The sequence below is a fragment of the Taudactylus pleione genome, unplaced genomic scaffold (assembly GCF_031769625.1).
Source record: "Taudactylus pleione unplaced genomic scaffold, aTauple2 ptg001628l, whole genome shotgun sequence".
NCBI lineage: Eukaryota > Metazoa > Chordata > Amphibia > Anura > Myobatrachidae > Taudactylus > Taudactylus pleione.
The window spans coordinates 2664078-2925000 of record NW_028286025.1 but is presented as its reverse complement, the minus strand read 5'-3'; the positions used below and the strand labels follow the sequence as shown (position 1 = coordinate 2925000).

Genomic DNA, 260923 nt, shown 5'->3' with positions numbered 1-260923 from the left:
TATTTCAGCCTGCAGTGATCGCAGTGCTTGCGTAGGGGTAGGGTCTACCTCAAGCGCTGCGTGCAGCTCCGATGGCTCTCGATGTTACCGATTAATCATACACTTCCTGGAGATGACGTGTGCTAAGAAAAGTGGGTGTCATTACACCGGCATGTGCTCACTCTGCCGTCGCTCTCTAAGACATAGAGGGCGTCCTTAAGCCAGACAGTGCGATCGCGGAATTTGCATACCCGGCCCCTGGCGGCTGCGAGAGAGTGCAGCTTAGCGTCCGGGCCTGAATCGCCCCCAGAGTTCCAAATAATCTTGGTTTTAATCAGATATAAAGAATCATAAAAAAAACAATAAAAGTACACAATGTAGCATAAATATATGCTAATAGGTAAGATACTAGTATTATCTATATTATATGCATCTAAAAATCAATCCAGATTAGCATTTAGGCATTCATTATATAATATAGAATGTTGTCCCTCAGGAACATATCATACTAAATTGTGGGTGTAAGTTCATCAATAGTTTGTCTAGGCTCCACTTGCAAAAAAAGGGTGGTTTGCACGGGTATTAGAAGTCCCATATATTATGTCCGTCTCAAAAAAATAGGAGACCTTTTGTATGGTAATAAAGTGGCTGCTGCAGTATCACAGTTAATGCCCTCATTAGGTATTCCTGGTTAGCGGAGTTTCCAGATGGCAGCCTGAATCGGGCAGCCCTGCACCAGCAGTCCTATTCAACTCCCGTGTTCTACAGAAAGTCCATCTGCACAAAATCACCTGGGTCAGCTGTCTGTACGTGTAGCAGTGTACAGCGTTGGCACTTGCCGCGCCTCCTCCGTTTGCAAGTTGTTGGACCAGGGTAACACTCCAGTGTCTCAGTCACAAATCCGGGTGCTGTCTATATAGAAGTGTTCTGACACGTTTCGCCCTTACATATGAGGGCTTTGTCAATGAGTGTAAAGACTGATTTTCCTAGATTGGTATGTGGAAGTACCCTCACACATATAAGTAAGGGAGTGTCTACACACATTAAGCATATCTAATGCAATAACATCACACCGTCTGGATAGCTTCCCACAACTCCTGGATATTTGTAGATGTAGGATCTTGTGTGCGAAGGGACCTCTCTTCTCCACACCATTCATTAGAACTCTCCAGAATGCTCCTCGAATCAATTCTGGCCAACTAGGGACTGATTACATGGTGCATTGGAATATTCCATCATAGTGGGGGTACATGAAGTCCATGTAGGGTTGTCATCAAGCAATGTAACGTAGCCGATACCGGTCAATGATGTGTTCAGGGGGACCCAACCCATGATATGTGAACACACCCCACACTATTATGGAACCACCAGCAGCTTGCACGGTGCCTTGTTGACAATTAGGGTCCATGGCCTCATGGGGTCTGTACTAAATATGAACCCTACCATCAGCCCGAAACAACTGGAACTGTGACTCATTGGACCAGGCCACGTTTTCAGTCCTCCAGGGTCCAATTAGCAATGTCACGAGCCCAGGTGAGGAACTGTGCCAGGTGTCATAGTGTTAACAGGGGCACTCTGGTGGGTCTTCGGCTCCCATATCCCATGGAAGCTAAAGAATGCTGCACTGACCTGCTGGATATACGTCTGGTACCTCCTGCATTGAATGTGGATGTGATTTGAGCCAGTGTCTCTTATCTGTTACCACAGACAATTCTGGCCAGATGCAGCTGGTCACCATCAGTAAGCACCCGTGGTCGGCCACTGCCGCTGTCCACTGTGGGTGGTAATGCTTTCTAAGGGGTATTCCCGGTTTACATGTGACACCATAGATCAGGAAATGTTGAATGTCCGCACAACTTTGGAAAATGGAATGTTTCATCTGTCGGGACACCTACTATCATGCCCCGTTTGTACTCCGATAAGTCACGAGGCCTTGCCATGAGCAGCTTAGCCAGTGTTCAAACTGACTCACGAGATGTCAGAGTACAACTGATGCAAGTCTGGGCATTTCCAGGATGTCACAGTATGGTGACACTACAGACCATAACCTTTACATACTGCTATCCCATGACTTTTGGCACTTCAGTGCATATAAAACATTGATTGCAATAATTCTTTACTTATCCAAATTTATGATAATAACAATCGAATAAACTATCAGTGGACATTTTGTTATCAATCCCTGACAATATTTATATTGTAATATTCTCTTTTTTAGCATGATCTTCTTTTAGGTACACCCTTTTTATCATATTAATTTTTCTAAAAATATATCTTACCTGGAAGGACTGTCATTGCTTTTTATTATATGTACTGTGGGCATTTACATATACTTAGCCAGTATAGGTTGTGTACATTTAAGTATATAATTGTCAGAACCCAAGCAGATTTGAGATTGGCAGCAATACTGAATCTAGTCGGGTAGCCTCTGGCAGAACTTGACTAAGTAATCCCCCCCCCCTCTCAACTGGCTCCCTTTGCCATCATGGCCAACCGGTAGTTACGGCCCTGATTGGTGGCTTATAGGGTCCTTTCTAATGCATTGCTGCTTGTTATACAGTATACCAATAGGTATTTATGATTCTTGTTACATGCGGTGATATCTTCATTTTCAGAGTTTATGTAGATTTGTACAATGATACTGCTGATTCTTATACAAATGTTATCAGTCTGATGTTTGATAGTCTGTACTATTATTATTGTCACAATAATGAGCTCATAATCTGTTGACTATTTAAATTCAAGACACTTTGGACTGTGGGCCTGATTCATTACGGATCGCTATTGCGATTACGCACACAGACGGCCGGTTGTTGCATACTGCACATGCGTACGCATCGCAGTGCACGAAGGCTCCACTGCGACGGCACTGCGATTGCAGAGTCCACGCAGACCCATCGCAGAGTGATTGACAGGAAGTGAGCGTTTGGGGGTGGTGACGGCAGAGTGGTAGGAGGAACACAGGTATGCCTGACCGCTTGAACGCCATTACAGGGGCGTGCATAAATTAGCCCCCGCGATGGCATAGGCAGATTGAGTACTCACTGTGTGTGACGGGGTTATCAGTTCCTGAGTAAGGTCAGACCTTGTGTAATTGTGCGTGAGGCTCCGATGTTACTTGTTGGTACTGATGTTTTTGCAGACTTGGAAAGTATTACGATATGTGAGTAAGGGGAAGTGGGCGTCTTTATATAGGGTTTGCCATTGCAAACATTAGCATATTGTCACAATGGGTCTGCGTGCGTAATCGTTGCTGCGGGCGCAATAGCGATCCGTCATGAATCAGGCTCTATAAACGGGTTGGTCCTTAATCTGTAATGAGACTCGGTGCAGGCAATGTATCAGAGAAGAGGTCAGCTCTCTCCATACCCACAGTGATCTAACCACAGTATGTGCCAGTGTCAGGGATTACCTCAGAGATAACAGTTATCTGCAAGCGCTAACCGGAGCGATCCAATGTAACTGTATACAGAACAGATGTAAATGTACAGGTGAAGAAGGCCACAGGACCACTGATGGTGGTGGCAGACTGCTAACCAGTGAGAGAACCACGTGTATGTGTACAGATGTGTTCTCATGCACCTTTTCGCCTCGCAGCCCGATTCAAAGGCGCACGCAGTTGCGGTCGCGATTTTTGGTGCAGCCATGTCTTTATGCTAATACCACGACTGATGGTCTTCCTACTGATCTGCCCTCGGGCTGCAGTGCTTATCTGTCCTCAGACACACCATCACTGCACCCTCAGTGGCGCCATTGAAGCTTGCACCAACCCCATGACAGGTGCAATTTCTAATTTTAAACATGGTTTCCTGTGCCTGTGCTACTAGATTTTCAGATGCAGACTTTGTAAGTGACATGCCCGCATCATGCCCCTGCCTGCCAAACCACCCCCTCTTACCTCCAAGGAACCCCCACTGAAATCTTTAAAATGTACTATACATCTCCTGGAGGTAACCATTGGGACAGATACTCAATGCTATTCAGACACATGGACATACATAAAACATTGGCTGCTTGCGTGTGACATTGACACTGTGAGCACCTCTGTATGAGGCCATCTGTTTAAGTTCCTGGCTCTGGGCAATTGGTGATTAGAGGTCCTGTGTTAGTTTCTGGCTCTGGGCAGTTGGTGATTAGAAGTCCTGTGTTAGTTATTGGCTCTGGGCAGTTGGTGATTAGAGGTCCTGTGTTAGTTCCTGGCTCTGGGCAGTTGGTGATTAGAGGTCCTGTGTTAGTTTCTGGCTCTGGGCAGTTGGTGATTAGAGGTCCTGTGCTAGTTCCTGGCTCTGGGCAGTTGGTGATTAGAGGTCCTGTGCTAGTTCCTGGCTCTGGGCAGTTGGTGATTAGAGGTCCTGTGCTAGTTATTGGCTCTGGGCAGTTGGTGATTAGAGGTCCTGTGTTAGTTTCTGGCTCTGGGCAGTTGGTGATTAGAGGTCCTGTGCTAGTTCCTGGCTCTGGGCAGTTGGTGATTAGAGGTCCTGTGTTAGTTATTGGCTCTGGGCAGTTGGTGATTAGAGGTCCTGTGTTAGTTCCTGGCTCTGGGCAGTTGGTGATGTCCTGTGTTAGTTCCTGGCTCTGGGCAGTTGGTGATTAGAGGTCCTGTGTTAGTTATTGGCTCTGGGCAGTTGGTGATTAGAGGTCCTGTGCTAGTTCCTGGCTCTGGGCAGTTGGTGATTAGAGGTCCTGTGGTAGTTCCTGGCTCTGGGCAGTTGGTGATTAGAAGTCCTATGTTAGTTATTGGCTCTGGGCAGTTGGTGATTAGAGGTCCTGTGTTAGTTTCTGGCTCTGGGCAGTTGGTGATTAGAGGTCCTGTGGTAGTTCCTGGCTCAGGGCAGTTGGTGATTAGAGGTCATGTGCTAGTTCCTGGCTCTGGGCAGTTGGTGATTAGAGGTCCTGTGTTAGTTCCTGGCTCTGGGCAGTTGGTGATTAGAGGTCCTGTGTTAGTTCCTGGCTCTGGGCAGTTGGTGATTAGAGGTCCTGTGCTAGTTCCTGGCTCTGGGCAGTTGGTGATTAGAGGTCCTGTGCTAGTTCCTGGCTCTGGGCAGTTGGTGATTAGAGGTCCTGTGTTAGTTCCTGGCTCTGGGCAGTTGGTGATTAGAGGTCCTGTGCTAGTTCCTGGCTCTGGGCAGTTGGTGATTAGAGGTCCTGTGCTAGTTCCTGGCCCTGGGCAGTTGGTGATTAGAGGTCCTGTGTTAGTTCCTGGCTCTGGGCAGTTGGTGATTAGAGGTCCTGTGCTAGTTCCTGGCTCTGGGCAGTTGGTGATTAGAGGTCCTGTGCTAGTTCCTGGCTCTGGGCAGTTGGTGATTAGAGGTCCTGTGTTAGTTCCTGGCTCTGGGAAGTTGGTGATTCGAGGTCCTGAGTTAGTTCCTGGCTCTGGGCAGTAGGTGATTAGAGGTCCTGTGTTAGTTCATGGCTCTGGTCAGTTGGTGAGTAGAGGTCCTGTGTTAGTTCCTGGCTCTTGGCAGTTGGTGATTAGAGCACCTGTGCTAATGTTGAAATTCATTGCGTCAAAACTGATGAAATGTTGACATGATTAGAATGTCAACAAAACTGTGGCCCTCATTCAGAGGCGATCGCGACCATCGGGGCTTACGACGAGACCCTAAGGTTGGGTCCCAGCAGTCGTAAGCCCCAGGGAGCTTCCTGCTCTGTTTGAGCAGGAAGCTCCCCACTGACATCATTGATGATGTCAGTGCGGCCGCCCACAACAGGCATTCGCATGGGAACGCCTCCGTTTTGGAAACCACCCCCCGCCCCGCCTACAAAACGGGGGCAGCTGTCGATCAACATCGACAGCCGCCCCTTTTCTAGAGAGCTCCGGAGCGAGAGATTTTCTCTCTCGCTCCGGGGCTTGCGCACGCGCAGTGCCGCACTGCGAGTGCGCAGACCTCAACATCGAGTCGGTTGCGAGCACATCGGCGCTCGCGACCGACTCTGAATGAGCGGCTTCACTTACCTGGTAGCAGCTGTGGCAGCTGTGGTGATGCAACAGTGTCTTCTGGGTCCGGCTGTCATCTGACCCTGCTGGGGTGAGTACGTTATGCCATCCCTAACCCTATTCCTAACCCTAACCCTCCCTCGCAGCCTAACGCTAATGCCGCCATTTTGCAGAATGTCGTCACTGTGAACATGTCAACATTATGCAGATGTCGACATGTTTGCTACCAGGTAAGTGAGGCCGCAGTCACTTGCTCTTTCTTACTCGATTACCAAATCTGAATCTCTCTCTAGGGGCTCTATTTACTACAATCCGCATATTGAATGCGGATTGTAGTGTGATATTACTGAGTGAATTTGCATTGCGAATTCAGGCAATATCACAGGGATTTACTATAAATCCCTTGCAGGGACAGAGCTTGCGATAAAGCTCTGTCCCTGCGGATCCCTTCCGCACTCTAGTGGAGGTATTTTTGGAAAAAATACCGCAACTAAGAGCCCGCGCATGCGCCAACCCACCATCGCTGCTACCCCCCACCGATGCTAAGCCCTGCCCCCCGCGATCGCGGACCCCCCCTCCCTTCATTACACTTACCTGCATCCTGCTGGCCTAGGGTGATCTTCTCCGGGCTTCCCGATCAGGTGATCTCCCATACTGCACTGGGACCCGATCACCTGACGACCGGGCAGCAGTGCACTGTGGGAGACCAGCTGACCGGAGAGGAGCCATCACCGGAGGCCCGATCACCGGTCCCTGGATTCAGGTAAGTAAAAAAAAATGTTTAAATTTTTTATCTTCTGTTTTTTACAGCAATCAGCTTGCGGTCTGTTTAGACCACATAGCTGATTACTGGTAGCGGCTCCCGCCTCTGCTCTCCCCGTTAGAGCAGAGTTGGAGCCCGGTAACCGGGGGAGACCCTGGATAACGCCACCTCCAGGTGGCGTTATTATCACAGGGCTTCCCCCGGTATTTTTTTACAATTCATTTTTAGTAACTCTGGTCGGATCACATTTCCCATTACAGTTTTGGGAAATGCGATTTGATTACTAAAAATAAGTGATACCTAGGGGTTGGAGTAGAATTTTACTAATTCTACTCCAATTGCCCTGTAATAACTACAGGTGAAACTAAAATAATGTGAAAAGGGTGTGAAAACACCCTTTTTCACTTTATTTTAGTAAAAATAATGTTAATAAATAGAGCCCAAAGAGTTTGTTGATTGTCTAGAGACATTCCAAAATCTTGCACACTTCCTGCTCATATTACATATAGACATGCATCTTCAGGTACATTTCTGTCCTGTGATTAAAGCGCCATTCCAGGCATACCTCATCAGCTAAATAACTGTCATCCTTGGTTTTTTTTTTAGCTTTCTCTTTTATTGTGACATATAAGAATCACAAATGTTATTGACCGAATGCGTTCTCATCTTCTGTCTCTTATCTATTGTCAGACTGTACTATGGTAGTAGGTGGCATCGGTGTGCGATGGAGGTCAGTCCATATGGCAGATAAACCAGGGAATAGTTTATAGAAACAGATTGCAGGATAACACAGGGACAAACAGTATGCAGCAGGTACAGGGTGACAAGCCAATCCAGCGGTAGCCAGGGGCGTACAGGGTAATGCTGGGCAATGTAATGTGCCTAGTGCACATGCACTGTGAGTGTATATGCAGAGATGGCAGGCAGCGGGATGTATAGTATAATGTTAGTGACATAGTGGTGTTTTGGGGTCTCTGTAGGGTCTCTGTTAGAGGGACACTCAGGGGCACGTCCTATACACTGCAGGATGCTGAGGAGAAAGAAGCGCGGGGAACCACTCACACACAGCAGCAAGTTTGGCAGGTCGAAAGTTGCACCTTCACCATCTCTGGGTCCTAGAGCCCAGAGGTTCGGAAAGGAGAGACTGCACACAGAGGGGAAGATGTACTAAGCTCTGGAAAGTGCTACAGTGAAGACTGATAAACGACCAACCAATCAGCACCTAACTGTCATGTTACAGGCTGTGTTTGAAAAAATTAGTTAGGAGCTGACTGGTTGGTCGTTTATCACTCTCCACTTTATCACTTTCCAGATCTTAATACATCTGCTCCAGAGCGCTCTCTCCCAACACCCCCCCCCCCCCCTCGGCTGTCTATAGATAAGATGTGTAGGTAATTGTTAGTTGGCGCTGTATGTTATTCCCCTTGAAGTAGACAGCTACTGTAGATCTCTATTTTCATATTCTCCATCATTATCAGACCTTAGCAGTTTTATCTTCAGGCCCGTCTGAGTTTTTACTAGACTCTGGTCCTCTGCGTTTGTACTTGGTTTTCGTGAAGAAAACATGCGTCATTCTTGTAGCGTCATCTATGAGTGTCATAAAAAGGGTGTGGTATATACCTGCATAAGGTCGACATGAAAATGTCAACATGCTTAAGAAGCCCGGGATCATCTGTAATGTAGGATGGTTACTAAATATCGGGATGTAGACCTCTTTCTTCCAGTGCTGTACCAGTGCCCCCACCCATGCTAATCCTCCATGAATACAGTAGATCAGTGGTTCCCAAACTTTTTAAAATTACTGCGCATTGCTTTCACGGCACCCCTAAGCCAAAACTTTGTTGTTGAGAAATTCAGAGAAAAGTAAATGGCGCTTACCTGTCATCCTTAGGGACAGTTATGTGGTGGATAAGTTTGCGTTGTGTTTGTCCACATATTTACACTACATTGACCATAAATAATTTGATTTGGTGCTGTACCACCAACCTGAGGCACCCTTACAAGTGTCCCAAGGCACCCCCTTGGTGCCACGGCGCACAGTTTGGCAACCACTGCTGCAGATAACTAGGGACTGCTTAGGTAAACACTAATTGACACCCTCATTTTCTTAGTGCTGTGAAGATCATACACAGAGGGGTATTCAATATGAAACGTTAACTTCACTGTCGAAGTTAACGTTTAATATCTGAGTTTTTAAATGCGTTAAATTATGGTGCGCGCTCCCGCTTATCCCCGTATTCAATATAAAATTAACGAAAACGGGAAACTCCGAAGTTGGATTTGCGTAAAGTTATGCATTTTTCCTTAAAATAATTGTAAGACCCCCCTAAAGTAGTAAAAACATGGGGGAACACCATGGGTACCCCCGTTTTAGCCTTTAATTGAAAGTCGGGGATTTAAATAGCTGCAGCAGGTGTTTTTTTCCCGACATTGAAGAAGTGACGCAGAAGAGCACTTAGGTTATTTTTTTTGTTTTTTTAAGTGGTCCCATCAAATTTGGGGTACATGAAAATGGGTACTAGCATATTTTGATGTCCCCAAAGTAAGTTTTTAAACATTCTGCATTTGTGCACCTGCCGCTATAATTCTATTCTAGAAAACATCTGCCGCATACTTGCAGAATAGCCCTGAACCTATTTCCCTATTGTTAAACAATTTTTTCCTATTTTTTTTTTTTTCACCTCAATTTTTAAATTAATTTTTTGGGGTGTCCCTATTTTTTTTTTAAAACTTTTTTTGACACAGTTCTTTTTTAAATGTCAGTCCCAGGGGTGCAGGCTATTGTTTTTAAGCCTGCACCCCTAAACCCCAATTCTGCACTTTTTTTCGACAGCTATTCAATGGTGAAAAGTTATCCCCGTTTTTTATCAAAGACTTTTCAAAACTGCGATAAGTCTTTGATATTGAATACAGTGTAAAACTAAAACCTGTGATAATGACGTCATAGCTCCGATATTAACGCAAAAACGATGTTATCGCACCCATACTGAATACCCCTGACAATGTTAACACAATAAATACAATGTTAATACAGAATATCAGTTCTAAAATAATCAACACAAATTTTAAACAAAATGTTGTTTTGTTTTGTTTGGCCAGGAACTCTTCTTCTCAGGAGCACCATAAAGGATTCATTCACAGGTACGTGTTATTACTAGTTGGTATCTATTTGATATAAAATTCCAATACAAAGTAATTAAGATGGAGTGCATTTCATATGCAAGGAGTTTATATTAAACACCCGAGCCAGTATGTCTGACTACGGGCTATGGAGGGTTAAGGTTTTTAGTTACTAGCCAGTGTTATGGGATGGGGTTAGTTGGGTCAGCCTATAGGAGGGATGCTAGGGGGTGGGGCTTCATGGACTTTTCAAGGAGATTGCTGTAGCAGCTATTTTAGGTCTTCTTCATTTCGATTTGTTCCCCGTGCACCCTCCCTGTTTTTTCGGTTTATTATTGGTGTCAGCTTTGGCGTTTGGCGGGAAAGAACGGTTGCATTCGCCATCTGTCTGTGGAGCTTCAGGTGCTCTCCCTCCTCAATACATGGCTTAGGCTGATTCTTCCCTACTGGGGTCGGCGGGAACGACCTAACCAGGTGAGCTCATGTTGTGTCACTGGGGCGTGAGGTGGATACCTTGGGCACGGTAATGGGCTGGCTGGCCGCCTCCCATTTTGGTATGGGTGGAGTATGGAGTGACAGTTGGTGGATCTTGCATTGTGGGGCCATTCTTTCGGTGCCACCATTCTTTATCTATCTTTTCCTCTTCTTAGTTATTTAGTATTGTTTAGTATTTTTATTATCTGCTAGTTTAAATAGTCATTTATAGTTTAAATAGGAAAATAAATAAAGGCTGACCTTCCTTTCCCATTAAGTAAGTCTCAGTGTTGTTATTTCTATATTATTATAGTTACTGGTTACTGGTTTTGCACTACACTGGGAAAGGGAAGACATACAGTACATCTGGTGATGGGGAGTTTACTTCCTCATCCCACCGAGCCAGTTATAATCCTCCAATTGTAATGGTTATCCATGTTCCTAGTTGGAGCAGTTTATATGGTCTCTTCATCCTATTCCAGTGTCTACAAATCTGCACTTTAGGTAACCAGTTTATGCAGTCAGGGTTATATACTTAGTCCCATATTCAATTGCCGATGAAAAGCCGTTTTCAAAGAGAAAGTTTCGCCGATGACGTCATTTCGCCAGGAGGAAACTTTCAGCCCGATTCAATTGCAAAGCCTTTTCACCGGTGCGAAAAGTCTGCACCTTGTAACCAGTGAAAAAGATTTGCCTATGAATACCCGGCAGAAAAAAGTGCAGAATTGCGGTTTTGAGGTGCAAACTTGCGAGAACCACCCTGCACCCTTTGGACAGTCCCCCAGAGGAAAACTGTATCAAAAAACGCCAAAAATAAATAAATAAACACCCTAAAAGTACAAAGTGGGGCTACAAACGCAGAAATGCTGCGAAAAGAAGTCCATAGGCTTCTATTAGGCAACTCCATCTGAAGATGATGTTGCCTATCTAGTACAAACCCTGGAAAGTTTCCCTTTGTGGAGCTTTGTTCATAAGGGAAATAGTATTTGGCCATGTCTCCCCCATCACCCAGGCCTGTCATTGTTCTCCTCAGCCCTGGGGAGGATTCCCAATAGCAACCGAGAAAGTTCCAGGACTTTCTCGCCGACTAAACGACTAATGGGCTTTGCTATTGCATCTTTTTGGGCTCCTTGTGATTTTTGATGGATTGCCACAGAGGCCCTATTCAATTAGCCGCGAAAAGTCGGAATCCGCGAAAAAGTATCGCCGACTGCAGCTTTTCGCCAGGTGGAAACTTATCTCCGTATTCAATTGCAAACACTTTTTGCGTACACGAAAACGCAATGCAATGCAATGTAATAGGCAAAAAAGATTCACCTATGAATAGGTAGAGACAAAAAGTGCAGTATCGCTATTTTGGGGTGCAAATGTGGGGAAGCCACTCAGCACCCTTGTGACAACCCCCCCAATGGATAACTGCGTAAAAAAAAAATCTTAAAAAAAGTGAGGAACACCTCAAAAAAGCACTTTGAAAATGGGGTTGAAAAAGTGCAAAGTAGGGGTACAAACTTAAAACTAGCGAAGTAGACTTTTGCTGTTTTTCTCTTTTGAGGGGTCTGCTAGTATGGGTGAGGTGTTTTTTTGATTGCAGGTGCTTGTTTCAGGTGCGTTTTTTAAGTTTTTTTAAACTTTACTTTATGCTTGCATCCATTTTCAAGTATCCCAAATTTGACAGGACTACTTATTTTGACCCCAAAAAACTGCTTAATGCTATTCTTCATCACTTGTGCAAAGATGCTAATTAGAAGAAAATGACACACCTTAAGTACCCCAAATAACTTTATTAGGGCTATTCGGGGCCATGTACATTGAACCCCAATGTTAGTGTCTCTTTTAGGGGGTGTCAGGCTGATTTCCCCAATTCTGACAGCACTTTGGTTTGCAATCACCGGGTTGCGTTTTTGCATCTTTTGGAATTGAATAGGGCGAATAGCAGGGACGCGAGCGATAAGTTTCACGGCTAAAATACGCGATGTAGGTGAATAGTCCGGTGGGCGAAAAAGTATTGCGGGTGCAAAACTAATTGAATACGGGCCAGAGTTGCTGTCATACAAATCTTAGCACAGGGGGGAAAATGTGAAGCAGTTTAGCCAATAGACTTAGCGCTACTGGGAAATGTTTCCAACACACAACTGTATACTGACACAGTGGCTCAATACTGAGAACATACTTACTTCTAGCCTGGATAGTGTTGCAAATGTAAAGTTCTTGTTTTATGCCTAGAAAATATATGAAACTTCCCTATTCCTACACGGAATCACTTATAACTTTCAGGTACAGTAATGAGAACTTCCCCAACGCTCTTTGAGAACCGAAAGTGTGTCACTCACAAATGTGTCCTGCCATATCTTTGCTGCGCACACAGCAAATCGCGTCGCACTCGGCGCAAGGCATGTGCCCGTGGGCGGATCCACGCACTGCATTCGCATACGTGCAGGGGCATATTTACAATGGGTGCAGGGTGTGTGCGGGGCACACGGGCCCCTGGGTCCAGGGGTGGCCCACACGGCACACCCTGCACCCATATTATATTTACCTCTCCAGGAGTCCCACGTCATTGGCGCGGTGTCTGCGCTGTAAAAAATGGCAGGAAAATGGCTGCCGCGGACATTTTTCCATCGTTTGCTCATGCGCAGTACAGGGAAAATGGTCGCCGTGGCCATTTTCCTGGTGACCTGCGCCTGCGCTACAGACTCTGGGCGCACTCTAGTGCCCAGAGTCTATAAGTGCGGCTCTAGCCGCGCACAGCTCAGTGCGCTGCCAGCCGCCGGACGGAGAGGAGGGGGCCCATGATGGAGACTGCACACAGGCCCCCTCCTCTCTAGAAATGCCCCTGTATCCGCGTCGGTATAGGAATGCATGGTGCGATTGCAGTGGCCGCCATAGCATAGCGTAGCATATGCTGCTGCAGGTAATCGCATGGCACGATGCGTGCGCACGTTTGTAGCACAATCAGCAAAGATGCATAAAATCAGTGGGCGGCACGGGTTTCTTCTTGCACATACATGAACCCCGCTTTTGTTGAATAAGAATTTGCATTAACATAAAGTAGTAATTTAGGATTCTGTGGCTGCCCGCAACTACAGCCATTTTGTGTGAGCCAGAATCAGCCCCGTTATGTTGGCATTTGCAGAAATAGCCTAATACTTGGGTAGAGTAGAGAGTAGTCTGAAGGTGCCTACACACTTATCGACGTGCTCACGATCCGACATTGTGTCCGATTTCCCCATGAACCCTCCCCAGCAGCTCCCCGGCATTCGTGGGCACGATTTGGTGTTAAAAACTGTCCAATGTGACAAACGATCTATCGTGCCTCCTAACTACTCCAGTGCATCGTGACTGAGATTGTCAGATCTGCCCTTCAGCACGGCAGATCTAAAGATGCGATGTATGACCTGCGGGGGACGCGCATCGGCATCGTGATCGTGAGTGGACACTCACGATTTGGGCATATTTTACACGATTTGTCATCACGATGCATCGGAATTGGGCAAATCGTGTAAAATATCGCTAAGTGTGTAGAAACCTTAACTGGTTTTAGGTTTTCATTAAACAATAGTAATGTAGTTTTACTATTTGTCATTGATACTATGATCTACTTTATAGCCTAAGTTTATCACTTGATCAATGATGTAGTTAGGATTATTGCAGCATTACAGTTCATACCCAATGAAAATTATTACATTGTAATAGTAATAACAATGTAATAATTTTCATTGGGTATGAACTGTAACGCTTTTTACCCTGGTAATAATTATATAAAAAAGCTTAAATCTATAAACTATATGGCAGCACAGACGGTGTAATGGTTAGTGTTACTGCCTTACAGCACTGAGGTCGTGGGTTCAATTCCCACCATGGCCCTAACTGTGTGGAGCTTGTATATTCTCCCTGTGTTTGCGTGGGTTTCCTCCGGGTACTGCGGTTTCCTCCCACACTCCAAAAATATACTGGTAGGTTAATTGGCTCCCCGAAAAAAATTATCCCTAGTGTGTATGTGTGTGCGCATGTGTTAGGGAATATAGAGTGTAAGCTCCACTGGGGCAGGGACTGATGTGAGTGGCCAAATATTCTCTGTAAAGTGCTGCGGATTATGTGTGCACTATATAAATAACTGGTAATAATAAACAGTTGTTTGTTTGTGTCACCATATCCACTTGCAGTTTTATTAGCATTCCGTTTATTCTACAGTTTTGGGAAGGCATGTTAGTCAATTTATTTGCGCTTACTGCGAGTATAATGAAACTGGGAAGCATTCCGTGATCTCCATGTATTAATAACAAATGCACGTCGTGATATATTTTTTTTTACTAACATTAGGAGACACAAATTCAAGGCCAGTGGGTATGTTGGGGTCTAAGGCACTGCGGGTGATTATGCCGTAAATGGACAACTGTGCATCCCACATGTTCATAAGCCTCTATCCAATGCCTCCATTACATTACTTTTAGTAAAAAAAAAGGCGAATGGTGACAAACCAGAAGAATCGAGAGCACTTGCTGGTTGTTTCTGGCTCCAACTGGGTTTGTTGAAATGGGAGACTCAATCTGGCTTCCAAGTATAGTGTACAGAGCCGTAACTAGACATTTTGGTGCCCTGTGCTAGAGAGAGCATTGGCGCCCCCCCTCACCTGGACCCATACATGCCTACTCTCCCGGGAATCGCGGGAGGCTCCCGATTTTTCGGGTAACCCCCCCGCGATCCCAGAAGAGTAGGTATATCTCCCGCATCCCGCCCACTTCCTAGTGAAGTGGGCAGGATGGGGAGATTTTACCTGAAATTATCGGGTCCGTCAGGAAGGGGCGGGGCTAAATTAGGCAAATCACGTCATTTAGCCCCGCCCCCTCCTCACGGACCCGCAAATCACGGGGGTTTTCTGTAAAGGGGGCAGGGCCTAATGCCATCCATTGTTTGGCCCCGCCCCCCGAAGAGGAGAGCAGCAGGTCCCCTCCTGCTGCTCCCGGAAAGCTGCCCAGCAGTGTAGGTAAATATGCCTGGACCCCAGCTGACAACCTAGAAAAAAAAATCTCTAGCAACAACAGCCTCTGCTCTTTTTCTTCTGGGATGCCTTCTCATGAGAATTAGCCTCTGCTACCCTCTCACCCCCTACACCTCACAGTGCTCACACTACTCCTCTCCCCCAGTACCTCTCAGTCCATGTTTGTTGTCGCACTGACAGGCTGCTTCTCCTCTTCCATGTCCCCTTGGCTGGCAGTGGGCTCTCTGTGGGCAGCTGAACACAAAGCAGGGGCACATCTTTCACCGGCGCTGGCTGAGACCAGCTGCTTCTCCTCAACCCCTGGCAGTGGGTACTCCGCAATGGTTTGGCACCAAACAGGGACACATCTTTGATCTCCCAGCGCCTCAGGGCATGAGTGCAGATACGGTTGCAGTATAAACTTTGCACCGGTTGTGGCGTGAACCAATCACAGTGCGGATCGGCAGCCAATCAGAAGCAGCCACGCAGCTGCTTCTGATTGGCTGCTGGTCCACAAGCCGTGATTGGCTAGCAGCCGGTACCAAATTTAAAAGGCTACCACCGACGCTTGATTTTGATTGGCCGCTGGTCCTCGATTATTTTGCGGCCTGCGCCAAGTATAAACTGTCGCTGCATCTGCTCTGGCTGGTGCTGGACCTGAAGCTCAGTCAGTCAGGCCAGTGCTGATCAGAGCTGGGCGCCGCAAATAGAGCTGGGCGCCGCACATCACAATGTTATTAATAGTAGCAGGCACCCGGCGGAGAGATTGTGGTGCGAGGCCGGTTCCGCCCTCAGGGCGTAACTCCCAGAGACAATTGAGGCACCTGCTTCCGGGCGCCAAGCCCTGAAGGGGCTCCTCCATCTATATCATGTACAGCAGCAATAGCGTGATTCATAGAGGAAAACGAGTGTGACCCCTGATCTTCCACTGCAGCAGCATTAATTAGCTCTGTCCCGGGAGCCCCGCTAACACCTGCAAAAGGGGACAGGAAGGCTCCCGTCTGATACCCCTCAGCCTGCGCTGCAGCAAGCGATGGTGCACCCACCACTGCTACTGGACAGTGAGCTGGGACCTGAGACGCCTATCCCAGGGACCACCTGTACAGAGAGCCACACACTGGTAACCACCGATCACACATCAAGACAGACGGCTGCTCACCAGCATATGCTACTGCAGAGTTGAATCTGTCTGACACTGACCCACCACCTGGAGCCGTGAAACAAAAGTGACATATTAGGCATAATTGTATATGAGCGTACAGTATGTGCCTGATTCGGCACTGTCAAGGCTAAAAGCCACAGCAAAACGCATGTCGGTGTCCTGCAGTGTATCCAATGCCTCATGTACACATTGTGAATACTACATCATTATGTTTGTAGTACCTATGCAGTAACCTTAGGAGAACTATACCTGGGTACTGACACTGCAGGACCCCTGGCTTGGTAGAGCAAATCAGGCACAGACTCTCATATACATTTATACCTGATATGTAAAGTGTCTTCATCTCTAGACACCACAGAATCATCTTCATACATTCTTTCTAGGTGTGATTGTCTGGGTATATTTATTTTGTGGGAGGGGGGGGGACTCTAACTTGACTCCGGGCGTCTGGGATGAACTCTCTGTACGGTGGCACCGGCCGCAACACCCTAGTTACGGCCCTGATAAGGTGCGTATACACTGGGCGATTAAAGTGGACGACTGAACGATAACGATATCGTTATCGTTCAGTCGTCCACTTTATCGTCCATTTTTAACACAAAAACGATGAACAATAACGACGACGCGCGTTCCCGCGATGTCATCAGGTTGCTGCATGTCAGGGAATGGGGGAGAGAGCCCGGCGCTGAACGATATCGTTAATGATATCGTTCAGTGGGTGTGCTCAATGTCATGATCGACACTGAGCACAGCCTGCCGGGGACACACTAGACGATATCGCTCAGGGAGCATATCGTCTAGTGTGTACGCTCCTATAGTGTAATAGGTCACAGCACAAGAATGGACTCTGACCAATTCAGCACACGAAGGAACCCTCTGTCATACCTTTGGACTGAGAACTGTAGTAATAGAAGCAGTAGTGAATATTACACATCTGTACATATCTCCGGGACTGGTGACTCTGGATCAGGCCCTAATTCTTTCCTTGTAGCAAATTTTAGATTCTCTAACGCTGTGCAGGGTCAATGAGTGAATATTTTGCACCACTAGATTAATAGTAGGTTACCAAAACAATGTTGACCCTAAAGTGATATAATTTGAATAAATGGCTACAAAAACACAATATACAGGAAGCGTGAATGCAAGCACGGCTTCCTGTTGCGTGACAGTTTACACAGGCATGGAGCGATTGGAGAGTTAACTTACGAAGCCATTCTCGCCTTAGCGGCAACCAGGACTACAGCAATATCCTGTGTTGTGATAACTGTCAAAAAGTGACTCAGCAATAACCAGTGCACAGGAAAGAGGATTCCAAAAAATTCTGCTGTAACTGGACTAGCACGGTCATTTCCTAAGACACAGCTTTATTATCTAGTACAATAAAAGAATCACAAGAATAACAGCACTACTGAAGAATACAATACCTAAGACTTACAACTAAATTGCTGCAATTTGCGGTAGTTTGTTTGGCAAAGGTTTAATTAACAAATATGTTGAATATAGAATAAATACATATTGCTGTACCGTGTAGTAACAAATTAGCCATTTGTTTTTGTAATCATAATATAGTTTAATAGTGATCTCTTGAAAGAGGCAATTTAAAGTAATCTACTGAAGTTAGACGAATGGCAGTAGAGTATCCTGAGGAGGAAATACTGTTTTAAATCAACATCTTTTAAACAATAAACCTGAGCATTGCTGATTTTCTTAATATTGTGCTTACTCAGTCGGGAAATATCGGTGTTGTGGCGTTAACTCCTGCTCGACCTGCAGTAGCAATCTCTGTCATATGTTTCTATGTACAGGTCTTTCTATACCTACACTCGCTCGCCTTGCAGGAGCAATTTCCGTGCATGTGATCCCATGTACAGGGCTGCCCATACATACACCTGCTTGTCTCTCTGTACACGTGTTCCTATGTCATTTGCTTTCCTATACACACATCACAAGATGATATTGTCGAAGTGTCTTCCACCACAAAACACTTGCCCATCCAAACTTGATCCAATTTGCAAAAATGTCCAACGTTCTAGAGGAATGTATCTGGGGAAGCTCATACATCTGGAGAAAATACAGTAAGTGGATTTTAATGGGTACTGATTGCTGATAACCTAACGGAGACAGAGGGCAAAACAGGCAACTTGCGAAGGGCACTTAATCTCGGCAAACAGTTTTTCCACTGGTCCATCCTGCGGCTGGTGATTGTTCTGCAGCTTCTGGAAATGTTCTAGAAGTGTATTGCTTTTTCTCATACCATGGAGATGTAAAATGCACAAAATGTGCTCCTCACTGTAAGGGAAATGTGAACGGAAGATTTGACTGAATTATTTTCATATGCATTTATATAGAGTAGGCTATCCTTCTGCAGTCCTTATTTTAGACCTCTGTTTACATTCAATATTCTCTACTTTAAGTGTAATTATAGAATCTTTTTTTTCTTTTTTTACTCCGTTCGGAAATAAACACATATAATTGCCCAATGGCAGAGTTGACCTTCAAGAATAAAAAATATTTTGTGACTAAAACTCCCATTGGTACAACTGTAGGGGTCAAATGCAAATGACATCTGTGGTTCTGGAGCTACTAGCCTGGAGTTAGCTGGCAATGGTTTGTTCTATAGCCATAAAAGTTTGGAGAACTATGTAATGTAATGTAGTACAACTGTAGCACTGAATTTTGTCCATGTAGTTGATTGGTGGTTTTGCCACCACAGTGGGTTAATCAGCTTGGCCGACATACAGATGTGTCCTTATACACTTTGGTTTCAGTTGCGCCAAACAACCTATATATCGGTTCACCAGGTTCCGGGCGACTCGGAAGCATTGAGCGTCTTTTTCGGTCAAAACGTGCATCTTATTCACATATATAAAACTGGGAGAACTACCCTGCGAGCTTGCACTGATCATTATGATATACAACATTTGATTATCTGTGTGCGACTGAGTCGGATTCTCTATACGAAGTGCCACAAAGCCACAGATTTCTCGAGTGCCAAGTTCTGTTGAGCTTCATCTGTGACTGTGCTTCTATACTTGTTTAAAACTAAATCCTGTGCGACTGAGGTCGCAGCCCAGCGTCTCTAGTACACTGTTACTGGTGTTTCGTTGCTGCTGCGTTGCGAATAAGAGCAAACGTGTAAATAAAAAGATGGTACGCCACTCCTCTCGGAGCAGCTCTGTTGCGCCAGGTGTCTCACACCGTAGGGCGTATAGACGCTAAGTGCATGAGGACACATCTGTAAGATCAGTGCAGCTTTTATACTTTGACTGAAGCAACCATTATCACTACAGACCAGTATGAGAAGCTCCAAAACCACAGTGGTCCCTGTTCATCAGACTCCTCTAGTTCATCTATGAATTTTAGGGGATGTAGTTATGAGATCGGCAGCTATCATCAATCCCCACACAGGAATCCCAGCAAGGAATTTAACATAGGCGTCGAAATACAGACACCTATGTTAATCCCGATGCCGGAACGGCAACAGGAAGCCGGACCGATCATCCTCAGCCGTGGGTAAGTATACACTTAGCCGGGATAGGGGAATTAGGTTTAGGGATCCCGGGGGTACTTAGGGATAGGCACCCCCCTGGGGAAGGTTAGGGTTAGGCTAGGTGAAGGGGGGGTTAGGTTTAGGCACTAGGGGGAGGTTAGGGTTAGGCATCCCCCCGGGAGGGTTAGGTATAGGGTGCGGAGGTTAGGGTTAGGCACCAGGGGGGAGGTTAGGGTTAGGCACTAGGGGGGGAGGTTAGGGTCAGGCACCCCTAAGGGAGGATTACGGTTGGGGGGGAGGGTTAGGGATAGTATTCTTACCTCCGCTGTCAGGATTTTGAACCTTCGGGCTGCCAGTGTCGAGATTTCATACTGATACCGAATTTTAGGGGTATATTTACTAATGTTCGATTTTGAGTTTTGTGTGATTTCACATTCGTTTTGCATTCAGTTTTCTTTCGATTTTGTCTTTCGAGATTTACTAAAGGCAAAAACCGAATGTCAAATCAAACATAAAACCGAAACCCACTCAAAATCGAACAGTATTTATTTTTGCGCTATGAAGCCCACCCATTTTCTGTATATGATTACCTGCTAAAGGTCTATGCATACTCTCAGAAGTCAACATAAAGTGTCAGATACTAAATCAGACATATCTGTCATAATGGACGCAAATGGTGAGTTTTTGCATACAGGGCATGCGCAGAAGTGCATTTACGCATTTTCGCACATGTCCTTCCTACTCTGATCAGGACGCAATTTGTCCGGATCTGTCTTTCCGTGAAATAAAGTGTTTCAGGGTGTGAGCTGTGCAGTGATAATTCGATCACACCTAACCACCCTGTCTCGTGGGAGTGCCATGGGGGAGGTTAGGGTTAGGCACTATGGGGGGGAGGTTAGGGTTAGGCACTATGGGGGGGAGGTTAGGGTTAGGCACTATGGGGGGGAGGTTAGGGTTAGCCACCCGTAAAAGGAGGGTTAGGGGAGGGGAAAGGGTTAGGGTTAGGTGGTTTACTTATCTCTGTCAGGATCTTCTGCTGCCGGCCTTCCGGCATCGGAATTTCATCCACCGGGCTTAGGTCCGGCGGTACGACATACTGATTCCATCTGAAGCTCTGTTTGGAGTAAAGCGTACAGGGACGGGAAGCCTGATTTTGACGTGTCTCCTACCACTAGCATCAGGTTAGTGTAAGTACAGATACTAATGATAACTGTTGCGGCCGGTGTAAAATCAGTGGACGGCGCGGGATTCCCCTTACACACGCACAATCCCCATCTGATTTCATTATGTTGGGCGCTAAGGGGACGTGGCCGGTACAGGGCTCATTTAAGCCTTGTTACAGCCCTAGGTCTGATACCCCTGAACAAGTTGATTTAGACATTTTTGTTTCTAGATGTTTTAAAGAGATACACTATGATATATGCTTTTATTTTATATCTATATGAAAACAAAGCCACCAGTTCAAGGGAAGTGATCTATTTCTTACTTTGATTTCCAATTTATTTCCCCCCACTTATTGCTGTCATTTATATTATCCACGGAGTGCTAACACCCATATCTCATCCTCACTTTTTCGTTGTGAATGTATAAATCCCAGTTATTGGGAAGAAAAAATCACACAGGAAGTTTTATCAAGCCAACAATTAGTGAAGTCCTCATTGTATAAAAACTTTTTCATTTAAGAACTTTGGGCCCTGATTCATTACGGATCCCTATTGCGATCGCAGCTACAATTACGCACACAGACCCACTGCGAAAATATACTAATGTTTGCAATCGCAATGCCGTCGCAGCCCAACATAAAGACACCCACTGCCCCTTTCTCACATCCGTAATACTTTGCAAGTCTGAAAAAATATCGGTAACATCGACTCACGCACAATTACAAAAGGTCAGACCTTACTCAGAAATTGCTAACCTTCCGGTACGCAGTGAGAGCTCAGACTGCGTATGCCGACGCTGTGGCTAATTTATGCACGCCCCTGTAACGGCGTTCAAATGCACTGACACGCCTGCGTTTCGCCGACCACTCCCCCGTCAACACCCCCAAACGCTCACTTCCTGCCAATCTCCCTGCGAAGGGTCTGCGCAGTGCGATGGCAGTGGTTTCTTCGCGCACTGCAATGCATGCGCAGTACGCAACAATCGTCCGTCTGCGTACGCAATAGTGATCCGTAATGAATCAGGCCCTCTAATCACACATAAGAAGTATGTCTTAGAAATGTATCTAATGACTGAGAAGTGAAAAATGAGGATGTGTTTTCTAGTATATCTGTAACATCAACTCCAACTTATTCCAACATGATTTACCTGACATCTGGATAAAGTTGAAACATCTGGTCCAGTTTGGGTTTAATTTCATCCTTTTTCTTAGAGCCGATGATATCAGAGATACAATGTATGGCGTGACATAAGCTTTCCTTATCAGATCCCTTAAATAAAAATAATATACATAGGATTTGAAAACTGGGACTAGGGGGTCTATTTACTAAGATGTGTTAGGAAGATAAAGTGAACGGTGATAAGGTACCAGCCAATCAGCTCCTAACTGCCATGTACATCTGTGTCTGTATAGGCGCTCATCACAGCAGTCTGTATATCTAACAGCTGCCACTATTCCCTCCCGGTGTTACCAGTGCTCCCTCCCAGTCTTCCCAGTACGCACCAGCTCTTCTGCCGCCCTGTTCAGCAAATCACCCTCTGCTCTCATTTGCTGGGCTGCTTTCTTTCGTCTCAAATGACTTAGGCTCATTTTCCTCTTCATAATCTGCGAGATGTATTCTTTCACTAAGTACTTGTGGATGTCCCCTGCAAAATCCTGTTGATTAAATCATTAACACATAAAAAAAGGCATATGAGTAAATGGGGACTGCAAAATATCTTGAATACAGGTATTTGCAATTCAGCTGAGATTCATGAGCCAATGATGTAACTGAAAGTTAACAATCAGAAATTGGAAAAACTACTAGGGGTAAAGTTACTAAGATGGGAGTTCTACTTAAGAAGTGATGTTGCCCATAGCAACCAATCAGATTCTACTTCTCATTTATCTAGCACCTTCTAGAAGATAATACCTAGAATCTGATTGGTTGCTATGGGCAACATCACTTCTTAATAGAACTCCCATCTTAGTAAACATACCCCCTAATCTTTTAGCACATTTATTATTGCAAAATGACACATTTTTACACAAACACGCACACACGCACACAGGGCCTGATTCAGCAAGGACGCCATGTGCTAAGACGCACGCAGTCATACGATTTTAGCGTTCTGCGCATGCATATGCATAACAGTGCGCGTCTGCGATCGGGAATGAGATCGCAGTGTGTACGCAGACCCATTGTAGAGTGATTGAAAGGAAGTGCCATTTGTAGTTAGTGATGGTAGGGTGGTCGGGCGAACACAGGCAAGCCAGTGCATTGGGACGGCGTTGCAGGGGTGTGCATAAATTAGCCACTGCAATCCAATACGCAGGCTGAGGCCTCATAGCGTGCGCTGAAGTTAGCAATTCCTGAGTGAGCTCTGACCTGCCTTAACTGTGCGTATGTGTCCGATGTTACTCGATGTTACAGATTGCTTCGCTATGTTGCCAAATGTACACGGATGTGAGTAAGGGGAAGTGGGCATCCTTATGTTAGGTTGAGATCGCATTGCGACTGCAAACATTTAAATATTACCACTGATATTAGCAACTGCGCTGCGTGCGTATAAGCAGAATTGCGATCCATACAGAATCAGGCACACAGCCAGGACTTGCAATGAACTTCTTCACTCAGCAAACACTTGTCTTTGTCACTGAGAGTTGCTGGTCGCTGGCAGTAGGATGTGGCACCAGCACCTGCCCAGTCAGAAGTCTGTAGGCAGGTACAGTATATTGTGTATGTTGGTGAAGCCGTTTATTGCAGTTGTTTTAGATGTAGAACACTGGAATTTATTTAATGCATTATATTTTCTATATTGCGCACAATCTATACAGCACTGTACATATAATTATTCAGGTATAACTCTCCATCTGAGCTGCTAAGTAATATATATTTGTCCCTGGGACACATGGTGACAACGTAAGTTGTACAATGAAAGGGACAGACCCAGCGATTTAAAGCAAGGTCTCAAGCTTATAGCAGTATCTTTGTAAGCCATCTCTTCACGGGAAAGTTCAAGCTGAAAACTTAAAGCGGCACTAACATGTAGTGTAAACACCACACCGGGCTATACATTGAATGTTAGCGCCACTTTACATTTTCACCGATAGAGGCTTTTTGGTCATGATTATACTGTAGCTTAATCAGGATAATTATTAAAATAATATGTTACTGTTATCAGACCATAATAATATTTGAATTGATTTAGTCAACTGTCAACATGTCAATGTCCTGTTTTCTGTCACCTTGCCCTGATCATTTACTCAGAGATGCCCTCTTGTCACAGCAATCAACTCATTTTATTGTGCATTTGAGAGCTCCACAGATCCTAAAATATTGCCTAAAACTCCTTTGGCCAGAAATAATTAGATTAGGGTCTCTTCAAGTGTCATGATCATTCACTTTATCTTGTCCCAAACTATGATATTTCAAAACTTTTGTGTGTAATACCTATATTCTATTGATCTACAGTATGTGTGACCTATTGTATGTGATGTACAGTAATGTATCTGAGTAAATGACAGCTCTGAGCAGTTGGTAGGTCTGCAAGCCCAGCACCCTTTATGACGGGCGACGGTGATTAAAATCACTTGTACTGACACAGGTTCTACCTCAAACTACATCCTGACCCTTAGATCCCAATATTGTGTGTTTGGGATTTTGACCACTGCAGCTAGAGTGTCCCAAAGCCCAGATCTCCTGTCCTGAGTGTTACTGCAATAGCCCTTTTTGGCAAGCAATCTGTCACCTAACCCTGGTGGTATTGAAAAGGCAGTTACCCTTCTTAGGGAACTAGTTATGTGAAACTAGTACCAAGGAGTACACACAGTAGTGATAAAAACCCCGCACTCCCCATTGCCTGAGAAATCTGACCTCTGCTGAAAGAATTTGTGCGAGTGACAGAGTAAACTAATTTACATCTTCACTAAAATCAGCCAGAGAAAGGGGGACTTTTGATTCCACACAGAACCTGTCATATAAAGTCACTTCTGAATCTGTGTATTCATTTGTAGAACCAACAAAGGTCAATCTTACCATTGGGTGATAACATACATTGGTGGTGCTTTCTACAGTCAAGAGGGCAATCGTTGACAGAACACAAGGAGAAAAGAAGACTCTTGTGCTGTGGCACTCTTAATATAATTAACAGTAGACATGTGCGGTTCGGTTCTCCAGAAATCCGAATCCACCCGAATTTCGTGAATCCGGGTAAATCCGAGTCGCAGTTCTAATCTCCTGAGGAGATCCGGGTAAATCTGGGTCGTGGTTCTGATCATTTTGCCGTTCGGAATTCAGATTTTAAATCCGAAGTTCGGTTTATGGATTGCATAAATGACATGATTTTAGATGTTTTTGAAACTTTTTATCTATTTTTTATTTAAAAGATCCAAAACCAAAATGCTTGAGGGTGGTTTGCAAAACCAAATCCAGATCCAAAACCTAGAAGGAGATACAGATCCAAAACCAAAACACGGGGGTCGGCGCACATCCCTAATTAACAATAATAAAATATAATCTTTATTGATATATGTTAAAATCAAATATCATCCATCCTATTGGCCAGTCAAAATGGCACATAAAACATGTAAAGAAGGTATTCAAAATGTAACAGCCAGTGTTTCCGTGGTTACAACAATTTATATAAGGAACTATCCTGTAAATCACTGTAGATAAGGGCTGTATTAAGCAATGCCAGTGGTTTTACAGTTAAAAATAAACATCTAAAAATGTATGCAATACATTCCGGAGCTTGGACCTGGTGGGCATTGCCCACTGGAAGCCTATGGGCTTCTTTTCGCGTCTTGCACTGAGAGGGATCCAATCAGATCACTCCCAGTGTCCTCGGCAGCACCCACCATTATGCGCGTGCACTGAATGACTTCTGGATCATAAACTTCCCCGAAATCTCTCTATCGCATAGGACAGCTCTTATCGGTAGACCTGTAATTTCCAATTTTAATTGCATTTCTAGTTACAAACTGATGTACAGTAATCAATGCTGGTATTTACCCGATAAGTGGCGTGCGATGCTTAGTACATCCCGCCCAATGAGAGTCCAAGGAAGGTATAAAGTATAGAAAAGATAAATCCCAATGGGGATCTAAAGTAAATAACAAAACAATAGTGTAACAACAAGAGAGGTTGGTGATTAGTGTGTAGGTACAATCGCAAATGGATGGGTGTCACACAATTTGGTAGATGCTGAGAGTCAAATACAATTGCTGGACACAATGAGTACACAGTAGGGTACACTTTACCATGTAAGGTGGAATTCACACGTTGCAATAGGTGCAAAGAAGGAAATACATCTGTTAAGAACACTAGGTACACGGGGAATGGGTATGAAATCCCGGCAGTTGGGATGCCTGCTGTCAACATACCGACATCGGCATCCCGATGCTCAGGATCCCGACAAGGGTCCGGTAAGCATAGTAACCCTCCCCCCTTCTCCCCCTAACCCTCTGTTTCTACACCCTAACCCTCCCCGTTAGTGCCTAAACCTAACCCTCCGTCGCGGTAACCGCTGTCCGCGCGAGTTATATCCCCGGCATTTAGGAGAAGTCTTTCACAGAAATGAAAGACTTACCTGGGGGGAAGCTGACACTACGCATGCGCACAGCGTCAGCTTCCGGGACTGGCCAGGGGGCTGCGGGAAAGAGATAGAAAGATCTCTCTCCTGCACCGGGAGCCCCCATAGGCAAACAGTAATTGACACCATGTAAAGATGGTGTAAACTGCCGAGGCTAAACTCCGAAAATCATCGCTTTTTGGAGTTTAGCGCATAGGCGTCAGATCGTAGTCCCCATTGATAATAATGGAGACTGCGATGTGAAGTGCTAATTAGCACTTTGCCAGAGACTTCTGTAAATCTCCAGCATTGTGCCATTAGTACTGCAGTTTCTGCATAATTTTATGGAAAAAACTACTTAGGCCTCCAAATTCTAGAACTTTTCCATTTATACCTTATTTTTCTACAACAATTTACTAAAAGGTACTGAGACAGCAATTTTTACAGAGAACATTGGCCCTCATTCAGAGCCACTCGCTATCGGCAGTACGCTCGTTCCGAGCGATGCTCGCACATCTGCGCATGCGTACGGTTTTTAGTACGCATGCGCGAACCAGTCAGTGCGGCCGAAAATCATTTGTACGCTATATAGTGAGTGCCTGCTATTTTGAGTGACAGAATGAGGCGTATGTGGGTGGTAACAGGGGAAGGTTCTTGAAAACGGGGAGTGGAGATCCGAACGTAGGCGTGCTTAAAGGTCAAAACGGGCGTTTTATGGGTGTGCATAATTAAAACAGCAGCGTCATTGACCACGTCACTGGGTTATTTTATAGCCAGAACTGCTCGCAATATTGTGGTTGAAAAAACCAACCACAAGAATAGCGAGCAGTTCATACGCTGTTCGATGTACTCGATTAATCTAATAAATAGCGGACATGACGTATGATGCGAGCGGCCAGGGGGCGTTTTTATCAAATAAACGAGCGTATGTTTTGCTCGCTCGTTCAGACATGGAGGCGGCAACAGACCGCAAAGAGCGAACGGTTCATTTGAATAGCCACCCCCTTTTTATGAACGAGCGAGCGCTAATTGCGAGCGGCTCTGAATGAGGGCCATTGGCCCTCATTCAGAGCCACTCGCTAGCGGCAGTACGCTCGTTCCGAGCGAAGTTCGCACATCTGAGTTTGCGTACGGATCGTTATACGCATGCGCGAACCAGTCAGTGCGGCCGAAATTCGTGTGCTCGCAATATAGCGAATGCCTGCTATTTTGAGTGACAGAATGAGGCGTATGTGGGTGGTAACAGGGGAAGGTGTTTGAAAATGGGGAGTGGAGATCCGAACGCAGGCGTGCTTAAAGGTCAAAACGGGCGTTTTATGGGTGTGCATAATTAATACAGCAGCGTCATTGACCACGTCACTGGGTTATTTTATAGCCAGAACAGCTCGCAAGATTGTGGTTGAAAAAACCAACCACAAGAATAGCGAGCAGTTCATACGCTGTTCGATGTACTCGATTAATCTAATAAATAGCGGACATGACGTATGATGCGAGCGGCCAGGGGGCGTTTTTATCAAATAAACGAGCGTATGTTTTGCTCGCTCGTTCAGACATGGAGGCGGCAACAGACCGCAAAGAGCGAACGGTTCATTTGAATAGCCACCCCCTTTTTATGAACGAGCGAGCGCTAATTGCGAGCGGCTCTGAATGAGGGCCATTATTTTCATATAATGTCATAGTTGCCGACTTTCTGACTGCCCCCTCTGCGCAGGTATTGGGTGGGGGTGGCAGCAAGACTGCTTTTATCGTGGCCACTCCCCCACTATACAATGCATAGATTACTGGCAATGTACAGCAGGGGCGTGGCTACAGTGACGCAATTCAGAGTGATCCATCTGCTCTGCCGCCCTGACCGCCTACTTCACCTGATGAGTAGGCGGCTTGGGGCAGTTGATGGCCAGCTCTGGGATACTCGCCCACTTTTCCGGGCGGTCTGTATCGCCACATTATTTTTGGGAATCCCATTTAGGGCGAGATGCATCCTGCCGCTCTTTGCGTGCATGCCAACATTGGTAACGCCAGTATGCATGTAGGAATTCGAAAAAGGACTGCTCTGGTGGTAAGAGCGTCCCTTTGCGATGGAGGGTCAGGTCTATGACCCGGAAGACCCTCTGGCATCCTTCTGCGTGTGTGCAAAAGGACACACACGCCGCAGAGGGTGCTGGGAGGGATCCGATTCGATCCCTCTCAACACTTTCCCCTTTAGAAGCCCATAGGCTTCTATAGTGTTACGCCATCGGGAAGATGGCGTTACCCACCACAACCAAGCCCTGGAGTGAGACATGTGGCCAAACCCGTATTTTCAGGCTTTGACCACATTTCTACCTTTGCTGCATCCCTCCCTTTATGTTATTACTGTGTAAACTGTGGAGCGAGAAGCTGGGAGCTAAATCACTCTAGATCAGAGAGAGGGAGACGGGGGGGGGGGGGAGAGGGGGCATATAGAAGATAGACAGATGTGGGAGAGGAGCAGAGATGAAAGAGAGAGTGAAAGAGAGATGGGAGAGAGGGGGGAAATGGGGACAGAGGGAGGATGGAGAAAAGAGACAAGACCTAGAGGACGGGGGGGGGGTAACAAAGATCATGGAGAGGGAGACAGAGGGTAACAGAGTGAAAGGGGGGCAAGATGGGGTGACAGATTTGACTCGAGAGAAAGAGACAGATGGGGACAGAGATGAGAGCGTCAGATTGGGAGGGGTAGAGATGAAAGGGAGAGAGACAAATGTGGGGTGGGTGAAAAGAAGGAACAGAGAGGAGAGAGACAGTGAGAGGGAGAAGGAGGACTGAAAAGGGAAAATGGAAAAAAAAAGTTTGGCCAAATAACTAGTGACCTGGCAAATAAAGGGTCAGAAATACCAGTAAATAAATAACTATACTCATACTACAGGGTACATGGATTTTGTATACCTCTGCAACTCTGCTAATAACAGCTTATCTATAGGAAGGGGGACATACAAACAAAGCTCAGGTGGTACAATACAAAAGAATGAAATAAATGCAAAATACGTAGCGAAAAGTAAGACATGTTTCAGTGACTGCAGCCCTTGTGATACCTGCACGGACGCTATGCAGGAAGCAGGTGTATAACAGTAACCACAGCCTTTGTGATACCTGCACGGAAGCTATACAGGAAGCAGGTATATAACAGTAACCACAGCCTTTGTGATACCTGCACGGAAGCTATACAGGAAGCAGGTGTATAACAGTAACCTCAGAGAAACCTCAGCATGTCAGACAGTCTGAGCAAACAGGAAAACCTTACTGGCTGGCTGGTACTGTAACCTCTGGTTCTGTTCCCAACAATGGACGATATACCCCTAGCCCCTGTGATACAAAACCTTATACAGGACACGTAAGAGGCCTCGTATGGACATATGGGGGCTGATTCGGAGGTGGAAGCAGATGAGAACAGGGCTGTGTCTATATTAGTGGTAGAGATGTGCGGGTTCGGTTTTATTCGGCTATTTTCACCAAAATGCCACAAATACGGATTAATTTGCATCTTATTGGCTGCCAAAACACGCGAGAGCCGGATAGCCAATATGATTCAGTTTTTGAGATCTGAACATAACCGAGTAAAACCGAATGAAACCGAACCTGCACATCTGTAATTGGCGGTTGCACCTCTGTGACTTTATGCAAATGCCGCTATATATATTCCCTGGTGTACATCTGTGCATCCGAATGTGCCAGGACTGAGACTACCACTGTCAGTGTCCATAGGCGGTGCTGAAACACTGATTGGTGCGTCTTTAAACGCACCACCGGTCGTATCATCAAAACTTGTACCAGCCCTATGGCAGGCGCAGTTTCTCCCTTCGTGTATGGTCTCCTATGTGAGCAGTAGAGCATCTCTATATGCAACCACTATCACCTATGAGCCCGCGAGACTCCCATAACACGTCCCTTAAGACAGACCATCTCTGGCGTGCGCTAAGCCACCTCCCGTTCACCACCCAGGAACGTCCATCATGTATCCAAGATATTTCTGTTACTGTGAGTCTCAAATGCAACAGCGCCTCTGTGTGTACACTCTGAGTAATGCATGCGCCGCAGGAGTTCTTAGGGTTTTCTGCCCATGCGCAGTAGCAGAAAATCGTTCAACTAGGTGGTTGTTGGCATCGCATGTGGCTCTGAAATAGGCCCATTACCTGATATGGGCACAGAACGCCCGGTCTTATCAGATATTAATTGGGGGAACTTTTGCTCTGGTTCACATTAAGCCAAGCACCCCCTACTGGGAATATTTTTTATTTGTAATTATTATTATTATTATTATTATTATTATTACTACTACCATTATTGTTAGTACTATTAATACTACCTTTAAGTTATAAAGTATGTCACCCCTTCCACAACATAAACTTTAACTTCATGTTGCCAATGATATCATTTCTGCTGTGTGTTATGCTGGAGGGGCAATGCTGATGCTGATGGACATGGGTCAGTGACCTGTGATATTGTAGACTAGAACGGAGTCATCAGCACAGGAAGCTAATAACATAGGGATGAAGCTTATTCAGCATCGAGCACCAGCTGCCTCTGAAAGAGCCACTTACTTGCCAATAGCATTCGTATGAATCTGATGTAAATAACATTCACAGATGTCCGCTTACTGTTCCTCTACAGTCATTCTCCCTACGCCTGTTTCCTTTCAGATCCCCACCATTTTGTATTGGATGCACAGGTGTGTATGGATGAACTTCTCTTTTTAAACTTTTTCTGCTGCTCACTTTAAATATACTTTTATTCAGTATGTACACTATGTAGACAAAAGAGATTGGACACTGACAGCAAAAAGATCAACAAGATGTTATTGTCGTCAGTACTTTGTAGGTGCACCAGTGATTACTGCAGACGCCCTTCTTAGCAAACTGTCCACAAATCCCTGGACAGCAGCAGGCGGTATGTTCTGCCATTCTGCCCTAAGTACAGGGACCAACTGTGACACTGAAGATGGTGGAGTCGGCCTAGAACGTACTCATCGCTCCAACGTCCCAGAGGTTCTCAATGGGGTTAAGATCTGGACTCTGAGCTGGTCAGTCCATCCGGATCACCGAATTTTCTGTATACCAGTCCAGCGTCGCCCTGGAAACATGACAGATGGCATTGTCGTCCTGATAAAAACATTTGTTGTTTCCATAGAACTGTCAAAATGTAGGCAGCACAGAGTTATCGAGACCTTTTCTATATTTCTTAGACTTAATGTGGCCGTTAGCTCAATTAAGGGTCACCGTCTAACATCTATGGGCCTGTCCAGCATAGATAGTTTTTCGTGTCTATTTATTATACAGCAATAGTGCTGATTTTCTTTCACCAAAATCACCTATTATGAGGAGAGAGTGCACTTTGGGTCTCATTCAGATCCGCTCGCAAGTGGGTCGATGTTGAGGCCCTGCACACGCGCAGCGGCCGCACTGCGCGTGCACAAGCTCCGGAGGGAGAGAGAAATTCTCTCGCTCCGGGGCTCACTACAAAAGGGGCGGGTGTCGATGGTGATCGACAGCTCGCACCGTTTTGTAGGCGGGGTGGGGGGGGGTGGCTGGCCAAACGGAGGCGTTCCCGAAGGAATGCCTGCCGTCAAGGGCGGCCCCACTGACATCACTCGTGACATCAGTGATGTCAGTGGTGAGCTTCCGGCTCTATTAGAGCCGAAAGCTCACTGGGGCTTGTGGCAGACGAGACCCTACCACAAGGGTCTCGTCGCAAGCCCTGATGGTCGCGATGGTCTTGACCATCGCGACCATCAACCTGGCCGCTCGCTAAAGCTGTGGGTGGTCACCCACAGCTTAGCGAGCGGCCAGAAGGCTGGGTCATTACACAGAAGCGGCCGCTCTCATTCAGAGCGAGAGCTCGCATTTTGCGAGCGGCTCTGAATGAGGTCCTTTATGTGCAAGAACGATTGTAAACCCCTGTTTAGATATGTCAGCCTATGGGTGGTTAGGGTGTCACAGTGGGGGGAGGAGTTTGATCCTTCTTAGTTGAATATTAGGCAGAGCTCTGCCTCTTTTTTTCTGGACTTTCCCTCCCTCCCTATCTTGTCACATTTGGGTGGTGGCAATGAACGGCAGGACAATGGGCATTTCGCTGCAACAAATTATGGGTGCAATCTTCCTTAATACACGGCTGATGTTACCCTACTGGTGTCAGCTGCACTGGCTTACTGGCTGGGCCCTTTTGGTGTGTATTGGCAGAGGATTTGGAGAGGTAGTGGATTTGCTTTAATTGATCTGGCCATTGATCACCCCTCTTTTGATGCCACTGCACTTATTGACTTAACTTCCATCGGACCACACACACCTGTATGTACTAATTCAAGTGTCGCTTCAGCTCTGCTTGCTGACTTTGGAAATGGTGACAAGATGGCACCACACATGTGCAGTAATAGGGTCAACAGCCATCTTGCTTAGGGATTTAAAGCCTCCCATTAGAACCCAAGTATGGATTATGCACAGTAGCACTCTCCATCTGCAACATAAATAATGTAAAAGCAACTATCACAATATTCTGGATCAATGCGATCACAATTTCTGAAAGGTTGAAATCAATGGACTTGTGTATTTTTTTAAGTGTATTACCAAGGGCGAAATGTTTTTTTTAAAAAAAACATAAAATTGTTCCAGAGATTTGACCAATTCTAGTGCCCAGACAAGGGGGTTGTGATGTTGCTGAATAATAGAAAGTCACAAGCTGCTTCCTATTGGTCAGCAGGGACACACCCTTCTGTGGCAAATTTATTCATTGGGTTAACACTGTTAACTAGCCAATTATGCTGGGTACTGTATGGCAGGTAGCTTCATCACAGCATAATGCTAAATCCCCAGAATTCAGGGCGTAGTACAGACATTGAGTGCGCCATCTGTACAAGACCTTAAATTGTTTAATATAAACAGAAAACATGCTACAAGTTGAGTCTCCCATATCCAAATATTTCGAAATACGGAATATTCCGAAATGCGGAATATTTTTAGCATGACTGAGATGGTGAAACTTTTGAGTTTTGATGGTTCAACGTACACAAACTTTATTAAGGAACACAATAAAAAAAAAATAAAGTATAAAATGACCTATAGGCTGTGTGCATAAGGTGTATATGAAACATAAATGAATTTCATGTATGTACACAAAATTTGTTTGAGCCACAAAATTTTTGAAAATATTGTATAAAATGACCTTCAGGCTGTGTGTATAAGGTGTATATAACACATAAATGCATTCTGTGTTTAGATTTGGGCTCTATTCCTAAGACATTTCATTATGGTATGCAATTATTCCAAAATACGGAATATTCCGATATCCAAAATACCCTTGGTCCCAAGCATTTTGGATATGGGAGACTCAACCTGTATAAGCATTTCACAAGGAATTTTTTTTTTTATATTTTAGTCTACAAAAGTGAATATTTTTACCCTGAAATGTAGTCAGGTAGTTCAGGTAGCTCCAGCCTACAAGATTTTGCCCTTGTTGCTCCCTACCACTGGAACTCTCTCTTAAACTCTCTATAAAACTTCAAACAGGCTCTTAAGACCCACTTATTTATCAAAGCCTTCATGTTCTCAGCCTTACCTACTGTTTCATTCTCCTCGCTCGCTGTCTCTCCCATGTGTCACTCCTGTCTGGCTGCCCCTCCCTTTTAGACAGTTAGCGCTAACAAGCAGGGCCCTCTTCCCCCATGTGCTTTTCTTCCTTGACTTATACCATCATCTCCTACCCATTGCATGCCTACAGTGGCATCAAATCTTTGGACTCTGTCGCCTTGCTGCTAATTTGAGTATGATGACTGCCTATTCAGCAATGTTTATAAACCTTGTCAATGTCCTGCAATGTTTTGTACTGTTAGTCACTTATTCTAGTTTTGGTCATACTGTTTCTGTACTTTATTTATGGCGCTGCAGTGCGGACCCCTTGTGGAGTCATATAAATAAAGTCTAATAATTATAAAGTTCTTGTGAGTATAGGAATACCATACTAATAATACTATATTCAAAGACAAATGTATCCTTTGTAGTTTTATATGTTCTACTCTCACACTATGCAGCTACTGTACTTACTACAATGTAACCTTAGGGTGTGGGCAGGGCCAAGGTTAGGAGGACATTTGTCAAGGGAGGGTACTTTTCGTCAAGTTCTCAATCCGGGGTGATCCTTATTCTGTGTGACGCTCATGCATTTTAAAATAACTTGGTGCCACTTATGTGTAATGCCCGGTTAGGGAAGGAGGAGACTTGTTTTATTGTTGTTTTTGATTTTTTTCTTTAACACAATTATTATTATTATTTTTATTATTATTATTTAATTTAATTATTTATTGCTTTAATTATTTTTATAAAAAAGGGCCTGAGGAAATTCCCCTGCACATTAAAACAGATAAAATATTTAGGTCTCAGGTGCAAATTACAAGTCAAGAAATTGTGTTAGTTGCACAGAAGAACTACTCTGTCCTTCCCCACACTTCTAATCTAATCTGTCCTTCCCCACACTTCTAATCTAATCTGTCCTTCCCCACACTTCTAAAGGACTGTGTTCTCATGGTGATGTCATAGTGACATCACAGATTATTAAGCATGGACTGAATGCAGAAGCCATTGGGAGAGCCGAAACCCAATCAATTGGTACCCGTCCACTCACTGGACCCTTCAGTCGTCACCGCAAAACGAGACAGCCACTCTTACTGTATTGCCCAACATTTATTCATGTCAACAAGAGTCACATGCAGCCTGCGGCAATGCAGATTCATTGTGGGTAGTAATATGTTATATAAAGTATTTCCTTAATTCCCTATACAGTTGACAAACTTCTGCATATAAATAGAACTGTTATTTCTCTAGATGGGTTTCAGAAGTTCTAAGAGATGATTCATTGATGGTTATTTAATAACATTGCATTTAGGTGCAAATTTACACTAGCCTGTAACAGCCAGTTAGCAGTGAGCGTTTATCTGTCTAGTGCAAACTAGACAGTGAGAGCATGTCTCATCGCTTGCTATGTTTTAATGAATCTCAAAGCAAAAGTAATAAATATCCCTATTAGTTCTGACTAGACAAAAGACGACTGTGATAGCTATACAATGCCAGTGTGAACATACGGGAAGGCGAGTTTACAAGACTCGACCAAAGAGGAACTGAGGCTTTGTTTTTCTTTTTTCAGAAAATGGAACTAGAAAATGAAGCAAGAACATTCCGCTGTCTATTTAAGTCAGAGTTCCCTTTTTAAGGTAATTATGCTTTAGATATTTTCAGGAATGTGCAAATACAAGGTGTAGAGAGTACTGTATGTTACCCTGAGAAGATGTTCGGCGATGACATTGACTAACATAGAAACTAGGGATGTGCGCCGACACCCGTGTTTTGGTTTTGGAAATGTATCTCCTTCAAGGTTTTGGATCTGGATTTGGTTTTGCAAACCACCCTCAAGTGCTTTGGTTTTGGTTGTGGATTTTTAAAAAAAATATAGATAAAAAGTTTTAAAAACAGCTAAACTCATGTAATTTATTCAATCCAAAACCCCGAAATTCGGATTTAAAATCCGATATCCGAACCGCAAAAAGATCAGAAACGCGACCCGGATTTACCCGGATATCCTCAGGAGATTAGAACTGCGACTCGGATTTACCCTGATTCATGAAATTCAGGTGGATTCGGATTTCTGGAGAACCGAACCACACATCTCTAATAGAAACATACAGTTTGACAGCAGAAAATAATCTATGATCTATCCAATTTGCCTTTTTCGTGTCTGTTTATATTTTTTGGAGGAATACAGGATTGTTGTTTATCCTCTACCTAAGGAGAATATTTGTTATAAAGCCCCATCTGCCCCTCTCCCCTCCCCTCGTTAGTTTTGTATCCAACTTGCTGCAAGTTATGGCAGCAGATACCAAACTATTACAGTTCGGTGTTGCTCCAATTTGGACACATCTGAAATTCTTTATGTTACTATTCCTCCTTCTAATTTCAAAGTCTGCCCTTTGTTCTGTATATCCTCTTACTTTTAAAAATGTTGCATTCCTGAACTTTATGAATAGATTTAATATATTTGTATGTTTCCATCATATCACACCTCTATTCTATTCAAGTTTAGCTCTTCAGGTGTTTCATGGTAAGTTTTGCAGTAAGTGCAACATTCTATTGTAGCCTTTGAGTGTTCTTTATTTTATCCATCAGTCAGTATTCTTGGAGACAGGTCATCCAGAACTGTACACGGTACCCAAGTCATAGCTCTGAACATTGGAAATGTATAAATTGTGACATAGTGAGAAGGGGCAGGTGTGGGAGTGGCTTGTCCACATCACAGTGGGTGTCGCCATGTCCCCAGGAGCACACCTACCGCTTACAAATAAATAGCTCACCTACCCCTAAAAAACATCCTGTAGTTACCACTGGCAACCGACACATACCGCTTTACTTCCTGCGAATTGGACCAAACATGCCGACCGTGAAAAAGCGAGCCTGTCTAGTTAAATCGTCAGTGTCCCATCATAATCAGGACAGTTGGGAGGTACTGTATGCTCAAGCTGATGTCTTACTAGTGACCTCTACATTTTTCTATTACCATCCTCTTTTTGCTGCTAATACCTCTTTATATAGAACCAAGTATGCTCATGGATTTTCACGCAACTTACTTAACGTCATATTTTGTCTGAAGTTTTAACTCTAAGGCCCCTTTCCACTATTGTTGTTGATGACATTACAAAACTGTTTTCTGCACCACATGCACTATTTTACTTTAGAATATATAAAGGGGCTTATGTAATAGCTTGCAACTTGCAGCCGCTGCGGAAACTACTGAGAGTCTTCCCGTGTTTTTAAAGCGGCAATCATTTTAAAGGCAAACCTAGTTTGGTTTTGCCTTTAAAATGATTGCTGCTTTAAAAGTACAGGAAGACTCAAAGGGGTTCCCGCAGCGACTGGAAGTCGCCACCTATTACATAAGCCTCCAAGTCTGTAATGATCTTGCAATAAAAAACACTTACGAATGCCGTGGGACTTGATCCCAGGTTTTTTTCAAGCCTGGGACCATCGATACTGCCGGTTAAGCCCCAGCAGCTGCTGTTATCCTAGGCTTCAGCCGAGAAATACGGAACTATCTTTGATGTGTCTGCTCTCCACCCACTTCCTGGCTACAGCCAATCCCCTGCAACCTGGGGATATATAAGGCTGGAACACTACATCCCAGTGCCTGATTGTTGTGTTTGCACACTGGCTCGGCTGTTCTTGGCATTGCGGTTTAACCTTCTAGACTTTGACCACTAACTTCATCTCCAGCGCTGATTTGCCTGGTTTTGTCCCTGAATTTTCTCTTTGCTACCAGTGACAGACTCCTGGCTGCTTACCCTGTACCATACTTTGACTTTACCCTGATACTGGTTCAGTTTAATCCCTTAGCTACAAGCAAATGTGATCCAACCACTGAAGTCACATAAATTGCAGCCTCTGAGCTGTAGGTCATGAAATCTAAGACTGCTCATTTTAGTCCATTCCTCTATTTTCTATACAAAAGTTATATCCACAAGGCCAGGACTCATCCCTGAGATCTTCTGCTGGTTAGAAGCCCTCATCTGTCCTTACACCACAGATAACAATACTCTCCAAAGGATTTTCTGTTTCTGATTTTATTTATTGTTGCACAGTGTGCTTAACGGTTTGTAAAAATTGTAGTAAATCCACCAATCCACCCCGATCAATTACTTTAGCTAAAGCTATTTTTATATTGAGTTTATGAATTTCCCTACTACTGATGTCAGAACACTCTGTGGATAAAGAGACACCTACCTTGTCATGCGGACTGCTTAGATATTTCAGGTACTGACACAGCACATCAGTCGATTTCATGATTGCACTGAGACCAGAGTTCTTGCTCAGCCATTTTTTGGTTATCAGGTCCTGGAAATGTGGCTGCAATAGATAGAGACTCGTTTTTTAATTAGATACTTTCCAATCAGATTGTCATTTCTAAACAGATACTAAGGGGTATATTTAGTAACATGCAAGTTTTTAGAAGTGGAGAGGTTGTCCATAGCAACCAATCAGATTCTAGCTATTATAATTCTAGAAGGTGCTAGATAAATGATAAGTAAAAGCTGATTGGTTGCTATGGACAACATCTCCACTTCTAAAAACCTGCACGTTAGTAAATATGGGGTTAAAAAGAGAGAGAGGAATTTTTTTCCTGTTAAGTTTTAAGTTGCAAAATGCGTCACAATTACAAATCAGTTCTCTCTATATTGCAATGTCACTTTTCATCACAAAGAAAAACAAACATTTAATTTAGTTATTTAGCATTTTACCATATAAAGAAAATCTAATCACTATAAGTAGGTTCTTACTAGAGGGGGTACATTTACTAAAGTGAGAGTTTTTTTAAGTGAGTTTTAAAAGTCATGTTGCCCATAGCAACCAGTCAGATTCTAGCTATTATCTTCTAGAAGGTGCTAGTTAAATGTTAGTAGAATTTGATTGGTTGCTATGGGCAACACTTTTAAAACTCACTTCTAAAAAAAAAAAGTCTCACTTTAGTATATTTACCCCCTGGTATGGAACCTAACATGTTAGAGAGAGGGTATGAGTTTTTAATTTTAATCCTATTGAATTTATATTGTCACGTAGTAATTTTATTTTTAATTACCACTTACAGATCCTTGAGACAACCATGGGTACCAGGTTTGCACACAGTTTAGCCAACTTTTACATGAACTATTTCTTTATGAGAAATATTAGTATTTTGGGACTTTGCATCTCAATGAAAAAAAAATAGTATCTTTCCATTTCATGCTACTGTATGACTCAATTTAACACATTGAGAAGTAACTTCAGCAACGAGACAGCAAATAATAATCTACATAAGAATGATTAGGTGTAATGGAATCTATTCCAGAAATTATTGGATAGTTACGGGCAGTAACATAATGCTTTGTGGATCCTAGGGGGGGGGGGGGGGTGATTATAGTGTGGGGTAATAGGCTGAGGAACAAAGAAAAAAATAAACTTTTGTCTGTACTGTGTGTTAAGATCCAATTGAGATTTAGATGTAGGTTCATGAGACAATTTTAAATAGAGATCTGAACTATTCAATAGATGATTGTTGCACATTTCACACATATTTCTAACTGACATTTTGACTGTTTCAGGCTCTGACACAGGCAACTATGGGGTAGATTTACTAAGCCTTGGAGTGAGATAAAGTAGAGAGAGATAAGGTACCAACCAATCAGCCTGTAAAATTGCATTTGGGAGCTGATTGGTTGGTACTTTGGGGTCTATTTACTAAGCAATGTTAGGAGACAGAGTGAAAAGTGATAAGAAAGTGATAAGGTGCCAGCCAATCATTTCCCAACTGCCATCTCACAGGCTGTGTTTGAAAAATGACAGTTGGGAGCTGATTGGCTGGCACCTTATCACTTTCTTATCACTTTTCACTCTTTCTCCTAACACTGCTTAGTAACTAGACCCCATTATTTCTCTCTACTTTATCTCCCTCCATGGTTTAGTACATCTCCCCCTATGTTCTGGTTGAAAGAGCAGTAGTCTTTTATAATAGTTGCTGCTGGATGGCCAAAACACGTACAGGGGTAATGAGTAACTGACCCTATTATCTCAGCTACACACCCCAGGGCACCCTTACCCAGATTTGGAAAATGCATTAAGCAGAGCAGACAAACTTACAGTACAGAAGATAAACAACACCAAGTACGGTAAGTCATCCCAATTTAGACTCCAACATATTGAAACATCAGCCCAGATTTTTATGGACATTTTGTGAATTATGCTCCTCACCTTTGTATCCATCATAAAAAGGAAATGTAAATTTTTTTTCAACTTTTCAATTGCGTCATTGAGACTGGTCTCCGCTTGTCTGCATTGCTCTGCGTCTGTCTGCGTTGTGTTGTGTCTACAAAACAAAGATCATTCATTCAGTTGTCATATCTTAAACTAAACTGATTCTTTGGACATGCAGTTGAACACTTTGGTACTGAGTCACACTAAGGTCTCAATGTACTAAGCTCTGAAAAGTGATAATGTGGAGAGTGATAAACCACCAGCCAATCAGCTCCCAAATGTCATTTTTCAAACACAGCCTGTAACATGACAGTTGGGAGCTGACAGGCTGGTCGTTTATCACTCTCCAGTTTATCACTTTTCAGAGCTTAGTACATCTCCCCCTCAATGCCTTCAGCAATCAGAAATCCTATGCGAATATCCCCCTGTATTCTGAGACGGGTGCCATCGACGAGACCGCACTGCCCCAATCCTCCGGCCATGAAAGCATCCGTCATCACTGGTATCTGCACTTCGTACGCCCACCTCAAGCTTGGAGTAGAAGGTCTTATGCAAAATACAGTGAATTATACATACACTCAGCTCAAAATAGGTCACACCTCTGTCTACACGAACAGGACACACACACGGGACACCTCTCCTATGTGTGTTCATGTTGTTGCCCAGTTTTTACCCATTCAGCCCTCGGTAGATGCTCTAAGTTGCACGATGTGCAGTTGCTTGCAATTCAGAATCAGACCCCATATTAGCAGATGGAACATGGTGTATTTCAGTGTACACTGTATTATGTCATATAAAACAATAATCACAGGTATTCGACATGCTGGTACTGATCCTTAATGTAATATTTAGCTATGGTACACTGGGCTTGATTCAGAGGCGCTGGCAAAAAGCGAGCGCTCGCTCTGAATCAGGGCGGGCGCTTTTTTTGTTGTTGCGGCCTCCTGCGAAAATAACGGCATTGTGAAGAGGGGGCAGGGCCATGATGACGCGATCACGTGGCTCCACCCGCAATGTGCCATCAATGACCGGCTCCGTCCCCCGCAGTTAGCTGACAATCAGCTCCCTCCCGGAAGGCTGGAGCTGATTGTCGGCAAGTATGGGATAGACATCCACAAGAATGGCTAAATTCACATCCGTGCATGCGCTGTAAGGAAGAAATCGCCATTTTCGTCTGTGAACAGAGATCCGTGCAACTCAGAATCAGCCCTGGAAAACACCTCTACACCAAGCTTCGGCCATGGGTTATTGCCGGGGTGCTGCTCTGAGTCTATGCTGCATGCAATAGAATAGCCTTGGCTACTGAGCCCGGCCCCCATTCTGGAACAGCTGCCGCTGGACACCTGTTCTCGGCAGGGTCACATCGACCCTGAGTGGGGGCCCCTCTATGTGTGGGGGCCCCGGGACGACCTCCCCTGTTGCCCCCACCCTTATTCCGGCCCTGCCTGCACACACCCCACCTGCTAAGGTAAGAGGCAGAGAGGGGGGAGATGGCTAGGGCACACAGCTGAATCCACAGTGGGATTGCGTATTAAACCACACATTTCTGCCATTATGGGACCTGTGACGGGATCCGTTTTGGTGGAGTTTTTTACTAGATCTCAACAGATTAGATCATCCCCTGGCAGGAAATCACATCAGTGATTCTGGCAGCTGTTTGCAATGTTGATGTCACAGTCACCTTTGTCTGCCATGCAAGCTAAAAATGGCTACAGGAACAATTAACAAAGATAAATGCAGGTGCTGGTATATAGGCTGTGACGGGAAAAGGAAGTCTGAGCAATCACTATTACACTCAGTCAAACATTTTTATTATCATACTTAGGTAAAGTAACAGACACCCATTGTGTGATGATAGAATGGAAAGACCACGGTAATTTCATTGCTGCCATTGAACATACATAATACCCAAATAGGCCTCCACTGGAGAGAAAACACCTCCCCCTGGGGCTGCCTGTCCTGTGCGTGACTGGCAGGTAGCGCTTCCATTGGGAAGCCACTGCCCGTCACAGTGTAGCCAGTGCAGTCACAGTGTAGCCACTGCAGTCACAGTGTAGCCAGTGCAGGCACAGTGTAGTCAGTGCAGTCACAGTGTAGCCAGTGCAGTCACAGTGTAGCCAGTGCAGTCACAGACTCCATTGGGAAGCCACTGCCCGTCACAGTGTAGCCAGTGCAGTCACAGTGTAGCCACTGCAGTCACAGTGTAGCCAGTGCAGTCACAGTGTAGTCAGTGCAGTCACAGTGTAGCCAGTGCATTCTCAGTGTAGTCAGTGCAGTCACAGTGTAGCCAGTGCAGTCACAGACTCCATTCGGAAGCCACTGCCAGTCACAGTGTAGTCAGTGCAGTCACAGTGTAGTCAGTGCAATCACAGTGTAGCCAGTGCAGTCACAGTGTAGCCAGTGCAGTCACAGTGTAGCCAGTGCAGTCACAGTGTAGTCACTGCAGTCACAGTGTAGCCAGTGCAGTCACAGTGTAGCCACTGCAGTCACAGTGTAGTCAGTGCAGTCACAGTGTAGTCAGTGCAGTCACAGTGTAGTCACAGTGTAGTCAGTGCAGTCACAGTGTCAGTGCAGTCACAGTGTAGTCAGTGCAGTCACAGTGTAGTCAGTGCAGTCACAGTGTAGTCACAGTGTAGTCAGTGCAGTCACAGTGTCAGTGCAGTCACAAACTGCAAATGGCTCACTAAAGTGGCAGATATTACTGGGGAGGCTGCAGCCCCTTAGTAAAATCTGCCATTGCTCTGAACTGTTTTGGAAATATATTGGGTGTCCCAAGATGGTGAGTGAGAGGTGTCCCAAGATGGTGAGTGAGAGGTGGCTATTTATATGTACGGAGAAGCACTATCTGATGGGCGTGTTATGGGAGTTTTGCAGGCATGTCGCATAACTGGTTGTAAGCTCGGATGCTTGGATGCTCGCATTAGAAGCCATACTCTGACAGAGATTCTGGCCCACTCGGGATGCAAGCTACACCAAATGCAGATGGGCACTAAGGTTGGGAATCGGTATGAATTACCACCGGACCTAAGCCCAGCGGATGAAATGCCGATGCCCGAAGGCCGGCACATGAAGATCCCAACTGAGGATCCCCTCTCCCCCCCTAACCCTAACCCTCCTTTATGGGTGCCTAACCCTAACCTCACCACCTAATTCCTAACCCTAACCTCCCCCAGGAGCGCCTAAACCTAACCCCTCTCCCCGGAACCCCAAACCCTAACCCTCCCAAGGGGGGGGCCTAAACCTAACCTCCACCTGGAGGTGCCTGATGTTAACCCCCCCTTCCCCTAGCCTAACCCTAAATCCTAAATTTAGGGTGCCTAACCCTAAATCCCCCCGGGAATCCCTAAACCTAACCCCCCCACCTGCAGCTATCAGCTCCCGACGCCCGGCTTACCTATGTTCGGTATGCCGGGCGTCAGGATTTCGGCGTGGGGCTAATGATAGGCATCGGTATTTAGACGAGAAAAAGTATATAACCAGTGCTAAAATAACAATTATCAATGATGGACAGTTAATAATATATATAAAAGAGTGTTTATTAAACAATCTAAAAAATCCGTTATCTGCAATTTCATATATGGAAATTTCTCATGTTAAAGGTGCATATTGATGTAAACACCAAAAAAATAGATAGATAAAACCAAAGTAGACACCACTAAAATCCGCTCGTGGAATCGTTACTATTATTAGAATGTTCTCTCCTTATGTCCCATTGATAATTGTTATTTTAATGCTGGTTATATACTTTTTCTCCTCTTCTACCTTTGTTGGGTCTGACAAACCCTTTATCCAGCTGCTTTCCTTATAGCACATTATAATACTATATAGTTTTATCGGTATTTAGATGCCTATCATTAGTCCCATGCCGGGATTTCACTGTCGGGAAATCACTTGCTCCGGGGCTCGCTACAAGACCGGGCGGCTGTTGATGTTGATCGACAGTTCGCCCCGTTTTGTAGGCGGGCCGGGGGGGGGTGACTGCACAAACTGCACAAACGGAGGCGTTCCCGAAGGAACGCCTGCCGTTTGTGGGCGGCCCTACTGACATCACATGTGATGTGAGTAGTGAACTTCCTGCTCTATTAGAGCAGGAAGTTCACTGGGGCTTGCGGTGGATGAGACCCTACCACAAGGGTCTCGTCGCAAGCCCAATGGTCGCGACAATCGCGACCATCGCCAGGCCGCCTGCTAAAGCTGTGGGTGGTCACCCACAGCTTAGCGAGCGGCCTGGAGGCCGGGGTAAAAAAAAAAGATGGCCCGCCCTGATTCAGAGCGAGCACTTGCAAATAGCGAGCGCCTTTGAATCAGGGCCTACATTCAATCCTAAAATGTGTAACCTTGGACGACTTCATGGAGCCACAACACTAGGAGCAGGAAAATGGAGGTAAGCTGGACAAGAAAGTAAAGTGAGAAACTATACACCTGTATCTAGCTGCAATGACGAAATGCATGTGAATGTACCCGATGTATATAAATCACAGGTGTACCGCATGTAAACTACATATCAAATGGCTGCACAAATGGACATCAGAGGATGGGTGTCTAGAGACAGGGTCCCCATTTTTTCTCACAGGACATGTCTACATTCAGAATTGGCCTCTGTGTCAGCACTGGATACCCCAGGGCCTAAAGTTGGACATACTTGTGCAATTCTCTGCACAATGGATTATTTCCTGGACAGATTATGCCAGCATTTATTTTTTGTATACTATAGATCACGTTGGTCCAGTCAAGACCCCAACAAACAGGTACACGGCCTGGATCTCATCCACCTCTGGCAGTTCCAGCCATGTGAAGCTGATTAACAGAAATGGAATTTAGCATAAGCACCGTCAATACATTACAAGTTTTCCTCCTACACAGTAAACCTTGAATGTGGCAGAAATAAGAGGTTAAGAGACGTCTATTTACTAAGCAGTGTTAGGAGACAGACACAGGCTGTGTTTGAAAAATGGCAGTTGGGAGCTGATTGGCTGGTACCTTATCACTTTTCACTCTGTCTCCTAACACTGCTTAGTAAATAGACTCCTAATTGTACAGTATGATCCTTCCTCCCCGGTGAGCTGTGATATAAGATTTGGGCAAGAAAATGGACTTGTAGACTTGATTCTGATTTGTACGGTATTCCACAGCCGCAAGGAGGTGCAGGGAAGCGGGTGTGCAATACCGTACAACTTATAGGCTGACGCAGCAGGAGGCGTCTGGTGTAAATAGACCCCTCCTGACCGCATCGCAGATCCAAGTTCTGCATCCTAACAAGCACCTTCGAATCTTCTGCGAGACCATCGGCAATCTGAGACCAACTCTGAGGTTACTCAGATTGCCCCTCTCAGCTGCGTAGCCGAGGCCAGGAAGTCTGCGCCGCCCCCGTTTTCTGGAACGGAGGCAGCCCCCACCCTCAAATGGCCCGTCTGTTAGGCTGCGGCTTGAGGGTTCTGCAAGTGATTATTGAGGGGACACCCGCAAAAAGGCTGTATCTCCATGATTTAAGAAGGGGACCGAATCTGTTGCAGTTTCTCCATTTTCATTTGCAAAGTCAGCCCCCATAGATTTCTATGGACATAGGTGAATTGTCAAATTTACGAAGCTCCCGAAAGCGTAGCCTTTGGGAACTTGACCCAACCTTGGGTTGCCCCCTCCATGACCGGGGGGGCATGGCACAGAATAAGTGGGTGGTGCTGGGTGCAAGGTGATGCAATTGAACTAGGGATGTGCACCGACCCCGTGTTTTGGTTTTGGTTTTGGATCTGCGTCTCCTTCAAGGTTTTTTCAATCTGGATTTGGTTTTGCAAACCACCCTCAAGTGTTTTGGTTTTGGTTTTGGATCTGGATTTTTTAAAATAAAAAAATAGATAAAAAGTTTTAAAAACAGCTAAAATCATGTAAATTATGCAATCCAAAACCCGAAATTTGGATTTCATAAGCGCGTCCCGGATCTACCCGGATCTCCTCAGGAGATTAGAACCGCGACTCGGATTTACCCGGATTCACGAAATTCCGGTGGATTTGGATTTCTGGAGAACCGAACCGCACATCTCTAAATTGAACCATCGTGGCAACGTCTTACGCTAGATATAGGTGCAATTATTGGCATTATGATGCGGGTGGTGGTGCCATGATGACGTTATTCAATGTGAATGGAGACAACGGCTACCTCTATTTCCCAGATCACACAGGGGCTGGGGTTAACTCCGGGAGACTTTTCCCACTCTTTTGAAAGGCCGGGAACGCCGTACGTTTTTCGGGAGCCTCCCGGCTGTCCGGGACAGTAGGGAATTATGCTAACAGCTAACACCTATGAGCTACATTACACAAATGTTTTCGGGGCAGATCCCTCCCTGGTAATCTCCACTCGCACATGCGCGGTTTGTGGTTTAGAGGTGGGATTACAGACTACATTTGTGAAACTGGAAATATTCTTAAAGATCATTTTATGATTTTTTTATATGTTTAATATACTTTTCATATCTGAAAGCATTAAGCATTATATTATAATATGGGTAAGTTTTCTTTATTCACTTAACGTGCGGTCGCAGCCAGCTGTGCTTTTGCTGACATGGTCGCATCCCATGCGACCGTGTCACCCCACTGCGTTCCCTGGCTTTTATGGAGGAAATCCATTGCGCACATGTGCAGAATGGATTTAATCTTGCTCGTCCATCCCCCCTGCAGTGATGCGTGGTCCGTGACCGCTGACGTCACTGCCGGAATTGCGCCCCAGAATGATGTGCGACCGGCATTCTGAAGCACATGCGCCGGGGACAAAAATGCGAGGAGGGGGATCATCAGTACCCCATGGGACATGTTCCACTGTGCTCTACATGTGGGGGAAGGGGAAGAGTAATGTCCCATGGAGGTGGAAGTTAATACACCCAGGGGGGGTCTACTTGCACTGGAGGTAATGATCCAATAAAGGGGGGGGGGGAAAGTGCACTGGTCACCGGGGAGGAGGGATGTGTAAAAAACGGGACCGTATTACACTTGGGGAGGGGTGAGGGTTAGACGACAGGGTCTCTTATCCCTAAGGAGGTAGGGGGTTAATGTTAATTAGATCTGTTGCCACTGGGGTGGTCTATTGTCAATGTGGGTGGTAGGTAATTTTACACTGGAGGGGCTTACACCCCTTAAATAAAATATTTTAATTAATTTGTTAAAAAAAATATTTGAAACTTAATTAAATAATAAAAAAAATTGACAAATTATGCGTAAATTTAATTTTAAAAAAATTTGCCGGTAAGTGGTTAAGCGCCAAATCCAGGTAACATCTATGTGAAGCAGGCTATTATTGTTTGTAACTGGAAACCACAGGGTCTGTAAACCAATAACTTGAATATACTGCATCCAGCCAGTATAATTCTCTGCACAATGAACAATTTCCTGGATGGATTATGCAAGATTTAAATGTTTTTCTTTTTAATTTACAGTAGCTTTCACGGATCCAGTAAGGACTCTCTCAGAGAGACAGCGTAACTGCCTGGATCTGTCACAACCTGTGAGGCTGATTTACAGACAGGGAATTCCAGATCAGCATGGGCACCGTCAATGTATGAGAAGTTATGCTCCTACACGTTTATCTTGCAATGTGCTGAAAAAAGGAGTTTAATGTACAATCCTTCCTCCCTGGTGAGCGGTGACGTAAGACGTATCCCATTGTGTCTCTCAGAGAAATGTACGCAGTTAGTAGCTGCCCATTGCACACTACCAGTAAGTCAATGAATTCAAGGAAGGGGATGGAGGTAAATGTAAATATCACTTGGGAAAATGACCAGTGAGCCGTAAAAGTAATACTAACATAATGTACAGGCGACTTTGGTGTTTTATCTCCTAACCTTTTGCTGTAGCCCCTAAGGTTTATCAAGTGGGTAAACATGCCTCCAGGAACAGTGCGGTATTCCCGGGACAGCAATACTGTGCGCATGCACAAATCTCCTGGGAAATGGCTGCGGTGGCCATTTTCCCGGTGATTTCTGCAATGCTGCATCCACCTCTGGGCCGAAGGAGAGGTAAGTATATGAAATTGGGTGCAGGGTGTGCAGTGCGTGGGCCCCCCTCGACCCAGGGGCCCGTGTGCACACCTTGCACCTATTATAAATACACCCCTGGTGTATGGGGGGGGAGATGTTCAAAATCCCGACAGTCGGGATGCCGGTGCTTAGAATGCCGACAGCACAACCAAGTGAAAGGGTCCTGCAAAGCTTGCCTGTGATTGGTTTCTACAGCTCTAAGCAGCCTGGAATGGCAGTGTATTCTGGAGTGATATGCATTATACCACCAGCATAACCTTTGTGCTTTCTTCTGGCGGTACCAGCTACATGGGAGGATGTAGGCAGAGAATGGTTTGCTGGACAGGATACCGGGCATGCCATACCAGCTATTATGTACTTTACAGTGTCACACGTTCCTAGAGGAAGACTCCGTAATAAGGATGAGCATCAACTATTGATTTTTCGAAAATACCGACACTTGCATGAAAGTGTAGTGATATTGACTTGATTAAATAATTCTGGTATATTTGTGTCATGAGTTTGGTAAATTTTATAGACCACAGGTTCTCAAACTCGGTCCTCAGGACCCCAAACAGTGCATGTTTTCAGGTCTCCTCACAGAATCATAATGTGAAATAATTTGCTCCACCTGAGGATCTTTTAAAATGTGTCAGGGAGTAATGAATACACCTGTGCATCTGCTGGGTGACCTGGAAAACGTGACCTGTGTGGGGTCCTGAGGACAGAGTTTCAGAACCACTGTTATAGACGGCTAGAATATGGACATTTGTCGACAGGAGAATGTGAACATGGTCATAAATGTTGGCATGTCAACATTGAGCATCTGAACACTGATGATTTGTCGACAAGCGTCTGTCCCAGCCATAAACTCTGCACCGTTAACAGGTGGACAATCAAAATGTTTGATTGTCATTGCTCTGGTTTCCAGGAGCCAGGGGTGCCTGGAATGTATGTTTCTATAATCATCCACTAAACACAATGAGGATTAACTCAGGAGGAAAGACAGCTGCTCTCTGAAGCATTCCAATTATTCCGGGCCCAAGGAGCCTTGATACAAACCATTAAGATAACAAAAGTAGAGATGAGCGGTTTAGTTTTGCTGAAAACCGAACTCACTCAAACTTTGGGGTTCCGAGTCCCTACTCGAGTCTTCCCACAGGTCGGATCTCAGATCTCAAAACCAGATATTGCGTTTTTTATTGCATCTAAGTCTCTCTGTAGTGATTTCAGGTGCCAAAATTGGTCAAAACTTATGTTAACAACATGACGGCTTGTTGATCTTCACCATCTGTTGCAAATCGCCTTCCACCCAGGTGCTCCTTCAATGGTCCAAAGAGTTGGAAATCACTCGGTGCCAGCTCAGGGCCGTATGGAGGATGGTCCAGTACATCCCAATGGTAGCGCCGAAACAACTCACGTGTGCGGTTGGCTGAGTGTGGCCTGGTGTTACCGTTCAGCAATACGATGCCTGCTCGCAGAAACCCAGGTCGTTTTTGACAAATTGCCTCCCACAACCGGCTCAGTGTGTCACATGGCAGACAGCACTTACAGTATCTCCCTTGGTGAGGAAATCACCAAGCAGCATGCCATTGTGGTCCCAAAACACGGTTGACATGACCTTCTTTGCTGATTAAGTTGATTTGAATTTCTTTGAAAGTGGAGACCTTGCATGTTTCTGTGTCATGGATGCATGCTTAGTCTCTGGTGTCACATGGTGCACCCATGTTTCAACGCCTGTAACAATACACTGCAGGAACTGCTCTCCCTCCTCATGGTCCCATGTCAAGTGCACAAGAGACAATATCATCCTATTGGTTTTGTGAACTTCTGTGAGTTTCTTTGGTTCCTGTATCCCAGTTGCTCATGAACGATGGTGAGCACAGTACCCACTGAGATGTTCATTTCGTCAGCAATATCACTAAATCTGTTCTCCTGAATCAGACCTTCAATGCGGCATAAAATTATCATCTGTGGTGGACGTGCCTGGCCGGCCGGGTTGCTGCTCATCTTGAACGACTGTCCTGTTGTTATGAAATTCAGTGCACCAAACCCAAACCTGTTTCCATGACTTTACATTATCACTGTACACCTCAACAAGTTGGAGATGAATTTCAGCTGCTGATGTGCCCTTTAGACGCAGAAATCTAATCACAGTATGCACCTCAATGCATGACCATGTTTCTGCCAGCCCCGCCATCTTGCAATTGATGTTATGACATTATGACTGATATGAGGCAAAGGGCCTGATTCAGAGCCGCTCGTAAGTGGCCTCTCGTTCGCTCCGAGCGATGTTTGCCCAACTGCGCATGCGTACGGATCGTTATACGCATGCGCGAACCAGTCAGTGCGGTCGAAATTCATGTGCTCGCAATATAGCGAATGCCTGATAATTTGAGTGACAGGAGGAGGCGTATGTCTGTGGTAACAGGGGAAGGTGCTTGAAAACGGGGAGTGGAGATCAGAACGCAGGCGTGCTTAAAGGTCAAAACGGGCGTTTTATGGGTGTGCATAATTAAAACAGCAGCGTCATTGACCACGTCACTGGGTTATTTTATAGCCAGAACTGCTCGCAAGATTGTGGTAGGAAAAACCAACCACAAGAATAGCGAGCAGTTCACACACTGGTCGATGTACTCGATTAATCTAATAAATAGCGGACATGACGTACGATGCGAGCGGCCAGGGGGCGTAGTTTCCAAAAAACGACCGCAAGTTTTGTTCGCTCGTTCAGACCTAGAGGCGTGAACAGACCGCAAAGAGCGAACGGTTCATTTGAATAGCCACCCCTATTTTCTGAACGAGCGAGCGCTAATTGTGTCCGGCTCTGATTCAGGCCCAAAGTCTAAAGGCCGTGAGGGGAAGCAGTGGCCTATCTTGCTCTGGCCTGGCTGGAAATTAGAATGAAATAAAGAACATTGAACTCATGAGAAGTTTTTGTACCAGCATGCAGGGGAGGCTTGCTGAGACCTGTAGTTCCACTGTAAAGACAATGATGATACATCTAATTTTTACACTTCACCTAACACAATCAACCGGCCACCCACCACCCAGGGGTGGCGGGGATAGCCCCAGGCTATCAGCCTAGGCCAGGGGTGCCCTGGAGAGGGTGACCCCTTTATTGGGAGGGTCACCAACTCCCCAGGGATCCCTGGCCTGGGCTGGGCTGATGCTGTGGCTGGGGGGCCCGGTGAAAGGGCACCCCTGGCTGTGGCATCAGCCCCCCGTTAGAAAGGGCTGGTTTTAAATATACGGTGTAACCCACGTCATTTTTTTTCGCCGTTTATTTAAAAGCAGCTCTGTCCCTGCAGCCTTGTGCTGGTTCTTACATTATTGGGAATCCCTACACGTTTTTTTCCCTGTAATGTTAAGAACCTGGACAGGCTAGCAAGCCCGGGGCTGGTTAGTGTTTTGGGGGGGGGACCTGACGTAATTTTTTTATTAAACATTTTTCAAATTTTTACAAGGGTTAAAACACAAGCAGCAATCACATATCTCACTGATATGTTCTGGCTGCTAGCTCGGGAGAGATTTGCAGAGTGAAAACACTGCAATCTCGGGTGAGTAATCTCCTGCAAAACGAGTTACTCGGGAGAGATATCTCCTTCTGCTTCACCATCGGCAAACTCGTTTAGCCTCAAATCGCCTTTTGGTAAATTTGGTAAAAGAAAAGGGATTAAATCACCCGAATTTGGGCGAATTCCAGCGAGATAAATCACTTTGAAAATCGGGACCATCTTGAATCTTAGTAAATTTACCCCTTAGACTCTCCACAGGGATTTGTGAAGTTTTTGAACAAACAGTTTGATTTGGTGAACTGAGTTACCCGTTTTAAAGGTGACACGTGTAGAGTAAGTTGCTGGTGTTGCATGTGAGGTATAAGAAGATGCCTGTGTTTGGCCCTGGCTTCCGCAATAGGCATGTTAGTGTATGAAATAGCAGTGGCAGGGCCACCACTCAAAAAGGAAGGCCATGGCCTGAGTCCTTCCTTACCACTACATGTGCTGTATGGAATGTTGGCAATTTTTATGTTTTTCAGCAGTAAATTTTGTCTTTATTATTAGAGGTGATGTTTTCTTTAACATTGTGAAATATTGTTTATGTTTCCTAAACTTTCTTTCCACTGGACCACCTTTAGTAGATGTTGAAGTGCTATCATCACACTCCGGTCTCCTGTGTGCAATTGATTTTAAAATGTAATCCAAAATACACGAGATCTGACGATGGAAGCTGACGATTTGCCTCGTTTTGGGATCCAAGCTTAGTTGAAAGACCCGAGCCAGGGCTCGATTCGACATAGAACCCCTAAGTTCGGGTGTCTTCGGTTTCCATGGAAACTGAACTTCACATCTCTAGTGGAAGTGCTCCTTTTTGTGGTCACGCTCTCCCAGCACCCAGGCGCACTGGATGTCTTGCCAACCCTGACTATATTTACTAGAGATGTTCACAAACCTCCGTGTTTTGGTTTGGGGTCTAATTCATCATCGCGTTTTTTGGTTTTGACTTTGACAAAACCACCCTCAAGTATTTTGGTACAGATTCGGTTTTGGTTTCCTTAAAAATCAATAAAAAAAAACAATAAAAAACGATAAAATAATTAAAGTCATGGAATTTGGACCTGTTTTTAATTCCGAGTTCCGAACTGACACAGAACCGAAACGGGACACGGTAGACTCGGAACCCCAAAGTGATTCAGATCTGGGACTCGATTTGACTCGGGACCCCTACGTTCGGGTAAGTTCATATTTCAGGAAAACCGAATCGCACTTCTCTAATATTTACATTACAGATGTGCACAATAACTATCCTACTGTCATTATGCCAGTCACATGAATGAAATGTAAAAGCTGACTTGTTATGAAAGTCCTTTCATAAGACTTTGTGGTAAATAAATAAAGGGAAATGAATGTTCACTTTTCTCAGTACTTGATTAAGAGAAAGTCCCATAATTCAATTTAAGGGAAACCAACACCATTGGTAACAGGGACCAGATGTATTTTATTGGGTCTGGGGGCCTGATTCAGAGACGGCGGGTAAAGCAGCTGCGCTCTTAAGCTCCTCTCCCAATAGTGGTTGTGGGAATATGCAAATGCTAACCTCATCCTTCCCTTTGTACAGGACGGTGCGATGGAGCCTACGCTAATCTCATCCTTCCCTTTGTACAGGACGGTGCGATGGAGCCTACGCTAATCTCATCCTTCCCTTTGTACAGGACGGTGCGATGGAGCCTACTCTAATCTCATCTTTCCCTTTGTACAGGATGGTGCGATGGAGCCTACGCTAATCTCATCCTTCCCTTTGTACAGGACGGTGTGATGGAGCCTACGCTAATCTCATCCTTCCCTTTGTACAGGACGGTGCGATGGAGCCTACGCTAATCTCATCCTTCCCTTTGTACAGGACGGTGCGATGGAGTCTATGCTAATCTCATCCTTCCCTTTGTACAGGACGGTGCGATGGAGTCTACGCTAATCTCATCCTTCCCTTTGTACAGGACGGTTCGATGGAGTCTACGCTAATCTCATCCTTCCCTTTGTACAGGACGGTGCGATGGAGTCTACGCTAATCTCATCCTTCCCTTTGTACAGGACGGTGCGATGGAGTCTACGCTAATCTCATCCTTCCCTTTGTACAGGACGGTGCGATGGAGTCTACGCTAATCTCATCCTTCCCTTTGTACAGGACGGTGCGATGGAGCCTACGGGCAGTGAGACGCCCACTTTCAGGCTGCATGGTCTGTGCATTTGCGATGGAGATTGTAAACACTCCAACATCGACACAACATCGGTCTCATCATCGATATTTGCGGTAGTCTAGGGTGTACTCTAGGTACTCTTCTCAAATCCAACTGAACATGGCCTCTGAAGTAGTGGATTTGCAACTGGGAAGACAGCAGCGCTTCCAGACACGCCAGTGACACTCCCTTAACACATTCTTGCCTACCCTCCCGATTTGGTCGGGAGCCTCCCGAAAAGCGCGTGCCACTCCCAGCCTCCCGGGAAGGCAGGCAATTGTCCTAACTGGCGCCCACGCCTCCTCCCCCCCCCCCAGAGTTACCTATGAAACCCCTGCAGCTGGGAGAGTGGTGGGGGGGTTTGCGGTGACGCGCTTCATGCTGAATTGCGTAATTTTGGCCCCGTCCCCTGCTTCACAATGCCCGTAATATCGGCATTGTGTAGCGGGGATGGGGCCAAAATGACGCTATCGTGTGGCACCACCCCTGCTCCACCCACAAAGATTCGTAGTCTGGCCGGGCCCGCCTCATTGTGCTGGCCACGCCCCCCTGTCATGCCGATCTGGCTGCTCCCTCCCGGAAGAGGCAGCCAGAAAGTCGGCAAGCCTGCCCTAACACGCCCATGAAACGGCCCCTTTTTGTCATCACTAGAGGTGTAGCTAGGATCTTTGGAGCCCAGGGCAAATTCAAAAAAGGCGCCCCCCCCAATAAATAAAATCTATAAAGAACTATATACATTTTATATAAAGTAGATACATAAATTATTAACCCCTAGGTTGGTCAAGGTTTTCCTCAGCTCTTCCCAGAAGAAGAGAACTTGGAGTAAGGGTAGCCCATAAGGACCATACCCTTTCCCCCACTTTGAGAACATTAACATGACACTGGGGGTAGTTTAATTCACACACCTGTAGGAACAGGGAGACTATTTTTATTTTTTATTTCTAATTATATAGTTTTTTATAACACTTATTATATTGCAAACCACTGATTATTAATTTCGCCACTGGCAATCACTTTAGGTCTCCACCCTGATACGCCCGGGGATTGTGTCAGGATGCCTGCGCCAAGTGTTAGCGATGCCGTACGCAATTGTAAATGGCAAAGAACACTTCAATCACATGTGCGCAGTAAGGGATCCAAGGACTTTTCGCGCATGTGCAGAAGCGAAACATCGCTCATCTCTGAATCACCCCTGCTTTCTGTCGCCGTACCCAAACACCAGCAGCATTTAATTCTGTCCTTACACATCTAAGGAAGCCAGAATGTATGTCCTGAGCAGGGCCGGCTCTAGGGGTGTTCGACCTGAGCGGTCGAACAGGGGCGCCACTCATAGAGGGCGCACCCTTCCCCAGCATCCCGATTTCAGTGGGACAGTACGGTCCTGCTGTACCAACCATGGCCGAAGTGGCCCGCGGCTTGTCAAATCGGGGTGTTGGGGACCCCGATGTCTGAATGGATGCTGCATGCATGCGCACGGCATCCATTCAGTGCAGACAGTGAGGCTCCCCCCAGCCTGATGTTATTTGGAGGCGTGCCATGCAGAGATGCTCCTCAGATAACGTCATGCAAGGAGGCGTGGCCTATGGTAATTAGGCCATGCCCCCAATTTTGGCCGCGCAGAAGCGCAGAGCACTTGGCCGACACAGGGCGCTATTAGCCCTGGAGCCGGCCCTGGTCCTGAGTACCACACCCGTACATCTTTACCTTAGCTTAAAACCTAATGGAGCCTTTATCAAAAATGGATTAGACATAAGTCACACAGCTGTTATAGCAAGACCAGGAAGCTCAGCCTGTGACGCAGCTTCATCTTAGACTATCTCTGTACAACACAATAGTTTTAAGGGCTCTTGGTAAATAATTTATAATGAAGCTGTGATGGGATGTGGTCAATATCCAGACTGCGAGGATTCCGGTGGTCAGAATGCCGATGCCAGAATCCCGACACTAGTCAGAACACCAGCGCTGGCATCCCGATCACCAGGATCCCGAAGGTATGACCTGAGGTTAGGGGGAAGGTTAGGGGTTAGGGTTAGGCACTAAGGGGGGAGGGGGAGGTTAGATTTAGGCACTTGGGGGGGAGGTTAGGTTTAGGGTGCCGGGAGGGGGAGGATAGATTTAGGCACTAGGGGGGAGGTTAGGTTCAGGCAGCGGGGAGGGGGGTTAGAGTAGGGAAAGGGGGAGGGTTAGGATACCTACTGACAGGTGTCGGTATCCTAACCCTGTCGGGATACCGGAGTCAGGATCCTGACCGTCAGCATCCCACACCCATCCCGCTGTGATAAAGTAAAACTTCTACAATTTTCTATGATCAATGACTGAGGAGATGTCATCTGTCTAGTATAGATAACACCTGGCACGGTGATAAAAACTGGGGGTTGCAGAAGAGCATCGTTGGGACCATATCGGGCTCCATTACCCTAACTGCTATAACAGCGCAGCTATGATGCTACATACACTGTAATGACAGTCTGTCCTGGGACTTTGTGGTTGACAGTGGAAAACAATCTTAGCAAATATTCTCTGTATTGTTTGTAAATACTTCTGTAAGAGAAGTCCCTCTTCACACCACATTAAGGGAAGTGCAACTGTCATCAGCACACAGTAGGGGGAGCTGTTGTATGAGACAAGAATGCAGTCTTATTGGGAACCAGTGAGTGAAATAGGGGTGTGCACCGGCCACTTTTCGTGTTTTGTGTTTTGGTTTTGGATCTGGATCTTTCTTCGTGTTTTGGATCTGGATTGGTTTTGCCAAAACCACCCTTCCGTGTTTTGGGTTCTGGGTTTTGTGTTTTGGATCTGTATTTTTTTTTAAAAAAGCATAAAAACAGCTAAAATCACAGAATTTGTAGGTTTTTCTGCTCCTAAGCTATTATTAACCTCAATAACCTTAATTTCCACTCATTTCCAGTCTATTCTGAACACCTCACACCTCACAATAGTGTTTTTATGTTCAAAAGGTTGCACCGAGGTAGCTGGATGACTATGCTAAGCGACACGAGTGGGCGGCACAAACACGTGACCCATCTAGGAGTGACACTGCAGTGGCAGACAGGATGGCAGTTTGAAAAGCTAGGCCCCAAACTGTACATAATGCAAAGAAAAAAAAGAGGTGCAAGATGGAATTGTCCTTGGGACCTCCCACCCACCCTTATGTTGTATAAACAGGACATGCACACTTTAACAAACCAATCATTTCAGCGCCAGGGTCTGCCACACAACTGTGGCTGAAATGATTGGTTCGTTTGGGCCCCCACAAAACAAGCTGTCAATTAATCTGTCCCTGCACAAACTGGCTCTACGGAGGCAAGATGTCATCCTCATCCTCCTCATCCACCGATTCCTCACCCTCTTCAGTGTGTACATCCTCATCCTCACAGAGTATTAATTCGTCCCCGCTGGAATCCACAACCACAGGTCCCTCTGTACGTTCTGGAGGCTGGTCTCCCTGGAAGAGTTGATAATTCATTTTATAAACATCATCTTCTCCACATTTTGTGGAAGCAACCTCCTACGCCTTTCGCTGACAAGGTTCCCGGCTGCACTAAACACTCTTTCGGAGTACACACTGGAGGGGGGGCAACTCAGGTAAAATAGAGCCAGTTTGTACAGGGACCTCCAAATTGCTTCTTTTTCCTGCCAGTACAGGTACGGACAGTCTGACATGCCTACTTGGATGCTGTCACCGATGTAATCCTTTAACAGACAGACGCACGCTTGTCGCTGCTGCTTTGAGGATGCAAGTGCGGCTACAGCCCACACAATTCACAAAGACAGAAAAAAGAAGAAGAATATTTTTATTGTTTGTGTAGCACACTTTGAGGGTGTCACCACCCTTTAACAGACAGACGCACGCTTGTCGCTGCTGCTTTGAGGATGCAAGTGCGGCTACAGCCCACACAATTCACAAAGACAGAAAAAAAAAGAATATTTTTATTGTTTGTGTAGCACACTTTGAGGGTGTCACCACCCTTTAACAGACAGACGCACACTTGTCGCTGCTGCTTTGAGGATGCAAGTGCGGCTACAGCCCACACAATTCACAAAGACAGAAAAAAAAAGAACAATATTTTTATTGTTTGTGTAGCACACTTTGAGGGTGTCACCACCCTTTAACAGACAGATGCACGCTTGTCGCTGCTGCTTTAAGGAGGCAGGTGCGGCTACAGCCCACACATTTCACAAAGACTGAAAAAAAAAGAACAATATTTTTATTGTTTGTGTAGCACACTTTGAGGGTGTCACCACCCTTTAACAGACAGACGCACGCTTGTCGCTGCTGCTTTAAGGATGCAGGTGCGGCTACAGCCCACACATTTCACAAAGACAAAAAAAAAAAGAACAATATTTTTATTGTTTGTGTAGCACACTTTGAGGGTGTCACCACCCTTTAACAGACAGACGCAAGCTTGTCGCTGCTGCTTTGAGGATGCAGGTGGAATCTAGACGGGATTTGGAACCAGGGACACACTACCTCCATCAATTGTCTAAATCCCACTGCACTATTGGCGGATACCGGACGCACGTCTAACACCAACATAGCAGTCAAGGCCTCAGTTATACGTTTTGCTTCAGGATGACTGCTGTCGTACTTCATCCTCATCGCTAGGGACTGTTGGAGGGTCAATTGTTTAGTAAAAGTAGTGATGTTCCTACTTCCTCTCTGGGATGATGAACAACTCCCAGCAGCAGCAACAGCACTAGGAGGAAGTGGTTCTTGATCTTTCCCTATTTTATTTTTATCGGAGAAAGTTTGGTCCTCCATTTACGTTATATTGATATATACGTGCGGCTAAAGCGCACACAAACACAGAAAATATTTTTTTATTTTTGCTGGAGAGTAGTGCACTTTGTGGGTTACACCACCCTTTAAGAAATGAGCCAGCCGGCTCTTTACTTATGGGACACAGGCGTACGCTTGGCGCTGCTCCTTTGTTGATGCACGTGCAGCCACAGTGTACACAAGTCACAAACACAGAAAATATATATTTTTTGGGGGTTTGGACTGGAGTGTACTTTGGGGGTTACAGCACCCTTTAACGGTCAAGCCGGCCCTTTACTTATGACACAGGCGCACGCTTGGCACTACTTTGTTGATGCACGTGCGGCTACTGCGCACACAATTCACAAACACAGAAAATAATTTTTTTTTTGGTTTGGACTGGAGTGTACTTTGGGGGTTACAGCACCCTTTAACGGTCAAGCCAGCCGGCCCTTTACTTATGACACAGGCGCACGCTTGGCACTACTTTGTTGATGCACGTGCGGCTACTGCGCACACAATTCACAAACACAGAAAATAATTTTTTTTTTGGTTTGGACTGGAGTGTACTTGGGGGGTTACAGCACCCTTTAACGATCAAGCCAGCCGGCCCTTTACTTATGACACAGGCGCACGCTTGGCACTACTTTGTTGATGCACGTGCGGCTACTGCGCACACAATTCACAAACACAGAAAATATTTTTTTTTTTGGTTTGGACTGGAGTGTACTTTGGGGGTTACAGCACCCTTTAACGGTCAAGCCAGCCGGCCCTTTACTTATGACACAGGCGCACGCTTGGCACTACTTTGTTGATGCACGTGCGGCTACTGCGCACACAATTCACAAACACAGAAAATATATTATTTTTTTAGCACTTGGGGGGAGCACCCCTGATGGACAGAGCACCCCCTGGACAACACTACAACACCCCTTTAGGACTGGGACACTGTACAGGACTTTGGAGTGGACACAGCCCCTATGGAGAACTGACTGCACATCACAGTCCAGCCAGCCCCTATGGACTTTGAAGTAGTGGACACAGCCCCTATTAACAACAGCAGCACAGCACAACACAGCCAGCCCCTATGGACTTTGAAGTAGTGGACAACAGCAGCACTACACTACACTATACTACACTACACAGCCCAGCCAGCCCTAACTCCCACCCTCCCTCTTCACTGTCCACAGCCGAGTGAGAAAATGGCGCCGACGCGGGTACCTTATATAGGATCCAAAACCCGCAAGAATCGGAAGGCGGGATGATGACGTTTTGCCTCGATTTCAGATCCGAGTCAGGCGGGAAAAGTCGAGCCTGACTCGGATCGGACTCGGATCGGGGGGGCTCGGGGGGGTTCGGATTTCAGAAATCCGAACCCGCTCACCCCTACTATATATGTGTATCTTTCATCTTACTTACTCCTGGTGAATTTAGTCATTCATATACTAATTGAGGGCCTGATTCAGCAAGGATCGCAATTGCAAAGCTGCACGCAGGCAGGGCTGGATTAAGGTCTGTGGGGGCCCCTGGGCAACAAACTTGTGGGGGCCCCTATATACCACAGTTTCTTGTCACCCTAGGAACATTTATTTTCCATTTTATTCACCTTTGTCCCTAGTAGTAAGGCCCCTCTTGCAATGCCCACTGTAGTAGTGCCCCTTATGCAATGTCCACAGTAGCAGTGCCCCCAGTAATGGTCCCCCCTATGCAGTGCCCACTGTAGTAGTCGCCCCTATGCAGTGCCCCCTGTAGTAATGCCCCTTATGCAGTGCCCCCAGTTGTGGTCCCCCTATGCAGTGCCCCTTATATAATGCCCCCAGTAGTTGTCCTATACTGTGCCCCAGGTAGTGCCCCCAGGCCCAGTAGTGGTCCCCCTTATGCAGTGCTCCTTATATAGTGGCCCTAGTAGTAGTCCCCCCCAAGCATTGCCCCCAGTAGTAGTCCCCACCTATACAGTGACCCCTGTAGCGTCTCCCCCCTATGCAGTGCCCTTACACACACACACAAACAAAAAAAACTTACCTGAAGCCCCGCTGACGCGACCACCGCTGTCCACTCCGTGTCCCGGGCCGGCTCTTCTCCTGGACTATGGGAGAGACACCAGCATCATGACGTCTCTCCCATCATCACACACTACGGAGGGAGCCGGTAGGTGGAGCTCATTAGTGAGCTCCAGCCGGCTCCCGCCGTTGACGCAGCAGCCAATGAGAGTCTGTCTGACTCTCATTGGCTGCTATAACAAGCACACATCTGCCGCCGCTGGTAGCAGGGGGTGTATGCCACGGTGGTCGATGGTCGCGATGGTGGACGGCTACACTGCAGCCCGCCACAGCTATCTCACATCCGTAATACCTTGCAGTCCTGCATATACATCGGGAACATCGAGTAACATCGGACCCTCACGCACAATTACAGCATGTCTGACCTTGCTCAGAAATTGCTCACCTGAGTTTCTCCTACCACTCCCCCGTCGCCACCCCCAAACGCTGACGTCCCGTGACCCACCCCTCAGTCTGCGATGACTTTCTTTCTGTGTGAGTGATCGCATCAACTGATCTGCGTATGCTGTTGCAGTCGAGATCCATGATGAATCAGTTCCATTATCAGAATCAGTATTAGGTCATTTATTTTCATTTTAGTCTGTTCATTTATTGTTTGGTGGAAAGTGTGCAAGAGACACACGACTCAGGCATATTGTAAGGTAAAAGTTTATAAAAATGGTTTTATACTCCGAAACAATCCAATTATCAGATAATAAATGAGTATTTTGTAGTCTCACTGTTTGGACGTGCTTATCAGTTCAATCATTGTTTGATTGCGCCACCTGGTGGTAGTTCTGTACATTTCACTATACTGTAGGAACTACACGGTTAGCTTTTTTATTTCTTCAGTTGCCACTTCCGTGTGTAGTGCGACCCCCTGACACCTAAATGATAAATAGCACCAGGTGTGGGGACAATGGATTTTAAATGGCTCACTTAGAGCTGGAGACAGACTGTCCGCAAACAGCTTAAACTAATTTAATAATAGAGTCACCATGTTTTTTTCCCCCATTTTAAGTAATTTGTTATGATAAAATCAGCGTTGTTTTATGGTGACACATTGCCTTCCTATACGTCTCCTGTAACAGAGGCTCTAAGATTTTTTTGCCACTTGTTTTAAAGTGCCCTCACCACCATCACATCATGTTCAGGCAGCTCTGACAAGCAGACAATGTAGCGCCCTGTTATACATTAGACAACTCTCCAACAGTCAATGGGTTAAAACAGTCAAAGCTACAGTTATTTTCAAAGGGCAATCTGATTTGAGCAACACAGAACTTTGATTTTGCCAGCTGGAACCAACGGCAATCTAAATTGCCGATACGCTCCAATATATATACCCTGTCACCGTAACATTAGAATGAATGGGGAATCGCTCTGGTGCGACATTCCCATTAATGTTAGTCTAACTGAGCATAGCCTCACGTTACAACACCGTGGCTTCCAGCTGGGAGAATCTTCAGCAATCTAAAAAGCCTCTGTAGCCATGCTATGGGAAAGTGTTTAGCTTTTAGATAAAGTTACAATGTTTACATATAAGAAAAAACAACAACACACTTCTAAACATAAAAAAATATACCAAGGGATAAAAAAAAAGACAAAAATGCGTATTGCATAATCGTGACCACTCACTGAGGAGGCAGGGTTTGTACTGACGCATTTCGCACAACCATAGTACATCCCTGCCTACCTTGTGGAAGATAAGCACTTTCTGGGTGAGTTGTTTGTTCACTCAGGTCCAGGAGGCCTTTGATTGAGTAGGCAACTGTGAATATGATGACATATGCGTATATCTCAACTGTCCCGATTTGATGGGTCTGTCCCACCTTCCGAACCATAGGCATCTTTGTCCCATTGGTCTGAATGTCTGGCAGTATGACCCACTATGTACAGTACAGTCTGAATTAAAAAAAATACATTCACATACACAGTAGATTTTTCATGTGACCACACTCCATGGGGTGAAGGGTAAATACACCTCACTTATTTTTCATCATTCCCCATGGAGCTGTGAGCAAAAGAAAACAAGATTGAATGTGCCCATCTATAGAGGTTCTGGTAATAGTGCATGGATCTTAAGGCAAATATGGAAACACCTCTGAAGTTGAACATTCTTGAACTGTCCAATGGGAGGAGGTGGAAGGATCATCTGTGCAGTGCAGGATTCCTGAGAAAGAACACCCTGCATATTACAATAAGCTGGTGGGTTGGAGGAACGTTTAGTGAGGCGTTCCCTGGATTACATGTGGACACAGCCTTTTATTCCAAAATAACGTCAGTTCTCTGTGTCCTCTGTGGTGTCCTATGCCTTCAATGGGAGCTATTGTGCTCCTTCTAGTTGCATTTATGACCAATATAATTATTATTATTATTAATATTTTTATCCTCTATTTTTATCCACAAGGGTTCCGCAGTGCCTTACAAATGAGCATAACAATAAAATAATGACTTAGGGTGCATACACACCAGGACGATATCGGCACGATTTGGCCAAATCGGAATGACAAATTGGGCATATCGTACAGTGTGTATGCCCGATTTGTGCGCTCCGGCGGTCACATGTGACATCATGTGATTGGCCGTGCTGCACAGACAATCATACGATATCGCATATGAGGCTATATATATTAATTAAGGACGGAACAGTGATTGTTCCGTCATTCATTAAATCTTGTAAGTGTGTACCGGCAATCATGCGGTGTCCAGGGTGAAGGCAAATCACCCTGAACATCGGCACGATTGCCGGCCGTTTAGGTGTGTACCCAGCCTTAAACTAGCCAAACATCTAAAGATTTTCTGTCCAACCATCCAACTAGTTGATTGGTTGGAATGAATATCTGGTAAGGTATGAAAGCAAATGGCTATCAGCCATTTGCTCCCAAACGCCAGAAAATAGACCAAAACTGTTGTTTGAACAAATAGTTTAGATCAAACATTTAACAAACTTGTCTGATGTAATTTTCATCTGTTTTCTGGCATTTAGGAGCAAATTGCTGATCATCAGTTACTCCCATTCCTTGCCAGATTCTCATTCCAACCAATCAACAAGTTGGCTGGTTGGATGTAAGTTGGTCTAGTGTGTGGCCAGCTTTACAGTACAATACAATGCAGGACATGTTTTGCTGCATCCATGGTCATTACATTCACATAAGCAGCAGGGCGCAGGAGCCAAGGGTTAGGTGCCGTTATAGGGAGTATGAGATAGCGAAAGCAGTGCTACAGTATTTTTCAGCAGGAACTCAAGGCCTGATTCAGACCCGTTCGCTAGGCTGCGTTCGCACACAGCTGTTCGCATCCAAAGTATGCAAATCCCGCGTTCGCTAGCAAGACATTACCACGCCCATTATTTCTTGCTATGCGATCTATGTTTTTAGACACCCACCAACCTAACACAAGACGCCCACTTTCCCTTAGTACATACGTCATCTCCAGGAAGTGTATTAAACAACCGGTACCATCGTCTGACATCGAGCCCATACGCAGCACTTGTGGCTGACCATACCCTACCGCAAACACTGCTATTGCTGCTGTGTGTAATTCAGCCATGTGACGTGTACGCTGACGCTGCGTCTTAATTATGCACACCCCTGAAATGGCGTTCAGACGCACAGACACGCCTGCATACGCACCACCACACCCCCATTGCCATCGACCAGCCCCTGTCACCACCCACAAACGGCTCGTCCTGTCACTCATGCTTACGGTGCATCTGTGTACAGGGTGCGAGCGCTTCCCGATCACATGGACTAGTTCGTGCACATGCACTGCGTCTTGTACACATGCACAGATTACAAACATCGGCAGTCTGCGTACGACCGGGTCTGAATCAGGCCCTCAGTTCCTGAACCTCTTATTACCTATGATGTAATGTCCTGGGCTAAAATTTATTTTCCATAATATAAGTTTAATTTTAAAGTCCCTTTTGAGTTCCTTCTTTTCTAAATACTATATATACTGTGGGCCTGCTTCTGACGTGGTCGCGAGCGCACAGCGTTCGCAAGCGGGTCGATGGACCCCGACTGCGCATTCGCCGCCTCCGGCGTGCGCATGCGCGAGACCCGTACTGCGACGGCAGCTCCGTCTCAACAGGTATAGTTACAAGACGGGGCGGCTGTCGATGTTGATTGACAGCTCGCCCCGATTTGTAGGCGGGGAGGGGGGTTGGCTGCACAAACGCAGGCATTCCCTATTAGAGCAGGAAGTCCACTCGAGCTTGCAAGAGCTGAGACCCTACCACAGGGTCTCCTCGCAAGCCCGATGGTCGCGATAATCGCCCACAGCTTAGATAATCACCCACAGCTTAGCGAGCAGCCTGGAGGCCGCAAAAAAAAAAAAACCCGCCCTGATTCAGAGCTAGTGCCTCTGAATCAGGCCCCGTATGTATATATAATAAGCTAAAATATATATAGTTTTTCCAGAAACAATAGCCCTGAGTGTAAGTAAGGGAAAGGAGAAACACATGAGGGAAGAGGGCCCTGCTCGTGAGAGCTTACATTATAAATATGATGAAAACATTTAAACACACAAAAGTTTTACAAATAGACTCTCAATTTAGCTTAATTTCTATATTAATCATGGCAGTGGGAGTACATCAGTCATATTCAGTCTTAGGGCCTGATTCAGACCCACTAGCGAGCGGCTGTCCGCTCGCAAGTGGGTCGATGTTATGGACTGAGCATGCGCACGACGGAGGGAGCTCCGTCGTGCGCATGCGCCAGACGCGACGAGCGAAGGAAAGTCCTTCGCTCGTTGTGTCCGATCAAAGGGGGCGTGCTGTCGATGTTGATTGACAGCACGCCCCCTTTGGTGGGCGTGCCGGGGGCATGCTTCCCTGACGGGGGCGTTCCCACGGGAACGCCTCCCGTCAAAAGCCGGCCCACTGACATCACTAGTGATGTTAGTGGGAGTGATTTTGGCTCTGATAGAGCCAAAATCACTCCGGAGCTTGCGGTTGAAAACCTCAACCGCAGGCTCCGGCTCGCAAATTCGATGGTCGCGATGGTCTCGACCATCACAATGCACGCTCGTATAGCCTGTGGGTGGTGACCCACAGCTATACGAGCGTCCAGGAGGACGCTCCATGAAAATGGAGCCCGGCCCTCATTCAGAGTGTGCGCTCTGCTCAGAGCGTACGGCTCTGAATGAGGGCCTTAATTCTGTTTCTCTTTTGTGTGTTTTAAGCCTTCACTTTAATCCAAGTGCATCTAGAAATGAGCTTTTCCACAGAAGTGCAGCTGTAAAATAGGGGACGTCCATTAAGTCCTCTCTCTGAGGTACTAGGTTGGAGGGGTGTGGCCAAGTGTGAGAGGTGTGGCCATGCCCCTAAGAATACAGGAGCACTCGTCCTTACCTGCTGCATGGTGGGGGCGTATTATAATGCTGAAGGGGCTGTTTGTGGCTGCGACTCTCAGGTGGTCCCAGGCCACAGTACTTTGTACCAGTCCCCCCTGTCTTAGCGTCCCTATCTAAATGCAACTTCTCCACCCCTTTATGTCATTTCAATTATTATCCTCTGCAAAACTTAAATTATTTTGAGATCATACTCCCATTATATGCGCCCCCATCAGCACAGTCATCTTGACCCTCGGGTCAATGTACTTCCAATAGAAATGGGTGTAACTGAGCAAAACTAGACCGATGACATCACAATTGTTCACTTTCACGATTGGTAAATGACATTTACAATAATGTTACTTTCCTTTATAACTAACTTTGCAACATAATCTCTATTTTCCAACCACTCACCTGAGTTTCATTAAACTGATGATGTAGACAACCGAATACTGAACGAAGAAAGCTGTGAATTTAGTACCGGACCATTCATGGAAAGCTGCCTGCAGTCTAAGGAAAAGATAACTGAAGGTTATGAACTTATATACATGATATGATGTATGATTGGGGTCCTTTACCTAAACTAGGGATGGGAATCATTTAACAATATATCGTTACAATGGCTGTTTCTGTTCCTATATTAAACCATTTTCAATGCTTAGTCACAATCGATGATTTGTTCCGATGTCTTTTTTACACACAGATGTGGGGGACATAGAGGTGGTATATATTTAGAGAAAAAGAAGAAAATATCTGGCGCCCGCACTCAACACAAGATGTATATTTAAGAGAATAGTAGGGTTTGCAGCAAACTCAACAAACTCTGTGCATGTTTGTATAAATAAACCAAGAAAAAACAACCCAATGGTTTGCGCTACCTCTACATACAAAAAAATATATATAGTAAAACATTAATAAGATATTGCCTTGCTGTGCGACCTTTGAAAAAGTCACAGATCACGTGACGAAACGCGTTAGATGGGACAGGTGGGACGCCATCTGATACACTTCTGCCACACTGATACTTGGTTAAACTGGACACTTGTCACATGCACACTCGCAGTGTCTATCCGCTAAAGCGGCAATTGAACAACCGGGCAGGACGCTGCATTCACTCTGGCTGATTATTAGAGACTCCGGTCTCTGGAAAACTGGTGAGGGGGCCCCCGAATTGGATTTTCAAGTCTTGTGAGTACTCACTTATCAGGATCACAGTCCGGCTTACTACATATGACCGTCATTTCTCTGCTGAGTTAAGTGGAACTGTTACTTGACTGTACGCATTCAGATACTGGACCTCATGCAGAGCCGGACGCTATTTGCGCTCACTCGTTCAGAAAAAGGGGCTGGCTATTTAAATTGAGCGCTCGCTCCTTGCGGTCTGTTGAAACATCTATGTCTGAGCGAGCGAATGAAACATGTGCTCGCTAGTTTGTAAAGACGCCCCCTGGCCGTTCGCATCCTACGTCATCTCCGCTATTTATTAGATTAATCGAGTACATCGAAAGGCGTCTGAACTGCTCGCAGTGCTTGTGGTAGGTTTTACTTCCCGCTATCACTGCGAGCAGTTCAGGCTAAAAGACAACCAAGTGACGCGGTCGATGACGCACCTTTACTTATTATGCACTCCCATTAAACGCCCGTTTTGACCTTTTGGCTCGCCTGCGTTCGGATCTCCACTCCCCGTTTTCAAGCACCTTCCCCTGTTACCACCCACAAACGCCTCATTCTGTCACTCAAATTAGCAGGCCCTCGCTGTTTTGCGAGCGCACGATTTCCGAACGCAATGGCTGGTTGGTGCATGCGCATTATGACCCATACGCAGATGTGCGAACATCGCTCGGAGCGAACAAGCAGCCACTTACGAGCGGCTCTGAATCAGGCCCACTGTGCATACAATTTATATAACGGATTAAACATACAACCTTGAAGGATCAGCCTGCCTAACGGCATTTGATATCAGTTTGAGGCTATTTCAGCACAAATTTTAAATAGCCATATTATGTGATATGACGGTGTGAACATCATTTTTTTGCTATTTTGACGATTTAAAATCATGTGCCAGTACCCAGATTTATATGTGGCTTTTCTCTGACCTGTGGAGAACTATTTTTGATTGTTATTTTTTTAAGATATGCTCACAAACCATAATACGGTTTTTTACACATAGAGCAATCGATGAGAAATTGAATATATTGTTGTGTGAACAGCTACACACTCATATAGAAATCTTTATACCTGTACTGTTTAGCAAATATAGCAACTGCTATTTGTCAGGTTGAAGTGTATCAGTGAGATATATTGTATTGCTATTATTATCGATTTTTATCCCATCCCTGTTTTATTATTTCAATACCTTTATTTGTGTTTATTATTTTTTTACTAATTTATACAATAAATTTCTTATTAATTTTTTGCTATATATATAATTTTGTATGTAGAGGTAGCGCAAACCATTGGGTTGTTTTTTGTTGACATAGAGGTGGTGACTAACTGGTAACTGAATGGCAATTGGTCAGCCAGGTCAGGTGACATGGTAGCGCTGTAGGACAAATACAAATAAATGTATGTTTCCCATACCAGTATCCAATGGCGGGAATATCAGCACAATTAATTACTCAAATTCGATTCCCTTCCCTACTAGTGATGGACATCAATGGCTTTAACATCAATGGTTGATGGTTTTTACCATCGGCAGAAAACCATGCGCAGACCTCAGGCATTGGACCGGCACCGCCGATGTTATTCAAGATTGGGGTACCACCAGTGGCAGCTCCAGAGGTGAGGCTGCAGCGTGGTCCAAAATTCAAATGGCTGAGCCACACCAACTGCCAGTGAGTCCTGGCCGGCAATGATAGGCAGTGTTTGGGGTGGCAGTTGGTGTGGCTCACTTATTTTAATTTTTGGACTGCGGTGCAGCCCCATCCCTGTAGCCTCCACTGTGTACCACCATCGATGATGAAACATTGGTGCTGCATCATCAATAGAAAAATTTTTACCATCGGCCATATAGACTATCGATTGTTTTGTTCAAAAAGGAGAAAACCGCACCAGTGTATGAACCTCTCCTTAAGATTATATCCAACTCGATGACAATTTCCCCCCCAAGGAGGGTTCTAACAACTATAGAGTACAAGTATTTAGCAACAACAAAATATAAAGGGTTCCATTTACTAACGAGTTTGAGCATTTCAATAGTTGCAGGTATTTAGTAACTGAAAGTTACCTGTTTTTTAGAATAGCGATATTTATTAGCACTTCTGCCATGAGAAGACATGCTAACCTTTATTTATTATGAACGGAAAGGTAAACTTACCGCTCGTTTAAGATATCAATTTCTCCAGCCTCTGGCCATGAGTTACGCAGCGCTCGCAAGCACTGAGGTTCCAGACAGCCAGCTCCGGGGCGTCATCCGGGGACTTACCCATGATTTTCTGCTTAATCATGTGATCAGCCCGAGGTTTCCCCGACATTATCAGTGTATTGTTGTAATAATCCTGCCATGCATTTTAAGAATATTTTCTCACCCTACTTGCTTTTACATTATATAATATATGTAGGGTTAGATTGGTGTTATGATTTTATAAATTATATTCACTTTTAAACAAGATAATACAAGTTTTATTTTAATTTGTTGCGACCTAGTGCACCATCAGACTATGGGCCTGATTCAGACCCGATCGCTAGCAAGCGTCCGCTCGCTGCTGCCGATGTTCGCTAATCTGCGCATGCGTATGCATTCGCAATGCCTGTGCGCGAACTACTCCTAGAGATCGGGACCCGCTTGCTCGCCCTGCAAAGACAGCCCAGTGTAATGAGTGACAGGAGAGGCCGTTTGTGGGTGGTAACAGGGGCAGTCCAGTGAAAACGGGGGAGTGGAGGTGCGAACGCAGGCGTGCCTGAGTGTCTCAACGCCGTTTCAGAGGCATGCATAATTAACAAGCAGCGTCATAGTACACGTCACCAGCCTTTTTTTACACTGAAATCCTCGCAGTGTTTGCGGTAGGGTAGAAGCAACCACAAGCGCTGCTATCGCTTCCGATGATCCTCGATGTACCAATGTTTTAATACACTTCCTGGAGATGACGTGCGCCAGTGGGCGTCTCACCATACGCCAATGGGCGTCTGCATACACAAATTGATCGCTCGCCAAGACATAGTGGGTGTGCTTATGCCTTGCTGTGCGATCGCCTGCCTTGACGTCACTTAGCTGAATTTGCATACGCAGGGAGCGAGCGGCCGCATCTAGCGAACAGGTCTGAATCAGGCCCAATATCTTTTATTATTGCTATAGACTATCGACAGTTGTAGAACCATCGCTGATCAATGTCACAAAACTGACAATTACCCATTTTCCACCAAAAACCTGGTTCTGACCTCGGTTTTTGGACATGGATCCAACTCAGGTCAGACCCAGGTCATACCCCGTTTACACTGCACCTTCGATCAGGGTTATTCCTGGGTCAGCCCCATTCACACTGAACCTGGGTCTGCCCTGATGAACTTATGAGGTCATAAAAAGTGGGAGGTGACTGCTCCACAGCAGCCACCAATCAGCTCATTTTAGGCATGACCCAGGTCGGATAACGTGGGTCATGCCATTTACACTGCACCATTACCCAGGTCCATCCTGGGTCCACCCCTGGTAGCTACCTGGGTTGGATTCTCAGGTCACTTGACCCGGGTTATTTTTCAGAGACCTTTTTCCACTGAGTCGCTACCTGGAAAAACCCAGCAATAACCTGGGTTATTGCAGCAGTGGAAAAGGGGTAAAGGAGGAATCATGTAAGTGGCCTCTAAAGCAGCAAGCACTTTTATCTTTTATTTTGTTTATTACATATTTGTTATGTTTACTATGTATAACCTGACCATGTTTGTCTGGCAAACTGTGAAGAAAGATCCTCCCAACCTTGTAAATCTCACAACTGGCCCTGTATTAAAAAATCTATACACGAACCTTGCAGCAAACGCACCCAGTTCTTCCACACAAGCGTGAAATGACGAGGTCTCCAATTCTTCAGAAAGTTTTGCTGATTCTCTGACATGTTTTCCTATCATCTATAAGAGACATGGTATCGTTAGTGTCACACAAGCTGGAAAACAGTTGCCCAAACTCTACGTACAAAAAGTGTTCCAATACGGCACAGAGCTATCAGTAATGGTGCATACACACGATCAGATTTTTCCTTCAGATATGAACGATAACGATTTAAAAATCGTTCAGTCGTTCATATCTGAAGGAAAATCGTTCATATCTGACATGCCTGAACGATGGACAATCAACGATGCACGTTCCCGTTTGTCAGATAACGATATCTGACATCTGATGGGTTTGCAGTCAGACTTGGACGATTCCATTCACTTTAATGCAGTCAAAAATCGTTCAAATCGTTCAATCGTTCAGTCGTTCATCTGACAAATCTGACAAGTCTGACAAATCTGACCGTGTGTATGCTCCATAAAGGTGCGTACACACACAACGATTTTGTGAACGATTTAACTATAATGACGTCATTATCGTTCCATCGTTCAAAAAATCGTTCAGTGTAAAACGATAAACGATTATTGTTCATGCGCGTTCACGTTTGTTGATTGTAGTTTGTAGTTAGTGGTTCAGTCAGACTGGCCAACTGAACGATTTTCAATAGAAGTTGCAACATTTTTTCTTCAACACACAGAAAATCGTTTATTATGTAATGTAAAACCAACTACTTTGTAAAACGATTTTCGTTCACCTTTTCAAGGGAAAAACTGAACGAAAATCGTTCATTACTAACATCGTTGTGTGTGTACGCACCTTAAGTGATTAAATCCCATTTTTCGGGGGCACTCGTGCTTCATTTGGAGGTTTTGGAGAAGAACCTGTGTAACAGTGGTGGTGTGCCTGCAGATTATTGCCCAATGATGAATGCAGGCTGTTGATCTTTAGCATAGTCAGGTACCTGTTCTACTAGAGAGTGTATCTAACCAACAATTCATACTAGGCAGATTGTTGTATCCAAATCAATGCATTGGTTATAAGGCACAATGATCCCTATGGCTACATGCATTGGATATAAGGCACAATAATCCCTATGGCTACATGCATTGGATATAAGGTACAAGGGCCCCTCATTCAGAGCCGTTCGCTATTTGCGGTCGTTCGTTCAAAAACAAGGGGTGGCTATTCAAATGATCCGTTCGCACATTGCAGTCTGTTCACACCTCTAAGTCTGAATGAGCGAGCAAAACATACGCTCGTTTATTTGATAAAAACGCCCCCTGGCCGCTCGCACCATACGTCATGTCCGCTATTTATTAGATTAATCGAGTACATCGAACAGGATATGAACTGCTCGCTATTCTTGTGGTTGGTTTTTTCAACCGCTATTTTGCGAGCAGTTCCGAGTTAAAAAAAACCAAGTGACGTGGTCATTGACGCTGCTATATTAATTATGCACACCCATAAAACGCCCGTTTTGACCTTTAAGCACGCCTGCGTTCTGATCTCCACTCCCCGTTTTCAAGCACCTTCCCCTGTTACCACCCACAAACGCCTCATTCTGTCACTCAAAATAGCAGACACTCGCTATATTGCGTACAAACGATTTTCGGCCGCACTGACTGGTTTGCGCATGCGTACTAAAAACCGTACGCATGCGCTGATGTGCGAACATCGCTCGGAACGAGCGTACTGCCGCTAGCGAGTGGCTCTGAATGAGGGCCAATGATCCCTATGGCTACATGCATTGGGTATAAGGCACAATGATCCCTATGGCTACATGCATTGGGTATAAGGCACAATGATCCCTATGGCTACATGCATTGGATATAAGGTACAATGATCCCTATGGCTACATGCATTGGGTATAAGGCACAATGATCCCTATGGCTACATGCATTGGGTATAAGGCACAATGATCCCTATGGCTACATGCATTTTCTGTAAAGTATCAGTTTGTCTTCATCAACAAATAGGTCTTACTAACTGCTTTGGGGCTCATTTACATTTGGATGTAAGTCAGTATTATGGCACGCCTCTCAGATGTACAGTACACGCCCACTTTACCGCCGCGCTCATATCTGTTGCTTTCACAATCTCCCTGAAATGCTTTTTCAACAGTAGGCAAGTACGGTACAGTATGAAATGTGGGAACAATTACAGATATATTTTGTCCATCTCTGCACCAGTCCCAGAATGTGTTTCTTTCTTTGCAGCTATTTCTAAATTCTGGTCAGCACCATATAGTGCTCTACAGGCAATACGACTGGTATAGGCAGGAAAATGCTACAGTTTTATTTCAACTTAGAGATGAGTGTACAGTGACTGTGGCTATTGTCTCGCAAATTGAGTTCTGCAAATAGTTCCTGCAATACAATCTCAGGTTCCGCTTATGTGTCCCTATTTCGCATGTAGAGTGCCGTGTAATGAGAATAAATAAATACTGTTTAAAAACAGAAGTAGTGTTAATTCTAGCACCCTGCACCTGTTAAAACCTGTGCAGGTCCTCTTTCCTGCCTGGGGTGTCGTTCCCTGCTTTGGTGTTTCTAGCACACTCTGGTCTGTATCTCAGCAGTTTGTTGCATCAGCTGAGTGTGCTAGAAGCACCAGAGCAGAGAGCAACACCCCAGGCAGGATAGAGGAACTGCACGGGTTATGACAGTTGCAGGGTGCTAAAATGAAGACTAGTGAAGTGTGCATCTCCCCAGCCCAAACCTCAACCCAGCTGGTTTCCACTACAATGAAGACCATGAGAGTGGGCATCTCCTGTATATTGAAAACCAGCCCATGACTGGTTAGCGCTGTATTGGTGTCTCTAAGAGCAGTGCGCCCACCACCCAGACACTACAAATAGACAAACATAGGGGGGGTTCCGGTTGCCTGGAAACCCCCCTCCCCAGTCCACACCATGACCACAATAGAAATTGTAATATAATAGAATGTTACTAGTGCTGCATGTTCTTCTCAGGATCACAAATTAAATAATTAGCACCACCTGTGGATCTTTTAACATGTGTCAGCCAGTAATAAATACACCTGTGCACCAGCTAGGAGAACTGGAAAACATGCACTGTTGTAGTCCATCAATAGGTTTAATTATTAATACTGTATAATATTACACTATCCAGTGCATAAGGAGACCAATATGTACATATATGTCCAGAGCAGTGCTGGGTTCTTCTGCTGCTCCCCCAGACTCCTGGACTTGCTCCAATGCCCTGGAATGGTGCCCACATCTAAAATAAAAACATTCAGCTCAGGCAGGATGGCTCTACTGCCGCATACAATGACTTACTGTGATCGCTGGTCCTGTATATTTTGGAACTATGATATACAATACACTTTGTATGACACATATTACAGCTGGATAAGTGCTAATTATGCCCTCTACATGGACTGGCCACACTCACTCTAAAATCAAGCATTTTGAAACCCCCTCTAGAAATCCTGCTTTTGCCACTGCTACCAGCTGCATACTGAAAAAGCAATGGTACTGGTTTTTTCATATAATGTGTAATTAAAGAAAAGATTCCTGTTAACCCTCACCAGGGAACTCCCAGCTTTGATATTTTAGTTTTCTTTGTTCATACTTTTCCTTTTTATAGTTTTTTTATTGGGAATTTTGTTGGTTTCTATTTTTGTAGCAACGGTAATCTTGAGTGTATAAAAAAAGTAAATAAACAAACAGGAGTTTTTGACGCAGTACAATTAAAGCCAAAAGTGTGCATCGAAGTGCTGGATTAGGATAATATTCTGCAGAATAGCTGTGAAAATTAAATGTATCTGTATTTTACTTCTGTATTCACAAAAAGATTGCGTACTGCAAATTGTATGCAGCAGCTCTTTCTTCTAAAAGCAACTTGCACATAAGATTTAGCAGTTTCTTAAATCTTTTGCCGATCTGAAAGAGTTAATTACATCGGCGGTCATATATTTAAATTCCTAGACTTTTTTTTTTGTTAGCCTCCAACAATTAAAAGCACTTTGCGTTCTTGTATATCTGCTATGGTGATTCCAATGTACCATCCATTGAAATGCAAATTGATCTGAAATTGCAGTTTCAAAATCCCATCTATCGAGTTCTGCCAGGGAAAGGCTTTGAGACAGCAATCATATACACAATAACAATTGGTTGCTCTATCTTATTAGGGAGAGGACAAAATATTTGTATTGCACCAAACCTGGGGAGACACAAAATTAGCTTCAGTTACTAAAAATTCAAAGACCGTTTCCGTTCACTTCAAACGTGTCTCAATTTATTTTTTAAAGTGCCAATATCTATATGTCATTTCCAGGAGACACAGGGCCTGATTCAGACCCGCTCGCAAGCGGGTCGATGGCCGGGCAGTTCATGCGCAAGCCCCGGAGCGAGTGAGAACTTCACTCACTTGGGGCTCGCAGCAAAACGGGGCAGCTGTCGATGTTGATCGACAGCTCGCCCCTTTTTGTAGACGGGTCGGGGGGGTGGCTGGCCAAACGAAGGCGTTCCCGAAGGAACGCCTTCCATTTGGGGGCGGCCCTACTGACATCACACGTGATGTCAGTAGTGAACTTCCTGCTCTATTACAACAGGAAGTTCACTGGGGCTTGCGGTGGACGAGACCCTACCACAAGGGTTGCGTCGCAAGCCCGATGGTGTCGACCATCGCCAGGCCGCCCGCTAAAGCTGTGGGTGGTCACCCACAGCTTAGCGAACGGCCTGGAGGCCGGTAAAAGAAAAAAAATGGCCCGTCCTGATTCAGAGCGAGCGCTCACAAAGAGCATCTGGTTCTGAATCAGGGCCTTAATCCAGTTTAAGTAGACATAGGGCCATATTCAGCAAGGACCACAATTGCATATGTAGCTGCGAATCCATATGGAAATGCAGTTGCGAATGTATGCCAATGCCTGCTACATCGCAGCTGGCATAGAGACGCCCACTGCTGCTTTCTCACATCTGCACAACATCGCACTCCTGCATATACATTGGTACCATCAACGCACATCGGCCGCAGAAACTGCAAGTCTCAAGGGACGTATGCAATCGCAGTGGCCAATGTATGCACACCCATGAAACGGCGTTGAAATGGACAGACATGCCTGCGTTTTTATGACCACTTCCCTGGCACCCCCAAATGCTCACAGCCTGTCACTCACTCTGCGATGGCTTCCACTGTGCGGCCATATTTGCAGTGCGAACGCAGCGCATGTGCACTTAGACTTTTATGCATGCGCGCTAGTGAACAATTCTGCTGATCTGCGGGCGCAGTTGCATCTGCGAGTGCTGCTGAATCAGGCCCATAGAACACTGCACCACCGACATAAATTATGTCTTGAAAATGTGTGACTCAAATTCTTTTTCTTCCTATAGGGCCTGATTCAGAGCCGCTCGTTCGCTCCGAGCGATGTTTGCCCAACTGCGCATGCGTACAGATCGTAATACGCATGCGCGAACCAGTCAGTGTGGTCGAAATTCATGTGCTCGCAAAATAGCGAATGACTGATAATTTGAGTGACAGAAAGAGACATTTGTGGGTGGTAACAGGGGAAGGTGTTTGAAAACGGGGAGTGGAGATCCGATCGCAGGCGTGCTTAAAGGTCAAAACGGGCGTTTTATGGGTGTGCATAATTAAAACAGCAGCGTCATTGAGCACGTCACTGGGTTATTTTATAGCCAGAACTGCTCACAAAATTGTGGTATCAAACACCAACCACAAGAATAGCGAGCAGTTCATACGCTGGTCGATGTACTCGATTAATCTAATAAATAGCGGACATGACGTAGGATGCGAGCGGCCAGGGGGCGTAGTTATCCAAAAAACGACCGCAAGTTTTGTTCGCTCGTTCAGACATAGAGGCATGAACAGACCGCAAAGAGCGAACGGTTCATTTGAATAGCCACCCCTTTTTTTGGAACGAACGACCGCAAATAGCGACCGGCTCTGAATCAGGCCCATAGTTATTATATAGGTAAGTGCAAAATTGCACAATATGCAGACCCTTGAAGCTCTTTTATACATCCTCAGAGGTGCTGGGACAGTGGGCCTCATTTACTAACGAGTTTTATCACCAACACGAGTGATAAATGTCACTGTGTATGATAAATGGTGCTCCAGCCAATCAGCTCCCAACTGTCAACTGTTAGAAAAATGACAGTTGGGAGCTGATTGGCTGGAGCACCTTTTATCATGCACAGTGACATTTATCACTAGTTTTGGTGATAAAACTCGTTAGTAAATGGGGGCCAATATGTTTTATCCAGCCATTGGTTTCATCTCACCATTATCTTTTTCAGAAAATTCTCCATCTTACATTGGCCGGGCATATATATATATATATATATATATATATATATATACCCGGCCACATTAGTGTTAAACTCAGCATACCCTGAGTTTAACACTAATGTGATGGCTATGTCCATGTTATAATTCTGAGCAATAGAGTAGGGACTTGCAGTAAAGTGGGGTCCCGTGACGGGGGCTGCAAGCTTAAATGCATTGATCAATTCATGAACCAAAACCCCACTGTTTATTATGTTTATTATTATTATTATTATTAGTTATTATGGTGAGTGCAGAGCCCCTGTGATTTCTATATATATATATATATATATATATATATATATATAAATGTGGCCTAATTTATGTATTAAAATGTATTTATATACAATAACACCAGCAAATTCTGTTTTACGAATGAAAACGGTAACAGACAGACAGAGAGGTAAAAGGGCCCTGTTCACAAACTTACAATCTATAGGGACATAGGGATTTGATCTATGAGGATAAGTGCTACATGCTGAAATTGGTCCAGCCAAATAGCAGAGGTTCTTGGTGGACTGTATTATCTAGTCACACATCAATGCTGGCCTGAGTTCAGCGGGTTGTGTGAGGGTAGAAAGACGACATACTGGATATCGGACGCCTGCGCAGTGTAGTTTAGCAAAAGCGACACCTGGTGGACAAAAAGTTGTATTACACGCTATGACTTTTTCGAGCGCCATGGTACATTCCGTTGCGATTAATCCTGAAAGCCGCGACTCAAGGCGTACCGTGTGGCGCAAGATGCAGGGTGCGCTAGCACTAGCTGGGCCCATCTATATGTACAGTTACTGTATATATGGATTATGTAGAGGGCAGACACATGGGAATACTGGAAAGATTCAGCTATTTGGTGCTCAGGTGGAATCGGATGTTATTTGGGATTGGTTGAATATTGTTAGTGTCCTGGGACTTTGTACTCAACTAAGTCAGAAGAGATAAAGCTCACTTACCTCTTCCACGTCTATGTAAATTCCCAAATGACTACTGTCCTTAAACATCTCTTCCTCTGGTTCTTCTGCTTTTTCCCATAATCCTTTCTCTATAGCAAGTAAGTTCTTGAAATATGTTTTTATTGTTTCCTTAATAAAGAGATTAAACATAATAAAGAGTCATGACTTATCACACAATGTCCTATTGTATTATTTAACAAACAATGTCAAATAAGAGATCGTCCATGGCTTCGATCTTCCTATCACACAGCTCTGAGTCTATTTCTGCTTCACTTTAACCAAACTATTACATTACATTCCCTATGCTTGATGCTAAATTAACAAGAAAGACAGTAATAACGTTATATAAACTTTATATACTACATACACTACAGTTAGCTGCTCCTGCTGTCTCCCCCTCACCTCCTCTCAGCAGTGTCACCTAGTTATACGGGGTACACTATAACAACGGACTGGTTAGCAGATCGATCTGAGCGGCTAATTTGCAAGCTATACACACTTACCAATCGGCCACGCTTTGTCTGGCCTGACATCACAACTGGGTGGGCACTTAAGTTTGCCAGTCCAGTTGTGATGTCAGCGTTGGCCGCAGGGTCAGTGTACGGACAATCGTTGGGTCACCTGATATGCACCGTCACAGACATTCCAGCTGTGCACAGATCCGCCAATGCACTTCCAATATATCGTACATCAATCGAATGAACGATATTTTGAACATGTGTGTGTCCAGCTTTGCTTTAGCAACTATTGACTAAGAGTTGATCTAATCATGTGTAAGAACGGATAGCGACGTTTACTGGAAATTCACCAGAAGGAATTGCAGCTGCCGCATTGGCCACTGGTGTAAGTGAGGACTGGTGTAAGTGTGGACTGGTGTAAGTGAGGGCTGGTGTAAGTGTGGACTGGTGTAAGTGAGGGCTGGTGTAAGTGAGGACTGGTGTAAGTGAGGGCTGGTGTAAGTGAGGGCTGGTGTAAGTGAGGGCTGGTGTAAGTGAGGACTGGTGTAAGTGAGGGCTGGTGTAAGTGAGGGCTGGTGTAAGTGTGGACTGGTGTAAGTGAGGGCTGGTGTAAGTGAGGACTGGTGTAAGTGAGGACTGGTGTAAGTGAGGGCTGGTGTAAGTGAGGGCTGGTGTAAGTGAGGACTGGTGTAAGTGAGGGCTGGTGTAAGTGAGGGCTGGTGTAAGTGAGGGCTGGTGTAAGTGTGGACTGGTGTAAGTGAGGGCTGGTGTAAGTGAGGACTGGTGTAAGTGTTGATGGTGCGCACAATGGTGGCGACTAAAGAATCGCCGGAAGTATTACAGCACGCAGAGATGCTAAAAGTGGGCGTCTCAGTCCTTGCACAGTCAGACACAGACTAATACACCAGGTGAGGGCTGATACTAGCTTTTGTGTGTTTTTGCCGCTGTGAATCCGGCACTAGACGCAGCAGTGTCCATTTCTGAACCAGGCTCTAAATGTTAACAGCTCTTTATATGAGCCCATTCCTTGGCCAAGCCAGTCTGAATTTCCATTGATATAACTGATAAGACTGAGGGTCTCATTCAGACCCGCTCGCGAGCGCGGGACGCTCGCAAGCAGGTCGATGGTACCCAAATGCGCATGCGCATGACGGAGGGAGCTCCGTTGTGCGCATGCACGAGACCCGGCGGGCGACGGGGTAGCCGTCGCTCGGGGTCTTGCACCAAAGGGGGCGTGCTGTCGTTGGTGAGTGACAGCACGCCCCCTTTGGTGGGCGTGCCGGGGGCGTGGCTGCCAGATGGAGGCGTTCCCATGGGAACGCCTACCATCTGGGTCCGGCCCCACTGACTTCACTAATGATGTCAGTGGGAGTGATTTTGGCTCTGATAGAGCCAAAATCACTCCAGGGCTTGCAGCAACGAGACCTTACCGCAGGGTCTCATCGCAAGCCCGATGGTCGCGATGGTCTTGACCATCGCGACCATAATCATGGACGCTCGCATAAGCTGTGGGTGGTAACCCACAGCTATGCAAGCGTCCAAGAGGCCGCTCTAATGTTAGGTAGGAGGGCCCTGATTCAGAGCGAGCGCACTGGTCAGAGCGTCCGGCTCTGAATCAGGCCCTGAGTATAAAGGACTGCTCCTGTGGTGTGGCAGAAGTTTTTGGAGGGTAGAAAAAGTCTAAAATTAGTTAGGCAGATTTTGAATTCTGATTTTGCAGAGTTATGCCCCCTAGTGGTGAGGCACCTTACATACATATAAAGTGCTCCTTCAGCTTAAAATACAAGGCAAAAATACAAGGGGGCAATTCATACAGTAACAGAGCAATGTGCCACAGGAATGATCAAAGTTGCTTCGCAACCAACCTTTGCTCATTTGTCCTCGCACCCCCCATAGAGGTGTGCAGGAAGGTGAGCAAAGAATCCCCACCGTATTGTGAGGCGATGTGAGCAGCCAAACATTGCAACGGACATCACAGTGAACTGAGTTACCCCAAAGACCAGTGTTATAAAGTGACTTATAATACAATTAATACAGGTTGGGTACGGGATCCCAGAGGTCAGAATATTGACAGCAGCATCCCGACAGAATTAGGTAAGTATCCTAACCCCTAACCCTTCCTCTGACCCTAACCCACCTTTCCCGCAGCCTAACCCTTACACTGCCCTCCGGCAGCCTAACCCTAACCCTCTCACTAGTGCATAAACCTAACCCTCCCCCTGACCCTAACCAACCTTTCCCGCAGCCTAACCCTTATCCTCCCCTCCCGCAGCCTAACCCTAACCCCCCCACCCCTTTGCATCCCCCCACAGCCTAACCCTAACCCCCTCCCCCTAGTGCATAACCCTATCCCCCTCCCCATAGTGCATAACCCTAAACCTGGAGCTGACTACATCCCAAATAATACATGTTAATGCACTCTTAAGCTGTGAAAATAACTTGGCAGTATTTGTTATAAAAGAAAGTTGTATAAAGGGGTAGAGCCATATTATCAACCTAGATATCTGATAAAGCCAATGTTCTAATGGTTCATGCTCAGAACACTTTGACAAGCATTATAAAAGCGATGGCGTTACGGCAGGTGGATCACTTGTATACCATTTGAATGATACTCAGTGGTTCGGAATTGTTCTGTACAGTCAATAGCTCAAACAGTATGTTGTATAGCTATACACAGAGTAGGTGTGCCTTTGTGGATCATCGGAGGACACCAAGCAATGCTAGCTACTGGCTTTTGTTGAGAATCTAAGGCCACTTCAAAGGGTCTCTTGCTTTAAAAGAGAACAACATCATCCTCTCAAAATCGTCTTTCCCAATTGATGATAGGACAATCTGCAACGTATTGTCTATTAACTTTGCTGCTGTCTTCTGGTGGAAAAATAAGCCTACATTAATAATGTGCCTAGCCAATGTAATTGTGAGCTGGAGATATCAGCTGGCATGTATGGATTAAGGGGCTTATTCAGCTACGGACGGAATTGCAAAGCTGTTCGCAAGCACCTTAGCTATTCCGTCTGTGCAGATATGGTAATGCAGCAGGAGGCATCACGCCTCCTGCAGCATTACGTATCCGAGCTGCGTTGGCCAACGCAGCATCAGACACTCTGCGGAACATCGGCCGGCTAAGGTGACCCATGGGGTCACACTGCCGGCCGCCGCAGATGAGAGGAAGAAGCCAGGAAATATCTGTCAGCTGACGGAAATACTGACTCCTTCCCTCCCTCCCCCCCTAACGGCGGCAGCACGCCTCAGTTTCGGAAAACGGAGGCCATCGCCGCCCCCTCCCCACACAGTCTGCTGCCAGTCTATGTGTGGGTTCGCATACCCATTCTGCACATGCACAGAACGGGTTCAGTATGATTTAACGCCAGCCGCATGCAGCTCAACATGGGCAGCTGACATGGGTGAAAATCCCGACTGCACTAAGGTAAGTATAAACTAACCTAACCTCGCACCCTAACCCTAACCTTCCCTTAAGGGTGCCTAAACCTAACCTCCACCCCCAGTGCCTAACCCTTATGCCCCGTCTAAGTGCCTAAGCCTATCCCCCCCCTTCCCCGCTGCGTAAACATGTCTCCCCCGGGGGTGCCTAACCCTAAACCCCCTTCTCCTACACTAACCCTAACCTCCCAGGGGGGTGCCTAACCCTAAGTCACCCCCATGAGCCCCCTAACCTGGCCCTCCCCCCCACAGCTGTCCGCGCCCGGCACCCGGCTTACCTTCGATCGGTAAGCCGGGTGTTGGGCTTCCGGTGTAGGTAAAATGACAGCCGTCGGGATTTCGACGCCTGTCATTTAGCCCTTGCCTGGATTAGACAGGTGGGAAGCCGGCGGTCGGGATTCCGTCCGTCGGCTTCCCGACTGCTTCCCCACGGAACGGGTCATGCGTCTGCGCAGATTCCTGGTCATCGGGAATTAGCAGTGCTGAATAAGGCCAAAAAAGTTTGAAGTGATGAAATCTCTAATTTCCCTATTCAGTACTATGAAACTTGCCACACAGCCGCCAGCAATGTTTGCTTTCGATATTGTTGCAACAATGTTGCTGTTCTCAGCAAAATAGTTCACCCTTGATGATACCGAGAAGCTAACAATTGCAGCAGACAAATGCAATAACTGCACCTGCTCGTCTGGTAAACACATGTAACTTGCTCATCTACTTTCTTGCCCTTGGAATGGCCTTTCAATAATCAATCAGAACCTACTGTATTTTGCGCCTCCACCTGAAAATTTGGCTGAGTGAAATGTTACCTCAAAGTCCTTTCTCTTACCTGTAAACGTGAGGGTCTAGTTCAGAGATGTACACCAAACCCTATGGTTTACATACATCTCTGATGGTATGAGATCGGTGCTTGTGTAGATGCAGCACAGCCCGTGTGCGGATCTTGTTCTGCGAGATCGCTCGCAGTGCCTTGGATGCTGCAGCGTTTATAAAGGTGTGATAATATTAGCATATTATCACACAGCCGCTGCGTACAAAGCCTGTGTGAATAGCGTGCATCTCAGAACCTAGCCCTAAGTGTGTTTGCTTGATAGTAGGCATTTGCTCTGCCTTGACACTGCTTGTAAACTTTCATTAGTTAAAAAAAATGCTGAGTGGATATCTTTCAAATAAAAGTTTTTGCTAATCTGACATACAGTTTAGCCGAATGCCTCATATCGTGTAGGACCCCCTAGACCAGGCGAAGATCAGCAACTGAAGGTGGCATCGATTCCACAAGTGGACGGAAGAACTCTGGAGAGATGTTGACCAATGCCGTCTGGATAGTTTCCCACAGATCCCTGATATTTGTAGGTGAAGGTTCTTGGGTGCGAATGGACCTCTCCACCACATCCCATAAATGCTCGATTGGGTTCATGTCGGGCAAACGTGGTGACCAAACCATTCATCAGTACTCTCCAGATTGCTCCTCTGGACAAATCTGGACAACTTGGGACTGATGGCAGGGTGAATTATCCTGCTGCAATATTCCATCGTTGTGGGGGTACATGAAAGTCCATGAGGGGCTGCAAATGGTCATCAAGCTATGTAAAGTAGTGGTTACCGGTCAATGATGTGTTCAGGCAGACCAGTGTACCCAACCCATGCCACATGAACACAACCCACACCATTATGGAACCACCAGCAGCCTGCATGGTACCTTGTTGGTTACTGGGGTCTATGGCCTCATGGGGACTGGACCACACCCGAACCCTACCATCAGCCCAAAACAACTGGAACCATGACTCATCAGACCCTGCCACATGCTGCCATTCCAATTAGTGATGTTATGAGCCCAGAAGAGGCGCTGTGTCTGGTGTCGTAGTGCTAACAGGGGAGCTCTGGTGGGTCTATCCCATGGAAGCCAAAGAACGCTGCACTGGCCTGCTGGATATGCGTCTGGTACCTCCTGCATTGCATGTGGATGTGATTTGAGCCAGTGTCGCTTGTCTGTTACCACAGAATATTCTGGCCAGTCGCCGCTGGTCACGATCATTAAACAGCCATGGTCTGCTACTGCGCTGTCCATGATGGGTGGTAATGCCTTCAATGAGGTATTCCAGGTACACACACCCTAGAAAGAGGAATGTTGAATGTCCGAACAACTATGTAAATGGAATGTCCCATCCATCAGGCACCCACTGTGATGCCCCATTCGAACTTTGGTAATTCACATCGCCTTGCCATGACCAGCCTAGCCAGTGTTCAAACTGACTCATGAGATGTCAGGTTACAAGTAATGCGGGTCTGGGCATTTCCAAGATGTCACAGAACTGTGACACCACCTACCATTACATTTACATACTGTTATCCCATAACTTTTGGCACTGCAGTGTTTATTCGGAGCTAGAAAAGAATTACTTTAGTTTGATACACAGCAGTTTAACTTACTGTATGTTTAAAAAGTCCACAATGCTGACACCGGAATGTTGACATTGTAAAATGGCACATTGTCGACATGGCAAATATTGCCATTTACATTCAGTTTCAATGTAAATCTAATTCTAAAGCTAACTGCAGCCTCACACTAATCGTAGTCGCAGATCTACCCTATCTCTCACCCGGATCTTACCTTAACATCAACTGTCGACATTCACAATGCCGACATTATGCCATTGTCGACATTTGTGACTGTTGACATGTTTAATGTCAATATTCAGACCATACTCATATTCTGAATGTCGACATTCTAATTGTCAACTTTTTGTCTGCATACCTAATCAAGTAGAGTATGACACTAGAGACCATATTATGGTAGTATCCGTATAGCCACTACCACTGTTACCAGTGTTTACTAGCTTTGTGGTAGTGTTCCATTTGTGTTGCAGTTTGGAACACATGCTGTTACATCACATACACACCATGTGGAAGCCTACACTGAGAAACAAGTAAGTTAAAAAATAAAAAAATTGGCAACAATTTGCATTTTCACTAGTTGCAAACAAGCCAACAAAATGAGAAAGTGGGAAAAACCATTTAAAGCTGCACCCAGTTGGTGTTTCCTCAGGTTCCACCACTCTCTAATACAAAGCCGGACGGCTCTAACACCTTTTACTAGGTGATTGTGTAGCCTTAAGAAAATTTTACTGGAATTTGCAGATAGGGCCGTGTTATTGTGTTTGTAGCATCTTTCAGTTTGCAGCTCTTTCAGGAAAGATGACTGACACTTTATGCAGAGTTTTCATATCAGAAACAATAAAGGAAATCATGATAAAAATATTTCCTATCACTAATACAAACTTTTTCCATTTTTCAACAAGCCAAAAACATGTTGTCTTGTTGGAAAATAGTAAATTGTAGCAGATAAAAGAAAAAATAGGAACAAAAACTGATTCAGGGGCAACGGGAGATGTCTGCAGTCAACCAAATGTACCTAATATATTATAAATAATTAATGTATGATACAATATTTTACTAACATAAATTGGAGAGCTGCTACTGCTATGACAAGGAATAATACAAAAATACAAAAATGAGCGCTCATCCAAATCAGGGAGCAAATTGGATAAATAGCATATATTTTACTAAATAATAATAACAAGGATACATGTCATTTACAATTCATCAGAAATAATTGAAATTAGAGATGTGCAGACTCGGATCAGTTCTGATTTTCTCGCCAAAAAGTCCATGAAAGGTGATGTTTGTCCATGAAAGATGAATTTTTGCCTCTTTCTGAGATCCTAAATTTGGCGGGAAAAATCCGAAAATGGCGGGAAAATCCGAACCGATCCTAGCCTGCACATCTCTAATTGAAATAATAGAAATAATAGATAGATAAATAGATAGATAGATAGATAGATATGTTTTCTTAGACCAGTGTTTAACAAATTCAGTCCCCAGGAATCCCTAATCACAGGTGTAGCTACGGTATGTGCAGGGGGTGCAGCTGCTACCGTGCCCATGTGGCGCCCTAGGCCCACCTCCCCCTGCGCCCAATTCTTACCTCACACCACAGAACAGTGATCCCTGCCTGCTGGGAGGGACGGTCATAACACACCTTTCAGCATTTCCTGTGTGTATCCATCTCTCCCATCCCCTCCTCTGACCACAGCCCGCTTACTGTCCTGCCTAAGTCCACCTACCACCCGCCCCTGGCACATCAAGTCCTGGCCACTGGTGCCTATGTAAGCCCTCCTTCTCACGCCTCCTGCTGTGAATCAGACTCAGACAGCATGTAGACAGAGTGCTGCTGAGTTAAGCCTGATGGACAACGTGGCCTGAGGATAACTCCGGGCAGTCAGCATGGTGACAGTATTGCTCAGGGATGGCATATAAAGGGGCATAAGTGGGTTCTGGAAAAGCATATGAAGGGTCATGAGGGGGATCTGGGCTGCCACATAAAGGGACATGAGTGTCTCTGAGCAACATAAAGGGACATAAGTCGGCTGGCACACAAAGAGGCATTAAAGGGATCCGGGTTGGCACAAAAGGAGCCTAAGTGGACTCTGGAATGGCACATAAAGGAAGATGAAGGGGATCTGGGCTGGCACAGAAAGGGGTATGAGGGGGCTTTCGGGTAGCATATAAAGGGGCATGAGGGGGCTCTGTGCTGGCACATTGTTAGAACTCGATTCCTTCATAATTTCCCACCACCAGGGCTCCTGTTATTTGAGCTGCAGTTCTGGGTCTCACCAGAGGGGCTGCTGTTCTGACTCTGCTCTGCGACCATTACACCTGACACCTGGCTATTTAAGTCTGCCTGGTCCCAGCATTCATTGCTGGGTCATTAATGTTTATGGGCTTGTGTTCCTGTGAGCTTCTGCGTATTGTGTCTTTTAGGTTAAGGAACTTCTGCCATTGATCAGGCTACTTTCCGTCTGTGTACCTCGTTCAGTTATACAGGATTTTTTTTTTGTTTCTGCCTCGTTCCCATTCTCATCTCTGGAGTTGATCTGTCTGCACTTCCAAGTTTGTCTGCTTTTCAAGATTATCTGCATTCCTTTGTAGCTGAATCCTCCCTCAGTAGACATCCTTTTGAATATATTCCTATATTCTGTGACTTGTTGCTTACCCGTACCCAGAAGCTTCATAACACATATAAAGGGACATGAGGAGATGTGAGGGGGTTCTAAGGCACATAAATTGTGGTTTTGGCTACACCCCAGGCCATGCTCCCTGCCTGGGAATATGAAAGCAAAAGGTGGCAACCCTACCGGTTACCAAGAGCTACAGAGCAGAGTTCCCTGCCTACACTGGGAGTCACCCCCGCATCCCCTACACACCAGTGAGACACTGTAGATGGAGGATCTGGACTAGAGATTCAGCAAACAAGTATAGAGAACAGACCGACATGCATGAGTGAAGGTGAGCTATGCTAGTGATACTGAAGGACCAGTGCATGCATGAAAATCATAATTTAGAGAGAAATAAATAAAATGATTGGTGGCAGTAACGCTAGGCAGAGCCCAATCTGGCAGAATGCTGCTGACAGAGTTGTCCCTAGAAGCTATGTGGTGGCCTTTTCAAAATTTTGCTAGGGTTCTAAGTTCTAGCTACTCCCCTGCGCTAACAGCGCATGTTTTACAGATCTCCTCAGTATCACAGTTGAAAGAATTTGCACCACTTGTGGATCTTTAAAATGTGTCGGCCAGGAATGACTTCACCTGTGCACCTGCTAGGAAATCTGTAAAAGCTGCACTATTATGCTGCAGACACACGGCCAGATTTTGTTTCAGATATGAACAATTGTAAAAATCGCTCAGCGTTCATCAAATCTGACCGTGTGTATGCGCCATAAGGGGTCCTTGAGGACTGGAGTTGGGAAACACTGTGTTAGAGTCAATAGGTAGGTATAGAGAAGGATTTGCCAATATCAGTGCTCAATTCACACTAATACCCTTTTACACCAGAGCTAAAACCCGGGTTATTGCAAGGTTAACCCGGGTAGCTCCTTGGTGTAAAAGGGGACAGGGTTGGATTCCCGGGTGGAGTGACCCAGCAACACAACCCAGGTAAGTTGCAGGGCTTAACATGGGAATGACCCGTGAAACTCTGCAGTGTAAACAGCGCGATCAGGGTCAGGGTGACCTGGATCGCGCCGCTTGCCTGGCTACAGTGGAGCTTGGAGATGACATCAAGCGACCACTTCAATGCTGGAAAAGCAGGGACTCTGCAGGCCTGGCTCCGGTGTGAACAGCGCCGGCTCGGGAATATCCTGGGTCGGTGCCGGGGAAATTCCGGGTCTGATCCGGACTGGAACTCCGGGTCAGACCCAGAATTTCGGTATAAAAGGGGTATAACTGATAGGGGTCTATTTACTTATGGATGGAGATAAAGTGAATGGAGATAAAGTCCCAACCAATTAGCTCCTAACTGTCATTTTTCAAGCACAGTGTGTGACATGGTAGTTAGGAGCTGATTGGTTGGGACTTTATCTCCGTTCACTTTATCTCCATCCAAGGCTTAGGGGCATATTCAATTTGGTGCGAAAAGGCAGTTTCTCAAAAAAAGTATCGCCGGCGACGTCATTTCGCCAGGCAATAACTTACCCCGTATTCAATTCCAAATGCTTTTCGCCGGTGCGGAAAGTCAATGCATTAGAATAGGCGAAAAAAATCTGCCTATGACAGGAGGCGAAAAAAAGTGCAGAAATGGGGTTTTGGGGTGCAAGGCCCCCCAAAGGTAAATTGTGTAAAAAAACAGTTTAAAAAAAACCTTTAGACGACCCCAAAAAATGACTTTGAAAAAGGGGGGCAAAAAAGTACAAAGTTGGGGGACACACTTAAAAACTAACGAAATAGACTCCAGGGGGATCCCCATATATGCCCCAGGTGTTTTTAAAATTGCAGGTGTTTGCGGCAGGTGGATTTTTTACGTTTTTTAAAACTTCACTTTAGCAACTTTAAAATATGCTGGCCCCCATTTTCGTGTACCCCAAATTTACTGGGAGTACTTATTGCCTGCAAAATAACTGCTAAATGCTATTCTTCACCACTTTTGCAAAGACTCTAATTATCAGTTATCGAGATCATGTAAGTACCCCAAATACCTTCAGGAGGTCTATTCGGGGGCATCTATAATGATCCCCAATGTCAGTGCATCTTTTGGGGGGTGTCTGGCTGATTTCCCCAAATCTGACAGGACTTTTCGCATTTTCCGAATTCGCTGGGTCCCATTTTCACCGATTTCTAATTGAATACGGGGATAAGCGGGATGAGCACAGTACTATTGCGCATGGAAAACCAGCGATGACGGCGAAAAGTCCGGCATGCAAAAAGTACAGGACTTTTCGCACCTAATTGAATATACCCCTTAGTAACATGCTTGTGCACAATTATTATAATTAAACTGACTAATTAAGACACTTAAACATTGATATCCTTAAAATCTTGACCATTAGGGTGTCTTGAAGCTCAAGTCTGGGAGCCTCTGGTATAGAGGATATTTTAAACCATACACAGTGATACACAATAACTCCTGATCTTCAGCTGTTCCAATTATGCTTTTACTAGACTTAAAAAAGTGATACAATAGTAATTCATGTCCACTATTAATCTGACACAGGTGGGTAAGGAGAGGCTGCACACCCTCTGAATCCAGTATCCACAACTCTGGGTCAGGATGAGAGTATAATATAATGAACAACACTGTTATACAGGAAATGAAATTCATTAAGGCCACATAGATTTTACCTGCAGAGAAATGGTATACTGTTTTTTTAAATGATCTAGACATTCTCCTGCTAACAGAGGAGGGAGGCTTGAAGAGTTAATTTCTGGTTGAAGTTCAGGATTGTCCATAAATTCGTCACTGTAAAAGAAAACAGGTAAAATTTGTGATTACAATTTTGTTTTTGATATTACTCTTTTGTTATATGCTTTAGGCTGCATTATCAATGTTACAACTATGACATTTTATTGCCGTTTATTGTTTTAGAATCGGTGTGTGCGCAGGTGTCCTGTGTTTCTACAAGAGTCTCACTTTACGATATTTTGGGGTAAATTTACTAAACATAGTTTTTTTTAAGGGTTTGCAAACCAATGGACATCGCCGGGGATTGACGCCGGGATCTGAATCCAAAATACATAATTTACTATAGCTCTTTTGACCTTTTAATAAGAAACTGCCATTATTCCTCATTGGTTTGTAAATACTTATCACACCGTTATAACGCCACAATACTGCAGCAGTACAATTTAAATGGACTTTACAAATCCCTAAGAACTGTGCAGACAGCTTTTTTTTAAAAAAAGAAAAATCAGAAAATTCACAAACTGAACAAAATAAAGTCTTCTATTGGGCAACGCCTTCTACAGATAGCTTTGCCCACCTCATCCAGTCCCCGGAATATATTGCAATCCTGGGGCTTGGTGCATGTGCGGTAAGCAGCCAAACCTTCAAATATGTGATTTTCGGAGGTTTGACCTCAAAAACCACAATGGTGCATCCCGCCCCTAGAGATGTGGGTGAGGATTTGTTTCCAACAAAGGGGGTATCAATGCAGATTTGGGCGATACGTAGATGAATTGGGTTAGGGATGATCAGAGGCGAGACATATATATTGTCCTGATTTTAAGGTCTATGTGGCAAATGTATTAAATTATATGGTTTTAGACACAATTATTATAGTTACTTATCGCGGCAATAAAAAATTATATATTGCCGGGATGTACCAAATCTCACACCGTCGAAAATGGAGGTACCACTGCAGAAATCAGATATATGGGCAGATGGTGTAATGGTTAGCATTACTGCCTCAAAGCACTGAGGTCGTGAGTTCAATTCCCACTATGGCCCTAACGGTGTGGAGTTTGTATATTCTCCCTGTGTTTGCGTGGGTTTCCCCCGGCTACTTCCGGTTTCCTCCCACACTCCAAAAATATACTGGTAGGTTAATTGGCTCCCAACAAAATTAACCCTAGTGCGCATGTGATAGGGAATATAGAGTGTACGCTCCACTGGGGCAGGGACTGATGTGAATGGACAAATATTCTCAGTAAAGCACTGCGGAATACGTGTGCACTATATAAATAACTGGTAATAAATAAATAAATATATCTGCAGCTGTTCCCCTATGTTAAATCCTGGGGATCCTTAATATTTGTGGGAACTCCCTAAAAATGGCTGTTTTTTGGGATTACTCCAAATAATCTTTGACAAATATGCCTCAAAATGTTGGAAGGTATGGTGACACCATTTTTATATATCTACATATACACAGAATAAACATATTTGCCAACTCTACAAAATGATTTCTAAGCACAGGGTTATTCAGCCGCTGCATTAAAGCATCGCCCGTGTGATACCATCTTGGTGGCATCCAGGAGTACTACAACCCCTATCATATATCATGTAACACATACACTAAATGTCATATCCCAGATACTGTAAATTAGAGGTAGTTGACATACTGTAACATGGTATAACTTGCAGAAAATAATATAAATACCAAATAAATGTACAGATTGTACAGTGTATGAATCCTGCCCTTGTATAGATCGTACTACGCATGCAGGGATGGACTCACCAATATTGGAAACATTTCCCGAGCAACATATCAGTATAGATTCCTGGAAAAACGTATTTGTAAATGGAATGTCTATAGTATTAAACAAATTGATTTTCACATCAGATGTATTATCCTCTTGAGTTGTCAGACCAGCAAAGATGTGGTTAGATCTGTTGCCATGGAGATAGTTCAGGGTTACACTTCGACACGCGTGTTCTCACAGAGGGACACTTAACCAATAAGGGAACTATGCTTCCAAGGTTATTTCATATACAGTAACCTAGATACAGTATCACGTTGCTAAATGTACTTTTCTCCCTGTGGTAGGTATGTGTTACATGGCCTAGTGCTTTAATGACAGTTATAGAGACAGAACTTAATGCAGTTCGCAAGCCCTTCTGTCTTATTCCAAGCTACTTACCCGATATGACACATCCAAATGTAATAAGCATTCTCAGAGGTGACCACCAGCTCATGTAACTCTGGCCTGCAGCCTTTCCCACTATTAACAATAGGGCTCAATCCTATTAGGTGTGAGTTGTGTCCTGCTACACTCAGCGAGCTCGCACTGCGAATTACATTTGCAATCCAATTCCAAACTTGCATCAATCTTTCAGTGGAAATTCACCTGTTTTGTGCGCACCCCAATTAGCAGAAAAAAGGGCAGGGAAAGGCTTTATTTTAAGGTCAAAATGTAAGGACACAGGACCTGATTCAGAGGCACTGGCTATTTGCGAGCGCTCGCTCTGAATCAAGGCGGGTGGGGTTTTTTCTTAATTCCGGCCTCCAGGCCACTCGCTAAGCTGTGGGTGACCACCCACAGCTGTAGCCGGCGGCCTGGCGTTGGTCGCGATTAAAGCGACCATCGGGCTTGTGAGGAGACCCTGTGGAAGGGTCTCAGGTCTCGCAAGCCCGAGTGGACGTCCTGCTCTAATAGAGCCGGAACTCCACTACTGACATCACGAGTGACGTCAGTAGGGCCGCCCACAAACGCCAGGCGTTTGTGCAGCCACCCCCCCTGCCCGCCTACAAAACGGGGCGAGCTGGCGATCAACATCGACAGCCGCCCCATTTTGCTGCGAGCCCCGAAGCGAGTGAAGTTCTCACTCGCTTCGGGGCTCGTGCGTGCGCAATGGCCAACCATGGACTTGCTTGCGAGTGCAATGCACTCGCGAACGGGTCTGAATCAGGCCCACAGTGCAGAACAGACTTGCCTACCCTTCCGATTCGACCGGGAGCCCCCCGAAAATCAGGTGCCACTCCCGGCCCCCCAGAAAGGCAGGCAAGCCCCCCCCCCCCGCGGCTATGAGAAACCCCCACAGCGGAGGAAGCCGACGACGTGATTCGCTCTGAATCATGTCATTTTGGCCCCGTCCCCTGCTTCACAATGTCAGTAATCTCTGCTTTTGTGACAATTAAGTGATGATGAATAGGCCCCTTAGACACCAGAATGTTGACAGTCTGAATGTTGACATGTACGTTATGTCGACAGTCAAAATGTAAACATTAACAATTGTCATATCGACACTGTGATACAGGCTTAGGGGCAGATAAACTAAGCTCTGGAGAATGATAAACTACCAACCAATCAGCTCCTAACTGTAATTTTTCAAACACACAGCCAGTAAGCAGGGCTGCCATCAGAAAGATTGAAAGATTGAAAATAGACAGGGCCCCCCTCCGCTTATCAAATACAGTCTTGCACCCTGCTGTCCAGCCTTTTTTTTTTACCCACCTCACTCCCCCCCTCTCCCTGGTTATTAGTTCCAGTTTCTGCGCAGCCTTTTTTTTTTCATCACCCACTCACCCCCCTTATTAAATCCAGTCTGTGCGCCCTGCTGACCAGCCATTTTTACCACTTGCCTTAATTACTTTGAGAAGGATCCTGCTTCCTCCACGGTCCACCAACTCTGCAGACGCAGCTGCTCCTGTTCATCCGCGGCTCCTCCGACGTCGACCTCGCCCTCCTGCGGCGCGCCATGATGTCATGCACGCTGACTCCAAAACAAGCTTTATTGTTTTGGAGTCTGTTACTGTAAGCTGGTGGAGGAGCGGCCCGAGCGGGCCCTGACTGCCTCCTCCAGCTCTCTCCTATGATGATGATCCATCAATTACTAATGGGGACCGTGTCGGCGGGTGGTAGCAGCGGCGGCCGGGCCGCCTTTCTTCACTTCAAGGGGGTAGTTCAGGCAGCAGGCTCTGCAGTGGCAGTAGTAGCGGGCGGGCCCCCCCCATTCAGCCAGAGGCTGGGCCCAGGACTTCAGTCTCGCCAGTCCCCCCCTGATGGCAGCCCTGCCAGTAAGATGACAGTTAGGAGCTGTGTGGCTCCAATTTATCACTTTCCATGGCTTAGTATATCTCCCTCTGTGTGTCTACAGTCTGGGTTAGGGTAGGGTTAGGACCATACTTACCTACTCCCCCAGAAGATGCGGGAGGCTCTTGAATTTTTGGGTAGCTCCCCTGGAAGAGTGTCCCAATTGCCCACATACCACCTACCTCCTAGTGAAGTGGACAGGATGGGGAGATAATTGCTGGGAATCGTATAGAGGGATGGAGCTAAATGACGCAAAATCGTATAATTTATACCCGCCCTCTCCTAGAGGTCCCGCGATCCGCAATAGTTTGCCATGATGGGCATGGAGCCTAATGACATAGGAGCCTGCCACGCCCCCCTCCCCGAAGTCACCAGCTATGTCTCCTCTCCAGGCTTCTCCCAGAGAGGACAAAGAAAAAGTCGGCAAATATGGGCCTAACCTCCCCCCGTAGCCAAACCCTAACCCTATCACCCACAACCTAACCCTAACCTCCCCCCGTTGCCAAACCCTAACCCTCTCACCCACAACCTAACCCTAACCTCCCCCCGTAGCCAAACCCTAACCCTCTCACCCACAACCTAACCCTAACCTCCCCTCGCAGCCAAACCCTAACCCTCTCACCCACAACCTAACCCTAACCTTCCCACCTGCAACCTAACCTACTGTATTGTCGACATTCTGTCGATATTTATTCCTCTGGTACATGCTCAGCTCCTCCCAGTTGCTGCTGGTGTGGTAGGTACAGCTCAGCCTGAAAGTATGACCTTGCCAAGTGATTGACCTTCTGTCCTGTCTTTGCAGCCTCTCAGCAGGTCTGTCTGGTTTTCTGATTTCGGTAAAAATAAATTGTGTGCAAATGGTGCTTGCTGGGTAAGTAGTAAATATATGGAAAATAAAGGCTCACATTGGCCAGAGGCTAACCTTGGGAGAAATAACAGCTGTCTGAGAAGAAAGATGGGTCCAGGGTCAGCCCTGGGCATAGGCCCTAAAGGTGAATGCCTTTAGGGCAGAAGTGGGGACCCACAGAGTGCCGCCAGCAGATGTGACCTCTCGGCAATGGCGCTTAAGTCAGTGCTTGAAAAAACACTCACTGTGGAGCCGCTGCTGGTAGAGATGACGTCTACTGACGGCAGGGCAGTAGAGAGCAATGACGGGTCCAGGTGATGGGGGAGGCGTGGCCAAATCATGGGGGCATGTCCACGACGGTCCCAAAATAATGAAAACTAATATGCAGCCTCAGTATGGAGGATGGCATTCTTCCCTTTGCACAGCTGGTCCAGGCCCGTGCCAGCCCCTTAAACAAGTCCGGACCCAGATAATTAGTACCTGCCCCCCCCCCCCCTTGGCTTGGTGCCTCAGGCTGGCGGCTCCTCCTTGCGCCTCTCCACCTCACCAGTGCCAGTGAGGAGATGGACAGAGAGGAGCCTCCAGTAGACTACATGACCTCTCCCAGCAGCATGACCACGTCAGCACCAGCCGCTAGTGAGGAGACGGAGGCATCAATTTGCGGCATATTCATGTGAACTAGAGACACCAGATATCATTTTTGCATAAGACAGTCGGCTCTGGATGAGTCGTTGTCCTAAATCCTGCCCATTACCACAGGCCATTATTACTACAGTTTCATTATAAATAATGTATTTACAAAAAAAGCAAACAAACAAAACATTTACTTCCTTTCACATTGTTTTTCACAGTTAGGTTTTATATATATATATATATATATATATATATATATATATATATATATTAGGGGTGAGCGGGTTCGGATTTCTGAAATCCGAACCCCCCCGAGCCCCCCCGATCCGAGTCCGATCCGAGTCAGGCTCGACTTTTCCCGCCTGACTCGGATCTGACATCGAGGCAAAACGTCATCATCCCGCCTTCCGAGTCTCGCGGGTTTTGGATCCTATATAAGGTACCCGCCTCGGCGCCATTTTCTCACTCGGCTGTGGACAGTGAAGAGGGAGGGTGGGAGTTAGTGCTGTGTAGTGTAGTGTAGTGTAGTGCTGCTGTTGTCCACTACTTCAAAGTCCATAGGGGCTGGCTGTGTTGTGCTGTGCTGCTGTTGTTAATAGGGGCTGTGTCCACTACTTCAAAGTCCATAGGGGCTGGCTGGACTGTGTTGTGCAGTCAGTTCTCCATAGGGGCTGTGTCCACTCCAAAGTCCTGTGCAGTGTCCCAGTCCTAAAGGGGTGCTGTAGTGTTGTCCAGGGGGTGCTCTGTCCATCAGGGGTGCTCCCCCCAAGTGCTAAAAAAATAATATATTTTCTGTGTTTGTGAATTGTGTGCGCAGTAGCCGCACGTGCATCAACAAAGTAGTGCCAAGCGTGCGCCTGTGTCATAAGTAAAGGGCCGGCTGGCTTGACCGTTAAGGGTACTGTAACCCCCGAAAGTACACTCCAGTCCAAACCAAAAAAAAATTATTTTCTGTGTTTGTGAATTGTGTGCGCAGTAGCCGCACGTGCATCAACAAAGTAGTGCCAAGCGTGCGCCTGTGTCATAAGTAAAGGGCCGGCTGGCTTGATCGTTAAGGGTGCTGTAACCCCCGAAAGTACACTCCAGTCCAAACCAAAAAAAAAATTATTTTCTGTGTTTGTGAATTGTGTGCGCAGTAGCCGCACGTGCATCAACAAAGTAGTGCCAAACGTGCGCCTGTGTCATAAGTAAAGGGCCGGCTGGCTTGACCGTTAAGGGTGCTGTAACCCCCGAAAGTACACTCCAGTCCAAACCAAAAAAAAAATTATTTTCTGTGTTTGTGAATTGTGTGCGCAGTAGCCGCACGTGCATCAACAAAGTAGTGCCAAACGTGCGCCTGTGTCATAAGTAAAGGGCCGGCTGGCTTGACCGTTAAGGGTGCTGTAACCCCCGAAAGTACACTCCAGTCCAAACCCAAAAAAAAATTATTTTCTGTGTTTGTGAATTGTGTGCGCAGTAGCCGCACGTGCATCAACAAAGTAGTGCCAAGCGTGCGCCTGTGTCATAAGTAAAGGGCCGGCTGGCTTGACCGTTAAGGGTGCTGTAACCCCCGAAAGTACACTCCAGTCCAAACCAAAAAAAAAATTATTTTCTGTGTTTGTGAATTGTGTGCGCAGTAGCCGCACGTGCATCAACAAAGTAGTGCCAAGCGTGCGCCTGTGTCATAAGTAAAGGGCCGGCTGGCTTGACCGTTAAGGGTGCTGTAACCCCCGAAAGTACACTCCAGTCCAAACCTAAAAAAAAATTATTTTCTGTGTTTGTGAATTGTGTGCGCAGTAGCCGCATGTGCATCAACAAAGTAGTGCCAAGCGTGCGCCTGTGTCATAAGTAAAGGGCCAGCTGGCTTGACCGTTAAAGGGTGCTGTAACCCCCGAAAGTACACTCCAGTCCAAACCAAAAAAAAAATTATTTTCTGTGTTTGTGAATTGTGTGCGCAGTAGCCGCACGTGCATCAACAAAGTAGTGCCAAGCGTGCGCCTGTGTCATAAGTAAAGGGCCGGCTGGCTTGACCGTTAAAGGGTGCTGTAACCCCCGAAAGTACACTCCAGTCCAAACCAAAAAAAAATTATTTTCTGTGTTTGTGAATTGTGTGCGCAGTAGCCGCACGTGCATCAACAAAGTAGTGCCAAGCGTGCGCCTGTGTCATAAGTAAAGGGCCGGCTGGCTTGACCGTTAAAGGGTGCTGTAACCCCCGAAAGTACACTCCAGTCCAAACCAAAAAAAAATTATTTTCTGTGTTTGTGAATTGTGTGCGCAGTAGCCGCACGTGCATCAACAAAGTAGTGCCAAGCGTGCGCCTGTGTCATAAGTAAAGGGCCGGCTGGCTTGACCGTTAAAGGGTGCTGTAACCCCCAAAGTACACTCCAGTCCAAACCAAAAAAAAATTATTTTCTGTGTTTGTGAATTGTGTGCGCAGTAGCCGCACGTGCATCAACAAAGTAGTGCCAAGAGTGCGCCTGTGTCATAAGTAAAGGGCCGGCTGGCTTGACCGTTAAAGGGTGCTGTAACCCACAAAGTACACTCCAGTCCAAACCAAAAAAAAAATTATTTTCTGTGTTTAGCCGCACGTATATATCAAATCGATATAACATAAATGGAGGACCAAACTTTCTCCGATAAAAATAAAATAGAGAAAGATCAAGAACCACTTCCTCCTAGTGCTGAAGCTGCTGCCACTAGTCATGACATAGACGATAACATGCCATCAACGTCGTCTGCCAAGGCCGATGCCCAATGTCATAGTAGAGGGCACATACAATCCCAAATGGCAAAGTTCAGGAAAATGACCTTGAAAAAGACATTTAAATCAGCTGAAGAGAAACGTAAACTTGCCAATATGCCATTTACGACACGGAGTGGCAAGGAACGGCTAAGGTCGATCCCTAGTATGTTCATGACTAGTGGTTCAGCTTCACATGACGATGGAAGCACTCCTCCCACTAAAAAAATCAAAAGAGTTAAGCTGGCAAAAGCACAGCGAAGAACTGTGCTTTCTAAGAAGATATCACAAATCCCCAAGGAGAGTCCAAGTGTGGTGGTGGTTGCGATGCCTGACCTTCCCAGCACTGGACGGGAAGAGGTGGCTCTTTCCACCATTTGCACGCCCCCTGCAAGTGCTGAAAGGAGCACCCACAGTCCACTTGCTGATATGCAAATTGAAGATGTCACTGTTGAAGTACAACAGGATGAGGATACTGGTGTAGCTGGCGCTGAGGAGGAAGTTGGCGAGGAGGATTCTGATGGTGATGTGGTTTGTTTAAATCAGGCTCCGGGGGAGACAGTTGTTGTCCGTGGGATGAAAAAGCCCATCACGGTCATGCCTGGGCAGAAGACCAAACATTCCACCTCTTTGGTCTGGCAATATTTCTATCCAAATCCGGACAACAACTGTCTTGCCATATGTACCATATGTAAAGGTGAAATAAGTAGGGGTAGGGACGTCAACCACCTAGGAACATCCTCCCTTATACGGCACCTGCAGCGCATTCATAAAAAGTTACTGTCAAGTTCAGAAACTTTGGCTCAGACCGTAAGCAGTCCAGGGACACCTAAATCCCGTTGTCCTGTTGTATCCAAGCGCCTGCAAACCACACCGTCAACTCCCTCCTCGTCAATTTCCTCCTTAGTCAGGATCGGAAGTAGTCCTGCAGGCCATATCACTGGCATGACTGACTCTCCTATCCGGGATTCCTCCGGAGGATCCTGCATTGCTACGCCTACTGCTGCCGCTGCTGCTGTTGCTGCTGCTGCTGGGAGTCGTTCATCATCCCAGAGAGGAAGTAGGAACACCACTACTTTTACTAAACAATTGACCCTCCAACAGTCCTTAGCGAGGAGGATGAAGTACGACAGCAGTCATCCTGAAGCAAAACGTATAACTGAGGCCTTGACTGCTATGTTGGTGTTAGACGTGCGTCCGGTATCCGCCATTAGTGCAGTGGGATTTAGACAATTGATGGAGGTAGTGTGTCCCCGTTTCCAAATCCCGTCTAGATTCCACTTCACTAGGCAGGCGATACCGAGACTGTACAGAAACGTCAGAAAAAGTGTCCTCAGTGTCCTGAAAAATGCCGTTGTACACAATGTCCACTTAACCACGGACATGTGGACAAGTGGAACAGGGCAGACTAAGGACTATATGACTGTGACAGCCCACTGGGTAGATGTATCACCTTACGCAGCAACAGCAGCAGCGTCACCAGTAGCAGCATCTCAGAAACGCCAGCTCGTTACAAGGCAGGCTACGCTGTGTATCACCGGTTTCAGTAAGAGGCACACCGCCGACAACCTCTTAGAGAAACTGAGGGAAATCATCGCCCAGTGGCTTACCCCACTTAGACTCTCCTGGGGATTTGTGATATCTGACAACGCCACCAATATTGTGCGGGCATTACATCTGGGCAAATTCCAGCACGTCCCATGTTTTGCTCACACAATAAACTTGGTGGTGCAGAATTTTCTGAAAAGCGACAGGGGCGTGCAGGAGACGCTTTGGGTGGCCCGAAAAATTTCTGGCCACTTTCGCCATTCAGCGACTGCGTGCCGAAGACTGGAGCGCCAGCAAACACTCTTGAACCTGCCCCGCCATCACCTGAAGCAAGAGGTTGTGACGCGGTGGAACTCAACCCTCTATATGCTTCAGAGGATGGAGGAGCAGCAAAAGGCCATACAAGCCTATACATCCACCTATGACATAGGCAAAGGAGGGGGTATGCACCTGACTCAAGCGCAGTGGAGAATGATTTCCGTGTTGTGCAAGGTTCTTCAGCCCTTCGAACTTGCCACACGTGAAGTCAGTTCAGACACTGCCAGCTTGAGTCAGGTCATTCCCCTCATCAGCCTTTTGCAGAAGCAGCTGGAGAAAGTGAAGGAGGAGCTAAGACGGAGCGATTCCGCTCGGCATGTGGGACTTGTGGATGAAGCCCTTCATTCGCTTTGCCAGGATTCCAGGGTGGTCAATCTGTTGAAATCAGACCACTACATTTTGGCCACCGTGCTCGATCCTAGGTTTAAAGCCTATGTGGTGTCTCTCTTTCCGGCCGACACAAGCCTGCAGAGGTGCAAAGACCTGCTGGTGAACACACTGTCAGCTGAAGCGGAACGTGACACGTCAACGGCTCCTTCTTCATTTTCTCCCGCAACTGGGGCTGCCAGGAAAAAACTTAGGTATCCTAAGCAACCCGCTGGCGGTGATGCAGGGCAGGCAGGACCAAGTTTGGACATCTGGTCCGGACTGAAGGACCTGGCAACAATTTCTGACATGTCTACTGTCACTGCATATGATACTGTCACCATTGACAGAATGGTGGAGGATTACATCGGTGACAGCATCCAAGTAGGCATGTCAGACAGTCCATACCTGTACTGGCAGGAAAAAGAGGCAATTTGGAGGCCCCTGTACAAACTGGCTCTATTTTACCTGAGTTGCCCCCCCTCCAGTGTGTACTCCGAAAGAGTGTTTAGTGCAGCCGGGAACCTTGTCAGCGAAAGGCGTAGGAGGTTGCTTCCACAGAATGTGGAGAAGATGATGTTCATCAAAATGAATTATCAGCTCTTCCAGGGAGACCAGCCTCCAGAACGTACAGAGGGACCTGTGGTGGTGGATTCAAGTGGGGACGAGTTAATACTTTGTGAGGATGAGGATGTACACACTGAAGAGGGTGAGGAATCGGTGGATGAGGAGGATGAGGATGACATCTTGCCTCCGTAGAGCCAGTTTGTGCAGGGACACATTAATTGCCAGCTTGTTTTGTGGGGGCCCAAACGAACCAATCATTTCAGCCACAGTTGTGTGGCAGACCCTGGCGCTGAAATGATTGATTTGTTAAAGTGTGCATGTCCTGTTTATACAACATAAGGGTGGGTGGGAGGGCCCAAGGACAATTCCATCTTGCACCTCTTTTTTTCTTTGCATTATGTACAGTTTGGGGCCTAGTTTTTCTAACTGCCATCCTGTCTGCCACTGCAGTGTCACTCCTAGATGGGTCACGTGTTTGTGCCGCCCACTCGTGTCGCTTAGCATAGTCATCCAGCTACCTCGGTGCAACCTTTTGGACATAAAAACACTATTGTGAGGTGTGAGGTGTTCAGAATAGACTGGAAATGAGTGGAAATTAAGGTTATTGAGGTTAATAATAGCATAGGAGCAGAAAAACCTACAAATTCTGTGATTTTAGCTGTTTTTATGCTTTTTTTCAAAAAAATACAGATCCAAAACACAAAACCCAGAACCCAAAACACGGAAGGGTGGTTTTGGCAAAACCAATCCAGATCCAAAACACGAAGAAAGATCCAGATCCAAAACCAAAACACAAAACACGAAAAGTGGCCGGTGCACACCCCTAATATATATATATTTATACACAGCGTACAGAAATAGCTCTCATAATTAAATGATGCATTTGGCTTGGAGGGAATCTTGCAAATGACAGATAATGTTATAAAGTTATCATTTATTGCTTGTTCCTTTCTCACGATTTTGTTATTTATTTATATTTATGTTAAATGCCTGGCAAGATTTAACACACAGTTCTATTGTCTGACTTGTTGTGACTAAAGGAATACAAGTCCTATACATCCAGTGTATACACACACACAGGTACACACACACAGGTACACACACACACACACAGGTACACACACACACACACACAGGTACACACACACACACACACAGGTACACACACACACAGGTACACACACACACACAGGTACACACACACACACACACACAGGTACACACACACACACAGGTACACACACACACACAGGTACACACGTTATATGAGGCAGTAGGACCAGCCATACATAGTTCAGTGTATGTAATAAATCAGACATATAAAGGACCAGCAATCACAGTAACCTGTTATATGCGGCAGTAGGACCAGCCATACATAGTGCAGTGTATGTAATACATCAGACATATACAGGACCAGTGATCACAGTAACATGTTATATGAGGCAGTAGGACCAGTCATACATAGTGCAGTGTATGTAATACATCAGATATATACAGGACCAGTGATCACAGTAACATGTTATATGCAGCAGTAGGACCAGCCATACATAGTGCAATGTATGTAATACATCAGACATATACAGGACCAGTGATCACAGTAACCTGTTATATGTGGCAGTAGGACCAGCCATACATAGTGCAGTGTATGTAATATATCAGACATATACAGGACCAGCGATCACAGTAACCTGTTATATGCGGCAGTAGGGCCAGCCATACATAGTGCAGTGTATGTAATACATCAGACATATACAGGACCAGCGATCACAGTAACCCGTTATATGAGGCAGTAGGACCAGCCATACATAGTGCAGTGTATGTAATACATCAGACATATACAGGACCAGTGATCACAGTAACCCGTTATATGCGGCAGTAGGACCAGCCATACATAGTGCAATGTATGTAATACATCAGACATATACAGGACCAGTGATCACAGTAACCTGTTATATGCAGCAGTAGGACCAGGCATACATAGTGCAGTGTATGTAATACATCAGACATATACAGGACCAGTGATCACAGTAACATGTTATATGGGGCAGTAGGACCAGCCATACATAGTGCAGTGTATGTAATACATCAGACATATATAGGACCAGTGATCACAGTAACCTGTTATATGCTGCAGTAGGACCAGCCATACATAGTGCAGTGTATGTAATACATCAGACATAAACAGGACCAGTGATCACTGTAACCTGTTATATGGGGCAGTAGGACCAGCCATACATAGTGCAGTGTATGTAATACATCAGACATATACAGGACCAGTGATCACAGTAACCTGTTATATGCGGCAGTAGGACCAGCCATACATAGTGCAATGTATGTAATACATCAGACATATACAGGACCAGTGATCACAGTAACCTGTTATATGCGGCAGTAGGACCAGCCATACATAGTGCAATGTATGTAATACATCAGACATATACAGGACCAGTGATCACAGTAACACGTTATATGCGGCAGTAGAGCCAGCCATACATAGTGCAGTGTATGTAATACATCAGACATATACAGGACCAGTGATCACAGTAACCCGTTATATGCGGCAGTAGGGTCAGCCATACATAGTGCAGTGTATGTAATACATCATACATATACAGGACCAGTGATCACAGTAACCCGTTATATGCGGCAGTAGGACCAGCCATACATAGTGCAGTGTATGTAATACATCAGACATATACAGGACCAGTGATCACAGTAACCCGTTATATGCGGCAGTAGGACCAGCCATACATAGTGCAGTGTATGTAATACATCAGACATATACAGGACCAGTGATCACAGTAACCTGTTATATGCGGCAGTACGACCAGCCATACATAGTGCAGTGTATGTAATACATCAGACATATACAGGACCAGTGATCACAGTAACCCGTTATATGTGGCAGTAGGACCAGCCATACATAGTGCAATGTATGTAATACATCTGATATATACAGGGCCAGTGATCACAGTAACCTGTTATATGAGGCAGTAGGACCAGCCATACATAGTTCAGTGTATGTAATACATCAGACATATACAGGACCACTGATCACAGTAACCCGTTATATGCGGCAGTAGGACCAGCCATACATAGTGCAGTGTATGTAATACATCAGACATATACAGGGCCAGTGATCACAGTAACATGTTATATGAGGCAGTAGGACCAGCCATACATAGTGCAGTGTATGTAATACATCAGACATATACAGGGCCAGTGATCACAGTAACCTGTTATATGCGGCAGTAGGTCCTGCCATACATAGTGCAGTGTATGTAATACATCAGACATATACAGGGTCAGTGATCACAGTAACCTGTAATATGGGGCAGTAGGACCAGCCATACATAGTGCAGTGTATGTAATACATCAGACATATACAGGACCAGTGATCACAGTAACCTGTTATATGCGGCAGTAGGACCAGCCATACATAGTGCAGTGTATGTAATACATCAGACTTATACAGGGCCAGTGATCACAGTAACCTGTTATATGCGGCAGTAGGACCAGCCATACATAGTGCAGTGTATGTAATACCTCAGACTTATACAGGGCCAGTGATCACAGTAACCTGTTATATGCGGCAGTAGAACCAGCCATACATAGTGCAGTGTATGTAATACATCAGACATATACAGGACCAGTGATCACAGTAACCCATTTTATGCGGCAGTAGGACCAGCCCTACATAGTGCAGTGTATGTAATACATCAGACATATACAGGGCCAGTGATCACAGTAACCTGTTATATGTGGCAGTAGGACCAGCCATACATAGTGCAGTGTATGTAATACATCAGACATATACAGGGCCAGTGATCACAGTAACATGTTATATGAGGCAGTAGGACCAGCCATACATAGTGCAGTGTATGTAATACATCAGACATATACAGGACCAGTGATCACAGTAACCTGTTATATGCGGCAGTAGGACCAGCCATACATAGTGCAGTGTATGTAATAAATGAGATATATACAGGACCAGTGATCACAGTAAGCCACTAGATGCGCAGTAGACTCGGCCAACTGTGCTGAATATTTTTTTTTTCCCGGATGAGGGCCCCACTTTGCAATCATGACGTGTGGAGCGTTGTAGCAAGTCCAGGAGTCTGGGGGAGTGGCAGAAAACCCTAATAATATCACTGGACATATATGTACACATTTGTCTCATTATACACTGGATAGTGTAGTGTATGTAATATGGGGGTCTATTCATGTACATTTGCAATAACTATATGTTAATTAACACCAGACATTGCATTTTCCATATGCGATATCATGGTGTAATAAGTTGCAATTCATTGACACTTACCTTCTCCGCGATGCGATCCGGTATCCTGGGTCCCAGCAATCCTGTCTTCTTCTGTCTTCGGGGGGACGCGATGCCGAGTCACTTTGAAATAGCAGCGGCAAGGGAAGGAATAGGAGGAGGGGCGCGGGGGCAGTGGGGCATCCTGGATGGAGATGACACGGCATGTGCCAGGTCACTTCAAAATAGCAGGGGTAGGCAGTGTCACGGGAGCCACTGGGTCAGCAGAGGCAGCCGCCAGCCAGCAGTCAGCACTGCAGGAGGTGACCCGGGATATGCATATACCCTGAGCACCTCTGATTGGCGGCTGGCAGAAAAGGGGGCGGAGACAACAGGGAGATGGCAGGTAGGCAGCTGTCTTGCTGCTCTTCTCCCCTAACAGCACTGCTAACACCATCCTGAGATGGCGAATGCGGTGCTAGCAGGGGAACGGAAACTGAACTTTCCATTCCTTTCTGAATCGCACTTACCATACAATAGTATAATATAATATAGTTACATGCAGGAGCAGGGGTTCCGCTGGAGAAGTAATAATGGTAGACTGCTCTATGAAAAGCACGAAGCAGGGAAGAGCCCTGTTTTCAGCTAAACAGGACACTTCACTACTTAATGAATAGACCCCATGGTATTTATAATTAACATTATAAATGGTCTATAGGGGAAAGAATCGAAAAACCAAACTTTCTGTTTCAAACATATTTATCTCATACAAATAAGATGTGTTCATGAAAAGGTTAAACATCCCATAATAAAGATATGTATCTCTCTCTATATATAAAATAAAGTCCCTGGTTTAGGGCTCTGCCTGTTTGTTCGGGCTAATCTCTGGAACCACTAGACAGATTTTGAGGTAGTTTTCACTATTCTATACAGCATTGGTCGTGGAAGGTTTAGGTGTATGAACCATTCATCTGGGACTAAAGACAGCCGAGCAGTCACAATTTTAATAAATAAAAAAATCTTGCACCAAGCTGCTGTATAGGAGCTGGCCAGGGTGCTGAAACAGAAAGCGAGCATTCGAAACTGAGCCAATCAGAGATACAGATGTGTCCACATTCATCTTACCTCTGTGTGCTACAAGTCATGTTAAACATGAGGTGTGAGCGGCATCAACTAGGTAGCGCAGAGCGTCTTTCGTGCAACTTTTACCTTCAAATGTATCTGCAAAGTGATGCGAATAGGACACACAAGCAGCTTATGCTGATTAGAATGATATGTAGAATGCCTATATTATATGTGCAACTGCGGGTGTAGAGTAGCTGCATGCAAAATGCTACGTTACGGTGTCAGCGGCTGTGACATTGTAAGATACAGTAGCATTTCGCATGCAGACGCACCAGCAGTTGCACAAAGAATATAAGCATGCCACATATCATTTTAATCAGCAGAAAGCTACTTGTGCATCCTATTCACATCACTATGTCAATAAGATGCATTTGAAGGTAAAAAAAAATTGCACAAAAAGACACTCAACACTACCGAGTAACTCCATGGCATGGCGAGACTGGAGGGGTTTTTTAACAGGCAAGGAAGTAAGATGAATGTGTCTGCAGCAAAGTGCCCTGTTGCTTAGCAGCAGCCTAGAGAGGGGAGGGAGTCGTGGACTGAGCAGGGTCATGTCTGAGGCAAACAGAGAGTGAGAGACAGTCTCCAACAAACCCATGAAGATGCCCTGATGCAGACACACTAACCAGGCAAGAACCACGGGAGGCTTATATATTAGGAATTTAATAAAAACAAAAATCCATCGGAACACCATGAAATGATTTCCGTGTGATGTTGGCAAACGTCAGTCCGCCACCATCCAATGGTAGAAACACTACCATCGGAACAAAAACATTGATGGTTAGTAACCATCGGATTCTGATGTCCAACCCTACGCTGAACCTGCAGACGAACTCCGGCCACCACTCCACCACTATAAAGTGCTCCCTCTCCAGTATGATGTTCCTGCTCAGCCACAAACCCTCGGTGAACAGGAGGCACCTCCCATGAAAGTCAGCACTGTTCTCAGACAGAGGTATCATAGTGAGGAAGCACAACCGGAAGCCCAGGAAATACAGGGTATATTGTGCAAAGAGTACATTGCTCATCACCATAGCCGGCAGCTGAGGAGGGGTGCGCATGGATGCTGTGGAAATAAGCACAGTTGCTCCAACCTCAGGGACATGCTGATAATGCTTATGGTAGCTGCAATACAAATCTCTCCTCCATGATCCTTCTGCCCTTCCCAACACATTCCAGTGGCTGGGCCCCAGCCAGATGCAGGGCAGTAGCAGTGGGGGTTGTGGTGACACTGGTGAGATGCAGGGGGCAGGAGTGAGAAGCAGGGGTTTGTGGTGAGATGCAGGGGACTGTGGTGACATGGTGTAGGTTGTTATGAAATGCATGGGGCTGTGGCAAGATGAAATTGCTCCTGTGCAAAGTCAGGGCGGGTCGCTAGTGTAATATAACCAGTCAGAGACAGAACTGAGCTTACTAAGCACACATTCTCCCACCTTATTCTAAGTCGCCTGTCTGTTCATGCCAGCAGCTACTCTCTGGTCCAATGTTCTCAGATCCACACAAACAGCGCACTTGAGAGTCATTATGCAAAAGAACGTGCACTATTACGCAATCGCTCAGTCATTGGGCGTTAGTCCAGTCTCTCTGCGTCTGATGAGGAGGGAGGTAGGACGGTGAGGAGGGATGGGTGGGGCAAAAGAGGAATAAATTACCATGTGGCCATAACACATGCGGGAGGGGGGATAGCATGACGTGAGAACAGGGGCTGGAGAGACAAAATGAAGGGAAGAGAGAGAGCGAGAGAAGGGGGCTTTTTCTGCTTCCCCTGTTTTCCATAATGCCTCCCACATAGATATGTAACACATTTGTAGATAAAGTAGGTTATGTATTATTACTAACTATTTATGTTGACCTACCTTTTGTACTGATTCATAACCCAGTTGAGCAGGCAGTAGAGTTGACTGAATTTCATGTCGAGATGAAGAACATTTTTTTGTAGGTGAAACGAGAGGGCATCATGAAAGCTCCTTACATAGGTATCACACACATTATAGTCCAGAGGGTAGAGAGACTTTAAGGATTTCTTCACTTTCATCAAGTCCTGCACAGTGTTTGTCTTCTGGCACTCCAAGTGATCAGCGAGCCAGTTCTCCGTTGACGGACTCAAGGGCACTGACTCTATTCTGTTGGCAACGCTATTTTTTACAGCTTCTTTCCATAACTCTTTCCACTTTCTGGGCTGACCAAGGTGGGGAATCTCTGTAAAAGTCATGTTTGTGTCTTTCTGGGCCAGTGCTTCCTTATTAATGACCCAGACCACAGAAGCCACCAAAGGCTCATCTGCGATGTCCTGGTTGAGTGACTCTTTTACAATGGATCTTATCACGTTGAACAGAGACCTATACAACAAGTCCACGTCCTTTCCCCGTATGGTGAAATCTGTTGCGTTCTCGTGAAAGTTAGAACTGCTACATTCCTCTATGAGTTTGTCTTCCATTAGTTTGATACTTTCGTATGACTTTTGAAGTTGTTTGCTATGGATAAGTTCATTTATTTGCATTACTGAAAGACATAACATGGTTGGATAATTAGTGTAGGCCAATAAAACATAATATGCTTATTATGCAAAACATATTATAAGGTGTCAATAAAAATATAGCGGTCGCTCACATCAACCAGCTTAATGATACTGCACAGGTGCTTGTAAAGGGCGAGGTTTACTCTGAACCACAGAAGAAAAGGGTATTCCCTCCAGCACACTGCAACAATATCAGCAAAAAATACTTGAACCCTACATGATAATAGAAATTCCGATGTATTGGTTGCATACGCTTGCAAATATATGATTAAGCGCTGGGCCAGCGTCAAGGCTCCTCTTTACCGGCGTCCCTAACATTCAGGGGTTCACGTCTAAGGCAAAGGGCACCCTAAAAGAGTCCAGCCAAGGACCATCCCCAGGGCATCACAAGAAAAAGGGAAAGAAGGTGATAGTGAAGTGTAAAGTATAGATGTGTAAAGATAATCAATAAAGTGTTAATATAATAAGAAAGAATTAAAATTACATAAATAATAAACAAACAAATAGAAAGGTGATGAAAAAGTATCTATGTGAATTAAGTGGTGATGCCCTGAAAAAGGCCCAGCCAGAGCAACTCTGGGGGCCCCACTCCCAAATGCTCACCTCAAAATAATAAATGCACCCACTCTGGGTCATATAATTACATATTAATGTACTGCGTTCCATTCAAATTCACAGCTACGATTGCAATTGCGATCCATTTTGAATCAGGCCCTAAGGCAAAACATTTAAGGAAAAATACGGTGCTCCACCCCCTTGATGCATCTCAGTCGCTCCATAAACTCCAGTTCACAGTAGGGGTGAATGAGCCAGTGAATTAACATTTTCAGGTTTAATACAGTCAGCTTAAATTTTAGTGCATATCACCTTAAATTAGATCTGTTGACTATATTTAATTGTTGTAAGTCATATTATTAATTTACTGGGCTGTTAATTTGCTAGCTTTGTGCATTCATTCACTGATCATTTCTACCCCTCCCATTTTTTGGATGTAATATTCTAACTATTCCTTCAATCTTTAAACCAAAAACGTATTTTAAAAGTATACATAGTAATAATGACAGCATATTTTATGTTGTATCGTCTACATACACCATCTCCTTACATATGAGAATACTCTTAACCATCCATTCACTGGACAATTCACCCTATATTATCATTATTTATTTATCATTGGGAGATCGCCATGTGGCAGAAAGACGCTTGTTGTACAAGGACACATCTGTACATCCTTTTACAAACTACATCTCCCAGCAGCCCTTGCCCCTCCCACCAGACCCTGGAGCCTCCCAGGAGCCCCCGTGACTCCCAGCATCCCCCTCTCCAGTAAGAAGAGAGTGAGGAAGCCAACGGGAGCCGCGGAGACCACTGGAGACCCCCGGCCAGGTAGGTGAAGATTTTGAAAACGCTGAAAACCCTGCAACCACTATTTTTTTAATTAAATACCACGAGTATCAGGAGCGTGCATACCCACGGTATTCCAAAATTGGGCGCATGGGACGCAAGGTTTTTTCGTCGCTAAACCTCATGCCCAATAGAATATGCCCCTAAGTGCGGGATGTACTTAAGGGGAATATGCGGTAAATCCCCTGAAAATACAATTTTCAGAGGATTTACCACATTCCCCATATGTACACAGCATCGTCCCGATGGGTAACGCCATCTTCAGGTGGCTTTACCCAATAGAAACCTATGGGCTTCTAATCGGGATGCTGCCACTTGGGATGGACTGGCATCCTTCTGCGCATGCAGCGGAGGCCATGGGCCGCAGGGGTAATGGCATCCCTCCCATCACCCCTGCGGCCCGCGGCCTCCGGTGCATGCGCAGAAGGACGCCAGTGGGACTTCTGGGTGTTAAATCCGGAAGTCCCTCTATCCGGAGCCATTGCAAAGGACAGCTCTTATTGGGAGCTGGCAGGATGTACCTCATTGCGAAGGCGATGCTTAGTACATCCCGCCCTAAAAATTATCATTATAAAGTCATGATTGCTGGTCCAGCAGCTACAGAATGACCAACGTCTGATAACAACATACGGCCCGCATCTCCCGTCTAAAGTGACAGGAGATCGCGGGCTGCTATTCAATTGTGCCAGAATTTCACGCTGATCGCGCCTATAGAGGTCAGGTTTAGCCGCATAAAGCAGCTAAACCCGACCAAAGTGCTGGGCGCGATCGCGAAAAGTGATGTTTGGGCGCCCAAACATGTCACTTTTCGCACATTTCAGCTCTCATCCCCCAGGGGCTGCAAGCTGAAGTGTAGCGCTTGGCAGCTGATCGCGCCCGACAGGAGCAAGAATAGAATAGCTCCGTCGGGCGCGATAGGGGTTGGAGAGAATTGAATTCCGCCCATACAATGCTTATAATAATGAGAAAACAAAACATCATTTTTATTTACCTATTTTGCATTACTTCTGTTTTTATGTAATGGCTTAGGGACAACAGAAAGTCACAGAGTTTCAAATTAACACCATGTAGCTATATTAAAGACTAGCTGGGAGACCCGGCATTGCCCAGGTTGAAGAATGGACCTTGAAGTACATCTGCAGCCTACATTTTGTACATTGTCCTTGCCTATAACCCCATACCATAGATCCTGAAAAGGACCCCACTGTTTGCTAACATGATTTTAGCCCCTGAAAAGAACCCATCTATGCATTTATATAGACACTAGTACCTCAACACTGAGGTGTAAACAATGTTGTTTGTTTTTCCATTAGGAGCCAGAATGAATAGGCTGTTGGAAACCCCTGACTGTTTGGAATGGGGTATATCAGGAGCAGGGTGACTTACAGGGCAGAAATCAGTATAGCTTCCCAAATCACTGCGGTTTCAGGAAATCAGTGCAGAGCAGAAATCATTGTGAGCAGTAATTTTTGCAGACTAACATTGAAGACCATGGCATATGAAAATGTGCTTGGAGGAAATGAGTAACTGTCAGTGCAGGTGCAGTGTGACAGTTGATCCCCTGAATCACTGCTCTTCTGTTGAAGGTCTGTTGGCGTGTGTTTCAGCCTGCGCACGCACAATTCCCAACATTAGTTGATTGGATACTGGCATTAGACTAAGAACAACTACAGCCACAGGAGCTCATTCAGACCCGTTCGCAAGCGGCCGCTCGCTCATACGCGGCCAATGTTAAGTGACCGCACATGCACACGCTTCGTTCTGCGCAAACTACCCAGAGCGATCAGAATCCGCTTGCTCGCCCTGCAAGGACAGTCCAGTGTAATGAGTGACAGGAGAGTCCGTTTGTGGGTGGTAACAGGGGCAGGATTCCAATAATGGGGGAGTGGAGGTGCGAACGCAGGCTTGTCTATGTGTTGCAATGCCGTTTCTAAAGCGTGCATAATTAACAGACAGCAACATAGTACACATCACCAGCCTTTTTTTTACACTGAAATCCTCGCAGTGCTTGCAGTAAGGTAAGGCAACCACAAGCGCTGCAAGCACTTCCGATGGTCCTCGATGTACCAATGTTTTAATACACTTCCTGGAGATGACGTGCTCTAGTGGGCATCTCTACATACGCTAATGGGCGTCTGCATACACAAAGTGATTGCTCGCCAATACAAAGTGGGCGTGCTTATGCCTTTCCGAGCGAGCGCATGCCATGCCGTCACTTAGCCAAATTTGCATACGCTGGCGGTGAGCGATCACATCTAGAGAGTGGGTCTGAATCAGGTCCACTTTGCGTGCTTGTCAGAATCAGCCCCCCTAGCCTGCTTTTGCTTCGCTTCTCTTCCTACACCACCTCTAATCTTTATTCCCCATCCTCCGCACCTCACCTATATACATGAAAGTGATGTTTTCTGATACTAATGTAAACTCTATATGAATCTCATACGCTGCTCAGCATGTGTATGCCAATATTGCTATTCCCGCAGCACCATCAGTGGGAGCACAGATACATAGAAAATAAGCTTGCAAAGTATTATCAGAAACACAAAGAACAGCCGTCCAACCATCCACTCCCGCTCTAGGAGAGCTCCACGTAGCTCTTGCACAAACCCAAGCCCACTGGCGCACCATCGCATCAGCTCATTGGGAAGGAGAAAAGTAGGCTATGGGAGTCTCCCTGTAGTTTCCTAGCTGTGTAGGGAATAGATACATTGGGTGGTATAAGCAGGAAAGCAAATGTGGGTGGAGAGAGTGGAATAGCAAAAACTATGGCTCAATGGTCCTGGGAGACAGTTGCCACCCCTGCCTAACCAGTTGGGCACAGGAAAGCGACTGGTACCTAATGCTCAGTCACTACAGAGGCTTGGGCCTTGTGCCCACCTAACTGGGTTCTTTATTTTAATTACCTGGGCCTAGTGCCCAGGTTAATACCGGGGACACGGACCTGGAGCCCACCTAACTTACACTTACGGTGACCTGGGCCTAAAGCCTAGAGTCACTACCAGGAGCTTGGGCCTTGGCCTGCCTATTAACAGTGATTTGGGCCTTCCAGCAGCTCAGGCTTTGGACTTGTCCATTTTTAAACAGTAACCTGGGCCTAATGCCCAGATGCACTTATACTTGTGGCTCAGGCCTAAGGCCTGCCTAATCCATGCACAGACCTGAGGCCTGACTGATACCACCAACCTAATGCCTGAAAACCCTGGTGGTCTAGGGAGGGGTTATTAATACTGGTGGCACAAGGCCATCTACATCATTGGGAGAGGCAGCAGAGGGGAGATTTGTTTATAGCTCTTTTGCAATCCACCACTAGCAGCACTCTCCAGTCCTCAGCCTATTCTTTTATTCTGGTGCTAACCTGGCATCACCTCTTCTCCTCCACCTTCAGCCAGCGCCGGGCATCTTCTTTCTTGACTGCACCATATTCCGGCCTCTTCCGCAGCCTCCAGAGCGCTTCATGCGACTTCCGTCTCCTCTGCCCGCTGTCACCGAACTGACTGCTACATGGCGTCTGTCATCAGACGCCACAAGCGGTCAGTGCTATGATGGGCGAGCTACGGCCACTCATGATTGGCTGCCAGTCCGCCACTTTCTAATGGCCACCAGTTTGCCAAATTTTAACTGATGCCGCTTCAAGGTTGCCGGGCATCGAGCTACAGTCAGCTCGCACGCAAAACCTAGATTATACTGTCGCTCCACCAACGCTGGAAGCAGACACACTGTCCCAGCACCGGCCAATGATGTGTCCCGCTGGAGACGCATCTCTCGCACCCATCGCTGCACTTCTGGCGCTGGGAATCAGCACCTGGTCCCAGCGCCAGGTGCCCTCCACTGCAGCTGTACCTCTGGTGCTGGAATCAGGCGCTTGGTCCCGTCGGCTGCCACCACTAAGCACACCTGCACATACACATACATACACACTCACGCACTGTACAAGTCTTTAGGGATTTTCGTGCATGTGCAGTAGAAGCAAAATCGTTAAACTCTATAAACATTGGAGCTGCGTGCGGCTCAGGGTCACTGGAGTACGGACATTATTGTGTTTGTTGATGTCAAGTTATTTGATATACAGTAGGTAATGGGTACGAGGTGTCAGAGCGAGATCTGCTGTTGCAAAGGTTGAGCAAAAGTTACTTCAAAGGTAAATTTTATAGTTTTTTTTTTTTTTTCCCTGGTGACATGGATCATAGTTCAACAGAACAAGGCAGTATGTACCATAGCGGAACTGATATGCATGGAATGTGTAATGTCAGCAAACACATTGATTTATCTTCTTAAAGACGAAGTACCAGTATTCTGTAATCACCAATACCCCTTTTACACCAAAATACCAGGTCTGACCCATGATTTAAAACCCAGTTCCAACAGACCCCTTTCAGACCGCAGCTCCAACTCGCGTTATTCCAGATCGGGGCCGTTTACACAGCACATGGGTACAATGGTTCTCTCCTGCCGGCTAACCTGGGGTTATTTTACACAGATTTGTTCCTCCAACTTTCCTCCATTATTTAATAAGATCAAAACAGACCGTCAATCCTGGTGCTCCCCGTCCACGAGAGGATCTCGTGGACGGGGAGGATTGGAGTAATTAAGATGAAAGTGCTACCCAGGGTCCTCTATCTCCTGCAAACTCTTCCCATATCAATACCATACTCTTGGGTTAAGGAAGATGCAATCAGTGCTGTGCATGCGCTGTTACATCCATAAAACCAGCAAATGCGCAGCACTAACTACAGCTGCGGTAATTCTGTGTGCCCCCCCTCCCACCTCCGCTCAACCCCCATCCCCGACTTACCTGCCCGCTGCAGCCGCCTCCGGCTCCGTCTGCTGTGCTGACACTGTGGACCTGATTCAGACCTGCTCGCTAAGTTGCGCTCGCTCTCTGTGAGCGATTTTCGCCCATCTGCGCATGCGTAAAAGTCGCAGTGCACGTGCGCAAGCCAGTATTTGCGATCTGAATTTGGTTGCTCGTAAGCTACTATCAGGTCGCTGCTTTGAGTGACAGATAGCGCCGTTTGTAGGTGGTAACAGGGGAAGGTGCTTGTGAACGGGGGAGTGGTGCTGCGAACACAGGCGTGTCAGGATGCCGAAACGCCGTTTAAAGGGTGTACATCATTAGCAAAGTAGCATCATTTTACACGTTACCTGCATGTATTTCAGCCCACACTGGTCGCAGTGCTTGCGGCGGGGAAAGGCAACCTCAACGACCGCGAGCAGCTCCGATGGCTCTCGATGTTACCGATTAAGCCTACAATTCCCGGAGATAACGTGTGTTGCGAGTGGCTAGGGGGCGTCTTTATACACTAGCGAGCGCTCATCGCCGTAGCTCGCTACGACATAGATGTCGTCCATACGCGGGTCTGAATGAGCTCCTGTGTTCTCCAAGCAGAACACAGTAAAGTTTAGAAAAAAGTGCCGGAACAGCTACCGGAGCCAGGGGAGAGACCAGGGAGTTCCGGAGGGAGCCAGCGGAGGACCTGCCCACACTGACACAAGTAAGTGTCACCTGCTACACGTTACCTCACAGTGGCAGAAAGTAACTCCATCAAATTCCGAAAATACATAATTTTCGGAATTTGATGAATAGCATAATTTCCATATCCCCGTACTAATGTTCTAATGTATGGAGAGTGTGGAAATTAACGCAGACAGACTTAACCAGGAGATATCAGTGATATCTCCTGTGTTAAGTGTGTTCATGAATACTAAAATAACGGTAATTAAGGAAAATGTCCTTAAAAACGTTATTTTAGTGTTGATGAATAGGCCCCTATGTGTGGGCAGGTCGTTTTAAACATGAGGCATTGTATAGACGAAAGCATCTGGGGGTTTACAACTGCCTCATGTCATACTTGCCTACCCTCCCGATTTGGTCAGGAGCCATCCGAAAATCGGGTGCCGCTCCCGAACTCCCGGGAAAGCAGGCAAGCCTCCCGCAATCAGCAACACATCCACCCCCCCTGCACTTACTATAAAAATCCCGGCAGCAGAGGGGCCAGTGACGCAATTTGCGCTGAATCGCATCATCACGTCCCCACCCCCTGCCTCACAATGCTTTTGAAAATGGCATTGTAAAGAGGGGGCGGAGCCGCGATCGCGATGACATGCCCCCATGCTCCGCCCCAAAATGCACGTTCCCGCCGGGCCACGCCCCCTTTTCGACGCGACCCGCCCCCCACCGAGAAAGCCCGACAGCTCCCTCCCGGAAGGTGGGAGTGAAACGTCGGCATGTATGCCTCATGTCCTCTCATTACCATGCTGTCTTGCTTACTAGGGTTATGGAATGGTGCAGAGTTGCTGATAGGAAACAATAGGTGGATATAGAAGCTCCTTCTCGTTCTATTCTTGCCCCTGCATTGCCCTGGCTACATACCCTACCATAATTACGCCACCCTTTACTATTTCCTGCTGGTGACGTTTCCGATCTCAACCACTTCAATGCTTTGACAGGTTACTCCCTTATTCTTGTTTTCATTGTATTGCTTTATATATTTTTTTCCTGGCAGTGAGGTTCTTTCCTTTTCTTTTTTCTTTCCTTTTTCTTTCTTCTCCTTTTCTCCCGTTACTTTGGTTGTGTTTCTTATTTGTTTTTGTGTTACTGAGAAGTGTTATTTACTTATAAAATGTGACCCGACATTTACTATTATTTTTCTGACATCATGCTAAATGTATAACGATACGATTTGCTGTTTCTGTACCAGTTATGGCATGTTTGTTTTATTTGATGTGGTTCTCAATAAAAAAAAAAATGCATACACAAAAAAGGGGTATAACAGTACAGTGAATTACTAAATAGCACCTAATGCAGGGAGGATCAAAGTGATTTGTGAGGGGGGGATGTGTGTGTGTGTGTGTGTGTGTGTGTGTGTGTGTGTGTGTGAGGAGGGGGATCTGTGTGTGTGTGTAGGAGGAGGGGGATGTGTGTGTGTGTGTGTGTGTGTGTGTGTGTAGGAGGAGGGGGATGTGTGTGTGTGTAGGAGGAGGGGGATCTGTGTGTGTGTGTGTAGGAGGATGAGGGAGATCTGTGTGTGTGTGTAGGAGGAGGGGGATCTGTGTGTGTGTGTGTGTGTGTAGGAGGAGGGGGATCTGTGTGTGTGTGTGTAGGAGGATGAGGGAGATCTGTGTGTGTGTGTAGGAGGAGGGGGATCTGTGTGTGTGTGCAGGAGGAGGGGGATCTGTGTGTGTAGGAGGAGGGGGATCTGTGTGTGTGTGCAGGAGGAGGGGGATCTGTGTGTGTGTGCAGGAGGAGGGGGATCTGTGTGTGTGTAGGAGGAGGGGGATCTGTGTGTGTGTGTAGGAGGAGGGGGATCTGTGTGTGTGTAGGAGGAGGGGGATCTGTGTGTGTGTAGGAGGAGAGGGATCTGTGTGTGTGTAGGAGGAGGGGGATCTGTGTGTGTGTGTGTGTGTGTGTATAGGAGGAGGAGGGGGATCTGTGTGTGTGTGTGTGTAGGAGGAGGGGGATCTGTGTGTGTGTGTAGGAGGAGGGGGATCTGTGTGTGTGTGTGTAGGAGGAGGGGGATCTGTGTGTGTGTGTAGGAGGAGGGGGATCTGTGTGTGTGTAGGAGGAGGGGGATCTGTGTGTGTGTGTGTGTGTGTGTGTGTGTGTGTGTGTGTGTGTGTGTGTGTGTGTGTGTGTGTGTGTGTGTAGGAGGAGAGGGATCTGTGTGTGTGTGAAGGAGGAGGGGGATCTGTGTGGAGGGATCTCAGTGAGTGGGGAAAGCTGTGTGTGTGAGGGGGTGGCCGCCTGAGCGGAGGAGAGCTGAGGGAGGGAGAGAGCTGTAGGGAAGTTCCGAGTGAGGGGGAGATGATCTGAGTGAAGGGGAGCACTGTGTGTGTGTGAGGGGGGGCTGTGTAAGAGGAGGTGTGCTGAGGAGAGAGCTGTAGGGAAGTTCCGAGTGAGGGATAGATGATCTGAGTGAGGGGGAGCACTGTGTGTGTGTGAGGGGGGGCTGTGTAAGGGGATGTGAGCTGAGTGAGGGGGAGAGCTGTGGGGGGATGTCTGAGTGAGGGAGAGATGATCTGAGTGAGGGGGAGCACTGTGTGTGTGTGAGGGGAGGCTGAGTGAGGGGGGCTGTGTAAGGGGATGTGAGCTGAGTGAGGGGGAGAGCTGTGGGGGGGATGTCTGAGTGAGGGAGAGATGATCTGAGTGAGGGGGGAGCATTGCGTGTGTTTGAGGGGAGGAGAGCTGAGTAAGTGAGAAGAGCTGTGTGTGTGGGGGGATGTGTGAGGAGGGGAGAGCTTTGTGAGGGGGTACATGCTGCGCATGCTCCCTACCTGGCACACTTGGGGAGGGCACTGTAGAGCACACATGCTACGGGCACCGTGGCCACACGCTACACCCCTGCCTATAAGTATCACCCAGACTTGTAATGGTTAATGAATTTAAAGGCTCTTCCAGCTGCTCCTTAAGTTTTTATTCTTGAGACCACATAGCGTCCAGGGCCTCTGGGCATGGGGGTCACTGTTATTGCTCTGCCACTGACCCATCCACATTTGCTTTCCTGGTGAAGTCTAAATGAACCTACCGCATGATGGATATAAGAAAATCATGGAAAAGTAGCATTTCTGATATCACAATATTATCAAATAACCCGCGAGTAAGTGTGGCTGTATTCAGCCCATAGGGCTTCAAGCAAAAATGTGCAGGTCCATGCCACATGGAGGGGCGTGTTCCGATGCCATTGTTGGCGTTTGCACACCATTTGGCCACTTACCCACCTTGAGTGCTGGTGCGAGATAATCGCACCCAATTGAATTCCCCACCCATAGAGTAGATTTGTGACGGGTAAATATTCTGATCTGTCCTAGTTCAGCATTATCATATTAGTGACGTGCGGGATCAGCACTAACCTACGTTCTTACTCTACAGTGTATTTATACCGAGGATCTTCCTTCTGCATCCGACACAGTAGTTACCTTTGTTGTCCCAGAATGTCAACACCAGAATGTGAACTTGGTCTGAATGCTGTTATTCAGAATGTCGACATGAATGTTTTGCCGACACGTCAAGTGTCGACATGCATAATGTCAAAATTGACGTAATGTGGATATTACCAGAATGTCCACATAGCATTTTCAGGGGATTTGATCTCTAAATCTAACCGCAGCCTAACTCTAAAACAAAAATGAACAACCGACATTGTGCTTGGCTACATTCGCGATGTCAATATTGTGACTGTCGAAATTTTGTTTATGTTGGCATTCAGACCATATCGAAATTCCGGTGTCGACACTATGACGGCATACCGTCTCACCCTACACTCACCAATTATAAACCCTCACACATAACTCATTGACCCTTGTACATAAATAAATATACTGTACATTATGTGATCCTCCTTCATTATAGGTAAATAAAAAAATACAACCATGCACTGTGGGAATTCCTCCCAGACTGATCCAGAGGGAGGCGATGAAAATGTGGATGGTGAATGGAACTGCAGCTGACACCTCCTGTCTGCCCCTGGGATCTGCCTTCCCCATTAGCATAGTGAACGGAATGCTCCCTATACAAGACAGCACAACAGCGCTAGTGGATCTATTTCATGAATGCTTGGAATGGGGGGTTTAATGCTAAGGGATAACAGTAACGTGGAACACCATCCCTACAATATGCTAATTACCATGACAAATTACTCCATCCCCTAGCATTCACCATTTGTTTAAAATGTTGACCAGTGCTCCTCAAAGTGACTGTATTAGGAGGCACTTGGTACATATATGATATTGCAAATGAATAGCAGAAATTTCCTTTTTTCTTTTCAGGCTCACCGAGCAGGTCCCTCCATACTCCCGTTCTCACCCTGCACTATCCCCCCACTCAGTCTGCGACTCTGGTCCTCTCTATCTGCCCTCCCCAGGGCAATGTGTGCTGCTGTGAACTACGCTCGCTCAGTTATCTCAGCGTCTCACTGTTTGAGTCTTTCCTTTTGCTGTCCAAACAATGGCCCTCATTCAGAGCAATACGCTCTGAATGAGGGCCGTCCTCCATAACTATGGAGCGTCCTCCTGGATGCTCGTATAGCTGTGGGTCACCACCCACAGCCTATACGAGCGTGCAGTTTGATGGCCGCGATGGTCTTGACCATCACGACCATCGAAACTGCGTGCCGGAGCCTGCGGTTGAGGTTTTCAACCGCAAGGCCCGGAGTGATTTTGGCTCTATCAGAGCCAAAATCACTCCCACTGACATCACTAGTGATGTCAGTGGGCCGGCATCTGATGGTAGACGTTCCCTTAGGAACGCCCCCGTCTGGGAGGCACGCCCCCGGCACGCCCACCAAAGGGGGCGTGCTGTCAATCAACATCGACAGCACGCCCCCTTTGATCAGACACAACGAGCGAAGGAAAGTCCTTCGCTCGTCGCATCTGGCGCATGCGCACGACGGAGCTCCCTCCGTCGTGCGCATGCTCAGTGCAGAACATCGACCCACTTGCGAGCGGACAGCCGCTCGCGAGTGGGTCTGAATCAGGCCCTATGTTTTTTATATGGTTTGTGTCCATCATTGTCATTTTTCCTGTGTGATGCTGCAGACACTTGGTGGTGCCTATAAAATAAAAGATAATAACATAATGGATAACTGGATAACCGGTCACTAGATAAGAGATCCCACTGGGAGGGTAGGCAAGTATGAGTATGTATTTTGGGTTCTTTAAAGTGCAAATCCAGCTGAAGGGGTAAATATACTAAGCGGGCATCTCGGAGTGTGTAATCCAGAAATTTAAACTCCAATGGTATTAAAAGCAAAACACACGTTTAGTGAATTTACCCCTGAAGTGTGCAAATGTACATCTGGACAAAGCATGCTGCGATATAAAGGGCACGACAACTTCATGCTGGAAACCTACAGTAATGGCTGCATTTATGTATAGCACAACTAAGCTCTATAACTAGAGACATACAGGGACTTAAGCTGGCCACACACTACTAGACCAACTTACATCCAACCAGCCAACTTGTTAATTGGTTGGAATGAAAATCTGGTAAGGAATAGGAGTAAATGATGATCAGCAATTTGCTCCTAAATGCCAGAAAACAGATTAAAATGGTCGGTCAGACAAGTTTGTTAAATGTTTGATCTAAACAATTTGTACAAACAACAGTTTTGGTCCATTTTCCAGCGTTTGGGAGCAAATTGCTGATTGTCATTTGCTTTAATACCTTACCAGATTTTCATTCCAACCAATCAACAAGTTGGCTGGTTGGACAGATAATCTTTAGATGTGTGGCCAGCTTATTTCTCAGTTTGGCCCAAAGCAAAAAAGCAAGTAACTCTGCACATTTCTGTGTCTTTGCATGTAGGGTTAATTAAAACGAGGGGTGTGCACCGGCCACTTTTCGTGTTTGTGTTTTGGTTCTGGATCTGGATCTTTCTTCGTGTTTTGGATCTGGATTGGTTTTGCCAAAACCACCCTTCCGTGTTTTGGGTTCTGGGTTTTGTGTTTTGGATTTGTATTTTTTTTAAAAAAAGCATAAAAACAGCTAAAATCACAGAATTTGTGGGTTTTTCTGCTCCTATGCTATTATTAACCTCTATAACCTTAATTTCCACTCATTTCCAGTCTATTCTGAACACCTCACAATAGTGTTTTTATGTCCAAAATCTTGCACCGAGGTAGCTGGATGACTATGCTAAGCGATACGAGTGGGCGGCACAAACACGTGGCCCATCTAGGAGTGACACTGCAGTGGCAGACAGGATGGCAGTTTAAAAAACTAGGCCCCAAACAGTACATAATGCAAAGAAAAAAAAGAGGTGCAAGATGGAATTGTCCTTGGGCCCTCCCACCCACCCTTATGTTGTATAAACAGGACATGCACACTTTAACAAACCAATCATTTCAGCGCCAGGGTCTGCCAAACGACTGTGACTGAAATGATTGGTTCGTTTGGGCCCCCACAAAACAAGCTGGCAATTAATCTGTCCCTGCACAAACTGGCTCTACGGAGGCAAGATGTCGTCCTCATCCTCCTCACCCACCGATTCCTCACCCTCTTCAGTGTTGTGTACATCCTCATCCTCACAGAGTATTAATTTGTCCCCGCTGGAATCCACCACCACATGTCCCTCTGTACATTCTGGAGGCTGGTCTCCCTGGAAGAGTTGATAATTCATTTTTATGAACATCATCTTCTCCACATTTTGTGGAAGCAACCTCCTACGCCTTTCGCTGACAAAGTTCCCGACTGCACTAAACACTTTCGGAGTACACACTGAAGGGGGGGCAACTCAGGTAAAATAGAGCCAGTTTGTACAGGGGCCTCCAAATTGCCTCTTTTTCCTGCCAGTACAGGTACGGACTGTCTGACATGCCTACTTGAATGCTGTCACCGATGTAATCCTCCACCATTCTGTCAATGGTGACAGTATCATATGCAGTGACAGTAGACATGTCAGAAATTGTTGCCAGGTCCTTCAGTCCGGACCAGATGTCCAAACTTGGTCCTACCTGCCCTGCATCACCGCCAGCGGGTTGCTTAGGATACCTACGTTTTTTTCCTGGCAGCCCCAGTTTCGGGAGAAAATGAAGAAGGAGCTGTTGACGTGTCACGTTCAGCTTCAGCTGACAGTGTTTTCACCAGCAGGTCTTTGCATTTCTGCAGGCTTGTGTAGGCCAGAAAGAGAGACACCACATAGACTTTAAACCTAGGATCGAGCACGGTGGCCAAAATGTAGTGGTCTGATTTCAACAGATTGACCACCCTGGAATCCTGGCAAAGCGAATGAAGGGCTTCATCCACAAGTCCCACATGCCGAGTGGAATCGCTCTGTCTTAGCTCCTCCTTCACTTTCTCTAGCTGCTTCTGCAAAAGCCCGATGAGGGGAATGACCTCACTCAAGCTGGCAGTGTCTGAACTGACTTCACGTGTGGCAAGTTCGAAGGGCTGGAGAACCTTGCACAACACGGAAATCATTCTCCACTGTGCTTGAGTCAGGTGCATACCCCCTCCTTTGCCTATGTCATAAGTGGATGTATAGGCTTGAATGGCCTTTTGCTGCTCCTCCATCCTCTGAAGCATATAGAGGGTTGAGTTCCACCGCGTCACAACCTCTTGCTTCAGGTGATGGCGGGGCAGGTTCAAGAGTGTTTGCTGGTGCTCCAGTCTTCGGCACGCAGTCGCTGAATGGCGAAAGTGGACAGAAATTTTTCGGGCCACCCAAAGCGTCTCCTACACGCCCCTGGCGCTTTTCAGAAAATTCTGCACCACCAAATTTATTGTGTGAGCAAAACATGGGATGTGCTGGAATTTGCCCAGATGTAATGCCCGCACAATATTGGTGGCATTGTCAGATATCGCAAATCCCCAGGAGAGTCTAAGTGGGGTAAGCCACTGGGCGATGATTTCCCTCAGTTTCTCTAAGAAGTTGTCGGCGGTGTGCCTCTTACTGAAACCGGTGATACAAAGCGTAGCCTACCTTGGAACGAGCTGGCGTTTCTGAGATGCTGCTACTGGTGACACTGCTGTTGTTGCTGCATAAGGTGATACATCTACCCAGTTGCCTGTAACAGTCATATAGTCCTTAGTCTGCCCTGTTCCACTTGTCCACATGTCCGTGGTTAAGTGGACTTTGGGTACAACCACATTTTTCAGGACACTGAGGACACTTTTTCTGACGTTTCTGTACAGTCTCGGTATCGCCTGCCTAGTGAAGTGGAATATAGACGGGATTTGGAACCGGGGACACACTACCTCCATCAATTGACTAAATCCCACTGCACTAATGGCGGATACCGGACGCACGTCTAACACCAACATAGCAGTCAAGGCCTCAGTTATACGTTTTGCTTCAGGATGACTGCTGTCGTACTTCATCCTCCTCGCTAAGGACTGTTGGAGGGTCAATTGTTTAGTAAATGTAGTGGTGTTCCTACTTCCTCTCTAGGATGATGAACGACTCCCAGCAGCAGCAACAGCAGCAGCGGCAGCAGGAGGCATAGCAATGCAGGATCCTCCGGAGGAATCCCGATCCTGACTAAGGAGGAAATTGACGAGGAGGGAGTTGACGGTGTGGTTTGCAGGCACTTGGATAGAACAGGACGAAGGGATTTAGGTGTCCCTGGACTGCTTTCGGTCTTAGCCAAAGTTTCTGAACTTGACAGTACCTTTTTATGAACGCGCTGCAGGTGACGTATAAGGGAGGATGTTCCTAGGTGGTTAACGTCCCTACCCCTACTTATTTCACCTTTACATATGGTACATATGGCAAGACAGTTGTTGTCCGGATTTGGATAGAAATATTGCCAGACCAAAGAGGTGGAATGGTTGGTCTTCTGCCCAGGCATGACCGTGATGGGCTTTTTCATCCCACGGACAACAACTGTCTCCCCCGGAGCCTGATTTAAACAAACAACATCACCATCAGAATCCTCCTCGCCAACTTCCTCCTCAGCGCCAGCTACACCAGTATCCTCATCCTGTTGTACTTCAACAGTGACATCTTCAATTTGCATATCAGCAAGTGGACTGTGGGTGCTCCTTTCAGTACTTGCAGAGGGCGTGCAAATGGTGGAAAGAGCCACCTCTTCCCGTCCAGTGCTGGGAAGGTCAGGCATCGCAACCGCCACCACACTTGGACTCTCCTTGGGGATTTGTGATATCATCTTAGAACGCACAGTTCTTCGCTGAGCTTTTGCCAGCTTAACTCGTTTGATTTTTTTCAGTGGGATGAGGGCTTCCATCGTCATGTGAAGCTGAACCACTAGTCATGAACATACTAGGGATCGACCTTAGCCGTTCCTTGCCACTCCGTGTCGTAAATTGCATATTGGCAAGTTTACGTTTCTCCTCAGATGATTTAAATGTTTTTTTTAAGGTCATTTTCCTGAACTTTGTCATTGGGATTGTATATGCCCTCTACTATGACATTGGGCATCGGCCTTGGTAGACGACGTTGATGGCATGTTATCGTCTATGTCATGACTAGTGGCAGCAGCTTCAGCACTAGGAGGAAGTGGTTCTTGATCTTTCCCTATTTTATTTTTATCGGAGAAAGTTTGGTCCTCCATTTATGTTATATTGATATATATGTGCGGCTAAGGCACACAAAAACACAGAAAATATTTTTTTATTATTGTTGGAGACTAGTGCACTTTGTGGGTTACACCACCCTTTAAGAAATGAGCCAGCCGGCTCTTTACTTATGGGACACAGGCGCACGCTTGGCGCTGCTCCTTTGTTGATGCACATGCAGCTACAGTGCACACAATTCACAAAGACAGGAAAAAAAAAGAAGAATTTTTTTATTTTTTGTGGAGCGCACTTTGGGGGTTACACCACCCTTTAACAGACAGACGCACGCTTGTCGCTGCTGCTTTGAGGATGCAGGTGCGGCTACAGCCCACATAATTCACAAAGACAGAAAAAAAAAGAAGAATTTTTTATTTTTTGTGGGTTACACCACCTTTTAACAGACAGACAGGCGCACGCTTGGCACTACGCTTTGAAGATGCACGTACAGTGCACACAATTCACAAACACAGAAGAAAATTTTTTTTTTTGTTGGAGTGCACTTTGGGGGCTTACACCACCCTTTAAGAGATGAGCCAGCCGGCCCTTTACTTATGGGACCCAGGTGGACGCTTGGCGCTGCTCCTTTGTTGATGCACATGCAGCTACAGTGCACACAATTCACAAACACAAAAATTATTTGTTATTTTGTTTGTAGTGCACTTTGGGGGTTATACCACCCTTTAACGGTCAAGCCAGCCGGCCCTCTACTTATGACACAGGCACAGGCTTTTCGCTGCTCCTTTGTTGATGCACGTGCAGCCACAGTGCATACAATTCACAAACACAGAAAATAATTTTTTATTTTGTTTGGAGTGCACTTTGGGGGTTACAGCACCCTTTAACGGTCAAGCCAGCCGGCCCTTTACTTATGACACAGGCGCACGCTTGGCGCTACTTTGTTGATGCATGTGCGGCTACTGCGCACACAATTCACAAACACAGAAAAAAAAAAAAATTCTGGAGTGCACTTTGGGGGAGCACCCCTGATGCACAGATCACCCCTGGACAACACTACAGCAACCCTCTAGGACTACAGCCTTTATGAGACACTGCACAACACAGCCCAGCCAGCCCCTATGACAGCAGCACAACACAGCCCAGTCAGCCCCTATGGACAACAGCAGCACAACACAGCCCAGTCAGCCCCTATGGACTGAGTGAACACAGCCCCTATGGACAACAGCAGCACTACACAGCCCAGTCAGCCCTAACTCCCACCCTCCCTCTTCACTGTCCACAGCCGGAGTGAGAAATGGCGCTGACGTTGGGACCTTTTATAGAATCCAAAACCCGCGACATCCGGAAGGCGGGATGATAAAGTTTTGCCTCGATTTCAGTATCGAGTCAGGCGGGAAAAGTCGAGCCTGACTCGGATACGACTCAGATCAGGGGGGCTCGGGGGGGTTCGGATTTCAGAAATCCGAACCCGCTCACCCCTAATTAAAACCATCCGCTTTTGCATGTAGCCCACAAATGCTGGGCAGCTTTATTATTACACAGCAGTTTAGATTTGATTTTGGACACACCCCTCCCAAATCGAAAATCCCTTTGCACATTTTACATCTGCCCCACCTGCAGCGCAGCATAGCTTTACCCAGGCGTAGAGTTACTCACACTAGATGTACTAAGCTCTGGAAAGTGATAAATGGGAGAGTGATAAAGTACCAACCAATCAGCTCCTAACTGTCATTTTTCACACACAATTTGTAAGATGACAGTTAGGAGCTGAGTGGCTGGTAGTTTATCACTTTCCAGTTTATCAGACCCACAATGAATCGAACCATCTTACCTGATAATAACTCATTTTCTACCTTTGGTTGTTCTGATTTAGAGGTGTTGTCAGACTCATTAAAGTCTATTCTCTTCTTCACTTTCATACTACTTTTCAGTTTGTTGACCAGAGACCCAGGCCCTGCAGGGGACTCCTTCTTGTCCGGAGTGCTGGTCTCTTTTTCTTGGTCTTGTGCTTTATTCGCAGTTTTTTTAGTTAGTTTAAAACTTAGACGTGACGGTGCGAAAGACTCGTTCCTTTCCGGAGAGCCTGACTGTTCTATTTTGTTCTCTTGTTTCTGGAATTTTTTACCGGATCTAAAACTCAGAACTGGTCCCGAACGTGACTCCTTGCTCTCTGCGGAACTTTTGACTTCTTCTGTTTCATCAAATTTCTTAGAATTTCTTTTGCTCCTTCTAAAATTTCCCAATATTTTCAGAGAATTTTGAGTTTGCTTCCCTATAAAGGCTTTATCTCCTGGCTGGTGCTCCCTATAAGTGCCGTCCTGTGTCTTGTCCTCCTTAGATGTTGGGTGAGATACACGTGGCGGGATATCCATGTCTTGTCAACAGCGTTTGATGTGCTACAGCTGAAATACACAAACACACGTTCATTTGAAGCAAACATTGTAATTGATTCAGCTGTGCTTCCAGGGAATTTCCGTAGGGCTTGGCTCTGTATGCAATTTTTGATGACTGGTTTCAGAAACACTGATCTTGATGAACGACATATGTAGTCAGGGGCGTATCTATCCATTGGCCAGGATGGCACTCGCCAGGGGCGCCGACCAAAGGGGGGGCGCCGCCCGGCAGTGCCACCAGCAGACTTGGGGTGGACAATTCCCCCGGCCCCACAAGTGTAGGGCAGACCTCAGTGAGAGCGCCAGCGGTGGCTGTGTGTTTAATAGCAGCCAGCCAATGAGAGTCATACAGACTTTCATTTGCTGCTGCGTCGTCCACGGAGGGAGCCGGCTGGAGATCACTCATGAGCTCCGTGTTCCGGCTCTCCCCGTAGCATGTGATGGGAGAGACGTCATACGTCATGACGTCTCCACCATGCAGGAGAAGAGCGGGCCGGGACTTAGGGCCTGATTCAGAGCCGCTCGTAAGCGGCCGCTCGTTCGCTTCGAGCGATGTTTGCCCAACTGCGCATGCGTACGGATTGTAATACGCATGCGCGAACAAGTCAGTGCGGCCGAAAATCGTTTGTTCGCTAAATAGCGAATGCCTGCTATTTTGAGTGACAGGAGGAGGCGTATGTGGGTGGTAACAGGGGAAGGTGCTTGAAAATGGGGAGTGGAGATCCGAACGCAGGCGTGCTTAAAGGTCAATACGGGCGTTTTAAGGGTGTGCATAATTAATACAGCAGCGTCATTGACCACGTCACTGGGTTATTTTATAGTCAGAACTGCTCGCAAGATTGTGGTAGCAAAAACCAACCACAAGAATAGCGAGCAGTTCATATGCTGGTCGATGTACTCGATTAATCTAATAAATAGCAGACATGACGTAGGATGCGAGCGGCCAGGGGGCGTATTTTTATTAAAAAAACGACCGCAAGTTTTGTTTGCTCGTTCAGACATAGAGGCGTGAACAGACCGCAAAGAGCGAACGGTTCATTTGAATAGCCACCCCTATTTTCTGGATGAATGACCGCAAATAGCGTCCGGCTCTGAATCAGGCCCTTAGAGCGGACAGTGGCAGTCGCGTCAGGAGAGGGGATCAGGTAAGTTGAATTTTTTTTTTATTTGTGTGTGTGTAAGCCTCGCACTACAGGGAGGGGCACTGAAATAGGGGGTGGCCGCTACTGGGGGCACTTTATGGGGGGGTGCCCGCTACTGGGGGCACTGTATAGGTGTGGCCACTATTGGGGGCAAATTTAGGGGGGGGGTGGCCACTACTGGGGGCACTGTATAGGGGGGACTACTACTGGGGGCACTGTATAGGGGGGGACTACTACTGGGGGCACTGTATAGGGGGGACTACTACTGGGGGCACTGTATAAGGGGGACTACTACTGGGGGCACTGTATAGCGGAACTACTACTGGGGGTCTGTATAGGGGGGACTATTACTGGGGGCACTGTATAGGGGGGCTACTACTGGGGGCACTGTATAGGGGGACTACTACTGGGGGCAGTGCAGCATAGGGGGGATTACTACTGGGGGATTACTACTGGGGGCACTGCATAGGGGGGGGTATGGGGGCACCAGTCCATTACATTGCCAGGGGCGCTTGGATCCCTAGATACACCCCTGTATGTAGTTTCCTAGTGTGCAGGATAAAGGGCCATATTTTCTACAAAGTACAGTTAAAATGTGGTTGTAGTGTAATATTTTCAGCTTGGGTATTGAAGAAATATCACGTGAATGTTTCAAAAATCCCTTGCAGGGACAGAGCTGGTGATAAAGCTTTGTACCTGTGAAGCTTCTTAACACGATTCTCACTGTATTCTTTATAAAAAAAAATACCATGAGAACTTGTCTGTGCATGCGCCACATCCCCCCCCCTCTCCCTCCTCTCCTGTCCACACTGCCACCCCCCCCCCCCCCTCTTCCTGCTCTAGCCCTCCTAACCCTGGCATAGAAAAAAAAAAACACCAGTTTTGCCAACTTTATGGCTGCACATTCCAGGAGGGGGCAGCCAGATCGGCAAATCAAGGGGGCGTGGCCGGTATTTGTAGGTGGAGTAACCACACGATCACTTCATTTTGGCCCCGCCCCCGCTACACAATGCTGAGAGGGGGGGCGGGCAGAGGGGTCGGCGGCTGCCGGGAGGCTTGCCTGTCTTTCTAGGGGGCCGGAACCGGCACCTAATTTTTGGGAGGCTCCCGGACGAATCGGGAGGGTAGGCAAGTATGAATAACACTTAACTGCGCTAGACGGCTGATTGGTGATCTCCTCTCTGTGACCCGATCAGCTTATCTGTGCAGTCTTCTGAGCTGCAGTGAAAGCGCCGTTAGGGACTTTACTGCATCTCAGCTGACTGCACACAACAGCTGATTTGCTATTCCCACACATCCGTCATCAGCCTGTGGTCTATTTAGACACACAGGCTGATGACAGACACTGGCTCTGGGCCCTGCTCTGCCTGTCAGATGTCAGACAGAGCAGAGAAGGCGGAGAACTGGAGGGAACCTTGCATAAAGCCATCTGAAGATAGCGTCATTATTGCAGGGCTTCCTCAGGTATTTTTTTACAGCTGAACATTAATAAATTTGAAGCAGATTGCATTTCCAATTACAAGTATGAGAAATGCCCTTTCATACATTTAGGTGATTCTAAAATAATGTGAAAGGGGTGTGAAAAAAACAAGTTTACACATTATTTTAGTAAAAATACTACTGATAAATATGCCCGAAAGTCACATTAACTGGTATGTTTCAGAGAGTGCAGAAGTTCATCATAAGACATGGACTTACTGTAAATGTTTCAGCAGAAACGCAGATCAGACTTGTAATGTACAATTACCGCGGACCCCTTCCACCTAGCCAGGGTTGCAAGTAGATTTTGTTTCTTAGATATATGGATGGAATTTATCAAAGTGTAACAATGTGTAATTCAAAACCTCATAGTTCCTATTTTGCAGAACTCCTCCTGTATTTTCCATATTAATAGTTTGCAGAGTCAGGGGGAGATGTATCAAGCCATGGAGAGAGAGAAAATGGAGAAGTTGCCCCAAGCAACCGAACAGCTTCTGTCATTTATGTAGCACAGTTTTTAAAATTTACAGTTAGGAGCTGAGTGGTTGCTTTGGCCCATACTTGCCTACACTCTCTGAATGGCCGGGAGGCTCCCGAAAATCGGGTGGCGCCCTCGGTCACCCAGAAAAGTAGGCAAGTCTTCTGCACCCTCCTCCACAGCCCTCATCCCCCCAGCAAACCTCCCTCCACCCGCTCGACTCTCCCCTTTGCAGCCCATCCACAGAGCACAAGTGGACTGTCCGGGGGGGCGGGGTGACGTGATTCACTGTAAATTGCGTCATCACAGCCCCGCCCCCTGCTATACAACTGTAAAAGCAGGGCACACCGGAGATAATTCTATAGTAAGTAGCCATTTCACCAATAATGCAAGTTCCCACTGCTTAAATAATTTCTGACTGGAACTATTTAGCACTGTACATTTTTTTAGTTGTTTTTTTTTCTATTACTTTTATTCAATATATGCACAGGGTAGATTTACAATCAAGGATTACAATTAATATTAAATAAAAAGGCCACTATAGTAGGGATGTAGCATAAAAATGCAACACTCAGAATGTCGACACCAAAATACCGACATGCTCTGAATATCGACAGTCTGCATGTTGAAAAATGTTCATAATATTGACATTTAACACGTCGACACTCGATATCGACATACGACTATTTCGACACTTTACATGTCAACCGAACGTTCATATCGCCATTCTGAGTAGATACCCTTTAGTAAATAGGAGTGATGCTTGAGCGGGTTCGGTTCTCAGAGAACCGGACCCACCCGAACTTCCAGATCCGATTCCAAGGCGAGAGCCGAGTTCGGCTCGGGTTTTCCTGCCAGACTCTGATCTCAAAACGAGGAAAAACATAATCCTCCCACTGTCGGATTTTTGCGGGTTTTGGATTCTATAAAGGTCCCGGTGATTGGCGCCTATTTCACTCCAGGTGTGGAAGGTGAACTGAACAGACGTGTTGCTGTCACTGTCTGTATCAGTGTGTTGCTGACTTGCCTACCTTTAGGCTGTCCCTTCCGGGAGGGGACAGCCTGGACCACGCTCTTTACACATCAGGTGGGCTGAGCGGGGGGCGTGGCAGCTCAAAATGTCATCGTGGCCCCGCCCCCCGCTGTGCAGAGCCCGTAATACAGACACTGTACTGCGGGGGGCGGGGCTTCGATGACGCGTTTTAACGTGAATCGCGTCATCTGATCCCCCGGGCTGCATACTATGTGGCCGCCAACGGGGGGGGTGCCGGATGGCTGCGGCTGGTTCCGGGAGACTTGCCTGCCTTCCCGGGAGGTCGGGAGCGGCATCCGATTTTCGGGAGGCTCCCGACCAAATCGGGAGGGTAGGCAAGTATGGTGTGTTGTCCAAACTTGTCCTGTCGGGGTCTGGGGCTGAAGGTTGCTGCTGTGTTGTCCACAAAGGGGCTGGGGCTGCAGTATATAAAGGGGGGCTTCAGTGGGTGCTGCAGCTGCTGTGTCACTTGTCCTGTCAATCAAGGGGCTGCTGCTGTGTTATACATAATGGCTGCTGCTGTCCATCAAGGGGCTAGGGTTGCAGTCCATAAGGGGTGCTGTGTTTTCCAGGGGGGGTGCTCTGTCAATCAGGGGTGCTCTTCCCCGGTGTAAAAAAAATAAAAGTGAAATAAAATCAATATTATCAATCCACAAAAAATAAAAAATAAATGTTTTTGTTTTGTGTGTGTGTTAGCAATTTACCTGCACTATTATTGTTTGGTGACACTGCCGGCAAGACCGCAGTTTATCATCCACGTATTTGTGACTCTGCAGGTGGTCTGTCCGCACCCGGCAGGTGTGCTTAGTTGTCCATAAAAAAGGGGTGCTGTCTGTGTTGTTCATCAAGAGTATACTTGCCTACTTTTCAAAAAGCATTTTGGGGAGATTGTGAAAGCAGCACCTATGAGCGCGGCGGTAAAGTGGGCGTGTACTGCTACATCTGAGAGGAGCGCCATAAAACTGACTTACATCCAAATTCAAGCGAGCCCGAAAGCAATTAGTAAAATCTATTTGTTGATGGCAGCACACTAATACTCTTCAGAAAATGTATGTAGCCACAAGGATCATTGGGCCTGATTCAGAGCCACTCGTAAGCGGCAGCTCGTTCGCTCCGAGCGATGTTTGCCCAACTGCGCATGCGTACGGATCGTTATACGCATGTGCGAACCAGTCAGTGCGGTCGAAATTCATGTGCTCGCAAAATAGCGAATGCCTGCTAATTTGAGTGACAGAATGAGGCGTTTGTGGGTGGTAACAGGGGAAGGTGCTTGAAAACGGGGAGTGGAAATCCGATCGCAGGCGTGCTTAATGGTCAAAACGGGTGTTTTAAGGGAGTGCATAATTAATCCAGCAGCGTTATTGACCACGTCACTTGTTTTTTTTTAACTCAGAACTGCTCGCAAAATAGTGGTTGAAAAAACCAACCACAAGAATAGCGAGCAGTTCATACGCTGGTCGATGTACTCGATTAATCTAATAAATAGCGGACATGACGTATGGTGCGAGCGGCCAGGGGGCGTATTTTCCAAATTTACGTTCGCATGTTTTGCTCGCTCGTTCAGACTTAGAGGCGTGAACAGACCGCAAAGTGCGAACGGTTCATTTGAATAGCCACCCCTTTTTCTAAAACGAACGACCGCAAATAGCGAGCGGCTCTGAATGAGGTCCATTGTGCCTTATAACCAATGCAGGGAAATTATACTAATGATCCCATTTGAATGTATATATCTCTTTTTTTTTAATATAACCGCTTCATTATGGGGGTAAGGTGCAATCAGGGAGATAAGAAAAGTGACAAGAAAGTGATAAGGTGCCAGCCAATCGGCTCCCAAGTGTCATCTCACAGGCTGTGTTTGAAAAATGACAGTTAGGAGCTGATTGGCTGGTACCTTATCACTTTTCACTCTGTCTCCTAACACTGCTTAGTAAATAGATCCCTTAAGAGTTAAATATTTGCTTATGTTAATAATTCCTAGGGAAGTTCCAAGCTTGGCCCTGGAATAATTTTGGTTTTGACAAATAATGACCATGCTTTGTAAGAAGCTACTACACAGTTCCTGCCTCTTGTATTGCAGGCATTTCTCAACACTGTCTTTATTTACTGTAAACATACAAGGGAAGTAATTAAAGGGACTCTAACATCCAAAATTCTCTATATCCCAGCTTTGTGCAGGAGAATGTGAATGATACACTTATTTTTATCCCCTCTCTCCATACGAGCTAAAAGCCATCTCTGCCCCGTATCATATTTTTAGTCTGTATTTTTGATGTATCCCCCATTGATCTCACACATTACTCCCCCACACTGTGCCATGCCCAATACTATTGTGATACTACAGTCGTATCAGTATACAATGTGGGCCCTATATATTAAAGCATTTGGTGGAAAGGAAAACCCTCAGAAAGCTGCTTTTTTTTAGGTGTCCCACTGATGTTTCAATAGGGTGCAAGATATCACTCGCTCTTTTTTGGATTGGCACAGCAGTCCCTATAGAAGCCTGTGATGACTGCAATATTAATCAAGCTACCAAAAGCTTATCTATAGCTGGGTGCACACTATAGCGATATATCTGCAGATGATGGTCAGTCATACACACTGAACGGTCATCATCTACTTCTGCCCGCGGGTCCCGGCGGCCGAGGACGTGTAGGGGGCGTGTCCCGCTCCCCTCCCTGCGGCTGCCGCTGTGTGTGTACGGGCGGTCTGCAGACCGCCCATACACATTTGCCAATGGTGAAATATGTCTAAAACTGCCGATTTGCTGTCATTCGTGTTGATCGATGGTGTATTCATTCGTAACCATTCGTAATTTTCATTCGCGTTTTGCGGTCAATTTTGATAATCTTGGACGAACATGGCAGGATTTTGCATCCCGTTCATATTGTGCCAATGCGTACGCAATCACTCTAACTGGGCCGATTTTGCAAGTTCCGAAAGAGACCGTGCGTGATTGGCTTAAAATGTCATACGTGTGGGTGTCACACATTCATGTATTGTGTTAGTTTGCTATTGTGTAATGTAATGTCTTGTTGTTAAATTAAAAACTCTGGGTACTTACAGATGTGTCCACATACATCTATCCTCCACGCGCTACAAGTCGCGCTATACATAAGGCGGGAACTCCGTGTGTCTCAGTTGCACCGAGCGTCTTTTCGTGTGCCTTTTTTTCCCTTCAAATACGTCTTATTCGCACTGTGATGTGAATAGGTTGCACAAGCAGCTACTGCTGATTAAAATGATTTGCAGCATGCCTATGTTCTGTGTCACTCACATAATATAGGCATGCTCATACTTGTCTACCCTCCCGATTCACAGAAAAAAAGAAAAAAAAGAAAGAAAAAAAATATTCCCTCCAGCTCACTGCAGCAATATCAACAAAAAATACTTAAATCCTACATGATAATAGAGATTCAGAGGTATTAGTTACATACATTTGCAAATATATGAATAAGCACCAGGCCATCGTCAAGGCTCCTCTATACTGACGTCCCTAACATTAAGGGGTTCACGTCCGAGAAGCAAGGTTCCCCAAAAAATCCCAGCCAAGGACCATCCCCAGGGCATCACATGAAAAGGAGAAAAAAGGTGACAGTGAAGTGTAAAGAATAGATGTGTAAAGATAAATTTAGGCTAGGGGAAGGGGGGATAGGGTTAGGCACCCCTCGGGGGACTTAGGTTTAGGCGGCGGGGAACGGGGGGTTAGGTTTAGGCACTTAGAGGGGGGATTAGGGTTAGGCACAGGGGTGGAAGTTAGGGTTAGGCACCCTAAAGGAGGGTTAGGGGGTAGATTAGGTTAGGAAATACTTACCTTTCGGACGATCGTGATTTTCTTCCACGTCGGGCTGGCGATGCAGGGGTTTGAACCATGAGGCCGGCGGTGTAACATACCGATTCCGCTGGAGGGAATCTTTTTTTTTTCTGTGGTTCAGTGTAAACCCCGCCCTTTACAAGCACCTGTGCAAAGTCATTAAGCTGATGTGAGCGACCACAATATTTTTTGTTTGCAGTCTTGAGAGGCATGAAGGGAGACAGCATTGGGAGGATGTGCTGGTCCTTACAGTGCCATGTGGAGGTTCCTGGGGTACCTCCAAGGTAAGTTAGCTCTCAGCTCATACATGTGCTGTTATCATGCAGTACACTAATTTGTAATTATATGACCCAGAGTGGGTGCTACTATTATGTAGCAATAATTATTTTGGGGTGAGCGTTTGGGAGTGGGGCCCCCGGGGGGGTTCTGACTGGACCTTTTTCAGGGCATCACCACTTAATTCACATAGAAATTTTTTTATCACTTTTCTAATTGTTTGTTTATTATTTATGTCATTTTAATTCTTTCTCATTTCATTAACACTTATTGATTTATCTTTACACATCTATTCTTTACACTTTACTATCACATTTTTTCCCCTTTTTGTGTGATGCCCTGGGTATGGTCCTTGGCTGGAATTTTTTGGGGTACCTTGCTTCTTGGACGTGAACCCCTTAATGTTAGGGACGCCAGTATAGAGGAGCCTTGATGATTGCCTGGTGCTTATTCATATATTTGCAAATGTATGTAACTAATACCTCTGAATCTCTATTAGGATTTTAGTATTTTTTGTTGATATTGCTGCAGTGAGCTGGAGGGAATATTTTTTTTTCTTTCTTTTTTTTTCTTTTTTTCTGTGAATCGGGAGGGTAGACAAGTATGAGCATGCCTATATTATGTGAGTGACACAGAACATAGGCATGCTGCAAATCATTTTAATCAGCAGAAGCTGCTTGTGCTACCTATTTACATCACAGTGCGAATAAGACGCATTTGAAGGGGAAAAATGCACATGAAAAGACGCTCGGTGCAACCGAGACACACGGAGTTCCCGCCTTATGTATAGCGTGACTTGTAGCGCGTGGAGGATAGATGTATGTGGACACACCTGTAAGTACCCAGAGTTTTTAATTTAACAACAAGACATTACATTACACAATAGCAAACTAACACCATACATCAATGTGTGACACCCACACGTATGACATTTTAAACCAATCACGCACGGTCTCTTTCGGAACTTGCAAAATCGTCCCAGTTAGAATGATAGCGTACGCATTGACTCAATATGAACGGGATGCAAAATCCTGCCATGTTCATCCAAGATTTAGCCGCATTCGAATTCATTCGAGCTTCGGAAATTTACCCCTAAAAGTGCAATGTGGTCTCTGATCTCTGTGGCTGAAAATGGAACTGGCAAAGTGACTGTTAAATGTGGATGTCATTTCAGTTTCAGTTTTGTCTATGTATGGACACATGCACTTACATTATATTGGGATTATATCACAGTTGTCAGGGCCTTGGGTCATACTTCCCTACTTGATGATTTTCCTCTCCGGTAGAAGTCCAGAGAGAAGACGCAGGGGGGTGGCTAGGGGGGAGGGGCAAATTATGAGATTCTCATAGAATTGCGTCATTAGGCTCCGCCCCTTACCCGCGGATCGCTGATCCAAAGGAAAATCTGCCCATTTCAGTGGGAAGTGGGCAGAATGTGGGAGAGGTGCCTACTCTCCTGGGGGTGCGGCAGGGTTACTCAAAAAGTTAGGAGCCTCCCGCAGGTTTCCGGGAAGAGTAGGCGAGTATCCCTTGGGTGACATACCCTTGTATCAATGGGAGTAGCCTCTTTTTTACATTTAAGTGGCATGCGGTCACTGGGTCAGGCTTGCTCCGGGAGGGGGCAGTCAGGTAGGTACTGCAGGGGGCGTGGCAGCAGTAATGGTGGGCCGTGCAGGGGCATGGCAGTACAACTGCGTCACCGCGCCCCCGCCCCTGATATACAATGCTGAAATTTCAAGCATTGTAAACCGGGGGGCGGGGCTACGATGATACTATTAAGCATGAATCGCATCATCAGACCCCTCTGGACCTCCCACTTTTACCAGGTAAGTGGGAGGGTGCAGGGGGTGGCGTCAGTCCGGGAGACTTGCCCTCTCTTGCGGGCATCTTGGAGAATTCTGAGTAGAATACACACAGTGGGGGTCATTCAGACCCGGTCGTTAGCGCCGATGCACTCGGACCGGGTTGATGGCCCCCCACAGAGCATGCGCATGACGGCGCCGGCGTGCGCATGCGTGAGACCCGCTACGACCGACAGCGCCGGTCGTAGCGGGTCTCGATCCAAAGGGGGCGAGCTGTCGATGTTGATTGACAGCTCGCCCCGTTTGGATGGCGGGCCGGGGGGTGGCAGCCCAAACGGGGGCGTTCCCATGGGAACGCCTACCGTTTGAGGCGGCCCCACTGACATCACTAGTGATGTCAGTGGAGAGCTTCCGGCTCAGAGGGAGCCGAAAGCTCTCCAGGCTTATGACAAGGGAGACCCTACCCTAGGGTGTCGTCGTAAGCCCCGATGGTCGCGATGGTCTTGACCATCACGACCATCACCTTAGGCGGTCGTAAGGCTATGGGTGTTAACTCACAGCCTTACCACCGCAAAGGAGGACGTCTTGAAAATTCAAGAGGTCCTCCCCTCATTCAGACCGACCGCACGCTGTGTGCGACCGGCTCTGAATGAGGTCCTGTGTTCCGATGAGTTGTCAAACAGATGCTTATTGGAGAGAGCAGCAATAAGGGTCCACCAAGCAAACTGCACAAATAGTGCCAAGGTCATGACCTGTGGAGGACCCAGCTGCCCCTAACAACACGATAGGGGGGTTGCGACCTTGGTGTGCCAACCGCTTTTCTGAAAGTCGTTAAGTTAAAACGGTGACCTCTATGGATATGACAATGCCACAGTAATCTGGATGTAATAAAACAACTTACCAATCCATAGGGAAAGCCATATATTCTGTAGCAGCCATGTAATGATAATGGACAGACAATACAATTATTACCTGTATGATGGACCACGGTGCTGCAGTTGAGATTTATGCAGACCTCTGCAGCTGGGTACATGTGATTTACATGACATCTCAGCTGACACACTTCAAACACAAACCTACGCTCGCTCGGGTACAAGTATCACAACAAGGGTTAAACTTTTCACTGCCAGAGTCAGACAAAAGGGTTTGGCTGAAACTCAGTAGTGGAGAGCAGTAAACAAGTCAATCTCTTCTTTTGTAAATCCGGTCGGTTTTAATGTACTTACCACAAGTGTGAGAAGAGGTGTCACAGTCTGACAACTTGTTAGATTCAGGCAGAAGAGAAGACAGTGTGTTATGGAGCCCGGGAAGCAGCTATTCTGCATTCCCCGCAGGAGAATGGAGGTTATATCGCAGCAGTCACTTCCCACCTGTTGTTCTGTACTTGCACTTTCACTTTTAGTTGAGCAAATCATGTTGCAGGTAGGGAAAGATTTTCAATCATTAACAGAAGTTTGCGGTGGGTGGACAGTTTAGTGTCAATAGAAGTGCAATTCATAACACAATGGACCCTATGCTAGTATCTACATGTCAATCTTAGCAAGTCTTTGCGGCAATAGCCAGCCGCACTTTACGGCAGCCCGAACTCGCACAATAGTGCTCGCAGTCCCTTAGGGCTCTGAGCAAAATTGTGCAAATTCGGGCTATGAGGCGGCCGTGAGAGGCGCGAGATGAGGTGCCGTTGCTGGTGTTTTAAATTTTAATACCGTGGCAACAGCAACCTGCACCCTTCCTGGCTAATTGGATTGACCCCTTACAGTGCCTGGAAATATGTATGTGCTAGATTTATTTATGATTGCACAATTATTAAAGGGATGCTTGTGGTTTCTATTTCAGGAAGTAAGATGATATTTAATTTATCACTGCAGCGGCTACTAAACTTTCATGAATCACAGCACCCTAGAGCACCAACATTTTTTTTTTTCATGACAGTCCTAGGCCAAAAGATTCACGATGATAAATTCAGCAAAAAAATTATTAAATTAAGTGTATTTGGGCCTGATTCAGGGGTCTAGTTACTAAGCAGTGTTAGAAGACAGAGTGAAACGTGATAAGTCTGTGATAAGGTGCCAGCCAATCAGATCCCAACTGTCATTTTGCAAACAGCCTGTGAGATGACAGTTGGGAGCTGATTGGCTGGCACCTTATCACAGACTTATCACTTTTCACTCTGTCTCCTAACACTGCTTAGTATATAGACCCCTCGGTAAGGATCACAACGGCGATTGCAATAGCGATTACGCACAGTCTCACGGCGAAGATATGCTAATCCTCTGTGATCGCTAGGCCAACATACGGACGCCCACCTTACCTTACACACATCCGTAATCCTTAGCAAGACTGCAAAACCATCGGTAACAGTGAGTACCATCGCAGCCTCACGCACACTTGCACAAGGTCAGACCTTACTCAGGAACTGCTAGCCTTGTCGCACACAGTGAGTACACAAGTTACGTGTGGCATCGCAGTGGATAATTTATGCACGCCCCTGCAACGGCATTCAAACACACTGGGATGCCTGCATTTCGTTGACCACCTCCCGTCACCACCCCCAAACGTTACTTCCTGTCAATCACTCTGCGATGGGTCTGCGTAGTCACTGCGATCGCAGTCCCGATCGCAGTGGTGGGTTCGTGCACGCTCACTGTGATGCATACGCATGCGTGGAACACACCAACCGGCCGATTGCGTGCTTAATCGCAGTTACGATCCTTGCTGAATCAGGACCATTGTGCTTACCTGTCTTCCATTGGTTCAGTTATATGTTGGTGGACAGGTGTCCTATTCTGTTTGTCCATATACAGTATTTTATGATGGCAGCCCCCAGCACTGTTTTTTCATGTCACATTGACAATAAATCATTTTATTTGCTCCTGGACCACCAACCTGTGGCACCCCAGCACGTACCCGCAGCACCCCAATGTACCACGGCACCCAGTTTGGGAATCACTGATTTAACTTTTTGCTGAGCAGTACAGTCAATCAGAGCCTCTTGTTCCCTATGCAGCTGCTTGTTGCCCCCCAGGGCACAGTACACCTAATAAAGTTAAGAATGAGGATTTGGATTCTTTACTTAAATGTGTGTGCTTTATTAAATAGTTTAATATGTGGTGCTACAGGCTCCAGGATGCCAGGTCATGTGGGCATTTGTAGTTCTGTAGGTGCCAGCATGCTCTGGTAGCCATGGTGATTTGCAACAGCCTCGGATTGCCAGTTAAATGGTAACATTACGTTTTTTTATGTTGTGCCTTATAGCATTCTTGCTTACTCTCCTGGATTATACAGGAGGCTCCTGAAAATTGGGTGGTGCAAGTTTCCCAGAATCTCCCTCCACCTGGCCGGGGCCACCCGCTGAATCACTTCATTGTGACCAGTGGCATCATTACAGGTGATGACACTGTAATGATGTTAATCCTCCCGCACCAAAGGGGGCGTGGCCTTGTGCACAGGATGTCACGCCTCCTGATGTATTACATTTTGAAGGCGTGACCAAGTGTTAAGCCCACATTCTTGTCATGCTGGGGGCTTACACAGTGGGGTGCAGCCCACATGACCCTAGTGATGCCACTAATTGTCACCCCGCCAGCCCACTTCACAATACCAGTAATCGCTGTGCTGTATAGGAGAGGGCAGGGTGAGGGTCACAATGTCACAATCGCACCCTTGGACAACCTGCTATAGTCAGCCTTCCCGTGCGCTCTCCTCTGCTGCAGTCACTCCTCTCCTGAGTAACTCGGCTTCACTAATCTGGTGACAGAAAAGCTGGCTGGGATTATCCCACTGCTATGTCACCAATATCAGTGACCGGGTGACCTCACTCCACCTGACGATCACAGATATTTGTCCACTGAGGGTGGTTACTTACCCCTGAGTGGGCTTTCTGGGCCGTATTCAATTAGCGGCGAAAACGGCCATTTTCGCAAAAAAACGGCGATATTTTCAACAAAAACTCGAGATAAGTTTTCTCCATCCCAGACCAGGTGAAAAAAAATGCAAAATCCCTATTTTTGGCTAAAAATGTGTGGATTTCTTTCAGAACCCTTTGGACACCCCCCCTGATAATAAATTATCCCAAAAAATTAAGTAAGTTAATTAAGTAAGTTTAGCACTTTGGAGTAAAACGACCGCGCAATTTTGGAGGGAAAAAATAAAAAACATTGAAAATGATACAAAGCAATTTTTTTTCCAGGAAATTACCGTTCCACGGAAATTGAGGGTACATTAAAATGGGTGCAGGTATATTTTCGTGTCGTAAAAACGCATTTTTAAAAACCGTAACAAACCGCCTGCTGCGACTGCGTGTTTAAAACACTAAACACATCCATTCCACCCAGCTAAAAATCAGACCCAATACATTAAAACCATTTTCACCTATTTTTTTTTTAACCAAGAATTGCACAGTCGTTTTTCGCCAAAGTGCGCAACTTACGAATTTTTTAGGGATAATTTATTATTAGGGGGGGTGTCCAAAGGGTTCTGAAAGGAATCCCCACATATTTAGCCAAAAATAGGGATTCTGCTTTTTGTTTCTCCTGGCCTGGGATACAGTTTTTGGCGAAAAATGGCCGTTTTCGCCAACGGCGCTAATTGAATACGGCCCCGTGCCTAGGGTTTTCCACTCACTGTCAGTAACTGCCTGTTACTGACTTCTCCCACACGTAATGGGTGGGTACGTAGCTGCAACCACTAGGCTCCTACACTGGCACCTGGAACTACTTCCCCTGGGCTCCTATCACCGGCATCGATTGTGACTTTTGACAAATCAGGGATTCGTCATTATGATCCGGAATCCAAACAACAATCCAGTGTATGGAAACATTTCTGCTCGTTCCAACTTCAACACAAAATTCAATCACACATCTCTGACGTAATCTCACAGACATGTCTCCCTCATCCGCCATGACGAAACGTACGAAGATCTTCCACTTTCCTGCGACCAAAGAAGACTACGGCTGTCCAACCGCAGGTTCAGACACATTGATGTATGAGCTTCACAATAACCAGCATAGCGTTGCCACGTCTACCTATGGGACAGAAAAACAGAGGCAGTCTCAATAACTTTTCAATCGTTTTCAACCAGTCCTCATGTGTATGTGTGTTTATATATATATATATATATATATATATATATATATCATACTTGCCTACATCCTGGCTGCTTCCTCCGGGAGGAAGCAGCCAGGTCGGTGTAGCAGGGGGGCGGGGCCTGTATAGAGGGGCGTAGCCGGACACTTTACCAGCGTTTAGGGGCGGGACTGGGGGCGGAGCCACGCAATAGCGTCATTTAGGCTCCGCCCCCCGCAACAAAATGCCAATATTTCCGGCATTGCTGTGTGGGGGGTGGGGTTATGATGACGCGATTCAGCACGAATCGCGTCATCAGCCCCTCCGCAGCGGGGGTTTAGCATTACATTGCGGGGGGACTGGAAAAGTTGGGAGGCCTGCCTACTTTTCCGGGGGCCGCTCCCCGATTTTCGGGAGGCTCCCAGCCAAATCGGGAGAGTAGGCATGTATGATATATATATATATATATATATATGTGTGTGTATATATATATATATATATATATATATATATATATACATACACACAAGGTGTGGTACACGGCGCTAGGTCTATTCAGTCAATATAGTATAGTTAATGTTCATCAACGCACCCCCAACTGTAAAGGGTGGCAGCTCCTTTTCCTGTATACTGTTGTTCAAACAGCGTAAAGATTCTGCAAAACAAAGGTGGAAAGAGAGCGCCTCCTAGTGCAGTAAATAACACATCAGTGACCTTCACCAAATGTAATCATCCTCTATGTGGATGGGGGTGTACCTTTTTAAAGTGGAATACACCACTTTTAAATCAGCATGAACAGCCAGAGGATTTCTCCACTTTTCAATCTTTGGAGACCACTCAATCTCTCATTACATTAAAATATAAGAGAAAAAAAAGAAAAAACCATAGTGTAATACTACACAAACAGATTTATTAACACTCAAAGCAAAATCAAATGCCCGTACATAAAAAAAGGTATCAAAAGCTTATCTGTAGATAAATGTCGCTGGTAGAGCATTCCGCAGTAATAACTTCAACCACCTCAACGTGTTTCGTCCGTTTAATATATTATGGACTTCATCAGGAGGATAACTGTAACTACTAATCATGGTCTATATATACCCAGACATATTAACCTTATTGGTGGGTGTGTGTACCACCAAAACCGCTCCATTGTTTGCATTCCACCGTCCTGGAAGTAAACTGGAAGTGCGTTTCAATTCCCGGGAGTACGCAGTCTGGGCCTGATTGAGAGCCGCTCGTAAGCGGCTGCTCGTTCGTTCCTACCGATGTTCGCACAACTGCGCATGCATACGGATTTTAATACGCATGCGTGAACCAGTCAGTGCGGCCGAAAATCGTGTGCTCGCTAAATAGCGAATGCCTGCTATTTTGAGTGATAGAATGAGGCGTTTGTGGGTGGTAACAGGGGAAGGTGCTTGAAAACGGGGAGTGGAGATCAGAACGCAGGCGTGCCTAAAGGTCAAAACGGGCGTTTTAAGGGTGTGCATAATTAACAAAGCAGCGTCATCAACCACGTCACTTGGTTGTTTTATAGTCAGAACTGCTCGCATGATTGTGGTAGGAAAAACCAACCACAAGAATAGCGAGCAGTTCAGACGCCTTTCGATGTACTCGATTAATCTAATAAATAGCGGACATGACGTATGATGCGAGCGGCCAGGGGGCGTTTTTTTCAAAATTACGTTCGCTTGTTTTGTTCGCTTGTTCAGACATAGAGGCGTGAACAGACCGCTAAGAGCGAACGGTTCATTTAAATAGCCACCACTTTTTCCGAACGAGCGAGCGCAAATAGCGTCCGGCTCTGAATCAGGCCCTCTGTTGTCATCTCAGAGCTCCTGATAGTTTCAGGAGCTCTAACCCGCGTGTCTCCCCAGAGCCGGAGCACTGGGTGAACTGAATCGGTCACAGTTCCGTCAGCTCCAGGCTCTGCATCACCCTCCAACGGCATACACGCTCCGTACTCGGCGGCCATTTTTTGTAACGTTTTTTTGAGGTTCTTTTACCTCTAGTGTTTAGCCGGTGGCCATTTTGCCATGTAATTTAAGCATTAGTATTGCACAGAGCAAACGTATTCAACAATCAACAGTCATAGTAGATAGTGGGGTAATACAAAGGACCATGACAATATAAAGTGCATAAATGGACAGTATAGATACCTTAAAAGACACTGGCAATAAACAATTACACCATGTACATAATAATATAAATATATATACTAAAAATATATAAATATAATACTACATCATAAAAAATATAATATCGTAAAAAGAATGGCAATATATAAAATCAATAATAGGCTCTAATGCAATAGGACACTAAAATAATCACATAAAAGTCACATTAAATAAGGAGCAATTTCATAATTATCATTTAATCCATTAGGAACCAGAGTGTTCAATGTGTATATCCAGGACATTTCTCTCTTCGACAACTTATTCTCTATATTGCCTCCTCGCTCTCCAATCTCCACACACTCTATAGCCTTAAATTTAAAACCATCTATATTGGAATTGTGAACCAATTTAAAATGTCTGGGGACACTATGGTTCTCCTGTTTATTTTTAATACTACTCACATGTTCTTGTATTCGTATTTTGAAAGGTATTTTCGTTTTACCAACATATATCAACTTGCAGGGACATTCCAGAACATAGATCACCTATGTAGTTAAACAATTCATGCATCCTTTTATCTGGAAGCTTTTAGAATCATTATAATTCATAAATGTCTTGGTGATCGGGTGCAAAAATCTACAAACATTGCAGTGACCTCACTTAGAAAAGCCTTTTCGTTCATTCTCCCACAGACTCGTATTTCTGGGTGGCTTTATTCTCAACTGACTGGGTGCAAGTATAGTCTTTAAATTTCTAGCCTTCTTGAAAACTACTTTAGGTTTGTCTGGTAAGATAGTATTCAGGATCCCGTCCATTTTCAAGATGCCCCAATGTTTCATCAGAGTATTGCGTATCTTTTTTTTTCATCCCTGTTGTATGAGGTGATGAATAAGACGACTTTGTCTTTATCACACATATTTTCTTTATACCTCAAAAGATCCAGCCTATTTGTGTTTCTAGTTCTAGTGATGGATTCCCTGAGAAGTTCCTCAGGATAACCTCTTTCCCTAAATCTACTGGAATATTCCTCCAATTGTTCGTCACATATACCCTGTATGCTACAATTACGCTTCACTCTGCTAAATTGTGAAAACGGTATATTAGTTTTCCATTTTAATGCATGGCCACGGTCAAAATGGACATAAGAGTCAGTATCAACTGATTTGACAAAACTCTTCTTCTGGACACCAGTCTCAGTGTTCATTAAGATCAAGTCCAGATACTATATTTGGTGGTCATCAAATTTATAGGTAAAAGATCAATTATAAGTATTACCTCCAATAAAATACACAAATTCTTCAAATCCCAATCTAGTGCCTTTCCATACAATCAAAATATCATCAATGTAACGTTGGTATAAAACAATGTTATTTCTAAAAGCGGTATCCCCATAAATAAAAACATTTTCCCAACTACCCATATGTAAATTGGCAAAACTGGGTGCGAATATAGGCCCAGATTCAGAGCCGGACGCTCTGACAGAGCGCTTGCTCTGATCAGAGCCGTCCCTCTGTTTTTTTTTAGCGCCCTCCTGGCCACTCGCATAGCTGTGGGTGTCCACCCACAGCTATAGCGAGTGGGCAAAAAGATGGTCGCGATGGTCAAGACCATCGCGACCATCGGGCTTGCGACGAGACCCTTGTGGTAAGGTCTCGTCTGCCGCAAGCCCTGGAGTGCTTTTGGCTCTATCAGAGCCAAAAGCACTCCCACTGACATCACTTGTGATGTCAGTGGGGCCGGCCCCAGATGGCAGGTTTTCCCATGGGAACGCCTCTGTCTGGCCAGCCACGCCTCTGGCATGCCCACCAAAGGGGGCGTCCTGTCACTCACCATCGACAGCCTGCCCCTTTTGTAGCGAGACTCGGAGTGATGGCTTGGCCGTCGCTATCCGGGTCTCGCGCATGCGCACGACGGAGCTGGCTCCCTCGTGCACATGCGCACTGGGCCAACATCGACCCGCTTGCAAGCGCTCATCGCTCGCGAGAGGGTCGAAATCAGGCCCCTAGTCCCCATTGCCGCACCACAGACTTGTAAATAAAAATTACTCAAAAATTTAGAATAATTGTGTTTCAATATAAAATCTATTAAAATACAGATAAAATCTTTGAGGTTCACTTAATTCCAGATCCACAAGGAGAAATTCCTTACATGATTCGATGCCTCTCGTATGATATACAGTGATTGGACATCGATGGTCACCCAGTAATAATCATCATCCCAAACAAAGTTTTCTAATATCTGTAATATAGTCATAGTATCTTTAGTGCATGACTTTAACCTATATATATATATATATATATATATACACTGTATGTTATACTTACCTCTATTACCAACTACCTCTCATGTCACCTGCACTTTCTCTTGGTAATATAAGCATATTGAGGGACAATCATTTCCTATTGTCAAACCTACACCGTTTCCTATAACAAATCACGTAGGGTCTATAACTTCTTTGATGTCTGACATTTGATGGCTTCCTGATCTTTCAGTTCTGTCTTCATTGGATCCGTCAACGGATGATGTGATTTTTTTTTTTTTTAAGTAAGCTGATAAGCCAGTTAGGAGTGAGCTGCAATTATTTATTACAGTGACATTTATACGAAGAGCAAAAGTGACACTTGTCCCAAATCGACACAATCCTAGAGGTGAAGTGGTGTAGGTATTAAAGAAATCCAAGGTGTTATTCACATGGCAATATCTCTGTAACCTAGCATGTTATTGATGCTTACAGATGTTTCAGCATCTGATCCACCCTTTAGTAGCTAAGGAAGGAAGAGTATGTATCATTACCTGATGAGACACTTTTTACTGAGTGTACTTCAATAATTCAAAGGTCATTAATGAGATACATTGTCCTGTCAAAAACTCTGACCAGCAAAAAAAGTTTACATAATAACTTTTGATGTTGCAATGTAGAAGTTTAATTCGGAAAAAAACACTTAATTTTAGCTATAACTTGTATTCATTTTTGCCTTTTATTTTCTTGACCTTTAAAATTCTGTGTCCTACTTACTCCCATTAGAAAATGTTTTTGTAGACTTAGGTACACATCTAAACAAGACCATTTCAACCACTTTTGACTATAACATTGTAAGTCATGTCCTGACAAGTAGGCTGGGGCCCAGTGATTGCACTATTTCCTAGAGAGTGGAGCCAGTAGCCACCTACAGTCAGTCAATGAGGGTTATGGGAAGCAGTGGCCCATGTTCATGTGGGGGCAGGTAGTTTATGGTTTATTGGGGAGTGCTTTATTTTAGTTGTTGATGCGATGAATCTATCCCAATGCCTCAATATTTTAATTAAGTTCATATTTAACAGAAACCATTGAGGAAATTTGAATCCAAATATTCCACTGTTTTCCACTGAAAGGGGAAGAATGCCCAGCAAGTGGTAAGCACCGAGCATGAGAGACACATTCCCATTCCCCTTCCATACTGGAAGATATAACAGAATGTGATGGACAGTGTCAGGATTTACTAGAAATATTAGGATTCGGTGTAGTCACACAATAGGAACAACCCAGGGGCACAAAGTCTGACGAGGTACTGGGATATTCACCAGGGATTCTCGCAAGCAAATTTGGGCTTTGCTGCAGTATTCCTGCAGGTCTAAAAAACTTAGTGTTGTGAGAGACATTGGGAAGCAGTGGTGGCTCCAGAGGTGGGGCTGCAGCACAGTGCAAAATTCTAATCGGAGAGTCACACCAACTGGCAGTGAGTCCTGGCCAGTGATGATTAGTAGCATTTGGAACGGCAGTTGGTATGGTTCCACTATTTGAATTTTGGACTGCGCTGCAGCCCCACCTCTGGATCCACCACTGGTGGGAAGGTACAAATCAGTAGGGAGAAAGGGTAGGGTCCTGCAGAAAATCCGCAGAGGCAATTAAAGGAACCAGAAAAGGTTCCACAGGAATCACTAGAATATCCAGCAGAGTATCCACATGAGGCGCTAGACCATCTATCAGAGTATCCACAGGATGCACTAGAATATCCAGCAGAGTATTCACAGAAGGCGCTAGATCATATATCGGAGTATTCACAGGAGGCACTAGAATATCCAGCAGAGTCTCCGCAGATGGCACTAGATTGTCACAATCCCAGCAAGGGACTCCAGAGTCAGACCCCACCACTTAACTCTCCGGGTGCTGTCTTGGCATGTTAGGGGTCCCCGGCTTATCCACTTCTCCTGCTGCAGATTTGGACATACTCACTGGCTTCCATGTGCAGCATTCCATTCAGAGCTGACTGCTAGATGCAGCCATGACAGTTTGTGTCAGGTGACTGTCCATCCTCCAACAGGACACCAGTTTGCTGTCACCTGACATTTGCAGCCACCTGCTCTCCCTTGGGTATATAAGGATTCTCTCAGCACTGAGCACTAGGGTGTGTTTACCATCGCTGGTTACCATCGATGGTGATATAGCAAGTGACAATCGATCGTTGCCAACTATGCAATGGATGACCGCCAATGGTTTCACCAAAGGATAGTCACCCCTGTTCTTTGATTGACTGGCCCATGGGCCAGTCAGTACCTATGGGCTAGGATTCATGGGTGTTCGGGCGGAGCTATGCTCAGTGTCCTGGCACCTTGTAAACAAAACCACTGGGATCTTGCCTCATTATATCTCCCTAGCAGCGGTGCAGGTGATTGTATTTGGGGGTGAGCCACCCAAAGGTTCAATGGCTTCACCCATTACTAACACAAATTTATTAGATGATTCTCAACCCTAGTGGCTTCCATCACAGCTCTCACTTGTAAGGGTGGCAATCTGGCTCAATGGCCACCAGAAGCTAAATCTGCATTCCAGCTTTTGAAACAGTCCTTAATTTCAGCTCCGGTTTTGAGGCAGCCTGATGTTAATTGTCCTCTTATTATTGAGGTGGACGCATCCTCAGAGGGTGTCAGAGTGGTTCTTTCCCAATAATGGGATGATAACAAGCTTTATCCATACGGTTACTGCTCTAGGAAACTCTCTCCGGCTGAGAAGAACTAGCCTATTGGAGAGATGGAACTTCTGGCTATCAAACTGACTTTCAAGGAGTGGCAGTATCTGCTGGAAGGGGCGAAATTGCCAACTTGGTATACAATGATCATCGGAACCTGCTGTTCTTAAAGACTGCCCAGTGTCTGTCACCTCAGCAAGCTTGGTGGGCATCATTCTTCTCATGCTTCGACTTTCAGATAATCTTCAGAATGAGAAAGCTGAAGCTCTGTCCCATTCAGTGTGCTACTAAGAGGATCCAAATGTGATGGAACATTACCCATTGCTTAATCCAGCTGTTTTTGCTTCCACTACACTTTCCACTACTCAACCTTCGGGGAAAATGTTTGTTGTTCCAAAGCTACGTTGGAAGCTTCTTCTCTGGGCTCACACTTCCAAATTTTCTGGTCATGCAGAGTGCAGAAGACTCTTGAGTTTGTGAAAATGTCCTACTGGTGGCCATCCATGAAGTTGGTTGTCCAAGCCTTCATTGCCTCCTGCGTCAAGTGTGCTCAGCACAAAACTTGTTGCCAGCTTTCAGCTCATCCTCTTAGACCCTTGTCCATTCCCACCTGCCCACGGACTCATTTATCAATGGACTTTGTGATCGATCTTCCGCCTTCCAGTGCGTACAGTATGCTCTGGGTAATACTTGACTGCTTTTCCAAAATGGCCCATTTTGTTCCCCTGGTAGGTCTACCCTCTGCCCCAGCTATTTATCTCTGAGATATTTCACCTTCATGGACTTCCATTAGAGATAATTTCCAGCAGAGGGGTTACATTTGTAGTCAAATTTTGGAGATCACTCTGCTCCTCACTCCAAGTCAAGCTAAAATTTTCCACGGCTTTCATTCCCAAACCAACAGGCTGACAGAACATGTTAACCAAGACTTGAAGGCCTTCCTACAGTTGTACATCTCTTCTTCCCAGGATGACTGGGTGGAGCTTCTGTCATGGGCAGAGTTCACCCACAACAACTCGTACAACTCCTTTTCTTAGACCACAATCTTTTTTACAGTCTTCGGTCACCATCCCCGAGAACCAGAGTTTCAGTCACTACCGGTATTTGATGTTGCAGCTGCCAGTGCATCTCTCCAAGAATTTTGGAGGGAAGTTAAATCAGCTCAAAAGAAGTTCTCCCTCTGTGCGCTACAGGATCTTCACAGACAGAAAAAGGTGAGCCATTCCTAACCTCCAAGTTCAATACAGAGTCTGGCTGTCTACGCACAACCTCAGATTGCGGGTTCCATCTATGAAATTTGCACCCCACTTAATTGACCTTCCCCTATCATCAAGGTCATTACTCCTGTTGTGTATCGTCTCCAGATACTCCTTCTCTTCGCATTCCCTGGTGAAAACCACCGGCGTGTTAGACTGCGCACCTCTGAATATCCAGCAGAAAATCTACAAAGATGGTTGTCACTAGAGGCCAAATTTGAGGAAGTTATGGTAAGATGGTGGTGCCCAGAGGAAAACCACATGAGCGGAGACCAGTTGAGGCCAACAAGACTGACACCAAGCAGAACAGAGAGGGTGTCATGTTTAGGCTCAGGAGATCTTTCACAGATGGTTTAGAAGTTGGGGTGCTAGGTTGGGGAATGAACCGGAGGTGAGGGGCCTGGATATATGTCTTCTTCATCCACGAATACTGGATGTTGGTGAGACCTGACCAAAGGCGCAGAGTCTAACCTACTGGGAGGTGTTCACCAGTGACCACTCCCATCGGGATATGGGTTTAAGCTGCACCCAGCAGGCATATCATGGCCCTTTGGGTCAGGTATCTGGTACAATTAGGAAACGTATGGACACAAACACATGGAAAGCACAGAAGAATGGTACTAGGAGTCAATACTTTGGTGACGTACTGTGTACACATACTGTTGATCCAGATGCAGGACTGGTACAGAATAATGGCACTAGGAGTCAAAACTTGGTGACGTACTGAGTACACATACTGTTGAATAACACTTGGAATAATACTCCAGAAGAAAGGATCGTAGAACCTGGAACGCTGCAACAGCAAGTAATCACTGGAAGTAGCGAAGTTGTACAGGCAACTTCCTGTTGCCCTGAGCCTGGCTAAATACCCTAAGGTAGCGATCCTTTGGAGGATGGTGTCAGCTGACAGCAACCAATGCTACCATTGAGTAAAGGGCTAATCAGGTGATGTAGACTGTCATGGCTGCATCCATGACGGTATCCGCAGGAACCAAATCATGGAGCAACACATGGATGTCCTAGCAGACTCCAGAAATAATCCTCAGCGCGTCACTCGCCACTGCACCTGGCATCTGACCGCACGGGAGGTCAGGGGAATCCGGCTCTGAGCCGTTCCTAGGCAGCAACCTGACAGAGGGAAGCTGGCAAGGCCCCTTGACACCACCAACCAGCCCAAAAAGCCAACGGTCTATCATTGTTAGTGACAGACATCCAGCACGTGGCCACTGCAGGCTGCCATCTGCTACCTCAATATAGGTCACAAACCTTGAGGGTGGCATTTGTTATCAAGTTAATCAGTGAACAGTTTGAAATGAAACCTGATTTGAGTATATTACTTATGCCATGTAATTCTGCTTGTAGTGTTTTGTTGGTCAAGAAAGCAGAATGTGATAAATTATGCAGCACTTGCGACGCTCTACACAATGTGCTCGGTCATAGGGCTTCCTCGGGGGGGAACAGTTATACAATTACATGGCAGCTGGCTTTAGCAGGACTAAATACAGTCAGTTTAACTCCTGTCTGGAAAAGTGAGCTAAGAAATTCTGTATCTTCATGCAATGATGTGAACTCAAGACTGAGGAGATGTAAAGTTAAGGCCAATTTCTATCCCTATTGCTGTGGTAGGAGCATATCCTACTTCTAGAGGGCAGATTACCCCATTGGTCTTAGCTGCAGTGACTTCACAAGGGGGGTGCGGGCCACACCTGGGTGTCATCTGCCGAGGGTAGCCCCCCATTAAAATCCGTCACCTCAGTGAGACAGTTGCAATCTTACTGAGACTGGCTTCCAATTAGAAGTGCTACCTGCCAGTCACACACAGGACAGCCCCAGGGGGAGGTCTTTTCTCTCCTAGAGACGGCCACTCCGGGCAGCCCTACATGGCTTCTAGAGGCCGCCGCCCTTGTAGTCCCTAGAAGGCAGTGCTATGCGCAGTGCCACAGCCGCTTGTGCACATGCGCCGGTCCCAGCGCCTGGATGATCCATTGCGCCGGGAGCCGGCCGGCTGGACCAGCAGCAGCAGTAGCCCCCCTCAAACAAGACAGCAGGTGCCACTGCTGATGGTGACCATCCAGGTGGTATTTTATAGCTGCACCATTTTCATAGCGCAGCCATTTTATTTTGTACATGGTTTTTTAAAAATACATTTGATACAATATGGCTGCCAGTAAAAAAAGTGTCATTATGGACAGCCATGATTTTAACACAGCAACAGTGCAAGACCCCACTGAAAACATACAGGGGTCTATTTATTAAGCAGTGTTAGGAGACAGAGTGAAAAGTGATAAGAAAGTGATAAGGTGCCAGCCAATCAGCTCCCAACTGTCATCTCACAGGCTGTGTTTGAAAAATGACAGTTGGGAGCTGATTGGCTGGCACTTTATCACTTTCTTATCACTTTTCACTCTGTCTCCTAACACTGCTTAGTAACTAGACCCCACAGTCATCTACGGTCCAGTTACTATTAGAAACACAAACCTGTTGAAAAAGATTTTTGGCAGCTCCTCTGGATTTGATCTAATTTATACCTATTGGGGCTGCAGGATATGAATTTAGAAATGGAAAGGCACTCGTTATAACTGATTCATTGTAAAGATAATACAGCTTTGGCTTTCTCTAGCTAAAATTATTATTTTTTTTTAGTCTGTTAGAGGTAACTGCTCTATTACTTCCGCTCCTGCACTTGGACTTTGAGTGGTGGTGGGATGAGCACCATGATCCTGCTCTCTCCCAACTAAAATCTACGTTAGCCATATGTCCAGTTTTATTCTTTGGATATTCCAGCCCTGATATTTGCAGATGCCCTCTCAGAATACCCTGGGTGCTGTCTGCATGCAGTGTAACCAGCCTGTGGCTTTTGCCTCTGTTCCCGTATGGAAACTGAGGGTCTGATTCTGAGTTTATAATAAAGTAAAGAAAGAGCTATGGACCTGGACAAACCATGTAGCAACATAACGGGATCCGGTCACACGGTCTACAGTGACCATGTAGACACTCATGATGTCAACACCACAATGTCAACATGGTCCAAAATATCAACAAACATCATATTGATATCCTCTGAATATCCCCATGTGTAATGTCAACATGTGAAATGTGGACAGTTAGGGTTAAGCACCATTGGGACTAGGGCCCTGATTCAGAGCCGGACGCAATTAGCGCTCGCTCGTCCAGAAAATAGGGGTGGCTATTCAAATCAACCGTTCGCTGTTTGCGGTCTGTTCACGCCTCAAGGTCTGAACGAGCGAACAAAACTTGCAGACCTTTTTTTGGGAAACTACGCCCCCTGGCCGCTCGCATCCTACGTCATGTCCGCTATTTATTAGATTAATCGAGTACATTGACCAGGGTATGAGCTGCTCGCTATTCTTGTGGTTGGTTTTTGCTACCACAATTTTGCGAGCAGTTCTGGCTCTAAAATAACCCAGTGACGTGGTCAATGACGCTGCTATTTTGAATATGCACACCCTTAAAACGCCCGTTTTGACCTTTAAGCACGCCTGCGATCGGATCTCCACTCCCCGTTTTCAAGCACCTTCCCCTGTTACCACCCACATACGCCTCATCCTGTCACTCAAATTAGCAGGCATTCGCTATTTTGCGAGCACATGAATTTCGGCCGCACTGACTGGTTCGCGCATGTGTATTACGATCCGTATGCATGCGCAGTTGGGCAAACATCGCTCGGAGCGAACGAGCTGCCGCTTACGAGTGGCTCTGAATCAGGCCCTAGGTTCCCGAAGGGGGGGGATTGTCACGGTTAGGCACTAAGAGGACGGTTATGTGAAGGCGTTAGGGGAATATCACTTACCACAACCGCCGCTCGTCACACCTCTGCGCGAATATTGCTCCACACGTAACAGCCTGGACCCGGACGAAGACTCTGGAGCCGCTGCAGTCTCCAGGACCAGGTAAGTGACTGATGGACCACCTGGAATGTTATGTTGACATTCTATGATGTCGACATGTCATCCGTGTAGACCTGATGAATTTTTATTTCCCTGCTAAGCATGTCGACAGTCTCATGTCAACCTGAAAAATATTGAGGCAACATACAACACCCCACATAACATCCAGTCTCTACAACCCTCACTGGCTACTTGTAAGATGGCAAAATATTCTGTAATATTGGCTTTCTGACATGACCAAGGTCCACGGTACCTGAAGCAACTTCTGACTCCTTACACCCCCCTCTTTACTGCATCCTGCAAATTAAGGACTATTAGCATCCCCCATTCTTAATTCTGGGTAGAACTTTGGCTTTACTACTGACTTGCTGCCTCGCACAGTACGAGAGGACCACACTCTTCAGAGACTCAATATTTTTCTGTTTACTCACGCATTTCATCTATGTCCTTTTAGGCCCGTATTCAATTTGAGGCGAAAAGTCCAGATCCTCGATACTTTTTCGCCAATGACTTCATTTTCGCCTGTTTTGCTTTTACCCCGTATTCAATTTGAAAGACTTTTTGCCTAGGTGGAAAGTCAATGCAATGTACTAGGCGAAAAAGTTTCGCCTATGAATAGCAGGCGGAAAAAATAGCAGAATTGGGGTTTTGGCGTGCAATGTTGCGGGAACCCCTGTGCAGCCTTTAGACAGTCCCCCAAAGGTAAGCGGTGCCAAATTTAAAAAAAAAAAAAACGCTAAAGGAAACCCCAAAAAATGACTTAGAAAAAGGGAGCAAAGAAAAATGTTGGGGTACAAAGTTAAAAACTAGCAAACTTGACACTGGGGGAGGTCCCCAAGTATGCCCCAAGTGTTTTTTTTATTGCAGGTGCTTGTGGAAGGTGGATTTTTCACGATTTTTCCAACTTCACTTTAGCAACTTTTAAATATGCTGACCCCCATTTGCAAGTACCCCAAATTTGCTGATAAGTTATTTTCAAGAAAAAATAACCCTGAATACTATTCTGCACCACGTATACAGAAACGCTATTTAGCAGCTATTGAGACCATTTTAAAACACCAAATACCTTCAGTAAGCCAAATTGGGGGCTACCATGGGTAACCCTCATGTCAGAGCATCTTTTGGGGGCCGTCAGACTGATTTCCCCATTTTTGACAGTACTTTTCGCCTGTTCAAGCTTCACCGGGTCCCGTTTTTGCGTACTTTCAAATTGAATACGGGGATAAGTGGGCACGCGCACGATTCTTTTCCACCTGTAAAACAGGCGAAGTAGGCGAAAAGTCCAGGCCACGAAAAAGTATCATGGCTCGGCTCAAATTGAATACGGCTCTTAGTTTCTTAAAAATATGTATATAAACCAACCCAAATGCTTAGCTCTCATTTCTGTATTTGGGTTATTCCTTAAGTGAAATTTATTTAGTATCATGTGTTTTTAATCTGCAAATGTAAAGCAGACTTTAATAATATGGGAAAAAAGCACTATATAAATAACATTAGTATTAGTAGTATTATTATTATTATTATTATTATTATTAGTATTTTATCGATAGACTAGTTAGCAGCCAGTTTGAGCGTTGAAAGGGGTCACGTTTCGGTCATTTCTGCTTGGCCGCTTGGGGGGCTGCGAGTAGTAATGTCAGCGCCAGTGGCTGTGTGCGCCGAAACAGAGCAATAATTGAATTGCGCTGTCCCCTGTATAGTGCTGCCGCCTGTATGATGCTGTCCAACTAATAGACCAGTCCTCTGCATAGTGCTGTCCCTTGTATAGTGCTGCCCCCTGTATGATGCTGTCCACCTAATAGACCAGTCCTCTGTATACTGCTGTCCCCTGTATAGTGCTGCACCCCTGTATGATGCTGTCCATCTAATAGACCAGTCCTCTGTACAGTGCTGTCCCCTGTATAGTGCTGCCCCCTGTATGACGCTGTCCTCCTAATAGACCAGTCCTCTGTATAGTGCTGTCCCTGTATAGTGCTGCCCCCTGTATGATGCTGTCCACCTAATAGACCAGTCCTCTGTATAGTGCTGTCCCCTGTATAGCGCTGCCCCCTGTATGATGCTGTCCATCCAATAGACCAGTCCTCTGTATAGTGTTGTCCCCTGTACAGTGCTGCCCCCTGTATGACGCTGTCCACCTAATAGACCAGTCCTCTGTATAGTGCTGCCCCCTGTATGATGCTGTTCTCCTAAAAGACCAGTCCTCTGTACAGTGCTGACAATGGCCCTGATTCAGAGCCGGACGCTCTGACCAGAGCGCTCGCTCTGAATCAGGGCCCACCTCCATTAATATGGAGCGTCCTCCTGGACGCTCATATAGCTGTGGGTCACCACCCACAGCATATACGAGCGTGCAAAAAGATGGTCGCGATGGTCTTGACCATCGCGATCATCGGACTTGCGAGGGAAACCCTGCGGTCGGGTTTCCCAGCCGCAAGCCCAGGAGTGATTTTGGCTCTATCAGAGCCAAAATCACTCCCACTGACATCACTAGTGATGTCAGTGGGGCCGGCTTCAGACGGTAGGCGTTCCCATGGGAGCGCCTCCGTCTGGCAGGCACGCCCCCGGCACGCCCACCAAAGGGGGCGTGCTGTCAATCAACATCGACAGCACGCCCCCTTTGGTGCGAGACCCCGAGCGATGGAAAGCCCGTCGCTCGCCGGGTCTCGCGCATGCGCACGACGGAGCTCCCTCCGTCGTGCGCATGCTCAGTGGGGAACATCGACCCACTTGCGAGCGTACTGCCGCTCGCGAGTGGGTCTGAATGACCCCCAATGTGTATAGTGCTGTCACTTGTATAGTGCTGCCCCCTGTATGATGCTGTCCAACTAATAGACCAGTGCTCTGTATAGTGCTGCCCCCTGTATGACGCTGTCCCCTGTATAGTGCTGCCCCCTGTATGACGCTGTCCCCTGTATAGTGCTGCCCCCTGTATGACGCTGTCCCCTGTATAGTGCTGCCCCCTGTATGAAGCTGTCCACCTAATAGACCAGTCCTCTGTATAGTGCTGTCCCCTGTATAGTGCTGCCCCCAGCATGATGCTGTCCACCTAATAGACCAATCCTCTGTATAGTGCTGCCCCCTGTATGTCGCTGTCCACCTAATAGACCAGTCCTCTGTACAGTGCTGTCCCCTGTATAGTGCTGCCGCCTGTATGACGCTGTCCACCTAATAGACCAGTCCTCTGTACAGTGCTGTCCCCTGTATAGTGCTGCCCCCTGTATGATGCTGTCCATCTAATAGACCAGTCCTCTGCAGACACCGGAGCCGATGTGGGATTCCGGAGAGGTAAGTTTTATGGGTGCAGGATGTGCGGTGCGGGCCCCCACAGGGACCCGTGTGCCCCGCACACCCTGCACCCATTATAAATACACCCCTGTGTCTTCTGTATAGTGCTGTCCCTTGAATAGTATTGCCTTCCTTGTATAGTATAGTGTTGCCTCCCAGTATAGTGCTTTCCCCTGTATCATGCTCTCCACCTAATACACCTGTTTGTTCGCGCCTGAATGGAGCAACATTGAATTGCTCTGTTAGGCGCCATCTAGTGCCCGCCAGCACACAACACACTTGAATTTCCCCATAGAGGTGACCTGATTATTGTCGCTGCCATGAAAAGTCCCGTTGGAGCACTGAAACGGGTCACTTCTCTGTAATTTCTGCTCGCCAGCTGGGCTGCGAGTAGAAATGTCAGCACCGGGGGCTGTGCGCTGACTAACAGAGCAATAAACGGCCCGACATCTAGTAGCCACCGGCGCACAACACCCTTGCAATTCCCCCATTGAGGTGAGGAACAGCGTTAGCTATATATATATATATATATATATATATATATATATATATATACACACATACATTAGGTTAGACTTACATGCTTTGGACACCAGGTGGCAGGATTTCATTAAAGTGGAATATGTAGAAGCTCAGCACGCACCTAGCAGAAGTATGTTTATGTTCACCTGCCAGGAGTAATTGTTACATGTACATGAAGTCATTGTGTGTGTACAAGAAGTAAAATACCATGTGCTCCACAGGAAACAAGCTCTACGAATGGCTCCTCTGCATTAAATCAGGGTGACCTGAAGTAACCTCAGCGCGGTGCAATCAGTCCGCAATGACACACAGGTCCTTATTTAGAGGTGGACGCAGTTCCAGTCTCGGAGGCAAGCGGGCGATTTTTTTTCAGTCTGTGTTTGCGTCCGAGCTGCACTGTGCATACATCTGGTTACCGCCGAAAGCCGCAGACCAACTTTGGAGGCAGAGAGAGGCAATTTCATTGGTTGTTTCTGGGTGGTAACAAGGGGAAGGCTGCGTGTTGCGGCTTTTGCCACGGTTGCGCCGATTTTTCAGGCCATGCTCAGACGGACATTCTGCACCTCCAAAGGGCTGGTGCAATGTTTGATGGTGCTAACGATGTGCGGTGGATTAGCGCTGCAGCTGGCGGGCATCTCTGTAAGAATCCCTTCGGCTGCAGCATTAGCATAAAGACGCAGCCGCGCTGCAGAAGAAGACGCAGTCCTCTTCGTTCAACAAATGAATGCTGCCTCTCATGCCAACTAATTACTTCCTCCTACTCGCCCTTCCAAGATTTTCCCCCTGCTGCTCCTGACCTTTGGAACTCTCTCCCTCTTCCCATTAGACTCTCCACCTCTCTACAATCCTTCAAACGGGCTCTCAATACCCACTTTCATCAAAGCCTTTCAGCTCCCATCCTAACTTGCTGCAACATACGCCTTCCTCCCTGCCTACCCCATCTGTGTCACGCCTGTCTGTCTGCCCCGCCCCTTTAGAATGTAAGCTCACATGAGCAGGGCCCTCTACCCTACTGTGCTTCTCCTTACTTTACTTTAATCTACTTCTTACTCCACACTAGGGCACCTAACACTTGGTTGCTTATCTGGGTGTTATGGTCGCTAATGTAGCAATGTATATTATCTTTGTCCTCGTCCTGTATTGTAATTTATTGTACTGTAAGTCACTGGCCAACCTATTTGTTTATGTACTTTGTAAGGCGCTGCGGAACACTTGTGGGGCCATATAAATAAATTATAATAATAATAATGGCTGCATTAGTGCCCACCACTGAATAAGGCCCACTACCTATTATCTTTCCATGTCCCCAATGCCGGTAGTGCAAGGTGCATGCTGCAGGGGGTGGCAGAAGTGGCAGCAGGTGTGTGACATGAGAGGAAATTGCACACTACACAGTGACTGATTTCTGATTACTCTTCTAGCACAGGATATTATTTATTTGAAACATAGTTCCATTATGTGCTGTGGCATTTAGAGGCTGTGAGAAAACATACACCTTACCTTCACATCCTACTAATTTATTGGGTCAGATTTCCAGTATTTTTGCAATTGTAGACCACAGGGAAGGAGCCGCACTTCTGAGCCATGTTATTACTTTTATGTGTTTGAGTTGAATAAGTAAAGAACAGCGTGCCATTAATCAGCAAGCCGCTCTCCGACAGACATGATACTGGCTTTCAGAGCTGGGCCCCGTGACCTGCTAAAATGTTGTGCGACCGTCTGGTACGTCAAATGTTCCTTGAGGATTGTAAGCTCTTCTGTACAGAAGTCTGCACACCAGGAACCATAGCAGTTAATAATGTGAAACAATAACACTAACGTGTTATGATATTAAGGAAATCATTCAGACCCGCTCGCTAGATGCATTCGCTCGCACCCAGTGTATTCAAATCCTACGCACACGCCCAGCTAGGCAGGCGATCGCACGACAAGGCATTAGCACGCCCACTATGTCTTGGCGTGCGATCACTTTGTGTATGCAGACTCCCACCAGCCATTCATAAGACGCCCACTTGCGCACATCATCTCCTGGAAGTGCTTGAAACCATTGGTACATCGAGCACCTTCGGATGCGATCGCAGCGCTTGAGGTTGACTACACCCTGCCGCAAGCACTGCAAGCACTTCAGTGTGAAATTCAACCAGGTGACGTGTACTATGACGCTAGCTGTTAATTATGCACGCCTATGAAACGGCGTTGAGACACTCAGGCACGCCTACGTTCGCACATCCACTCCCCCGTTTCTACTGGCCTGCCTCTGTCACCACCTACAAACGGCCTCTCCTGTCACTCATTTGGTTGGGCTATCTATGCGCAGCGAGCGAACGCTTCCCGATCTTTCGCAGAGGTTCGCCCACGCGCATTTCGATGCGTACGCATGCACAGATTGCAAATATCGGCCAGCTATGAACGAACGCACAGTAAGATGTTGCATGACACCAGTATGAAGCGATTACCAGGAAATCTAATGATAGGGTCTTGATATTAGAAACAACAAAGACATTATAAGTAATATATACATTTTATACTGTAAATACATTAAGTGGGCGATTCGTTTTTAGATTCTCACCCTGTTCCCATTTCTTGCCTGAAGTCGGGAGCCTGATCGCGCAGAGATCTGCTCATATGTGTCAAATCTTTTCTAGAGGTAAAGTGGATAAGTTCTCATAGCAACCAATCAGCTTCTTTTTATCATTTTATACAATGTACTAGGTAAATCATAGCCAGAAGCTGATTGGACGCTATGGAAAACATCTCCACTCGTCCTCTTTAGATAAGTTTGATAGATCTCCCCAAGGTGTGTTGCAGATTTCACGTCCTTTTCCTTAGAACTCCATTGAAGACGCTTGTCAAATTGAGTCCTCCAGCACTTTGAAGGCACCTGGCTCCTGTCTGCGGGTAAGGAGGGGTCTTTGTGGGGAGTCCCCCTTTTTCCACATCAGTGCAAATTATATCCTTATACGTTGCGCAAACGCGGATCATCTCAACTGTATAATGCAAACCTGTTTTTTGGTTTTTTTTGCTTACGAATATTTGTCCTGATTCAGAGGTTTGCGCAAAGCCGATATCTATGCAGATGGAGTGATTGTTTGACATTGCACATGCGCACGTGCAGCGATTTCATTGTACAGAGGAACCACTCGCAAAGTGAGTGACATGTAGTCAGCGTTTGGGGATTTAAAAAGGGGTGGTTAGAAAAACGCAGACATGTCAGACCGTTTAAACGTCATTTCATGGGCGTACATAAATTAGCCACTGCGATCTCCCTCGCAGCATGAGAGTCCCCTGCGTTTCAGGATAGCTGCAGTGTTTGCGAGTGGTCAGACTTGACTCACAAGCTGCCTGACTACCCGATGTGCTTCGATGTTACTGATGTTTACGCTGTTGCACGTCCTCATAAGGGTATGAGAAGGCACCAGTGGGCGTCCCTATGCTGGGCTGTGCTTCTGAAGGCATGACCATATTTTAGCAAGTGCGATCCTTGAAGGATGCAGCTGTGATTGCAATAGGGTAAATATCGGGAACCTATTGTCTTTCTACAAGGTTCCCCGATACCAGATATTGTGTACAGACTGTTTCCATTTTCTGCAGATATCTCACTTTTCTAACACCCTGTGTAGGCACCGTAGTAACCCCCGACGCACTACACTTGGATCCCTATGTTGGCCCCTCAAGAGATAGCCTTGGGATGGGATACAGGACAGACCCTCATTCCTGAGATTTGGACTTGCATTAGGCTTAACATCATGGCTTTCTCCCTCTTCCACGTGCATCAATGTAAGTGTTTATCTGATGCCACCTAACCCCTAATAGGTCCCACAAAATGTACCCAGAAGCTGTGAGTCTCTGTTGGCGTGTTTGGTGAATGCCCGATGACAGTTCATTATGGAGAAATGTAGGCACACATGCTCCACAGCCCCTGCCACTCTCTCCATCCACAACGCCTTCCTGATGTGCGCAAATATGCACAGTGCCCCGCACCGCACACACTGCACCCATATTTTTTTTAAAACTAACCTGTCCGAGGTCCCGCGTCGGGTGTCACTGCTGCTCAGAACACTAGAAAAATGGCCGCCACGGGCATTTTCCGGTGTTCTGCGCATGCGCGGTAGACTTCGGGCACACTCTAGTGCCCGGAGTCTACTAATGCTTCGGTGGCTGGCCAGCTGCGTCAGTCGGCTGCCAGTCACCAGGGAGAGAGGAGGGGGCCCAACACGAGGAGTGCACACGGGCCCCCTCCTCTCTTAAAACGCCCCTGGTTGGAAGGATTTGGTTTGTTTATAAAATGTAACTTAGTTCTCGTTTTGCCTCAGATACGCAGATTAAGTTCTCTGCAATTTGGTCTCCCTGCTCGGGCTCATTGTGGGTCTTCTCCCATATTATCGAAGAGTCTCTGAACACATTAAAGGGGAGTTGAATCAAGCCTTGGAGGGCGGTAAGATGGAGAGAGTGATAAAGTACCAACCAATCAGCTCCTGACATTTTTTCAATTACATCCTGGAAATTGACAGACACTGAATGGTTGGTACTTTTGGGCGGTACATACTAAGGATCACATCCGCAATGGTGTACATACCGCCCCATTATCATGTACATACTGGCGATGATGATATCGCTGGTATGGTCCTAGAAAAGGACAGCTCTCCCGGTAAGAGCTGTCCTTTGCAATAGAGGGACTTCCGAGTTTATGACCCAGAAGTCCCTCTGGCGTTCTTCTGCGCAGAAGGACGTGCACTGCAGGGGGAGCTGGGAGGGATCCAACTTCCCTCTCAGGTGGCGTCCGCAAAAGTAGCCCATAGGCTTCTATTGGGTAACGTCATCTAAAAATAGCATTGACCACTGGGATGTAGCACTGGAATGCATCGTATTCTGGTGCTTAGTACATATGAGATTTGAGGTAAAGCTCCCGAAAACTACATTTTGGGGAGTTTTATGGCATTTCTGCCCTTAGTACTGTACATCCCACCGGTTATCTCTCTCCACTTTATCTCCCTCCTAGGATTGATGCATCTCCCCCTTCATCTCTCTACACTTTATCTCTCTCCAAGGTTTGATACATCTCCCCCATAACCTGCTATACGGAGCCGCCATACCTATTGAAGATGTGTTGTCAGGTACAGAGGACATTGATACTACTGTGATCCAGTCTACAGATTGTTTCATTCAATTTTTCCCACGGTTTGTATTGTCAAGAAGACCAGGTTAGTACTAAGGGGTGGGAACAGGCAGCACAGACTCAGGACATGAACCAAGGGACAAGGGCCCTCATTCAGAGCCGCTCGCTATTTGCGGTCGTTCGTTCTAAAACAAGGGGTGGCTATTCAAATGATCCGTTCGCTCATTGCGGTCTGTTCACGCCTCTAAGTCTGAACGAGCGAGCAAAACTTGCGGTTGTAATTTTGAAAAATACACCCCTTGGCCGCTCGCACCATACGTCATGTCCGGTATTTATTAGATTAATAGAGTACATCGAACAGCGTATGAACTGCTCGCTATTCTTGTGGCTGGTTTTTTCAACCGCTATTTTGCGAGCAGTTCGGAGTAAAAAAAAAACAAGTGACGTGGTCAATGACGCTGCTGTATTAATTAGGCACTCCCTTAAAACGCCCGTTTTGACCTTTAAGCACGCCTGTGATCTAATTTCACACCCCCGTTTTCAAGCACCTTCCCCTGTTACCACCCACATACGCCTCCTTCTGTCACTCAAAATAGCAGGCACTCGCTATATAGCGAACAAACGATTTTCGGCCGCACTGACTGGTTCGCGCATGCGTATTAAAATCCGTACGCATGCGCAGATGTGCGAACATCGGTCAGAACGAACGAGCCGCCGCTTACGAGCGGCTCTGAATCAGGGCCTAGGTCACTAGTTAACAGGAGTGGTTATGCAACAAGGTGGATCAGTAACAGATTATCAGGACAGCACACAGGTAGTAGCACCAAATAGCCCAAAAGTGCACTGAGACAAGAAAGGGCACTAAGCAACTTTTTGAATCCAGGGTCTGATTCAGACCCGCTCGCTAGGCTGCGTTCGCACGTAGCCTGCCGATGTTTGCAATGTGCGCATGCGTATAACACGCAGTTCGCGTGCGCGAACCAGTCCATGTGATCAGGAAGCATTCACACCCTGTACATAGACGCTCCACAAGAATGAGTGACAGGATGAGCCATTTGTGGGTGGTGACGAGATGGTCGATGGTAACGGGGGTGTGGTGGTGCGAACGCAGGTGTGTCTGTGCGTCTGAATGCCGTTTCAGGGCCTTACGTAATTAAGACGCATCGTCAGCGTACACGTCACATGACTGAATTACATACAACAGGACTCAATCCACCTACAAAATGGGAAGGTATAAGGAGGCTACTCCGCATTGCGCAAAAGCAGCTTTGGACCTTCTGTGAGCCAGTAACCCGGATGCATCCATTAGTACACAGGGGTCAATAGGGCAAAGTGACTGTGCCGCAGAGTAGCAGCAGTTCTCACAGTTAGAGGGAACGATACAGGTGAAGGTGAGTCTACTGATATATGGAATTGGCGCACCGCTAACATTCATCACTTCAAAATATATTTCTGCCTTTTTGAACACCTTGGCTCACCCTTAGCTCTGACAGCAGAGAGTAGGCTTGTATCTATTTGTGTGTAGCCACAGAAGCCAGACTTATGCTAATGCCAGTTTCTGTAGGGCTAATGTACGGACCCATGGGGCTTCAAGTGGGAAGAAGCTCCGTCCACTGGTTTTTTCGTCCACAGACGCAAATGTCATCAATAGAATTGGCACTTGCACAAGCCCCCAAGCTGGAATCGGTATGTAATACCGCCGGCCGCATGGCCGGCAGTTCAAATCCCGGCAGCGTCAGGCCGACAGCGCTGGAAATTCCGATCGTCCCCAGGTAAGTACTAACTAACCTAACCTACCCCCCTAACCCTAACCCTCCCTTATGGGTGCCGAACCCCCTCTAAGTGCCTAAACCTAACCCCCTCCTCCCCGCTGCCTAACCCTAACCCTCCCTCCCCCTAGCCTAACCCTAACCTCTCGGGGGGGGGGTGCCTGACCCTAAGTCCCCCCTGGGAGCCCTATACCTAACACTCCCCCCCCTGGCGGTTGTCCGCTCGTAGCGCCCGGCATCCTTTCGATCAGGATGCAGGGCGCCGGTCTCCCGGCGTCAGTGACATGAGCGTGTCTACATCTCGGCCCCGGTCATTTCACCCTCGCCGGGATATGACAGTCGGGGAGCCGGCTGTCGGTATAATGTCAGCCGGCTTCCCGATTGCATCCCCCCAAGCTAGGTGCTAGAGATCCATCAGAAACAGGCTTCCCTTCGCCGTACGCACGGCTCAGAATCACAGGGAACTCTGGCTACATGCCCAGCACACTCCCATTACCCTCTCACAAGATATAACGGTTCCATGACATCACATTGTCGCTGCCCAGTTCTCACCCCAAGACGCCCATTTCACACAAAGGGGTAGATGTAGTGAAGCATTGGAGAGAAATCTAATGGAGAGAGGTAAAGGGGGTCTATGTACTAAGTCTTGGATAAAGATAAAGTGGAGAGAGATTCAGTACCAACGAATCAGCTACTAACTGTCACTTTAAAGGGCGGTGTTTAAAAAAAACAGCCAATCAGCTCCTAACTGTCATGTCACAGGCTGTGGGGCATATGTATCAAAGCATGATGTGAGATAAAATTGTTAGATATATATCACCAACCAATCAGCTTCTAACTTACATGTTGCAGGCTGTGTTTAAGAAATGATAGTTTGGAGCTGATTGGTTGGTGATATATATTTCACAATTTTATCTCACATCAAGCTTTGATACATATGCTCCTAAGTTTAAAAAATGACAGTTAGGAGCTGATTGTTCGGTCGCTTATCACTGTGCACTCTATCACTTTCCAGAGCTTTATACATCTGCCACAATGAACTGTGTATAAATGATGGGTAAACCAACCAGTAAATGTAAATTATCACTGTAAGGGGGGGGTATACCTTTTACTATATTTTTTGGCTATCATTTAAACGTGGCGCTGATAGATCAATCTGTTATACTCCATATGATCAGGAACCTACAATCCTATTTATAGAAAGGCAAGCAGAATGTCAGCCAGGAATATATGAAGGATTGGGGAATATGTGATGCCTGGGATGGGAGGTGTGAATCTGTATGCTGCTCATCTCCTCCCGAGCTTTACGTTTCCTTACTGCTTGTCATGACTCCATAGAATCTGCTTTCTGAGTGATTGCTGCCATCAGCCGCCAGTTATAGACTGGCGGCTGATGGCAGACAACAGCAACTAGATGAAGTGAGCAGTGATCTATATATTTTTCAATATGACATTAAGGTCTTGATTGCTACACCGATAACAAACGAGAGGGACTTGTACTGTAGATGTCGATTAAACCTAAAACACAGTTGTGTACAATCAATTGAAAAATGGCAACTTGAGAATTGTTACTCAGGGCAGACGTGCTCTCAGACAAGGTCATTTGCCAAGTGCAAAATCAGCATTGGACTGTATATCTCTGTGCCCATTTACACCAGGGCACAGAGATATACAGAGGAGGATTGGCCTATTTTTCTGAAAATTAGCATTAGCAATAGACATTCGGGGTCATGGGGGGCAACTACCATTGTAATGCTTAAAGCAGGAACAGAGACCCTGAGAGGGGGGAGGATCCGTACTAATTACCTGGACCCAGCATTGTCTGAGGGTCCCGAAGAGCTGCTACTGCGGAGGAGGAGAAGCTGTATTTTTTATTTTATTTGTTTTCCTGAAAGAGCGTAGTCATGCCTCTTGGAATTTGATCATGCCCCCTGTCTGTCCCGGGCCCACAGTTTGTCTTGGCTGCCCCATGCCCTGAGTGGCTCAAATCTGTGCTTAAGCTGACAGACAAGGTGCAGAGCAAGTCAGGGCAGGGGGTAGATAACCTCCTCCCTCATTTATTCACTGGCTTCCCTCGTGTTCACTACACACATTACATTAATATAGTACCACCACTACACTTCCCCAGGGCTATAGTGAGCCTGGCAGGGCCTGGGGTGTGGCCTAATGTAAGGAGGCGTGGCCACATCTTCTGACAATTATTATTTTTTTAAGGTATTTGCAGCATCGCAAAGCACAGCAGTGTGTGATGGGTGCTGCTGCTGTTGACAGGACTAAAAAGTGGGACGTGGCAGACCCGGGCCTCCGCCATGCCCCTCCAGCAAGCCTGGGCTCAGGTAATCAGTGCCAGCTGCCCCCCCTCTCGGTGCCCATGCACAACTGTGCGTTATTACTGAAATGCAGGCGTGTCGTGACTGTCTTTGGCGGATGTCTCAGCCTGCGACTGCAATCGACCTGCACAGTGAAAATGGTTTCAATGACCAGGGACATGCAGTCAGAGGGGCAGGGGAAGCACCGCCTTCCCTGTCATTAAGGACTAAAATAATACAAAGAAGATACTTATGACACATATTCTGTGTCATAAGTATCTGCTTTATATAATCTTTACAGTGGAAATAGAGTCACATTTGTTTGGGAGGCACCGAGAGTGGTGCCTCCTGCTGAAAATAGTAAAGGAGATGAAGTGGGGGGCGGGGCCAAGCCGTGGACAGTAAAAGCCCATTGAAAAAAAGCAGGAGAAGCGGATCCTATACAAGTGCCTCATTGCCAGGGACGTGCTTTCAGCCCACATCAAAGCCACGCCCCTGTCAGTGAGGCAGATGTGATTGGGCATCAGATCCAGCCCTGAGAGTGACACTGTGGATCTGATTCACTTCGGGTTGCTATTGCGATCGTGGCTGTGATCAGGCGCGCAGGTCTGCTGTGAAAATATGCTAATGAATGCAATAGCAAAGCCGTCGCACAGCCAGCATAGAGATGTCCACTACCAGTATCTGTCCTGCGTAAACATCGGGAACATCGAGTAACATCGGCCCCTCATGCACAATTACAACAGGTCTGACCTTACTCACTCAGGGCAGGAGCAACTGCAGCCTCCACCCAATCAGAGGGCAGGGTCAGCGATAGTGACGGCTGGCTGAGCAAATAACATATGTAATATGTAATACCAGTGGCTGAAATCCCAACACGAGAAGCCTGATGGCAGGAGATCCTGATGCCGGCTGGTAAGTACTTTAACCCCCCCCCTTAACACTAAAACTCCCAGGGTGGTGCCTAACCCTAAGTCCCCCCCAGGGGTGTGCAAACCAACCCCCCTTTCTTGCACCCTAATCCTAACCCTCCGGGGGGGTGCCTAACACAACCCTCCCCCCTGGGGTGCCTAATCATAACCTTCCCCCCAAAACCTAACCCCGCTACACTCCCTAAACCTACCCCTCCACCCCACGGCTAACGCTAAGGACTCCTTGGACTTACCTTGTTCGGGCTGTCATCCTTCGGCGTTCCGGCTTTGGGATTCAGATAGGCATCAGTATTTTGACGCATGTCTGAAGTCCCCCGTTGGGCTTCTCGTGTCGTGATATAGACCGGCGGTATTTAGTCCACCGGTCTATGAACTGCACCCCCCCTGTCATACAGGAGCAGTTTGCGAGCATTGTTTCACATTGCCCTGTGTTGGAGGGACTCACTGTTCCTGTAAATACTCTAACAGTGGAGCCATTAAGGACCATGAAGGCTGTAAAAATGCTGCAGCTTGAAGCGACCATCTCACCAGGGGCAGAACTATGGGAGACAATGGAGGCGCCTGCCGCCGGGCTCCAGCTCTGAAGGGGGCACCTCCTCCATTGTCCACAACATATTAACCCCACTTAGGGCTGTAACTATGTACCCGGAGAGTACCGTCACGGCCGCCCAAAACATGGCACCCCTTCCCGGCACCTGAGAAGCCACCATACACTAGTGTAGAGCTCCATATCAGACCATCAGCTGCCACCTTTGTTTATCTATAGCCTGTCTGCTTGGGAATTGCTACATAACAGTGTCAGCGGTTGTGATGCGGGGGGGGGCCACCAAATTATAACCTGCCTCCGGGCATCTGGGATGGGATGAATTTATACCACTGCATCTGACACCACCTTCAGGGAAACAGACAGTCAGTTCTGTGTTAAATGATCAAAGTTTGATTAATTTCTAACTCAAATACAAAGTAACAAAAGTAAGAAACATAATATTGTAACAGTGTATTTGATGACGTGCCCGGCTAATTTGTTAGAAGGTGAAAAAAAAAAAAAGGATGTTGCAATAAATAAAACTCTTTTAAGATACAGAATGTTAAAGCCCCTTGTGATTCACCTGCTATTAATCTACACTTCCCCAATAGCTCTCCCTGCCCTATTTCATTCGTCTGCCGGTTCTTCTTCCCAACTTGCCAAATCATTTTCATTTATCTTGTCTATTATTAGCATGTGCTGGCCAAGAGGAAAGAAGAGCCAATGTTTCCTAGAGCTTAACCCTCTGCTTTCCTCTAAATGTTCTACAGCCTGGTACAGCTGGACCTCCGAGCCACACTGAGGCAGCTACAAACAACTCCACTGATTACAGATCAGAGGGAGCAGTTTTCCATGTGCACAAGATTTCCGCCTGTCAAAGAGGTCTATGTACTAAGCCTTGAAGAGAGATAAAGTGGACGGAGATAAAGTACCAACCAATCAGCTCCCAACTGTCATTTTACAGGCTGTGGGGTTTATGTATCAAGCAGCGGAAAGCATGGAGAAATGGACTAGTGGAGAAGTTGCCCATGGCAACCAATTAGCTTTGAAGTAGCTATCAAGTACAGTTTATAAAATAATAGGTAGGAGCTGATTGGTTGCTATGGGCAACTTCTCCCCTGGTCCACATTTCCATGCTTTTCACTGCTTGATGCATAGACCCCTTAGTATGAAAAATGTCAGTTAAGAGCTGATTGCTTGGTACTTTGGGGTCTATTTACTAAGCAGTGTTAGGAGACAGAGTGAAAAGTGATAGGAAAGTGATAAGGTGCCAGCCAATCAGCTCCCAACTGTCATTTTTGCAAACACAGCCTGTGGGATGACAGTTTGGAGCTGATTGTCTGGCACCTTATCACTTTCTTATCACTTTTCACTCTGTCTCCTAACACTGCTTAGTAAATAGACCCCTTTATCTTCGTTCTCGTTATATCTCTCCAAGTCTTAGTAAATAGACCCCATAGTCAACTGACTGTACGTCCCGGATATGTGGAAATGCCATATAGACATTTGCTGGGACTAGTGGTGCCTCGGGCACTAGGATGCCTAAGCAGCCTTTGTCCATTGAAATGAACAGAAAATCCCAATTATGTCACTGGCTTTCGGACAATCTCAGTAGGTCCATCTGGCATTCTGAATGTGAATGGATTACTAACGCGACTGTACACGTGTCATAATGCGTATGCATCTATCCACTTGTCTCTGTCATTACTATCAGCGCTTACACCTACCCCATGCTTGGTGCAGGGGATCCGTCTGCATGTGGCATCCAGAATGCATAGAAGCCACTCAAGGCCTGATTCACTACGGATCGCTATTCTGCTTATACACACGCAACGCAGTTGCTAATATCAGCGGGGATATGCAAATGTCTGCATTCGCATTGCGATCGCAGCCAGACATAAGGACGCCCACTTCCCCTTACTCACATCTATATACTTGGCCAACACAGAGGAACAATCGGTAACATCAGACAGTTAATGAAGGCCAGACCTTACTCAGGATTTGCTTACATCAGCGCACGCTCAGTGGCCTCAGTAGATAATTCATGCACGCCCCTGCAACGCCATTGAAACGCACTGGCACGCCTGCATTCACCCGACCACCCCGTCCGTCACCACCCACAAACTGCACTTCCTGTCAATCACTCTGCCATGGGTCTGCGTATTCTTTGGGATTGCTGTCCCGATCGCAGTGGCTAGTTCGTGCATGCGCACTGCGATGCCTGCGCAGTACGCAACAATCGACCGATGGCATGCAAATTAGCAACTGCGTTCTTTGCAGAATCAGGCCCTCAGAACGGTGAGGAGCTCTGGCTACAAGCCCACCACATGCCTACGTGAGGGTTCTCTTGTGTGCGCTCCCATTGTTGCTGCCCAGTTGCCACCCAGAAATGGCCAGAGAGAGACGACTGAGATCTGCGCCACTCTGAGCCGTGTGTACCTCATCACAGATGTGTATGCAGCGCAGAACACACGGTATGCAGTCGGTAAGCCGGCGGACCTAATCCCGACAGCCGGCTTTCCGACTGTCATATCCCGGCAAGGGTCCAAAGACAGGCATCGATATGCCGACGCCTGTCATTAGACATACCCCGGGAGCCCGACGCCCAGCATCCCAATCGAAGGGACGCCGGATGCCGAGTGCGGATAACCATGGGGGGGAGGGTTAGGTTTAGGGTTCCCGGGGGGGACTTAGGGTTAGGCACCCCCCCTGGGAGGTTAGGTTTAGGCTAGGGGAAGGGGGGGTTAGCATTAGGCACCCCCGGGGGGAACTAAGGGTTAGGCACCCCCCCCCCAGGGTACTTAGGTTTAGGCGGCGGGAAGGGGGGGTTAGGTTTAGGCACTTAGAGGGGGGATTAGGGTTAGGCACCTCTAAGGGAAGGTTAGGGGTAGAAATAGGTTAGTTAGTACTTACCTTTGACGATCGGGATTTCCTCCTCTGCCGGGATGCCGCTGTCGGGATTCCAACCGCTGGGCATGGGTCCGGCGGTAAATCATACCGATTCCGAACACACGTGTAGTAAGCAGAAAATTGTTAGAAGCGACCTGATATAAAGTTGCATGTAACCCAGAATCGGGTCAAACACCCGTATGTACAATAGATTCCCCCTGCTTCATATTTCATATGCAGAATTAGAACATTCCTGCGATTGTGTGGTACAGTATATGCAGATTTGGTATGCGGTTAGCATATCGGCAATTACTGATTCTGATGGGCACACAGAAGAGCACGCAGCAGCGTCTATTGGCGGTTGCTCGTCTGCATCTTTATGCAAATACCACTACAACCTCCTCCCCTCGTGTACATCGGTGCGCTTGTAGGTTCATGGACTGCTGCACCTGTGTACAGTGAGAGACCACCGCCCCTCTACTCTCCCCAGACCTGGCCAGTATTACAGTACTATGTACTGTGGGCCTGATTCAGACCCGCTCGCGAGCGCTGAGCTATGGAGGCGGCTCCATCGTGCGCATGAGCGAGACCCGGATAGGTCTGGGTCTCGCTACAAAGGGGACGTGCTGTCGTTGTTGAGTGACAGCATACCCCCTTTGGTGGGCGGGCTGGGGGCGTGGCTGCCCAGATGGAGGCGTTCCCATGGGAACACCTACCGTCTAGGGCCAGCCCCACTGACATCACAAGTGATGTCAGTGGGTGGACTTCTTGGTCTGTAAGAGCAAGAAGTCCACTGGGACTTGCGGCAACGAGACCCTACCACAAGGGTCTTGTCGCAAGTCTGATGGTCGGGATGGTCTTGACCATCGCGATCATCATCCTGGCCGCTCGCATTAGCTGTGGGTGGTCACCCACAGCTATGCGAGCGGCCAGGGGGCCGCTCTAAAAATACAAAAGGCGGGCACTGATTCAGAGCGAGCGCTCTAAAAGAGCGCCCGGCTCTGAATCAGGCCCTGTGTGTGTACCAGCAGTACCAAATGATAATAATTTAAGAATATGCCCTGCGGTCCTCTGTAGCTGATTCACAGCCCAAATCCCATAAATTATAATCAGTGCTTGAAGTGAAAGTGGGACCGTAGCGTAGATGAAATAGATTTTCTGCCAGGAAGGTCACATGGTCCAGAGGTTCATAGGTTGTCGGATGTTACTGTAGGTACAGAACACTCAGGGCTTGCGCAGAGACTGCGGGCCTGATTCGGAGATGGACGGAATTACACAACCGCACACAAGCGCCTGTGGAATTCCGTCCATTTCAAATGCAAATGCAGAACGAGGTCTCTGGTCTGGGATCACCATCGAAAAACAATTGCGACCATCAATCGCGATTGTTGTCCCTTTGGCAAGGCTGTCGTAGCTAAAGCTTACCGTAGCCTTACCAGGTCCTGGCAGCTTGTGAGGCCAGGAAGTGTGCGTGCACCCACGCAGACCCTCGCCTCATTCCTCCTGGAAAACAGGGGTAAAACGCCCCCATTTCCGGAAACATTGCCCAGGAACACCTCTGCTCCACGTCCTAAATGCCACAGCCTGTCAGTCAGGCGATAGCTGTGAGGCTGTGCGAGTGAACTCGCAGATGGAGGGCTGCACATGCGCAGTACACCCCCTGTGCATGCGAAGTCCTCCCACCATCGAAGATATGCGCTAACCATCGGGTTAGCGCACATCTCTGTGTCAGGCCCTGTGTGGATCCGTCAAACAATTGCAGGTGGCAAATATGTGTAGCAGCCTTGACGCGTTTCTCAGCATTTTGTGTCGCAGTTTCATAGACCTGACATCTACTATGACAGGCTTGGTTGGGGACACTATAACTGTCATGGCGTCGCTCAGCTCTAGCAAATTCAGCATGGCGGCCAATTTCATAGGAGAGTTGGGCGTGCAGAGAAATGTGTCTCCGAACCCTAGAAGATAACACTACGGCTCCTCCCAACACCCCTGTACAGTGGGTGCTAAGGCAACAAGTGTATAAAAGGCAGATATTAGCATGTTTGCTGCTCGTGCATTACTGGTCCCAACAAGCCTTGTCAGTACTAAACTTTTGAGTATGCTGGTCAGGGGCAGAACTATGGGAGACAATGGAGGCGCCTGCCGCCGGGCTCCAGCTCTGAAGGGGCACCTCCTCCATTGTCCACAACATATTCACCCCACTTAGGGCTGTAACTATATACCGTCACGGCCGCCCAATACATGGCACCTCTTCCCGGCACCTGGGAAGCCACCGTACAGTAGTGGAGAGCTCCATGTCAGACCATCAGCTGCTGCCTTTGTCTGTCTATAGCCTGTCTGCATGTGAATTGCTACATTACAGTGTCAGTGGCTGTGATGGGGGGCACCAAATTATAACTTGCCTCCGGGCGTCTGGGATAAACTTACACCACTGGTGCTGGCAGTGATAGAGCTACAAATACCAGCGTACTCATGGCTCCCTAATTATTAGGTGTCATCCTTGGCTAAGAACAGTCTTTTTAAATTGTTACTCCTGTTTTCTGAATTGAGACCCTTCCTCCTGATCCCATGTGGTTCACTGAGTCCCATTAGACATACTTACACCTTAACCTCTGTCTCCCTCCCCTCATGTTCTCTCCTCTTTCTCACCTCCCACTTATTTAAAAAAATCTCTGTGAGGGTCCCCTCCTCTCCGGAATCGGTATGATTTACCGCCGGACCTATGTCCAGCGGTTGGAATCCCGGCAGAAGAGGAAATCCTGATCATCCCCAGGTAAATATATATTAACCTATTTCTACCCCCTAACCCTGACCCTGCCTTAGGGGTGCCTAACCCTAAACTTCCCCCCATGCCTAAACCTAATCCCCCCTCTAAGTGCCTTAAGCCTAAGTCCCCCCCGGGGATGCCTAACACTAACCCCCTCTTCCCCACCGCCTAAACCTAAGTCCCCCTGGGGCGTGCCTAGCCCTAAGTCCCCCCCGGGGGTGCCTAACGCTAACCCCCTCTTCCCGTAACCTAAACCTAACCTCCCGGGGGTGCCTAACCCTAAATCCCCCCCGGGAACCCTAAACCTAACCCTCCCCCCCCCGCGGCTATCCAAGCTCGGCGGCCTGCGGCCCTTCGTTCGGGATGCCGGGCGTCGGGCTCCCGGCGTGTCTAATGACCCTTGCTGGGATATGACAGTCGGGAAGCTGGCTGTTGGGATTAGGTCCGCCGGCTTTCCAAACTGCATACCCTTCTCTCCACATTGCACGACATCGACAATGGTGTCAGCTGTGAAACACTGAAGAAATAAGAATCGTGTGTGACTCTCAAAAACAAATATGCTGGACATCAGCGGTGGATTCAAAGCACTGCACACAGGGCTGGATTAAAGCTTGTGTCGGCCCCTTCAGCCACACAGAGCCTACCCCCACCCCCACAGTCACACGGAGCCCACCAAAAATAATAATTATAGTAATAATAACCAACTATTCTATTTGTTTTCAACTTTGGTTTGTGTTCATTCCCACCGCATAGGTGCAAGTTGGATATCAACAATTGTCTGTTTGTTACAAGCTATGGCTTCATTTCACTGTCTGCATTGTGTTACTACATATGCAGTTTAATAACATATGCGTATTATTAACAATATAATAAACCGGCAAAAGGCGGCAGTTATCGATAGCCATGCTATAGAGCCCGAATGGTTTTAGCACTCTCACTTTTTCCGTCACTCTGCTAAGGATAAAAGTATAGCACTTTGCGTTGTGTGTTTGTTATCTATGGTTATGTGAACACTAAGCAGAAACTCCCTCTTTAATCATGTTCATTGTGCTAAGCTGCTTTCTGCCCACACAATGTCAGGAAAACTTTCCAGTGAATTCATACGCAGAACAGCCTGGCACATACTGCTTGATGTAGAGACTATCGTAATAGCTATACTTCCTCCCCCACTTTTACCTTGACACATTGTGAACGGGAGATCATGCTACTGTACGGATTAGTCTCACTTTTTTGGGGTGTAAATAAATAATAAGCTGAGTAGGAAGCCCACAGGAAACCCCACATTCATACATGGTGTTCTTTGATTATTTTATGACTTATACAGTAGAATATTACCACACACTCAAGGTGGAAAATGACATAAGAACAGTAATTTGGAGAGTAATTAAAGTCACAATACTTTGTGTTGAAATCCAACAAACAGGATTATGTAATGTTGTATTTATTTCATATCGTGTTCCATCTCACAGTTAGGCTTTGGGCCATGTCCGTAACATGGTCGAATATGGTTTGTTTGCCCCGGATTTGTGTTAGTGTAATTCAGAGCCATTTTTATAAATGAGCAAAAAGGGGCATTTTTTCTGCTACCACCAAGGGAGGGTGGTGGGCATTAGACTTTATGGGCGGGATGTACTAAGCATCGCATCGTGATGCAGTACATCATGCCTCTCTTCGGGTACATACCGCGGTTGATTACCATGGTACGTACCTAGAATATTACAAAGGACATCTCTCCCGATAAGAGCTGTCCTTTGTGATCTCCCAGCTAGAGGGACTTATGGGTTTAACACCCAGAAGTACATTATTGCTATAATGCATCGCCCCTGACCATCTGTGGCCGCCACTCCACTGGCGCCCCTAAAATGTTTGAAGGGGGGTGAGCCGCCCCCTCACCTCCCCTGTTCCAGCACCTATGGAACCACAACCAGGTAAGACAAGAGTGCCAACACTGGGCCTTTTCCCAAATTTCGCTATGAGGTCTGGTGACACCATTGTAAAACTCTTAAATATCATTGTGCAAAGCGACACCCCTGCACATTTACCCCCTTATCCTAGCCTGTATGGTCCTGCCACAGCTCCAGACCTGTCAAGGACATGGCTAGACCCAATGGCCTAAAAATACCCCAAGCACCTACAATTGTCCCTGAACACTTTAATAATACCATGCAAACTACAGTACAGGCTGAGTCTCCCATATCCAAAATGCTTGGGACCAGAGGTATTTTGGATATCGGAATATTCCGTATTTTGGAATAATTGCATATTATAATGAAATGTCTTGGAAATGGGACCCAAATATACACACACAATGCATTTATGTGTTATATACACCTTATACACACAGCCTGCAGGTCATTTTAGACATTTTTTATAATTTTGTGCATCAAAAAAGGTTTGTGTACATACATGAAATTCATTTATGTTTCATATACACCTTATACACACAGCCTGAAGGTTATTTTATACAATCTTTTTAATAATTTGTGCCTTAGACAAAGTTTATGTACATTAAACCATCAAAAATCAAAGGTTTCATTATCTCAGTCATGCTGAAAATATTCCGTATTTCGGAATATTCCGTATTTCGGAATATTTGGATATGGGAGACTCAACCTGTACATGTGTAATTAATATGTATATTATCTGGTCACAGTTTCAATGCGATTGAACAAACTCCTTCAAACGAAGACGGCAGCTATCTGGAATATGCACATCGTGGTCCAAGTGTAGATGAGCATTTAGCAGCTGCCTGATCATGTAACGTCCTCCTGGGTCAGTGGTCTCATCTGGAGTGTTCAAACATTGCAGTCACATCACATCAGTCTTGCTCAATTTGCTTTATCCTCAGTGGAGCTGACCACTCAGCAACTTGTCATACACCAGGAAAATGTGCTTTGAATCCTGGAGCAGGCTAGCAAGTGTGAGATATTACACAGAAATATAGTAAGCCGTACTCTACATGTGTAGCTGTAATGTGTATACTTACAGGCCTATAGGCAAGAGACTTGTATTGCTCAGCATAGTTATGTCAGCTTGGTTATAGCACGGTTTCCAATTGCAATTTAACATTTTGGGCCTGATTTAGCATGGATCGCTATTGCACTTGCAGCTGCGATTACGCACGCAGTTCTGCTGCGAAAATATGCTGTTTGCAACCACTCAGCATAGAGACGCCCACTTATAGCTTTCTCACATCAGTAAGACCTCGCGGTCCTGCGTATACATCAGTAACATCAAGTAACATCGGTCCCTCGCGCACAATTACAGCAGCTCTGACCTTACTCAGAAATTGCAAGTCTCGTCGCACGCGGTGAGTACACAAGCTGTGTATGCCGTCGCAGTGGCTAATTTATGCATGGCCATGCAACGGCGTTCAAACGGACAGGCACACCTGCGTCTCGCTGACCACTCCCCCTTCACCACGCCCCCAAATGCTGATGTCCCGTCTCTGTGATGGCTTTCTATCTGGGTACGTGATCTCAGTGCGATCGCAATGCTAACCTGCGCACTCGCACTGCGATGCATACGCATGTGCAGTATGCACCATCGGCCGACCAGCTTACGCGGTTGCAATTGCGATCCATGCTGAATTAGGCCCTAAGTACAACATTTTCCTGCAAGTAGCAAAGCAAAACCGCGCTAATGAAATGGGATTTGAATAGTTTTACGAACTCCTTATTTTCAGACATTGAAAATAAGGATTTGACAGCTTTCAATTTTTGATTTAAACAAATAATGTGTCAGTGAACTTGTCTATGAATTTTGGAGGGTTTACCACCTGCAGATAAATCTGGGGTTATGACTCTCCGACTGACTTTGACACCCTGACCACACTCATACTATGCATACCCGGGTGTACATGGCTTGGGCTAGGGTGAAACTGGCCAGAACGCCATTACATTAGGGTTCATAACTAGAGTGAGATCATAGACCTCCCTCAAAACAGCAGAGCCCGGCAGCGGAAGCCCGACGCGCTGGAAATCCCGATCATGGTAAGGTAAGTATCTACTAATCCTTCCTAGCCCCCCTAACCCTAACCCTCCTTAGGGGTGCCTAACCTTAACCTCCCCCTGTGTCTAACCCTAATCCCCCCTGTAAGTGCCTAACCCTAGCCCCCCCTTCCCCGCTGCCTAAACCTAAGTCCCCCGGGGTGGTGCCTATCCCTAACCTCCCCCCCGGGGGTGCCTAACCCTCCCTCCCCCTAGCCTAACTCTCCCGGGGGGGTGCCTAACCCTAAGTCCCCCCCGGGTGCCCTAAACCTAACCCTCCCCCCTGCGGCTGTCCGCTCGCGGCGCCCGGCGTCAGGCAAATGACAGGCGTCTAGATATAGATGCCGGTCATTATCACACGCCGGGATAAAGCAGTCGGGAAGCCGGCTGCCGGCAATCCAGCAGCCGGCTTCCCGATTGTATACCATTCTTTTAGGGTGAAAATAAGCTAGAGATTTCCCTGAGTGGTCTTAAGGGACCCATACATCTATAGCCCCGATACCCCGTTCTGCCTATCCGACCCTATCTTCAATCCGATCTATGGATTGGTGACCATTGAAGATCGTCGATCCACCGGCAGATGGGGGAAATTCAATATGTTAAAAATATTGCCTCCATTTTTCGGGTCAATATTGGTAAATCGAGATTTTTTTCAACATGTCGAATAACCCCAATTCCTCGACACCTCAATCAGCAGAACCGGGAATTGCGGAAATCAGTCTCAGATGTATGGGCCCCAATACTCTGGATACACCAACCACTCAGTTCCAATAGTCATCTCACTTCAACCATCATTGGGAATAATTATGTGTGTATGTATGTGTATGTGTGTGTGTATGTATGTGTGCGTGTGTATGTGTGCATGTATGTGTGCATGTATGTGTGTATGTGTGCATGTATGTGTATGTATGTGTGTATGTATGTGTGTGTATGTGTGTATGTATGTGTGTGTGCATGTATGTGTGTATGTATGTGTGTGTATATATGTATGTGTGCATGTATGTGTATGTATGTATGTGTGAGTATATATGTATGTGTGTATGTATGTATGTGTGTATGTATGCATGTGTGTATGTATGTGTGTATGTATGCATGTATGTGTGTATGTGTGTATGTATGTATGTATGGGTTGGGTATGAGATGCTGGTGCTCAGAATCCAGACGCTGGCATCCTGACCCCTAACCCTCCCTCCCCAGAGCCTAATCCTAACCCCTCACAGCACAGACCCCCCTCCCCTCACAGTACAGACACCCCCTCCCCTCACAGCACAGACTCCCTGTGTCATCACATCACTGACCCCTCTCAGCACAGACCCCCTCCTTTCACATCAGAACCCCCTCCTCTCACATCACTGACCCCTCTCAGCACAGATCCCCTCTTCCCCTCACAGCACAAACCCCCTTTCCTCACATCACTGACCCCTCTCCCCTCTCAGAACAGACCCCCACATCCCCTCACAGCACAGACCCTGTCTTTCCTCACATCACTGACCCCTCAGCACAGACCCCCACATCCCATCACAGCACAGACCCCCACATCCCATCACAGCACAAACCTCCTTTCCTCACATCACTGACCCCTCTCAGCACAGCCCCCTTACAGTTTAGAACGTTCTCCCCTTACAGCACAGACCTCTCTCCCCTTCCCTCACCTCTCACAGGACAGCACAGTAGATTTCTCCCCTCCCCGCTAGCTCCTGCACACTTCCCTGTCCTGTCGGCATGGATCCTTGAGTCGGGTGGCTCCACCTCCTAGTAAATAATATTGCGACGTGACTTGATGACGTCACGTCGCCCTCATGTAGCAGTGCTCCTGAATGGGGTGTACTCAGCAGGCCACATACCCTGCCTAAAGTCTGTTTCACACCTGCCAGTTTTGACCGGCCAGCAAAAAAACAGACAGAAGCTGGACGTTTTTTTTAGGCACTCAGGGCCCGATTCAGACCCGGATGCTAAGCCGCAGATGCACGCTATTGGTGATCGTCACCCGTCTCACATGCGTATGCATCACAGTGCGCGTGTGCGAACCAGTCATTGTGATCGGGAATCGTGCGTTCTTAACACAAGACTGGGCGCTACATTGAGTGACAGATAGCGCAGTTTGTGGGTGGTGACAGGGGAAGGTGCTAGTGAACGGGGGAGTGGTGCTGCGAACGCAGACGTGTGTGGGTGTCAAAATGGAGTTTTATGGGTGTGCATAATTAGCAGGGAAGCGTCACTGTACACGTCACTTGGTTGTATTTCAGCCTGCAGTGATCGCAGTGCTTGCGACGGGATAGGGTCTACCTCAAGGGCTGCGTGCTGCTCCGATGGCTCTCGATGGTTCTGATTAATCATACACTTCCTGGAAATGACGTGTGCTAAGAGTGAAAAGTGGGCGTCTTTATACCAGCGTGCGCTCACTCTGCCAACGCTCTCTAAGACATAGAGGGCGTACTTACACCAGACAGTGCGATCGCGGAATTTTGAAATTAGCTAAAACAGCGCTGAATCAAGTTAATAATTGTCACAATTTATTAGACACTAGAATTAATAAAACAGTTAATAAAAATTATTCATAAAATAAGTATTCTTTCAGTATTAAATATACAAATGTATATAGCACATATAGATTTCTATTATGGGGATGCATGTCAGAATTAGAAAGCTCACATATATAAGCATACACCCTGGTCAGGCACGATCAATGCTCATAGGCACCACACAAAATTCAGTTCCAGTTTGAAATCTCAACTTTACCGGCTGAAGAATAGTCCAGCGTATCCTTTGTTAGCGATGGTCTATATAGTAATTGTCCCAACCGCAAAAGATTCTCCTGGTAAACGCTGGAGCCGGTGAAAGTATACTGGGAAATATCGAATAATTGACAACGTTCCAAATGGTTGGGTACTTCCGGATAAGGTGCAAGGTGCAGAATTGCCTGATTAGGGGTGCAAGACCAACGCGTTTCACTGCCTACTGGCAGCTTTTTCAAGGTGACCACAGTGTTCCAAATAGAGCTCTTAAATAGTGCCAAACATTTGTATTCAATTGAATCCAGCTGTATCTAATCACAGCGATCACATAAAAAACACACTATACTGTGCATCCACAAAATCAATTGCAAAAACAATTAAAATATATATAATATAATTGGAGGCAAACCAACAACCCATATATTTTGGTATGTATTATATGTATTATAAGCACTTACTTAGACTCTGATCACATTAGTGTCTCCTTAATCCGTTAAGGTAGTGTTTTTCCTCCTTCTCATTGGCTTACAGGTGACACGTGATCTATAATGGAACGAGTTCCGTGTTAGTATGAAGCGCGGCGTCCCTCTGACGCCGCGTTCCAAGCCTCGTTCCCATAATGTCTATATCGTGGAATTTGCATACCCGGCCCCTTTTGGCAGCGAGAGAGCGCAGCTTAGCGTCCGGGTTTGAATCGCCCCCTCAGTGCCTTTCACAAGCAGCGGCTTTGAAACGCTTTTAATGTTTGGTTTTTTTGTCTGTCTATTGGGCATGCAAAGCAGCTGCTGTACAAGCCAACCGGTGTGTGTGGAAGGAAACATTTTTTCCTATATACCCAGGACCGGTTCTACCATTACGCATGGTACGCAGCTGAGTAGGGCGCCACATAGTGGAAGGCGCCTCAACTGCGGACCATGCGGGCTACAGGCAGACTGTGTCTCTGTGACACAGCTGCACCGCGTGTGTAGCGCTGACCGGACGGAGTTTGGTCAGCGCTACACAGTGCCAAACACACAGCCGCCGGCAGCTGTGTGTTTCATGTAATTAGCAGCCAATGAGAGTCTGTCAGACTCTCATCGGCTGCTGCGCCCACTGCCGGAGCCATCTTCCGGCTCCCGCAGTGGGTAATGGGAGAGAGATCATGACGTCTCTCCCATAATGCAAAGCGGACCGGGAGGACGGACGGAGGAGCTGATAGCGGCGGGGGGAGCAGGAGCTGGGTTTCAGGTAAGTGGGGTTCTTTTATTTTTATTACGTATGTCTCTATTGGGGGGGACTACTACTGGGGGCACTACAAGGGGGAACTACTACTGGGGGCACTACAAAGGGGAACTACTACTGGGGGCACTACAAGGGGGGCTACTACTGGGGGCACTACAAGGGGGCTACTACTGGGGGCACTACAAGGGGGTACCACTACTGGGGGCACTACATAGGAGGACTACTACTGGGGGCACTATATAAGGGGCTTACTGCTGGGGGCACAAGGGGCACTGCAAAGGGGGGGCTACTACTGGGTGCACTATATAAGGGGCACTGCATAGGGGGTACCACTACTTGGGGCACTGCATAAGGGGATGACTACTACTGGGGGCACTATATAAGGGGCTTACTACTGGGGGCACTGTACAGGGGGGACCACTACCAGGGGCACTGTAAAAGGGGCACTGCATAGGGGGCGCCAAAAAATATATTCGCTTACCAAAAAATTTGGGCTAGGGCCGGCCCTGTTTATACCACTGGCTTGCAGGGACGGCATGGGCATGGTACGGCACGGCAGCCGTCCTTCTCAGTGGATATTTCCAGCTGTAAAACGGCAACCGCACCATGTTATAGGACCCACCCGCTTCCCTGCATCACTACATTTCACACCCGGCAAAAAAACAGCTGTGTTGCCGGTCAAAACCGGCAAGTGTCAAATACCTCATAGGTAGGGACCGTGCTAGCCGCCAACTCCACCCCTCCGCCCCCTCCTCCCCCCACCTGGTATGGTGGGGCTCTGGACATGCTGCTGCTGACTGCTGTGTCAGCAGCAGCTCACAATGCAGGTTTTCTCCAGGGGGCGGTAAATCCGGCCCTGATATGCAGGGTCTCTCCTCGTCATTGATGCAACCACTCTCCGCTCATCCACTTGGGGGATGTCGCTACCTCAGAGTCAGATTCAAAACATTCGGAACTAAGCTCCCTTTTCTGCTATAGTACATCTCAATCTAGGTGGATCATCAGTTTGTGGGCACAATGCTGTCCTCCATCACCAAGAATCCAGAATATACTGTATGGTCAATGGTGCTCATGCGGAACAATCCACATCACGAAAAACTAAGGGGGTCATTCAGACCCGCTCGTGAGGGAAGTTTGCTCGCAAGCGGGTCAATGTTTGGGGAATGCGCATGCGCACGACGGAGGGAGCTCCGTCGTGCGCATGCGCGAGACCCGGCGAGCGACGAGAAATCCGTTGCTCGGGGTCTCGCACCAAAGGGGCGTGCTGTCGATGGTGAGTGACAGCACGCCCCCTTTGGTGGGCGTGCAGGGGGTGTGGCTGCCAGACGGAGGCGTTCCCATGGGAACGCCTACCGTCTGAGTCCAGCCCCACTGACATCAGTAGTGATGTCAGTGGGAGTGACTTTGGCTCTGATAGAGCCAAAATCACTCCTGGGCTTGCGGCAGAGAGACCCTACCGCAGGGTCTCGTCGCAAGCCCGATGGACGTTCGCTATAGCTGTGGGTGGTAACCCACAGCTATGCAAGCGTCCATGAGGACGCTCCAAAAACAGGTAGGAGGGCCCTGATTCAGAACGAGCGCTCTGGTCAGAGCGTTCAGCTCTGAATCAGGCCCTAAGGCCACTAATATCGATGAGTTATCTGCTCCTACTATGAGCCAGGACACTAAAATAGACATCAGGTAAAAAGTTCCTGTCTATGAGTTTACTTGGGAGCATCCTGGCTGTGGACTATAATGGGGCATATTGGGTGACCACCCTTAAACCCAGGGGTAGCCACAGCTCTGGCCCAATGCTTCTCTGTGCTGGGATGCACTGGGAGATTGCTCGTGGCTACTAAGAAGCAGGCAAAGCAGTCTCCTATGCATGTGGGGGGAGCAATCAAGCTGACCGCGCCCCCCACTGGTTATGCGCCGGTCTGAGGGGGCTCACTGCGCCTCCTCGCTAGCGACCAGCGCAGCTTTGTGGCGCTGCATAACTTTTCTTTTTTTTTTTACCTAAGGGGGCATGGCCATGCCTCCTGTGATTAGGCCCCGCCCCCTTTTGCCCCGCCCCGGCACGGCTCTTGGCGGGCCTGTCGACAGGCAACACCATCTATAAATGGCATTACCTTATTAAAGCCCATGGACTTCTTCCTGCATAATCCCCAGAGTGGGATGCAACAGGATCCCTCCCCAGGGTCTCCCGGCAGTCCTAACACCGCAAAGGACAGTTCTTATGGGAAGAGCTGGCCTTTGCGGTTGTAATCGCAAACCTACATGCATGCAGTAAGTGGCAGGATGTATCTCCTTCATGCGATGCTTGGTACTCTGTTTGCATCTCATTCATATTGCGATGCTTGATGCACTGTATTTTCATTGGTGGATGCCTGTATGCTTTTTCTTTTTTTACTGGTTCATGGGAACTTTGACCAGGGGGGGGGGGGTCCCTCTGCATATTTATTAAAGTAGTTTGGCTCGTTTGGCTCCTCTGAACAATTGTCCCCTCAGTCGTCAATCCAGACTGTCTGTGTGTTAAATTCTGTCCAGAGTAAATTCCACTACATACCGTAGCTCAGTCTCTGCAGTAGTTATATGCCCACTAGTGGACAGTCCCTGGATGGCAGCGCCTATGTACACAGATGTCAGTTATCAGGAAAGCAGAGGGTCGCTTCAGGCCACTAGAGAGAGCAGGACTGGCAACGGAGAGGATGGTAAGTACAAGTTTCATGGGGTTTTTGACCTCATGGGATTTCAAACAAATATTTTTTTTTTCAGTTTTCAGGGGAGTTATCCTTTAAACAGTATTGAAAAGAAAGAAAAGATAAATAACAGGTCATCAAGTCTGTTTCACAGTGGGCAGAAAATGAGATGGAAATAGTGAATTGCAGTGAGGAGGCATATAGGGAAGCCGACGGACGGAATCCAGACCGTTGGCTTCCCGACTGTCTAATCCCGGCAAGGGTTAAATACCAGGTGCGAAATCCTGACACCTGTCATTTTACCTACGCTGGGAGCCTGATGCCCGGCATCCCGATCGAAGGTAAGCCGGGCGCGGACAGCCGCAGGGGGGAGGGTTAGGTTAGGGGCTCCTGGGGGGGACTTAGGGTTAGGCACCCCCGGGAGGGTTAGGCTTAGGCTAGGGGAAGGGGGGTTAGGGTTAGGCACTGGGGAGGGAGGAGGGTTAGGGTCAGGGGGGGGGGAGATTAGAGTTACTTACCTTAATCACCGTTCGGGATTTTCACCCATGTCGGGCTACCACTGTCGGGATTAGAACCACCTGCATGCGGCCAGCGGTAAATCATAGCGATCCCGGCATAGAGTAACCCTTGCGTGATTTCTCTCAAGGCAGAGGTGCTGACTCATCTTTCGATTTTAAGCCTTGTGAATGCTCTGTGTCCAAGCATACGCAGCTATGAGCAATGGCATGTGATTTCTAGTCGGACTCAATACAGTTGCATCTCCCCGTTGTGACTGAATGGATCAAGTGAGCAGCACTGGAGTGCTTGCATGCAGGCAAAGCATTCAGAGTCGGGAGAGTAGCGCGCTATACTGGATTGAGCATACGCCGAGATCGGTTCCATTTCATGAACCTCTTGCAATGCTCTGTGACCAAGCACAGACAACTATGAGCAATGGCATGTGATTTATAGTCGGACGCAATACAGTTGCATCTCCCCGTTGTGGCTGAATGGATGAAGTGGGCAGCGATGGAATGCTTGCATGCAGGCAAAGTGTTCAGAGGTGGGAGAATTTCGCCATAGACTGGATTGAGCATACGCAGAAATCGGTCCAATGAATCTCTTGTGCCAGATATAGTGGTGCCCGCTACTTTCACCAGCTGGTGGATGAGGGCAATAGTGCTGCATAGATTTGTGCTACTCTGTATACGGTTGGATATCAGCTTTTATTTCCATACATTTAAAACAACCAACGTGTGCGCGACTCTGAGCCAGCCCCAGTATGTGCAGGACACGCTTCACAAAGACACCGTTATCAAGTTCATATTTAACACCAAGAGAGATCAACGTGAGACATCCCCTTGTCTGATTTGTGCTGTATAATGAAATGATTGTGTCGATGTGTCTGAGCCATCTGCCTCCATTCAGCATGATTCATAAAGGAATATTACTGGGGGGGGAAAGCTGTATAATATATATGTTCTCCACCAGTTTCATGTCACGAATAAGAAGTGGCATTGTCATCTTTGTTGCAATCAGAATACAAATCCAGCAGTTAGTAGCTGTAATTATATGGGATCACGAGGAGCAGGAATTGCAGGGAAGAGTGTTGGTTTTTTTTTTCACACATTGTGCAGCAGATTGAAATAGCAGAGGAACGCTCACAGTATCCCATAATATCTCTCATTACAGCAATTCAGTGATCACCAGATTTGCACTTAAAGAGGAACAAAACCAACATCAATCAGCTTAGCTACTTTGTCAAACAATGTGGTTTATCCGGTCATTCTTCCTTTTGATGTGCAGGGCTACGATATTCTGCTATACATTGTACATTGTTATGGATTAACTCATGGGGGGGCATTTTATACTTGACCATACCCTGCTGATGTGTAGGGTTTTGTATGGGATACCAGCTGTCGGGATGCCGGCGGTTAGAATTCTCACAGCGGCATACCGACAGTCAGAATCCCGACCCAACTAGGTAAGTGTTCTAACCCTCACTCCTCGCAGCCTAACCTTAACCCTCCCTCCTGCAGCCTAACCCTATCCCTCCCCCCTGCAGCCTAACCTCAACCCTCCCTCCTGCAGCCTAACCCTACCCCCCCTGCAACCTAACCCTAACCCTCCCTCCTGCAGCCTAACCCTATACCTCCCCCCTGCAACCTAAACTCAACCCTCCCTCCTGCAGCCTAACTCTCCCCCTAGTGCCTAACCTTAAACCTAACCCTCCCCCTAACCCTAATACTTACAGTCGGGATTCCAGCGTGGGTATTCTCAGCACTGGCATCCCAATTGCAAGGATCGCAACTATATCCCGATGTGTGATACTGGATATAGCTTAATTATTTTAGGGACTGTACCTTTGTACTGTCTAACTAAAAGATCTGTCCACCTCCAGACAACTTTTCAAAATGTTCTCCAAACTTGACCGATTCTTTGAGCCTCTGTCATCACAGTTTTACTTATATATGTAAAAATTCAAGTGGTTAAACTGAACACATCCAAACTTAGAGGTTCCGAGTGAAACCGAGTCCCAGCTCGGATCTTCCCACCAACCTCGGATCTCAGAACGAGACAAAAATCGCCATTAGGACACTGTTTGGAGAACAGAGAGAGTTGCAGTAATCAGTAGCCACCATCTTGTTGAACAGCGGATCATTGAAGCCTTGACGGCTATGTTATTATGTGTCCCCACTACCAAATTCCATCTCAATTCCATTTTACCAGAACAGCAATTCCTCACCTGTAATGGGATGTTACATTTTTTTTCTCTTTGCATGGAAAATGCCATTGTATTGACTATTTACTTAACTACAGATATTTGGACACGTGGCACTGGTCAAACTAAAGATTACATGACTGTGACAGTCCACTGGGAAGGTGTAACGCTTTCAGCAAACAACAGCTGCATCTAAAACACAATGCCAGCTCATTCACATGCAGGCTATTCTCTGTATCATAGGCTTCACTAAGAGGCATACTGGTGTCCATCTGTTGGAAAAACTCAGGGATGTGATAGCAAAATGATTTACCCCATTAGGACCTTCCTCAGGATTTACATTAAATACATATAACCTCACTGCTGTGCCAGAGTTATGGTCAAAGTAGACGCAGTGTTTGAACTGTTTTCTATGATTTTTTGTTATATTTTAAGATTTTAATAAATATATAGAGTGTTAAAACAATAGAATATTTAAGATCATGTAACTCAAGCTTGATATAACAACATTGTAGCATATATTGAATTCTTTCTGACCACAGTGTCCAACTGTTGATACTTAGATTTCAGGAGCTCTACATAGACTGAATAGCCCACAATAAGCCACATTTTCTCCAGGTGGTTAACAGTTATTAAATATCATACGATACCATAATGAATGCACTCCCTACTGGGCACTGAACTTTTATTTAAGTAACCTGCTGTTATAGGCTTCAATATTAATCTCAAACCCACATTGCCAAAATAATTCCTCAGCCGGAGGTAAGCTTTCACATACCGCAATCCTGTGTAATCTTGATTACCTCTCTGAAACACATTGGATAGAGAGGTCTCCTCAAACCCGATTATGGGAATAATGGGAATACTGACAGCAGGCTGTGCACTCGTCGAGGCTGTATGTATACAGCCGGCAGCTAGTGCCGAGATGCAGGAGAGGATGTAGCAATCAGGCCATCGGCAGGTGTGGAGGCACCATGGCCCTGTGTAACATGGCTATGAATAGCATGGCAATCTGGCTTACGGCAAGTGTGTGAGGACACCACAGTTTTGAATATCGCGGTAAGAGGCAGCAACACGTTTCGGCCACTGCTGTGGCCTTTTTCAAGCTGAATCGTCCCCTTTTTTGATCCTGGCCTTATTAAATAGCGTAAAATCTGCAGCCACTAATTAATTATTTCTCTGACTCAAAGAGTGTTTAGCACAGCTAGGAACCTTGTGAGCAATTGGTGTAAGAGGCTTCTTCCAAAAAAATTTGGAAGAACAGATGTTTTATCAAAATGAACTACACATTCTATGAGGAAGACCTCTGCTGCCAATTCCAACAAAGTATAGAGGCTTCTGTAATGGTGGATTCCAGTGGGGATAAGCTAATATTGTATGATGATGATATTAGTAGCGATGAGGGTGATGATGAGGATGATAATGACATCTTCCAACTGTAATTATATTTAGCAACACTTTTAGCAACCTTAAGCCCATTGGTACAGTAGCTGGGTTTGTGAGGCCCCAAACAAACCAAACCCTTCAGCCACAAAAGTGTCAGTCCCTGTGACTGAAGTGCTTGGTTTGTTAAACTGTGCATGTCCTTTTTATTATGCAACATAAGGGTGGTAAGAGGACCCAAGGCAATTCCATGAATTTTGATTATGAACCTTTCCAAGATTGTGTTTGATTGAGAGACTGCGTGTATTCTGTACTTTACCAGGGCTTTCGTGTTCTTTAGTATCTTTCAAGGCCATGCACAACCAGTTTCTCATTCAGACATATAGGCCCCATTCCTGCAGCTTCTTAGCAGATACAGAGTAGTATCATCAAATCATATCATTAATAAATATTGACTTAGTGTCACAAGCCACCATGCTGCCAATGCTGTGCGGGGTGAACGCCGGGCAAGCATTCGCTGAAGTCTCCTCCTTCCACCTGTTAGGATCTGTGGTAGCAGCATATTGTTTGCAGTTCCAGTCTCGGTTGCTGCTGAGGCTCTGCACTAATTACTGCCTGTCTGTGTGCAGTGTCAGGTGCGCACTAATTGATTCTCCTGTCTGTGCACAGCCCAGGTGCTCAATAGTCTCTCATTAGGGAGGCTTGCTCTGGTTGGGCCCTGTTTTGATAAATTCCAGCCAGCCCTTCACTCCATGCCGGTGAAAGCGTTTCACGTGTTCGTGTTTCCAGTTGGTCTCCTGTTCACAGTCAAGTTCCAGTATCCAGCCAGTTCCATTATTCCATTATGCCGTTTGTGTCATCTAGGCGGCACGGTATGCATCTGCACTCCCTGCTATTTGTGTCATCTAGGCGGCACGGTCCGCATCTGCACTGCCTGCTATCTGTGTCATCCAGGTGACACAGTCTGCACTCAGAGTCCAGAGTGTGCAACCTAGCGTCTTGAGTATGCCATTCTGTGTACAAACTGTTTGTGTCATCCCAGCAGCATTAAGCATACCTGGGCATCCTGAGTATGCAATCCTGTGTACTACCGCTTGTATCATCCTGGCGACACTGGTGCACCACAGCATCTCCTAGCCAAGTCCTTCAGCCCGGAGGCTGCAGATTTACTCAGTGACTGTGTCTAGGCCCAAGGCTGCATTCTGCCAAAGTCTTTCTGCCCTCAAGGCAGCAACTCAGCCCAGCGGCTGCTTCCAGCCCAAAGGCTGCATCTCATCTAATAGGCCCACAGGCCTCATCCAGCCCAGAGGCTGCTACCGGGCCAAAGGTCGCATCTCAACTTATAGGCCCACAGGCCTCATCCAACCCAAAGGCTGCTACCGGCCCAAAGGCTGCATCTCAACTTATAGGTCCACAGGCCTCATCCAGCCCAAAGGCTGCTACTGGCCCAAAGGCCGCATCACCACTTACTTGCCCATTCAGCCCCAGGGCTGCTACCGGCGCAAAGGCCACACCACAACTAATTGGCTCTTAAGCCACATTTGGAACCAGCTCCTCCAGCCCTTCAGGCAACCACCCGGCTGCATCCAGCCAAGGAATTCCAGCCCTCAAGGATGAGCAAGACTGTTCCTCTTGGCTACCACTGAGCCATAACTTAGACTAGGCTGTTACTTTGCCTTGAATCTCTTGTATTATCATTAGGACTGTGGTTTGCTGTTTGGATTCAGGACCTGATTCAGACCCATTCGCTAGATGCGGCCACTCGCTCCCAGCTTATGCAAATTCAGCTAAGTGACATCAAGGCAGGCGCTCGCACGGCAAGGCATAAGCACGCCCACTATGTCTTGGCGAGCGATCACTTTGTGTTTATAGATGCACACCAGCCTGTCTTTAGCCACCCACTAGCGAACGGCATCTCCAGGAAGTATATACAACCATCGGTACATCAGGTTCCATCGGATATGACTGCAGCGCTTGCGGTTGCCTTTACCCTACCGCAAGCACTGTGAGCACTTCAGTGTAAAAACCAGCCAGGTGACGTGTACTCTGACCCAGCCTTTTAATTATGCACGCCTCTGAAACGGCGTTGAAACACTCAGGCACGCCTGCGTTCGCACCTCCACTCCCCCGTTACTACTGCCCTGCCCCTGTTACCACCCACAAATGGCCTCTCCTGTCACTCATTCCACTGGGCTGTCTTTGCTGGGCGAGCGACTTGTTCCCGATCGCTCGGACTAGTTCGCGCACACGCACTGCGATGCATGCGCACATTTGCAAACATCGCCAGCAACGAGCGAATGAGGGAGTCATTTTCCATTTTAAAAATCTCAATGGCATTTTGGAAGCTTGTTTTTTAATAGTTTGTTCCATGTCTCCGATTTTACTTTTCTTTTTAGTTATTATTAGTACTGTTAGTAATCAATCAATTATTCATTCAATGCTTTACCTGGCTTTTACTAAACTATCCATGACCATAAACTTGTGCCTGCCTTGTGCCTCTGGCCTAGTTCTTTGTGGCCCTGCATACCACAAAGGAAAGCCAAGGAGGAGCTGGCAGTGCGCACTCACCTGGCAGGAGCTGGAGGACCAGGATGCAAAATTGCCTGAAAGGAACAGGAGCAGTCCGGCTATCATATAAGAAATGGACCTCAGACTGCAAACCTAGAACATATATATATATATATATATATATATATAAAAGTAGAAAAAAAGGGGGGGGTAGCACTCACCAGTCTTCTTATAAAAATTTTACAGCATATCAAAATCCGACGTTTCGGTCCTGTGCATGGACGAGAGTGTGGACCTATTTGGACTATATATATATATATATATATATATATATATATATATAAATATACATAATTTGAGGTGCTACCTGTGGAGACAATTGATATATGCACAAAAATAAGAAATACAGGTGCTCAACTCCAAATTAACTGATTGTATATAAAAAAATAAATTTTTGCAATGAATAGAGGTTTTTGGCATAATCTTGGTCAAGGTTATGGGCCTACCCACCACATCCGGGTAACCTCTGTTGGGTAGGTCCCTAACATACTAGAGTTCAAATCCAGAGCGCAGGACACCCCCAAACTGGCCCAGCTAAGCCGCCCCAGGGCACCGCCAAAAGTTGTGAGGTTGCTCAATACAGTAAGCAAACAAAATGGCCGCCGGGGGAGCTACTGCGCATGCCCAGCAGCAGCTCCCCCCATAAGCCCTTGCGGAGCCCATCAGTCACCACTGAGGGCTCCGCCTACATGCCATCTGCGGCCCGCCCCCTCTTCAGCGTCTGGCTTCTCTGAGTCTGCAGCAATCTGCCTTGCAGCAGACAGCACAGGATTACACAGGAGTTTGCACTGACCTGCCAGGCATTCTTGTACCGTAGCTGCCGCCCGCCGCCCACAGCTAAGCCCCGCCCTCCCGACATTTGGCCCCGCCCCTTTTTTAAAACCGCGAATCAGGCCAGTGACCCGGACCTCCTCCCTCCAGAGTCCCCTCTTTTCCCCCTCAAAACCTGACCTGGCTCTTTTCTCCTCCCCACCTGACCTGGCTGTCTCCCCTCCCCACCTGACCTGGCTGTCTCCCCTCCCCACCTGATCTGGCTCTCTCCCCCCCCTCCCCACTTGACCTGGCTCTCCCCCCCCCCCTCCCCACCTGACATGGCCCTCCACACCTGACCTGGCTTTCCTCTCCTCCTCACCTGGCTCCCCCACCTTACCTGGCTCTCCCCCCCTCCCCACTTGACCTGGCTTTCCTCTCCTCCTCACCTGACCTGGCTCCCCACCCCCTCCCCTCTTGACTTGGCTCTCCCTCCCCCCTCCCCACCTGACCTGGCTCTCCCCCCCCTCTCCACCTGACCTGGCTTTCCTCTCCTCCTCACCTGAACTGGATTCCCCCCCTCCCCACTTGACCTGGCTCCCCCCCCCCCTCCCCACCTGACCTGGCTTTCCTCCCCTCCCCACCTGACCTGGCTTTCCTCTCCTCCTCACCTGACCTGGCTCCCCACCCCCTCCCCACTTGACCTGGCTCTCCCCCCCCTCCCCCCCTGACCTGGCTCTCCCCCCCCTCTCCACCTGACCTGGCTTTCCTCTCCTCCTCACCTGAACTGGATCCCCCCCCTCCCCACTCGACCTGGCTCCCCCCCCTCCCCACCTGACCTGGCTCCCCCCCTCCCCACCTGACCTGGCTCCCCCCCCCTCCCCACCTGACCTGGCTCCCCCCTCCTCCTCACCTGACCTGGCTCCTCCCCCCACCTGACCTTGTTCCCCCCCCCCCACCTGGCCTGGCTCTCCTCCCCTCCCCACCTGGCCTGGCTATCTGAATAAAGGCAGTCTCCAGTGCCGATGGCGTCCAGCTGAAGAGGAGAAATTGATAAGGAGTGGAGAAAACAGAAGAAACAAATAGTTGCAGAAAAAAAAGGTAAGTGTTTAATTTTAAATGTTTATAATATATCTATTTAATAAGGTAATATATGTATGTGTATTCATTTAATAAATAATATATTTAATATTTTAAATGAAATATATACAGTGTATATTTATTTAATTCAAAATATTAAATATATTATTTATTATTATTTATTATTGATGTGGTCATATTCCCGACTGTTGGGATTCCGGCAGAATACTGGAGGTAAGTACTAGGGTTAGGGGGAGAGTTAGCGGTAGGCACTAAGGGGAGGGTTAGATTTAGGCTGTGAGGGGGGGGTGATAGATTAGGTTTAGGCACTAATGGAGTTAGTTGAAGACTGCAGTTTGGGAGGGTTAGGACCATGGCCGGCGCAATGTAACCATCCAGCCCTGTGCTGCAGGGAAGCGGCGGCCTGGGGAGGCGCCGCGCTGCCTACTCCATTTCCCGGGATTTTGTTACCAGCAGGTGCCCAGCAGCTCCTTCCCTGAAGTGGCAGCCGGAGCCCACTCCTGAGCTCCGCCTTCCTGCTTCCGCAGTGGGTGAAGGGAGAGACATCATGACATCTCTCCCATATTGCTCAGCCCATGGACGCAGTAGTTAGACAGTGGCGGACGCAGGAGCGGGGCTTCAGGTAAGTATAGTATTGTGGTGTGTGTGTCTGTGACTTTATGTGTAAGGGGCATTACTACTGGGGGCACTCCGTAAGGGGCATTACTACTGGGGGCACTGCATAAGGGGCACTACTACTGGGGGCACTGCGTAAGGGGCACTACTATTGTTGACATTGCGTAAGGGGCACTACTATTAACATTGCAAAAGGGGCACTACTATGGGCATTGTGTATAAGGGGCACTACTGCCGTAATGGGAATAGGGGATACTACTATGTGGTGTAATGTGAATCATGGGCACTATGTGCGGTGTAATTTGAATAAGGTTGTGCTACTGTGTGGTTTCATTTGAATTGGGGAAACTATTGTGTGACCACGCCCCCTGTGAGACCACGCCCCTTTGTGTACCGTGCGCACTGTCACTTTGTAGTAAACTGGAAGGAAGGGTGCAAATGTAATAGTTTGCAGGAGGGTGCCAAACACCCTAGCACCGCCCCTGGATGGAATTATTCTCCTCCCTTCACAGACCGGAATCAGTATGAAATACCGCCGGCCGCATGGCCGGCAATTCGATTCTCAGCAGTGACAGCTCGACAAATGCAGAGATCCCGGCAGCGGAAGCCCGATAGCGCTGGAAATCCCAATCGTCCCTAAGGTAAGTATATACTAAGCTAACCTAACCCTCCTTAGGGGTGCCTAACCCTAACTTCCCCCCCCAAGTGCCTAACCCTAACCCCCCCTTCCCCGCTGCCTAAACCTAAGTCCCCCCCGATGGTGCCTATCCCTAACCCTCCCTCCCCCTAGCCTAACCCTAACCCTCCCTCCCCCTAGCCTAACTCTAACCCTCCCGGGGGGGTGCCTAACCCTAAGTCCCCCCGGGTGCTCTAAACCTAACCCTCCCCCCCCGCGGCTGTCCGCTCACGGCGCCCGGCGTCCCTTCGATCGGGATGCCGGGCGCTGGTCTCCCGGCGTCGGGAAAATGACAGGCATCTAGATATAGACGCCGGTCATTTATCCCACGCCGGGATACAGCAGTCTGGAAGCCGGCTGTTGGGATTACGTCAGCTGGCTTCCCGACTGCATACCCACAGACCCCACCCCCACAACTGACCCGCCCCCATTAGGGCTGCTACCGCAGATTTCCCGGGCTGGTTTTCCATCCCAATCCGCCCCTGTTGGGAGGTATAGTTTGAATGATCATTAACAGCATATATCCCAAAGACAAATTCACCCAGTTCTAAAAAAAAAATATATAAAACAGCAGCTCTTATTCCAGTTGTCCTGTGCCTATAGATTGAATAAACTACAGATACATTTCTGTTTGCGACTCTTGCAGCTGGCTTCGTCACGGGGCAGAACGCCTTTGTTTTAGATGTCTCTCCACGTTAAATGAACTGTCCTTTTAACTGTAGAGGAAGCTCCCTGCATTCATTACTAGCATAGCCGAGAGTCTTCTTTCCACAGAATCATTCATCATAAACATCAAAATCCTTTTACAGCTAATGTGGGAAATTGATGATAATAAAAGTGTAGAAGCTAAAGCAGGTGCTTAGAGCAAAGGCCGTATTCAAGGTAAAGCAGAGGAGGACGAGGGAGGAGAGGGAAAACAGTTAGTTAGGGAGGTTGGAAACCATTAGTCATGCAAATATAAATGCAGTGTGATTCAGAGAAGGTTATAAATAGGTGAGGGCTCTACAGAGCTAGGTGGCTGCCCTGCTGCGGTAGTACTACATGCTGAGACTAGTAGTTCCCTCACACATGGTGATCTAATCTATGTCAGAGACAGGAGGAATGGAGCCACCCTGCTGTGTTCAGTGTGATCTAGCAGAATGAGATTGTCCTTAATAGTGATGTCATACGTCTGCAAGCTGGATATATGAGGACTTGGATCTGCAGACTTGTCAGATCAGTTACCTTGCTGGCTGGAGCAGAGAGCTAGCTCAGTGCTGTGTAATATATGTAGGCTGAATAATTAATGCCGCCATACATTGCCATATTAAGATAATTAATAAAAGAGTTTTCATCATGTATGTAACTGGCATTTTATAATTGTTGGAGACCTCTCAGTACAAACCCCAACTCCTGTTGCAATAGCCACGTCTACACCACTTTGATAGTGTAAAAATAAAAAAGAATGATCAAAAAATAGAAAACAAGAAATTGGAACAGTTTGGGGGCCAATGTGTGTGTGTTTTGTTTCCCCCTGTGGGGGATTTGACTCCTTGGTATTTATTTGTTTCTCTTCTGTGGAATAATTTGTTCAATTAAAAACTAGGAAATAGGGTTCTAGGAAACTAGGAAATAGGGTACTAGGAAACTAGGAAATAGGGTACTAGTAGACCTGCAGATGAGCTAACCTGTGGCAAAGTTTAGCGCAGAGCAAGATTCATACAAGGACAAGATGATTGCATTGGTGCAAAGTTCTGGTTTTCAGCCTTGAAAGGATTCTTCTATTCCTTTGGGAGGGAGGGGGGTGGGGGGGGGGTCAACATAATTGATGACGGGGGTGACAGTCACAGTGTACTGGACAGGGATCTCTAATATTTGTGCCCATAATGCTAAAAGAGGAGGGGGGGGGGGCTTTTTAAAACCCTTGTGTACCACTATAATAAACAATACTAATAGATAAGAATAATGTTTTATTATTTCACAGCCCAAAATATAATTAAAGTATGTTCTACTTGTTAAGAACAGTGACTTAGCAGGACACTAAGCTGCCCGGGGCCAGCCCCGCACATGTGGTTGGGAACAGGAAGCTGAGCACCTGGCACATCCTAACGACATGCAGGGCAGCTCCCCAGGCTGCAGGGTGCTATTGTGGCAGAGAAGGTGCTGCTTCCTCTTCCTTGCGCCCTGAGTGCCAGCACCATTCGCTCACCCCTACTTACGCTGTGCTTAGGAACAGGAGGAAAAAATGCTTAACTGCATAGGTGGTTTGTTGCTGGGTTTGTTGGCATCTCTATTGTTTTTTCCAGAGGGTGGTGCTGTGGTTGCATGTTATTCATGTCATCTGGGGACTGGTCCTCTACCTGATTCTCATTGGTGCCAGTTGCGCCTATTACAGATGGGTTATAGTTATGGTACCTACGTACGGGATGCCAGCTAATGAAATCCCAGCACCGGAATCCTGACCTGAACAGAACACCGGCGCTGAGATCCCGAAGCCAGTTCATATGCCAACCCCAGAATACCGACAGCCGGCATCCCCAAACGTAAGTATAGCGGGCTGGGTTAGGTGTTAGACGCGGGGGGAGGGGTTAGGTTTAGGTACCACGGAAGGGGGGGTAGAGTTAGGCTACAGGGGGGAGAGGGTAGGGTTAGGCTGCGGGCAGGGGGGTTATGTTTATTCACCACTGGGGGGGTTGGGATTAGGCACTAAAAGGGGAGGTTTAGTTTCAGGCACCAAGGGGGAGGGCTAGGTTTAGGCTCTAATGGGGAGGGTTAGGGTTATGGTTGGGGGGGAGGGTTAGAATGCAGTAACAGAGGGTTAGGGGGAGAAGAGGGGGTTATCATACTTAAGGACCGGAATCGGTCAGTATTTTGATAGCTGGCATCCCGACTGCCTGTATTTCATACCCAACCCATTACAGACAACCCTTGGCAGTTATAGCATTTTTGTGCTACTACTATTGTGCTCTTCTGTATCTGGTCTGCTGGCTGATGTCCAAGGGACACCAGAACAGAGACACCATACCGTGGCTGGTGGCTTACCATATATTAGCAAATGTATGTAACTGAGATCTCTGCATTGCTATTATCAGGTAGAATTTAAGTCTCTTTATGCTATTTATGCTATTTACAGTGTGCTGGGGGATTTTGTTTTGCTGATTTTGTTTAGTCTAGATTAACCCCTCACTTACGTGCACCTGTAATGGTCTTATAAATTGATTTGAGCAACTTCTTTCTGCGTATCACTTTCCTGTGGGCGGGCATGGATGGGATCAGTAGTTAGAGGGAATGCTGATCCTTGTAATGCCATATTGGAGGACCTTGGGGTACCTCCAGGTAAGTTAGCTTTCAATTTAGAAATACATAAATATATGACCCAGAGTAAGTGCTATTATTATGTAGTGTAGGGACCACCAGAACAGAGACGCATTGCCGAGTCCTGGTGGCGCACTATATGATACGTATTCAACTGAGATCTCTGCATTACTATTAGCATGTAGGATGTTGGTTTCTTTATGTTGGCCTTTTTGCAGTATGACGCCGTGTGATGTCATCACACATTGTCATTCTGGGAGCGGCAGCAGGATAGAGAGGAAACGCATGGATGGCCTCTAGACTGTGACACTGTGGACGCGTGTGCGGAGGCAGCAGTCGGGAACCCGGAAGTGCTGGATGCACCCAAAGCCCGTTGTCCTATGGATTACCGCTGATGACGGCTGGAAACACTGTGGGATAAGTAAGCGCCTTTTCTCTTAGCGCTCATTGGTTTGTGAGTTAATATTTGCACTATACAGTATATGTGGGCAAGGGGAGGAACTGTATTGTGTGCTGCTATTGGTTCATTGATCCTAAGGATCCGAAACGTCGGCATGTGGCACCAGCATTGAGCATCAGTTGAGCTTGCTATGTGCATGGATATGACTATGGCATATTAAAAGTTATATATCTCTTCAAAACCTGGTGAGTGCTCTTGTTTTTCTTTTCCCTGGATTACATCAAAGTATTTACAGATGTAGCCATGTACATTGTACATGCGCACATTTCGCGGCATAGCCAGGCTCTGGGCACTCACAGCCAGCGAATTACCCCATTGAAGTCTATGGTGTACGCGCACCATAGCCGCGGGCACGCTAGTCGTGCCATCCAGGATGAGCATGGCTACATCTGTATATAGTCAATCTAATTGCACTATGAGATGCACCCCAGTATCTGTTTTGTCCTAGATGTGAGTGCAGAACTATGTCTCTCGCTCTGTCTCTCTCTGTAAAGGCACCGCAGATGGTTGAGTGCCATGGATTAAGCTGTATATTTATACATATATATTTATATCTATATATATATATATATATATTAGGGGTGTGCACCGGCCACTTTTCGTGTTTTGTGTTTTGGTTTTGGATCTGGATCTTTCTTCGTGTTTTGGATCTGGATTGGTTTTGCCAAAACCACCCTTCCGTGTTTTGGGTTCTGGGTTTTGTGTTTTGGATCTGTATTTTTTTGAAAAAAAGCATAAAAACAGCTAAAATCACAGAATTTGTAGGTTTTTCTGCTCCTATGCTATTATTAACCTCAATAACCTTAATTTCCACTCATTTCCAGTCTATTCTGAATACCTCACACCTCACAATAGTGTTTTTATGTCCAAAAGGTTGCACCGAGGTAGCTGGATGACTATGCTAAGCGACACGAGTGGGCGGCACAAACACGTGACCAGGGCCAGATTAACAATGGGGCGGATGGAGCTACAGCTCCAGGCCTCCACATAAAAATAGGCCCATTGTCATGACAACATGATGTTGACTGGCCATTTGCATTCCACACGGTCAGCCATAAATCATAATTAGTAAAATTGTATTTCTATTTACCTCACAAAATGAAGGATTTTTTTTCCTTTTACATATTTAGGGAGACATTGGAGCAGAGAGTATAGGGGGTACGCCCACATGGCACTGGCCACACCCACACAGCACTGGTCACGCCTCCTCTGCTTCTCATAATAGGCCCTTTGGTCATTTTCAGCTCCAGGCCCATGTGGCCATCAATCCGGCCCTGCACGTGACCCATCTAGGCGTGACACTGCAGTGGCAGACAGGATGGCATTGAAAAACTAGGCCCCAAACTGTACATAATGCAAAGACAAAAAAGAGGTGCAAGATGGAATTGTCCTTGGGCCCTCCCACCCACCCTTATGTTGTATAAACAGGACATGCACACTTTAACAAACCAATCATTTCAGCGCCAGGGTCTGCCACACAACTGTGGCTGAAATGATTGGTTCGTTTGGGCCCCCACAAAACAAGCTGGCAATTTATCTGTCCCTGCACAAACTGGCTCTACGGAGGCAAGATGTCATCCTCATCCTCCTCATCCACCGATTCCTCACCCTCTTCAGTGTGTACATCCTCATCCTCACAGAGTATTAATTCGTCCCTGCTGGAACCACAGGTCCCTCTGTACGTTCTGGAGGCTGGTCTCCCTGGAAGAGTTGATAATTCATTTTATGAACATCATCTTCTCCACATTTTGTCTAAGCAACCTCCTACGCCTTTCGCTGACAAGGTTCCCGGCTGCACTAAACACTCTTTCGGAGTACACACTGGAGGGGGGGCAACTCAGGTAAAATAGAGCCAGTTTGTACAGGGACCTCCAAATTGCTTCTTTTTCCTGCCAGTACAGGTACGGACTGTCTGACATGCCTACTTGGATGCTGTCACCGATGTAATCCTTTAACAGACAGACGCACACGCTTGTCGCTGCTGCTTTAAGGATGCAAGTGCGGCTACATCGCACACAAGTCACAAACACATTAAAAAAATAGTTTTTTATTTTTTGGAGCACTTTGAGAGTTACACCACCCTTTAACAGACAGACGCACGCTTGTCGCTGCTGCTTTAAGGATGCAGGTGCGGCTACAGCCAACACATTTCACAAAGACCGAAAAAAAAGAACAATATTTTAATTGTTTGTGTAGAACACTTTGAGGTGTCACCACCCTTTAACAGACAGACGCACGCTTGTCGCTGCTGCTTTAAGGATGCAGGTGCGGCTACAGCCCACACAATTCACATAGACAGAAAAAAGAAGAAGAATATTTTTATTGTTTGTGTAGCACACTTTGAGGGTGTCACCACCCTTTAACAGACAGACGCACGCTTGTCACTGCTGCTTTAAGGATGCAGGTGCGGCTACAGCCCACACAATTCACAAAGACAGAAAAAAAAAGAAGAATATTTTAATTGTTTGTGTAGCACACTTTGAGGGTGTCACCACCCTTTAACAGACAGACGCACGCTTGTCGCTGCTGCTTTGAGGATGCAGGTGGAATCTAGACGGGATTTGGAACCGAGGACACACTACCTCCATCAATTGTCTAAATCCCACTGCACTAATGTTGGATACCAGACGCACGTCTAACACCAACATAGCAGTCAAGGCCTCAGTTATACGTTTTGCTTCAGGATGACTGCTGTCGTACTTCATCCTCATCGCTAGGGACTGTTGGAGGGTCAATTGTTTAGTAAAAGTAGTGATGTTCCTACTTCCTCTCTGGGATGATGAACAACTCCCAGCAGCAGCAACAGCACTAGGAGGAAGTGGTTCTTGATCTTTCCCTATTTTATTTTTATCGGAGAAAGTTTGGTCCTCCATTTATGTTATATTGATATATATACGTGCGGCTAAAGCGCACAGAAAATATTTTTTTATTTTTGCTGGAGAGTAGTGCACTTTGTGGGTTACACCACCCTTTAAGAAATGAGGCAGCCGGCTCTTTACTTATGGGACACAGGCGCACGCTTGGCGCTGCTCCTTTGTTGATGCACGTGCAGCCACAGTGCACACAAGTCACAAACACAGAAAATATATATTTTTTTGGTTTGGAGTGTACTTTGGGGGTTACAGAACCCTTTAACGGTCAAGCCAGCCGGCCCTTTACTTATGACACAGGCGCACGCTTGGCACTACTTTGTTGATGCACGTGCGGCTACTGCGCACACAATTCACAAACACAGAAAATAATTTTTTTTTTTGATTTGGACTGGACTGTACTTTCGGGGGTTACAGCACCCTTTAACGGTCAAGCCAGCCGGCCCTTTACTTATGACACAGGCGCACGCTTGGCACTACTTTGTTGATGCACGTGCAGCTACTGCGCACACAATTCACAAACACAGAAAATATTTTTTTTTTTGGTTTGGACTGGAGTGTACTTTCGGGGGTTACAGCACCCTTAACGGTCAAGCCAGCCGGCCCTTTACTTATGACACAGGCGCACGCTTGGCACTACTTTGTTGATGCACGTGCGGCTACTGCGCACACAATTCACAAACACAGAAAATAATTTTTTTTTTGGTTTGGACTGGAGTGTACTTTGGGGGTTACAGCACCCTTTAACGGTCAAGCCAGCCAGCCCTTTACTTATGACACAGGCGCACGCTTGGCACTACTTTGTTGATGCACGTGCGGCTACTGCGCACACAATTCACAAACACAGAAAATAAATTTTTTTTTGGTTTGGACTGGAGTGTACTTTCGGGGGTTACAGCACCCTTAACGGTCAAGCCAGCCGGCCCTTTACTTATGACACAGGCGCACGCTTGGCACTACTTTGTTGATGCACGTGCGGCTACTGCGCACACAATTCACAAACACAGAAAATAATTTTTTTTTTGGTTTGGACTGGAGTGTACTTTCGGGGGTTACAGCACCCTTAACGGTCAAGCCAGCCGGCCCTTTACTTATGACACAGGCCCACGTTGGCACTACTTTGTTGATGCACGTGCGGCTACTGCGCACACAATTCACAAACACAGAAAATATATTATTTTTTTAGCACTTGGGGGGAGCACCCCTGATGGACAGAGCACCCCCTGGACAACACTACAGCACCCCTTTAGGACTGGGACACTGCACAGGACTTTGGAGTGGACACAGCCCCTATGGAGAACTGACTGCACAACACAGTCCAGCCAGCCCCTATGGACTTTGAAGTAGTGGACACAGCCCCTATTAACAACAGCAGCACAGCACAACACAGCCAGCCCCTAAGGACTTTGAAGTAGTGGACAACAGCAGCACTACACTACACTACACTACACAGCCCTAACTCCCACCCTCCCTCTTCACTGTCCACAGCCGAGTGAGAAAATGGCGCCGACGCGGGTACCTTATATAGGATCCAAAACCCGCGAGACTCGGAAGGCGGGATGATGACGTTTTGCCTCGATTTCAGATCCGAGTCAGGCGGGAAAAGTCGAGCCTGATTCGGATCGAACTCGGATCGGGGGGGCTCGGGGGGGTTCGGATTTCAGAAATCCGAACCCGCTCACCCCTAATATATATATATTATACAAAAATGGATATCACTCAGAAGTCTTCACAGCCAAAATAAACACCACAATACTGTGCAGTTAATGAAAGGATGACACCTGCGCCTTGTCGCACTTGATGACGTCATTGAATTCCTGCTGTGGATCAGTCGCGTTGGTAATTGCAATGGGTGGATGTAATTTAAGTTATGTACTTTTCTTTGCCTTGTTATGTCTTGATATAAGAGGTACAACTCTGAAACGTTGACCTTGGATGTGTCATGTGACCAGGAAGTGCACTGCGGTGTTTAGAGATTGGAGCTCAGTCAGCAGAAGCAAGAGAAGACACAGTGATGGAGGTAGGAGAATCAATGGACACTGAAGCTTAGTATAGTGAGGGGAGAGTTACAGTAAGTAGGGGATGAGACAGACTCCCAGCACTCAGAACCATTCCTACATGTGACTCCCAAGCCATTGACCTCACCACACGTCACTAATGGGAGTACTGGGGTTTCCCTAAATATAAATATATATATATATATATATATATATATATATATATATATATATACATAAATCCACATGCAGTGGCACTCATCGGATTTCTTTCAATGAAACAAGTTTCAAACAGTACTTCAACATTTCGGGTTTGTTTCAACCCGTCATCAGGAATATAAATATATGTATTTATATATAAGAAATGATCATGTACCCCTGTGTTTTGATTTTGGTTTTGGATCTGTATTCATCTTCATGTTTTGGTTTTGAATTTATTTTCTATTAAAAATCGATACAAATCAATAAAAATCGATATAAACAGCTAAAACGCCCGAATCTAAAACATGAATTCGATCTTTAAATCTGAGTTCCAAACCGACAACAGATCCGAACCGGGACTCGTTCTACTCAGAAGCCCTAAATTCAGATGTGTTCGGATTTCAGAAATCTGGACTCGCACATCGAAATTGCCATGTGATATGGGAGAAAATATTGATGCACATTCTCTTGTGCTGAATCTAACAGCAATTTGTTTCTTTAAGTCATGAGAGCCTCTTCTCCAGCTGTGCAAATAGAGCTGTTCCCTATAAGTCTAGAATGATTGCCTGAGACTGCTATCCAACCAACTCCTTTCACAGGGGTCATCCGCAGAGTGGTCACGGGGGTGATTATATGTGACATGCATAGCAAAAATCTGAGTAATTAATAAATAGTGTGAGACAGGTTTAATAACAACATCTGGCTGGAATTCAAATGTAATTATTTCTTTTTTTTGTACATGCATATTATGTATCACTTGTCAAGTGTTTCCCTGGCAGATAATTGCTTTGATTAACAGGTATGCTGCGATTTTGCATATTAAGGAAATAGAATATGAACATGTACTGTAACGTCTGATTTTATTTTCCCTCTTCCTCATAAAGCATTGGACACATGTTTACATGCCCTAGTTTCAGCTCTTTTCTGTCTTGTGGGGGTGACACTTGCAGTGGAGGTGACATACATTACCATAAATGGAACTGAGACCTATATATAACAATTGTATATATAAAAGTATAAGGAAAATAAAATAGAACATGTGATTGCAAATACTGCTTGTTGTGACTATGAAAAAAAATAAAAAGGTTTATGTGTGGTGCTACATATATTTAGGTTTGTTTTTCCACAATTACTAGGGTGCATTTTAACTATGGGTCCATTTACTGTGTGATGTCATGATTCCAGCAGCAGGAGGATATGCAGGATTTCTATAGGCGGGTTTCTAACTGTAAATATATACAGTTACAAACAATTGGCCTGATTCAGAGTTGGGAATAGAGAGAGAGATAGCACTTAACTGTGTACCTGGGCAAACCATGTTGCAATGCGAGGGGTGTAAATACATATTTTATTTTGCATGTAGGGTAAACACTGGCTGCTTTTACATGTAGCCCACAAATACTGCACAGCTTTATTATTACTCTACAATTTAGATGTCCGTTTGGAAACACTCCTCCCAAATCTAAATCTCTCTGCACATTTTACATCTGCCCCCCCTGCAGTGCAGCATGGTGTCACAAAGATGATCAGTTGAGAGCAGTGGCGGAACTCCCAGAGACAATGGAGTCATTAGGCGCCGGGCGCCAGCCCTGAAGGGGGCACCTGGCTCCATTGTCATCCGCCCACTGCTGAGGAGGAGCTGCATGTAGAAGGAGCGCCGCTGATCGACGCTCCACCTCCAGTGGCGTAAACTACGGAGGATGCAAGGGGTGCCGGGTGCCCGCTGAGTGTGTTACCAGCGGGCGCCCGCTCCTTCTCTCCTCCCCCCCCCGACACCAGCGGCAGCCGGAGCTCACTACTGAGCTCCGGGTCCCGCAGTGCACTATGGGAGTGATGACATGACGTCACTCCCATAGTTCCGAGGAGCGGGCGCCGGGGACAGACGGCAGCAGCAATGGAGCAGGGTTGAAGGTAAGTTTTTTATTTATATATATATATATATATATATATGTGTGTGCGCGAGGGCACTACTGGGGGCATTAAAGGGGGCACAATACTGGGGGCACTACAGGGGCTTAATACTGGGGGCATTACAGGGGGCTTACTACTGGGGGCACTACAAGGGGCTTACTACTGGGGGCACTACAGGAGGATTAATACTGGGGGCACTACAGGGGGCTTAATACTGGGGGCATTACAGGGGACTTACTACTGGAGGCATTACAGGGGGGATTACTACTGGGGGCACTACAGGCGGCTTAATACTGGGGGCATTACAAGGGGCTTACTACTGCAGGCTTACTACTGGGGGCTTACTACTGGGGGCACTACAGGGGGCTTAATACTGGGGGCTTACTACTGGGGGCATTACAGGGGGCTTACTACTGGGGGCTTACTACTAGGGGCTTATTACAGGGGGCTTACTACTGGGGGCACTACAGTGGCATTACTACTGGTGGCATCATATGAGGGAACTACAGGGGCCTTACTATTGGGGGCACTACAGGGGCCTTACTATTGGGAGCACTACAGGGGCCTAAATACTGGGGGCACTGCATAGGGGGACCACTACTGGAGGCACTGCATAGGGGGACTATTACTGGGGGGTACTACATAGGCGGGCACTGCATAGGGGACTTCTACTGAGGGCACTGCATAGGGGGACCACTACTGGGTGCATTGTATGAAAGGGACTGCATAGGGGGGCGGCGGAAGCTGGGAGGGGTGGTAAACTTTAATTTGGGGGGGCACCAAAATTTATCTTGCCTTCGGGCACTTGGGATGAAGTTACGCCACTGGTTGAGAGAGATATCTCTCTCTATTCCCAACTCTGAATCAGACCCAAAGTCCTTTCTGGCACAAGTTCCCCCAATTGAGTAGTTGGTAATTCTGCTTCAAACAAAATAGTTTATTGAAGATTCATAGTATAGCATTAATACAAACGTGTCTTGATCATCTGGCTCAGCATGTGATAAACGGCATAAACTTTGTCACCTGTGTCATGGGACCGCTGCTCGCTTCTTCAGACAGTTATTCCTATTTCTATTTCAGACAATCCTATTGCTGGAATCAGAAAAACATACTTTTTCTCAATGCAGAGTGCCAGCATCTTGCTTAGTCTGCTTTTTAGCAGAGTGGGCTTAGCCATTAGATGTGGCAGTAGTGCCCCTTTTATACAATGCCCACAGTAGTGCCCCTCTTACACAATGCCCACAGTAGTGCCCCTTTTACACAATGCCCACAGTAGTGACCCTTTTACACAATACCCACAGTAGTGACCCTTATACACAAAGCCCACAGTAGTGACCCTTATACACAAAGCACACAGTAGTAATGCCCCTTATACAATGTCCACAGTAGTAGTGCCACTTATACAATGCCCACAGAAATAGTGTCCCTTACACAGTAGTGGTGCCCCCTATGCAGTCCCCTTAGTAGTAGCGCCCCCTATGCAGTGCCCCCAGTAGTAGTATGCCCCCCAGTTGTATGCCCCCATAAGCAGGCCCCCAGTAGTATGCCCCCCAGTAGCAGGCCCCCCCAGTAGTATGCCCCCCATTAGCAGGGCCCCCCAGTAGTATGCCCCCCACTAGCAGGCCCCCAGTAGTAGGCCCCCCAGTAGCAGCCCCCCACCCCAGTAGTAGGCCTCTCCATTAGCAGGCCCCCATTCACACATAAAAACAAAAAAACTTACCTGCATCCCCCGCTCCAGCCGCCGTCCGCTCTGCTGCCACGCGACGAGGAGGGAGCCGGAAGACGGAGCTCCTGAGTGACCTCCAGCTGGCTCCCTCCGTGCAGCAGCCAATGAGAGTCTGCGTGACTCTCATTGGCTGCTTAAACAAACACACAGCTGCCGCTGGCGGCTGTGTGTTTGTTCTGTGTAGGGCAGAGCGCTATGACAGCGGTCTGCTCTACACTCGAGGAGCCATGATGTCGGATTCTCTAGCGAGAATCCGACATCAGGTGGCAACCGTTCGGCCCCGAACGGGGATCCGAGTCAGGCGGGGAACACCCGAACAGGGTTTGGGTGGACTCGGATCCCCTATGTTCGGAGCGGTTCGGATTCCACAGAATCCGAACCGCTCAACTCTACTAATACATCAGACATATACAGGGCCAGTGGGCCTGATTCAGACCCTCTCGCGAGTGCTGAGCACTCGCAAGCGGGTAGATGGTGCCCTAGTGCGCATGCGAACGATGGAGAGAGCTCCGTCGTGCGCACGCGCGAGACCCAGGGAGTGACGGGGGGGCATGCTGTCAATGTTGATTGACAGCAGGCCCCCTTTGGTGGGCGTGCCAGGGGCGTGGCTGCCAGACGGAGGCGTTCCCATGGGAACGCCTACCGTCTGGGTCCAGACCCACTGACATCACTAGTGAGTGTATGTAATACATCAGACATATACAGGGCCAGTGATCACAGTAACCTGTTATATGCGGTAGTAGGACCAGCCATACATAGTGCAGTGTATGTAATACATCAGACATATACAGGACCAGTGATCACAGTAACATGTTATATGTGGCAGTAGGACCAGCCATACATAGTGCAGTGTATGTAATACATCAGACATATACAGGACCAGTGATCACAGTAACCTGTTGTATGCGGTAGTCGGACCAGCCATACATAGTGCAGTGTATGTAATATATCAGACAAATACAGGACCAGTGATCACAGTAACCTGTTATATGCGGCAGTAGGACCAGCCATACATAGTGCAGTGTATGTAATACATCAGACATATACAGGACCAGTGATCACAGTAACCTGTCATATGCGGCAGTAGGACCAGCCATACATAGTGCAGTGTATGTAATACATCAGACATATACAGGACCAGTGATCACAGTAACACGTTATATGAGGCAGTAGGACCAGCCATACATAGTGCAGTGTATGTAATACATCAGACATATACAGGGCCAGTGATCACAGTAACCTGTTATATGAGGCAGTAGGACCAGCCATACATAGTGCAGTGTATGTAATACATCAGACATATATAGGGCCAGTGATCACAGTAACACGTTATATGAGGCAGTAGGACCAGCCATACATAGTGCAGTGTATGTAATACATCAGACATATACAGGACCAGTGATCACAGTAACACATTATATGAGGCAGTAGGACCGGCCATACATAGTGCAGTGTATGTAATACATCAGACATATACAGGACCAGTGATCACAGTAACATGTTATATGTGGCAGTAGGACCGGCCATACATAGTGCAGTGTATGTAATACATCAGACATATACAGGGCCAATGATCACAGTAACATGTTATATGATGCAGTAGGACCAGCCATACATAGTGCAGTGTATGTAATACATCAGACATATACAGGACCAGTGATCACAGTAACCTGTTATATGCGGCAGTAGGACCAGCCATACATAGTGCAGTGTATGTAATACATCAGACATATACAGGACCAGTGATCACAGTAACCTGTTATATGATGCAGTAGGACCAGCCATACATAGTGCAGTGTATGTAATACATCAGACATATACAGGACCAGTGATCACATTAGCCTATTATATGCGGCAGTAGGACCAGCCATACATAGTGCAGTGTATGTAATATATCAGACAAATACAGGACCAGTGATCACAGTAACCTGTTATATGCGGCAGTAGGGCCAGCCATACATAGTGCAGTGTATGTAATACATCAGACATATACAGGACCAGTGATCACAGTAACCTGTTATATGAGGCAGTAGGACCAGCCATACATAGTGCAGTGTATGTAATACATCAGACATATACAGGGCCAGTGATCACAGTAACACGTTATATGTGGCAGTAGGACCAGCCATACATAGTGCAGTGTATGTAATACATCAGACATATACAGGACCAGTGATCACAGTAACATGTTATATGCGGCAGCAGGACCAGCCATACATAGTGCAGTGTATATAATACATCAGACATATACAGGACCAGTGATCACAGTAACATGTTATATGCGGCAGTAGGACCAGCCATACAAAGTGCAGTGTATACAAAGCCATACAAAGTGCAGCCATACAAAGTGCAGACATATATAGGACCAGTGATCACAGTAACATGTTATATGCGGCAGTAGGACCTTCCCAGGGCCGGCCCTAGCCCCAATTTTTGGTAAGCGAGTATATTTTTGGGCGCCCCCCTATGCCACCGGTAGTGGTCCCCCCTGTGCAGTGCCCCTTTTGCCCCCAGTAGTATTCCCCTTATATGGTGTCCCCCGTAGTAGTCCACCTATGCATTGCCCCCAGTAGTGGTACCCCCTCTGGAGTGGCCCTTTTACAGTGACCCTGGTAATTGTGCCCCCTATGCAGTGCCCCTTGTGCCCCAGTAGTACCCCCCCTATTCAGTGCCCCCAGTAGTGGTACCCCCTATGCAGTGCCCTTTATATAGTGCCCCCAGTAGTGGTCCCCCACTTTGTAATGCCCCTAGTAGTAGTCCCCACTCTTGTAGTGCCCCCAGTAGTAATCCCCCCCTTGTAGTACCCCCAGTAGTATTTTCCACCCCCCTTGTAGTGCCCCCAGTAGTATTCCCCCCCTGTAGTGCCCCCAGTTGTAATCCCCCCCTGTAGTGGCCCCAGTAGTAATCACCCCCCTGTAATGGCCCCAGTAGTATTCCCCCCCTGTAGTGCTCCCAGTAGTAGCCCCCCCTTGTAATGCCCGCAGTAGTAGCCCCCCCTTGTAGTGCCCCCAGTAGTAGCCCCCCCTGTAGTGCTCCCAGTAGTAGCCCCCCTTGTAGTGCCCCCAGTAGTAGTCCCCCCCTTGTAGTGCCCCCAGTAGTAGCCCCCCTTGTAGTACCCTCAGTAGTATTTTCCACCCCCCTTGTAGTGCCCCCAGTAGCATTCCCCCCCTGTAGTGCCCCCAGTAGTATTCCCCCCCTGAAGTGGTCCAGTAGTAATCGCCCCCCTGTAGTGGCCCCAGTAGTAATCTCCCCCTGTAGTGCTCCCAGTAGTAGTCCCCCCTTGTAGTGCCCCCAGTAGTAGCCCCCCCTTGTAGTGCCCCCAGTAGTAGCCCCCCCTGTAGTGCTCCCAGTAGTAGCCCCCCTTGTAGTGCCCCCAGTAGTAGTCCCCCCTTGTAGTACCCCCAGTAGTAGTCCTCTCCCCTTGTAGTGCCCCCAGTAGTAGCCCCCCTTATAGTACCCCCAATAGTAATCCACCTTCCCCCCCCAGCAGAAGAGACGTAATAAAAAAAAAAAAACACTTACCTAAAACTCGCTCCTCCTCCTGGTCCCGCTGCCGATATCAGCTCCTCCGTCCGCCGCTTTGCATTATGGGAGTGATGTAACGTCATGACGTCACTCCCATTACCCACTGCGGGACCTGGAAGATGTCCGGCTCTGGCAGTGGGAGCAGCAGCCGATGCTAAAGCAAACACACAGCTGCCGGAGCCGGCGGCTGTGTGTTTGTGCTGTGTAGCGCTGACCGAACTCCGTCCGGTCAGCGCAACACACGCGGTGCAGCTGTGTCACAGAGACACAGTCTGCCCACGGCCCACATGGTACGCAGCTGAGGTACCCTTTACTATGTGGCGCCTTACGCAGCTGCGTACCATGAGTAACAGGAGAACCGGCCCTGGACCAGCCATACATAATGCAGTGTATGTAATACATCAGACATATACAGGGCCAGTGATCACAGTAACCTGTTATATGCTGCAGTAGGGACCAGCCATACATAGTGCAGTGTATGTAATACATCAGACATATACAGGGCCAGTGATCACAGTAACATGTTATATGCTGCAGTAGGGACCAGCCATACATAGTGCAGTGTATGTAATACATCAGACATATACAGGACCAGTGATCACAGTAACCTGTTATATGTGGCAGTAGGACCAGCCATACATAGCGCAGTGTATATAATACATCAGTCATATATAGGACCAGTGATCACAGTAACCTGTTATATGCGGCAGTAGGACCAGCCATACATAGTGCAGTGTATGTAATACATCAGACATATACAGGACCAGTGATCACAGTAACCTGTTATATGCGGCAGTAGGACCAGCCATATATAGGGCAGTGTATGTAATTCATCAGACATATACAGGACCAGTGATCACAGTAACCTGTTATATGCGGCAGTAGGACCAGCCATACATAGTGCAGTGTATGTAATACATCAGACATATACAGGACCAGTGATCACAGTAACCTGTTATATGTGGCAGTAGGACCAGCCATACATAGTGCAGTGCATGTAATACATCAGACATATACAGGGTCATTGATCACAGTGACCTGCTATATGCGGCAGTAGGGCCAGCCATACATAGTGCAGTGTATGTAATACATCAGACATATACAGGACCAGTGATCACAGTGACCTGTTATATGCGGCAGTAGGACCAGCCATACATAGTGCAGTGTATGTAATACATCAGACATATACAGGACCAGTGATCACAGTAACCTGTTATATGTGGCAGTAGGACCAGCCATACATAGTGCAGTGCATGTAATACATCAGACATATACAGGGTCAGTGATCACAGTAACCTGCTATATGCGGCAGTAGGACCAGCCATTCAAAGTGCAGTGTATGTAATACATCAGACATATACAGGACCAGTGATCACAGTAACCTGCTATATGGGGCAGTAGGACCAGCCATACATAGTGCAGTGTATGTAATACATCAGACATATACAGGACCAGTGATCACAGTAACACGTTATATGAGGCAGTAGGACCAGCCATACATAGTGCAGTGTATGTAATACATCAGACATATACAGGGCCAGTGATCACAGTAACCCGTTATATGTGACAGTAAGGCCAGCCACCCTAACTGAATGTTTTTGTTTGTTTTGTTTTTTCGATGTGGGCACAATTCTCCTGTAACCTGTATTTGCCGATTTAGTGGCATTTTTTTTTCACTAAGTATTACTGGTGAAAACATTTGGACGGATGGCCCTTGGGGATACACAACACCCATGATCTTCCAGGTCTCTCATACCCTTAATCCATCCACCCAACCACATCCCTAAGCTTCCCTGACTTTTCCTGTATTCTACCATAGCGAGGCTGATCAGTAAATTAAATAGCCTCTTCTCCCACCTTATTCCCAGTGGGCACTCAGAGGCCAGATAAGTCTAACCCAGTTTTTTATGTTGCCTTTTTGACAAATAAAAGAGCTAAGGTGGCCCAGACCAATTTGCTGTCCAACGCCCCACTGCGTCCTAATATAGTTGTGCTGGACCTTTGGTGGGAGAGCAGCATGAAGTATATACCCCTATAAGAGTGAGCCAGGACACTGTGGGCTCTATTTACTACAATCCGCATATTGAATGCAGATTGTAGTGTGATATTATCGACTGAATTTGCATTGCGAATTCAGGCAATATCACAAGGATTTACTACAAATCCCTTGCAGGGACAGAGCTTGTGATAAAGCTCTGTCCTTGCGAATCCCCTCCGCACACTAGTCACGGTATTTTCACAAAAAATACAGTGACAAAGTGCCCACATATTTGCCGACCGACTGCCACTGCTAACCCCCGGCGCTAACCCCCGCCCCCGCGTTCACGGACCCCCAGCGAACGCACTCCCCCCCCGAGACCCCTCCTCTACTTTAATTACACTTACCTGCATGATCGGGGCCTCCGGTGATGTTCTCCATGACTCCGATCTGGTGGTCTCCCATACTGCACTGGGACCCGATCACCTGATGACCGGGCCGCAGTGCACTATGGGAGACCAGCTGACTGGAGGGGAGACATCACCGGAGGCCCGATCACCAGTCCCTGGAGTCAGGTAAGTAAAAACATTTTTTAAAATTTTTTTTTTTCTTTTTTTTACAGTAATCAGCTTGTGGTCTGTTTAGACCACACAGCTGATCACTGGGGCCGACTCCCGGCTCTGCTCTCCCCGTTAGAGTAGAGCAGGTGGCCAGTAACGGGGGGGAGACCCTGGATAATGCCACCTCCAGGTGGCGTTATTGTCATAGGGTTTTCCCTGATATTTTTTTACAATTTATTTTTAGTAACTTTTTCCAGATCACATTTCCCATTACAATTATGGGAAATGAGGTCTGATTACTAAAAGTAAGTGATACTTAGGGGTTGGAGTAGAATTTTACGAATTCTGCTCCAATTGCCCTGTAATAACTATAGGTGATACTAAAATAATGTGAAAAGTGTGTGAAAACACCCTTTTTCACTTTATTTTAGTAAAAATAATGTTAATAAATAGAGCCCTGTGTGTGCAGACCTATCAGACATGTGCAATTATTGTTTCATTTAGTATCAGCATTTGGAACGCAGGATTTTTAAACTGGCAAGAAATTCAATATATACTTTCTGATTGCTTATTAAATAACTCCAAAAGAAGGTTTAAATGATTATACTGCAATAATAATACCTAATCATTTTAAAGCCACTTATAGAGAGACCTAATTGTACTTAAGAGCCTCAGATAAGAATTATTTTAACCTGCTTTTGAGGGATTTGTTGTATAAAAAATTACACATTTTATAAATCTGTTTTCTAATTGTATATATGTAACTTGAGAGTGTGATTTAAAAACTCTTCATTTTAAATTGCCCAAAAAGCAGCAGGATGTTTTACTGCTGGACTAGGTGCAATTATGAGTTGCTGCAACTACTCAGGACACACACATTGCTCAGATGCTAGAGGAGTTTACAGTAAAGATTTGAGCAGAACCCCATGTTTTGGTTTTGGTTATAAATCATCATCGTGTTTTGGTTTTGGTCTTGGCAAAACCACCCTCTAGTATTGGGTTTTGGTTTTTGGATTTTAGAAAGACAGCTAAAATAAATTACGTTTGACCTGTTTTTGTTCATTTTTGTATTACTAACATCAATAACATTCATTTCCAGTCATTTTAAGTCATTTTTCACCACCTCACAGCACCTGAAATCATGAGGGAGGGACATAAAAGCAATCCAAAACATGCGAGATCCGTTTTTTAAATCCGAGTTCCGAATTGCGAGATGATCTGAGCCATTCTACTCGGAACCCCAAAGTGATTCCGAACCAGGACTCGATTTGACTCAGAACTCCTAAGTTCAGGTGTGTTCGTATTTCAGTAAACCGAACCTGCACATCTCTAGCGATTACCGATACCTGCAGTATCATCTACCGGAGGATGCAGATGTAGTATGCCAAGCCAGTCAAAAGCAAAAATCTCCATCAGTTAAAGGAGTTAACCGCCGGCAGAACCGATCTTGTCGACACTGGTACCGAGGTGATGGTATGTGGCAATCACATTGTCATCATACTTAGTTACTATTAGAGATGAGCTTTTTCCCTTGGTTAAGTTTGGATCTGAAAAACAAATCTTATTGGCTATCCAGCTGTCACGCGTTTTGAATAGCCAATAAGATAGATCCGAACTTGCGCTAATTGGGCGGAACGAACCAAGTAAATCTGAATGGCTCATCTTTACTATTAATAACTCTTTTCCAAAGGAGAGAGTATGAAATGAAGATGAGGACAGGGCTTGATGAAGTGTTTCGTCAAGTGGACATGGCGAGGTGTATGATGCCGCTAACCATGTTTTTCCCCTGCTCATTTATTATTCACTGAGGCAGGCAGGGCTTACAAATGTAACATCATAATTCCTTCCCAATGATAACAGTCAAAAAGGTCATAAAGTGGTCAGAGGGGATACGTTCAGTATCCCGACACAGGGGATGCCAACACTTAGAAGACCGGCGCTTTAATTCTGATACCTGTCAGAATCCCGGCGCTGGCATCCCGAAGGTAAGTAGCGGGGTTTGGGGGAGGGTTATGGTTAAAGGTTAGGGTTAGGCACTAGGGGTAGGTTAGGTTCAGGCACTGGGGAGCAGTGGCATAACTAGGGGAGGTCGAGCGGGGCATGTGCCCTGGGTAAGTGCTGTGGCAGACCCAGCAGAGGGGGTTGCCGCCGCTCTGGGCTCCAAATACCCTAGTTATGCCTCTGCTTGGGAGAGAGGGTTAGGGTAAGGGTCGGTGGAGGTGGAAGGTTAGGATACCTACCGTGAAGGGTCGGTATCCTAACCCTGTCGGAATGCCGGCGTCAGGACCTGACAAAAACCTCGGACCTTCTAGCACATTTAAAGGTCTGAGATTGTCTTAAAACTTGCCAAATGTCATTGCCTGCAAACTTTTGATTTCAAGGCTATTAAATTATGTGAGTCCGTGTCAGTTTTCTCCTATGAAAACTCGGACCTGTTAATGCAACTAGCCTTCAGAAATCAGTGAGATCCATAAAGGCTTCTGTGTGTAAAAAAAAAGTGGTAAGAGTAAGAAAAAAAAAAAAAAGATTACGTGCGTTGTCTAGTTATATTACCGTATATATCATTGTAGCCTTCTTTTCCCTAAATAACATGTGTATCATCTGACACTATGACAGACTCTCGTGGTTTCTGGGTGTTTTCTATTTGCGGCACAAGAAGGAAGAATATTTAGTAAAGGCCTGTTGGGACATATCTGGCCATCTGCTGTTATTTTTATTTTTTTTATATATTTTTTTTTTTCGAATAGGGATTTATTTTTCCATACTAGAATTAGCCTGTAAATAAATTAGTAATAAATAATTTAATCCGTCATTCACAAATATAGATTCTAAGAGAAAAACATAGCGTGGGTAGGACAAATCAACAAAATAAATTTCAATATTTATTCCTTTCCTTGACTGAAGAAATATTTATTCTGTCAGTTTTACATTTAAATTGGGCAAAAAGCTAGCCTGATATTTGTATGACTTGTATTATTATTATATTTAACGATCTGAGGAGTGTATTTATAAATGTATTTTCCTCAGAAAATCGTGTGGAAAAATTATTGCAATATAACAAATGTCTTTGCAGGAGTTAGAGAAATCTCTACATTAGGCTACCTGACACCGCAGGTGTGCATTTCGGTTCTCCAGAAATCCAAATCCACCCGAATTTCGTGAAAAACTGTGTACTGTATACACGCACTGTGACTCCTTGGGCCGTAGCCCTCTGTGTGTACTATATACAAGCACTGTGACTCCTTGGGCCGTAGCCCTCTGTGTGTACTATATACAAGCACTGTGACTCCTTGAGCCATAGCCCTCTGTGTATACAAGCATTGTGACTCCTTGGGCCTTAGCCCTCTGTGTATACAAGCATCATGACTCCTTGGGCCTTAGCCCTTTGTGTATACTGTATATAAGCACCGTGACTCTTTGGGCCATAGCCCACTGTGTATACAAGCACTGGACTCCTTGGGCTGTACCCTTCTGTGTATACAAGCACTGTGACTGCATGGGCCATAGCCCTCTGTGTATACAAGCACCATGACTCCTCAGGCCGTAGCCCTCTATGTATACAAGCACTGTGACTCCTTGGGCCATAGCCCACTGTGTATCCAAGTACTGTGACTCTGCTGACCGTACTCCACTGGGTGGGTGAGAGGGCCCTAGGACAATTCCATCTTTCACTACCTTTCATTTCTGCCACTGCTGTGTGGCAATGTTTCATAGATATGCTTTAAACTGCGATGTCTCTGCCGCTGCACTGTCGCTCAGTAACCAGCCAGCTCACTGCAGCCTTTGGCCAATAAAGGTGAAAACAATATTGTGAGCTGTGTTATTTAAAGTCTAAATTGACTTTAAATGACTGGAAATTATTTAGAGACGAGCGGGTCCGGGTTTTCGGAAAACTGGACCCACCCAAACTTCCAGATCCGAGGTGAGATACGAGTTCAGCTTGGGTTTTCCCGCCTGACTTGTATCACAAAGCGAGGCAAAATGTCATCATCCCGCTGTCGGATTCTCGTGGGTTTTGGATTGTATAAAAGTCCCTCTCCACGTTGATCAGCGCCATTTGCTTGCTGAGTCCCGGGCTGTCAGGGCTATGCTTCATCCAAGAGGGTCTGCTGTGTCCATCCAGAGGCTGCTGTGTCCATCAAGGGCAGGGGCTTCTGTGTCCATCCAGGGTCTGATGTGTCCATCCAGGGGTTGCTGTGTCTATCCAGGGGCAGTGGCTGCTGTATCCATCCAGGGGTTGTTTGGTTCATCTAGGGTAAAGGCTGCTGTGTCCATCCAGGGACTGCTGTGTCCATCCAGGGCAGGGGCGGCTGTGTCCATCCAGGGGCAGGAACTGCTGTGTTCAACCAGGGGTGCTATGTCCTTCTAAGGCTGCCCAGTGTATAAAAAATAAAAGCTAATAATAATATATTTAATAAAAAAATATATATATTTTTGTACTGTACCCCAGTGTACTATATTATTATTATTTATTTTTTTACTGTGACACTGACTGTCAGACCACAGTGTAATATTCATACACGTATTATTTGTGACACTGTTAGTGGAACACAGTGTATAATAAATATTGTGACACTGTTAGTGGAAAATGCAGTGTTTTCGTACAAAATATTGTCACACTGTAAGTGGAACGCAGTGTATTCATAAAAAATATTGTCACACTAAGTGGAAAACGTAGTGTATTCGTAAAGAATATTGTGACACTGTATATGGAAAATGCAGTGTATTCGTAAACGATATTGTGACACTGTTAGTGGAAATGCAGTGTATTCCTAAAAAATATTGTGACACTGTTAGTGGAAAACGCAGTGTTTTCGCAAAAAAATATTGTCACACTGTAAGTGGAAATGCAGTGTATTTGTAAAAAATATTGTGACACTTAGTGGAAAACGCAGTACTTTTGTAAAAAATATTGACACTGTTAGTGGAAAACGCAGTGTATTCGTAAAAAATATTGTGACACTAAGTGGAAAATGCAGTGTATTTGTAAAAAATATTGACTGTTTGTGGAAAGCAGTGTATTCATAAAAAATATTGTGACACTGTTAGTGGAAAACGCAGTGTTTTCGTAAAAAATATTGTCACACTATAAGTGGAAATGCAGTGTATTTGTAAAAAATATTGTGACACAGTGGAAAACGCAGTGTATTCATAAAAAATATTGTCACACTGTAAGTGGAAATGCAGTGTATTTGTAAAAAATATTGTGACAGTGGAAAACGCAGTGTTTTTGTAAAAAATATTGACACTGTTAGTGGAAAACGCAGTGTATTCGTAAAAAATATTGACACTGTTAGTGGAAACGCAGTGTATTCGTAAAAAATATTGTCACTCTGTAAGTGGAAAATGCAGTGTATTCGTAAAGAATATTGTGACACTGTTAGTGGGAAACGCAGTGTATTCATAAAAAATATTGTCACACTGTAAGTGGTAGAGCAGTGTGTTATTCGTTTCTTATTCATTAAAAATCTTGTGACACTGTAAGTGGAAACTTCACAATTTTACAATTTAATAACACAAAGTTAGCAATAAAAAAATTTAACTTTTCACTTCTTTCCTCAATCACGAATAAATGATTAGTCTACTCTACACGCCGACTACAAGACCCAACAAAGTTCTAAACATATATATTAAACATAATGACATCACAAATGTCTCAGCTGAGATTCACTTAAACATAGTCATAGGGCCATATTCAATTTGAAGCAAAAAGGCCGTTATCAGCGATAATTTATCGCCGATTACATCATTTTCGCCTTTTTCATTACCCCCATAGACAATGTAAAAAAACGGGGATAATTTTTCACCAGCCTTTAGCAGGCGAAAAAAAAGTGCAGAATTGGGGTTTAGGGGTGCAGGCTTAAAAAAAATAGCCTGCACCCCTGGGAATGGTCCTCAAAAAAGATATGTGTCAAAAAAAGTTTTTTAAAATAAATAAGGACACCCCAAAAAAATAAGTTAAATTTTGGGGTAAAAAAAATAAAATATGGGGAACAAGTTTAAAACTAACGAAATAAATTCTGGATGGGATCCGAAGTATGCAGCAGGTGTTTTAAAGAATGCGGGTGGTAGCGGCAGGTGCATTTTTGAAGAATTTTAAAAATGCACCTTAGGGACTTAAAAATATGCTTACACCCATTGTCATGTACCCCAAATTTGATGCACCTAGTTTTTAAAAAAAAAAAAAAAAGCTAAGTGCTCTTCTTCACCCCTTCTTCCCTGTCGTAAAAAAACACCTGCCGCGGCTATTTAAAAACCATTTTTACTTTCCGCAGGCCAAAACAGGGGTACCCATAATGATCCCCCATGTCAGGACATCATTAGGGGGGTCCCTGGATGCTTTCCCGAAAATTTACAAATTTTTCCCGATACTCACCTTTCCGCCGGGTCCCATTTTCGCAGCTTTCAAATTGAAAACGGGGATAAAGCGGGCGCACGCCCGATACTTAATCCCCGTCAAACCTCCGATGTGGAGCGAAAAGTTCAGCACGGACTTTTTGCTCACATATTGAATAACCCCCATAGTTTCAAAAGGTGAAATTAGAGGATATAGTTTAAAAAATGGAATAAAGCATCTAAAAGTGCATTCTCTGATATAGTGTCCCTACTCCCTACCCATGGCCCCTCTACCTGACTTTCAGCGAGTCAGAGGGGCAACTCCAGGCAACCGTATTCCAAAGTGCAGCTGCTTCTCGTGTGGATAATGAATTCCCAATCTAACAGGGAGCGAAGCTGTAATTTATACACAACACAGGATGGGATGACGATATAGGCTTGGGTGCTGGTATAATCTGGGGTGATGGTATAGGCTATGGTAACGATATAAACTGGGGTTATAGGCTGGACTGATGCCTGGGCATAAGACCAGAAAAGCCACATCTTGGGTGTTGGATTATTTTATCCCAATCCTGACAACAGTTGTGAAGGCATCTGTACCATTTGTAAAGCCAAAATTTAGTAGAGATAGGGACCATAACCATCTAGGAACCTCCACCCTGTTACTTCAACTGCAGCGCATCCATCAAAAACATATTTGCAAAATTCAGAAACTTTGGCTAAAAAAAGTAACAACAAGCAGTCCAGCATCAGCTATCTCTTTTCTCTATGCTAGATCCAAGCACCTGCCATCTTCACCACCAACACCTTCATCGACAAGATCCTCAATCATGAAATGATTGGTTTGATTGGGCCCCAACAAAACAAGCTACTAATGGGCAGCTGACATTGCTGGCAATGATCTCTATGTGCACAAACTGGCTTTACAGAAGCAAGATGTTGTCACCTTCGTCATCATCATCCGATTCCTCACCCTCATCAGTGTATAAATCATCTTCACTCAATATTAATAAAATGTCCCCGCTGGAATCCACCATTAAAGGTGCCTCTGTACTTTTTGCACGTAATTGATGGTAAAGGTCTTTCTCGTAGAATTTGTAGTTCATTTTGATGGACATCATCTTTTTTACATATTGGGGAAGTAGCCTCATAGGCCTATCACTGACAAGCTTCGTGGCTGTGCTGAAAACTCTTTCTGAGTACACACTGGAGGGTGGGCAGCTCAAGTAAAGCAAAGCCAGTTTGTGCAAGGGCCTCCAAATTACCTTTTTTTCTTGCCAGTAGTCAAACAGACTGTCTGACATACCTATTTGGATGCTATCAATAAAAATGTTTAAATAGTCCTCAACTGTACTTTGAATGGTGACCGTGTCAGATGGAGTCGCGGTAGAGGTGTCATTAATTGTAGGCAATTCTGACCTGACCAGATGTCAAAAGTTAAAACTTGATTGTGTTGACTCATCTGCATCACCAGTGGGTGTTTTGAAAGTTTAGTTTTTTCTCGGCAGATGCACTTGTTGGAGAAGCTGAAGGAGAAGCCATCGCTGCATCAGGTGCCACTTGAGCTGACAATTTGCTTACCAACAGCCCTTTGCATCTCTTCAGATCTGTGTCCATTGTGAAGAAAGCCATGACTTCATCCCTTCTGGTATGAAAATCCACTCCCAGCAGCAGCAGGCATGGCACTCAAGGATTCTCAAGAAAGACACAATGTAAGACTTAAATCTTAAATATTGCATTTGCTCTGTTCGGCTTGTCCACATATCTGTGGTTAAGTGGACAGTGGGTACAATGGCAGTTTGGAGACCACTATGTTTTTTTTTAATGTCCCTGTACAGGTTGGGATATGCTTTTCAAGTGGAATCTTTGCAAAGGATTATTTAACAGTCAATTATTTTGGAAAGCACTACTAGTAGTCTTCCTGGTCCCCTTTTGGGATGAAAATTCACTCCCAGCAGAATGCATGGCACTCAAGGATTCTCAAGAAAGATACAACGTAAGACTTAAACCTTAAATCTTAATTCTTGCATTTGCTCTGTTCAGCTTGTCCACATATCTGTGGTTAAGTGGACAATAGGTACAATGGCATTGTGTAGGCCACTAATTATGTTTTTTTTAATGTCCCTGTGCAGGTTGGGAAATGCTTTTCAAGTGGAATCTTTGCAAAGGATTTTTTAACAGTCAATTGTTTTGGAATGCACTACTAGTAGTCTTCTTGGTCCCCTTCTGGGATGAAAATCCACTCTCAGCAGCAGCAGCAGGCATGGTGCTCAAGGACACTTCTGGGGCAAGTACTGATGTGAATGAGTAAAATATTTTTTGTAAATGCTTCCCCTCCCCTTCTCCCTCATAAATTTACTTCGGAATAAAAAAATTCTAATTAAATTTACTACCAATCAACCCTTCCTGTTCCTGCCTTCAACTACATACATATTCCAACTCCTAGGGCTTTACATGGGCCAGTCATCGGTGGCCTAGCGCCCCCAGGAGGCAAATACAGATTGGGCACAGAGAATAGGCATGTGCTGGTGGCATGTGCACTTATGTAGGGGGCATTTATGTCTGCTGTTGCTATTTACACACGGTTTAGGGGATTTTTTGTTTGCTGCTTGTTAACTATGACTAATTGTTTCGAGCAAGGATATTCCACATACGATTTTTAGTAAATTTCTGTGTTGTATTGTTTTCTATTGAACGTACTTGGGAGTTAGTTTGGCCTATGTTGGTGAACAATATTGTGTGAAGTGGTCAAAATTGACAGGACACTAGTGGAAATTAATGTTATTGAGGTAAATAATACTGTAGGAACAAAAAAAAGCCCAAATTATATAATTTTAGCAGTTTTTATAAATAAATAATAAAAAAATACAGATCCAAAACCAAAACACGCAAGGGTGGTTTTGGCAAAACCAAATCCAGATCCAAAACATGAAGGATATACAGGTCCAAAACTGAAACACAGGGGTCAGCGCATATCCCTACTTTAAATTATTCTAGAATGGATAGATACCTTATTTTACTAATAAAGCATTTTTTTCTTCACAGTTCGCCACAATTGCTACGCTGAAATGGCGATAGCGATCGAAGGGAGCGTGGTTCTCATACTGCTGCTGTCCTTGTTAATATCTTTTGTAGCTTCCCCATGCAAAACCTTTCATAAATACTGTAGCAAAGATAACAATTTAGGCTCTTCAGGGCTTGATAAATAGACACCTATGCATGCAGTCATCATATCAATTGCATTAAGGGTATCATTTAATTAGCCGTTTTTGCAGGCGTGAATTATTTAACCATGGAAAGCATCACGAACGCACCTCGCACCACAGAGTGTGGTGAAAGGTTTATGCCTCATCACCTTTAATGAGGAAACATCCCAGAACATATGCAAAGCTTGTGAAATGCACCTGGTTGTATTTATTTAGTATTTTAATATTATTATTAGCAATAAGAAGTCTGAGAGATAATGGTCAATTGCAGTGCCAGTGCTACCATTAGGCAGCTTTAGGCGGCTGCCTAGGGGCACCAGCCACTGGGGGGCACCGCTGAGTCCACCATAAAAAAAGGAAGTCTCTTTCAGTCCCAAACAGGTTGGTTTAGTGTGTGTGTGTGTGTGTATTTATTGAGTACTGACAACGTTAGTGTGTGTGTGTGTGTGTGTGTGTGTGTGTGTGTGTGTGTGTGTGTGTGTGTGTGTGTGTGTTTAATGAGTATTGGCAGGTTGAGTGTGTGTGTGCATGTGGTACTGATATATATTGGAGCACAGATGTGTGGCATAAATATATTGGGGCATGGATGTGGTCGCACAGCTGTATGGCATATAAATAATTTTGGGCACGTCTGTTTCATATGTAGTAGGGGCAATGTTTGGCATCATTCATGTATGTAGCATACAATAACTTTGATGCACATCTGTGTGGTATATGTATAGGGTCACAAATGTGTGTCATATTATGTATTGGGGGCACAAATGTGTGGCATTTTATGTATTGGGGGCATAAACGTATGGCATATTATGTATGGAGGCATTGGAGGAAGTGGGGATACAGATGTGTGGCATATAATGAATTGTGGAACATAACCTATTATGAATTGAGGGCAGTGTTATGAGGCACGGTACGATTTTGGGTCTCTGCTATGTGGCATATTATAAATTATCGTCACTAATAAGTGGCATAGTATGAATTGGAGTTGGAGGGAGGAGGGGCGTTGGGTGAAACGTTGCCTAGGGTGCCCAGACACCTTGCACAGGCCTTGGTCAGTTGCTTTGGTGGTATGTCCTTTCACTATCCTTGGCTCTGTCCTTAGAACTGTACTCTCAGTTTGAGCCTCCAGGTGCAGAATGCAAAAAATTTAATAAAACGTATTTTTTAAAAAAATACATATATAAATTTTACATATACAAAAATATTGCAGATATAATAGAAAGGTTAGATTACAGTATATATTTTTTATATAATATTTATTTTCTGGAGGCTGAGCAATAGCTCCATTCATTTTTTTTTAAAAATGTCAGGCTGAAAATAAATTATTTCTTGCAGTAATTGTCCTGACATGTTGTTAAAATGTAGTACAGTATGTTTGATAAATAGGATCCTTCATGCACAGGTTCGGATGTGTCCTCGTACAGTATTTTGTGGCTTGAGTTGCCCCAAATAGCCACTCTCGGAGCGCCAGGTCTCTTCTGACATGGCTGCGCCTAGCGTTTTTTTCTCGTTCAAAATTAGTATTTTATTTGCATAAATAAAACAATTTGAAGCAACAAAACTACTCTTCTAGACTGCACTGATCAACTTAAATATGCAACATTTGTATATCTGTATGCAAATGAGTCTGAATGTGTATACGAAGTTCTACGATGCAGCGACCGCAGCTTTTTTCACGCCAAGTTCTGTTGTCCTTCATATGCGACTTTGTACGTGTCTAACACTAATTCCTGTGCGGTTAAATTAGCAGCCCAGCCTCCCTGACTGCGATTTTTTTCTACCGCATGAGTGCGCCTTTATGCTAATGCCACAGCCAATGGGATTCATACAGAGAAGCCCACTAGCTGTGGTACTAATCCGCCGTGGTGCCCACACAGATGCACCATCAGTCGCACCTTTGACATTACACAGCCCTATGGAAGCGCAGATTGTCCATCTGAACATGGCCGTCAAAGTCAGTGCAACTGCGGAAAAAGATGCAGTCGCTGACCGCAAATCCGTCTAGCCGCCCTCTGTTACCATGCAGGCAAGCCCACTGAAACTGCCTTTTCCTGGGTCTAAGGGCCTGATTCAGAGCCGCTCGTAAGCGGCCGCTCGTTCGCTCCGAGCGATGTTCGCACATCTGCGCATGCGTACGGGTCGTAATGCGCATGCGCCAACCAGTCATTGCGGCCGGAAATCGAGCGCTCACAAAATAGCGAGTGCCTGCTAATTTGAGTGACAGGATGAGGCATTTGTGGGTGGTAACAGGGGAAGGTGCTTGAAAACGGGGAGTGGTGATCCGAACGCAGGCGTGCCAAATGGTCAAAACGGGCGTTTTAAGGGTGTGCATAATTAACAAAGTAGCGTCATCGACCACGTCACTTGGTTGTCTCTTAGCCTGAACTGTTCGCATGATTGCGGTAGGAAAATCCAACCACAAGCACTGCGAGCAGTTCAGATGCCTTTCGATGTACTCGATTAATCAAGTAAATAGCGGAGATGACATAGGATGCGAGCGGCCAGGGGGCGTCTTTACAAAATAGCGAGCGCATGTTTCGTTCGCTCGCTCAGACATAGAGGCGTCAACAGACCGCAAAGAGCGAGCGCTCAATTTAAATAGCCGGCCCCTTTTTCTGAACGAGCGAGCGCAAATAGCGTCCGGCTCTGTATCAGGCCCTAAATTCGTTCTGCTTCTCCTGTTAACCTCTGGGGCAAATGCTCAAAAATACTCTGACACATGACCAGACTTAAAATATCGTCCGCTTGCGTCCGACATCGCTGCTGTGTCCACCTTTGAATCGTGAGTGCTGTTCTGCTGTGTCTGCGATGCGAATAACACGTGCAATTTAAAGAAAAAGTTGGTAGGTTACACCACTCGGAGCGGCTCAGTCTTGCGCTGTATGGTGTACAGACGTTAGGTGTATGAGGATACATCTGTAGGGGGATGCCATTATCACTAGCCACAACCCCAGCAAGTATAGGGCATAATTGAAATAAGGTTTTCGGAACTTTGTTTAAAACACAGCAAACTCGTATAGAGAATTTGGATAATACAGTATTTCTGTATGGAGCATAGCAATAATAAAGCTTTCAGAATTTCTGAGAAATGGAAAACTCAGATGTACAAATGTAAATGGGAGGAAGGACAATCTTGCAGGTGGAATACTTGAGTGGTGGCCTCCTGCTAGGAGCAAAACATTCCTGATTTATCTTACTGCTGCCTGTCACATTTCCAAAACTGTCACACAATCCTGAAAGCTCATTTTGATAGTGTGAATATTACACTTCCAGTGCAGTTTATTTGCATTGAAAACATGGGTTGATAAGACATCATCACTTTACTTGATTATTTTGCTATTTAAGGCATTGCGGTCTCCTGGAACATCCGGGAAACGCCATCGTTTTTCTGTAGTCCCATGAGCTCCGAGAAGAATAGGTCACCCACCCACATTCCAACCTCTTCCTAGTGAAATGGGCAGGATGGGAGAAACTGCATCATCTTGGCCATGCCCCCTCTTCACGAGCCCAGAGAGCCCGTTGACAAGAAGCACAAAGCATCATCCCCCATAGTGATCAGCTGCACCTCCCCTCCGGGAACTCTCCAGGATAGGGGAAAAGTTGAAAGTTGACAATGACAAGTATCTTCACACATGTACCTGCAGTCTACACACAGTGGGGTAAACTATGCATTTCTACTTTTTAATTCTCCCCTCCAGGAGGGAGGTCTAAGTGGGGGGCATGTCATTGTGGACCCACTCTCCCTGCTCTGGAAAGCCATATTATGTTTCATCATGCTGTGGGAGGAGGGGGGGGGGGTCACAACAACACAATATGCAGCAAATTCAGTCATTTAGTTTCTGGATCACCCACCTCACTGGGAAGTGGACGATATCCTAGAGGCTGGTCGGGCTTCCACTCATCTGGGTTTCCTTCCTGATGTCCAGAGGGCTGGTAATCCTGGATGGGAGATGTCCGGGAATCCCACTGGGCATTACTGGCTATAGTAGTAATACTGTTGTCAATCAGCTAGACCCTCTCTATAGTTCTGTCTATAGTTCTGTCTACTGCCTACCTCTTGGCTGCCTCCTATGACTCTTATCCTGACAGCCATGGGCAAGACTTCAGCCAGGGAGATGGAGTGTGTCTGCCTGGTAACTAGTGACATGTGCAGGGCACAGTTTTAATTGTTTGGTAAACAAAGGCAAGGGGGCTGGTGTCACGACCAGGGTTTCATGGCATGGAGGTCTGTGGTCCTTACTGGTGAGGGCGCTGTGACGCGGTCCTTCTGTCAGGGGAGCTGGCGCGTGGAGTTTTGCATTGGCTATACACAGAGGTTTGCCAGCATTAGGCCATCCTGGCAAGGGTAAGTCTAGCGGCATCTCTGTGTCACAGATGTCTGGGAGCCACCATGTTGTCTTTTGCCATGTGACATAGCAGGCCAATCGTCTGTAGGTCACCTGCTCTCTCTGGCCTATCACGTTCCGCTACTGGGTACTTAAGGGTGTTTGGAGCTCACTGAAGTTGCCAGTGTAATGTGTTCACAGTGTCAGCTGAGAGAGAGTTCTCTGCACTCCTGAACCTTAGACTTGTGCCCCGGTGCTTGCCCTAGCTCCTTGTCGGCCTCTGGCTCCCTACATAGTCTGCACCTCTCTGCCTTGCCTTGCTCTCCACTGAGATCAGCCCTGCACCTTCCACCAGACCCACTCCTGCCTGAACCTGTCTCCTCAGCCCAGCATGGGGTAGGTGTAATTGTCGATATTCATGATGACGGTGGCTGCTGCAGATACAACAGTGGGTGGTGCAGCGATACGCATGGAGACGGACAGATACCCCCATTAGCATAAGGTTTTAAATCTAATGCTCAAAAATGGGGAAAGTCTGCAGTCACCCTGGCCCAATGGCTCATGTACATTGGGTACAGTGGTCCATTAAGCCATACCTGCCTACTCTCCTGGAATGTGCGGGAGACTCACTATTTTTCTGTAATTCTTTTGTGCCGGTGCTAACCTTGGTGACAACACGAAATCCACAACATCTTGATTGACAGCTGTAACACAGCATAAGGGAAGTCCTCCTTTCTCAGTGATGTCACTAGGTTGGGTTGTGTATGGGATGCCGGCACTCAGAATCCCGACACCAACATCCCGACTGGGTTACAATGCTGACACCTACGTAAGTCCTTCCTCAGATTCACACTGAGGAAGGCCCTTCAAGGTTAGAAACGCGTTGGTGTTTTGCAAAGACTCACATGGCTGTATTGGACTTGTCTTCAAATAAGATCTGAGGAGCATTTTTTGTTGTGCTTCAGTCTGGATGAAGTAACTCCAGATGCTTTTGGAGGACTCTGATTAATGCTGTGGAGTGTATGTTTTATTGTTTACTTCTAAATAAATGTTCAACATCGGAAATGGACTCTGGATAAAGGATTCCTGATTATCCATAAAAATATCTCTGCATGGTGTACAAAGAAACCTTTTGGGGAACATCAATAACTGGTCCCAGGTGAGTTAATTCCCTATGGGGAGGTTTTGTATCTTAGCCAGTGAGAAATCGATGTTGGTATATGGTGGAAAGAAATAAAGAAACCTTTACAGGAATATAGGGCACCTTATATAGGTGAGACCCCTGTGTGAGGTTCTGAATTAGTTGTGGATCCTGGGTGGTGATAGGAGCAGACACAGAAACAAACTTAACTGAAAAAGTGGGGTTTTTAATAAGAGACTTAGAAGACAAGGGAATGGCAAATAAAATGTCCTGGTATAGCACTAAAGTGCACTTGATAACTGTAGTGGGGGTTAATGGGAAAAATGTCCAGATAGTGACAGGCAGGAACAAGCCAGTATACAAGTATGGTGAGCTGAAACAGAATGCAGGTATGATGGGCTGTAACTGAATACAGGTATGATGAGCTGTAACTGATGCAGGCAGAGGTAGTGAAGTCCAGCAGGGACTGAAATGAGGAAAGGTGCAGGTAAACAGCAGGTTCAGGTACTCAGGCAGGTGAGAAGGTATATGGAGGGTGCAGGGTAAGTCCAGCAGGTTGGAGCAGGCAAGTTTCAGGCTAGAAGCGTATTACAAGCAGGCAGGTAAGGCATAGGTACTCTCTCTCAGCCACAACTGAGAAACACTTTGCACTGGCAAAGGAAGGAAGGCTCTGGACCTTCCTAAATACTCAGTGCCGCGCTGTGACTGGCTGGAATGAGCACAGGACCTACCGGGATTGGACAGCTGGAATCACATGGCCGCAGGCAAGATGGCGGCGCCCATGCCAACGGAATGGAAACACCGCCAGACCTCACCAGGCCTAGTGACAATGTGCCCGCACAGAACCACGCGCAGCCAATGCCCCTCGCCAAACACCAGCACTGCTGCCAGAGACCCCCCGCCATAACGATCTCACAGGTAATACCCGGTGACTACCATGCCGAGAAACCCTGGCTGTGACAGTACCCCCCCTTATGGGTGGCCTCAGGACACTCACCAGGCTTCTCTGGATGGGCAGCATGGAACCTCTTGATGAGTGCAGGAGCATGGACATCTCAGGCATTGGTCCAACAACGTTCTTCTGGGCCGTAGCCCCTCCAGTCCAGTAGATACTGCAAATGTCCTGTGCGGAGACGGGAATCCAAGACTTGGGAGACCTCAAACTCTATGCCCCTTTCAGTCTGGACTCGGGGAGAAGCAGGCAGGACTCTGTGGAACTTGTTTAGCACCAGGGGTTTCAACAGGGAGACATGAAAGGAATTGGGAATTTTCAGATAGGGGGGTAGCTGAAGGCAGTAAGCCATGGGGTTAATGACTTCTATGATGGAGAAGGGCCCGATGAAGCGTGGAGCAAATTTCATAGACAGTACTCGAAGTCGTAGGTTCCGGGTGGACAACCAGACCTGGTCTCCAACTTGCATACGTGCTACTTTGCTACGCTTCTTATCAGCTTGAAATTTGTAATGGGGAAGCCTTCTCCAGGTCAGTATGAACTTGAGACCAGATTGATGCAAATATCCGTACAGTGTCTTCTACAGCTGGGACATCAAAGACGGGCAGGCTTTGAAATTCAGGAACCTGAGGATGCAGACCGTAGACCACTTGGAATGGTGTTTGGTTTGTGGAAGAGTGGTAGGAGGCATTATGAGCAAATTCAGCCCATGGCAGCAATACAGACCAATTGTCTTGGGAAGATGTCATAAAAATCCTCAGGAAGGTCTCAAGGTCTTGATTAACCCTCTCAGTGGAACCGTTGATTTGTGGGTGATAAGCCGTAGAAAAATTTAGCTTTACTTGCAATACAGAACATAAGTCTCTCCAAAATTTTGCTGTGAACTGAACACCACGGTCAAAGACTATCTCTGCAGGAAGACCATGGAGACGGAAAATATGTTGAATGAACAAGTGTGAGCCAAGTCAGGAGCAGAATGGACCATTTTAGAGAATCGGTCTACTACGACCCAGATGGTAGTGAACCCTTGAGAACTCGGCAGATCTGTGACGAAGTCCATGGAGAGATGCGTCCATGAACATGATGGAACAGGTAATGGCAACAACTCACCAGCCAGTGCCTGACATGAAGATTTATGCTGGGCACACGAAGAACATGAAGAAATAAATTCCAACACGTCTGCTTTCATGGATGGCCACCAATAGCCTCTCTTTAAAAACTCCAAGGTCTTCCGGATACCTGAGTGACCTGAAAAGCGAGAGGAATGAGCCCAGGTGAGGAGCTGCTTCCTTAACTCCAGGGGCCACAAAGGACTTCCCTGTAGGGGGCTGTAACTGTAAGGTGGCAAAGACTCTTGACTCCAAAACAGGGGTATTTTGTTGATTCTCTGATTTGTCATCAAAGCAGAAAGATCTGGACAGGGCATCTGCCTTTTGATTAAGGGCTCCAGACCGGAAGATCAGGGTGAACTGGAACCGAGCAAAAAATATGGCCCATCGGGCAAACGAGGACTCACGCACTGAAGGTTCTTGAGGAAGAGAAGATTTCTATGGTCCATGAAGACAGTGAAGGGAAACTTGGCCCCTTCCAGCAGGTATCTCCATTCTTTTAATGCTAACTTTACTGCTAAAAGTTCTTGTTCACCAATGGCATAATTTCTCTCAGCAGGAGAAAACTTCTTGGAGAAGAACCCACAGGGCTGAACTCGATTATCGTCATAACGCTGGGAAAGACCTGCACCCACGGCCTCTGATGACACATCCACTTCCACTAGAAACGGCCTATCCAGATCTGGTTGTTGTAAGACTGGAGCTGAAATAAATGCCTGTTTTAAAAGTTGAAAGGCAGTCTCTGCCTCAGGTGGCCATAGGGCAGGGTTAGCGTCTTTTCGGGTCAACGCAGTAATGGGACCCAGTAATGATGAAAATCCTTTAATAAAACGCCTATAGTAGTTGGCGAACCCAAGCAATCTCTGGACGGCTTTCAAAGTTTGAAGACGGGACCAATCCAAAATCGCCTGCACCTTCTTGGGATCCATTTCTAGACTGGAGCCAGAGATGTTGTAACCAAGGAATGGAACACTGGGAACCCCAAAAAACACATTTCTCCAGTTTGCAGTAAAGGTGGTTCTTTCTCAGATGGGACAATACTTCCTTCCCATGTTCATGATGTTTTGTTACAGAAGACAAAAAATCAATATATCGTCCAGGTAAACTACAACCGAGACGTACAACAGGTCCCGGAAAATCTCATTAACAAAGCCCTGAAACACGGCAGGGGCATTGCACAACCCAAAGAGCATCAAAAGGTATTCAAAGTGTCCATCTCTAGTATTAAAGGCGGTCTTCCATTCATCGCCAGCACGAATGTGGATGAGATTATAAGCCCCTCTTAGATCCAGCTTTGAGAATATGATGGACCCTTTAGCTCTGTCAAACAATTCTGTGATCAGGGGAAGAGGATATCGATTCTTATTCGTTATATCATTGAGGCCCTGATAATCTAGACAAGGTCTTAGGCCTCTGTCTTTCTTGCCAACGAAAAAGAAGCTGGCTCCAGCGGAAGAGGTGGAAGGATGAATAAACCTCTTTGCCAGGTTGTCCTGGATGTACTCTGACATGGCTTGAGTCTCAAGCACGGATAGAGGATAGGTGCGACCACGAGGTGGCATCTTGTAAGGTAGCAGCTCAATAGGACAGTCCCATTCTCTGTGGGGAGGTAAGATGTTCACCTGTTGCTCAGAAAAAACATCTGGTACTCCTTGGGAATATCAGGAGAGTTTAACAAAGCTGTCTCTCTTACAGGTCGTATTTTGGGAAGATAGGATTCCTGACAGTCAGTTCCCCATGAAAGAATCTGCCTTGAACACCAGTCTATCCTGGGATTAAGTTGGCGTAACCAGGGTAGTCCTAAAATGATTTCTTGGGAAGCCTCTGGTATCACTAAGAACTTTGAAGACTCGGAGTGGAGTGTCCCAACATGAACTAATACTGGTTGAGTTTCCTTGGTGACCACTCTTTTAGCTAGAGGACATCCATTTACAGAAGTCAGGGAAATTGCCTGCTTGAGAGATGAACAAGGAATCTGTAGTTTATCAACTAGGCTGGAGTCATGAAGTTTCCGGCTAATCCAGAGTCTAATAGAGCAGAGACGAAGACAGGGTTGGGCTCGAGATCCAAAGCTAAGGAAATCTTGAAATCTTTAGTTTGAGGGGACGGACACATAGCTCCTAACTTGATGCCCCTTGAGGTCAGTTAGGAGCGGGCGTTTCCCGACTTGCGGGAACAGGAGGCCACCAGGTGACCCGAATCTCTGCAGTACAGACAGAGGTTTTTTAGCATCCTTCTCTGACGTTCCTCTTTGGAGAGATGGGTTTGGTTCACCTGCATGGGCTCCTCATCTATAGGAGGATGGGTTGTACGGGTAGGCAAGGGAGATGTAAATGACCTTTGCTGGCCAGTTCTGTGCATTCAGCCTGCTGTTCTCTGAAGCGTGGGTCAATTTTGTTGCAGAGTGAGAGCATATCATTTAAATTGGTAGGAAGCTCATGGGTAATCAGATCATCTTTTAATGGGTCAGACAGACCATGCCAAAAGGCTGAGGTGAAGGCCTCTTCATTCCACTTAAGCTCTGATGCCAAGATTTGAAACTGTACGGCATATTGGCTGACAGGACGGGTCCCTTGTCTCAGGGTCATGATGCTGGATGATGCTGACACTGTGCGTCCAGGTTCATCGTAAATCCTTCTGAATGAAGATACAAAATCTGTATAGTTATCCAGCAGCGAGTCTGAATGCTCCCAAAGTGGGGAGGCCCAATCGGGAGCTGAGCCGGTCAGCAAGGACACGATGTATGCTACTTTGGTTCTAGCAGTGGGGAAGATATCAGGCTGTAATGTAAAGTGTATATCACACTGATTTAAAAAGCCACGACAGAGCTTAGAATTGCCGTCAAATTTGCTTGGCATGGTTAGATGTAGACGAGGGGATACCCTGGTCCCTGTGTTACCAGGCACAGGAGGTGGTGAAGTTGCTGATACCCCATGAGTGATTAATGAGGTTTGCAGATTATCTTGGCGTTTAGACATCTCCTGTAGGAACTGGGCCATTTGATGTTGCATAGCTTCCAGGTTTTCTAAACGACCAGCAATACAGCAAAATAAATCCACTCCAGACTCCTGTTCCGTGGTTGGATCCATGGGGCCGTTGAAAACTGTGTAGGTTCTGAATTTGTTGTGGACCCGGGGTGGTGATAGGAGCAGACACAGAAGCAGACTTAAATGAAAAGTGGGGTTTTTAATAAGAGACTTTGAAGACATGAAAATGGCAAATGAGAAAGTCCATGTATAGCACTAAAGTGCACTTGATAACTATAGTGGGGGTTAATGGGAAAATGTCCAAATATTGACAGGCAGGAACAGTCCAGTATACAAGTATGGTGAGCTGAAACAGAATGCAGGTATGATGAGCTGTAACTAAATCCAGGTATGATGAGCTGTAACTGATGCAGGCAGTGGTAGTGAAGTCCAGCTGGAGTGAAATGAGGCAAGATGCAGGGAAACATCAGGTTCAGGTACTCAGGCAGGTGAGTAGGTATATGGAGGGTGCAGGGTAAGTCCAGCAGGTTGGAGCAGGCAAGGTTCAGGCTAGAAGCATATTACAAGGAGGCAGGTAAGGCACAGGTACTCTCTCTCAGCCGCAGCTGAGAAACACGTTGCACTGGCAAAAGAAGGAAGGCTCTGGACCTTCCTAAATACTCAGTGCCGCGCTGTGACTGGCTGGAATGAGCACAGGACCTACCGGGATTGGACAGCTGGAATCACATGGCCGCAGGCAAGATGGCGGCGCCCATGCAAATGGAACGGAAAAACCACCAGACCTCACCAGGCCTAGTGACAATGTGCCCCCACAGAACCAAGCGCAGCCCATGCCCCTCGCCAAACACCAGCACCACTGCCAGAGACCCCCACCGTAACGACCTCAAAGGTAATACCCGGTGACTACCATGCCGGGAAACCCTGGCCATGACACCCCGAATGGTTATTCCACCACATTACAAGGGGTAAATTTACTAAGATGGGAGTTCTGTTTAAGAAGTGATGTTGCCCCTAGCAACCAATCAGATTCTACTTCTCAATTATCTAGCACCTGCTAGAAGATAGTACCTGGAATCTGATTGGTTGCTAAGGGCAACATCATTTCTTAAATAGAACTCCCATCTTAGTAAATTTACCCCCAAGTCTATTTTGCTCTGATTGGAGCTTAATCACTTGTTTTTTTCCTCACTTGTGATATATATGGCATCAAGAAAGAAACACAGGAAAATTTGGATATTGTGACAGCGCCTGTGGAACACTTATTTTTTGTCTTTCTAATGTATTTGGAGGATTGGTGCTCCTAAGCGTGTACTGGGCCGCAGTTACCGGGGCGCAAGGCGGTTTGAATTATTATTCCTTCCTTTTAGTGATCAGCCTATGGCTGCTATCATAGTAACAAAAAGGAAACTTGTGATTGGTCAACAGCCTGCAGCCTTGGACTTAATGGTTGGAGTTTCAGTAAACAGGGGGAGAGAAATTGTCTTCTTTATCTACATGGGGGCTCTTACAAAATGTGGCTTTGGGGTCCAGATTTTAATGTGTGAAAAGCACAGATGTAAAATTCAGTATTTTCTCAACTTGTAAAGTTCCTTTAAGAATGCGCTTTTTTTTCCAATGCCTGGAAATCTGCACAACCTTCAATGAAACATCCAAATATGTAATAAATAAATTCTTGATCATGAGTATTTGCTCATTGATGCTCAGCAAGAATTTTTGCCATGGATACGAAAGACCATATTAAGGGATCTATTGTCTGCTAAAGTGTATTAGGTGCATTGGGCATAGTAGAGTCTTAGTTATTCTTTGCATGCCATTGCACACCAAAGTAATTACAGTGCAGTATATCCATTTCAGCGTTCTCTAGTGTACGCACTCCCCCTCACTCACTTCACCTTGCAGCACTGAATATTCCATTGCTACAGAAACACTCCAGGCTGGAGGACGTTCTACAGAATTGAGTTATAGAATGTGCCTGCTCTTTGTTCTCCTGTTCCTCCCCCAGAGATTGGAAAGAACGTACACAGAGCAAGGCTGGGGGTCTTTATGTTGGAACAACTTGCAGCTAAACGCAGTTTATTACACTTTATGTGAATAAAAATCTTTCATTTTCCCTATTGACAAAAGGCTTTCAGATTACAGTACACTGCTTGTAGCTCGGAGCGGTTATACCGTGCTTGTTATGCTTCATGATTTCTTTTTTTGTCCATTCCTACATAATGATGATATAATGATTGATTACCTGTATGGAAGGGAAATGGAAGTTCAGTTTTTTAAGTTGTTTGTGTAACAGGCAGACTGCTACAAAATGGTCATAACTTAGGAACATTATACTTTGAATCACATATTTGACATATTTCCTATTTTAGTGTAGCAATTTGTTCATTTCTGCATTTCAGTTGTAGGTGATCCGTGACTTTTAAATGAAGTTCTACAATTGTGAAAATACAAGTTACCCTATATAGAGAGGGTTCACATATATATATATAAATATACATATATATATATATATATATATATATACATATATATATATATATATATATATCTACTGTGAGTATATATATATATATACTGTATATAATATATAGTGTGTGTATATATATATATATATATATATATATATATACCCCAGAAAAGTGTTGTTGTGTAATTGGCTTGCTGAGAGCTTTTGGACTACGGTAGTTGGTTAAGGGTTCCTATGGTTGTGGATGGAGAGTTGCGGGTGGGCTCCATCCATTAGGCCATTTCAGGTCTTTAGGGTCTCTAGCGTATGAGTAGGCTGATTAGTACAGTATTACACCTGTGTGAGTATGTGAAACAGCTGTCAGGCTGGACATCCAGTCTCTCACTACCTAGAAAAGGACTGCAGAGTCTATGTGAGAGAAAATCTGCTACATGGTACTAGTAAACTATACTTGGTGATCCTTCCAATGTTTTTGCTGTTGACAGTCAGGACATGTTTATGGTTATTTAGTACCGGAGAGGGAAGGCGTTTATTTTGAAGTTTTATTTTATTTATTTTCTTTTTTATTGGGCAGCATGGATGGTGTAATGATTAGCATTACTACCTCACAGTACTGAGGTCCTGGGTTCAATTCCCTCAACTGCCCTAACTGTGAGGAGTTTGTATATTCTCCCTTTGCTTGCGTGGGTCTCCCTTGGGTGTTTTGGTTTCCTCCCACAAACCAAAAACATACTGGTAGGTTAAATGGCTCCTGACAAAAATTATCCCTAATGTGTATGTGTGCGTACATGTGGTATAATAAAAATTGGTATATTAAAAAAGTAACTAATAATAATAATAATAATAATAATAATAAATACTTTCTCAGCTTAATAAAGGTTGAGGTTAGTTGTCCCCGAAACCTTGGACTTGTGTGACCTCTCGGCTGCTGTTCACTACGTCTACCCCTGGAGATGTATACTGTATAAGACCGATTCACAAGAATGACACACATTTAATTCATCAAAGCAAAAAGTGAAAAAATAAATATAATTGCAGATTTCAAGGGAACAGTAGAAGCTCAAACTGGTAAGACAATAAAAATCTTAAGATCTGACAATGGTGGAGAATACAAAAATAGAAGTATAACAACCTTTCTAAAGAGAGTTGAGCAGCAGCTAACATTTGCATACATGCCAGATTAGAATGGTGTAAGTTAGCGTGCCAGCTGCACAATTGCGGAAAGTGCAAGGTTTATGCTGCATTATGCCAACCTAAAAGCAGTGTCTACAACAGTCTATCTAAAGAATCGTGGACCCACAGTTACAAGACACCATTAGAAGTGTGGTCTGGAAGTAAGCCAAGTATCAATTGTCTCATAGTATTTTGATGCAAAGCATATGCTCGCATACCTAAAGTGAAAGAGTGCAAAAGTGGATCCCATATCACTGGAATGTACTGAATCATGCTTGGATATTGTCACGAGAGTAAGGGATACAGACTTTGGGACATTGCAAACAGACAGCTCAAGAAAATCAAAAGATGTTGTATTTCAAGAAACTGCACCATCTATAATAAAGCTGAAACAAGAACTGCAGGACAAGCGTGTTACATTGAATATGCCAACAGCAGAAAGCATATCTGAGTTAGAAGCTGACAATACAGATATCCACACTCAACAACAAAGTAGAAGTTCTGTGAGAAACAAGGTAACACCACCCAAGAGATATTCTGAAGAGTTTGCAATTATAACATCCTGTGAGCCTCAAAATATTCAGGAAGCAAAGTCAAGCAACGACTGGGAAGAATGGAAATCAGCAATAGACAAAGAGATGGCATCTCTGAATGACAGCGGTCCATGGACGGCAGTCAACAGGCCAAGTCATAGAAAAACATTCAAGAATAAATGGATCTATAAAAAGCTAAATACAGATGGAACCATTGCCCGATATAAAGCCTGTATCATTGCGAAGGGATATACACAGAAATCTGGGACTGCTTACAGTGAGATCTCCTTTCCTGTGGTGAGGTACAGTGCATTACGTTTACTCATTGCCATATCTGCCATGATTGATTTATTGCTATACCAGTTATGTATTTATTGTTATTAGTAGTAGTAGTAGTAGTAGTAGTAGTGGGTTGGGTATGAAATCCCGGCTGTCAGAATGCCGCTGGTCAGTATACCGACAGCAGCATCCCAACAATCAGAATCCTGACACCCATATGGAACACAGGTAAATGTTTTTGAAACCCCTACCCTAACCCTCCCTCCCCGATGCCTAACCCTAACCTCCCCCCTAGTGCCTAAACCTAAGCTCCCCCTCCCTGTGCACCCTAATCCTAACACTCCCTACCTGGTGCCTAACTCTCCCCTTAATGCCTAACCCTAACCCCACTACCTAACCCTAACCTCCCCCTAACACCCCAATACTTACCTTCAGTATGCTGGTGTTTTCGATACTGGTCTCGGGATCCCGACCTGTCTGGATTTTGGCTCGGTATTCAGATCATCGGCATCCCACACGCCAGGATGCCGACTGCATCCAGTAGTAGTAGTAATTTATAATTTGACTCCACTTTCTTTATTATTTATTTATTATTATATTATTACAATTATACAGTACTTTAAATGGAGAATTGCTAGAAGAGATTTACATAGAACCTCCCGAACGCTACTGTGGAAGTATGTTGCAAGAGGGAGAAGTCTGTTTACTAAAGAAAGCTTTGTATGGCTTGAAGCAAAGTGGTCATTGTTGGTACATAGCTTGGTAGCTAGATGCAGTACTACTTGAAATGGGCTTTGTACGGTCGAAGACTGATCATAGTCTCTACCACAAGTACATAGAGCAGACATTGTTCAACATTGTAGTATATGTGGATGATCTGTTACTAGCATGCCAAGAGCAGCACATAACAAGTGCCATGCACCTGTTAGAACAGAAATTTAAGCTAAGAGACCTAGGACCTGCACATAACCTAAGCATTCCACAAATATTAGAGACCGGAACAATCACTATTGATCAGCAGACATACATTTAAGCAATATTTAAGCAGTATATCAGAATGCAAAACCGATGTGTACTGACATTGACAAGAGTACTAAATTAACCAAAGCCATGTCACCCAAAAGTGAGGCAGAATATGAGAACATATGAGATGTACCTAATCAAAGCGCTATTGGAATTGAATGTCTTCCAGTGTAGCAATTCATCCAGACATCACACATGCTGTGAGCCATGTGAACCAATTTGCTATTAAACCAGGGAAGCAGCATTAGACAGCAGTTAAAAAACAATCTTCAAATACTTGAAATGTTCATACTTCCTAAAGCTGAATTTTTCCAAATCTGGAAAATCCCCATTTAAATCTTTCTGTGGTGCCAACTGGGCATCAGATGAGGATGAAAATCATTCCTACATGGGATATCTATTAGTGTTAGTAGGTGCAGCTATCAGCTGGTGAAGAAGAAAGCAACCAACTGTAGCCCTGTCCACCACTGAGGCAGGATACATGGCACTTACAGAAGCAGCTAAGGAACCACTATTCCTAAAAGAGACTTTAGGTAAAATTTACCAAGTGGCAGATTCTAAATCCCAGCATTTTGGCAGCAATTTTGCTATGTGCCTATTTACTAAGGAGAAAACCACTGCAATACTGCCCAAACAATAGTCCTGCCTGTGGCAAGTGAGTTTGGGAGAAGCAGTGCACTGATCACAATGATCTGTGCAGGCTTTGTTCTATTTATAAAGAATAAGTAATTCAGGGTGCTGTCATACTAATATAGTTAATTAAAAACAACATATACAATAAAATATTAAATGCAATAAAACAGTACAATAAAATGCGAAGCAAATCACTAAACCGCTTCCCAAATAAGAAATAACATAAAATCTGGAATCAGCAGGGAAATAAATTGATAAAATAAAATGAAAATGAGAGAAAGAAGTCCTCTAAGCACAGCTTAGTGTATTTACCAATCAGCACATCAAGGGCTGAAATAACAATAATATTATAAACTTGTATCCAGCACTAGGTTTAGGTTTCTTCTGCTTAGAAGTTATAACATTGCGACATGTTTGGAGAGTGTTGTGTATTGTTCATCAAAAAAAGAAAAAAATGGTAATAAAAACAATCCTTCTGTATACGGTGCACTATATATGGCTCAGTCTCCAAATAATTCAGAGTTTTGACATGCAAATAACAATATATGAGCTGTCTTGATTCAATTTCCCAATGTGATGTCTCAATATATAGGCTTAATGCTGCCTTCTATCTGACCCTTATACTGGGAAAGTATATATTGCTTAGATGGTACGAGCTAGGCAGTCTGCCTGTTATTATTCCAGTCCCCCACGTGAGGCTATGCACCTTTTAGAGCCAGAGTACAACAATATGCTGGTCCGATAAATTATCACCGGTCAGTGATTAAAATAGACAGACGTCTCTACGCATTTCTCCGCCTGTAGTGCTATCGGCGGCATCCTCAGGTAATTTGTTTATTCTTTTTAACCACAAAAAAATTGAATTAAGTTTAAATAGTTATTATTTCCATATCTTGGGTAAATTTTTAAAAATATTTATTTTTACATAAAAAAAACCTTATACTCAACACACTCAACTATCAAATCTCCTATGAATCTCCACACAAACCTCAAACTGAAAGAAGAAGTGGAAAGCCTATTTATGCATTTTGTGCTAATGTCAATTGACAGGGGTTTTCAAATACCACTTAAAAAGCCCCAGGAAATTACCTTCTAAACCACTGTGGTTTCAATAGAAACCATCATCAAATAGAACACACCATGGAGGTTTGTCGTTTAGAAAGCTAAGGGAATCGACAGGGGTTTCAGTTTAGACATCAAAACCGACCTTTAGTAAATGCTGTCAATTTGCCGTTGAAATTGCCAACGGATTCTAAATGACACCAAAACCGCTGCTTAGTAAACTTAGGCCTCGGTGTGAGTTGACTCTTTTAGATCAAGATTAGGCTATCAACAGGGAATGTGACAACAAAGGTGCAACTGATCTGTCCGCAAGCACCAGAGACGGTCCAAGCACATTGTAATTAGAGACCACTTCATCCGTGAGCTAGAGCCAGCTAGAACCAGTCCCTTTATTGTGTAGTGTGCCATAGATTTAGGGATTTATTTACTAAATGGTGTATTTTCAAAGCAACTTCCAAAATGCCTGCTAACTTGGGCAATTAGCTTGTGTAAGACAGCTTGTTCAGTATGTTTGAGATAGTGGCATTCTGAGCTAGAAACACCCTGTTGACATTAATGCAAAATGTTTCATACTGTCATTAAATCTTTTAAACCCACTGAGTCACTAAGCTTTTAAAGAAAATAAACTGAATTTTTTTTTTATAATTATTGCGTATATTTGCTATTTATAAAATGTGAAAATAAATCTACCATACACACTGGGTTATACAACACAACAGGGGGCCATCTAGTGTATATCATTTTAATTCATTGAGAGGACCACATATACTGCATTTGTTTTATTAATTAAGGGGACCGAGGATGGGGCCAATGCAACTTGATGTTGGCCTGGCCATCACTATATGGTATGTTTGTGCCTCCCCATCTAGAACAGTTATGGTTTTCACTAAACCTCGAGTGGTTTAGACTGAACTTCTTTCAATGGGATCGGTATGATTAAGTTTAGGAAGTGGGCAGAATGCGGGAGAAATGCCTACCCTTCAGGGGGTGTGGGGGGTTACCCGAAAAATCGGGAGCTTCTCGCGAAAACCGGGAGGGTAGGCATGTATGCCTTAACCACCCTCTAAGTGCCTAAACCTAACCCCCACTGGGCCGCAGGCTCCCGGGGAGTGTGCCTAACCCTAACCTCCCCCCGGGGGGTGGCTAACCATAACCCCCCCTCCGCTAGCCTAACCCTACCCCCCCAGGGGGCTGCATAACCCTAAGTTCCCCAGGGAGCCCCTAACCTAACCCACCCCCTCCCCCCCCGCCTCTGTCCATGTCCGGCGCCCTGCTTACCTTCGAACGGGATGCCGGCGTAGGTAAAATGACAGGCGTCGGGATTTCGACGCCTGCCATTAGACCCTTGCCGGGATTAGACCGTCGGCATCCTGACTGCATACCCTTACAATTGAGGGGTTTCAAAGTGCCGCACATCAACTGTAATTTTTATTTAAGGGCCTCCAAATCGCTGGCTTTATTGGTAGTTTGGAGGTTAAATCACTGGAGATCTCAGGTGAGTTTGTACTCAAGAGAATAACAGGTCATTGATAAATTCCCACCTGTAAGTCTTTCAATTGCACTATTCAAGATGCACACAAAGGGGCCCATTTATCAAAGTGCATTTGAGGTAAAATTTAGGGGGTTTACCGCAAATACTAAGTATCCCCTGTATGTATGAAGGAGGAACCACAGCAGGTATCCCTCCATTGCCGCTGGCAGCCGCATCCCCCATATGTTTCTATGTGGGATGCGATGCTGCCAAATTTGCCAATATCTGGAATGCCATGCATTCCAGATATTGGCCCCTGCAGCTAACACCATCTGAAGATGACATTAGCCGCTGTAGCCTATGGGCTACACCCCGCATAATTAGCCGGCGGAGGGATCCGCCAGAACTCTCCCCAGCTATGGTGGATGTGCATGCGCACCACCCCCTGCACTGGCCGGCAGCTCTCCGGAGACATGGCAGGGATGGATCCTTTCAGAGCCTGTGTCTCTGCATGTCCTGGACGATACATCCGGCCAATAGGATTGCTGTCAGAGGTGTTACTGGCATGCCCTGATCGCATTGCAAAATCCATCATTGATAAATGGGTCCTACAGGGAGTCCCATGCAAAGTGGCTGTAGTTGCAAGGCCATATTCATTCCTTTAGATTGCAAGCTCTTTTGACCTGTTTTCTCATTCCTGTTGCCTCTCCAAGTTGTATCATTCTGTAGAAATGTGTGAAGTTATGGAGACTTTTGTAAATTACGACTGTATTGGCAATATAGTGAATATACGGTGACTTATCTCATGAAGGACAAAGAAGGAGCATTGGACAAAGTACAGGAATATGTAACACAGGGCCTGATTCACCACTGTACACAACCTGGAATGCAATAGCAATTACACACACAGTTCAATTGCCATAGTATGCAATGCCCTCGCAGCACTACATAAGGATGCCCGCTTTACTTACCAGTTACCACACATCCGTACCATCGCAGCCTCATACACACTTGCACAAGCTCTGACCTTACTCAGGAATTGCTAACTTCCAAGCACGCTATCAGGCCTCAGACTGCATAGGGCATCGCAGTGGATAATTTACGCATGCCCCTGCAACGGCGTTGAAACGCACTGTCACGCCTGCATTCGCCTGACCCCATCACCTCCCATAAATGACACTTCCTGTCAATCACTCTGCGATAGGTCTGCATAGTCATTGCGATCACTGTCCTGATTCCAGTGGCTAGTTCGCGCACTGCAATGCATGTGCATGCACAGTACGCAACAACCGACAGATTGCGTGCGTAATGGCAGGTGCGTGCGGTAGTGAATCAGGCACAAAATCCACTCACATTAAGCACTGACAATGGAGGACATTTGACAGCACATATAACAGAGAGCATGACGTAGAGCAGGAGTGGGGAACCTTTTTTCTGCCGAGGGCCATTTTGATACATAGAACATTATTCGCGGGCCCGGTGCAGACCGCGCCCCATCCGTGTGATGTCACAATGGGACGATACCACAATCGCCGGTGATTACAGAAATGCCCGGAGCATCCAGATGATGTAAGGGCAGCAGTGTGACTGTCTGAAGCGTCCATAGATTCTGGCTGCAGTGTGCCATTCTAGGCACCTGCTAGCCACATGAGGCTAGCAGAAAAAAGCTCTGAGGGCCAGAACCAAATGATTCTGGGGCCTTATACGGCCCCCGGGCCTGAGGTTCCCCATCCCTGACGTAGAGCATCAAAAGACAGTTGATATTATATTAACAGTTATTTATAAAGTGCACACATAGGGGCTTATTCTGAGACGGATGGATCTTTACGCATGGAAACAAATGGAGAGTTTTAGCATACAGCTCACTTGCAGATTCGAATTTAGGCATCTCTGTCCTATGAGTGGTATGGAACCTAGCTCCAGCCCCACACCCATATCGCTGCAACATGTCAATCGTTCTGTGGCTTGGAGGCAGTGCGTGCAAGGACGCAGGACCCATTCTGCACATGTGCAGACCCCCAACAACCGGAGATGTACACAAACCATCGAGTTTGCGTACCTCTGAACAGGCCCTCGGTCATATCTATCTTTCAGTGAAATTGTGTGCCTTTGGGGCAGGACCTGGGCAGCGACAATGTGAGTGTACTTTGTGGTACCCCACTATTCTGTCGGTTAGACTTAGGCTGCCCATACTATATAATAAGCATTCATTTATTGTATAAAAGGGGGCTGTTTGCATTCAAGGTGAAATATTTCTGCACTAATGCTAACTATTTGGGGGTAATGGACAAGGTATTGCCACCCCACTTCTGTGGCCAGCACCTAAAGACTCTTTATAGGATGTGGTTTGCAGTGCCAGAAATTTCTGGATGCCTGGCATTCTGGGCATGGGTCAGGTGGGCAGGAGCCGGCATGGGCAGCAGAGAGGACACAGACTCCCTGACTGTAGTGCTGACTGAGGCGTGAGGAGAGTGGGAAGACGCAGCACACTATCCTGAGACACAGAGGTGTTCTCGGTGACCAGAGATTGTCAGAGCGGCTCTTGGACAGCAGTGGCGATTAGTAGCAGCGGGTCCTGGGTGAAGCTGGTCCCAGTGACATCTTCCTGCCAAGTAAGCAGCTTCTTCCCTCCCAGTGGAGGCAGGCAGGGAGGCGCTCCCTTCTCTAGTACAGCTGCTGGTGAGCAATATACAGTACTGCAGGGGCACTTATTCCTACATAATCGGTTAGAGTGTGCCCAGAGTTTATAGTACACAGGTCACCGGGAAAATGGCTGTGGCGTATGCGCAAAGACGGGAAAATGGCCACCACGGCCATTTTCCAGTCGTTATACAGCACCGGACGCCAACTATACTCTTAGCCCCAATGTCTCCGTTAATATGTAAAAGAAAAAAAATGCTTAATTTTGTGAGGTAAATAAAATTGTATTTCTATGACTTATGATTTATGGCTGACCATGTGGAGAGCAGATGGCCAGACAACATCATGTTGTCATGACAATGGGCTTATTTTTATGTGGAGGCCTGGAGCTGGAGCTCCATCCGCCCCATTGTTAATCTGGCCCTGGATATAGGGCCTGATCCAGACCCTCTCGCAAGCGGCCGCTCGCTCGGAGCGATCAATGATGTTCAATCTGCTCATGCGTATGCTTCGTATTGCGCATGCGCGAACTGGTACGAGTGATGGGGAAACTCTCACTCGCCAAGCATAGACATCCCAGCTGAATGAGTGACAGGTCAAGCCGTTTGTGGGAGGTAACAGGGGCAGTCCACTGGAAACGGAGGGAGTGGAGGTGCGAACGCAGGCGTGCCTAAGAATTTCAACGCCGTTTCAGAGGCGTGCATAATTAGCAGCCAGTGTCGTAGGACATGTCACTTCCTTGAAAACTACACTGTAGTGCTCGCAGTGCTTGCGGCAGGGTATAGTCAACCTCAAGTGCTGCGATCGCTTCGGATGGTGCTCGATGTACCAATGGTTTCTTGCACTTCCTGGAGATGACGTACACAAGTGGGCATATTAAGACAGGCTGGTGGGCATCTACAAACAAAAAGTGATCGCACGCCAATACATTGTGGGTGTGCTTATGACTTGCCCTGCGAGCAGCTGCTTTGATGTCACATAGCTGAATTTCCATACGCTGGGAGCAAGCGATCGCATCTAGGATACGGGTCTGAATCAGGCCCATAAAAGACTTAGAGGTCTATTTACTAAGCAGTGTTAGGAGACATAGTGAAAAGTGATAAGAAAGTGATAAGGTGCCAGCCAATCAGCTCCAAACTGTCATTTTTCAAACACAGCCTGTGAGATGGCAGTTAGGAGCTGATTAACTTTAAATTAGGGGTGTACACCGGCCACATTTCGTGTTTTGTGTTTGGATCTGGATCTTTCTTCGTGTTTTGGATCTGGATTGGTTTTGCCAAAACCACCCTTCCGTGTTTTGGGTTCTGGGTTTTGTGTTTTGGATCTGTATTTTTTTTTAAAAAGCATAAAAACAGCTAAAATCACAGAATTTGTGGGTTTTTCTGCTCCTATGCTATTATTAACGTCAATAACCTTAATTTCCACTCATTTCCAGTCTATTCTGAACACTGAACACCTCACAATAGTGTTTTTATGTCCAAAAGGATGCACCGAGGTAGCTGGATGACTATGCTAAGCGACACGAGTGGGCGGCACAAACATGTGGCCCATCTAGGAGGGACACTGCAGTGGCAGACAGGATGGCAGTTTGAAAAAGTAGGCCCCAAACTGTACATAATGCAAAGAAAAAAAAGAGGTGCAAGATGGAATTGTCCTTGGGCCCTCCCACCCACCCTTATGTTGTATAAACAGGACATGCACACTTTAACAAACCACTTATTTCAGCGTCAGGGTCTGCCACACGACTGTGGCTGAAATGATTGGTTTGTTTGGGCCCCCTCAAAACAAGCTGGCAATTAATCTGTCCCTGCACAAACTGGCTCTACGGAGGCAAGATGTCGTCCTCATCCTCCTCATCCACCGATTCCTCACCATCTTCAGTGTTGTGTACATTCTCATCCTCACAGACTATTAACTCGTCCCCGCTGGAATCCACCACCACAGGTCCCTCTGTACGTTCTGGAGGCTGGTCTCCCTGGAAGAGTTGATAATTCATTTTTATGAACATCATCTTCTCCACATTTTGTGGAAACAACCTCCTATGCCTTTCGCTGACAAGGCTCCCGGCTGCGCTAAACACTCTTTCGGAGTACACACTGGAGGGGGGGCAACTCAGGTAAAATAGAGCCAGTTTGTACAGGGGACTCCAAATTGCCTCTTTTTCCTGCCAGTACAGGTACGGACTGTCTGACATGCCTACTTGGATGCTGTCACCGATGTAATCCTCCACCATTCTGTCAGTGGTGACAGTATCATATGCAGTGACAGTAGACATGTCAGAAATTGTTGCCAGGTCCTTCAGTCCGGACCAGATGTCCAATCTTGGTCCTGCCTGCCCTGCATCGCTGCCAGCGGGTTGCTTAGGATACCTAAGTTGTTTCCTGGCAGCCCCAGTTGTGGGAGAAAATGAAGAAGGAGCTGTTGACGTGTCACGTTCCGCTTCAGCTGACAGTGTTTTCACCAGCAGGTATTTCCCCCACTGCAGGCTTGTGTCAGCCAGAAAGAGAGACACCACATAGGCTTTAAACCTGGGATTGAGCACGGTGGCCAAAATGTAGTGGTCTGATTTCAACAGATTGACCACCCTGGAATCCTGGCAAAGCGAATGAAGGGCTTCATCCACAAGTCCCACATGCCGAGCGGAATCGCTCCATTTTAGCTCCTCCTTCACTTTCTCCAGCTGCATCGGCAAAAACCTGATGAGCTGACTCAAGCTGGCAGTGTCTGAACTGACTTCACGTGTGGCAAGTTCGAAGGGCTGGAGAACCTTGCACAACACGGAAATCATTCTCCACTGCGCTTGAGTCAGGTGCATACCCCCTCCTTTGCCTATGTCATAGGTGGATGTATAGGCTTGAATGGCCTTTTGCTGCTCCTCCATCCTTTGAAGCATATAGAGGGTTGAGTTCTACCACGTCACAACCTCTTGCTTCAGGTGATGGTGGGGCAGGTTCAAGAGTGTTTGCTGGCACTCCAGTCTTCAGCACGCAGTCGCTGAATGGCGAAAGTGGCCAGAAATTTTTCAGGCCACCCAAAGCATCTCCTGCACGCCCCTGTCGCTTTTCCAAAAATTGTGCACCACCAAATTTATTGTGTGAGCAAAACATGGGACGTGCTGGAATTTGCCTAGATGTAATGCCAGCACAATATTGGTGGTGTTGTCAGATATCACAAATCCCCAGGAGAGTCTAAGTGGGGTAAGCCACTGGGCGATGATTTCCCTCAGTTTCTCTAAAAGGTTGTCGGCAGTGTGTCTCTTATTGAAACCAGTGATACACAGCCAGGACCGGATTAAGCTCTGTGGGGGCCCCTGGGCAACAAACATGTGGGGGCCCCTATCAATAAAGGTCATATATATATATATATATATATATATATATACATATATACACACATAGAGTACCCCTTCTGCAATGCCCCCAAAGTTGTGCCCCTTCTCCAATGCCTCCAATAGTTGTGCCCCTTCTCTAATGCCCCCAGTAGTTGTGCCTTCTGCAATGCCCCCAGTAGTTGTGCCTCTTATTCAATGCTCCCTATAGTTGTGCCACTTGTCTGATGCCCCCAGTAGTTGTGCCCCCTGCAATGCCCCCTGTAGTCATGCACCCTAATGTAGTGCCCCCAGTACTAACTCCCCCTCCCCGCCCACACCCCTGTGAAAAACTTACCTGTCTTTGCTCCACGCTGTTAGGGCTCCTAGGTCCTGCCATCACTGCTGCCGCTGCCTGCTGGATCTAACTAGATCCAGTAAAGGCGCGCAGGCTCCTCTCATCGCGCGTGATGTCATGACGTCACCCGTGCAATGAATCACTGGGAAGCGATCAGAGACCAGCATTCCCAGATAGTTGGTCGCGATCTACATGCAGGAGCTCCGCGAGCTTCTAGTAGATCGCGACCAACCTTAGCCAGACCTGACCTGAGGCATGTGGCCAGGGGTCGGGGACAGTGTGTGTGTGGCCCCCTATGTGTGGGGGCCCCTGGACGACTGGCCCTGTCACTCTGCCTTTAATCTGGCCCTGTACACAGTGTAGCCTGCCTTAGAACGAGCTGGCGTTTCTGAGATGCTGCTACTGGTGACGCTGCTGTTGTTGCTGCGTAAGGTGATCCATCTACCCAGTGGGCTGTCACAGTCATATAGTCCTTAGTCTGCCCTGTTCCACTTGTCCACATGTCCGTGGTTAAGTGGACATTGGGTACAACCGCATTTTTTAGGACACTGAGGACACTTTTTCTGACATTTCTGTACAGTCTCGGTATCGCCTGCCTAGTGAAGTGGAATCTAGATGGGATTTGGAACCGGGGACACACTACCTCCATCACTTGTCTAAATCCCACTGCACTAATGGCGGATACCGGATGCACGTCTAACACCAACATAGCAGTCAAGGCCTCAGTTATCCTTTTTGCTTCAGGATGACTGCTGTCGTACTTCATCCTCCTCGCTAAGGACTGTTGGAGGGTCAATTGTTTAGTAAGAGTAGTGGTGTTCCTACTTCCTCTCTGGGATGATGAACGACTCCCAGCAGCAGCAACAGCAGCAGCGGCAGCAGGAGGCGTAGCAATGCAGGATCCTCCGGAGGAATCCCGGATAGGAAAGTCAGTCATGCCAGTGACATGGCCTGCAGGACTACTTCCGATCCTGACTAAGGAGGAAATTGACGAGGAGGGAGTTGATGGTGTGGTTTGCAGGCACTTGGATACAACAGGAAAAAGGGATTTAGGTGTCCCTGGACTGCTTACGGTGTTACCCAAAGTTTCTGAACTTGACAGTAACTTTTTATGAATGCGCTGCAGGTGACGTATAAGGGAGGATGTTCCTAGGTGGTTAATGTCCCTACCCCTACTTATTTCACCTTTACATATGGTACATATGGCAAGACAGTTGTTGCCCGGATTTGGATAGAAATATTGCCAGACCAAAGAGATGTTTGGTCTTCTGCCCAGGCATGACCGTGATGGGCTTTTTTTTCATCCCACGGACAACAACTGTCTCCCCTGGAGCCTGATTTAAACAAACCACATCACCATCAGAATCCTCCTCGTCAGCTTCCTCCTCAGCGGCAGCTACACCAATATCCTCATCCTGTTGTACTTCAACAGTGACATCTTCAATTTGAATATCAGTAAGTGGACTGTGGGTGCTCCTTCCAGCACTTGCAGGGGGCGTGCAAATGGTGGAAAGAGCCACCTCTTCCCGTCCAGTGCTGGGAAGGTCAGGCATCGCAACCATCGCCACATTTGGACTCTCCTTGGGGATTTGTGATATCTTCTTAGAACGCACAGTTCTTCGCTGTGCTTTTGCCAGCTTAACTCATTTGATTTTTTTCAGCGGGATGAGGGCTTCCATCGTCATGTGAAGCTGAACCACTAGTCATGAACATAGGGAAAGACCTTAAAATAATTTTTTATTTTTGTTGGAGTGCACTTTGGGGGTTACACCACCCTTTAAGAGATGAGCCAGCCGGCTCTTAACTTATGGGACACAGGTGCACGCTTGGCGCTGCTCCTTTGTTGATGCACGTGCAGCTACAGTGCACACAGGCCCTGATTCAGAGCTGGACGCTCTGACAGAGCGCTCGCTCTGAATCAGGGCCGTCCCTCCTTTTTGGAGCGGCCTCCTGCCCGCTCGCATAGCTGTGAGTGACCACCTACAGCTATAGCGAGCGGCCAAAATGATGGTCGCGATGGTCGTGCTTGCGACGAGACCCTTGCAGTCGGGTCTCGCTGCCGCAAGCCCAGGAGTGCTTTTGGCTCTATCAGAGCCAAAAGCACTCCCACTGACATCACTAGACGGCATGCCCACCAAAGGGGGCGTGCTGTCAATCACCATCGACAGCACGCCCCCTTTGGTGCGAGACCCATAACGACGGCTTGGCTGTCATTATTTGGGTCTCGCGCATGCGCATGACGGAGCCGCCTCCGTCATGCGCATGCACACTTGGGCAACATCGACCCGCTTGCGAGCGCTCAGCGCTCGCGAGCGGGTCTGAATTAGGCCCACAATTCACAAACAGAAAAAAAGAAGAATTGTTTGTTTTTTGTGGAGTTCACTTTGGGGGTTACACCACCCTTTAACAGACAGGCACACGCTTGGCGCTGCACCCTTGGTGGATGCACGTCCGGCTACAGCCCACACAATTCACAAACACAGAAAAAAAGAATTGTTTATTTTTTGTGGAGCGCACTTTGGGGGTTACACCACCCTTTAACAGACAGGCGCACGCTTGATGCTGCGCCTTTGTGGATGCACATGCGGCTACAGCCCACACAATTCACAAACACAGAAAATAATTTTTTATTTTTGTTGGAGTGCATTTAAGGGGCTACACCACCCTATAAGAGATGAGCCAGCCGGCCCTTTACTTATGGGACACAGGCGCACGCTTGGCGCTGCTCCTTTGTTGATGCACGTGCAGCCACAGTGCGCACAATTCACAAACACAGAACAAAAGAAGAATAGTTAGTTTTTTGTGGAGCGCACTTTTGGGGTTACACCACCCTTTAACATATGAGCCAGCCGGCCCTTGATTTATGACAGGTGCACGCTGATGCACGTGCAGCTACTGCGCACTCAGGGAGTCATTCAGACCCGCTCGCGAGTGCAGGACGCTCGCAAGCGGGTCAATGATACCCCACTGTGCATGTGCACAACAGAGGGAGTTCCGTCGTGCGCATGCGCGAGACCCGGCTAGCGACGGGGTAGCTGTCGCTTCGGGTCTCGCACCAAAGGGGGCGTGCTGTCGATGTTGATTGACAGCACGGAGACCCTACCGCAGGGTCTCCGTCGCAAGCCCGATGGTCGCGATGGTCTTGACCATCGCGACCATCATCATGGACGCTCGCATAAGCTGTGGGTGGTCACCCACAGCTATGCGAGCGTCCAGGAGGACGCTCCATTTTCATGCAGGAAGGCCCTGATTCAGAGCGAGCGCTCTGGTCAGAGCGTCCAGCTCTGAATCAGGCCCTCAATTCACAAAGACAGAAAATATTTTATTATATTTTTTTGGCGTGCACTATGGATTTTTTTTGCACTTGGGGGGAGCACCCCTGATGGACAGGTCACCCCCTGGACAACACTACAGCACCCCTTTAGGACTGCAGCCTTTATGGGACACTGCACAACACAGCCCAGCCAGTCCCTATAGACTTTGGAGTGGACACAGCCCCTATGGACAACTGACTGCACAATAGAACCCAGCCAGCCCCTATGGACAACAAACTGCACAACACAGCCCAGCCAGCCCCTATGGACTTTGGAGGAGTGGACACAGCCCCTATGGACAACAGCAGCACAGCACAGCACAACACTACACTGCACTACACTACACTACACTATACAGCCCAGCCAGCCCTAACTCCCACCCTCCCTCTTCACTGTCCACAGCCGAGTGAGAAAATGGCGCAGACGCGGGTACCTTTTATAGAATCCAAAACTCGCGAGATCCGACAGCGGGATGATGATGTTTTGCCTCGATTTCAGATCCGAGTCAGGCGGGAAAACTCGAGCCTGACTCGGATCGGACTCAGATCGGACTCGGATCGGGAGGGCTCAGGGGGGTTCGGATTTCAGAAATCCGAAACTCTCACCCCTACTTTTAATATCCTGCAAAACAGAAGTATTGTGACAATAAAGTTGAGTTCTCAATGGTAAAATCCAATTGTGACTGGTTCTGAGTTAAAGTAGAACTCTTACTATTCAACTGGAAAATAAAAGAATTTGTGTTGGAAGGGATGGCCACAAAGTCCTGGGTATCACAACTGTACTGACTTGTGGGAGTGGCGTTGGCGTGTATTAAAGTTCCATGTGATTCTGAGCTGTGCATATGGATTTTTTTGGCATCTAGCATAGGGCTGGAGCAATTGTAGATACTGATAATGACGGTTGTAGCGGGTGGCTTAAAATCAGTGTGAAGCAGTGGAGGCTCCAGAGGTGAGGCTGCGGCACAGTCCACAATTCAAATAGGGGAGTCACACCAACTGCCAGTGAGTCTCAGCCGGCAATGTTTGGCAGCATTTGGGGTGGCAGTTGGTGTGGCTCCCCTATTTGAATTTTGGATTGCGCTGCAGCCCCACCTGTGGAGCCGCCACTGGTGGGTAGCATGGCTTCCTGCTTGCTGGTGTATGGGTCCTTCCATTAGCTGAATGACCGCAACAACAACTCTGCGTCCGACTTAGAATCAGCCCCATTTTCTACAGTATTGTACAGGGAATATTTATTCAATCACATCAATCTATGCCTCATGGGAGCTTACAATCTATATTCCTTTATAGAAAAAGGAGGGGGGTTTAACCCCCTATTGTTCCTCAGCACACTGAATAGTACCTGCAACAATATATGAAGACTATATGGACATAGAAATTCAGAGATATTAGTTGCATGCATTTGCAAATACATGGGAAGCTGCTAGGCCACGTCACGGCTTCTCTGTCACTAGCAGTCCCTAACACATCCGGGGCGCAGTGCACCCCGAAAAACGTCCAGCCCAGGACCCCCAGGGCATCACACAAAAAATGGAAAAATAGTGACAGCGCAGTGTAAAGTATAGATGTGTAAGACTAATTAATGAGTGTTGGAAAAAGGGGTTAAAATATATGTGAAATATTACATGAATAAAATCAAACATAACAGGTGATGTGAAAAGCAACTATGTGTATTAAGTGGTGATGCCCTGAGGAGGCCCAGCCAGACCTCATGATAAAGACGCATATAAATGTTGTCAAATGTAAGGCCTCCTGATAAAGGCAAATACATAAATGCATCCAAATTGAGAGCCATCTTACCTGGGAGTTACCCCTGGGAACTCCAACTAGCACTACTAGAACCAGCATGCCCTACTAATGCTGGCTCCTTCATGCAACTCATAACAAACAAACAAAAATGGCAGCTGCTCAATCAATCTAGCAGTACTAATCAGGTACATGAAAGGGAGGGGTCATACTAAGTAGAAAAAGGAGGGGGGTTTAACCCCCTATTGTTCCTCAACACACTGAATAATACTTGCAACAATATATGAAGACTATATGGACATAGAAATTCAGAGATATTAGTTGCATGCATTTGCAAATACATGGGAAGCTGCTAGGCCACGTCACGGCTTCTCTGTCATTAGCAGTCCCTAACACTAAGGGGTTTCCATCCGGGGTGCAGTGCACCCCGAAAAATGTCCAGCCCAGGACCCCCCCAGGGCATCACACGAAAAATGGAAAAAGAGTGACAGTGCAGTGTAAAGTATAGATGTGTAAGACTATGACCCCAGTGCTGTGAGGCAGCAAGGCTGTGCTCCCCATGCTAAGCTGTATAACACACCTACAGTATATAATCACACTTTAGATGCAATGTGACGTCACTCCTGTTCGGAATTCGCAACCATAGTGCTGAGCTGATTCCTGCGTACCTACCTGTACAATTTTACTTGCAATCTTCGATTCCCGTCTGACCAAAATATTGGAAGTACTGATTGTATCCATGCACACACTCTCCAGATTTCTGCTGGAAAAGCATCACAAGAACGATTGGCCAGAACGTTCAAAGGCGTTTACACACATCACTTTTGGTCCAATATGGCGCCATCATATCTGCTGAAAATGAAACAGCACATAAGACGCTATCTTTCAACATGACTTGTTTTCACCTGTCAAAACATGACCGAAGGATTCGCAAGAATTGCCCGACGATTGTACAGGTGTGTACCCAGCTTTAGAGTATGCCATGAAGTGTTTACCAATTTATCAATCTTTCCTGCATGTTGACCATTGACCAGAGAAGCACATTCTGCAACAAACCCCAGGTTCACTTTATTGCAGGAACATTTTTCCTATGGGTGGATACTTGCACCATTAGCAAATCTTCCATGGGGGCATATTCAATTGGGCACGAGGTTTGGAGTGGGTATGCGCGCTCTTGATACCCGCAGTATAAAAAAAGTGGTTGTAGGGTTTACACCTATGAGATCACCACGTTGCATAAAAAAAGGGGGACATACACTTACACTGGGACACACACACTCATACACACTTACTCATACACACTTACAAATACACACACTGACATACTCACCTCTGCTGTAGGAGAACGAGTCCCGACACTGGATGCAGAAGACACTGCTTCAGAAGGTAATTAAAGACCAATTAAGCTTATTAGAAACTTCCAATTGCTTAATTAGTCCCAGAGCAAGTCCCGCAGATTTTTCCTAAAATTAAAGATTTTAGGAAAAAAATCAGACTTGCTCTTGAAGTGCTAGAAAAAAACTCTCCCGCCGCTCAAAATAGAAAAAACCCAGCACCCAATTGAATATGCCCCATGTGTCCTAAATCCAGTTAATGTCACAAATCAATTAAAATGATGACTTTGAAGTGCAGCATTTAATCACTTATACCCCTTTTACACCAGAGCAAAAACCTGGGTTTTTGCTGGGTCTACCCGGGTCGCAGCTCAGTGTAAAAGGGTCCCTGAAAAATAACCTGGGTCAAGTGACCCTGCAATCCAACCCAGGTAGCTACCAGGGTTGGACCCAGGATGGACCCAGGTAATGGTGCAGTGTAAACGGTGCAACCCGGGTTAACTGACCTGGATCATGCCTAAAATTAGCGGATTGGTGGTTGTGGAGCATTCACCTCCCACTTTTTATGACCTCACAAGTTTAGCAGGACAGACCTGAGTTCAGTGTGAACAGGGCTGACCTGGGAGTAACCCAGATCAAAGGTGCAGTGTAAATGGGTCTGACCTGGGTCTGACCAGGGTTGGAACCATGTCCAAAAACCCAGGTCAGACCTGGGTTTTTGGTGGAAAAGAGGTATAACACATGGAGCCATGATTTATTATTTATTCAGTAATTTATAAAGTGCCTACGTTTTAAGTGCTTTACTTAGAATATTTGATAATTCAGATCAATCCCTGCCCCCATGGAGCTTGCAATCTAACACGCGGCCAATGCTGTTATATAATTATCCAGAGATTTTTAGAGCAGTTGGGGCACCAAAATGAACCAAGGGGTGGCAACTATTTACCACGAGGAACCCTATACTCTGTTTTTTTTAAAAAGGGAGCCCCAAAAATTGAGGCTAGATGGAAAAAGCGTTAGCAATATTTCCGATTTTATCAGTTTAATTCCCTCACTAAGGGGTCTAGTTACTAAGCAGTGTTAGGAGACAGAGTGAAAAGTGATAAGGTCCCAGCCAATCAGCTCCTAACTGCCATTTTTCAAACACAGCCTGTGACATGGCAGTTAGGAACTGATTGGCTGGTACCTTATCACCGTTAACTTTATCTCCTAACACAGCTGAGTAAATAGACCCTGAGCATTGTAATTTCTTTCATGTCAATTTGTAGCCTTCATCCTTGCTGATGCCAGCCTACCCATAGCCGACACTCCAGCAAACTAGCATTTGTTTTGGATTGTGTCTTTTCATGTGCAAAAATATTACTTAAGTTGCTGTAGCTCTTGATTATACCCTTTTATACTCCATCAACAGTGAAGAGGTGAAAAAAACAGTAGTTAAATATACTTGAAATATATTGCTAATGAATTGTGGTTTAATTGATTATAGAGCAGCAAGTTTGTTGCCACGTGAAGTGTCAATCAAACTAATGACTGGTCCTTTGATTTGCGAGCTCCAGAGGTGTCCCTGTTTGATTTTCGATGCCAGTCATGGAATGAGAAGCCGATGCATTCAAGATTCATCACTAAAGCCTGCTGGCTGCTGCTGCATCTCCTGATTTCTTTTAGGAACTTATGGTAATGTATTTGAATAACTAAATAAAATGCATAGCAATGCAAGGTAGTGATTCTTCATGTTCCAATGCCCAATGAAAAATGTGCAATCACTGAATCTCCTCTATTTACCATAATGTCGGCTTGCAGCATGATGGAAAGAAAGAGATATCTGGTCTGTATCCCAGTAGTGTAGCGGCTTTGATGATGTGGATCACAGAAATATTGAGGCCGTAACTAGGGTAGTGCGGCCGGTGCCTTGGCACAGGGCACCGCAGGGCAGGGGGCGCTGTTTTCTGTCAGTTTTCTGTTTATCATCATTCTCACTTGTAGCTTCCTCTTATTTCATCCCCAACATCTCCTGGCCTCCCCTAACTCTTCCCTGGCCCTTCCCCATGAGGCCATGGCCCTCTCTCAGGTGCACTATATTATGTCCCTATTTATCCCCAGCATCTCCTGGCCTCTCCTATCTCTTCCCTGGCCCTTCCCCATGAGGCCATGGCCCTTTTTTGGGTGTGTTTCTTAAAAATTTCTTAAAAAATGTGAAAAATAATGGCCACAGCATCTCACATATTTTGGAGTAAATGTAGCCTGCATGATACAGACATTGGTTTTGCCTTTTAAATGATTGCCCCTTTAAAACATCTCACAGGAAATTCACGGATGCCTGCATAACCCTTTGTTCCTATTTGATCTTAGTGGAATTCTCCAATCACTTTTGCTTTGCCCGGATATTTCATCCCAACTGACCCAGTTTGGGTGGGAAAGTCTCAATATGAGTGCTCCATCCCACCCATGGACATGGCAGACATCTCTCATTCAATACTGGTCTTTATATATACTATGACATCCAGGGTTCCCTTTTTCAACCAGTGCTCCCTGAATGTGGCATACAAAAAAGCCTAGATGGGTTTTGAGGAATGAGTATGAAATACCGGAAGCCCGACAGTTCAGGATCCCGACGTGGACAGGTAAGTCCCATACCCTCCCCCCCTAGTCCTAACGCTCCCTTTGAGGTGCCTAACTCTAACCTCCCCGGGGGGTGCCTTACCCTAACCCTACCCCCGGTGGTGCCTAACCCTAACCCCCCCTCCCGCACCCTAACTCTAACACTCCTGGGGAGGCGCCTATCCCTAATTTCCCCCTGGGGGTGCCTAAACCTACCCCCCGCTTTCCCCGAGATGCAGCTCATACTTACCCGGCCCTGGACGTTCAGCAGTCCGGCGGTTCGGGATGTCGACGCCGGTATCCTGATCCCCTTTGGGATATCGGCGTCTGCATTTTGCCGGGCAGCAGGATTCTGGTCATCGGTATTTCAATGGCCGGGTTCCCGTCTGCCGGCATCTCAACTGCATCCCGGCTTTTGGATAGACAACTCTGAGCAGCCTTGACAACTCTTCCATTAGGTCAGTCATGGCAGGGATGAAAGGGCTGAAATAGCACAGCATGGAATGTCAGTCCATTAAATTCCAACTAGCAGTGACATCACTGTAACCATGACTGATTATTTTACCATGAAAGCCAAAAGATAGTCTTTTAGACTTATGAAGCTTAAGGGTAGTTACGTGTAAACCAGAGCTGTAACTGGACTTTATTGCATCCTGTGCTAGCCACGCCCTCTGAGTGCATGATGTCATGATGTCACGCAAAGGTGCTGTGGCCACCAGCTCCGGGAATTACAGAACTGCCTGCAGCATCCTCAGAATGTTCCTGGGTGGGTTTGGAATGCTGCAGCATCCAAAGGTTACTTGGTGCATTCTTATATGCCACCATTGATCCCACCATCGAAAATTGCACCAGACCTATGGCAGGTGCAGTTGCTCCATCTGAACACAGCCTCCTTTGCTGGCAGCTGTACCTGGGCCAGATTAACACCTTAGCTACAACTCCAGATCTTCACATAAAAGTAGTCCCATCGTAAAACTTGTAATGCCCTGAAATCACAGAAGCCATCTAAAGCACCTGGCCCTGATGGATTCCCAATATCCTACTACATAACGTTCCAAGCTTCTTTAATTCCACATCTTACTGAGATGTTCAACCAGATTTTGAATGGTGAAACTTTTCACCCCTCTACCACTAGAACTACCATCACAGTCATTCCCAATCCAGGTAAGGATCCGCTCCTCACCTCTAATTACTGACCCATTTCATTACTTAATGCAGATTTAAAAATCTTCGCTAAGATCCTGGCAAATAGGCTTAATCCCCTTCTATCCAACCTTATCCATCTGGACCAGGTGGGCTTTGTTCCGTCCAGGCAGGCACTTGATAAGACTAGGCGAAAAGTGGACATTATTCACTATATAAATAATCATCAACTTCCTTCTCTTGTGCTTGCTCTGGACACAGAGAAAGCCTTTGATAGGGTTTCCTGGGCATTTATGATGCACACGCTTACTACTTTTGGACTTGGGGGTAAATGTCTACAGGCTATTAAATCCCTTTACTTTAACTCAACTGCATCTGTTCTTGCTGGGGGATACTTTTGGATCCTTTTTCTATAGCAAATGGCACCCGACAAGGCTGCCCGTTATCGCCCCTTATATTTGCATTGATTATTGAACCGCTGGCTAGGAGAATATGGGCTAACCCTGACATATCTGGTGTAACTATTGGAAACTCTCAATACACTCTCTCTTTATTTGCTGATGATATTCTTCTTACTTTGACTAAACCACTCACCTCTCTACCAAACTTATTTCACGAATTGTCCCTATATGGAGACCTGTCGGGCTACAAAGTCAATCAAACTAAATCTGAAGTTCTTCCCATTCACCTCCCGGGTGATCTGAAATGGCTATTGCAATTGAATTTTAATTTCCATTGGAGAATAGACTCTTTGCGATATCTTGGGGTTAATATTACTAAAACATATGATCACCTATATAAAGCGAATTATCCTCCTTTGTTTAAAACAATTGAACAGGATATTCTATAATGGAAAACTTATTTTATCTCATGGATTGGGTGTATTAATGCAATAAAGATGAAATGTTCTACCAAAACTGCTTTATTTGTTTCAGACTCTTCCTGTGGCGATACCAACCCAAGTCCTCAACCAACTCCAATCTTTATATTGTAAATTTATATGGAGCTATAAAAGACCCCGTATACGTCGAGATATCTTAGCCAGAAGATCATCAGATGGAGGTCTAGGTTTGCCTCTTCTACTACGTTACTATAAAGCTTCTCAATTCAGTCAGATGGTAGCCTGGCATGCTCCTAGTTTTACTAAATGCTGGGTTGACCTCGAGAATGATTTAGTGGGTTTTGATTCAATCACACATTTGCCTTGGTTACCTTGCAAATACAGACCGCGCACTGCCCTCTCCATACCAACGGTAGCTCTGACACTCTTCATATGAGATAATCTTAATAAAAGACTCTCCACCTACACGTCTCCTCAAACCCCCATATGGAACAACCCTTCCTTCCCACCAGGCCTCTCACCTACCATGGCATCTACCTGGTCCAGGGCGGGTATTACCCATCTTCATCACATTATAGGACAATTCGCCCCTCAAACGTTTAATGATATTCAGGAAAAACACGGCATCCCCAATTCATCACACTATGAATACTTGCAAATTTGCCACTTTATCACCTCTTTATTTTCCACTACCTCACCTCGAAATCCCTCTCCTATAAAAAGA

At 46.3% G+C, this 260923-nt stretch overlaps 1 protein-coding gene across 2 annotated transcripts; it reads right to left on the bottom strand.

Moving 5' to 3' along the window:
- Positions 1-17792: 17792 nt before the first annotated feature.
- Positions 17793-139222, bottom strand: EXOC3L4 (exocyst complex component 3 like 4). 2 transcript variants are annotated; one of them, XM_088464285.1, is made up of 12 exons: positions 139110-139222; positions 127301-127871; positions 108439-109084; positions 90068-90185; positions 78499-78627; positions 71220-71320; positions 66677-66772; positions 40391-40505; positions 38390-38512; positions 22570-22722; positions 22215-22336; positions 17793-18703 (listed from the first exon to the last, which is right to left on the bottom strand). In XM_088464285.1, the coding sequence occupies exons 2-12, from the start codon at positions 127839-127841 to the stop codon at positions 18526-18528; spliced, it is 2322 nt and encodes a 773-aa protein (XP_088320411.1). In that variant the 5' UTR covers positions 127842-127871; positions 139110-139222; the 3' UTR covers positions 17793-18525. The 2 variants fall into 2 exon arrangements, with proteins under 2 accessions (XP_088320411.1, XP_088320412.1); XM_088464286.1 differs by lacking the exon at positions 139110-139222 and adding an exon at positions 138856-138926.
- Between the last annotated feature and the right edge of the window lie 121701 nt (positions 139223-260923).

Coding starts and splice junctions, on each gene's coding strand:
- EXOC3L4 (XM_088464285.1), bottom strand. CDS start 127,841: ATGGATATCCCGCCACGTGTATCTCACCCAACATCTAAGGAGGACAAG. Junction 109,085..127,300: donor AGAAAATGAGTTATTATCAG/GTAAGATGGTTC, acceptor TATGTCTTTCAG/TAATGCAAATAAATGAACTT. Junction 78,628..90,067: donor AGTATACCATTTCTCTGCAG/GTAAAATCTATG, acceptor CTCTTTATTAAG/GAAACAATAAAAACATATTT.